At 36.8% G+C, this 258721-nt stretch overlaps 30 protein-coding genes, 1 long non-coding RNA gene and 1 pseudogene across 63 annotated transcripts; 20 read left to right on the forward strand and 12 right to left on the reverse strand.

Moving 5' to 3' along the window:
- Positions 1–299: 299 nt before the first annotated feature.
- LOC114750822 (WAT1-related protein At4g19185) lies at positions 300–6341 on the reverse strand. Of its 5 annotated transcripts, none has more exons than XR_003740692.1 (8): positions 5789–5976; positions 5092–5154; positions 4873–4989; positions 4442–4727; positions 3623–3778; positions 2591–2742; positions 1213–1479; positions 300–772 (listed from the first exon to the last, which is right to left on the reverse strand). XR_003740692.1 is itself a non-coding variant. In XM_028939440.1 (8 exons), exons 1-7 carry the CDS (start codon positions 5974–5976, stop codon positions 1284–1286), a joined length of 1158 nt encoding a protein of 385 aa, XP_028795273.1. In that variant the 3' UTR covers positions 300–772; positions 1256–1283. The 5 variants fall into 5 exon arrangements, 4 of the variants coding, with proteins under 4 accessions (XP_028795273.1, XP_028795274.1, XP_028795272.1 ...); XM_028939440.1 differs by having other exon boundaries at positions 1256–1479; XM_028939441.1 differs by having other exon boundaries at positions 1251–1479.
- Positions 6342–7593: 1252 nt separating this feature from the next.
- Positions 7594–14610, reverse strand: LOC114750801 (protein root UVB sensitive 1, chloroplastic). The gene is made up of 6 exons (XM_028939405.1): positions 13444–14610; positions 12813–12869; positions 12409–12607; positions 9506–9621; positions 8746–8922; positions 7594–8515 (listed from the first exon to the last, which is right to left on the reverse strand). The coding sequence occupies exons 1-6, from the start codon at positions 14461–14463 to the stop codon at positions 8243–8245; spliced, it is 1842 nt and encodes a 613-aa protein (XP_028795238.1). The 5' UTR covers positions 14464–14610; the 3' UTR covers positions 7594–8242.
- Positions 14611–15901: 1291 nt separating this feature from the next.
- Positions 15902–19933, forward strand: LOC114750804 (N-acylphosphatidylethanolamine synthase). 2 transcript variants are annotated; one of them, XM_028939409.1, is made up of 5 exons: positions 15902–16155; positions 16247–16374; positions 17215–17300; positions 18573–18710; positions 19328–19933. In XM_028939409.1, the coding sequence occupies exons 1-5, from the start codon at positions 15947–15949 to the stop codon at positions 19613–19615; spliced, it is 849 nt and encodes a 282-aa protein (XP_028795242.1). In that variant the 5' UTR covers positions 15902–15946; the 3' UTR covers positions 19616–19933. The 2 variants fall into 2 exon arrangements, with proteins under 2 accessions (XP_028795242.1, XP_028795243.1); XM_028939410.1 differs by having other exon boundaries at positions 19338–19523.
- A 1077-nt stretch (positions 19934–21010) lies between these two features.
- LOC114750807 (uncharacterized) lies at positions 21011–22426 on the forward strand. 2 transcript variants are annotated; one of them, XR_003740691.1, is made up of 4 exons: positions 21011–21113; positions 21219–21359; positions 21463–21566; positions 21677–22426. It is a non-coding gene; the product is annotated as an uncharacterized LOC114750807 (long non-coding RNA). The 2 variants fall into 2 exon arrangements; XR_003740690.1 differs by having other exon boundaries at positions 22082–22426.
- Positions 22427–27001: 4575 nt separating this feature from the next.
- On the forward strand, positions 27002–33903 carry LOC114750803 (diacylglycerol O-acyltransferase 2D). 2 transcript variants are annotated; one of them, XM_028939408.1, is made up of 9 exons: positions 27002–27396; positions 27599–27673; positions 27790–27875; positions 30153–30259; positions 30341–30496; positions 31576–31662; positions 31849–31946; positions 32953–33040; positions 33457–33903. In XM_028939408.1, exons 1-9 carry the CDS (start codon positions 27263–27265, stop codon positions 33556–33558), a joined length of 933 nt encoding a protein of 310 aa, XP_028795241.1. In that variant the 5' UTR covers positions 27002–27262; the 3' UTR covers positions 33559–33903. The 2 variants fall into 2 exon arrangements, with proteins under 2 accessions (XP_028795241.1, XP_028795240.1); XM_028939407.1 differs by having other exon boundaries at positions 27006–27517.
- A 3140-nt stretch (positions 33904–37043) lies between these two features.
- Positions 37044–37622, forward strand: LOC114750806 (uncharacterized). The gene has a single exon (XM_028939411.1). It carries the CDS (start codon positions 37074–37076, stop codon positions 37374–37376), a length of 303 nt encoding a protein of 100 aa, XP_028795244.1. The 5' UTR covers positions 37044–37073; the 3' UTR covers positions 37377–37622.
- LOC114750802 (AT-rich interactive domain-containing protein 3) lies at positions 37404–46352 on the forward strand. Its single transcript, XM_028939406.1, has 12 exons — positions 37404–37830; positions 37939–37978; positions 38570–38622; positions 41783–41828; positions 42105–42197; positions 43081–43188; positions 43289–43340; positions 43432–43507; positions 44293–44359; positions 44441–44491; positions 45232–45324; positions 45964–46352. Exons 1-12 carry the CDS (start codon positions 37538–37540, stop codon positions 46063–46065), a joined length of 1074 nt encoding a protein of 357 aa, XP_028795239.1. The 5' UTR covers positions 37404–37537; the 3' UTR covers positions 46066–46352.
- A 1571-nt stretch (positions 46353–47923) lies between these two features.
- Positions 47924–64769, reverse strand: LOC114750843 (serine/threonine-protein phosphatase 7). Of its 2 annotated transcripts, XM_028939476.1 has the most exons (6): positions 64760–64769; positions 53086–53777; positions 52125–52619; positions 50846–50992; positions 48432–48539; positions 47924–48258 (listed from the first exon to the last, which is right to left on the reverse strand). In XM_028939476.1, exons 2-6 carry the CDS (start codon positions 53689–53691, stop codon positions 48181–48183), a joined length of 1434 nt encoding a protein of 477 aa, XP_028795309.1. In that variant the 5' UTR covers positions 53692–53777; positions 64760–64769; the 3' UTR covers positions 47924–48180. The 2 variants fall into 2 exon arrangements, with proteins under 2 accessions (XP_028795309.1, XP_028795310.1); XM_028939477.1 differs by lacking the exons at positions 47924–48258; positions 48432–48539 and adding an exon at positions 49457–50072.
- LOC114750842 (trafficking protein particle complex subunit 11) lies at positions 60352–68034 on the forward strand. 2 transcript variants are annotated; one of them, XM_028939474.1, is made up of 9 exons: positions 60352–60865; positions 60996–61057; positions 61298–61412; positions 61510–61633; positions 62294–62374; positions 63131–63472; positions 64619–64785; positions 64892–65715; positions 65948–68034. In XM_028939474.1, exons 1-9 carry the CDS (start codon positions 60513–60515, stop codon positions 67441–67443), a joined length of 3564 nt encoding a protein of 1187 aa, XP_028795307.1. In that variant the 5' UTR covers positions 60352–60512; the 3' UTR covers positions 67444–68034. The 2 variants fall into 2 exon arrangements, with proteins under 2 accessions (XP_028795307.1, XP_028795308.1); XM_028939475.1 differs by having other exon boundaries at positions 61301–61412.
- Positions 68035–75608: 7574 nt separating this feature from the next.
- On the forward strand, positions 75609–83110 carry LOC114750829 (ATPase MORC2B). Its single transcript, XM_028939454.1, has 13 exons — positions 75609–75771; positions 76031–76202; positions 76641–76824; positions 77297–77398; positions 77625–77951; positions 78938–79021; positions 79136–79294; positions 79769–79852; positions 80147–80284; positions 80703–80815; positions 81924–82087; positions 82512–82594; positions 82669–83110. The coding sequence occupies exons 1-13, from the start codon at positions 75609–75611 to the stop codon at positions 82708–82710; spliced, it is 1815 nt and encodes a 604-aa protein (XP_028795287.1). The 3' UTR covers positions 82711–83110.
- Positions 83111–85978: 2868 nt separating this feature from the next.
- Positions 85979–101152, reverse strand: LOC114750809 (RNA polymerase I-specific transcription initiation factor RRN3). 4 transcript variants are annotated; one of them, XM_028939416.1, is made up of 17 exons: positions 101142–101152; positions 92797–92926; positions 92042–92223; positions 91745–91828; positions 91576–91647; positions 91382–91453; positions 91052–91288; positions 90272–90382; positions 90073–90180; positions 88541–88666; positions 88369–88437; positions 88147–88253; positions 87623–87706; positions 87446–87533; positions 87067–87186; positions 86674–86858; positions 85979–86535 (listed from the first exon to the last, which is right to left on the reverse strand). In XM_028939416.1, the coding sequence occupies exons 3-17, from the start codon at positions 92153–92155 to the stop codon at positions 86283–86285; spliced, it is 1830 nt and encodes a 609-aa protein (XP_028795249.1). In that variant the 5' UTR covers positions 92156–92223; positions 92797–92926; positions 101142–101152; the 3' UTR covers positions 85979–86282. The 4 variants fall into 4 exon arrangements, with proteins under 4 accessions (XP_028795249.1, XP_028795251.1, XP_028795248.1 ...); XM_028939418.1 differs by having other exon boundaries at positions 92042–92230; positions 101142–101146; XM_028939415.1 differs by lacking the exon at positions 101142–101152 and having other exon boundaries at positions 92797–92977.
- Positions 100961–104496, forward strand: LOC114750810 (plant intracellular Ras-group-related LRR protein 4). Its single transcript, XM_028939419.1, has 5 exons — positions 100961–101202; positions 101522–102391; positions 102623–103536; positions 103626–103819; positions 104081–104496. The coding sequence occupies exons 2-4, from the start codon at positions 101728–101730 to the stop codon at positions 103779–103781; spliced, it is 1734 nt and encodes a 577-aa protein (XP_028795252.1). The 5' UTR covers positions 100961–101202; positions 101522–101727; the 3' UTR covers positions 103782–103819; positions 104081–104496.
- Positions 104497–107402: 2906 nt separating this feature from the next.
- Positions 107403–112963, reverse strand: LOC114750808 (mitochondrial phosphate carrier protein 1, mitochondrial). Of its 2 annotated transcripts, XM_028939414.1 has the most exons (7): positions 112628–112963; positions 111962–112311; positions 111841–111884; positions 111054–111268; positions 110833–110957; positions 110623–110681; positions 108238–108306 (listed from the first exon to the last, which is right to left on the reverse strand). In XM_028939414.1, exons 1-6 carry the CDS (start codon positions 112748–112750, stop codon positions 110639–110641), a joined length of 900 nt encoding a protein of 299 aa, XP_028795247.1. In that variant the 5' UTR covers positions 112751–112963; the 3' UTR covers positions 108238–108306; positions 110623–110638. The 2 variants fall into 2 exon arrangements, with proteins under 2 accessions (XP_028795246.1, XP_028795247.1); XM_028939413.1 differs by lacking the exon at positions 110623–110681 and having other exon boundaries at positions 107403–108306; positions 112628–112961.
- A 5342-nt stretch (positions 112964–118305) lies between these two features.
- Positions 118306–124728, forward strand: LOC114750816 (monosaccharide-sensing protein 2-like; annotated as a pseudogene).
- Positions 124729–125732: 1004 nt separating this feature from the next.
- On the reverse strand, positions 125733–127147 carry LOC114750817 (RING-H2 finger protein ATL80-like). The gene has a single exon (XM_028939427.1). The coding sequence runs from the start codon at positions 126487–126489 to the stop codon at positions 125872–125874; it is 618 nt and encodes a 205-aa protein (XP_028795260.1). The 5' UTR covers positions 126490–127147; the 3' UTR covers positions 125733–125871.
- Positions 127148–127736: 589 nt separating this feature from the next.
- LOC114750837 (MLO-like protein 10) lies at positions 127737–134796 on the reverse strand. Its single transcript, XM_028939466.1, has 15 exons — positions 133900–134796; positions 133211–133268; positions 132894–133093; positions 131911–132027; positions 130865–130925; positions 130631–130719; positions 130288–130362; positions 130123–130211; positions 129945–129994; positions 129801–129841; positions 129558–129731; positions 129183–129218; positions 129002–129069; positions 128834–128894; positions 127737–128466 (listed from the first exon to the last, which is right to left on the reverse strand). The coding sequence occupies exons 1-15, from the start codon at positions 134101–134103 to the stop codon at positions 128047–128049; spliced, it is 1743 nt and encodes a 580-aa protein (XP_028795299.1). The 5' UTR covers positions 134104–134796; the 3' UTR covers positions 127737–128046.
- Positions 134797–135913: 1117 nt separating this feature from the next.
- LOC114750839 (protein PIN-LIKES 7) lies at positions 135914–140883 on the forward strand. Of its 4 annotated transcripts, none has more exons than XM_028939470.1 (11): positions 135914–135993; positions 138115–138449; positions 138543–138622; positions 138949–139073; positions 139168–139289; positions 139396–139608; positions 139728–139835; positions 139913–140013; positions 140132–140184; positions 140265–140450; positions 140534–140883. In XM_028939470.1, the coding sequence occupies exons 2-11, from the start codon at positions 138312–138314 to the stop codon at positions 140656–140658; spliced, it is 1251 nt and encodes a 416-aa protein (XP_028795303.1). In that variant the 5' UTR covers positions 135914–135993; positions 138115–138311; the 3' UTR covers positions 140659–140883. The 4 variants fall into 4 exon arrangements, with proteins under 4 accessions (XP_028795303.1, XP_028795301.1, XP_028795302.1 ...); XM_028939468.1 differs by lacking the exon at positions 135914–135993 and adding an exon at positions 137686–137981; XM_028939469.1 differs by lacking the exon at positions 135914–135993 and adding an exon at positions 137686–137912.
- Positions 140884–141574: 691 nt separating this feature from the next.
- On the forward strand, positions 141575–147923 carry LOC114750836 (serine/threonine-protein kinase/endoribonuclease IRE1a). 2 transcript variants are annotated; one of them, XM_028939464.1, is made up of 7 exons: positions 141575–142001; positions 142413–142650; positions 143285–144756; positions 146312–146484; positions 146675–146921; positions 147014–147317; positions 147543–147923. In XM_028939464.1, the coding sequence occupies exons 1-7, from the start codon at positions 141814–141816 to the stop codon at positions 147681–147683; spliced, it is 2763 nt and encodes a 920-aa protein (XP_028795297.1). In that variant the 5' UTR covers positions 141575–141813; the 3' UTR covers positions 147684–147923. The 2 variants fall into 2 exon arrangements, with proteins under 2 accessions (XP_028795297.1, XP_028795298.1); XM_028939465.1 differs by having other exon boundaries at positions 141576–142001; positions 142413–142644.
- A 2068-nt stretch (positions 147924–149991) lies between these two features.
- Positions 149992–154247, reverse strand: LOC114750835 (glutamate receptor 3.6). Of its 4 annotated transcripts, none has more exons than XM_028939461.1 (7): positions 154044–154247; positions 153270–153567; positions 151801–153161; positions 151453–151730; positions 151289–151320; positions 150797–151203; positions 149992–150709 (listed from the first exon to the last, which is right to left on the reverse strand). In XM_028939461.1, the coding sequence occupies exons 2-7, from the start codon at positions 153535–153537 to the stop codon at positions 150230–150232; spliced, it is 2826 nt and encodes a 941-aa protein (XP_028795294.1). In that variant the 5' UTR covers positions 153538–153567; positions 154044–154247; the 3' UTR covers positions 149992–150229. The 4 variants fall into 4 exon arrangements, with proteins under 4 accessions (XP_028795294.1, XP_028795295.1, XP_028795296.1 ...); XM_028939462.1 differs by lacking the exon at positions 154044–154247 and adding an exon at positions 153797–154003; XM_028939463.1 differs by lacking the exon at positions 154044–154247 and having other exon boundaries at positions 150807–151203; positions 153270–154008.
- A 2705-nt stretch (positions 154248–156952) lies between these two features.
- LOC114750840 (DUF724 domain-containing protein 3-like) lies at positions 156953–159987 on the forward strand. Of its 2 annotated transcripts, none has more exons than XM_028939472.1 (3): positions 156953–157496; positions 157955–158422; positions 159826–159987. In XM_028939472.1, exons 1-3 carry the CDS (start codon positions 157023–157025, stop codon positions 159838–159840), a joined length of 957 nt encoding a protein of 318 aa, XP_028795305.1. In that variant the 5' UTR covers positions 156953–157022; the 3' UTR covers positions 159841–159987. The 2 variants fall into 2 exon arrangements, with proteins under 2 accessions (XP_028795305.1, XP_028795306.1); XM_028939473.1 differs by having other exon boundaries at positions 157973–158422.
- Positions 159988–162503: 2516 nt separating this feature from the next.
- LOC114750838 (SRSF protein kinase 2-like) lies at positions 162504–165619 on the forward strand. Its single transcript, XM_028939467.1, has 4 exons — positions 162504–162803; positions 163356–164141; positions 164791–164838; positions 164912–165619. The coding sequence occupies exons 1-4, from the start codon at positions 162621–162623 to the stop codon at positions 165230–165232; spliced, it is 1338 nt and encodes a 445-aa protein (XP_028795300.1). The 5' UTR covers positions 162504–162620; the 3' UTR covers positions 165233–165619.
- A 2390-nt stretch (positions 165620–168009) lies between these two features.
- Positions 168010–177777, forward strand: LOC114750830 (DNA mismatch repair protein MLH3). The gene is made up of 25 exons (XM_028939455.1): positions 168010–168087; positions 168421–168549; positions 169441–169492; positions 169602–169693; positions 170212–170346; positions 170465–170519; positions 171402–171468; positions 171582–171674; positions 171779–171826; positions 171898–172023; positions 172386–172471; positions 172551–172631; positions 172829–174235; positions 174320–174407; positions 174492–174627; positions 175040–175120; positions 175222–175419; positions 175828–175872; positions 175945–175998; positions 176096–176202; positions 176414–176462; positions 176642–176704; positions 176830–176902; positions 177286–177371; positions 177462–177777. The coding sequence occupies exons 1-25, from the start codon at positions 168010–168012 to the stop codon at positions 177633–177635; spliced, it is 3603 nt and encodes a 1200-aa protein (XP_028795288.1). The 3' UTR covers positions 177636–177777.
- Positions 177778–180005: 2228 nt separating this feature from the next.
- On the reverse strand, positions 180006–185343 carry LOC114750825 (uncharacterized). 3 transcript variants are annotated; one of them, XM_028939448.1, is made up of 6 exons: positions 185093–185343; positions 184275–184469; positions 184020–184096; positions 181875–183548; positions 181596–181764; positions 180006–180996 (listed from the first exon to the last, which is right to left on the reverse strand). In XM_028939448.1, exons 2-6 carry the CDS (start codon positions 184354–184356, stop codon positions 180359–180361), a joined length of 2640 nt encoding a protein of 879 aa, XP_028795281.1. In that variant the 5' UTR covers positions 184357–184469; positions 185093–185343; the 3' UTR covers positions 180006–180358. The 3 variants fall into 3 exon arrangements, with proteins under 3 accessions (XP_028795281.1, XP_028795279.1, XP_028795278.1); XM_028939446.1 differs by having other exon boundaries at positions 184275–185008; XM_028939445.1 differs by having other exon boundaries at positions 185055–185343.
- Positions 185344–188407: 3064 nt separating this feature from the next.
- On the forward strand, positions 188408–198171 carry LOC114750824 (uncharacterized). The gene is given in 25 exon segments (XM_028939444.1): positions 188408–188617; positions 190092–190222; positions 190585–190669; positions 190842–190895; positions 190976–191067; positions 191158–191261; positions 191620–191692; positions 191816–192206; positions 192557–192880; positions 192972–193175; positions 193500–193595; positions 193711–193771; positions 193868–193995; positions 194212–194419; positions 194422–194457; positions 194550–194686; positions 194787–194911; positions 195200–195323; positions 195405–195463; positions 195639–195735; positions 195809–195998; positions 196429–196530; positions 196670–196794; positions 197364–197423; positions 197751–198171. Coding segments are annotated over 25 exon segments (3147 nt in total). The 5' UTR covers positions 188408–188575; the 3' UTR covers positions 197850–198171.
- A 668-nt stretch (positions 198172–198839) lies between these two features.
- Positions 198840–200883, reverse strand: LOC114750828 (cancer-related nucleoside-triphosphatase homolog). Of its 2 annotated transcripts, none has more exons than XM_028939453.1 (6): positions 200755–200883; positions 200563–200650; positions 200382–200472; positions 199994–200084; positions 199505–199661; positions 198840–199240 (listed from the first exon to the last, which is right to left on the reverse strand). In XM_028939453.1, the coding sequence occupies exons 1-6, from the start codon at positions 200794–200796 to the stop codon at positions 199125–199127; spliced, it is 585 nt and encodes a 194-aa protein (XP_028795286.1). In that variant the 5' UTR covers positions 200797–200883; the 3' UTR covers positions 198840–199124. The 2 variants fall into 2 exon arrangements, with proteins under 2 accessions (XP_028795286.1, XP_028795285.1); XM_028939452.1 differs by having other exon boundaries at positions 200382–200487.
- Positions 200884–203067: 2184 nt separating this feature from the next.
- Positions 203068–205598, forward strand: LOC114750827 (heterogeneous nuclear ribonucleoprotein H2). The gene is made up of 2 exons (XM_028939451.1): positions 203068–203272; positions 204663–205598. Exons 1-2 carry the CDS (start codon positions 203256–203258, stop codon positions 205438–205440), a joined length of 795 nt encoding a protein of 264 aa, XP_028795284.1. The 5' UTR covers positions 203068–203255; the 3' UTR covers positions 205441–205598.
- A 2276-nt stretch (positions 205599–207874) lies between these two features.
- Positions 207875–212545, forward strand: LOC114750826 (rab escort protein 1). Of its 2 annotated transcripts, XM_028939449.1 has the most exons (9): positions 207879–208784; positions 208979–209101; positions 209192–209291; positions 209460–209498; positions 209622–209868; positions 209966–210041; positions 211253–211442; positions 211720–211800; positions 212020–212545. In XM_028939449.1, exons 1-9 carry the CDS (start codon positions 208030–208032, stop codon positions 212113–212115), a joined length of 1707 nt encoding a protein of 568 aa, XP_028795282.1. In that variant the 5' UTR covers positions 207879–208029; the 3' UTR covers positions 212116–212545. The 2 variants fall into 2 exon arrangements, with proteins under 2 accessions (XP_028795283.1, XP_028795282.1); XM_028939450.1 differs by lacking the exons at positions 211720–211800; positions 212020–212545 and having other exon boundaries at positions 207875–208784; positions 209966–210037; positions 211253–211426.
- A 1613-nt stretch (positions 212546–214158) lies between these two features.
- LOC114750821 (protein RKD5) lies at positions 214159–218896 on the forward strand. 2 transcript variants are annotated; one of them, XM_028939436.1, is made up of 5 exons: positions 214159–214416; positions 214581–214830; positions 216445–216773; positions 216857–217071; positions 218216–218896. In XM_028939436.1, exons 1-5 carry the CDS (start codon positions 214353–214355, stop codon positions 218426–218428), a joined length of 1071 nt encoding a protein of 356 aa, XP_028795269.1. In that variant the 5' UTR covers positions 214159–214352; the 3' UTR covers positions 218429–218896. The 2 variants fall into 2 exon arrangements, with proteins under 2 accessions (XP_028795269.1, XP_028795270.1); XM_028939437.1 differs by lacking the exon at positions 218216–218896 and adding an exon at positions 217703–217747.
- A 1915-nt stretch (positions 218897–220811) lies between these two features.
- Positions 220812–226155, forward strand: LOC114750820 (probable serine/threonine-protein kinase PIX13). Its single transcript, XM_028939435.1, has 6 exons — positions 220812–221094; positions 221247–221593; positions 224202–224337; positions 224441–224583; positions 224939–225062; positions 225439–226155. Exons 1-6 carry the CDS (start codon positions 221022–221024, stop codon positions 225753–225755), a joined length of 1140 nt encoding a protein of 379 aa, XP_028795268.1. The 5' UTR covers positions 220812–221021; the 3' UTR covers positions 225756–226155.
- A 1628-nt stretch (positions 226156–227783) lies between these two features.
- LOC114750818 (rubber cis-polyprenyltransferase HRT2-like) lies at positions 227784–230611 on the forward strand. Of its 6 annotated transcripts, XM_028939433.1 has the most exons (3): positions 227790–227918; positions 229188–229283; positions 229440–230611. In XM_028939433.1, exon 3 carries the CDS (start codon positions 229457–229459, stop codon positions 230531–230533), a length of 1077 nt encoding a protein of 358 aa, XP_028795266.1. In that variant the 5' UTR covers positions 227790–227918; positions 229188–229283; positions 229440–229456; the 3' UTR covers positions 230534–230611. The 6 variants fall into 6 exon arrangements, with proteins under 6 accessions (XP_028795263.1, XP_028795266.1, XP_028795261.1 ...); XM_028939430.1 differs by having other exon boundaries at positions 227784–227918; positions 229225–230611; XM_028939428.1 differs by having other exon boundaries at positions 229188–230611.
- Positions 230612–232172: 1561 nt separating this feature from the next.
- LOC114750831 (phosphoinositide phosphatase SAC6) lies at positions 232173–241187 on the reverse strand. The gene is made up of 20 exons (XM_028939457.1): positions 241031–241187; positions 240827–240910; positions 240126–240253; positions 239926–240017; positions 239275–239332; positions 239003–239059; positions 238858–238891; positions 238641–238721; positions 238069–238175; positions 237198–237284; positions 237030–237107; positions 236790–236860; positions 236594–236692; positions 236135–236234; positions 235639–235747; positions 235426–235498; positions 234806–234899; positions 234124–234216; positions 233430–233496; positions 232173–232303 (listed from the first exon to the last, which is right to left on the reverse strand). Exons 1-20 carry the CDS (start codon positions 241185–241187, stop codon positions 232173–232175), a joined length of 1800 nt encoding a protein of 599 aa, XP_028795290.1.
- Positions 241188–248160: 6973 nt separating this feature from the next.
- On the reverse strand, positions 248161–254109 carry LOC114750798 (ubiquitin domain-containing protein DSK2a). Of its 2 annotated transcripts, none has more exons than XM_028939401.1 (8): positions 253581–254109; positions 251609–252382; positions 251223–251431; positions 251027–251140; positions 250560–250618; positions 249933–249940; positions 248717–248806; positions 248161–248643 (listed from the first exon to the last, which is right to left on the reverse strand). In XM_028939401.1, exons 1-8 carry the CDS (start codon positions 253816–253818, stop codon positions 248495–248497), a joined length of 1641 nt encoding a protein of 546 aa, XP_028795234.1. In that variant the 5' UTR covers positions 253819–254109; the 3' UTR covers positions 248161–248494. The 2 variants fall into 2 exon arrangements, with proteins under 2 accessions (XP_028795234.1, XP_028795233.1); XM_028939400.1 differs by having other exon boundaries at positions 249912–249940; positions 253581–254108.
- Between the last annotated feature and the right edge of the window lie 4612 nt (positions 254110–258721).

A 258721-nucleotide genomic window follows, 5' to 3' on the forward strand; every position in this document is an offset into this window, starting at 1 on the left:
ATGGTCAATTTAGTTGCGAAGCCAACTAAAACTCATTTGAGGTTTGCCCGCTTAGTATAATGCTTGAATAAAACGCAACCCCAGGTACGGTTGGAGATTCTTCTTGCTTCCTTGCCACAGCTGATTTTACTGGATAAATTAGAAGTGAACACATTGACTTTTTTCCCCGCTGAAGAAATTTGACACGAAATTATAAAATTTTGTTGAAGATAATTTTAATAACCAGTTAGTGGTTGTTTCCATTGGAAACATTTCAACACAAACTATTAAGGCCTAAATTATGTGAGGCCAAAAAACTATGCTAACTTGCCATTTTATACCCAACTGCAAAGAAGTGATATACAAACTCTCATCATGCTGGTCAAATAAATAAACTCACTCTCATCATCAAGCGTCATAAAGAAACCATTCGTGCCAACTTCATACAACTTGATATATGGTATTTTCATTGAAACAAGGTAACAAAATATAAAGGTTTAGGAGGATTTCAATATCTCTACTTGTACAGCTTTTATGCGACATTCACCAACCGCAAGTAAACAAGAAACTTTACATATGCTATTGCCATTTATGTGCCACCAAGAAGTCCCTGATCTGATCGATCAGGCTCCTCACCCAAGAGGCCTTCCCTTCTTTTGGTATGAGAGGAAAGCCTACAGGTAACATAGGCTCTGCAATTCGTAACATATGCTTTGTTTATCTCATCATCAGAATCCATCAACCATGGGAAGCAAGATCAGCTCTGTTTCCAAGGAGACAAATTTGGTTGGACCTATGATGCCGTGTCCAGCAAAAGTCAGATTACAACAAGAGTCATATTTTGAACCAAACCAGAAAGACAAAGTGCATCAGAAGTGGAATGCAAGGGTTCAAATAAAAACACAAGTGAATTAACTTCTCATCTTCACTAGTGCCAGCAAATCCCAACAGCAGAATGTTAGCAACTAACAATGACCACCGAAAACCAGAAACTAGACACAAGCTCAAATGCAGTGAAATTGCAGCATGACGTTCAGCGGACTAGGACACAGACCCCCAAGTTAAAGAGCAAGGGAACCATGAACCTTTTTTTTTTTTTTTTTGGCCAAAGGGTAACCGTGAACTGAAAATTGAAATTTTCAAATGCACGTACAATTTTGGATTTGAAAACATCTAATATTTGGCCCAAACAAAAATCTAATATTGAAAAATCTTAATTAGCATTTAACATACAAATTCACCAACACAGCAGACTGAGAAAGTGAGACAACTTTACAAGGAAGGCATTCCAGAATCCAACTCCTTTAATCTGAAGGCTTTGGTGATACATCTCTCGAGCATGAATTCCTGTTGAGCAAATCATCTCGATGAATGAGCGGTTCAGAAACCCATGAGACATGAGGATCGTAAGGAATGGCTAAGAGAGCTGCCTGTCTTTCTCTGGAAGATGCCCAAGTAACCATATACAGTCCAGCAACAATCAAACATCCCCCTACGACACTTTTGTAATTCGAGTGCAAATCAGAATAAACAGAATGCAAACAAGACAAGAAAATATTTATATTAAAATGCCATCTCTGGATGATACAAGAATAAAGGAGGAAACTCCAGTAAGTTCAACCAAACAAGATATAAAATTAAGTTGGAACCACTGAGAGGTTGCCCAAAGGAATTCAGGCAGCTACATTTTTGGGTTTTTGGGCTAGCAGTTTTGGACTGGGGCTATAGCAGCTAACTCAACATAAATCAAAGGAAAATTTTAGATAAAAATCTAAAATGATTTTTTTTTTTTTTTTTTTTTGGGATAGACCTGATCTGCAAAAGATGAGGCGTTCATAGTTTACCATGTCTACCATCTCATCTACAGACCATACTTACAAATGAGTTTACGTTGCATGCTGAAGGTAAAAGGGTTTATTTCATTCATAAAACGCATACTACATCTACTTAACCCTCATTTATACTAATAAGGGAGTCCCTGACCAATTCACAAACAATTTCCCCTTAACTATATATCAGTTTCCTAATCACGATGTGACATGCTCTCACCCTCAAGCTGAACCTAGTCCTCAAGGATCGTTACAACTGCAATCATTAAAATTTTTCAGAACAATATAGTGTTTTTGGACACCATTTTACTTTTGAAATTTCTAGACCAGTCCTCTTGCAGCAATTTTCAGAGCACTTTGAATTGATCCATCCAAAACCACATGCCGATGGATTTTTTAATAACTCTTCATCCACCACGAGCCCACTTCCATGCTCCTCAGCAATCCAACAGGCTTTTGGTCTATTTTAGCACCTTTAAAAGGCCCAATTGCGTGAGACATTGCCATCTCCAAGCGATTCTTACTTAAGTATTTTATTGTTGACAGGTATTAATTTGCAAGTTTAGTCCATAAATGTAGTAAACAGTGTCTGCTCAAGAAAATCAATCAAAGATAGGTAAACCTAGACAGTTATTAAGAAACATGCGAACATGTCAAGCAAACAGTTCAATTGGACTACATTTGACATGCTTACACCCTACAATTAATTTGTTAAATGGCTTTACCAAATAATCCCTTGAAACTAAATGCATCATATTGTAGTGGAGTAACAGGGACTCTACCTTCCTAAATAAATTGGACTTCCAAGGAAAATTCGTGACAAGAGGGCAGAAGCTACTGGTTGAACTGGATAATAAAGAGCAACCATTGTTGGCCCCAAGATCTTATTGGACCATGTCAATAGTCCATAACAAAGGGCAGAAGTAATTGTTCCCTAAATAAAAAAGGAAAATATTTGATTAAAATGTAAATGTAAAAAGTAATTTAAGAAATGCAAACAAAAGACTGATATAAAGACAACTGAATTATTGTACAATCAGAGATATAATAGAATTGCAAGGATTGCAACTTGCATGCTCAAATAAACACATTTCTATTTGCCAGTCCTTTCTTAACCTAAATAAACTTTAGTACATAACACTGGTCTGCGATTACAAGAGCAGCCAGATAAAACCAGTAAACCAATATAAGAAAAGCTCCATCTTATTCTCACCTATGTTCCTGACTTAATGGCAACAGGAAAAATTTCTATCTAGTTATTAATATGAACAAAAATATCATGCTAGCTTCGTGGCTGGTAATTAACTTGGAAGATGTTTTATAAGTGAAGGTTTTTGGAAGAGAGAAGAGAAGAGAAAGGCATAATGCAGTTGTAATTCTCATCCACTGAACGAAAATACATGGGATTAAATAGGACTTCGGGCTACAAACCATGCCCATAAGTCATTACAATAAAACCATAATTACTGGGGAGAAAATCAAAGGGAAAAGACATTTACTTTCAAAATTTTGGTTGCTAAGTGTCTTAGCGTAAGTCATTGCAACAAAAAGATAATTACTGGGGGGAAAATCAAAGGAAAAAACCATTTTCTTTTAAAATTTGGTTTGCTAAGTGTCTTAGTGTCAGTTTATGTTCTTTAGCTGTTCCTTAGGCCAGCTCAGCATGTTATTTACATTCCCTTGTTGATCTTTAGTTTGAATCTTCTTTTTTTTTTAACCTTTTTAAATTCAACATGGACACAGTTATTGGGACATATGGTGTACTCATGTATTAAACAGTTTAAACAGCAGCAGCAGAAGTTTAAGCGGCTCACCGCATATATAACAGCAAATATTTCCGACTCTGTCAATTTCCAATCAGTTGACTCATTAGCCATCAAGAATGCTGTTATCATCATCAGAATAGCTCCAAATAAATAAGAATAGGCTGTCACAGATAGGTTGGCAGGATACTTTACTAACACAGGAGCCTGAAAGTAATTCATGGAAGCCAGATCAATGACTGCCAAAATTCACATATGAGAATGAATTTGACATTTCGCTCATTATGCCCAATGTAATAGCAAACAGTGCCAACAAAGTCAACAAGCAGGGTTAAAATTTCAGACCACGTGCAACATCCCAATGCAATTACGTTAGAAGACATACCCTATTATGATCTTAGTCTTTACTTCCATTCAAAGGAAAAGTAGAGAAGACAAGTCCTCAGTAGGTTAGGAAAAATCCATTGTTAACCAAAATTCCAGAAAACCCTTCCATATATTCCGCACAAAGAGCTGTGCAGAGATAATTAATATCAAGCTATTGATTATATACTCTTACGTCAACCACATGTCAACAAAACCCTCAACCATTGGGGGAACTCGCCTTTCCAACGTCAACTGGAAAGAGAAACCAAACCTAGTTTTGAGAGTGAATTAAGAAATGAAATAAGTGGTTATAATAGAAAGAAGAACTATAGGTGCCTAAAGTCACTAGTTTCTATTCCTTAGAGTAGTCCCGGATGTAATACAGAGAAGTTCCAACTTTTGGGTTAGTAGCGACAAGTGATAATAACCAATGAATTTTTCCTTAATGTGATCATCAAAGACAATCGTATAATATATTAAAAAAAGGAAAGAAAAGATATGTACCTGGATGGCTATAAAAGCGGCCATGCACATGCAGTTTCCTATCAAGCACACAAGTCCAATGTCAAATTGGTCTAACCCAAGGCCCACCAAACTACCAAACAACCATCCAGATGGCTCAGGTTGACCTTTGGCACATGCTTCACTTTCTGCTATAATATCAGTTTCTTTGTAACCTATTAGTGCAGGACCACGACACAAAGCCATAAATATGGCACCAGAAACACACACAAAAGTTCCTCCAACCTTTGTTAGACCTTCATATCTAAGCAAGTTTACTCTTTCTGTACTGCATGAATAAGTTAATTAAATTACATGACTTTATGTTCTGGTGTATCTGGGTAAGCTCACTGTCCTCCACAAAATAATAGCCTAATAGAATTAAGTAATTCAAACCACACTAATCGAGAAGAAATTAGAAGTGTGGAACTGACCCGATCATCACACTCAAAACAAATGTAAAGACTGGAATGGCTGGTTGCGTGGCAGCAGCATAAGTTGGATTAGTATAGCTTAAACCAAGAAGAAACAATATCTGGTTGCCAAATATCCTGATCGTCACATAAAGAAGCAAAAATGACATACAAATTAATAGCATACTGCCTCAGAAATAAAATAAGCTAGCAAAGATTTGGCCATATCAAGCACCTTACCCGGTTAACCCAAGAAAGAAGAACGACAAAAGGAGGCGCAGATTCAACGGTGGTCGGGTCTGTCTACTCTCAACACAGGGTATATTATGGTTAGAACATTTATGACCGAGAAATGAAATAGCAATTATCTTTTACGAAGTGAGGATTTGTAATTGGATGATTGGGCCAATTTAGAGTTCATGATCCGTAATTTAAAAATAGTCAAATAAGGCTTCGTGCTAGAAGATATTTTCTCCAGTGGTAATATCTTGGGGAAGATCTTGTGAATATGAAACTGTTATTGCAGTGTTACTTCCATGGTTCCACCCCTAGCACCTTCTAGTGCTTCTGCTTGCTATGTTTGCTCTTATTAGCCCATTTCAAAACTCAAGCACCATTCTTTTTCCTCCAATCAAGGATATGTTCTTGCAGAATGAGTGATGATTATGATAGACCAACCATTTCCACAATGTGAAAAGGTGCCCATTTATCCGATTCAACAGTTCAACGGCCTTTCAGAAACCAAACCAAAAAACACAAGACTCATGAGAAGAAAGAAACCCTAAATTCAATTATGATGCCAATGAGGATTCGATATATTGTTTTCGCCACCATTCAATCAAATCATGCAAGAAAATTTCAAGGGTATTGGACATAGCGATTACAACTCAGCACAATCTAACATTATAAGAAGAAAAGAAAGAATGAAAGGACATACTTTTCACGAAAAATAGCGAGGGGAGCCAGAAAAACAAGAGCAATAAGGTCGCGGAAGACGCAGAAGACTAATTGGTTGATCCCGTCGTTGAGTGCCAATTTTGTGACAACGTGGTAACCTCCATAGAGTATCTGCGTCAACGCCATAGCTGAATGGGCCTTCCATGTGTCCCCACTCGCTGCTGCCATTAGCGCGCGCACTCTCTTTGTGGTTCTTTCGCACTCGAAGGCCGTTTACGGAAGTCAACGGCTGTTCGACGGTGGAGGAAGAGTGCCCGATCTGTGCCGAGAGGTTTGATAATGGGCGGAGTTGATTTCGATGATGTCGTTGGATGAGATTTTTTTTTTTTTGGTGAACAGATGAGATTAGAGGAAGGACGAAGTGGAAAAGATGGAAAGATGGTCAGATGATATTGGCAGCAGAGGTTCGATGATTTACTGGATAAGGAAGGATAGCTCGATAGTGTCACCGGCAGAGAGCCTATTCGGATGAGGAAGGATGGAGGAGAGTCACTTGCGGCGAAAATGGGACAGGGTAGGAAAAGACCAGGCTAAGACACCGGTCGCCGTCGGACGTGAGAGGCGGAAAATCCTCACTTGTATTTGTGGTGCCCCACATCAAATACTTTCTAATTTTCTTGCCCACTAAACAAACACATGCCATAAGAAAGAGATAAATATTCTTTTTAAACTTTTTAACGAGCAACTAATTTTTATTTTAATATTTTGTTGTGATTCACTGAAAAAAAATTCTGATATCTTACTTCCATTTCTTAATATTAGACCTAGTTGATTAATTTGAATAGACTAAAAAAAATTAATTAAGTTGATTATTTGTAATAAATAGGTATTTTTTTCTTAAAATATCTTTACTAATCAAACGTATTGACTAGAACTAATATTATTATAAAGATAAACATGAGAGACAAAATGGATTAAGGTCTTATATTTAGGACCAAAATAAAAGTCAAACAAACTCTTATACTACCTCCAATCCTAAATATAAGAGTTAATTGATTAATTTGAGTACATTAAAAAAACAAATTAAATTAGTTATTATAATAAATAGGTATTGTCTTTCTTAAAATACCCTTACTAATCAATTTTATAGGTTAAAACTATTATTATTAGAAGGATTATCTTGGAAAAAAAATGAATAAATATAATAGAAAAAATAAATTGGAGTCTTATATTTACAACTAAAATAAAAATGAAACGAGATCTTATATTCAGAACTGAAAGTAATGTTAAAGAACAAAGGTAGTATTATTTTCAGTTTTTAGTATAAAAACTAGTTAACTAATTTAAATAGATTAATAAAATTAATTTAGTTATTGGTAATAAATGTATTGTCATCTCTAAAATAGCTTTGCTAATTATATGCATGAACTATGACTACAATTTAATAAAACATGTTTACATAAAAGATAAAATAAATTAAAATCTCATATTTAGAACCAAACTGAATACCAAATTAACTCAGGTCGCACATGGTTAGAGTTACCCATCATATAGCAAACAGCGTGAGCAAGCCGAAGACCTAAATCATACTCTCGGGCAATGCAACCATGCTTACAGTGCGTTAACGTCAAACCAACATCTTAACTCAGCCTCAAGCTCAACAACAATCACAATCCCTCCTGGTCCCTTGTGTTTGGGCTACTTTGTTGAAAACTTTCGGATGCCAAGAATAGCAAGTTATTTGCTCAGGAAGTCACAAACCCCCATTGCTTGATCAATTAAAAACATATCTAGAATAACTTATAAGTCACTCTTCAATTATAATTTACAAATACAAGATGAATATGTAAAAAAAAATTTTGCCTCAACTAACATAAAACATACTTACAAGTGCTTTTAAATGTTATTACAAACAGACCCTTAAAGGAGCATAGTGCCCAAGCGAAAGATTTTCACAAGAAAATGCATCTAGTTTGATTTCAATGAGCCTTGTTTCTCCATTTTCATCCTTTGTATTTGACTGTTGTAAATACTCGCTATCACTAAATTTCTCTTTCATTCAGAAAGGAAAGAAAAAGAAAGAAACATGAAAACCTTATGCAATGGCGCAGTTTCATCCCATGCTTGGTATGAGAAAATTGGAGGGTAGGATTGACAAAATTTTAGTGATAAAAAATTAGGAAAGTGGGGCTATAAAATTTTAATTAAAAAAGTAAAACAAAAAAATAAAATCAAGCTTTTAACCCCACTTTTCTAATTTTTTTGATGAAACTCGTTAAAATTTTTCTTCTCCTCCTCTCTATTTCACTTGTACCAAATGAACCCTAAAGAAGCAGACGGGGGGAAAAATAAATGGAGGCATTCCAGATCCGCAAAGAGTTAAGTAGCCCCAAAACCTCCGAGACATGTTAAACCAATTTTTTCAGCCGCACGGAAAACTAAGCAGCCATGCATGAAAATGACGAGCCATTTTATCATATATCAACTTCCTCACTTAAGTTGCCATGTTTCCCGGACGTATTCTATTGGGCAAAGGCCTGGCAATAAGCCCATCGGTGACCCAACCTACAGACTCCCCATCGTTTCTGGCATGGTTGAATTCCCTTTCTACGTAATCCAGAGACAACTGTAGCCGGCCCCCAGGTTTAGAGTCATCAACAGTTCCTCTTCCTTCAATTCCTGCATTCTTCTCTAACCAATAGAGGTAACTGACCTGGAACAACGCCTTAAGCATATCCTGTGGTGAACAATTATCTTTGAGGACCACCTGTATCAGGCAAATATGCCATTTAAGATCCATACAACAGAGCAGAAAGAAATATCAGACCATGCGTAAGCTCCAATGTCCCTCGCATTTTGCAAGACAACAATAAAATGATAAAATTTCACAAAGCTCCTTCAAATTTTAGCACATTGATCTTTCTTCTATATTCAAAATATGCAGACTTTTCTTGAAAAAAAATAGACTTCCCCATGTGATGATGATTGTTAACTTACACAAAACTTTCCCATGTGCTCTGACAACATGTAGCCCTCACTTTTATAAAGGCCGAAGAGAGCCAGCGCATCCTCCCCGCTATTGATGATTTCGCTTAGTTTAGATCCCAGCTGCAATCGGCGTTCAATTTCTGCAGCTGCATCTTTCGCTTGGGAAGATAAAACATATGAGGGTGCCTGCAACAAAAAATGCAACAAATACCTATTACCCAAAAGAAAAAAAAGGAAAAAAAAAAAAAACAAATACCTATAACGTAATCGAAGAACAAGACACAACACAAAATTCAGAACATGCAACATGAAATACTACCAACCCATTTTGTAGATACCCTCCAGTTTTACAGGCAACCTATTCAATTCATGCTAATGTAGAGGAGCACGGAATATTATTGTAAAAAGGCCAATTGCCAGTCCACAAGTCTTTGATCTGTAACTTACGAATGCTAGTTAGTAAAAGAGTGGAGCAATGGCATGGTTTAAGCGCATTGAACACATCAAACCCTTCACAATTGCCAAAATAGCATTTCTCTTGAGCTATTGTATTAAGGGAACATAGATGCGTTTGCTCTCACAATACCCCAACCTTAATTAATCACTAAAACTGGAAGAGGTCAGAATGAGCACCAACAAACTTCAATTTTAGCATGTGGCAAGATACTGAACTAAAATATCAAACAGAAGAACTTCATTTAAAAGATTCAGATTTAAAATGAGAGCAAAACATTCAAAAAAAAAAAAAAACAAAACAAAAATAACTAACTTTGTTGGAAATTTTCACATTTAGTATGGATACAGCAGGAAAAAGCGGCTCCTCATCATTGACCTCTTTGACTGGAGGTGCTTGGCCACTAAGTAGGTATTCACTGAAAACTAAACCTGCAAAAACATTCAATGCAGATGACAAGCAAAGAGAATTTTCTAATTCCCAAATGTGTAGTAATCTCTTTGTTCCTACTTATAGCCATATTTAACTACTTTACACAAACCAAGAAAATTAGTTAAAATTAGTTTTTGTTTCTAAAATCACCTCATTTTTCCAAAAATACCCTTAATTAAATATAATAAATTCTAACCCATCTTTCTTATATCTCTCAATCCTTCTCTCTCCCATAATTACTCAACAATATCCATACCATGATCACTATCAGGGGGGAAAAATCACTGATTGCTTAATAGATTTTACAAAATGACTTGTAAATAGAAGCATAAAAAGCTTTTAGAAAGTGACACATAAATAGGAATAGAGGGAGTAATAATAAAGATGATAATTTTAAATAACACTCACAAAATAAATAGCAACATACATTCAACTTCTTCCAAGAAAACTTTAAATTGGTTAAGACTGAAGAGACTGGTAAGCCCAAATTAAATGTATGCAGTAAAGGAATTCAAGAACTGTATGTATTATTCACCCTGATCGAGTGTATATATACACTATGAATCAGGTAGCTTGAGTAACCACAACACTCTTACGGCCTAACTTAGTCAATTGTCAAACTGCCTTTACATCCCCCCTCAAACTGAGGATGAATAAGAACCAATACTCAGTTTGTCCCAAAAATACACAATGATCATAAGAGATGGGTTTTGAATGAATAACTGCTGTTTGATCTTTGGAAGATGAGAGGAGAAATGATTCAAATGCTTAATTTTTTTCAATCTGAGGAACGACTATATAAACAAGTCAGGGGATCCTCAATCATAATAGCTCATAAATACAAATCAATCCTCTAATCGCTACGATTTTGCTATCACTATAAAGAGATTACAATATTCATAATATAAATCAAATAATATCCTCTTTGATCTTCTATTCTAACACTCCCCCCCTCAAGTTGAAACTTTGATGTTAACCATGCTCAACTTGCTACAAATATAGTCATCCTTGGTCCATTAAGAGTTTTTGTGAAGTGATTCTTGCTACAAATGTAACCATGCCCAACTTGCTACAAATTTAATTAGTCAGTTTCAGTCTATGGTTAGTGATTCTTGTCACCACTACCAAGCACAGCAGTAGAAAACCAACACCAAACGAACCGAATATGTAACCCAACAATGGCACAACAACAACACAAATCACCCCACAGTGGCGTACTCAACAAATCAGAGGTAAAAGAACTGTCACACTGGGGACAAGAAGTGGATAACCCAATCCTGGAAACCAACCGTAGATGGCTGCAAAAGCGTCAACGTCAGAGGAAGAAGTCACCAGAGGAAATAACATCAAATGTGCCATCGTGTGAGAACCACACACTATATGAATAGGGACCGGACTATAGCAGAAATGCCAATCGAACAATTTTGAGACTTCGAGGTGACACCAGTAAGGCAACTTCAACATAAACCCTCACTCACTCACCATGATTCTGATTTGGAAGGGGGGAAAAAAGATGAAGCTGAGAGATGATACAGAACCTAGGGCTCTAATACCATGAGAAGAGAAGTTACTCAAATGCTTGATTTTATTGATTCTGAGATCGGCTGTGTATATGAGATGAAGGATTCTCAATCACAATGGCTCATAAATACACATGAATCCTCTAATCACCATGACGAGATTACAATATGTAGACAATAAATGAAATATCTTCTTCAATCTTCTACTTTAACAGAAGACATGTGAGATACGTGTTGTTTCCTTTATCCCTTTTCTGGAAAAAAGGGAATGTCTAACACTACATGCTTAATCATCACATGCAAAATAGGATTGGCAATCAATAGTACTGCGCTCTCATTGACACAGTAGACCCTGGTTGTGTGTGAGAGAGACCAAGTTCTGACATTGAGGACTATACCGATGTAATTTCTGCTTCAACATGGGCAAGACACCTGCATTCAGCTTTTGTAGCAAAGCCAGAGATCACTAACCGTTTTTTAGAGTACCAAGCTATAGGGTTAGCACACAAAAATACACATCGGCCCGAAGTAGACCATAATTCTCAAGTCACGTGATTTTGTGATGCAAAGATCATGATCTATGGTAATAGCTAGATATCCAAGTATTCTCTTCATGGCAGACCATAACACTCAAACGGCCTAAGTTACTCAAAATGTCTAACTACCCTTACATGTAGTTTCAGGTTCTTTGATGCTAAAAATTAGAGAAGTACACAAAGGATTTCCTTCTCTTAAATATACTCTCACATGGTCCAATAAGCAAATAATGGCACTGTGTCAAGCTATTTTTCTAATTTGGATTAGCTTTTTAAAAGTGATTTTACGATATACGAGGTATGTTAACGGAGTTTTTTCTCAATTTGCATGGAAGCATTTTTTTCAATTGATTCTAGGAGCTATCCAAACTCCCCCCAAGTGAAACTCAGTCTATAAAACACTGTTCGTTGTTTTGTCAACCCATGGTCCTAGAGGGTTTTCTGATTGCTACATTGAACTCCCCTTGTTTCCAAGATTAAGTTAATAAATATCACCTATATCACATATTACACTGTACTATTATACTTCTTATAAAAAAACTAACTGGACTCACATTTTCAGCATTCTACCTCCTACAGTTAGTTTAAAGAACAACCAAGTGCTGCATAATTGAAACTTGCAAGAAGTTCATATTATAAAGTGAAGTTAAACCTACCTTAGAGAGTGAACAACATTATATGACATCTATTACTATTTCAACAATTTAGAGAGAGAATGACAGAGAATTACTTGCACGATAAGGATTTAGGGTCCTTAATTGAATGGATTGATAAGACTTCAGATTGCAGTACATGTGAACCCAAGTCACCACACTAAAAGAAGCAAGAACTAGAGGTGTGGAGGAGCCTAGGCAGTTGCCCAATGTTATACCCAGCATGATACCAATAAACTTGCTAGCCATTCCTTGGACTTCACCTTTAGCAATTACCTACAGCATTACTTATATTCATAAGGGAGATATAGAAGCAATACCAAGCCTTGCAAATTTTAGACAAACCAAACCACTTTAAATTCTAAATAGTGGAAAGAAATATTTTATAGGGAAAAAAAAATCGAACTGCCAAATGGAGTGAATACTGAAATCAACCACATACTGCTTAAAATGTTGAAAGTGGATGAGAATTATTTTTCACCTCTGCAAAGTTCCTTTGAGCAGCAAAGCCAGCATAGAAACAGCTCCTTGTAGAAGCCTACAAAGAAAATCATTTTCAAAATTCAGTTGGGGGTGCTTTGCTTAAATTGCTCATATTCTGAAGTTTCAAGACCCATAAGTGAGACACAAATACAAAATTCATCTGGTGATGCCAAATATACTATTCTTACGCATATATTTACTGTTCAACGTAGTCAAAGATGAAGGCCTGTAGAGTAAACTAACAATTTTGTCAATTTAACTAGAAACACCATTAGTAGAAATCAATACTAATAAAAGAGGAAGGTTCAAATTATGGGTTCAACCCCACTTCTAACCTGATTTTTGAATAAATATATGGCATAAACGTCCATACAGAGCAAACTTATTAGTTTAGAAGCATCATTTTTCACAGTTCAGAATATATCAAAGAAATTCAAGAAAGAGACAGATGCACATGGAATGAAGTTCTTTTTATAATTGGAAAACATATTAAAACCGATTCAGTGAAAATCAGAAAATTGGCAACGAAATTCAAGAAGGTGTCCTCCCCCCCCCGGGGGGGGGGGGGGGCAATAAATTCAAGAGTTGAGTTGTCTTCACAAGATAGTCGTCCTAAACGCAGCACTCGCCTGGATTAGCGCCGCTGCAGAACGCGATGCACCGGCTACAGCGCCAATTGGTACAAAAAGGTGAGGGAATGAGGGAGTCAACATCTCCAAACCAAAGGCAGCATTTTCAAGAACATCAGAAAACAATCTCCATCCTTTTGGGTTGACGTCGAAATGGCGACCGAAATTGGACAACATGATCTTGCTCAGGTACCCAATTCCATCCTTTAAAACCCAATTAATGGCAGCTGCGGTTGGAATCGTTCCTTTTCCTAATCCAACAGCATAGAGCAAAGACTGCGTTGCCAGAACTCCACTGATTTGGCTAGCAACACCTTGAACTCCTCTCCATAGGGAGTACTCCAAGTAATCGCTTGTGACGCTGTTTGGAAATCCTTCAGGGAGCATCAAACGCTTGAAGAGTTCTCTGAACTTCAATAAAAAAAAATTTGGTATTTTTAAAGCTTCCAGTGATGATAACTCCATTAACAAGCTTGGTTGTGACGAAACAAAAGCGTCATTGCTATGATTCGGGATAAGCCTAGTCCACTTGCCTCCCTTCACTTCCCAAACGGAACCGGGAGTAGCTTCGATGTCAGAGTCCGTTCTTGTGGAATGCGGGGCTTTAGTTTTGGCCATTGCGAACTTCGCAAACAGGAGTTGGCAGAAGCAACAGCAAGTCGAGCAGACGAGTAAGGGAAAGAAAAGGGCATGGTAAGGCCCTGAAAATGAATCATCAGGGTCAAAAGGATAACCCCAATCACCAATATTCTTGCCATCGTTGTTATTGCCGCCACCGCCATCGTCACTGCCTCCACCGCCCACCAAGACAGAAAGTGAGAGAAAGCGAAAAGGATGCAATGGAAAAGTTTTAAAAGGAGTATCAATTTTTTTGGACGGAAGGGCTTGAAAATTGGCGACGGTGAGTGGCGATGCCGGCTTGCGAAGCTGAAACAGACGCCATGGAGGAGAATTAGTATCGGTAAAATTGAGAGAAGAGAAGCGTGGGGAAGGAGACAGGAGCATGGAAGTGTAGGTCATGTTCCTTGCCTCTAACCACCCCCTTCCGCCGGGCGAGGGGTTACGGTGGAGCCCTTGCCTGAGTCAGAAAAAGTCAAAAGTCGGTAAATTGAGGTGGAAGATTGGTTTCGGATTTAAGGTTTAGCTGTGGTAGAAGATTGGCACTAGTTCTTCAATTCCTATTTCTCACCCCTGGCCCATGCAAGCTGATCATGCCAACACAATGAGTTGCGTTAGGTATTAATGCATGTGCCTTATTCATGGAATTCAATGGAAAACGACTCTGGTGCGATTAGTCCATTCTCCTCAAACTGCAGAAGTAATTTTAAACATTCCAATATTTTTCTCGAAAGCATATGATAAATGAATTCGAGTTGGACATCATTTAAGGTCATACATAGTTAAAGAATGATTCAAATGTTACTTATATTCTTCAATAGAATCTCGTGGAAATCCTGAACCATTTTGAAAATTGTTTTGGTCTCTATTCTTACAAATGCTTGTTGTTTATATGGAAATTACTACACTGAGCATTACCTATTGTTGGTACACTTTGTGATCATCACCTCAGTATATGTCTTTTTGGATGTTCAGTTGATAGGGCTCCGGATAAAACGGAAAAAACACTCAAATACCTCAAAAATACTAAAAGACAAATGAGGAAATTTCAAAATCTAAAATCAGACCCTAGATACTATTTTAGAATTTTTAAATATTGTGAAATGATAACACTGTCGTGACTCTTGGTGACTACTCTTATATAGCTATTGACTACTCTAATTTAACGATTAACTACTTTTATTTTTAAAGTTCTGGTGACTACTTTTGCATAGATATTGACTACACAGATTAGTAATAAATAAATAAGTAAAAAATAGTCATTAGATCTCCAACAATGCTTAATGTATTTTTTGAATTTTTGAAATAAAAATAGTTAATAGTGAAACTAGAGCACTCAATAGCTAAATAAGAATAGTCACCAAAATTTTAAAAATGAAAGTAATCAACCGTAATACTAAAGTGGTTAGTAACTAAATAAGAGTAGTCATTAGAGTTTTAAAAACAAATGTAATCAATAACTAAAAAAGAGTGGTCAATACATAAAAAAGAGTACTCACCGAAACTCTGGTGACCGGTCATCAAAGTTTCAGTGACATGTTGCCAAAGCTTTGAAGGCTGGCCATCAGCAGGGTGGGTTGCCGGTGTCAGAGCTTCGATGTGCGGAGTGCTGAAGTGACAATATTTTTAAAAAAATAAAAAAAAAAATTAAAATAAAGGGTATTAGTGTACATAAGGTCTAAATTAATATTTTAAAATTCATCAACCCTTATTTATAATTTAATATTTTTGAATTTTAGTGCTTATTTTTCTAAAAACTTTGAATCTCCGTTTTTCACCATTTTCTGTTTTAGTCATTGTTATCCAGTTCCGTTCAAAGAAAAAAAAAAAGCAAGGGAATAAATCCAGTTGGCGGCGCCGTCACCGTTTCGTCTGTAGAGGTGAAATGAGACGGACAATGGAGTGGGCGGCGAGTGCGGAGCACTTGGGAGGGTTCCCTAGAAGAATGGTTTTCACTGCGGTGGGGGCCTTTGCCAAGGCGGTGGCTTCTCTATTCAACTCCTCCTACGTTCATAATGCCGACACCCTCATTCGTTTGGTCCGGTCAAGACCTCCCGGTGTACCCCTTATCACTGTCAGCAATCACATGTCTACGTTAGTTCTGATCTCCGTGGTTTTCTTGACATTGCAGAGGTCATTCTGTTGTTTAATTATTATTTTTCTTTTTGTTTTGCTCCTTCAACAGGTTGGATGATCCGCTCATGTGGGGATTTAAAGGGTTTCCTACATTTGATGCTAATTTAGGTCGATGGGTATTGGCTGCCGAAGATATATGTTTTAGGAATGCATTTTATTCTTACATATTCAGGCTCGGTAAGTTCAACTGCAGGCGGAATTCTTCTGCCTGTGATAAATCAGACTCGGATGTTTAAAATCTATCAGAATTGTTAGGTTGAACAAATGAGATGGGGGGCGCAAGGGCGATTCATCTTGAGATGAGCGGGGAGTAAAATACTACGTTTATCAGGTTTTAAAGCTGGATATGTAGTAATCTGCTCCACGAGTATGTTTTAAACTCAAAGGCGTCCGTGTATATTGCCTAAAAGATAGTAATAGCTGTTTGAGATCGTTGGATTAGATTGTCTCTAAACTCCTAAATTTGTAAAGGACTAGGATCCAGAAATGAGAATGCCGAACTCTCCAGTTAAGTTGTATCATGTGATCAAGGAGTGGGCGGGGGAATTCACATTCCGAGAGCCATTCTGCGAGAATGTTTTGACCAATGATGTTATATTGTTTTTTTAAACCTTCACATAGGGTTAACTTGATTTTGAATCCATCATGAAAGAACAAATTTGGGGAAAATCATTGACCGAAGATGATTGTATATGGCGCCAGCATTCTTTTGGTGAATGTATTTGGTAGAAGCGAGTCATGATAATCCCTTCATGGTGTGATGCTTCCGACGAAATCTCAATTATGTTGTCTACTACATATATTTTAAGGTCCACTTAATTTCATGGAGGCCCCAAGTTTGAAATAAGTGGGAACTGGGATGTTAGAATGTTTTCATTTTAGCCTTTCTGTTCTGTGGATTTAGGTGAAAGCTTATCAATCTGTGCACCAAATTTGTTCTTAAAAACTTTTCTATATTTTGGTGGTGTGTGATTAAATTATTGTCTCCAACAAGAGGTGGTGGAATTGATTGTGCAGGGAAATGTATACCTATTACAAGGGGTGGTGGAATTTATCAGGAACACATGAACGAGGCTCTTCAGCGGCTAGATGATGGAGCTTGGGTATTTATTTAATACCATGTATATCCATCCATCTGTATACACACACGCACTTCTTATGAGCCTAATTCTTTCATGATGATATTTTTGGCTGTTTCTCCTTTTACTATTTATTATTATGCATGGCAGAATTTCTGAGTCATGTCTTCCTGTGCATTATTCATTGGCATGATGGATTGTTGTTGTGATTTGAATAATCGATGAGAATAATCAATTTCGTCTGCTTCTCGTAGATGATGATGTAGGATGCCAAAAAATAAGCAAGGCAATGAGAGGAAGGGGAGGAAGTGAGGGAGAAGCAGAAGAAAAACATAAGGGGGAAGACAATAACTCAGTTCTTAAGATTAGCCAATAGCAAAGGTCATACAAATGAAGAGTTTTAGGGCATATTTATGGAACCCAAGCACTAACCCTAATTATTAATAAAAGATAACATGAAAAAAAATCAATTTAAATAAAAGATTGCATATATTCAAACGAATCCTACGTTCAAACAGGAAATAAAATCAAAATAACAAAATAGGAAAGAGAATCAATTATTCTTCTTTCTCTTTCTAACGAAAAGCCTTTATCATCTGTTAGGATTACTTTTAGAAAAATAGGAAAATACATGAAAAAAGGAAAAGATGCTTTCGTGGGTCAGAACTTTGACTTCCTATTTTGGAGAAAGAAGTAGAAAAGTAGGGTTGCTGTAGGCTAATTATGGTTAAGGCTATGAGAGGGTTGTTTTGGAGAATGGGAAAGTCACTTTTTGGGGTCTATAAATCACCCTCTTGGGGTCAGCAGGAGGAGGAGAATTTTTGTATTGAACATGGCCCTTGTGGGAAGAAGAGAGCCAACCTCTTGGAAGTTTGGCAAGTCTGTTAGTTGGATGTAGCGTGTCCTCACCGTGGTTTGTGGCTTGTGTCTTTGTTTATTGTTTCTGTATCTGTGGTGTAGTAATCTGAATTTGTAGCTGTTATCCTCCTTTCAATGTGTAACAGATCAATGTTTGTTCTATGAATGTAATGAGTTTTTAGCTTTTGATTGTATCTTCGTGGGTATTCTGTTTTAATATAGTAGAAGTTTAGAGTTTCTGGGGTCTTATCATCATCCCCTCAATTGTCCTTTGCCTCGTTCTACCATGCACTTCATGTATTGCTGCTTTAGGGTTTAATTGGATTTATTCATGAATTGTAGTTGAATGATTGCCTTGTTTATAAAGAATACTTGTTTAATGCTTGGTGAGTTGATCTTATTAATTTCAATATCTGATTTCGGAATTTGCATTGGTAGCTGCATACATTTCCAGAAGGAAAAGTGTCTCAAGATGATGCTCCTATAAGACGATTGAAATGGGGAACTGCTAGTCTAATTGTCCGTGCATCTTTAACTCCAATTGTATTGCCAATTGTTCATTACGGTTTTCAAAAGGTAACTCTTAAGTCTTAACATTTTTTTTTTCATTTTTCTTATAACAGGCTCGTCCGATGAGCAAATGATATAAGATTTACTCATTTTGTATGCTTTACTCGGAACAAAAGCATTGAATTAGAAGACAAAGCATTGGCTCATTAGAGTTATCTACTTCCTCTGTAAGTCTATTAGGGTAAAACCTCATTAGAAAGCCATCTTGTGAAAACTTGAAGAGAGGCATGAAAACTTCACTATCCCAATCAAGGGACAAAGAAAGAAATCTTTGGTTAGAAACTCGCTCATTTGATTCCCCCAATAAACATCAGAAGCCTGAGAAAAGAGTGCATTGGACGGATCGTTGTGTAATAATATTCACTGCCAAGAGATTGGCTTTCTGTCATAGTGCCACCATATATAGGTGCACAACCCTGATTGTCCGAAATTTGTGTCGTTGTTCAGTAATTTTTTTTATCAACTCTTGGTTAGTTTTTTTGTGATGATTGAATAACTGTTATGAATATGATTGCTCATTTCTTTATAGCAGTAGCATATTATAATGAAAATAATCTGAGTTGATTACCATATGCTGTATGTTTATTTTGGTTATTCATGATTGATGCTATCTATATTCTTAGGTAATGCCAGAGAAATTTATGTTTGATAGACGGCCTCCTTTACCGTTGTGCAATAAGAGAATTGACATAATTGTTGGCGAGCCTATTGAATTTGACCTTCAAAAAATGAGGCGGATGGCTATTTCACGGACTCAAAATGAGTCATTTCATCTCAATGGGTGGCCTTGCACTTCTCCTGATGGTTTGGATGAAACAGCACAGAGATACCTCTACGCTACAATTTCTGAGCAAATCCGAGCATCCATGGAGAGATTAAGGAATTTCAGGAAAAGTATCCTTGGGTCATAAATTTAGTTATACCCGAGGTTGGCCTTTTAATTTTTCTTCAGTCATTAGGGAGTTAATTTTGTCAAGGGTATTTGCCTTCAATTATTAGTCAGAGAATTCCCTAAAATGGAACGCTGTTGAAAACTGAACAGCGAGCGCCACATTGGGGTGCCTCAATCAAGTGCCATTAGATTATGGGGCCTTGATGCGTGACACATAATGAGATGGACTAAAAAATTAAAAAAAAAAAAAAATCCCTGAAATGCCATTGTTAAAAATGACTTGTGAAGGTTCATTTTTGGCTCATTTTGCATTTACATAGTCAGGGGATTTTTTAAATTGTGCACAGTGTACTATCTATATTATGCGTTCTGCAGCTCCCCATTCCCGTGCTACTAGTATCTTGGTCAGTGGCATCTATGAGGAAATTCATTAGAGTGCTTTGCTATCGCGTTCCTTAATAACAACATGGCAAGAAGGCTTTTAAGGAGTCAATAAGGTTATTTGATGCAGCAGAGGGCAGAAAGCAGACATTTGAATGAAAAATTGAGTTGGGTAAAAAATTGGCCAAGGCCTGTCCTTTGGGGGAAAAAAATTCGAAGGTTATGGGGTGCCTTCATATCTGATTCAGCAACGGAAATGTTTTATCAATCTATAATATTAAATCAAAATCAACTACAAGCCGGCTCACCTGCACCCCCATAATGGCTCCTCACTCAAAGTACTGTTCTATGAACAGTACCAGCTTAGGAATAGTAGCGGCTCAGTTTTGAGCTGCGTCTATTTTTAATTTTGTGCATAGTATTTTTTTTTCCCAAGTACTTTTTTTAAAGTGTCCAGATGAGAGTTTGAAAATTTGAAGTTCTCTCCATTTCAACTCTTTCTCACTCTTTGGTTTCGAAATCTGCAGGATTTCTTTATGATGCTTTTTTGACTTCCTCCCCACGTTATATCCAAAGTTTTAAAGTATAATAAGGAAATAAAAATTAATATTAGAAATATATATGATGATATAAATATAAGAAGTAAATATAAAATTACTGCATATATATTTACGGATGGCATTAATATTAACAGTTTTAAATTAAAAATTAATAGATGCAGAAAGTACTTGAATTTTAATACGGTTAAAAAATCAATATTTAAATATTTTAATGTTTATTATAATTTTATCTTTGAAAATATAACAATATTATAATATAAATATTTTTTGACGTAGTAATATAAATAGTTTTGCTTACCTTCATAATATAGTAAAATTTTCAGATTTTTTTAAATTTGTAAATTTTTGGCTTTTGGAAAAATGAAAAAAAAAAATTATAACATATCCCAAAATTGACTACCACACGCTTTCTCCCTGCAACACGCTTTCTGTAGTCTTGATAAGTCGTATACTTTTCTCCGTTGCCCTCATTTTTTGCTTCGAGTTTCATCTTTTCGTCATTTTAGCTTTAGTTATGCTCTTAGCAAGTTCTCACAGGTTGTCACCAGATGTGGACTCCTTCGCTTCTTCTGCCTGGTAAATCATCTTCTTTCTATTCTTTATTTTTTACTCTCTCCTTCGTGTTTCCCATTGTCTTTTCCCATTCCTCTTTTTTTCCCCCTCTTCTCCTCAATTTCCCAGGTGAATCGTTCTTGCAAAACCGTTGTGGGAGCTTGAGTTTGCGGTCTTCGATGTCGGCAACCGTTGGGTGAGGGTGGTGATAGATATTGGTAGGACGCTCTCATATAATAGCAAGGAGTGCTTCTGGAGCAGAACCTGCAGGTAGATCCTAGCTTTCTTCATCCTAGCTTTCTAAGTTTCACCTTTAAATACTGGGTTTTAATTCTTTTTCTCGTCTAAGTTACAGTAGCATATGCTAATGCAGGACTTATTCCTAAAAATAGTGGGCTAATTCTCATTTTGTAGTCTCATTAGTGGACCCTGGGAAGGCACACAAATGTTTTCACGAACAACGTCTTTGGTTCAAAGGTAATTATGGCTCAATAGTGCATTCACCCTAATATTCTGCCTTCCAGTATAAAAGAAAATTAACGGTCAAGCATTTTGCAAAACCTTATATATTCGCTGTCAATGAAAAGGAGTCCCATGTAAATAGAGTCTTTAGTTGAGGTAAGTTCTTTCCTAATTCGCTTCAACCTCTTTTTTCTTTATACTATTTGGCAGTAGTTTCTTGACTCATTTCGGTGTTAAGCAGGGCGTGAAAACACCGTTGAACGCACGAATATGGTTGTGTTTGATGATGATGTAACTGCACTTTGGTATTTTTTTCTTCCAGAATGAATACACTCTTTGCATTTTCATGCGTTCTGTTGTTTGTGACCAATTCCCTCATATCTTGCTTCATCTTGTCATAAAGATTAATAATTTTTTTATGGTTGGTGCTTTCAAAGGTTTAATGGTCTCTCTTTGTCATTCATTTCATAAAAATCGAGTGTTTAATGTAGTATGATTGATTTTATAACAATGTTTTTTTTTCCCCGCAGGGATAGCTTCTTGGCAAATTACACAAATGCTACTAGAGTGTACTAGAACCCTTATTTTTATGAGATCATGTATCTGAAGAGAGAATTGTTGAGGCCCGCTTAGAAAAGATGAATATGATTTGGAGCTGTATTAGGGTAGTTAGGGCCATAGCTTCTGTATCTACTGGTTTTGGGCTATAAGTTGATGACAAATGTTTTGTTAGGTCCTTACTGGTGGTAATCATTCATATGTAATGGGGTACTTCATACTTAAGTTTGTATGGGTTGTTGGATGTTTTAACTTATATGATGTATTAATTATTGATATATTAGTTATGACTTTCCGCGATGCTTACGCGCTGTATATGATATGCATGAGCTTGTATTAGTTATAATTATTAGGCGGATTATATGTTTGCTAATTATTCACAACAACATGAATGACTGATGAATGCTACATATATATATATATGCAGGGAACGTGTTCCTTGCATATATATATGGTTCAAGGAAGCATTAATATCAACTTTAGCAAGGAACAGTCGACTGCTTGAGTACTCAACGTAAACATGATTATATGGTTCAAGGAAGCATTAATATTTTTTTTTTGTATAGTAACAAAGGTGTTGGTGACGGTATTTAAATAGTTAACCCGTTAAATTTTTTTCCAGCTATTGAATAATTTTTCCAATCCAGCAAGTAATGCAAAAATTGATTTCTTGAGTTTCTAGTGTTATGTAGTTGGTTATTGTGGTCCTTTGTTATGAGTTAAATGGTATAATGTAATGGCCGAACTAAATATATCCTAATCATAATGTTATTCTATCAAGTTGATGCTGGTGATTGTACTTTGGTTCTGTTTTTGCCAAGGTACATTGACTTTTTTTTGTTTTTTATTAATAAATAATGCAAGTAGGCACATAAAAGCTGAAAAAGTAGCCTGATTCATAGTTCCAAAGGAGTTCCCAGTGCAACAACTGTGTGGAACTAATCTGGTGGACAATTAGTTTGTATGATGTAAAATGAAGTTGTGAGCCCTTTTTTTTTTTTTTACCAGAAAGATATTACCCAATTCATAGTGGTACTTTGGGACAGGACAGTGAATTTTGTCTCTGTCACTGTCATTGCTAATTAAAAGAATGTGGTAGCCAAATTTTTTTAATATAATTTCTTATAACAATGTCTTTGAAGGTATTCTTAGTTTATCGATTTGCTTGCTACTGGTCATATATTTTTTTTTTTCATATTTTTCTGACTTCTGGATGCTAAATCATTAATGTGAAGATATGATACCATATTCTGTTTCCATTACTTTGTTCAGTATTGAACCTGTCATAGAGTGATGGGTCAAATCATTTTTGTGAGGGTCATATAGCGATGGTTCAAATCAGTATTGGTAGTTTGTTAGAGTCATGATAGATTCAGGGATGGCACATATTAGTAAATTAGTGTAGCAATAGGCCATTTTGTGTTGTCTTGAGTGTGTTGCTTATTATTATCTTTTTTGAGCAATGTGAAGGCATGGCTACAATGGATGATTACAGTCTGACATGTTATGCGTGTCGTTGGATCAATGTGAATGCTCACTGCACTTCTGCATACAAAGGGAAAATAAGCAAAGCTTATTGTCTAAGCATGCATAAATGTCAGAACTTTTGGATATTGATTTCACAATGTGTGTTAGGTACTGAATTCATTAATTTTGTACAACTTTGCAAGTAAGTTAAGTGTACCATGTCATGGTTCCTAGGGTTTGCTGATTTTCATGAATGGCAGCGACGTGCAAGAGATTTGTGTGGCATGCATATATCTTTTTGCAGTCTGTTTATGTGGGTTGATTTTTTCGTAATACTCAATGAATCAATGAATTGAATTATTTTATGTAGCTGTCTTTTGTTGCCTTAGACAGATGATTCATTACTTTATTGATTGTGTTCGGGTTTAGTCATGTCAGCATGGTTGTGACATTTCTTATCAGAAGTTTTAGGTTCACGCATAGATCATTATAAATTGATGTCAAGTGTTCGAATGTTTTCTACCTGTGTGGAGCTTCAGATCTTGTAACTTGAAAATCCAAACAGTTAATGACTATGTCTTCTTCAAATATCTTGTAAGCTTAATGTGTTATCCCATTTGAATTTACATACTGATACTTTCATCATTTTGGGGTTATGGAAATTAAATTTTGTCAGTCAGCCGAAGGAGTTGACTATTAAGCTTCATGATGAGTGTGCTGCGATTACTCTTGCCAAGATAGAAGCCAGGGGGTGAAAGCTGAAGATTTTCTGATTATATAATATGCTATTGGCATGCTTCATAAGAACAATGGTACAACAATTTTCCCTTCATTTGTTAATAAGTCACAAGTTCATGCTCGTAATTTCTATTAATAGCAAGATTCAACGTTTATTAGACGGAGTGAGATATTTTATCCTACTTATAGTTGTTATATGCAAGTGGACCCGTGCTTAGCTCATTTTCAGGTGCCACAAGAGTGTTATTTGATGATGATCTTAAGTAGCTGCTGTACTTGTGCACCACGATTGCTGTCGGGAATATTTACCTCCATAATATTTTTCTTATTTTCTTTTTCTGTGTTGTATGTATCCCTCCTCTTTTTAAATCATCGGGTAATTTTTGTGAAGTTCATGGCCATGTAATTAGCGGCATATGCTTTGAAAGAGTTGCTCTAATCTCATCTTGACATGATCTCCCCACATTAAGTGATGGATGGCTGCAGTCATTGATCGATATTCTTGTGGCCCGTGCAACGCACGGGGGATTTTGCTAGTTGTTAGGAATAAAAATAAAAATGTTAGGGAATACAACACGCCAACGCCAAAAGAACAGAGCACCACCAAAACAAGGTTGAAGAGGGGCACTGTGCACAAGCATAAAAAAGGTGCACCACCTTAACGGGCCTTTAGGCTGCGTTTGGTGTAAGGTATTGAAAATAAAGAATTGAGATGGAGATAGAGATTGAGAAAATCTATTAAAAAAGTGTTTAGTATAGGAGATTACGTGTTATATGGAGTTAGTTAAATTCATGTATGTGGAATTAGAGAAGAGTAGGGAGGAAGTGGTATTTCCCAATCCCATCTCTATGAGTTTGTTTCATCCTATATAATAAGTAATTATTCACGTTAAATACTATTTTAATAATTTTTTAATTATAATCTTAATCTCGTCCCTTATTTTTAATATTTCGTATCAAATAGGACCCGAATGACCTGAAAATTCCAGAGGGATAAGAAGACACTGCTGAGACGGAAGCTTAGAAGTAAGAACATAGTCATCTTTGTTATTTTCTTTCTAAACAACACACGTCACGGCCTCACGGCCCCATCCTGGATCTGGGGATGTTTGGATGAAATCAAACCATGGTTTGGAAAATAGCTTCTAGAGAATAGATTCTGTGAAGAATCGATTTTGTGAAAAAGTGATTCTGAGAAATGAGAGTGTTTGGATAGTTATTATCAGAAATACTTTTTACATGTAGAAATTACCAAAAAAGGTATAAGTTAATATGATAATTATATAAAGGATAGATTTTATGATATATTTTGATTTGAAGAAATAAAATTGTTAATGAAATAATTTTTACTGACATAATTAATAATATATAAGATAATATAATTAATACATAATTAATATGTGTATATACTTATAAAACATAATATTAAATATGTTTATAGAAAAATAAAATTTTTTTTGCTAACAGAAAAATATTAATATAAAACATAATGTTAACTCCAAAACTAAGAGCGTGGATGACTGGGAAATGAAACATTAGACCAACTGGGGAAAGCGTAAAGGATGAAAGGAAGAGCAATTATTTGATCTACTTCTGATAATTGGAGCCGGGACTATTTGGTCATTTGTGATGGGCCCACTGTAAGCTTTCAATAATTGGAGCCAAGAAGTAACTCCGATCTTCTTCTGATAAAACCATGGTTTGGTGGTTCAAAACTATGGTTTGCCCCCAAACCATGGTTTCATATTTTCAGGGACAGTTTGGCTGACATTTTTCTCAAACCATAGTTTGGATGGTTTGGGGTGTTTACCAAACAGGCCCCTAGCTTCTCAATGTGTCTTCCTTCAGCGCGTCCTTTTGTAGCCCCATTATCTAACCTGTCCATTCCATCTGGCGCCCCATATTTTGTCCCGTCACCTTATGCGGCGAGGATAAAACTTCTCATCCATCCTCCCCTGTTACTGTTACAGCAAAATTCTTCTGTGCAAGTCTCTCATTCTCAAAAAAGAAAAAGAAAAAGAAAAAGAAAAGGCTACTGAATTGAAAGAGAACAAATGAGGATCTTGATATATTGTTAAGCCAGTCCAATTAACTTCATAGTTTTTGTAGATCTTCTTCTTGCATTGGGTTTCTTTTACTTCATATGTTTTGCCCCGGACAATTATCATATCTGATTAATGCAAAGAGAAGGGAGCTCCATTCTTAGTCCATTTGATTTCTTCCGAGAGATTCCTAATATGTTCAAAAAGATTGAGAGACCAATGTGATCATGAAAATACAAATAAACATGTTACAGCTGAGCTCTAAAGCCATGTCTAAAATACAAATCTCCATTATTTTATGGGGATTCGTTTTTCAGCCAAAAGACATTATTTTATTGGGAAAAAAATCAGTTTACTGCCCCCAGTGGTCCAACCTATGGGGCCAAAAACAATGAAACAACCTACGCGTATAACCTACTGGGATTTGAGTATATCTTGTGTAAACCAATTAACCAAGTTGACTTTTTTTTTTTTTTTTTCATTTCTTCATCTTTTCTTGGATTTTTCACTCTCCACAGGCCTTGACCCTTCCACCCTTTCAATTCGGTAGCTTTTTACTTTTGTTTTATCTTTTGTGTAAGCTGGGACTCGAGGAATTTTGCTGGAAGACAGGGCAGAGTCGGGAAGTGCGTGATTTCCGCAGCATGGTGATGATGTGGCAAAACATGGGACGCAGGATGGAGTGAACCGCTTGGATATGGGGGCTGTGCAGGGAACCCGCAGAAAGAAGCCGCGCTGAGAGGATGCAGATCCCCCGCCCCCGCCATGTGCTCGGGACAGATTGTTTTAGAAATTAACGCCAGCACCTCGAAACTTCCGGACGCTGACGCAACTCTTCCACGTTATCACGTCCCCCAAACTTCACCTGTCAGCATCATCCTCCCGTCTGCTTAAGCCATCACATATATGAATCCTCGTCTGAGTTGGGATTGGGAGTCCAAAGAGAGTGACAAACATGATGGCGGAGCTTGGGAAACAACGGCGGCACTTAGATGGCGGTGGAGGAGAAGAGAAACTGTTCAGCGGAAGAGAGGAATTCGGTAAATCATCCAACACTTTTAAGCAGATTGTAGCCTTGGCAATTTGGTTGGGAGCTATTCACTTCAACGCTGCGTTGGTCCTCTTCGCGCTATTATTCTTGCCTCTCTCCAAAGCACTCTTGTTCGTTTTTACTCTCTTGCTCCTTTCTGGGTTTGATTTTCTTCTTTCACTTGATTTGTGATTTCTTTCTTCGCATCTCAGGGTTCTTTGCTTGCTCTTCATATTTATGGTGCTTCCCTTAGATGAGAAAAGCAGCTTTGGCCGAAAGTTGTCAAGGTATCTTCTTCTTGTTTTTCTTTGGTCAAAGGGGGGGAAAAAAAATCTCATTGTAAGCAACTTCCTCTTCCGGTCCGTATTAAGACTACTTCGTTTTTATCTTGTCTATCTTTCAGGTACATATGTAAGCATGCTGCCAGTTATTTTCCGGTCACACTTCATGTGGAGGATATTAATGCCTTCGATCCTAATCGTTCTTATGGTTTGTGTCCTCAATTCAATTAAGAACTCTTTTCCACGTGTATATTTATTCAAAAAGATTTACACTTCCTTGGCCTGCCGCAGACAATCTCTCTAAATTGGCAGAGAAAATTGTTTATAGTTGGTTTGCTTTAGTAAGAAAGGGTCATGGGAAAAGTGAGAGAATAAATAAGGCCTTGTTCTGGTGTTTTCAAGTACAAGTGTCATGTGGAAAGGGATAGCAATCCTCTTCCCAGAAGTCGCAATGCATTAACAGGACAAAGCAAGCGTTTACTAAATTTGAAAGCGACGATAGATACTGCTATGTTATACTCTAAGTTCGTGTGTGTGTGAGGGGGGTCGGCGTGGGTGCTCTACTTAATTGAGCCCTACTTTTTATTCCTCGGAGATACTATTATTAGATTCATTAGAGAAAGTGGTTAGAATTTTCTCATTATCATTCTGTTATATGTTTAATTAGAGTTAGTTATTGCTAGTTAACTTAAGCTTTGAATCTCCTCTTGTATATTTGAAACTTAGTTTTGATCAACGAAATCAAGTCTCTCATTTACTAAATTAGAACTCTTGAGAATTTGTTCTTTGCTTTGCTTTCTACTTTCTCCTTCGTAGTCCAGCAGTTTTTCAATTCTTTAATGGCTGCTTCATGGGAAAGCTTTACTCATGTGACATCTCAGCCTAAAGAGCTGCGTAGGATACATCAAATCGCTATCATCTGCACCTGAACAAGAATTTGGCTCTGACTCTATTTTTTCCAGCTCTTGGTCCAAATTATCATCCTTGGTCTTGTCATGTGAAGATCATCAAATTATCCAAAAACAAATTTGATTTTGTTGTCAGAAGCATTCTCTTTTCTAGATTGTTGAGATCTATAATATCCTGTGTGGCAAAGATGCAGTACCATGGTTCTCTTACAGATCACTCTATCTTTTTTCCCTTACGGTTGCACAATGCATCTTGTGCATTGAGAAGGCGTGTGATGTACAATTTCAAATATTGATTTTTGTTAGAATGATATGTTTTGAGTTTTCAAGCTTCAAGAAGGGCTGTATGGTTTTAAGTCTAAGAGGCCTTACGATGACTGGGTATTTTGCAAAGCTTAAAATAATTTGGTATGAGTTGCTCCACTTTCTTCCATTATTTGTGAGTTGTCATGGAGCTACCTTCATGACCAAAAGCTACCTACAAAAGTCTACATCTCTTGAAAGGTGTTTGAAGGAAAGGTATGGTGCTCTGAAGTCACAAATTATGTTAATGGATCCACTGTGTGCTATGAACCACGTATTCTCCTAGGTGCAACAAGGGAGATGAACATTGGTTTTGGATCCAAGACCAATTTCAACAAAACGTTGTTAAAAAAATTTCCTACTCCATTTACTGTGAAGCAGCACCGTGGACTAGCAGAGGCTTTAACAAGTTTTGTACATCATGTGGAAAGCTAGATGCAATACTGAAACATGCTATGAGAAGCGCTGTTATTGTTTTGGCTTCAAATTTAGGAGCGTAGCTTCTTCTACTAGCCATGTGTTGGCACTCGTGCCTCACAAGTGTCTTTGGCTTATGCTCCTCCTTTAAAGTGTACCAATGTCAACATGAAAATCTTCTTGCTCTAGTTCAAACACAAGCATCACCTCAAACTAATAATCATTTTACAATTATGACAGTATCCAATAATCACTGCACGCCTTATCTTCTAGGTAATTTAATTGCTTTGTCCGTTCCATCTAATGATTAGTTTTGGGTCCTTGATGATGGTGCTAGTGATCAGTTCTCCTTATCTAGATTTTATTCTTTTAGATGAATAAATCCAATTCAAGTTCAACTTCTTGATGGTTTCGTCTGCACATTATTTGGGCACCATTCACCTTTCTTCTACACTATCTCCTTGATGCCTCAATTCACTTTTAATCTCATCTCTGTTATGAATGTACAATGCTGACCGGCTTGGTCAGTTGTTTTTATAAAATTTCAAAACAATAATTGTTTTCTGCAAGGCTTGAGTTATTGGAAGATGATTGGTATTGTTGAAGTTTAGCAAGGCCTATGCTTATTTCATAATGAAGTAAAATCACCATATATGTATTGTTCTCAATATACACAACCCATGAAAATTTTGATTTTCCGCTTTTTTGCTTTGGTCATCTATCAGATTCTGTTTACCACGCACTTAAAAAGCAATTTCCATTTCTCTCTTGTGGGACACCGGTATTGATTTTCAGCTATTTTATTTGTGACTTGCTGCTAGTATCTCCGTGATAGTAATGGCTACCATTTCATGCAGTTTTTGGCTATGAACCACATTCAGTTTTGCCAATTGGTGTTTCTGTGTTAGCTCACCACACCGGTTTCATGCCTCTTCCAAAAATAAGAGTTCTTGCCAGCAGCGCTGTAAGACTTTTACTTGATGGTCTGTAATGAAGCTTACGAAGGCTTATATTTTAAAACTCATCTCTTCAATCTGATGAACAGGTGTTCTATACCCCATTTTTGAGACACATATGGACTTGGTTGGGCCTTACACCAGCAACAAAGAAAAATTTTACTTCCTTGTTGGCAGCTGGTTATAGTTGTATTTTAATACCTGGTGGAGTGCAAGAAACTTTTCTCATGGAGCATGGTTCTGAGGTATTTCGTTATTCATTTTCTTTTCCATGACGTTTATGCAGAAAACTATAACAAAATACTCAATTTTGTGTCTCTACGATTATCCCCTTCTATGCAAGAAGAAGGTCATGTTCATCATGCAAATGGCATATGTCTCAACAATCTATTAGGTTTTGTTCTCCGTTCATATTGCATATTGACGCAGGATCTAGTTGTGTCAGTGGAAAATTGGTGCAGGGCGTTGTTCCGTGGTTGCCACCATTAACTATGTGGTTTAATAGGAATCAGAGAAAAATTGTTGATGATTATTTGTGTTGGTGGAATTGTGGGATCTCAGAAATCCTAGTAGGTAAATTGGATTGTGGCAAATAAATTCCAGAACTTGAGCAACAATCAATCTGAGAAGTCTGTAGATGTTCTAAAACTTCAAATATGTGCAGTAGCCCAAGATTTTTTGGGGAAAAAGTGAATGATTGCCATACATTAGAAACATCATTAAGTTATAGGACTAAGATGGCCTACTTCAAAAATTGAAACTAATTTTCCTTAGACGGCATGAGGGTTTAGGTTATTTTGAACTGGCTATGTTTAGGGGAATGTTCTGATGTGTCCATCCAAATTCAAGGGAGAGCAGCTGCAACAAAGAATTTGGCCACATGAAATTGTAGCAATAACTCTCAAACAAACTAAACATTTGTGGTGCCATTATTTGTTTCCGTAGATTGCATGAGGATTTAGGCTATTTGGAACTGGAGATGTTCAGGAGAGGGGAGAATGTTCTGATGTATCCATTCAAATTCAAGGGAGAGCAGCTGCAGCAAAGAATTTGGCCAAATGAAATTGTAGCAATAACTCAAACAAACCAAATATTTTTGGTGCCATAATTGTTCTTGTTTGTTTGAAGTCTGCTCTTGACTCATGGAGTTTAAGACTTTCTTTACATAAGAAAATAAAGTTTGCTGTTTAAGTTGAATACGTTCTAACTGTTTTTAAAGAGAGGAAGGGGGAGGTTCTCCATAAAATGAATCCTTAGGAAGGGACTTTGCTGATTAAATTCTGTATGCATCAGCACAGTGTAATGAGAACTATTTACTTTTTAGATTGCCTTCCTCAAGGCTAGAAGAGGATTTGTTCGAATAGCAGTGGAGATGGGCCAACCCTTGGTTCCAGTTTTTTGCTTTGGGCAGGTATTAATAATTTCTAAACATTTTACGACTTTTGCTAACTAAAGATTTTAGCTGGACAAATCTCTCGTCTTCTAAAATACTTTTGTGTATCTCATGGCCTATTGGTTAATCTTTCTGATTAATGTGCTTAATTTTCTTACTCATTGAAGTGAACTGTCTCTTCCTTTTGGTTTACATTTTCTATAGTCAGATGCCTATAAGTGGTGGAAACCAACTGGGAAGTTGATTCTGAAATTTGCCAGGGCTATCAAATTCACCCCGATATATTTTTGGGGAATACTCGGGTGCGTGTCTTTTATTAGAGCTTTATCGCCTCTGCACTTTCTTACCGTGTATTCTATTCCACGTGGGTATTTTGGAGGGAATTTCTTATTCCCAGAAACAAAAATGTTGCCAGAACCCTGGAGAGGAGTTACGCTATTTAATCTTGATACGCTTGAAGTTATGGTTAAAAGGACAGAACAGTGTAACATGCTTCTAGAATATATCTTGACCCTATGCCTTGCATGAAATCTGAGGAAGCTAGCTACTTTGTATATGGCTCTGCGAACAGTGGTTTATTTTATGTTTTATATAGTGATGTGAAACCATGATTTCCAGAGGTAAAATGCCACATTTAGTAAACAAACATATTAGGAATACTTTCATATAAGCTTTTAAAATCATTTTTGGCTCGAGAGAAGCGTTATGCACTCCGTCTAATGTTAATCCCCATCGTCTGGCCAAAATATATTGTGCATTAAATTTTACAGTAATTCTTAGAGTATGATAATAAAAGAAAGGGAAAATCACAAAAAAAAAAAAAAACCTTGGAAATTGAATAATTCCATACAAGGGCACGTTTACAAAAATTGTTGTCATTTATCTATCAATTATTATCAAAACCAATACTAATATTGTAACGGGTCTCTATTTGCTTTTTTTTTTTAATTTTCAAGGTCTGTTTTTGTGATTTTTCCTAAAAGAAACTGCAGTACCATCCTTACACTGTTATAGGATAAGAAATTAATGGTTCAGAATTTCTTTGGTGCTTGAAGATTTTTTGAGAAATAAGAGCGGAAAAGGTAATTTTGCGTGGAAGATGATGTCCTTCATTTTTTTCCCTGCCAGCTTTCTTTATATACTTATTTTTTTTCAAATTGGAGAATATCTATAGCTGATTTAAATTTTAATGTGAAGGGAGTAGCCATTTGTTATAGCGTAAGGTTTTTATCTAACAATCCTGGAAGTGAATTACTGCTCTCTTTTGCGTATTCTTTCCACTCATTGATAACCACCTCTACCTTTCAGATCTCCTTTACCCTACAGACATCCAATGCATGTGGTGGTGGGTAGACCAATTGAGATTGACAGAAATCCAGAACCAACCATGGAGGAGGTATAGTTTTTGAAGCTGTTAAATAAGTAAGCTTTTGTCTGGTTTGGAGGTTATCCCGTCTTAAAGTAACTCTACTAAACTAGCGCAGCATTATTTCACAAATGGTGGCAAACAATTGATGGGGCATCATTAGAATTCAAGTGGCCTCTCAGACATTTTTCGTTTGACGTAGAGTAGCCACAGTGAATTCACTGGAAAATTTTTCCGTAGCCTTACTCCTTGTGTTTTTCTTAGCAGAGGTTTGATTAAAATTTTGTAGTGAAGCTCGTTATGCACCAAAACGTGATGTTCTTTAGATTGATGATAAGAAATTATGGAATAGCTGTATCTTGATGTGCTTCTGAAGCCAGTGATACATATAAATAAGCTATACTTAGCTGAATAAATGATGCTTTCATATTATTTTCTGATTTTAGGTTGCCAAAGTACATGATCAGTTTGTTGAAGCACTTCAAGAGCTCTTTGAAAGACACAAAGCTCGGGCTGGATATCCGAACCTTGAGTTAAGAATTGTGTAATACTATAAAAGCTGTCCAGTGCCATGTTTTATTGGTGCCTGTATTTTATTTTGTTCTCTTTTTGGGGGGACTGCTTGTGTCATTTATTAGGTTAAGGAAAAAGGTGTAATAAGACCCTGGTATGGCAACCAAGTGTCCGCAATCAACCCCCGTGCTTGATGGCAAAATGATACTAGCTTGAACAGGGCTGGTTTATATCCTGGTCTTCCTTATCGGTCTGTTAGCATAATGCCATGACCAATATTGAATCAAGAAACATTCTACCAACCCAAAAAAAAAAGAAACATTCATAAATTCCTGTCCAAGACATGGATATCGTTATCAATTCATTTCTAAGGTCAATTATTTTGATTGGATCCCTGAAACATATTCAGGCTTCGTGATTAGGGCATTTAACGCAGTGAAACGTTGGGGATTGGTAAATTGAATTTTCAACCAAGAGGATTTGTTTCGCTTCGTGTATAGTTAGAATGGCTTCAGTTCACAAGATACATTAATTTAATAACTTTATTGTCTGATTTGTATTGGTTTTCAAGTCTGGTTGATTTGGACTAAATCAAACCACTCAGGTCTTTATGTTTTGAAAATGTTGACGATTATATCAACTTTTTTAATGATACAATATCGTTTTGAATATAGCTCGAGATGTGAACAATAGAAGTAATGGGTCAGGGGAGGCTCATTTGTAAAATCGGTTAAGGGTTTGTTTGGATTGGCAGTAAAAAAACGGTTTATTGTAAATTTGATTTTTATAAAAGTAAGATTAGATAAAAGTTAAATTGAATAAAATGAATTATGTTTGGATTGAAGTTTAAAAAAGTTAGTTTGTAAAAGTGAAATTGGTAAAAGATTGTTTGGATTATAATTAAGTAAAAGTAAATTTGTTTGAGTAAAATAAATGAGAACCACATTTTGTTTTTCTCTCTCCATTTTTTCAATTCTATAAGCTGCAATTTTTAGCTTTTGAATTAAGTATGTGATTTTGGCATAAGCTCTTAATTTTTTAAGCACTTCTAAACACAATCAAACATATTAAAAGTCAAAAGCTACTTAAACGTAGTTTCAAACAGGCACTAAGGAGGTGTTTGGAAACACTCAGAATCACTTTTCAGAAGTATTTTTTCATAAATCGAAATAAACCCCTCTATATATTTATTTTGTATATCGTAAAAACACTTTTGAAACCATAGTTTTGTTCTTATCCAAACACCTCCTAAGTCGATATGAGTAGATACTTGTAAGGGATGAGAAGGCCGGAGCCAGTTTCGCTGTGCACTCTAATGGCTCAAGCATTCAGAATGATAGGATTAGCTACTTATGATCACTTGGTTTGTTTCACGAAGCTTTCTCACTGGACCATTCATGGCGTCCTCGTGATGAAGAAAAGATGAACTCAGATATAGAGAAGGAAATGGGAACTGATGGAGTGAGAATCGAGATGAGAGAAAAATCTGTTAAGATGAGAATGGGATGTGGAGAAATGAAGTGCTGATGTGCGATTTGTGGTGGGAGTTCATTTTACGCTTCATATGAATCTCCCAAGTCCAGAAATGACGTGAAGCCATCTTCACTTGAACCCAACTGATTCTGTTTCGATTTTCTAAAGAGAAGAAGCTCCCTTTCCCATTTTAGTATCCCACTCGGCCAACATTTCAATTTTCTGCTCGGAAGAAATGATTTTCCTTAAGTGGTGGGATTCAAATTCCTTTGTTGGTTGAAAAGCTTTCCATTGGATTTTGTTCTCCTCCCTAGCTGGAAATATTTTTCAGCAGCATGAAATTTAACTTTTGCTCTTGAAATTAAACCAATGAACCAAAGAGCAATGTTTAATTTGCAAAATTAACTTGACAATCATGAAAAAAAACACTAACTCATATTTTCCACTCATGACATGTGCATATTTACTTTTATTTAATCCATAATATAAATATTGGCTAATTAACTCACTAAAATAGATACAAGAATGAACATTTAGCATATCAAAATAGTTGTTTATCAATGGGTTTCCTTCATTCTAGAACACCCTGCCTCCACGGATCTGTCATTGCTTCACATGCTTTGTCTAAATTAAATCTGTTTAGTCTTGCAATTTGAAAAATACTACCTCTAGTCTTTAATATAAAAGTTTGTTTGACTTTTATTTTGATCTCAAATATAGGACCCCACTCCATTTTGTCTCTAAGATAATCCTTGTAATAATAGCAGCTCTAGTTGATATACTTGATTAGTAATGATATTTTAGGAAAGACGACACTTATTTATTATAAAAAAACTAACTTAACTAGTTTTCTTAATTGACTTAAACTAATCAACTAACTCTTATATTAAAAACTAGATGAGGTGATAAGTTTATTCCTGGGTTAATCTAAGCAACTTTTGAGAAGGCAAATATTCTTGAGTGAATGGCATCATATGAATTCCCCCAGCTTAAAGGTGAAGAAATGACCATGAACTCATTTTGTTTTTCTCTTTGAAAACTCGCCATCTAACAATTGGATGAATCAGCTCATTTGATACAAACGTGGGGAGTTGTGACAATATTGCGTTTCTTTTTGCTGGCGACTGATTTGCGTGTACCACTGTGTTAACATTATTTAATGTTACGTCTTTCATCTTCATTTGACGCATCATCAAATGGCAAGCAAGTGAGGCATTGACCTTTTAATTGGCGGAAACTATGAGGACCAATGTTTTGAAAAATAAAAGATTAATATAATTTTTAGTTTTTAAATTTGTTTTTATTTTTGATTTTTTAAATTTTGAATCTTAAAAGAACAAAATAGTTTAGTTTTTAATGAATTATAAAAACTAATATTTTAAATAAAAAAACTTAAGAGAACGAAACTTATGATTTAAAATATAGGAATTAAAATTAAAATAAGAGAAAAACTGAAGACTAAAAATTTTATTAACCCAAAAATATACTACATGGAAAGATTGCCTGAAATTACGTTGACCAAAAGCTGATTTTTCCGTTATGAATAGTATGTATTGACCACCATAAAACACTTTACGGCGTCGTATTGCCTCCGTAAATCAAAGTACCCGTCCTTCGTCGGTTGTCAGCGTGAGTATGCCGTACATCCTATAAAGGCGGCCCCTTCAGCCGGAAGCATGGGTGATTGGATAAATTCCTTAAAACACGAGCGGGATTGCACAATTAAGAAGGGACGAGGGCTAAATGACTAGGGTTTATCAAGTTCAACTATAACTGTATTTGCGATTTTAGGGTTTTGTTGTTCTTGTAGCCTTGAATTTGTTGCAGGTAATTTCGCATATATTTACTTCTCTTTTTAATTTACAATTTGAAAGGTGACAAGGAAAATCCCGAAATGTTTCTGGATTTATGAATTGTCAAGGACCTCCGACCTGCCCGTATTTCTGGGTGAAAGACTAGGGTTTAGTTCGGAGGAGATTTCTTTTTCTTGTTTTAGGTGGAGGGGCATCACTGGCATGTTTCTCCGTGGATGCAGGTTTAGGGGTTTGTGTTTTCTCATGCGCGTTTAAAATTGGAGATGAGTAATACCAACGAGAACGAGGAATCTGGCCATGTGCCAGAGCGTGGGGACCAAAACAAGCAATTGTGTGATGCACAGGTTCAACAGGAGGTTTCTTCTATTTCTGTTCCAGAAGAGATAGCTGCCAATCCTGCCGAAAATGTGAAGGGAGTGGCACCTGCTGGTGAGAAAAATCAGGAAACGGAGGTTATGTCGGAGGATACTCAACAACAAGAAGTTCAAAATACTCTTCGCTCCATCCCGGTAGAATCCGATGCTCAAATTTTGGTAAAATTGAGTCAGGACACGTATCAGATGTGAAGAGTGAGGTCAAAGAATTTTCACAGACAGATACGGGCATAGAGAGTGATGCTGTTGTTGGTAAGAAAAATTCTGATACAGCCGAAACAGTTAAGAATGTCAAGCCTGAAGCTTGTGAAGCCACTGCCAGTGAAACTTGCAAAAATGGTGATTCCACACCCATGGTTCATAACGAACCTGCGACACCGCAAGCAGTTCCTGTTGATACAAAAGCTGGGGCTGAGAATGGCATAAAAGTTGAGACTAAGGTCCATGAAGAGCATACTGCAACACTTGTAGATAAAGGAAATTCAAACACAAAGCTCTCTTTTTTAGATGTTGATTATGATGGAAATGAGTCAGGCACCGAAGCAGAGCAGTCTGCTTTTATGAAGGAGCTTGAAAATTTCTTTAGGGAGAGGAGCATGGAATTTAAACCTCCTAAGTTCTATGGAGAGGGGCTTAATTGTCTTAAGTGAGTTTTTTCCCTTTCATTAAAATTTTTAGTTTTATTGTGGCATAAATGATATAAATTCTGAAAATATATCTGATCCACCTCAATGCTTAATTGGTGGAAATTAAGGTTGTGGAGAGCAGTGACCAGACTGGGTGGCTATGACAAGGTATACGTGCGTGTGCGCTCAATTTCTTTTTCCATTGATGCAATCTTATAATTTTATGTGGCTTTTTTCTCAACCTGACTGGAATTTCTATGAAATGTTTCATGTATTACATTATTTAAAAATATAAAACTGATTCGATCACATAGTAATTATATGGGCTTGAATTTAGTTGAATTGAATTTACTTAGGTATTTTGTTTGATTTGTTCATCCCTAATTCTTCAATCACATATTGTTTGTTATTGACTATTCACAATTTGAAAATAATTTGTCTAAATGTATGAGCTGGGTTGTGATTTGATGAACCATAACTAGCATACCTACTGCCTCTTAATGAATGTTGAAATATAGTTTTGTTTGGTTACAAGTATTGATGAATCAATTAGTTGATAACCTTCTTCACTTTCATCATTGCTGTCACAGAAAATTTGCCAACACTTCAATCCATTTGGTGTGATTTTACCGTAGGATATTATTTTAGGGGCTTGTTCCTTAGAAAAGGGACACTAATTGTACACTATGTTGGAAATTTGTTTAAATAGTTGCTTTCATTGTTGCCAGGGCATATTAACTGACTTATGTTTATTGATAGGTAACCTCATGTAAGTTATGGCGGCAAGTTGGAGAGTCCTTCAAGCCTCCGAAGTAAGTGACGACATGCACCTTCTCATACTGGACTTGTTTAATTGAAATTTAGTTACTGTGTAGGTTTATGGCCTGTGAACTAATGCCACAATTTTACTATGTAAAATCGCCTAAACATTTGGAAGCTTGAACTCAAACTGAATGGTTTTAGGTAGACAAATTGGATGCCTTGTTTCTCATGTCTCTTGAATGCTATTGGATGTCAATTTGCAATGACAGTCCATGGAAAGGTCGTTGAGAGCAGTTGAAGTGTCAGTATCAGACAGTGAATTAATACTGACAGAATGAATTGAGAAAAAAAGTTTTTTTTTTTTGGTTTTTTTTTTATCAATAGCTTTCACGAGTGTAACTGCGCCCCTTTCCTTCAACCTAACTGATTTTTAGGAGTTGCCATTTATTCGTGACAATATGTACCCCCAACAAAAAAGGGGGAAGAAAGGAAAAGAAGCAGCATCCTTGCCCAAAAGGATGGTATTAGAAGTGTGCGCCAGAAAGGTTTGAAACCTGTCCGATCTGGTCTGGTCCAACTCGATCTAGTTCAGAGCAAAAACATAAAATTGTCTTAAGCAGAAATGAACATGTGGTCTTCTGGGGTTGATTCCCCCTTCTCCACTCTTAAGAAAGCCATGATGTTGCCACCGATTTTAACTCTCCCTAATTCTGAAGAGAGATTTGGCATAGGAGTTAATGCTTTGAGTTTTGGGATGGGGGTTGTGTTAACTTAGCATGGCCACCTGTTAGCTTTTGCAAGTAAATCTCTTAGTGCCAAGAAGAAATTTTTGGCAACTTATGAGATGGAATTAATGGCCATCGTCTTTGCAATGATCCAATGGCGCTCCTACTTGGTTGGCCACACGTTTGCCGTATGCACGGATTATCTACCTCAAGCATTTACTTGAGCGGAAATCTATCTTCCTTGATTAGCTTAAATGGCTTAACAAGTTATGGGGGCTCACCTACTAGATCGAGTATAGGAAGGGCAAAGATAATCTTGCTGCTAATGCCCTTTCTTGACACACGAAGTGTCTGTTAGCCCCCATATTTAATTTACCTTTATGCATTAGTAACTATGAATTTTGACTTTGCAAGAGGATTCAACGCTTAATTATGTGATCAAAGATTGCAATTGATTATCATTATCCCACAAACGTCTAACCCTTTCATGTAAATCAATAGCTGGTACTAAAAGAGCCATGCATTGAAATTTTGGTACCCTGTACAAAGCATATTACAGTAGTTTCCAACCCTTTGCAAGAGACAATTTTATGACTTGAGCCCCACAATTTATGCAATCACTTAAATTAGTCAAGACTCACTTCCTTTTGCTCAAATGCTTCAAAGGGGGGCCATCATTTTTCATCACAAACATTCTTACCCCTTAATAAGGCCTTCATCGCATGACAGCAAAGATAATACCCATCTAATCCCTCTCATACCTGCTGAAAGGTGGTTTTATGATTGCTAAGAGCCGTAGGGCTAAGGGTTGACCATGTTGAGAAGGGATTGCCCCCAACCATGCTAATAGCCTTTTGACAAACCCACCTCTTGTTGGTGTTTCATATGGATGAGTAATATCTGCTTGGCAGCATGAAGAATTCAAGGAATCAACACTTCCTTCTTAGGTAATCCATCTGTGCAACCCGCGTCCCGAATAACAAATTCCTATTCCAATGAAATATCATCACTTTATGGTCCATATCCAAAGGTAATTCTCCTACCTTGGCCTTGAAAAAGTTCTATATGATCTATTCTAGGCCCTTGCATTTCTCCATAGCGCACAGATTTTTCACACTATCTCCTTCACTTCCTTTGTTTCTTGTGTTACAAGTTCCAACCTTTTCAATGGTGTTAATGCAAGATACCTTCCTTCAATAGTGTTTGCAATTCTTTTCAATTGTCCTTGCTCTTCTCCCTTTATGGCATCCACAGACTTCATAATCTTGCACTGACAAAGAAAAGTTATGATTCCTTGCACAAGCAAAAATCTTGTAGAGCCCTAGAAACGTTGGCCTTTCTTACTCCTCTTCCATCTCCTTTTGAGATGCCTAGCAAGCTTGTAGTCAATGCTCGAGCTGTCAATATAGATAGGTACCATCTACTGCTAGAGCTTACTCTTTTTCCCTACAGTTTGCACCTTTGAAAGAGCTCTTATCACACTCAAAACACCTCTACTGACTCTCTAGCTCACTACATGTAGGTTCTTTATTGCCACGATTGGATTCACTCTTCATACATCAATGACCTTTGCCTCAATCTCCTTGTAAAACTCACCAAATCACCTTATGACTTTTCTTCATAAAATTCAGGTGCCGCCTTAATATCCATTTCTCTACATGCAGATTGGAGCTTAGTGTCATGCTCTGCCAACGCCTATGCACCCATCCGTGAGATCACTGTTGTTGAATTTCAAAAATTTGAGTCTGCTGAGGTTCTCTAGAGCGTTGTAGTGAGTCTGGCTCAGTTGAGCTGAATTGAGGCATTGTTGCTTGTCCACTAGGGCATGACTTTTTGTTGATATAACCTCCATGGTTGTTCATAGGTACCATTGTCATCTTCAGAATCATGTTAACTGTAAATGCTTCAGTTTGAGCTACAAATCACTGCAATCCTCCAAGATTGGAAGTATTCTATTCCGATTAAGTTTGATTGTTCTCAACTATTGCAGCTTGAAGCTCCAATTGATGGTTGAGATCTCCATATCTCTCCCGTGATTGCATCTATGGTGCCATTGAGCTAGAGTGGCTCTGGTGCGATATTGATTTATGGAAATTGGTAAAGAAGAGTTTGTTCATCAACAGCATCTGGAAGTGTACCTAGAGGATTATTTGTAGGCCACTCTAACACTTTCCTCCAACATAACTGATTTTCCCTCCTAGTTATTAACCCATAAGTAGTGAGGAATTGCCATTCATTCATAGCAATATCAAACTAATTATGATTGATGCATCTATTCAATTATCCTAGCTTGATCAGTTTCTAAACTGATATAGGTTTCCTCCCTTCCCCCTCTAAGTACTTGTCTCTTGGCTTCCGCTTTTTATTTGCTTCCTTTTTTGTTTTTTGAGGTTGGGGGATAGGACTCTATGAGGTATTTAAATTGAACATTTTATTATTATTTTATGGTCTCGTGATATGTTTCTGTTTTCTTTAACTTTTGCAGGACATGTACAACTGTATCATGGACGTTCCGAGGATTTTATGAAAAGGTGATTTTAGATTAATGTACTATTAGTTTTCTCTCTTGTTTATTGCTTTTGTTAACTTGGTTTCGAAATATTTCTTTGGCCATGTTTGACATGGTGTTCATTAAGGCTTATAGACTAATTCAGTTAATCATTTACTCATTTTCAAAATATCTGATGATTGCATGGTTATTTTCCCTTTGGAATTGTACACAGGTACAGCCTCATGTCCTTTTTTTTAATTTTTTTTCACCATTCTCTTGTAGCCTTATTTGTGCTGCTTATAATATGTTACTCCAGGCTCTTCTTGATTATGAAAGGCATAAAACAAAAGGTGGTGAGCTTACTGTTCCTATTGCTTCTCATTCAGAGCCTATAAATATTGAAAATCAGGTATTGTGTGAGCCACTGTCTCTTCTCTTAGCATGATTGAAGTTGTGGATGGAAATTTTTTTCCCAAAAAATTGACTTGAAGAGCATGGCTGGATACAGCTGTTCTATCCAGCTTTTTCTTTTTGCCCTGATTTCAAAACTACTTTTTTGAGGCACACAAAAATGTTACATCTTCTCAAAGTCCGTTTGCATCTTAAAACAAACACAATAAACTTTTGGGCATACCATTCTATCAAAGTTGTATAAATAAGAGTTAGATAAGAGGTTTGCTTTGGTTCTAAATATAAGACTTCAATCCATTTTTGTCACCCAAATTTATAATTTTCTCCGCAAAATATCCCTATTGATTGCATGTGTTAGGGATTTCTATCAAGGACTAGTTGCAATGCACATGTTTAACAAGGGTATTTTAGGAAAGTCAATGCCCACATATCACAAATAACTAACTTAGCTAATTTCCTTAATATGCTCAAATTAGTTATCTAGCTTCTAAATTAAGGACCGGAGGTAGTAGTTATAAGACCTCACTTGGCATCCAACAAGTGATGCCAGATCCAAACTTTTTCTTTTGTTTTATTGAGAGAAATACAATTTACTCTTTTAACTATCAGTTTGAATCATTTCAGAGTTCAGATATGTGTTTTATCTTTACAAGGCTTAGACGTGGGTTTTAATTAGATCTGATATCATTAGCTCGAGGTCATCTATCATGTAGAAGTTGCTAGAAGTTTGGAATATTAATTGAAAATGGTGTGATTGTTTATGTTGTCATACAATCCCCTAAAGTCCCACCTTTAGTTGCATTAAGTTTGAAAAATGGATAACGTCGCTATGCCTATTTGTGTCTTAAAATCCTTTGTGCCTGATGAGTGCGTGTAATCAGGCTTCAGCATCAGGCAGAGCACGGAGAGATGCTGCAGCACGGGCTATGCAAGGTTGGCACTCACAACGTCTTCTTGGTAATGGTGAAGTTAGTGACCCAATCATTAAGGTCTGCTTTATATTTGAGATTCTGATACAAGTACTCCTAGGCATTTTGTTTACTAGATATTTCATTGCAGTCTAACCATATAATGCATTTGTTTTTTTAGGACAGGACGTCCATGCCCATGCAGAAGCGTGAAAAACAGCTTAAAAGCATCAGTATGATCCTTTCATCCTAGCTGTTGTTTGTAATAGTGTTATATGTGCTAAATGGTTCTAATTATTGGATTTCTTCCTCTGATTGGATCAGATTTACTAAAACGTAAGAAACCATCATACATGGATAATGCAGTCAAAGCAGCACGCAGTAAACCATCAAAGCCACAGTTAAGATGACATTCTCTGTTTCTCTTTTCTTTTGTGTGCTATGCTTGATCTTGGTCCTAAATGTAATACATATTTCCCATATTTATCAAATTTTTCCTAATTATCCTTATTAATACTCAATCAATAGTAATCAAATACAATAATAATTTAGTAATGCGTCTATTTATTCTATAAAGTGAGTAATGCTTGCTACTCATATATGTCACACGCATCAGTTCTAGTGTTCTTTATTTTTTAATAAAATAATTTTATGCTTTTTGAAGGGGGGAAAAAATAATTCATATAGGCACCCATTCAAAGTGATTGGATTTTTTTTCTTTGAAAAATAGCCCAATAAAATATTAATCTCATTGTCTTTTTTCCATGGCTATTAAAGCATAACCTTTCATTTGTATTTTACCCAATCAAATAGACGTTCACTTAATAGGAAAAAATTCATCTTCAAACAAAAAGCCAAGAAAATAAATAAAAATAATAATTTTACCCATTAAAAATTCATTTCAAATCTATAAACTAGTATCAAATGCATAAAAGATCGTTATGTAGACTTTATGAATCCGTAAATCCCAAGAACAAGGATATAAGGAAAAGCATATCATTTTAATTGTAATTGACTAACTTGACCAACATCCGAAATTTTGTCAAATTAGTTAAATAAGTCTTAAAATTAAAGACCAAAGGAGTAGTTAATGAAATGTGACACTTTTGGATGTTATACTCTGGCAATTGGCATTATGGTTCTTTAACTATTTTGTCTGCTCTGTTGATGTCTGTGGCTGGTTAGATTGGACACAGCAGTTGTTGATATTGGACCTCCTGCTGATTGGGTAAAGATAAATGTCCAAAAAACTGTAAGTTCATTTATCATGTATTGGAATTGAAGATAATCTGTGTATGTAATCAACTCATCAAAATGCTATTTTTGTGTACAGAAAGATTGTTTTGAGGTCTATGCATTAGTTCCTGGCCTTCTGCGAGAAGAGGTAACTGGGATATATTCTTCGTGTTTGTGTTATCTGTACTTCATATGTTTCCTTTTCTCTGACTTGGCTGGCACACAATGAAAAAGAGTGAAATGGAAGATTGAATAAAAAAGCAATCTTTATTCGCCAAAAAAAAAAAGAAAAGAAGAAGCTATCTTTGATGATAAAAAAAAATGACTCTCTGCACTTTAAAAAAAGTAAAAGATAAAAATTATTAACTGTTAAAGTAATCATTATACAAGCATAACATACATTGTTTTAAACAAATAAAAAGAAGAAAATGAATACTGCATGAGCCGCTAGCATTGGTGTTTGTCATCTGTTTGTTGAAATTTTCATATATTTAGGCTTGTTGGGTTTTTGCATGCCAAATATTTGATAGAATTACAAGTGTTTTTAACTCAGTCTGATATGAAGAGAAGGAATGAACGAAGAGAAGAAAGGGTAGAGAGAGAGAGATCTAGGAGAAAATAGAGGTAAGCCAGGGAGAGATCTGAATGTTGCTACTGTGTAGATTCAACAACAACGCAAAACTGACCCTTCCCCTCACGCAAAATATAGCCCCCATATTTAAATCGTCGATTATTATTATTTACATTACTCAGTCATGTGTATGCAGCAAGCATTTGGTCCCAAAAGATAAAACAATGCTGAAATTGATCTGAGAATACTTTCTATTGTCTAGAGCTTAAATATATAATTTGTCATTGGTTATAATTACGTTTGCTTTTTAAAACCAGGTTCGTGTTCAATCAGATCCAGCAGGACGATTGGTCATTAGTGGTGAACCTGAGCATCCCGATAATCCCTGGGGGGTGACTCCTTTCAAGAAGGTAGTCTTCTATTTCATCCGCAACGGAAAAGATGTATCGGGCCATCTCTCATTTGCCTACAACAGTTCCTGCTGCAACCTTTAACTTGATAGTATCACATGTTTTGATCATATGTTGCAACACCAAGTTCTCCCTCACCCCAACCCCCTCCCAAAAAAAGAGTTGAACATTCACAGGAGCACTGCTGAATTTCAAGTGAAACAATCCATCATTTTCACATTTTGAATCAAAATATTTGTGGCTTCACTGAGCCTACCACTTTGTTTCTGCGATCCCTTTTGTCAGCAATCGTCGCATCAGAAGTCAACTGATATTCCACTACATATATGCAGAAAATGTGTACTGCTGAAGTTGCCTTTATTTATTCTAAAGAGAAATATTCCTCCAGTCTTAAATATAAGACCCATTTTGTAGTGTAAGAACACTACAAAATGGGTCTTATATTTTGGATCAAAGGAGTACCATCTTCCTTTGCAGATCTAAGTTTAGTTCATGTGGGAAGTACATCAGGACTCATCCTCGACTCTTGAGGATACGTACTTGATTGTCATACCAAAATGATAAATTATCCCCGTCCTTCTACATTTATGTTGCAAAAAATTATGCATGATACTCATATGCAAGTATTTGATTATGTAGGTTGTAACCTTGCCTTCAAGAATTGATCCTCATCAGACATCAGCTGTGGTTACATTGCACGGACAGCTGTTTGTTCGTGTCCCATTTGAACAATCAGAGTAGTGGTGGCTGATGTATACCTGATTTATTTAGTACTTCATGCCATTAGAGAAATGAATCCCGCCCTCTACGAGCAAAATTTTCGAGCTGTGGAGTATATATGTTATGTTAATTTACTTATAAAATTTCAGTGCATGCTATCTCAAGTACTGCAATGTGATCCTATTTCAAATATTATACAGTTAGGATTTTACTGAAGAATTTCTCAATGTAGGAACTAGGGTTGTTGGTTTACAGGCAGCTGTTGATTTTCTTTTCGTTGTACTAATTATCCAGTTTTTCTTTTTCCCCTTTTGATCAATCTGTTTTATACATCCTATAACGTTAATGAAACTCCGAGAAGTTACTTCTCCCGTAAGTTAATATTGTTATGGATTGATTACAAGATTACGGGCATCGCGGACGTCTAACTTAACTATAGGTTCTGCATTTTCTGTGAGCGTAGTCTAATTGTTGGCGCCCAAAAAAAAAAAAAACAAACAAACAGGCAGGTTTACTGGTATTGGCCTGCTTACAAGGCAATTGATCCTATTAATGTTGGAAAATGTTTTGTGCTCGTTTGAAAGATGTATTAAAAAGATGTTTTTCTAATCTGAATGGTTCTGTTTGCTTGATATGGATTGGAGATATACGTTACGTAACTGGACTATGCGTTTTGCGTTTTCTATAAGCGTGGTTTTATTGTAGAGAGGGAATTGATCCTACAAGTTCTAAGAGAATACTCCCTCGTATTCTATATATAATTTTTTAGAATATGAATTTTTATTCATTAATTATCACATGTTGGTCAAGGATTTTTTTTTTCCCCCCTTTTGGGTAGAGGTGAAGGGAAGACGAGCACTGAGATTAAATGTGTCTCTTGGCGTCGCCGGAGGAGACCAAGGGTACGTCGTGAGAGGTCTTGGGCTCTGTTTCGTCGGCCTCGGGGGTTGGAAATGTGTGGAGGAGAATATGGAAGAAGAAACGAAAGCAGACTTCATAGAGAAAAGAGGGCAAAGCATGTGTGTCTCTCTAAAAAGGTGAGGAGGAAGAAGAGATTTCTGAAGAGAATGTAAGTGAAGTGGATGTGGCTCCGGAAAGGTGAGGAAGAAGAAGAGGGCAACGAGCTGAGCCTGGGTGATGCTTTCTCTTTTCTTTTCTTTTTTTTCTTTTAAAAAAATTTCTCAGATGCACATGCGGTTAGTTGGATGACTGAAAATAATAGTTTTTCGCTGGATAGGATAATTATTTGATGATTAAAAATAAATTATACATGATAAGGACATCAGTGAGTTAAAAATTTAGAGACTGAGTTATACTAAATTAAGAGATTATATAAAAACAAAACTATGGTTTTAAAAATATTTTTATAGTATACGAAATAAATATATAAAGGAGTTTATTTTGAGTTATAAAAAAGTATTTTTAAAAAGCACTCTTAGGGTTATCCAAACATCTCTTGAGTTACAAGTAAGTCAAAACTTAAAGAACCAAAGACTAATTTTTCCTAAACTTAACACCACTTCCAATCTTTAATATAAAAACTCATTTAACTTTTATTTTCGTATTAAATATAAGACCCTAATTTACTTTACCTCTCATTTATTTTTTTGTCTAAGATAGTCCTTAATAATTCTAACTAGTATACTTGATTAACAAGAATATTTTCAGAAAAAACAAAACATATTTATAACAATATAACTAATTTTTTAACATATTTAAATTAATTAACTTGTTTTTATATTAAGAACTGAATTTATCCTACACGCATAACATCATTCTGTTGTCCACAAACGGTGGTAATTTTCCAAACAAAAAAAGGGTGCTCTGGTCTTAACAAATTCAGAAGATTAGAACCGAGAAGAGGTTCACGCCCGTCGCAGATACCGAAAGACTTGTGTTTCTTTTACCAGATTTCGTCCAAACATTACACGCATCCAACCATCACATTTTTCCCCAGACCGCGGATAAACAATAAATAATAGTTTTTTTTTTTTTTGGCTGAAACACTACAGTGTATTTGATATTTTTGTGCAATATAAAGGTATCAGCCATATTTTAAATATAAATAATACCTTTTTTACATGAAATACATATAAAAAAAATATTCCTCTCAAAAGATTTATCCTTCCTCACTCCTCAGGCAGTCACCATGGATGCCAAGTCCAATTCTTCATCCGAGTCTATCACCTCTTCGTAATCATAATAAGCATTCACCTGCGTCACAGAATAGGAAACACATTAACTTCACTCAAAAAATCCACAACAACGCAAAAGAAACCCGCAATTATAACGCTGCTCAGGACATTCGATGGTCCTCACAATAACACGTATTAGGATTTTAGAATAATTATTCATATTCATTGGTTAATGGGTAATTATTTTTTTACCTTAGGCCTTGGTGTAACTGCTTCAAAGCAATGAAATACTGGATTGTCAAAATGCGGGGGTTCAAGGACAACATAAGCCCCTTTGTTATTATACCTGTCATCCGTTGCCTGCAGGAGAAACAGTGCTTAGATCAGAGGAACTCCAAAACAAAGTTTAACCTAAACATGATATTTTTAATTTAAGGAGGAAAAAAGAAGAAGAAGAAGAAGAAGAAGAAGAAAGATTTTAGGGACGAGTCACGTAGCGGATGAGCCATTAAGCATTCTCAACATAAAGCAACCCAAAAACGGGGAATTCACATTCATTTTAGCAAGGCAAAAAGGAAATTGTCCACTATTAATATCATTCACTAGACACCAATTACATTCTTTAGCTCCCTATTCATAGAGATAGAGTATATTCCCAAACTACCCTTACTATTCCTTATTCCCATGAATCAATTTACTCGCCGCTGACAAAAGATCCTTGTCCTCAAGGATAAGTACGAAAGCAGGAAGTAAAACATATATCTAGAATAAGACCCTTTTTTTAACCTAGACCATAAGTTGCTAAGAGAAGTTTAAGCAAGGTCATATTTCTCCCGCAAACAAATCTAATTTATAGCAGGACAGATGCTTATGAAAGCAAACAATCATCTTACATCAAAATACAATTGCAAGCCAAGACAGCAAGAAACAAGAGAGAATATAAAGAATTCAATCTCTCCACTGGATAAGGAAGAAATCACGAAAACATGGATATTCAATATGGAATACGACCCAGGCTATATTTGAAGTTTCTATTACTTCCTTAAACAGGTGCTTGGATAACGTGCACCAAGCATAACACATGATCTTGCACTGCTTAGCTAGAACACTATTACCACGTTACAAGGATTTTAAAGAACAATGGCTTGACTCACAATAGTAACCAGAATTAACATAAAAATAAGAACTGGTTTTACTTGAAATAGTGCAAGGCCATATGTCCTGACTGGTTCGCATAAAAATTCCTGCTTTTAAAATGATGCTTAACCAGCTCACAAAAGAGCTGTTCCGGAGCAGATAATTGACTATTTTTCTATCAGACAATCCAGAAGTTTCAAAGTACCTCCCAGCTTTAGGTTCTTCTCAAAAATAAAAGATTAAAAATGCATTTATGCCCTGTTAAATAGGAGAAAAAGAGAGATAGGGAGAAGGAATGGATGGAGAAAAAAGCTTCCCTGATGTTTGGTAGAGGCCAGACTTTCCTTAGAAATCATTAATTCCCTCATTTGATGAGAGGACATCTCGCTTCAGAGAGGAAATGTAGTGTGTTCCTGGGAATCAGCTTTTTGACAAATATGCCCCTCCTAGCCTAATTAACTAGCCACCTGAAAGCAGAGGACTTTTGCCACAAATATTTCCCCCATGAAAGATACTGACACCGTCACCAGAGAGCTGAGCATCAAGCTCCATCCCATGACAGTCATTCACTGCCATGATAGCCAGTCATCATGCCACATATCTTCCCCCTGTGCCACTTCTTGATTTTACACTTAGCTTCCTCATAATTGCCTCAAGCCATTGTCTTTGTAGTCGTTGCCATCACTTAAGATCTTCTGCTGGAATGTAGCCACCACCAGAGGATATGAAGAGTTGTGCAACTTTCCTTCTATTGATCTGTATTGAGTTTGTTTAGCCAATTTTCACTTGAATCTTCTAAGTGAAATCTGTGCATTATTAATGTTTACCAAAATACGTTCCCAAGAAACGTTCTAATTGCAATGTTCTCTCTCCATTTATGTTGTTGCAATGTTCCACACAGTAAAAGCAGATGAATTGCGCTGCACTGCTTTGACGGAGAATGGACAATGGGTTTCTAGGGAAGGAATGTGTCATTTAACAATTTTTTGTTCCATTTAGTCTTACTTTTATATGATTCCCAATAACTTTTTATCCATACCAAACATGCATGGATGTTAGGAAAATTCATTCCTTGAAATGCTTTCCCATTTCTTATTTTGTGCCAAACGAAGCTAAAGAAAAAGCATTTGTATATCATTACTACTTTATATGCCTTTGGAAGTTGTTTTGCATCCAACTAGACAAGCCATTGCAAGGAGTAGCCATTCAGCAATTCTTCTTTGAAACATCTCTAAAGACAGAGTCATACATGTAGTCTGGTTTTATCATACAGAATTACTTTTATCAAGTCTCATTAAAGCTATTGATCCTAAGCATCTACGTGCACAGCATAATAGCAATAAAGTTCTCATTTAAATGAGAAACTCGACATATTAATCATTTCTCCTTGAAAAGAAAAGTTAGCGTAAGTGAATATTATAAATGAGACCAAGTAATAGGCCCTGGCGCAGAAGCGTTAGACCTTAACAAAGGCGGATCAGCTAGACAGAATAAGTGAGTCAAATGAAGCTAAGAGGAGTGCCAAAAACCTGAAATTGTGGGTAATCTGGAGCACTGAAAAGGGTGATCATCTTTCCAGACTCCACAATATGATCGATAGTGTAACCTTCATCCATTCCATCAAAACCCTCCCTCTTTTCCCGTGCATCAGGACCTTCATGTGATCTAATGATAAACTGACCAAAAAATTGTGACAAGCCATGTATCAGCAATATTCTCAAGCAAAAATGATTTCATAAACAAGATAAATTAGAGAATATGAAATCCACAAGAAGAAAGCAAAGGAAAAAGAACGGAATTACATGAAGCTATTATAAAAATAGTGAACAAAATACGTCTTCTTGCTCTCCTTCATGGACAAATGAGGTAGATGCAGGATGAAGCACTAAAGCTATCTATCATTTTGTAGTTGATTAATTAATAAGGCTGCCAGCCTTCCACATATATCTACATGCTCATATAAATTGTAATAATCAGTTATATAGCTCAAAACAACTATGACGCATAGACAAATGACATAGGAACATTACACACATTAAGAAGGGATATCCAAATTTATATGCTGTGGAAGTACCGGGCTACATAGGTATGAAATTACCAGCAAATGTATGAACATCTATATCAGATATATTTGACTTGTGTTTTAAACATGTCTAGAGAGCATGCAAGTGCCAGTATGTGACAAAATTGGACACTACTTTTTTACAAGTGTCAGTGCTTCATGTACTTGGCATTTATAAACATTCAGCTGCTTTTCCAATTGGATAACTCGTGTACAAAGAAATGACCTATGCAAAAACCAAATTGCAATCAGACATGAAGATACAAGCCAATAATCCGCCCAAGAAGTCTTGTTATTGAATAGTTTTCTCATCTTGTACTCCCACGAATTCACAGCAAAGTCCACTTTCACAATGTAGATGTTAGTTTTACCCACTTGAAATAATCTTCTTCTTTTTTATGCATAGGGAAATATTATTTTAAAAATATATGCATAAGTTATTGTTAAAGTCTTATTAGCTCCACTTGGAGAAGTGCATTTACCTAAGCACGGAATCTGAAGCTTACAAGAGAACAAAGCGCAAGTCAAAACCCATAAACAATTTGCCCATTGAAAAATAGTAATCTTGTGCAAATAACTGATATAGGATAATATATGCTCTTGTAGAATCAATATATGAAAACGTTATCCTTTTGGCTATAGATATGTCATGACAAAATTTTATAATGGAAATTGGAGACAATGTTAAATCTTGACAATCACCACAAACAAGAACATCTCAAGTTCAATGGCAACCGGATTAGCACCTTTAGCTGATACTTCTTCAAGAATTCCTCAGTACAATCAGGACCCCACAATAAGCCAATGCCTCTTTCTTTGTTTGGAGCAAGACCAGGAGTTTTCGAAGGATCAGACCACAAAACATCACCAGGAATCAGGTTTGAGCCTTCCCAAGGAGGATCAAGAACTGATCGCCGAGCCTTAGATAATTCTTCCAATGAACCAAGACACAAGGTTTTAGTATCAGGTTTGGAATAATTCTTACGGTTTCGCTTTCCTTTTAATCTCTTTGATGGCGTCACGGTTACACTGCGGAAAAGTCCTCCATGAGCTGTGTACACACGTCCAGCTATAATAGATGCCAAAGGAAGACCTTCAAAGCATCCCAAACATTTCCGATATACATGCTTACCTTTATCACTGTACTTTGCCATAACTTCCTTCTCAAAGCCATAAACAGATGTACAGTATTTTGATTCATGATTCCCGCGCAGTAGATACACGTTATGCGGCATAAAAACCTGAAAAATAAAATCGAGTAAAGCTTGGTTTACTCAATGACAAGAAGACTATAACTAATCCATTTTCAATCAGTAAAGCTTGGTTTGATGATAATAAAGCAAATACTAGCTTATTATTACCAGTTCAATCATTCACATACTGGCAACGACAATTAGACTATAGCATTGAATATGCACTGTAACCGCGCAGGATAAAGTATAAAGTGTCTGAACAATAACGAACTTATGGTACATCGGTATCATCACAGACGAAATATGATATACATATACGAGCTTTCTTCGGCTGACACAGAAGAATAAGCGACCTAGCAAAGAAATCAGGACCACCGCCCACTGCCCCAGCAACTAAATCAAGCGAGAGTTGTTCCCCCGGGGGGGGGGGGGGGGTAGAAAATACAAAAGAAAAAATTTTGAAAATGTATTCCGTTAAAAGATAAATATACTGATAGGAAAGTTCAACATTTACCTTCCACGCCAGCAAGAGTAAGAAAGTTTCCAGACCCCAAGCTCCTCTGTCAACATAATCACCATTGAAGACGAATATGCGATTTGGCGAAGGATAGCCAGCATCTCTAAGGAGGAACAATAGATCATGCAATTGGCCATGAACGTCCCCCACAACGACAACCGCAGAAGCAGCTCGATCCCCGGACTCGGAATGAGGTTGAAAGGGGTCTACAGATACACAGTTAGGTTCTTTGTGAAGCATTTTGGAAGCGACAAGGATAAGAGAGTCGAAGACATGGACCGGCAAAACAGACGGAAATTCTGAGGGAGGGAGGTTCTTGGAAGACCAGTCGAAACAAGCCATAAGATTATAGATCCAACCGAGGCTGAGTTTCCCATCCTGGGGCCACGATACAGGTAGTTGGAGTTCGGGAGGCGGGGATGAAGATGCAGATGAGAGAGATGGGTTTTGGTCACATTTGAGGGGAGAAGTAGCAGAACCATTGACGACAGAGGGGGTAACAGAATCAGGCGGAGGAGGAGGCTCTGCTGTATCAGCAGAAATGATCATCGTCGCCGAAGAGATTGCACAAGAAGTATCTGAATTTGATGCGGACACATCCATAAGATATCCCCTTGTATTCTTTAATTTAGGGCATAATCCTGTGTTTTTTGTAATTATAAATCTACGTTCAATGGTCTTCCAGAATAATTCTCCCTAAATTATATACTAGCAGTACTCCCAAGTCCAAACAAGCTTGTATAGCTAGAACAGAGGGTGGAGTTGGCGTAGATGTCGGAACCCTAGCGCATCAGTCCCAGAGGAGCCAGGGAGGAACAGTCCGCTGCAGCCAGGGTCACGGTAATCATCGCATAAAATGGATACACGTGCCAGATAAAAGAGTAAATCCTGATTTACCAAATGTAAAATAAGTACTCCTCTAATAAAAGTACTATGTCCAATCCTAAATATAACAATTAGTTAATTAATTTGAGTAGATTAAAAAAAAGTTAAATTAGTTATTTATAATAAATATATACTATTTTTTCTAAAGTATCATTGCTAATCAAATTTATTCGCTAGAACGACTATCTTGAGAAAAAATGAATAAGTATGAGAGATAAAGTGGATTGAGATTTTATATTTAGAATCAAAATAAAAATCAAATGAGATTTTATATTAAAGACCGGAAGTAGTTTTTTTGTCCTATTTATAAGATACTAAAAAAAATTTACGTATAATTTTACCATTCATTTATTATTATGTTAACTTTATTTATATGAGATATAACATGCATTAAAAAGAGATAAAGTTAAAAAGTTATTGAATTTTAAATAAAAGTCAATGAAGTTTAAAATTTTTCTTAGTATTTGTGAAACACATTTAAAATGACTTATATATAGGACTAGAAGAGTATGTTGTAAAAGTTTTGCCTTGGCTTGTATGAAAATTGCTTATAAATGATTCCAATCGTGATTCTAAAAGAGAATTCTTTGAGTCAAGATGTGTCCAACAAGTTAAAAGTATTTTGTTAATAGCATTTAAGACTCTAAAATATTTTTTGGTATATTCAACACCTTCAAGTATATTTTAGTTAATATCCTAAAATATCTTGTACTTCATCTAATATTCTAAAATATTTTTTAGGTACGTTTAATATCCTAAAAATACTAAAAAAAATATTGTATAATGTTTGGTTTTTTTTTGTAGGCACAAGTATCGTGCTATAAAAAACAACCATGTTCATTCATTTAAAATTACTTATGAAGTACTATTTTTGTACAAATGAAATCTTATAATTAAGATTGGAGATAGTAATACTTTAAAAGTATTCTAAAAAAAATACTTTTATTAAGAATATCATTAACTCAAGGATGGGATACATGCAACGATTCAAGGTTCAAAAAATTGGACCGAAGTAGCCGATTCAGGGTGAAAACTAGTGAATCGGTGTTTGGTCTGATCTGGTTTAGCTTATGAATCAGCCTTGTAATAAACTGGAATGGACCAAAAAAAATCAGTACAAACCGAGAAAATCGTTAGGTCGGATGGGTCACTAGTTCCCTTTGTCTATCACTTCTTTTCCACTCTCACCGTTCGCCGGAGAAGCTGTGTTACGTCTCACGTTGGTCGAAGGAGCTATAGATATCGGACACTGCTGAGAAAAATGGTAGGAGCAGAGCAAATCATGGAGAGAGACTTAGAAATTTGTTTAGAAGTCTGCTGCCTGCTCCTTTGATTCTACTTGTGGGAGACTAAAAGGCGAGGAGGAAGCTAGAAGATAATGGAGTGGGATAAGATGTGTATAAATAAAGAAAAATGAGATTAAAAGAGCATGAGAGGCACAGGAAGCAATTGAGAAAGTGGAGTAATGAGGGGTGTTTTCAAAATGCAAAGTTTGCTGTGTACATTGTTCAAGAAAGAGAGAGAGAGAAAGAAAGAAAAAGCTAACTTGTTATGCGTGTTATGATAGGAAATGGTAGTAGCATCACGTGGGGGACAGAAGAAAGGGGTAAAATAATAAAAAGATGAGGATCTTAATAAGTAAGGAGAATAAGGAAAAAATAGAGAAAAGAGGAAGGAAAAATAGAATAAAAAGAAAAAATTTCATATATTTTTATTCATTTTAATTAAATTATACTATTTTAATAATTACCGGTTTGATCCCAGTTGGACTCTGATTTGACCCACTAACCCTTAAACCATTACATTAATCAGTTTAGTGTTCGGTCTAGTATTTGTTCCTTGCAACGATTTTTTTTTTTTTGCTGGTTAGAGGCCAAGGCATCCCCCAACCAAAACTAAAGGCTAACTCCTAATTCGACAACAAATAGAACCCAAAATGAGTAAAGTTTGTCCACTTGTGGCCTAGTTAGTGGTCGTAGGCTGAAATATATGGACACGTGTTGCGGGTGTTTGGAAATTAAAAGGGAAAATCACAAAAAAATGACAAATAGACTTCATAATGCAAAAAACATCTCCTGAATTTGAAAAATTCCAATTTAGTTATAAGTGACTAATTTGGCATTTATAAATATGTTGAAATGACCATATTACCCTTCATTTTATTTATTATTTTTAAAAAACCAAAGTCCCCACTGATCAGCCAGTCGCCTGAACTCCGACAGCGACGGCAGCATTCACAAGAGCTCCGACGACCGGCAAACAATTGGTTGTCGGAGCTTCGACGGTAAAAAACAATTTTTTTTGAAAATTTTTACGACTCCAGTATAACGGTTAACAATTTTTATAACGCTATTAACAACTTTAGTATAACAGTTAATAACAAGTTTTCTGAAAAATTTAACAATTAGTCACCAGAGCTTCGGCAATTGGAAACAATTTTTTTGAAAATTTTTACAACTTCAATATAATAGTTAACAACTTTTATAACGCTATGAACAATTTCAGTATAGCAATTAATAACAAGTTTTTTTAGGAAATTCAACAATTGGTCACTGGAGCTCCGACAGCCGGAAACAATTTTTAAAAAAAATTTTACAATTTCAATATAATGGTTAACAAATTTTATAACACTATTAACAATTTTAATATAGCAGTTAATAACAGGTTTTTCGAAAAATTCAACAATTGCTTCCGACTGAAGTTGTAAAAATTTTCAAAAAACTTATTTCCAGCTGTCGTAGCTGCGGTGACCAATTGTTAAATTTCCTGAAAAAACCTATTGCTAACTGTTATATTGAAGTTGTTAATAGTATTACAAAAGTTGTTAACTCTTATACTGAAGTTGTAAAAAATTTTCAAACAAATTGTTTCCGACCGCCGAAACTCTGGGGACCAATTGTAGACCGGTCATGTAGAGCTCCGGTGACTAGCCGGCCAATGTTCAATGTGATATTGCAGATAGAGATGAAATCCAAATGTCAAAATCTAATAATATTTATTCTTAACAAATTTGAGCAAAGGGGATATACATGTTATGCTCTTAGAAGTTCATGTGTGCGTGCATCTTGCTTTTGATCCAATTTTCAAGAAATTATACATAGAGACTAAATAACTCTCTCCACTTGCTTGTGAGAATTTGCCATTTCTAAAATGTCATCAAACTTTATTAACCTAAGAATCTACAGAGTTCCATAAAAAAATCAAATATATAAGTAAAAGAATAAAATGATATAAATAAATATATAGATTCATTTGTAATAAAATCCACAAAAGATCCTCAGAACATTTGTACCAGTTCCCACCCAGACAACTCAAAACAAAAAAAAAAAGAAGCTAACATTGCTTTCATTTATGCACATGTAAAAGAAAATGAGAGCAATAAGCAATATCAGTGGCGGCAAAGAATTGCTATCGAAATAACGTACCACCTTTTACCTTATACCCATAAGATTCCGAACTATCTCATAACCATATATTGCTATAGCCTACATATCAACAAATGAGAACCAAATATTTCAGATATCCTACTCTAATCTCCTAGAAATAGAAGATAAAAGAAAGAAAAAGAAAAACGTTTTCGAGTTCTTCTCCCTTACAGCTTTTGCAATTTTATTCTTCTATTCAAATGAGGAATCTAGATCCGTCTTCAAAATGTTTGCCCTGATAGATTCTACACAGTAATAACTTTCTCAATAAATAACTAGCATAAAAATTAATCATTTCATTCATACCTTGAAATTCATCTCAACAAAACAAATGCTAAAGTTGTATGAGAAAACAGAGAATAGAAAGAATATCGTGATAAGAAATTACCCTGCCATATTCCTCTTCCTCTTGTCTTGCTGGATATAAGAACAAAAGCCTGTGGGATCAGCTTATAAACTTGAAAAAATTAAATGAAAAGGACAATAAAAATTTAAAAAAGAAGAAGAAGAAGAGGAGGAGGAGTTAAGATCCAAACCTTCTCGTAATATGCCTTGCCAATGGCCTCCTCAAAAGCTGAGATACTAAAACGATATAGGACTTCTCCATTTCCTTTGGTAATGTAGACAATCCGAAGGTGAATGAGCTAGGAACTTAAGAACAGAGGGAATCCATGATAGAGAAGAAGAGGACAAGAAGGTGAGTGGGTGAGTTAGAAAAGTATACGAAGAAGAATAAGAGAAGAAAAGCAAAGAACCATACATCGGAAGCTTGAACTACTCACCCATTGAATCGTCAGTTTTAAAGTATTAATGTGTGGGCATGACTGACGCATATTTTCTCACCTGCTTGGACAAACAGGTTATCACCTGCAAAAAAAAAAAAAAAAGAATCCATGTTAAAAGACCAACCCTACCGGTGAAGGAGTCAAAATTCTCAGCAAAGGCAGCTGCATCTCAAGGAACACTCTTCCCCTCTTTTCAATATGAAGCTGCTTGACTTGATTCAAGCTTATTAGTGTGGTACAACACATTAAAAAAAATATTGAATCTCATTGATGTGATAAAACTTCAGCAACAAAAAAATTAATCTCGTTCAAAAGCATAAAGGAAAGGAGGAGGAGAATGAAGTGACACAAAGCTCGGTTCCTTCTGAGATAGCTGTCTCAGAAGCAAACTATACAATCAACATTATCAACAGAGAGAAAACAACGACATTTAGGAAATTAAGAAAGTGCGAGCCAAGAATATGACCTTACCTCATGTTCTTCTCGATGAATCAAGAAACTCCACAGCTTGGGATGAAGATGACGACCAATTTGGCTTCTCGAAGAATCAAAAAAACTCAGCAGCTTTGTATTCCTAAAAAATATAAAACTCTATCTGAATACAAAAAAATGGAGGAACCCATAAACCGAAATCAACTTGCTAATTTATGTTACCTTCAGATGCTTAGGGAAGGTAAATCATAGAATATGGACTTACAACACTCACTGATATCATAATCGTGAGCTCGTTCCACCGAATAAAAAATCTCAACCATTTTGAATCAGTGGTGAAAAACGAACCATGAAGTGGCTATAAAAGGGGTTGCTAAACAAATGGATAATACCTTTGGATGGGTTTTAGATTCCTTAGTACGGTGAATAGCTACTTGACCTTCCTTTCTGTGCAAGATAAGATTTGAAATTGAAAAGCAAGAAGGGGTGAGAATAGTAACGAAAGGGAGGAGGAAGATTACAAACATTCTGAATTTTGTATTGTGGTGGTGACGACGGAGATTGATGTGCCCCTGAAAAAGCGAAGAGGAAAGGAGTTCAGGGCAGGGAAAAAACGAAGAGGGACTTGAAGAGAACGAGGGAGCTGATATTTCAAATTTTGAAATTTGAGGCTGAGACGTGAGAAAGGGATGAAGCAATGAGCTAGGCACAATACATACTGCTATGGTGACATACCTGCTGTACAAATAAAGCCGAATACATAGAGTGTTTGGGTAAGATCAAAATCATGATTTCAGAAATATTTTTACGGTATACGAAGTAGATATGTAGAGGAATTTCTCTCAATTTGTAGAAAAATGTTTCTGAAAAGTGATTATTAGGATATCCAAACATTTCCTTAATGCACATTTACGGTTAACACACAGCTCTGGTAAAATAAAATTAGCTTGTGAATAGTGTTTTTGGAGGAGTGCTGAAGGTAAGTCGTATGACTAGCGTGGCTTGATGGAACAGTATGTTTAGTTTCTTTGATTATACATATTATAGGGTTAATATAATTTTTGGCATTTAAAATTTGGACCCATTTTAATTTCGATTCCTCAAATTTTAATTTTAAACATGTGGTTTTAATCCCTGAAATTTAATTATTCTTAAAACATTAATTCTTAGAAGCATAACAATGTTAAGATGTAGACTTAACAGATAGTATTTAGTTGTATTTTGTGTGGATAACAAATTATATAGAGAGGGATGGTTCTTAAAACATAGTGCAGTAAATGGTTTGTCAAATGAACAATGAGAAAAGAAAATGGGCTAAATAATTGCGTTTTGAGGATGTATTTTGTTTCTCTCTCTTTCTTATTCATACAAAATCTAATTAGGTGCCATTTGATGAGTTCAAATTACCAGTTTAAGATATTTTAACAGATTTTAACATTTTTACACATTCAAAGACTAACATTTTAAAATGGATTAAATTTTAAGAATTAAAAAAAAGTTTAAAATTTGAAAGAGTAAAATCAAAATAAATCCAAATTTTCACTGGACTAAAAATGGGTTATAAATACTATTTTTAGTTTTTAATATAAGACTTAATTAACTAATTTGTGAAAATTAAAAAAATTAATTAAATTAGTTATTTATAATAAATCAATATTATTATTTTTTAAATAATAAAAATAGGCAAATATCCCAAAGCGGCGTACTCACGGTGTAGCAACGTGACAAGGCGGGGTACTCACAATGCAATGTATTGCTGTAACTACAGAACCCCGAAAGCGGAGCTCTGACCTTGCTGGATCTGTGGCTCTCTGAATTACTTGCAGTTCTTCCTTCTCTGCAAAATCTTTGCTCGGGTGGGTGTTGGGTGAGATTGATTGGCTTTTTCGCTGTGGCAATGGAAGAATACCCTGAAGAGTTACGCACGCCGCCGGTGACATTGATATCCATGGTCGGCTGCCCGGAGGTTCACGCCTTAATCTCAACCCATCTCCTCTCTGCGAATCCACCAATCAACACCCTCGCCTTGCCGGATTTATCCAAAATCTCTCTCTTTTCTAAGAAGCTCGACTCCGACTCCAACACCACCACCTCTCCTCCGTCCTCCGTCCCTGTCATTCTCAAGCGACATTGGTTGCTCAAGCACCGGACTAGGCTTCCCTCCCTCCTCGCCGCTCTATTCCCTGCTCAACACGTGTTTGGTGACCCTGCTCAGTGGCTTCGGGTCTGCTCCGATCTCGATTCCATCAAGTAGGATTTGTCTCCACCACTTACCTAATATATTCTTTATCTACTTTTTCTTCAGCCCCGTCCTTCTTCTTTTACAAAATTTTCGCTCGCTTCATTTGGCTTCATGTGTGTGCCCTGTGCTTCTGGTCAGAACCGTCATTCGTGCCAGAAACATCAAATTGGCTATTGTAGTTCTTCACTCGGATGCTCGGGGTTAGTTCAACTTTTACTAGTTATCTTGCTCGTCCTCTCTGCCTAAAATAGATATCCCTCGAAGAGAGTTTAGAACAATTAGGTTCAGTCGCGATTGGATCTTAATTATACACATTAGGCGCTTCAAATTTACTTATTTTTGTTTGCTTAGCGAGTACGAACTCAATCCAGCATATTACTATATTCTTTGCTATTCATAGTTAAGCGTGTGTGCTAATATGTGCTGGCTATTTGACGCAGAAGAGATCAGTGAAGATCGAATGATTGCTCTACGAAAGCGTGCTGAAGTTGATTCCAGATATATTCTGATGTTTACTCCAAACGACTCTTCCGAACTCAAAAATTCTATCGGCAGGCATGCAAAGTTCATTTGTGTTTTCGGGGAAAGAACTTTTTGGATTGCTTCTATTTGAACAGCATTATCACTAAGCGCAACTTTGGTTCTTTTGTAGGCTGGCAAACACATTTGCTGAATTAGCCAGTACATACTACAGTGACGAAGGGAAAAGAATTAGGCTGCGAATAGAAAAGAAGAGCGTTAGCTCTGTTGAGTTAATCGTCCGTTACTGCTTCAAAGTAGGAATTCACTTTTACTTGGTTTCTTATATGTAACCACTCAACGAATATGTCATGGAACCGTTATTTTCTTGCTTGCTTTACGCTTCATGGAAATGAGAAGTTGAACCATATTTTATTAGTTTTGACCTGAAATATGTGATCTTACTCTCAAATGTCATGCATTATTGGTTCAGAATTCTAAAATGCATGCTGATAAAACGTATGAACTGATTCCTCTATGCATGTTTCTTTTTCTAAGCATATATGTGTTGTTTATATTTGTACCCCCCCCCCCCCCCCCAAAAAGTAAACGAGAAAAGAGTCTGATATGAAAAGGTAAGATTAAGAGGAAAGAGAAACAGAGGAGGGAATTGAGAGAGAGTAGGAACAGAGAAAAGAGAATTGAGAAACTGAGATGCGCTTGCATTTACGAGGCAGTCAACAACTGTGTGCAATAATGTCTAGGGATCTTATTTATAGTTTATTATCCTCACCTTCCCTACCGGCTAGTAACCTATTTTTATTTATTTTATTTATTTATGTCCCATAACAGAGTCTTTTTCCTTTACAATACTATGTGATGTTAGACGAATACTTGATGTTTCATCATTCTATGCAATTTATTTATGTGAACTTGTGCAAATGTGCGTTATTTATCTTCGTGTCTTGAATTGCTAGGTTGCTGTATATGCAGAGTTCCGAAATGACTGGGTCGAAGCATTGAGGTTTTATGAGGAGGCTTATCATACACTACGGGAGGTGTCTAAATTTAAATTTCTTGTGTTTGCATTTGCTAATGGATCTCAAATTGATTGTGAATCCTCAGATCCCAGTTTTGATCCATAGCTTTAAATCCTCTCCACTGCTCTCTTACTATTGGTTGAGGCAATTAATAAGAGGTGTCTTTTCCTTATTTGTTAATAGAAAAATTAGCTGATCATTCATGCAATGTCTTGGCTTATAAGGCATTTAAAAATAGGCTGGCTTCATAGTTTTTAAAGTAAAATGAGTAAAGCATTTTTAAATTCAAGACCATGCTGGTGTACATAATTGTTCACCTCATGCATATGAAGACGACTGCAAGAGGTTTAAATAATTAACTTGATTAATCTCCTACATTCTTACATGATAGGGATGACCCTAATTCATGCAATTTAACTATCCTTTGTGCTTGATTCTGTGTTTCCAAGCGTAAGGTGGCTTTTCTCAGCAGCAACTATGAATGAATCAGCTTACCTCATATTTTGCTCCCTGGGTCAGAAACTCTTAGGGAGATGTATTTTCATCCTCCCAAAAGCTTCGGTGGCTCCTGGTTTGGTCCATTTGCCTTGGAGCAGGCAATGCTTACTGAATATGCCTTCACTGTTTTGGATAGTTCATATGTCTGATTCCATCATTTGCTGAGCTAATTGGATGACATTTATCCATTTAAACTTGTGTATGTCTTAGTTGTTACATTGATTTATGTGAGGTTTTTATTATGTACATTTTCTGCCTACATTACCGTGTATACAGATTGTTGGGGTATCAACTAGATTGCCAGCAGTACAACGCTTAATCGAGATCAAAATGATTGCTGAACAATTGCATTTCAAGATATCAACCTTGTTACTGCATAGTGGTAAGGTGACAGAAGCAGTTACATGGTTTCGCCAGCACAAGAATGCATACAGAAAGCTAATTGGGGTTCCAGACGTAATATTTCTTCATTGGGAATGGATGAGTAGGCAGTATTTAGTATTTGGAGAGCTGTTAGAGACAAGTACAAAAAACCATCAAAGCATTTCGCCCGCTCTCCTAGGCTCTTCAGCGAAACCTTTGTCTGAGTGGGAGTGTTATCCGGCATATTACTACCAAGTGAGCAGTTCTTTACTTAACTTTTGTTTATACTGCGGATGTTGATTGGAGAAATTGACTGGATCACTTTTATTCAACATATAAACTAGAAATTATTGATTTCATAAAATAGTATGTTATTATATAGGTTTCAATTGTAGTATGGAATTTAATGTGTGATACTAAATAATCCACTTGTAAAATCTATGCCTGATGGCTGCATGAGAATGATGATACTAAATTACTTTAAGGTACTGTTTGGTATGAGGAAAGTGGAGGGGAGGGGAGGGGAAGGAAAATTTTAATGAGCTCTATTTAAAAAGTTAGAGAAGTGGGGTTTTGAAATTTTAATAAAGGAAAAAAGTAATATAAAAGAGTAATAAAAATTAATTAAAAGCTTTTAACCCCATTTTTTTAATTTTTTAAATCGAGCTTATTAAAATTTTACCTCTCTTCCGCTTCTCTCATTTTTCCTTATACTAAACAGACCCTAACAGTATTCAAAATGGACGGAAAATGGCTTTTTATTTGAAAGGAAATTTTAAGAGTGCTATGGAAACGCTGCTAACAATTTTCACACTTTGGTAATCATCTAACTTGATTAATGTGGATCCATTTAGGGTGCGCTTGGTGAGATTGAAAATGTGGAAAATCTGGATGCAAATGTGGCAAGATATCTAGACTATGAATAATTATGTGGTTACTGAAAAATTTTGAATTCTCCTCTCGAAATATCATTGATTTTTGATGACCTTGACACTAGAAATACAACAACAAAAGTTAGAGACATAAATAGTCTAATGAGTTCACTATGTTGTAGTCGAAAAACATAAATCAGTTTTTATTTTCCTAAAATCCATAAATATGTGTAACTAGAGATATGATAGCCTACTTCTGTTGGATTTAGAGATACCAGTCTTTTTCCTCAATGTTTTGCTGTTTGTTTTAGTCATGGCTTCTCATTTCTTCCTTAGCTGCTAGTGTCAGCTGAGAAAGAAGCTCCCTCTATACAGGAGAACGTGTGCGTGTTAGCTATGTGAATGGGTTTCTTTCCATAAATCTCTCTGTCTGTGTTTGGAAAAAAAGTGCTTTGAAAGTTCGTTCTCATGGTTTTTGGACCACTTTAGGTCACTGTGTAATCAATCACAACTCATCTTTCTGAAACAGTTAGCGGCCCAATACCTAAGGGAGAAGAGGTCAGCTTTGGAAATTGCAGCTTCAATGTCAGAAGCTTCTAGTGAGATTGACAGTACTTCTGAATCAGTGGTCCCTTCAGTTTATGTGGGTCAGTTTTCTAGGTTACTTGAGCAAGGGGATAATGCTGATATGCTGCCGTAAGTCTTGATTAAGTAGTTAACAAGTTCTTTCCTGATCTCTTTCTTTCGTGAATTTCTTTCTTCTTTTTTTTTTTTAAACAAAGTTTTTCATTTTTATTTGCAGTCTTTCTGATGAAGAGTACATGCGCTATGCTGTTTCAGAAGGAAAAAGGTTTCGGGATTCATTTGAGATTATTGCTCTTCTTAAAAAAGCTTGTGAATCTTACAGTAATCTTAAAGCTCAGAGGATGGGCTCCTATTGTGGGTTCCTCATGGCCAAAGAATATTTTGCTGAAGGTGATATTAGTAATGCAATGCAGATTTTTAATAGTATTGCAACCCTGTACAGAAAAGAAGGGTGGGTAACCTTATTATGGAATGTCTTGGGTTACTTACGAGAGTGCTCAATCAAAAATGGCAATGTTAAGGAATTTGTGGAGTATTCCCTTGAACTGGCTGCACTGCCAGTGTCATTTGGTACAGGCATCCAGAGGGACCCCGGTCCAGCTGGCCCTGCAAATCTCCTTCAAAGAGAAATTATACAGAAGGAGGTGTTTGAGCTTGTGAATGAAGGGTCACGGTTGCCATCAAATGAACGCTTCAATAGTCTGAAGATAACTGGTGATAAAGTGCTTCATCTTGATGTTGATCTTGTCAGTCCCCTTAGGTTGGTGCTGCTTGCTTCCATTGCTTTCCATGAGCAGACGATCAAGCCTGGGTCATCAACCTTGATCACAATATCACTTCTTTCCAAGTTGCCCCTTACTGTTGAGATAGATCAATTGGATATTCAGTTCAATCAATCTAATTGCAACTTTACCATTGCAAATGCTCAAAAACCTCAATCGATCAAATTTAGTGGTGTTCAACAGCGCCGAATGGAGATGTCGCCTTCCTTGTCATTAGCTTCGAACAAATGGCTAAGGCTGACACATGACATCAAACCTGGTAAATGAGATGCTACTCTTTAAACAGTTCACATTGTTCCAATTATCTGTCAAGTTTGTTTCTAATGCATATTTTTCATTTCATTTTCCCAAACAATTACTGTGTTGACGTATGCTCCATGTGTATTTCATATTCACATTAAAGCATGTGCTTCTAGGCTTCTAGCATTATTGTTTTAGCTCTGGCTGCTTTCTATTGAATTTGATCTGAGACAGTTCTGTGGTTGTTCCAGACCAAAGTGGAAAACTTGAATGCTTGTCTGTTATTGCGAAGATTGGGTCACACTTCACAATATGCTGTGTAGCTGAAAGCCCAGCTTCTCTGGATAGTTTGGCTCTCTGCACATCGGAGGAGAGTACAGAAACTCTTCCAATAAAAGATCCTATCCTCGCATTCTCTGGTCTAAAGTCATCCCAGGTTGAAGAACCAGACCCAGAGGTAGATCTATGTCTTGGTGCTTCTGGTCCTGCATTAGTGGGAGAGATTTTCGTAGTACCTGTGACTGTCATCTCCTTGGGACATGATGTCTACTCTGGTGAGTTGAAGATCAATCTTGTGGATGTGAGGGGAGGTGGCTTGTTTAGTCCAAGAGAATCTGAACCGTATTCTATGGAGACTCATCACGTTGAGCTGCTTGGCATAACTGGACAAGAAGGGGAGAATGAATTTCAGTTGGGCTCTGACCAGATAAAGAAAATACAACAATCATTTGGATTAATTTCTGTCCCCCACCTCAAAAGTGGAGACTCCTGGATGTGCAAATTAGAAATCAAGTGGCACAGGCCTAAACCTATCATGCTTTATGCATCTTTGAGCTATACGCCACATAGTGATGAATTACATTCGCAAAAGGTTCACGTCCAAAAGAATTTCCAAATTGAAGGAAACGCTGCTCTTGTTCTTAGCCATCGTTATTTGATGCCATTCAGAAGGGACCCCTTGTTACTCTCAAGGAACAAGCAAGGTTTAGAGTCTGATCCGTCAGAATCACTACCTGTGAACGAGAAAACTGTGCTCATTGTTGGTGCGAAGAATTGCACGGAGGTGCCAATACGGTTACAGTCCATTTCTATAGAAGCAGAAGATGATGCTCTTGAAAGCAAAGGCTCTGTTCCAGATGGAAATTCAGAACTTTCAGACTCCTCTCTTCTTGTTCCTGGGGAGGAGTTCAAGAAGGTATTCACAGTCACTTCCAACATGAATATCTCAAAGATTAGACCTGGAAATGTGTGTTTGAGATGGAGGAGAGACTTGGGTCTCAAGGAGCAATCTATGTCTATGCAGACCGTGACCTGGGCTGTGACTAAAGAAAAGCTGTCGGATATAATTGTGGAGTTACCGCCATTGGTTGTGAGTTTGGAGTGCCCTCCGTATGCCGTCCTGGGAGATCCCTTCACTTACCATGTTAAAATATTAAACCAGACGCAGTTACTGCAAGAAATCAAGTACTCACTGGGGGATGCACAAAATTTTGTGTTATCTGGGTCTCACAATGACACTATATATGTTCTACCCAAATCGGAGCACATTCTCAGTTATAAACTGGTGCCGCTTGCCTGCGGTAGTCTACAGCTACCTAAAATTTCATTGGCTTCAGTGAGATATTCAGGAGCATTTCAGCCTGAAAATTCTTCGAGTTCTGTTTTTGTATTTCCCTCTAAGCCTTACTTCAGTACTTGTGCCTCAACCAGCAAGGGGTTAGAACTAGAGTCAGCTAAAGATGGGTAAATTCCTGTAGATATAAGGACAATTTCTCTGCAAGGCAATGCCCTTCACCTTCAATGATTGTAGATTAATGCGCTAGAGCAATCTCATTTTAAACGAAATTAGTCAGGAAAAAAAACTGTCATTATTTCCAAGAGCGTTTGCTTCTTATGTGTGGGTTGGGCCTCGGAACAGTTTGAAGGCAGCCCATGAGGCGTGGTAGAAAGAAGATTCGAAGCATCTATCTGAGAAAGGTTTCCGAGATAGCCCTGGGCAGTCATCAATACGCTTATACCGACTCTAGCGCCAGTGGGGAATATTTGTAGGGCGTTGAAATGGGTTGTCTGGAGTAGATAAGAATGGGAATGGGAGGGATGATCTTGGACTTGCAGTCGTTGTAAAATTTCATACAAGTTACAATGTTGAGATGCGATATTCCAATTCTCTGCGGAATTCATCTGGCCGATGGAAACGAAGCGGTTTCCTTGGGCATGATCTCAAGCTATATTTGGGTCAAGGGTGTTGGCGGCTGGAAATTGCCGACTGGGAAACCGTTCCTTGTTGATCGTTCCATATTTGGTTGGATCAATATCACGAGGTTTCTGATTCTCTTTCCTTTGGATTTTGATTCCATTTTCTCGGTTTAAAGCATTTTCATCTAAATGCTTAAAAGGTCACACATTTTTATATAAATTTAAGGATATTAATCGTCACTTCTTAATAATCGTGAAACAATTACTTTGTTTTGGGAGAAAGTATTATTATTATAAAAATGTTATAATAATTTTCCTAATTTCATAATTCGTGTATCATATTTATTTTACCAAATTTGTAATTAAAATGACATTATTTTCCCTTTCCTCTTGTATCAAAACACAACTTAGAACTGGGTTTTATTCTCACACATACATGAGTACATGCATATGAAAACTCAAATATCAAATGCAAGGTAAAGAATCAACAAGCCGGCGTTGACGAGGGAAAGAAACACCCCCAAAAGAATCAACTTAAAATACAGCTGATGATTGGGAAAACAGAACTTCGTAGTCAACTCAATGCTCCCCATTCTTGGCTTCTCTAGTTTGAATTGGATCACTCTTTTGGTCTTCATTCTTTTTCACTTACTACTACTATATTTTTAGAAAAAATTCTAATTTAGTCAAGTTGAAATATCAAAATTTATATTTAAGCATATGTTTTTAATAAATTCCTAGTTAGGTTAAGAGACCTAATTAGAAATTTATGAATGTTGTAAGTTTACATCAATTGCCCTGAATTTTTTTTTTTTGCCAACAATTCCTTAGTCTTAAATCCCTCTCTCCCCCACATCATTCTTACTCTCTCACATCAACATCCTCAAGGCTTGGTATTTACAGGTAAGTTCATTGTTCAACTCCATTCTCCATAAGAACAGCACAAAGCTTCGGGTCAGTGTCAACTGTCAAGGACACGTATTTGTTATATTCCACCTTGGAGTCTCTAATTCCTTTTCTTTATACTCCACCCTCATGTCGTGAATTTTCTGCCTTAATTTCTGTTTTTTAAATACAACTTTTAAGAGTTTCCTTATATGTATCCTAAATTTTGTGGTTGATTGAATTTTGTTTGAATATTGGGATGAGTTCAGTTCTACCATGTGGTAAAGCTTACATTAGATAGTTACTTCGTCCCTCAAAAAAAAAATAATAAACCTTTGTGACTCCTTTCATCCTTCAATGTAAGGGATAATCCCTAATGACTCCTTTTCATTCTTATAAAGTAGGGATAGGCTTATTTTAGCTTGTATGCATGCTCAATTAAGGGAGTTTTCATGCTATGACTAAATTATTGTTTATATTTATGATGGTAGATGTTTGATGATTGGTTTTTGATAACAGTCCCACTACATCTTATGAGTACGTATTAGTATGTTTAATAAGTCAGAATCTTGATTACTGATGTTTTTATGTCACCTCTTGGTTTTTAATATTTTTAGGCGATAGTTCTGGTGTTAGTATAATAGGGAAGGCTCTATAGACTTAGAGTGCTATGATAGTTTGTATAACCTCACTCTTTTTATTTATGTGGTGATTGTTGTATATTGCTATACAATGCTCATTCACTCTGTTCTGTATTTGACTACTTCTGATGAACTGTTTATGTTTATCTAAACAGTGTGGTAATAGAAGGTTGGAGGCCTTGCGAGACTACTCCTAGCAAACCAGCGACTCTTAAATTAATGGAACTCCATGACCTTATTTGGAGGGGTTTATAAAGTTTGTGTTCTTAGAAATGTTTGTCTTATTTGGGCTTATAGTTGAATATTATATTTTTAGACTTTGCCGGTTTAATGCCTAATTGTGGTTTTATTTATTATGATATTTTATTCAATCAGAGTGTAAATCTCTTTTAATCATGATTGAGATTTTATGACTTGAATTTAATGTTTATTTTTTTTATCACGGCTAATCGGCTTTATTTAACACAAAAAAAAAAGGGTTTACGAAGGAACAATGGTTAAAGTAATACGAATTCTCTTCCTTTAACAGAATGATTTGGAGATTGATTTTCGGAAATTTTTTTTTTTAAACTTGTATACTTCTCGCTTCTTTCTCTTCTCTCTTTCCCATTCCCTTCCCAATCTCATAATCTACATCAACTGTTTCTTCTTATTTATAGTTAGTTTATAATTTAAAAGTGAGTTTACAAATATATATATATTTAAATTAATGTTCTTATTATTTATACACACAAATAGTGTCTTTCTTTTCATAATTTGTACTCACTTTTTCTTCTATGCCGCCTAAAACTTTCACTTTGTAAAATCTCATTCTGTTCTTGTTCTTAGAAATATTTCATGAACGAAATGTATTTGTTGATCATATAGAAGGTTAAACAAATGAACATATTTAGCCAAAAAGAGAAAAAATTTAAAAAGAATTATAGTAAGGTTTTAAAAAAATAATTATAAAATAAGTCTAAAAAATATCATTTTTTGTTCTGAAATTTATCATTAAAAGCTACTTAGATTATTATAATAATTTTTAATAATTATTTTTTTATTTGAGATCCCATTGTAATTCTTTCAAAAAAAATTGGAAAAATTCTAGAAAAAGCTCTTGGAATATAAAAAATTTCATATTAGATCTTAGAATTTTAAAAATGACAGAAAGGGTCAATGACCCAATCTGTCATTTTTAAAATCAAGAAGAATTAACAACTTTACCCTCATTTGTATTCACTACAATGATTTAAAGAATCACTATAAGAGTTTAGGCGCTACCTAGATTTGTGTAGAGAATAACTACTCACTTTTGTTATTAACTATAAGACACCTAACTATGAAAAAGTGAATAGTTATTCTCTACACAAATCTAGGTAACACCTAAACCCTTATAGTGATTCCTTAAATCATTGTAGTGAATAAAAATGAGGACAAAGTTGTTAATTCTTTTTTATTTTACAAATAACAGATTAGGTCATTGACCATTTCTGTCATTTTCAAAATTTCAGGATTTAATCTGAAATTTTCTATATTTTAAGGGTTTTTTCCAAAAAAATTACGCATGTTTGTTTCCGTTAAATGCATATTTATGTTGGTGGAGGCATCTTGGCACGTAGCAGAAGCGATTATTGTACAGGGTCCTCCTTGGGCGTAGAACTCCGGCCCCGAGCAACAATCACTCCCTTAACTCTATCTCCAGGCGTGCTTGCTGAACCGAGGGTCTGGCTTGCTTCTCACCCAAGTCTCCCACCCCACCTTCCTCTTCTTTTGCACCTCTCCCTTGCTTTCCCTCCCTTCCATATCCCTCCCTCCTTCTGCATATTGCTCTTCACGCAAACGCTGGCTTCTTGCTTTCTTTACCTTCTCTATCTCACTGCGTTGCTTGTGTTTGCTTCGTATTATTAGAGCATGTGTACCTAGGGTTTCTCTTTTTGATAAACCACTGACTTCAAGGTAGAAGCTTTATCTTTCTATTGCCGGGAATGTTGTTTCTGTTATTGATGCTTTGTGCTTCCAGTTGCTCCTGCACAATGATCGTTGCTTGTGTTTTAGTCTTTCTACGGAAAACCCCTGTTGAGCTGTCTCTAGTGTTGTTTCGTCTTTTCACTGCCATTGTTTTTCATCCATTTTGTATCAACCGAGCTCCTTTCATCCATTTTGTGTGTGTGTGAAGCTCTCATATCTGTAAAACAAACACACACGCACACGCACTGAATCTTTTATGTGAATATAGGGGGGCTGAGGAAACAAAATCTTTGCGGTCACCTGAACAGATTTAAAGATCACATTTGACGCTCCTTGTTTGGGTCAATCAAATGCTGTTCTAAGTTTGTTTTTCTAGTCCTGCTGCAATATGGATTACAGAAGCTAACCCTTTTTTGCCCTACAAAATGTATGTAGATGAGCAGCATTCTCCTTAAAAAAGATCGGAAAATTATATGCCACGCAAGACCGGACCCACCTGCAGAACTGTATGAGATTTATCTTTGTTGCTTATATCTTATTTTTTAGCCTGCAATATATACGAACTCCTATACCTTCCAATGCTATTATGGAGTTATTCACCTTCCTGATTAGTCTGAAATACGCACGAGAGCGAGTCTCGCTCACTAATGAAAGTAACAAATGAGATGAATAAGGTTCTTTCAAGGTAAATATTAAATTATGGCTTAATTAGAATTTGGGTTAATTAAATAAATTTCTAGATCATTAAAAGGTTGAAGTGAATTATAGTTTGTAAAAGCTACTTGTTTACCATCAACGTGTAATGAATGGGAATTTCATGTGATGAGTCGGATTTATTAATATCTCTAAGATGCCTTCTTAAATAAAATCCCTTTGGTTTTGGGATTTAATCGTGGACTATGAATTTGCTCACCATATCTTGTGCTATTGCTTTAACTTAGCCTCATTACAAGGATTGAGTTGGCATGGACGGTATGTTTTTCAATATGGTTCCCCACAGGACTGTTCCCTGAATTTTAGTCCTCACTTATGGGTATTTCATAACTAGGTCTCTCACAAACAACCATTTCCAACGTCCTTATGTTAATTTATTGCTACTGAAGATATAACTATTACTCTTAATATCATATAATGGTGAATAAGCAATAGCCTACAAAAAGTTGAAGTTTTTTAATTTCATATACAATGGATTGGCTTAAGGACATTATTTATAATGATATTGTTTGATGCACCAAGCTGAGAAATACACATATTTGACTGACCAAATCGGGAAGGCAATTCTATGTGGGACTAAATTAAAAATATTCCATTTATGAGGGATCAAATTAAGAAATATCGTTTATGAGGGATCTAAAGAGGGTTTTGATTGTCTATAAATATCTCTAATGTCAATAAAAATATTTTAAAAAAAAAAGAAAAGGTGCGTGTGCACATGATGTAAATCAATGGAGAATTTAATCATTGCCAAAGTAAACATATTTGTTGTATGTTATAGCGTGTGCACATGATGTAAATCAATGGAGAATTTAATCTTTGCCAAAGTAAATATATTTCTAGACTAATGTGGGGTAAAATTGAAACTAACTTCCATTCTCTCGTTGCATTTAATCCCCGTAGCACAGATCATTAATAATGAAATAACAAATTTCCTAGCGGGTATCAGATTTCTGAGCAATATATCTAGAAGAAGAAAAATCATTGAATATGCCCAAAGATTTAGAAATTTGTCAAATATAGCCCACCTACACTGCAATGTATTAACTGTTTTTATAGCTTATAGTGGAGCCTAATATTTCTTTTGCTGATTAAAAAAGGGAGAAGGACATCTCTGGTTAAAAAATCTTTTAGGCATGTCTGAAATAACCCGTTTTGTGAGATTTATAGAATTCTTCCTTAATTTTTACCCATGTTTAAAACTTCTGAAGATCAATCAAAAACATACTGTGATCTTCTCATTGATAAATATCAACAGGCCTTTAGAATGGAACATAAACCCTATACTTCCAAAGAAGAAACTAAATCTTTCTGGATTGCCCCAATTTTCATTACATCCTGCTCCAAAGAATGCTCGTGACCAGCATGAGTGGGGGAGATTTTTGAATTTTCTACGCATGAACGACATGGTAAATAAGTTTTCTTAAATCTGTTTCTCTTTGTTTTGTTTGCTTTTTTTTTTTTTTCCTGGTAGATGTCCAATTACATGCACTTGTTGAATTATATTGTATGGTGTGATTCTGAGCAATTGGATGAAATCTAATCTCTCTGTTTTTTTAATTCCACATTTAGATAGTCAAATGTACATCTGGGTAAGTTGTGGCTTTGTGTTTCAAAACAGATTTTTTTTGCTGATAATTATGTGATGATGTTTTGTTAACATTATTTTATTTGATGGAGGTGCATTTTCTTAATGGATATGTGACAAAATGGAAATACTGAAATAATTGAGAAGGCAACCCTAAGCACATGAGAAGTTTACAAATAGAAGCTCTATTGAGATGGGTGAAGACGATAGGCAGAGGAAAATCAGACCTTGAAGCAAGCTTAAAATGTAACCAGGTCTCGAATTAAACCTGAACTGTGGGCTTTTCAATGTAAGCACTGATCAGGTTACCAAGTGGGTGTGTTGGAAACCATTTTGAAGAAAATTCATATTCCAAAAAGTTTGTTGTTTATTGATCATGGTGGTTGTGAGATCCAGGTTGGCTGGTTCAATTGTAGGAGCAGAAACTGTTCCATAGTCTGGTTCAGGCTCATTAAACAATTTTTTATCACACCACCTGACATTTAACTGTAATCTGGCCAAAGCCAGCCAAGACGCTTCATATGATATTCTATACCTACAATTTATATTTAATACTGGATTACACTATATTTATCTATTCATGCTTCTCTAACAAATCAATTTCAGGGAAAAAAAAAAAAAGTTAAACTTTAGCTGATATTAATAACATAAATAATAATAAAGGAACAATTACAAATAATACTACATCTACAAAGATTCTGCATATTTGCATGCACTGATGGTAGAATTGTTTTTTCAATAGACTTTCATATTGCATATGAATACAAAATAAAGTTTTTATTCTAATTTCATTTCTAATATATTTAGAGTTGTTTCAATTGTCTTTTACTGTTTCATTTCTACATGCATGCATGTCTGCCTATATATGTGTGTTTGTGTGTGTGTGTGTGATAAGTGTTCTCATGACTGAACCATTAAACTGCCTCTTATTCCTGTTCATTGATAAATTCAGTTTTTAAAACATTGCTATTTTTGCTATCCATTGTTTGGTAGTGGAGTATTTGCTGACAGTGAAAACTAATGAAACTTGATAAATTTTCTACACGCTTCATATCTTTTTTTTTTTTTTTGGGGGGGGGGGGGGGGAGGTATTATTAGATTAAAGAGGAAGTATTGAATTTACAGATTTTTATAGTAGATAGGATAATCTGACTCCTTGGTTTGGATTCTATGTTTCTTTATTTGCCTTGTGCATTAAATAACCCTTTCATTACTTCTCTGATATCACTTGTCGTTTTGTCTATTTATTATAAGCAGCAGCTGATTTTGCAGTGGGTATAACTTATAGTTGAGTATCTGAAGTTTTTCTTCCATATTGCGCTATTTAATGTCTGTGTGTTTGGCAGATGTTGAGTTGACCAGAGATCTTTGATTAGCATTAAATTGAATGGGATTGCATCAATGTGTTAAAAATGAGGATAGCAAGTAATTCTGTTTTCTCATTTATTTATATTTTATTTCTTACTGGTGGTTTAGTTCCTCTCGAAGTGTCCTTTTTGTTATCTCTTTTCTGCATCAAGGATTTCACTTTTACAGGGAAAACTTTGTCAGCGCTAGTCGACATGTACGACTGACAAATGGGTTCAATGCATATTTTTCCTTGCGCTTTTGCATTTTCTTTTGAGCTTTAAACGTGATTCACTTTCAGAATCCCTAATAAAAAAGATATGGGGCGGTTATGGGGTAAGTGGTGTCCGCTCAGTTAGTCAGACACCTGCCTGGAAGGTGTGAAGTTGAATGTGGTATTCATGGAGGATAACAAGAGGACTTCTAGAAGAGGTTGATTGTGTTCGTGGAATATATGGGGGTGAGGGCAGAGGGAGAGAGAGGTAGAATTTGTGTAACCCTGTGGAAGGTTCTGGCTCCTTGAATTGCTGGGGTATTTTTGTTCTATTGGATGTTATTCTCTGTTTTTGGGTCTGATCTATGCTTAATTATATGGTTACTGGGTTCCCAACATTCACCAAGTCTCTACTTTCACAGGTTGCTACTTCAGTGGTTGAGCAATACAAGTTCTACATACTGCCTCCTGTCGAAGCCTCAACATCTAGCCCTGTCGGAGTTGCATATCAGAAAGGCAATTCGAGGGATTATGAATCAGGTCTTCTTCTGCACTGAATTGTTGGTGCGCTCATTCACCAGTGTCACACACAATGAATGAAGTCTAATAGCATTAGAAACTCTTGTATGGATGTGGAATAATAATAGTGCAAGCATAGCCTAATTGTTGCGAGTTTGTTTTGGGGGTGCATGTTTTGTTGGTTTCTGCAAGCATAGTGACAAAGGATGAAAATGATCTGTAGTGGATGCTTCTGCAGCAGGTTCTCATTTGGCTGAAGATTGTGCTTGTCATTCTACAGCTGAACAGTGCAGCAGATCTCAAAGTATCGTGAAGCAAGAAAGAGTCTTGGAGAAAAATTACGTATGTGTTGACCCAAGTTACCTGAAAACTCTTGGCCAAGTTCATTCTGGGTGGATTTTTGGTGGAATAGCTGAACTTGTTGATAATTCAAGAGACGCCAAGGCAACCAAGTATGTTTTGTTTTGATTTCTTGCACTCTGTCAATTAGTTGTGTATTTCTTGGTACTATTGTGGAAAATGAATGGGGATCACTAGTGTCTGTATTCAGCACTCTATTAATACTTTTGTTTTGATGATGGAGACTTCTCTTCTGATATCAGGGGATGGAATTAATTGCACCATTTCCTTGTCTTTACACTTTTTGGCAAGAAGTCAAAATATGCCTACGTGATGTTTGAATAGAATGTGCAGTATACTTCTCCTTATATCAGTATTAGGGCCCATCTGCTGAAGTAGAAGTGACATTTTTCCTGTTGAGATTTTGAATTTATATTCGGAATGGGAAAAATTATAGAACTGGTATAACATGATGCGTTATGTTCTGGAAAATTTTAATGTGAGATTGTTTTCTCATCAAGCTATGCTTTTTTTTTGGTGCAATGTATCAGGATGGACATTTTTATAGATATGATAAAGTTGAAGAAATCTGGCAAGGATGAACCTATGCTTTCAGTTATTGATGATGGCCAAGGTATGGAATACAAAGACATTTTGAAAATGGTTTCCTTTGGGCACAAGCAAAGTGATAGTGATGATCCAGATCACATTGGCAGATTTGGTGTTGGATTCAAGGTAGGTTTTTCTTACTATGAAGGGGGTGGGAGTGCGAAGATAGTTTCGTTGCATTTATTTGGCATTTTGGAATAGCTTTGTCAGTTTATAAAATATTATTATTTCAGTAGGATATTGCATTAACTCTTGTAATTAATTCTTCTCCCTTGTCAATAATTAATTTCGTGTATAAAAAGATTCGCAAAAGTTTTTTATTTTGATATGCCCATTTATTTGAGTGGTTATCAAATTTGTCTTACTGCTAATCTTTTTTGATGTAATAATTTATTAATTCTTGATGAGTTTTTCTTTACTTTGTTGAACTGGATTTAAGGACTATCCCAAAAATGAAACTCAAATTCATAGCCTTGTTCAATTTCATGTATTTTTGAATGAATGAATCAATATGTACACCCTCTATTACACCTATATCTATATTTTCTGAGGCTCTTGCTGTAGTGGATTCAAATTTGTTAAACTCTGTTTCTTCCAGACTGGAGCAATGAGGCTTGGCAATGATGCTCTTGTTTTAACTCAGACTGCTAATTCCAGATGTATAGCTTTCCTTTCACAGTCTTTGAATGAAGCGAAAGAGGTATTTCCATGATAAGTTATATGAGCTTACCGTTCTTTTTTCTTGGAAAATTTTCAAAGAGGTTAAATTGTGCTAACAAAATTAAAAAGAAAAAGAAAATCTTGTTTCTGACATGTTTCTAGATTAAAGAAAGCCGTAATCATAACTTTAATTTGTTGGATTGAATTAATTTTTGTGTTAAATAATTTTTACTTTGGTTCTTTTCTCTCTCTATCTCTACTTTTAGAATGTTGAGATCCCTGTAGTTTGCTATCGCCAAGAAGGACAGTGCATGGAAGTGGATACAAGTGTTCAGTCTGAAGCTGCGGCAAAGTGCAATTTGAAAGCCATTCAGGAATTTTCACCTTTTAATAAGTATCTTATTGGTGAAAAGGCGGCATTGTTTGCCGGTGGCACAGGAACACAAATTTACATATGGAACCTGGACAAATGGGGATCAAATTATTGTCTGCAATGGTATGATGGATTAAAAGGTAGCAGCTCTTTCCACCATGGTGACATTTTCATCCGATCTAGAAGGACCTGTTCTCGCCCTGGCCAAGTCAGTGTTAAGGTTGGGAATTGTTTTATTGTCTTTCTTTCTTTCTTTTTTGTCCTTTTAATGTATGGTTGGCTTCCAAGAGGTTGTTTATTAAAAATATCATGGATATAAAAGGGACTGGCCAGCTAAACTGGGAAACTGGCCTTAGGTTGAGCTTGTTGATCCTCCAAACTGTTTTGGCACAAAGCTGGTCAAAAGTTGGTCGAAAAAGTAAAATTTTACTTAAGCCGGCTTCTGATCTTTTTGTCTAAGTCAAAGTTTGTTATAAATGATACAAAACGCCCTAAACTTTGGCCCATATGTAAACAATCCTTTTGATCTTTGAAACTTGAGAAGGAACCCTCCTAAACTTTTACTTTTGTGCAAATAAGTCTCTTGCTGTCAATTATTTCATTATGTCACTAATAGAGCATAACATGTTGATTAAATGCCCCCTTAACCATTTTTCCTCCGGATAATTATCTCAAATTTTAAGTTATATGCAACTCCCCTAAACTTTGAATCGTTTGAAAATAAACCCACCGGCATTTTGTATTATTTTAGTGAACCTATGGAAACATTAACCAAAGGGGAACTATTCGCATAAATGTAGAAGTTTAGGGGTTTTATTGAATAGTTTTAAGAGTCAAAGAGGTTATCTGCGCAATACTCAAGGTTTAGAGAAGTTTTGTATAATTGAGCATTTGGTATTTGAGATTTATGTTGAAGCACACTACCAAAATTATTTTACATAGATTTGTTGTCATGTGCCAATTAGTTTAATTGGTTTGTGTGCCTTTAAATATTTATATATTGTCTAAATGTTATTTTACAATATTTGCATTGATTTAATTTTAAGATATTTTATGTATTTGTGTAAATAGAAAAAGTAATTCAGCCTTGGTTCAACTATAGTTGGATTATTAAATTTTGAACCGTTCCTAATTCTAGTTCAGTGATTGATTTGGTTTCCAAAGCATTGGAAAATATGTTGCTCATTTCATGTTACTGTGTTTTAGGTTCCATTGGATTATTCACTTCGATCTTATCTAGAAGTTATCTTCTTAGTCCCTCGGATGAAAATAAGTGTTCAACATTCACTGGTAATAACATTTTTGTTTTTCTTTTGATGAAATAAATTATTGCATGACCCAAGGAGAAAATGCTCTTTGAGCATGCTGAGTTTTATTCTAACAACTACCTTGAACTGTGCACAGGTTAGAAGTCGTCCTCTAGGAAATTTTCTTACTAAAACCGTCATTGAAACTGGTTGTGTCCTGGAAAAGCATGTTCACTTGATTCTGGGATTCAGTCAATTAGAATGGGAGCAGGCGAACTGTGGAATATTTTTGTATTGGCATGGCCGCTTAATTGAAGTAAGGAATTGGTCCATCCTGTAGGTTAAGCCATTTATGAGTTTTTGGTACCATGTTATCATTTGAACAAAAAGGATGTGACGAGTTTTTCTATTTACGACAATTAGAATAATTCAAAATTTTACTTAAAATGTCTGAGATTAGGGATATTGGTATAGCAGTACTACTTCCATGGTGAAGGCATCTGTAGCCATACCAGGTGCGGGTTCACACACTGATGTAAAAATGATAACATGCCAAATACCTACCAATCATCCCATTTGACGTTGATTTAATTTCTGTATATTCTCTTCATTGGTAATCACGTGTAAGTGTTGCGAGTTGTGGGTGTTGTCTGTCTAGGGTTTTTCATGTATTGACATCTTAAGTCTTTTGAATAGATTAGCTTTGTTGCTTCATTAAGAACTGAATCATGTATGCTTATTTTATGTTTTTTCCATGAACTAAACTCATTTAACTCTGCTTTTTATATAGGCTTACAAGAGAGTTGGTGGCATGATTCATAATGCAGATGTGGGCCGTGGTGTGATTGGCGTCATGGATGTGACTGATTTAATGGTATGAACTCTTGTAATTTTTAAGGATTTCAATTTCATTGCCCTCTAATGTTCATTGTTTGGAATGGTCCCTGACCTGTAAAAGCAAAGCAGTTTCAACATGTGCTTTGACGCTTTGTTCACAGAATGTGATTAGTTTTTGTGACTTCAATTATGTGTGCTTTCAATTTTCCAAATTATTGTCAATGTTGTTAGCCTAAATCGTAATGATTGAAGCTTCTTAGTTTTCAATAAATATGTTGTGGCTCATCACAACGACTGACCTATTGTTGTTATTGCATCTTTCATGGCAAAGAATGATGGGGATGGTCGTGTCTGGGTGCATAATAACAAGCAGGGATTCCAGGACTGTGAATCATATGCCCTCCTAGAGCAGTGGCTTGGTAGGAAAGTAGATGAATACTTGGACGATAATTTCGATTCACTTAAATTGGTAAATAACTTACTCCGTGAATCCTTTCATAAATATATCTTTGCTTGATGCTGGTTATTCTTTGTGCCCTAAATATTGTTTATAAGCTGATTTTTTTTTAATTTTATTTTGGTTGCAGTTTGTTTCATATTATTGAATTTGGTAGCACTATCTGTTAACTCAAAATCAAATTCTGGATGGCTAATGTCAAGGGCTGGCATTTGATTTGATTGTTCATCATAACTTTATTATTGGATTCCAGCGTTATTGTATGTTTAGATTGGGAACATGAGCCGCATCTAAATTAATTAATAAAATAATAGAATGCCTTGCAGATCTTATTCATTTCCGCACTAACTGCAAACCACGTAGGTTGAACATGTATACCTTTTTGGGGAAGTGAGCTAAATTTATTTGTCTTCTTTTACTTTTCCTCCAGGACAATGAAAATTGTGTCTACAAACCTGATTGCGAATGGGTGCAATGTGACAAGTGCAGAAAATGGAGAATATTGCCTCTTGACTTTGACATCACATTGTTACCTGCACAATGGTATCTTCGTAAAATATAGAATGCATCCATGTTGTTGGTCCTATTCCTGTTTACTTGCCTGTGATTTTTTTTTTTGGCCAAATGTTTACTTGCCTGTGATTAAAGACGAGTATTCTTTTTAGTTACTCAGGTTTATCCTGTCATTGCACATGTATGTTAGTGATAGGGTGATGATTCTCGTTTTTGCATGGTGGTTTGAATGCATATGCTTCTGTAACAGGATTTCTTAATGTTTCTCGTGTCACTTATGTTAATTTTTCCCACCTAAGCACCAAGAACACATCCATACAAGCCTAGTTTCTTTAGCATGTCGTGGAGGAGGGGATTTCTACTCTCTCAGTGGTGTTTATGTGGTGCACGTAGCATGATGTTTGGTTGACAGAAAAGGGATGGGATGGGAGATGCAAAGGAGGCCAAATATTGGAAGGAGTTAGCTTGTACACCTGAAAGGCATTCCTTTCCTTGTTCCTTGGGAATATATTTCTCATTTTCATTCCGTATACTCAGGAATGCATATTAAAAAGTCCTCCTTGACCCTACCTATTTACCTTGACCATGTCATAGGCAGGTTTTATTTAGGACTTTTTTATGTTTATTTATCTCTATTGCTCTCCTGTTTCAATCATATCTAACATGATTTGAGAAGTTATTCCCTTACAGTGATAAGATGTCTTACTTGGGTCCTGAGTGTAATTTTCCCTTACTCGTATATATCTTTTCATTTCATTCCCTCTTTCATAACCGCTTTCTGTTCCTTTAAAACTCTACCGACATGCCAAACATTCAGTAAATGTTTGGGTGTCAGATTATGTCAGTGTTATCCCTTTTAGTACTTAAGGATATTTAATTTAAAGCGTATTGACCTTTTGATTTAAACGAGATTCATTAAGGACAAAGCCCAGAACATATAGGATTGATAATAAAAATCCTACTACTCAAAATGTTGACTAAAAAGGGATCGAAAATTAAAGCACAATCATGGAGGATGAAATGTTGTTATTTGTTTTCTGCATTACCATTTACTGCTTTTGATACTGCATTTTGGAAAACCTTTTTTTTTTTTTTTTGGTTTAGCAATCTATATCATATTAAGTTCTTGTTCTACCAGGTTCTGTTATATGGAGCCCTTCAAAGGACTGTGTGCAGCTGCAGAACAAAAAATGGAGCATGGCGTTGTCAGTATTTCGACAAAGCGGTCTGGATATGGTAGCGTGCAGAAAGATTCTCATTGTAACGAGAAGGTGGATGCTATGAGTCTTTCTAAGGGTACAGGTTAGTTTATAAGCCAAGCCATTTCTACAAACTTGAGAGGCAATCTGCATTCTTCATGAAAGGCTATTTGATGTTAAAACCTAGGCTGTAATTGTGTGGGAATTAAGGAGAGCAAAAGTTACGTAATAAAATAAGGGGGTAAAGCCATCGTGTCATTCAGATTGTGGATAACATGGACTCTTGATCTCTATCTATATATGATTGTAACTCCATAGCCGTAGCCGTATGCAAACACATGCGCATATACCCTCTCATCTGAATATTCCTAGGTGACGTGATATGATCTATATTTGACAGGATAAACTCCTGCTCCTTACCTTTGTAAGTTGTGAATGCTTGTAGAGTTTGCTTGGTATACAATGAGTCATGTAAGTGGCGCTGGTTCGTTTTGATTTCTGATGACTGCATTCTGGTGGGCTTTCAGCAGATGAAAGGTGGGTTGACTGTGGAGATTTGAAACCGCGTGCTTTTTTCAAAAGATTGAGAAGGGGACCTCCTAATGCTGAGGTAAGTCTTCTTTAGCAAAGCCTTGTTTTGGTGGCTCTCAATGAAATTTATTAAGTCCTAATTCTTGTCTATAGGTTAAATCTCCGCATCCCAAACGTTTATCGAGAGCTGACTGACTTCCGTTGGAGCTCAGAGCTGACGGTTTTTGTGGTACTCTCCACAACGTGAATGCCCTGTTCGTATGTGAATCCTTTTTCATTTTTGAGCTAACTAGCATGACACGTCACACGTGAACACCCGTCATTTTTGTCCAATTAGAACTTCGCGCATTGTCATTAACTATCTGTGGTGCCAGATCGCAAACTTTATTATTGACCTTGTACATTTTTTTATTTTTTATTTTTTTTTTTGGTACAATAACCTTGTACATTTGTATAGCCTTAGCCTGGAATCGTCTACGGCATGGCGCTTTGAGCGAGGCCCATGGTCTGTAAAGTCAGGTCCTACTTTTTCTTCTTTTTGTCAAAAGAATTCGTAAATTACTTTTTGCAATTTGATTATTTGATTTGAAAATTGCCGTTGTTGCCTGAAAGGAGTAAAGAACGAGCAAATTCAAAATACCGTATTGCCCAGATCAGCACTCCGCTAGTACGAGATTTGTTTTGTTTATATGGAACTTCTATTACACGAAAGAAGGAGAGTGCCTGGAAAGCTTAAGCTGGTTGGGACCACTCTTAAAAGAGTACCCTGCACTGCATCTCTCAGCTGGTTGTGGCATTCGACCTCTTCTTCTCCCTTGTTCAGCCGCTGGTTCAGTCTCGTCTCCTCTCAAACGTGGTAGCATAGAGTGACTTGGGTTTCTTGGTAAATAACAAGAAGAAAAAAAAGGTTTGATTTGGGTTTGTAAAAGTAAAGAAATAGAAAAGATAAAGGAAATCATGATCATTTTAAAAAGATTATTCTGTGTTTCAGACTTCAGTTTAGTGGATTAAGTTTGAAGTTATTGCTTAGATTAAAATAGGGTTAATATAATTTTTGGTCCTTCAAGTTAGTTCTTATTTTGGTTTTGGTCTCTCAAATTTCAAACCATAGATTTTGGTCTCTAGTTTTTATTAGGTTATAAAGACTAATGTTTTAAATGAAAAGAAACTTGAGGGACTAAAACCAAATTGAAGGTAAACTTGAGAGATCAAAGTTTATATTAACCCATTAAAATATCAAGATAATATTAATATCATCATTAAGTTCTGTACTGTTAGATAAAGCAAATGAATGTTCCGTCTGACCTATTCCCCCAAATCCTGATATGGGCACGATGTGAATATTGGAGTAAGGGAGAAATAGAGGTGGCATTGGACTTGGGTTTCAGCTGGTGGAGGTGGATAAATTCATTAGCCCGCATGTTAAGCGAGAAAGAGGTACATCAAGGAAGGCCCTGTCTTTTGCACGCTCACACCTTCCACTAGGGCTGAGCAAACTACCCGTAACCCGACCGCCCCACCCGCAACCCGTAGAAATTGAGCCTGTTTGAGCCTGCCAAAAAAAAAAATAAACGGGCGGGCTTAAACGGGCGGGTTTAGGAATTAAATGGGTGGGCTACGGGCAAAGGCACGGGCTGCCCGTACCCGCCCGTTTAGACTTTTTTTTTCTCTTTAAAAAAAAAACTGGCTCTAACTTGTGAGGTTGAGAGGCGCCTCTTTCCTCTTTCTTGCGAACTCTCCCACTCTCCCCACTTTTATTCTGCTATGCCTCTGCCTCAGACTGAATCTCAGAAGCTTAGAGCCCTCAATAGTCAGCCCCTCACGCTGCCATTCACCTTTCGATCTCTCAGTCTCTCACGCACATGGTGTAGGTGATTAGATGCACAAGCAACGCGTTGCTCACTCAGTCTTGGCACTGACGTTCCACGGCGACTCTCGCCTTTTTGCCTTTGGGTCTTGCACGCTCAGTCTTGTTGGCATCTGAGCAATGAGCTCTCCTCTCTCATCACCTCCATGGTACTGTCCGTTGGGAGTCCTATCACTCTCCCTCGCCTCTTAGCCTCATCGACGGCGTCTCTCTCACCTCTTAGTCTCATCTCATCTGTCTATATTTCATTGCATTTCAGCTTCAAATCTTCCATTTATTTTACTCTTGTTAGCTCTTGCCTTTTGGGTCTGACATTTATGGGTAAGATTTGAGATCACTTTCGTTAGTTTAATGCTTGTATTTGCTTATATTTATATGTGATTGCTGCCTTGATGGTGAACACCAAACATTGGTTTCTATTTTAGTGAAAATTGGTTCTGTTTTAGAGAAAGTATTTTGATTTTTATGTCTTTTAAGCTGCAAAAGGTTCAGTAGGAATGGGAATATAAGATGAGATTTTCATGTCTTTACATTTGAGCAGGTTTCAGATTTTTATTTCTTAAACGGGTTCCCCATAACCCGCATAAACCCGCCCAGTTAAACCAACCCAATTAACAACGGGCTTAAAATAGGTATCGACGGGTACGGGCTAGCCCGTACCCGTTTAAATTTAAACGGGCGGGCTACGGGTTAGGGGCCGGGCAGCCCAACCCGCCCGTTGCTCTGCCCTACCTTCCACAGTTCGGAGACATTTTGGTCTCAGTAGTTTGGAATGATTATTAGACTTCAAAAGTAACTTATAACACTAGACAAGCACAAACTAATAGCCCATTAGCATGCTAATCGTGGTAGATGAGACTTGGTGTTTGTTTGGTTAAGCGATTGGAGTTTAAACAAGCCAATTTAAATCTAAACAAGTGATTATGAAGTATATTTATCCTATTTGGATAATTTATATAAAATCCCAATAAATCGTAATTTTATTTTTGTACCATACTTTTAGGATAAACACATTTAGCTCATGCGTATGAAAAATCCCCATCAATTTTTATCAACCGAATGTTTTTCAATTTATTCTCCCACACTCTTTCTAAAATCTTTCCCCAAATGATTATATTTAATAATATTTATTAAATTCATGTCTTTGTAGTAATTATACATCCACAAGTTATTTTAATAAATAAAAACCAAATAGAATCATAATTCTTAAAGTCACTTAAAAAAAATATCCTAACAAAAATCGTAATTAACTAGCATTACTTATAACTAGCGTCATTTATTAAATTTACAATTATCTAAAATCACAATTATTACATGTACTTAGTACGGTGGGAACTGGAAAGCGTGCGGATGTACTGACTATCAAATCCGGGAGAAGAAAAAATATTTGATGAACATGGTTTTTAGCATCATTTATTCAAAGAATGTAATTTTTAATGGAAAAATTATTTGATGCCCGTTTAAGTATGGCAACTAAACAAATTACTTAACGCAGCATAGCTTGTAGAATCTCCACTCGAATTTAGAGACGGACACCAACCCACCCCGCCGGTGGGGGGATTTGAATAATGAATAACCCCATTTGCTCATGAATACTTTCAAGACAAAAACGAACTTTAAAGCCATATATATACACACGATTCACAACGATTATTTTCACTCCAAACTCGAGGTAACTAAACTTTGATACACAAAATAGTTGAATACATCAACTTGCTCGTTTGAATAGTACCGGGGGAAACTATGATACATATTACATGAATGCATTAGGCCTGAAAAATTGCAACACGCAAAACGGTCAAAATCCATCTTACCAATGCGACCAAGATCTTGAGATAGTCGCAAATTGGCCGGCTAACCCTACGTAGAAAGGATAAAATAAGGCTATGTATCATCATCATCACAATGACTCCGGACTAGTGGATGGCCTGATTCTCGAGGGCATTCGCACATTCCCATATTTCAAAGAATTCTTAGGCGTGATGGACATTCTACTCAAGACCGATTCAATATCAAGACCTCTTTCTGCGTAGCTCCCCATCATCATTGCATCATCATTTTCACTCTCACTGCCACTGCCTTCGTCACTAATATCATCGCTATCATATGTCGTTCTCACCATTGACCAGTAGATGAAATATTTGTGTATGTATCTGCAGATAGTCGACAAAAAGAGAATTGGGGGAAGATGAAGAATGCAAAAACAAAGTCAGCAGACAATTTAAACAGGGAAGAACGCATAGTACAAGTTCAAACAAATTTCTCACTACTAGAAAACTAAGATCTCTTACCCATCACTTTTCTTCAGCAAACACGGATCAAATGGGAAGAACATGTCTAACCTATCCATGCCACCAAAAGCCCTAGAAAGATCAGATTCGAGCACATCATTGAAAACAAATGACTCTGATGTAGTGAAAAGACGAGCGGCCTTTGCTTGCCGAAGAAATTCCTCTACAACAGTAGGCAAACATACCTGCTCAAGAGAATTATATCAAGCTTATATCTTACAATAAACAAGCTGCACAGGGCTTTAAAAAGGCAAACCAAACAAAATCATCATCTCAGCTAAAGGCAGGTGAATATCAAGATAGAGTTTAAAAAAAAAAAGAAAAAAAAACAACTCAGTTATGTATGATATGCACTCCACAAAACATGACAAAAATATGTGATGAATTTCTCACTGTCAAGGGGCTCAATTTATGTTTCAGGATAGGCTCTATGGGCATATTGAGAAGTTGAAGTTTAAGCCGCGGGACATCCATCAACGATCTCATGCGAAAGCATAGCACATACATGATAGCCTGCATAAAGGAAAACAAAATGAACAATAAAAAACAGAGTCTCAAGTAATAGCTAAAAATTTAGTATGCTTCAACCTTAGCGAACATTTATATTCATTTTAATATTTGAATTAGTAGCGAATATTTCACATTAGATCAATACATTATCAAATGATTGAATGCAAAAATATAAATATAAATGAACTTGAGAAATTACACATCTGCAGCCCCATCTTCCCCCACTGCCACACAATAGAAGAAATTGAGACTCAAGAATCACCTGGCAACCCGAGTAATACACTTGATGCGCCATTGGGTTCATATCAACATCATGTAGCATGGTATACTCATAACACCAACTTACGAGCCTGAAAAATCAAAAAAATAATAATCACAATAACATAGAATAGATATATCAATTTGATCATGTATGATTAATTCAATAATATTCCCAAACCTCTGCAAGATGCTGGTAACCAATGCAGCTGAAAGGAACTTTGCACGAGATAGATAACTAGCAAGATATGCAACGGCACTCATTCTGAAACAAATATAGGAATAAGATATCAACATCATAAATTATGCTTGAATGCTGCACCTTGTTGCAGCTTACAGGGAAGTTCAGTTTCGTTAACAAAATCAAGAAGTCATCCACAGTGGCGTACAGGGCCTGTTTTCAAAGACGCTAAACTTAGGATACTACGGAAAGCATTTTATGACGCTAACCCTATTATGAGGTAAAGCAAGATAATGTAAGCAAGGAGGGAGAGCTCATAGCACGGTGACTAATAATCTTGAATTGACAATTCATTAAATGCAATAATAGTTTAAATATTCAATTTTTCCTATTTCAAAGAGAAAGGCCCAGCAGAGAGCCGTACATGAGAGCCATTGGGCATTTACTAATTCTTCACATTGTGTGAAGGAAATGTGGGTCTGAACATTAAACTCCAAAAGCACAAAACAAGAAATAAATGCTACCTAGTTATAGGGGGATTAACTTCACAAATAAACATATCTGCAAGCACCATAGCAAATTTCAGTCCGCATTCTCCAGGATCCAGAGCACAGGCATAGAACATCACAAACTGCAGAATTAATAACACATTTTTCAAAGTTGGTACAAGCAAAATTTTGAAATATAACAGCACAGCACAAGCAAATTAGAAAGAGGAAATTAAGAAATAAAAGTGCATGCAGTACCTGGGTAAATTTTGACTTGTATGCATTTAATACAGTTTTCTGAAACGACGTCAAAAGAACATCGAAGACCTACAGAACGAGTTTGGCCAACACATAACGATCAATCAATTATACAACATGTATGCATAAATTAGTTAAAAACAAAAAATTCAATAACACCTAGGAGAAATACCTGAGCCAAACGGCCGCTGCTTTGACAGGATTCAAGATGCTCAAAAGTCAGCACCATCAGACTGTCTAACTTTTCTGCCACTAAGTTCCCTTGTAGACATTTACGACGCAAGGACCCTTTTGACAGCTGTTAAAAAAAAAAAACAATAACCATGAAATGACAAGCATTCATTATTAGTACATCCTCAGAGACAGGACATATTATGTAAGACCAAAATATAGAACAGAAATTTATTTCCCTCCAACAAAATACAAATAACATTTAAAACAATTGACAAGGCTAAAGGCACATAACATCCCGCATTAATATATCAAAATAACACAAAAATATTGAGGTTTGAATCATCATCATTTGTAAGTCTTGGTGACTAAAAGTTCTCAAACACATACCAAAATGTATATTAGGACTTAAAAGAAATGGATAGAGTGAATTTGGATAGCCTAATAAAGTTTGATTAGGATAGAAAACTGGGTAGTTTAATAAAGTTTGAACAGTTGGATGGTTAGCGTCAAGGAAAGTTCAAAATCCCACAGGTCAAATTTTGAACCAAAGGGGTTTTTGTGGGTGAAATGGTCAATTGGATGGTTCTTTCACGCATAACAAATTGCCGGAACATATTTATGTGATGTAATATTTATATTTGGTTAACAGAGAATTGTGGTTTAGACATATATAAAAAAGACCATTGGAGGTGCCAATGAAGAGGGTAGAACAAGCTGTATGGAGTTATCTAAAAAAGGAGAGAGGAAATCCAAAAAAGAAAAAAACACTCAATAAAGTTATTAATTGGGACCTTTTGGTTAAAAATTAATCCTGATAGAGCATAATAACATCATGTGATCCATGTAGTTGACCTCGCCTAATGGGTTAAGTAAGCCTTATTATCGTTGTCTTCGGTATGTTTATAATTTCTTAAACATCCGAGTAACACTACATTTGATGTTAGACATAAAACAAAGAAAAGTAGTTCTCACTTCTAACGTGCTAAGATGCAATATTAAAGAAGTCCAACTCTCATTACACCATGAAAGGCAATGGAATTGGTTTGTGACACTTGCCTTGCAATGCCTTCGGCACCTTCAACTTCTATCAAGTTGAGCAACATTGGAGCCCTAGGGTATCTGGATGACGAACGGGGAAGGTTAGCATAGAGCCTTGATCCAAGATATTTAATACAGCCTTGCTTCATTCGGGTTACACGGTACACCCTATTAGCCTAATAGCCTCTCTCACCAATGGCATTTTAAATGACCTGTGCCTTATGCACTTTACTCACCTTTGCCAACCTCTGGATGAAGTTACTTTATTTTGCAACATATAATATTTAACACACAAATTCAACACAAGCTGAGATGAACACAGAAGCAAGAAATTTCCCTGGCCAAAACTAAACTTCAATTATCAAGTTGGATTGGTTCTTTGTTGAGCAGAGACAAACCCAGCTTGGCTATAATAATCAATGCATCTTCAAAATCTCAACACAGCATTGTCTCATAAATGAGATGCTTAACATCAAATTGCGTGCATCTTACCATTTCATCATGCTCATGGTCATCTACATGTTCAGCAACATCTTCCAACTCCATATCGAATATGTCTTTAGCTTCATCTTGTAAATTACCATCCCATCCAATCTCCACCTAAACAAAATTAGATAAATATGAAAAGTTAGTGACCAAATTACTCCACTTTTCTTTGACCAAACAATCAAGGGAGGCGCCATCGGCTTACATCCAACTCTATCATCCTATCCACCAGTGCAGGAAGCATTGTTACACCAACAATCTCACCAATTGCACCACTCTCCAGCCTTAACATATTCTCCACATATATGACAATTTCCTACAATCAACATAGAACTTATTTGCTATGAACAATCATAACTGTGACATTTACTTTCATGCAAAACACCTCTTAAGAATAAAAACCACACAAGCATGATTGTGATACTGAAAAATATTGAAGGAAATATCAATAAAAAAAAACGTTGAAACAAACTATATTTGCATGTCTACAACAACCTAAAAAATATTCAGCATGTCTTGGAGAGTATAATTTAACAATTGTTTTCCTCTACTGCAAGTAGCAGTTTGGTTAATATCAATTTACATCCAGAATCGAATTCAAATTCTTCAGATGAATATGAATAATGGAGACCACAACAAGTAGAGTGCAAACTAAAATCAAGCTTGCTGATAAACCAACGCATGAAACATAGTATATTAATTTAAGCAGATTAATATCTAGCTCAAACCAATTGTTTGAACATTTTGTGTTGAAAGTACTGAAAAATTGTGAATTTCACACCAAAGTCACCAAGTCAGTGATATGAATGAATGGATAAATTGAACATTACAAAAATATGCATATGTCATATGTCATATTAAATATTATTTTTTGCTGGAATCTCACAATTCAATACGTTTTACTAGTCAAGGTTCAACAAGAGAGCTTTCCAATCCGTCATGGTATCATGATTTGAGAAATCATCAAAGCCTAAATTAGACTCACATGTTCCTTACTGAAAACATTTGGCATTCTCTGGACAACTATTGGAGATAGGCGCATTGGGGCAAGAGGCACCAAATCAGCTATATCTTTCAATGCTGCATGCACACGAGACAAAACCTCATATTTTCTAGTAATACCACGTGGCTGTTTCAGCATTTCTATGAAGTAAAAAGGTGGCACAAAATTCCTCACTAGCATATCCAAACATAAATCAACATATTTTCCATTGGAGGCAGCCTGCAATGAAAGAAATATGGGAAGCTTCGGTAAAAGGTTTACAAAAATGCTACTACAGAAGAAATTATAAGACAGGTCTGCGGAATCATTCACCAATGATATGATCAGTTCAAGTAATGCATCCATAACATCAGTTCCATAGTTCCACATACTCAGCCTAGACACCTGGATAAACCGTTTCATTAGTATAAATCATGACCAAAGTGAACATTTATGCAGGAATAAGTTCAAATACGATCACAGACCATGAAGAGCCAAAAAAATAAATGAGATCGATAAAAGCTTACAGCGAAAATAAGAGCCTCATGGTGGACAATATCTATATAGGATACGGCTCCAGAGAGTGCTTTTAAAGTTGTCTAAAAACATACAAATAAGTTGGTCAGAAGAGCCCACGAAGAAACCCATTAAAAGATGAGAAAACCATCATAACATGAGCTGCAAGTCAGAACCTACCACGAGTAGAGCAACCTGATCAGCAGTAGGACGCTGCTTAGGGTGTAAATGTCCAATAAGCTCGTTATAATTATCCCTATTACCCTGCACAAACAGAAGGCAACTGTTTTTATTAACTAGCCATTATTATTTCAAACATAAAAGCAATCAATATCTATAATAGCTCTATTTATCGAGAGAAAATAAATAAACCAGACGCTTATACTCTTAGGTCCTCTATATTGATTATGTAGCCAAAAATTGACCAAGAACTGAGTATTTACAGTAGATAGGAATTTCAGCTTTGACGAACCATACCAGTTGGACTGAAATAAGGGCATCTCTGACATGGTAAATTAACTCCAAATCACTGAAATCATCATTCTCCATCTCATGAAGCTCCACCTTGTCACTTGCCAGTTCCCTTCCCATGGCCTTTATCCCAGGCGCCACTGAGTCTGCTTCACAGGTCTGGCGGCGAAGAACGATTTCAATTACACCTACAAGTTGAAAACCCCAGAGTTCAGCACAACAATATTCCCCTCCCCAACATATTTTTCCTATTGAGGTAAATGGCTACGTAACAAAATGCTTCAGGAAGGTAACCATGACCATCACTGGACGTTAGTCAAGAAACATAAAGAACGAATTGAATCATTGAGCCAATTTTTCAGGCCAAGATTCATCAAGCCATTATAAATTTTGTGAGTAAAATAATATTCATTTAAACGAACTAAAATCCTTAACTCAGTAAGCCATTACAAATTTTTGAGAGCAACATATTACTCGTTTAAACAAATCAAAATCCTAGCTAATAAATAAGAATTGACAACAGGGGCGGACACCGATATAATATCCGACCCCTCCCCATCCCTTTCAACTCTATAACCCGACAAAAAATGGAGTTTTAACTTCCCCCAATCAGCCCCGAACAAGGGAGGGGGAAAAACTGTGTATTGATGTATGTATATATGCGAATGCCTTAGCTTCTTAAAATCAAGCAGCATTACCACAGTGGCCATCGTCAGACGTCAAAAATTCATAAGATGCGAGATACAATCGGGCAAACTTACAGGAAAATGCAGTGGCCGATGATCCTGCGTACAGTAGTCGTCACGGAAAAAGTCCCAAACAATGATATACCAAGCGAGACTTGCAGACGAGAGACGAAACTGCGCAGCGACGATGACAATGGGCTGCCACCTCTGCTGCCAGCACCTCGTCGGAAGAGGAGTGACGGCTACGAAGAAGGGGCAACACTGAGGGTTTCCCCAAAACCAGTGGAAGTCGTTTTATACCTACGCGGAATTTCCCTTTTTTTTTTAACACTTATTCGGGGGTACCCATTCCTAGTCCAAACAAGGCCAGCATGGCCTGGCGTGAAAACTCTCTCATAGATGCATGATTTCTTTTAAAGTGTTTGGGTAATTCTATAATTATTTTAGAAACACTTTTCTGTAAATCGAAATTTTCTTTACATATTTATTTTATATATCTTAAAAGTATTTTTAAAATTATGGTTTTATTCTTACCCAAACACCCTTTTAAATATGAAGTTATTTTAAATTTTGATTTCTCAAATTTCAAATCAATAATTTTAGTCTTTAAAATATAATCTATCTAAAAATATTAGTTTTTATAGGTGTAACATTGTTAAAATCTATCAAAGTGTCATAAATAATATTAAAGTGACGATATGAACTTACCAAATGGCATCTAACCAGATCTCATGTTGGTAACAGGAAAGAAAAAAAACAACAGATCCTTGAAATGCAGTTGCTTAGGCCCCTATTTTTTTCTTTATCATTATTCATTTAGGAATTAATAACTATACTACATTCTGTTATGCACACAAGATTCAGTTATGTGTTATTTGAGTGAGTTCACATCACCACTCTTAAAACCATTAATAACACTTTAATAGATTTTAATACCATTGCACCTTCAGAGAAAAATGTTTCAAAATGGACTAAATTTCCAGGACTAAAACTACGGATTTGAAACTTAAATGACTAAAACCAAAATGAGTCCAAATTTCACGAATAAAAAATTATCTTAACCTAAAAAAAATTTATATTTGCTGGCAAAAGACAAAAAAAAAAAGGTTATATCTGAATGAATTTTGAATTATGCTTCATGTGTTTCAATATCAGTTAATTAATAATTAATTATATTTTAAGTAGGGTGTGAGTTCATGGCAAGTTTCTTTGAGTTTTTGTTCTTGAAAAAAATCACTTATTCTTTCAGAAAAAATTATAGGTAAAAAAATATACTAAGTGGCTTAATTTTATATGAGATTTCAGTTCATTTCACTAAATTTATAAAATGTATTTTTCAACTTTTTAATGCTAATACCGTTAATCTTATTTAACAAAAATTGCCAACTCAATACATTTAAATAGTACTACCTCTAAACCTTAATATAAGTCTTATTAATTGATTTGGGAAGATTAATAAAATTAAATAAATTATTTTAAAATATTTATATTTATTGTTTTATTTAAACCCACTTGCCTAGCTTATAAACTAATTTATAATCAATTAAATAGTTTGTTTAGCTTTTAAATTTTTTTAAATTAGTTAATTGTGTTTTGTATTGAAAACAAGCTGTAGTAACTTAGTGATTAAACATGAATTCTGATCATTTAATATAGATATAATCAAACAAAGACAAGTATTGTTGCCAATTTTTTTATGCTCATGGATAATATTCAGATATAAAATTAATTATCTCAAAGGATTATATAAATTTCTGAGCCTTTAATTTAGTCACTTAGGTTTTTAGTAGGTTTTGAGTTAAAGTATTGTTTAGATTCACATTTTTGTAATCTAACTTTTGAGGCTGGATAAGCTTTTGGAATGAAACTCTTTTTTTTCTTTTTTTTTTTTGCTTTTCACGGGACGATGCAGTGAAAGGAGCAGCTAGGAGCATTGGTTACGTTTTAGCCTATTTCTGCGTGTCTTTTGTATGTATTTATAGCTATAAAAAGATAAGGATAGAGGTGCTGTGCCCATTTACTAGTTTAATTTTTATATATTTTTATTAATTAAATATATCTAATTAAGTATTTTCTCTGGCTTAAAAAATAAGATAAATTTTATCCATTTACGTTCATCAAGAAATTAGTTAAAATTCGTGTAAAATAATAAATATGTAAGGCATGTATTTTTTTAAATATATCCTTAATAATGAAAAGAATAAGTAAAATATGTAACAAATGAATTAAAGAGAAAAGAGAATATATAGGGGCAAAGTTGGGAAAAAACTGATTAAATGTTTAGACAAAAATAAATATTATCTTAAAAAAACCAACCCCTCCAACAAATTTTGTTTTATATTTTGACTAGTAATTTCAATTTCTTCCTAATAAATTAATTTTTTTATTTATAATAATTTTACTTATAATGTTTCTTTTGCAATTGTCACATTATATACATGTAATATCAGATATGTGTTACTTAATAAAATTCATATCTTTTTCAGTCATTTTACATCTAAACTTACCTTTTTATTAATCATCTGAATAAGTTTCAGTTTCTTAAACTGACTTTTTATCTAAAAGCCAGTCCAAATATAAATCATATTAAACTATCTAACTTTTACCTAATATGACTTTTACAAAAGTCAAATTGAGGAGGAAAAAAAACTTCTCCAACCACTAATCCAAATACACTCTTAATAAGGAAGTTGTATTTTGCGGTGTTACTCCTCCGGTCTTTAATATAGCACCCAATTCATGAGTTGGTTTTGGTCCTAAATATAAGATCTATTTCTCATATTTATCAATTTTCTCTAAAGTACCCCTATGAATACTCTCTCAACCATAATCAAGTAGAAGAGGAAGAGGGGGTATTAAAAAAAATGATTATGGTGTTTTAGGAAAAATGTGTAACTTTTCTTATAATTAACTAACTTACCTAACTTTCTTAATATAATCAAATTAGTTAAATGGGTCTTATATTAAGGACCGGAGGAGTATTAAATAAGTAAACTGTGGATTATTAGGACTGCAATTATTTTCACACCCCCCCCCCAAAAGAACTACAGTTATTTAAGTACCCTACCTCGACCAAAATACACGACATCTTTAATCGGAGATTAGGAGATGTTAAATCATTTTCCATGCCACCTTGCGAAAAGTGACATACTTAGTGGACTTTATTTTCTTAGTTGAGTAGGGGATTTGACAATAGGAGAATTAAACCAAACGTCCTATAATGTACAAAGACAGACTTCCCCGTCGTCATGCCACTTGAAGAGGTGAGAAAAAGAAGGAACAAATAAAAACAAGCCCAGCACATGCATACCTCATTGAAATTTAATCCAAATCAGTATAAAATTCACCATAAACCGAATCAAACCTGTCTCATTCCAATCTCAATAATGAACAAATCGACTACTGTTAGAGTATTATGTTTAGTTCTAAATATAAGCCTTAATCAACTCCGCCTTCTAAATCTATAATATTTTATCTAAAATATTCATATTGATTGTAATGAGCTCTCATAATTATAATGCACATGATTAAAAATAGTACTCCTCCGGTCCTTAATATAAGACCCATTTAACTAATTTGATTAGATTAAGGAAGTTAGGTAAGTTAGTTAATTATAAGAAATATGACACGTTTTTCCTAAAATACCATAATCATATTTCTCAATACCCCATCTTTTTCTTCTACTTGATTATGGTTGAAAGAGTATCTATAGGGGTAATTTAAAGATAATTGATAAATATGAGAAATGGGTCTTATATTTAGGACCAAAATCAACTCACCAATTGGGTCCTATATTAAGGACCGGAGGAGTATTTTTTAAAAAATTCAATATATATTTGTTGTAATTAATAAATTTAACTAACTTTTTTCAGTCCTTTCAAATTAATTATCTAAGGGTTGGAACGGACAAAGGTGAATGGATACGCTAATGAGGCTTATTGACATGGCTGAATATATTTTTTTTTTGGGTACAACATGGCTGAATAAATATTGAGGCCCGAGGGTCCAAAAAGCGCAGGCCTCATAAGGCATGAATGAAAAGCAGCCCATGGAAAGCGAGCCATGAATCAGGGGCCCAAATTCTCAAGCCTGTTTTGTTCACCAACTGAAACATTTTGCGCATTGACTACTGCCTCCGTCCCAAATCCAAGGCATTGATGAAATCATGTATTGGAGAAAAAAATAAAAATAGGCTTTTATGTCGAGGAGCGAGCACAGCCTTGTCAGCTGGTCAAAAAAAGAGAACAGCCTTCTCAGAGGGAACAGGTGCATAGCATTCCACGTGGCACGTGAGTGCGAGGCCTCTCGACGTGCAGTGCGCGCTGATCCCTTGCTCTCACCCATCAAAAGCGGTTATCGCGTGATCCTCACCGTCCATGCACAGTCACGCACCCCCACTCCCCCGCCAGCTGTATCCCGTTGGCCCTCAACTACCACGTGTCCCCCATCCCTTTCCATTTTCTTCTTCTTAAAAAAAATCACACACCCCTTTTCTATCATTTTAATTTTTGGCGCCCACGGATTTTCTATGGCGACCTTTTGGGGTGAACTCGACTTACGGTCTTATGGACTCGGGGTTCATTGGGATCGCAGCTTTCTACGCCGCCCGACCGTTAGCCAATAAAAATATAAAATACCAGGCGCTCCTCCGCAACTAACAGCACACGATCTGATACACCGCCGGCGAAGGGGGACTCCGGAGGTACTTCTGGAGAGCATCAAGAGCATTTTTTTTTTTTTTTTACCAGCGGAGAGTATCAAGACCATACACCTAGGCACTGTTTGGTTCAGAGATCAACAAGGGGTTCAGACCAAAGGCCCAAAAAAAAAAAAGGATTGTTACATCTCGGTTGGCCCCACTCCTCCCCTCCCTCCAAAATTGAGAGTTTCTGGAGGAAAAATTTTGTCCAATATTAACTAATATTTTCACACTTGATTTTTTTAATTACCACTTTTTTAAAAGAATAATTAATTGAAATTTTTAAATTTAAAAAGTTTAAATTAATCATTAGTCCGGGTTCTCAAATCTTTGCTTATACTCAAAATTGGCAGCTCTCCCCCCTTTTCCCAGGATATGTTTTTCCTTATTTTTTTTCCCTCATCAATTGAGTTGTTGAGCAATATGGTAAGGAGATGATTGTTTACGTTAATATTATCACTAGTCATTACGGTTTAATTTAATTGAATTTTGGCTGTGGTTTTGGTCTTATAGTTCCGCAAGAATTTGATCTGAATTTGAATATAAGAACCAAAACAAAATTATAAGGACAATTTGTTAAATTCAAACCAACTCGTCGTAAATTTGCGTGATCAAAACTAGTCATTTAAAGCTACAGGACATAAAACCAAAATTATAAGTATTAACAGTAATATTAACTCTGGTTTTTTAACGTGACAAGACTTTAGACCCTCCAGAAAAAATTATCAGGAGGTATTTATAATATTTAATTATAAATAACTTCTTATCCCTAATATAAAAAACTAACTCGGTATTAAATTTGGTTTTAAATATAAGATTTTAATTGATTTTGTCTCACATATTTTTTTCCAATCTATCTATTCCTTATTGAGTGCATATGTTAAAATGGTTTATTTTTAGTTCAAATTATTTAAGAGGGTTTTTGAGAAAAATCAATTAGTAAATCAACAAATATTTTTTTAAAAACGATTAACTTAATTAGTTTTTTAATATCCCTAAATTGATTAAGTGAATCTGATATTAATGATGTGAGGCCGTAATTAACACATCCTTTCGTGCGTTATGTATTCAAAAATTAAATCAAAATTAATTTTTTTTGCCAGCCAATATAATTCACTCATAAATTTAGAATCCTATATTCTGACCAAAAAAAAAAAAAGATTCCTATCAGTCGTAGTCGATTTCACGTTATTCACTTGAATTTTAACTTTCATTTCGGGGGAGAAAACACGCCTCACGAGTCTCAAATTTCTTTTGGCTTTCCACCCTCACGAATCGTGAACTGTTATTATCACGAATATTTTATTTTAGTACTCCTCCGTTCCCTGTTTATAAGAATTTTTTAGAAAATAACCAAAATCAATAAATCTTAGTTAATTTTTTGAAGGGAAAACTAATCCCCAAGTCCTTATACTTTACATCAATTTTGAATTAGGTCCTCATAGATTGATTTGTTTGAATTGGGTCCTCGCACTTAGGCCCGTTAAGCACGTTGGTCCTTCGGCATTTAACATCGTTAATGTTAGGTGAAGTGGCTGAAAAATGAATGAGTTGGCTGCTGACTGTGCTGCCATTTGAATTAAAAAAATATGAGCTGTCACCCTTCCACTACTGAATAAACAAAATATCTACAAACATCGATATTGACTGGTACAAAAAATTAAAAAATGCCCGCCGCTTTGCTATAACCTCACCGCCGACATCCGGAACATCATTCCCAGGAGCAAGCATCCCTTGTATTCATCTTCTAGGATAAAACTCGGGAAATTAACAGTGTCAAAGCAATTAAAGTATAAAAGAGAAAGATAGAACCCTCATCCGCTACTGATCTCCCCCAGCACCTCCCTTCCTCCATCAGGACCATACAATCAACACGTCCTGGATCTGCCAACATAGAAGCTGTGAGTTTGGGTTTTGATGGGTCTTGGGCTTGAAAAGAAGAATAGATATATGCAACTCTTGAATAATTTTCACTTTAAATATGTAAGGGTCATGATTTCTGAACAATGGTTGTATTGGTCGATATTTTCAATGGTGGTTTTGATGAACAGGACAAAAGAGGACAAACATGAGTACCTGAGGTCTGAGTAATAGGAAGGTGTAAAATTTACAAAAAAAGGGGGGAAAAACATCTTGGGCTCAATACAAAAATTAAAGAACAAAAGAAATCATGGCCTTCCCCTCTGCTGTCATGAAGCTAAAAAAGACGGATTTAGTGGGTTTAAGGGAGTACTGTGCTCAATAAGAAATGTCAGTTCACTCTTGCTCATGATTTTGCTATATGGCTTGGTGTATGGCCAGCCTAATTCTCCAGATTTCGTCCTAGGATCTGAACACGAGGAGCGATGCTTGTTTGGCATTCATGATCTCGATGGCGATGTTACAGTAAAGAGTGACGGCGAAGATATGGACCTTATCTTGGGCGTTCATGATATTTTTTTTTTTTATGCACAAGGAGGGAAACAAGTCGCGGCTTATGTGGATAAATATATTCAGCCAACTCAGCTAATATTAACGGTGTTAAGGGTTCAGGGACCAACAGGTTTAATAGACTTAAGTGTGAGGGTCTAATTCAAAGAAACTAATCTATAAGGACCTAATTCAAAATTAATATAAAGTATAAGGACTTCAGGATTAATTTTCCCTTTTTTGAATGGAGCACTCCTTCTATTCCTAAATGAAGTAGATAATTGTTAAAATTAAGTATATTAAAAAATTTGTCCTTGTTTATTAAAATTTATTTCTTCCAAATTAAAGATGAGCAATTTTTAAAAAGATAATTTATTAAGGGTGGAGGACGAATCATTAAAAAGAGCTGTATTACGTAGTATTTGATAAAATGGTTTTTTTTTTTCCCAAATATCATGAAATCTTGAACTATATACAGTATTTTATTTGGGGATGGAGATTATAAAAAGCTTGCTACTATATTCCGAGAGAGGAGTAAAAAAAGAAAGCAAGAAAGAAGCAATTTGACACGAACTCCTAATTAACTCGAATCCAACTAATGAAGAATACTTTTGAAATGCCAAGGTAAAAAGAAACCCCATTTGACCCATATTGTAATCATGGAAATATAATTGTAATAAATTAATAGTGGTAATTATAATTCTTATGCCTTAGTTTTTTTTTCTTTGACCATGTTATTAGCATAAAAGTTAGTTTAACTTTTAATTTGATTTTAAATATAATATTTTAATTTACTTTATTTTTTATATTTATTTATTCTTTTTAAAATAATCCCTGTGATAGTTGCAAATTGTAAAAATTCTATTAGATAGTAGTTTTAGTTAATATACATTATTAGTAAGGGTATTCTAAAAAAGACAACATATATTTATTATAAATAACTAACTTAATAAATTTTTTAAATTAATTAATTAGATTTTATATTAATGATTAGAGGAGTATTATTATAATATAAATATTATAATATAATTGTAACTGTAATAATTGTAAGAGTATTAATTGTGAATACGAGCAGCCGGAAGACAAGCAGTATTTATTTATTTATTTATTTTTTGCCCCAAAAGGAAGTGGCGATTTGCTGGGCATAGTTTATTTTCTCACGAACGACCGCGAATTCCAGATTTTCTTCGGACAGAGAAATCCGTCGAATTAGCTGTTGATGTCTGGGAAGAGACTGTGCAGTTCAGGCAAGCCTTTCCACTTTAGTCTCCGAATTTTCTACTCCAGTACCGTGGCTGCATCCTCTTCTCACTTCTTTGTTGCGACTCATCTCGCTGAAAAGTTCAAGTGCGAAGTTTGTTACCATTGCTCAGGTAAAAAAATTTGTTACTATTGCTGTCTTGCTGTTTACATTTGAATTGAATTCAGTGCTCTGGGTTTATCTTATTTGTAAGATTCAATATGCGTATTTGATTTAACCCGGTTTCCGATTGCGGAAGTGGATTGGCAAGGTTGTTGGTTTTGTATGATTGGGTAATGGACCCAAATTGCGAAATAATTGGGTTGGCTCTGGGTTATTTTGTATATATTGACAAGGAAGGTATCTATGTATAGTTTATTTTCTTTTTCAAATATTTTGTGGATAGTGAGTCGTGAGTCCTCATTTAATTATTTTACTCTTGTTTCTTGCAGTTCTAGAGAGCTGAAGACGCAAATTCGGTTTCAATTTCTCATCCTTTGTCGTCTTTGAAGTTTGGGCGTTACGGATTTCGACTGCTTGCAGAGGAAGCAATTTGATTCTAAACGGGGAGCTCTTTATGATTTCAAAGTTTTGAATCTTCGTCGAGATCAAAATCTGGTTGTTTGTGTGGATAGTGAAATACTAGGATTTGAAGGGAATGGAGTCGACGTCGGCGCCATCAGTGGACGAAGTGGTGGAAGAGATCATGAGAATTCACAGATCTTTACCCGCCAGACCGGGAATTGATGAGGTTGAAGCGGCAAAAGTTTTGATAATAAATGTTGAGAAAGAAGACCAAGCTAGATTTGAAGCCATATCTAAACAAACTAAGAGCCCCGCCGTGCCAGACGAACTGTTCATGGTTCTGCAAGAGATGCAGAAGAACTTGATTCATTTTCAGAGCAAAGAGCAGAAGAGGGAGGCTCTGAAATTGCTTGATCTCGAAAACGTCCATTCGCTGTTCGATGATTTGATTCAGAGAGCATCCAAATGCGTTTCCTCTCCCGCCAACTCAAATTCTCGCAGGTCCAATCATTCCAGTGGTTCCGTTCCCACAACTTCATTCGGCATCTCAAAGAATTCGGCCTCTGCTTCAGTTTGGCGGCCCATGAATACACAGCCAGCTGCCGCTTCTGCCGCTCCTTCGAGCTTGTTCAACGCCGAGAAAGAACCCGCAAAGACACCGCAATTGTTTACAAGAGATGACAGTTATGTGAACAAGTCGAAGGCATCATTCCTCGGGGACGGGTATGGAATTGGACCAAATATCGCTTCGAAACCCCAGATATTGGATTCGTCACTAAAACCCGCGACCAATTCAGGTAAGAATAAATGTCACTCTACATCAGTCAAATTCCTTTTTGTTTGGGGGCTTCAGTCTCTGCCGCTAACACCCATTTTGCTCTTCAACTTGAGGTTGACGCCGAACCTTGACTTCTGAAATTTGTGTACAATCAGATGTCCATATTTAGTATATATCATTTGGTCTGCATATTTTGTTGTGAACTTCATCTGAAGGTAACTGTTTTGCTATGATGGAATGTGTTTTGCAGGCCAAGATGGTGATAAATTGAGTTTAATAAAGCTGGCCAGTTTAATCGAAGTTTCTGCCAAGAAAGGTACTCGTGATCTCAGCCTTCAGAACAAGTTGATGGACCAAGTTGATTGGCTCCCCGATTCGTTGGGGAAGCTATCGAATTTGATCTCCTTAGATTTATCTGAGAATCGGATTATGGCCCTACCTTCTACAATTGGAGGCCTTTCATCTTTAACTAGATTGGATTTGCATTCTAACAGGATCACTGAGCTCCCAGATTCTATTGGAGATCTCCTTAGTTTGCTCTATCTTGATGTGAGAGGAAACCAGTTATCATCTCTGCCTGCTTCTTTTGGCAGATTAATACGTCTCCGGGAACTTGATTTGAGCTCAAATCAACTTTCTGCTCTTCCTGACTCTATAGCGTCACTTATTAACTTAAAAAAATTGAATGCAGAGACAAATGATCTTGAAGAACTTCCACATTCTATCGGTCAGTGTTCTTCTCTTACAGAGCTTCGTGTTGATTATAATCGGCTAAAAGCCCTACCAGAAGCTGTAGGTAAAATTCAGAGCCTTGAGATTCTGTCTGTGCGGTACAATAACATTAAACAACTACCTACAACAATGTCATCTCTGACAAACCTGAAGGAACTTGACGTCAGTTTCAATGAGCTTGAGTCAGTGCCTGAGAGCTTATGTTTTGCAACCTCTCTGGTCAAGATAAACATAGGAAACAATTTTGCTGACTTGCGATCCATACCAAGATCTATTGGGAACCTTGAGATGCTTGAGGAATTGGATATCAGCAATAATCAAATACGTGTGCTCCCTGACTCATTTAAGATGCTCACTAAACTACGTGTCCTACGAGTTGAGGAGAATCCTCTTGAAGTGCCACCAAGACATATAGCTGAAATGGGAGCACGGGTAATATTCTGTCTCTCGTGTATTTATTTTGATGCCAATGAGGACCTTTCATTAGTCTAGATATAATTCCATGTCTTGCTGAATCTCAGGCTGTTGTCCAGTTCATGGCCGAGCTTGTGGAGAAAAGGGAAAAGAGGGACGTTAAGTCACAGTCACTAAAGCAAAAGAAGAGCTGGGCTCAGATTTGCTTCTTTTCTAAATCTAACAAAAGAAAGCGTAATGGCATTGGTTATTTGGAAAGCTGATCTGGTTACTGCATTGTTGAAAGCTGCCAAGTCTAGGAGTAAGCTGAGTTTTTTCTTGTTCGGTACTTGAACTTTAAAACTGGAGTTGGCTTGTAAGAGTAAAAGCTAAGTGTAGCCACTCCACCTGTAGGTCTGTGTCCTAATTGACATAGGTTCACCACTTGTGACATGGCTGGTTGGGTTGAGGGAATGGTAGCAAAGAGCGGATGCATGATTTGAGAGAAGAGTTACTGTTGTAGATTGGTGAGGCTACCTTGTCCTGTTGGCTGCTGATGTTGTGCGTTTTCCATGTTTGACAGGATCATGACTGCGTTGAAGCTCGACAATATGGTGCCGCATTTCTCAATTGAGATGGCTGTAAAATTTTACTTTGACTTTCACAGAGCAAACTGTAGATTTCCATCCGCCCCCCCTCTGGTCAATGTACAATTTGATTTTTTTACGTTTCTTTGTCCGTGTCCGTTGTCTAGAATCCGTTGTCTAGAAAGCGAGAAGAAGTGTACACTCCAGCAAGCGATGTAGAAACGGGTGGCAGGGAAGAATCGAGGATCAGCTATTTATGTTCAACTCAAATCGATGTTAAATAAAACCATCCTTTCTACCACTTTGTAGAGAATTTTCTTTTGGTGTGATATGGTGCTTTTGCTTATTTTTGATGTTGCTAAAGTTGGTGTACCATGGAACTTTGCCGAAACTTCTTTGTTGAGAGGTTAAATGTGTTTGGCTATTGGGAAGATTAGCTATGATTGCTGCATACTATGGCATCAAGGCCAGTGAATTGCGCTATTAGCATCGTTGATTGATATTGCAGGTCAGCCTTGAGGTTCTTTTTTCATGGCAGCTGCGTAATTCCTTCAAGGTCTGGTAAGGAAATGGAAATTTTTTGGTTTTTAGTTTGTGATGCATCAAAAGGATCCTTCTGCACAGCTAAGCGGATAACGAAGGTAATACCTAGGAAATAGGATCAACGTGTTCCTGGCTTTTATGTGAGTTGCAGGGGTGCTGGCGTGTTCATTTTAGGAGAGGAACATGATTATGAGTTTTTTTTTTTTTGGGGGGGGGGGGGATCTCGCGTCTCTTTTAATAATGTTTGAAATTGATTTTTAAGATATTCCTACTACTAATGTTTAATACAATTTAGTTAAGTGCATCGTTAAACGCATATATGTGTCCTCATCCAAAGGACAGTTGACATCTTCTATTAAAGACTGCATCCATAAATGGAAGGATTTGCTTGTATTTAAAACAAAAGTTTTGGTGGTCAATGCTTTTATACAAGAGCGAGTATTAAAGATCGGCGCAAGTTAATCGGTTAAGATGTTGATTTGCAATTTAATGGTTAAATTGCAGTGAATCTGGTTACAATTAAATTAATAAATTTTAATCACTACCCTAATTTTAATGTTGTTTACCGCCTAGAAGATTTTTTCATTTCGATCCTAGTTGGAAATTATTTAACTATGTTTACACATTAATTATTTTACTTCCTCAATGGGTATTGAGTCGGTTGTTTTATTTCATGAGCTAATCATGGGAAGGTCAGACCTGAAAATACTCCGATTTAATCCAATCAGATGATCGTGTGTAAAAAACCCAAAAAAGTTGACATGTATGCCTCATCCTTATAAATATGTTAAGTGCTTGGAATTCAATGGATTTAATAAAAGTAATGTTAAAGCTTAAAAGTTATTAGAATTTTTTTAACCTTTGACCCTTTTTACTTTTTAAAAGGTGGTAAAAAGTGAGCCATATTAAGAATTATATGGAGTATATAGAGAATTATAAGAATAGGAAAAATATAACAAAAATATATAAAAATCGACCTTAAATAAACAACAGCAATGAAATTAATTAAAAAAAAATACAGCAAGTAAAGATAAGAAGTAAAAATGTAGTTTTAAAAATTTATATATTTTATATTTTAAAAAATAATAATTCAAAATTTAAGTATATATATTATAATTTGAATCTTATGATATACACACACATATGTCTCGCCCCTTGTGCCATAAGTTTCCCATTTTTAGCACTTGAATAAGAAGGGGGAAAAAAAAAGAAGAGAACAAAATCGACTGATTCTATACCAGTTTTGTCCATGGTTTAGGGCGAGTAATTTATTCTCCTAATTCCCCCTTAATTTTACCCAGCCGAGGCATAAGTTTACCAGTTGTCTACGTTGATTAACTATACTATTTGACCAAAACCGTGTTATTTATTTTAAAAAGGGATTTTTAAGCAAATAATCTATCAAATCTATGAGAGATGGGAAGTTAATTATATGCACAAGCACATTAGTATATCAAGTTGAGTTCCTAATGAAAAATGTGTGCTACGGTCTTAAACTGTCAAAATCGATACAAGAAGGGGGCAACCAATTGAACCTATCATATAACTTTTTACCTTTTTAAATTTTTACTTTGTTTCTCATGTTTATTTATTTTTTAAGGTAGTCTTTGTAGTAATAGTAGTGGTAACTAATACACTTAATTAGTAAGAATATTTAACTAATTTAACTAATTTATTACAAATAACTAGTTAACTAATTTACTTAATCCATTCAAATTAGTTAACTAACTCTTATATTAAAAATCGAAGGTAATAATTAACAATAATGAATAGGAAGCCTTTTGCTCGTGCAATTGCAAAAGGGTAAAACACGGGGACGCAGCTGAGGTTTGAGTCGTTACCTACCTACCTGTATCCACCATATTGGGTAACTGTCATATTAGTATACAATTAGTAATTATCTAATCAAATATCGGCCCCACATAGATAATAACAATTCCTTAATCATTGCCCGATCCCCTATTTTCAGAAGAGCTTTTTATGCTGGCTAGCTATTGGCTTTCCAGCCTCGCCACGCAACTGGAGTTTCAGTATTATACACACTTGTGCATTCTCCTTTCTTCCTCTTCTGCGAAGCAAGAGCATCTCCCTCCCCCAGTATAGTTAATAATTCCATCTTCTGGTAACGTGAATTGAATACACCAACACACGGATATACATTATCTGATAGTAACTCCAGTCCTAATTATAAAACCTCCTTTATAAACTACAAATGAGATCTTATAGTTAGAATCAGATTAGTTACACACATTCTAAAATAATTTTAATTACTTTTTCATTGCTTTTAGTATCCCGAGTATGAGAGTTTATGCCAGTCGGATTAGATATTTATAAAATCATAATTCACACAAATACGCTTAGTTTGTATTGTTTTTTTTCATTTCACTTAATTTTTAATTTAGCCATTGTAGTTTAAAATCTTGTAATTAAATATTTATGATTTACTTAGTGCTCAAAAAAAAAATTTATGATTTACTTATTTACAAAATTTTCGGTTAAGCACATATTGTTAAAACTGTCAGTAATTCTTACACATCGCATATGATCTAGAAAATCAGACGCATTGTTCATAACTTACAAATAATGCAACTTGTGAAGTTTTTTTTTTTTTTTTTTTAAAAACATGATATCTAACTAGATTCACTGTAAACATGGAAGGACGATATTTACTGGATTCTCCAAAGGCAAGGGGCAAATTAATATTCTGAAGATATTTGAAGAACCCCAAAACAATTTTCTTAAAAAAACAAAAAACATTGGACATGACAGCTAAAATGGGGCAATAAAAGATGTATAATTAATGAAGATGTAGGATGAAGCAAAAGTGGGGAGGGACGCATGAGATCTTGTGACATGTGAAGATGAAGATGACATTTGATGAGCAGAGTTGGGGGATAAGGAACCAGTCACGTTGGAAGGGCTTCAATTTGTGGGCATCCCTCCTTCTGGGGCTGTGTCTGGCACCACGCCCTTCATTCATAAATGATGGGGCCAAGGCCAACCCTTTCACAGCCACCAGAATCAGCCTCTCGTGACGCCTCCCTTCCTTTCACCCTCAATAATTCATCTAAATGCCGCCACACATATCTATCAATAATTCATTATTTTTAGTTCCTTCTCTCAGTTGTAGTTTGAGAGTCGGTTCTGGAACTATGGAGAGCATTACCCGACCATGACACCATGCAGATAATGAAGACAATTGTGCTACTCATACCAACTAGCGTCCTAGGCACCAGGAAAACCAAAATATAATTAAAAACCATCTCCTTATCAGATCAAGAGCCTGCACAAACAGTTTCTTTAAACATGCCATAAATGCCAGGGGAACAGAAAAACTGGCACCTCGAGCACTGCTGCTGAAGCTTCCCATTACATTCTTCCGCTACAAATTTATAGGATATGCAGAAATGATAGCTCTTGAACTGCAAATGTGGGACGCATACTACTATGCCCTCCCCATTCTTGTCCAAGGTAATTTAAATACCTTCAAATATAGTCTGTTACAATGACGAATCCAAGAAGGCTTGGATGATGATGGACAAAATAATCTTGTATACTCTATAAATTGACTAGCAATCAGGCGCGGTCAACAGAAAGAGGCGACTAGGTCATTCCCTTTACGGGAACCTAGCCCACCTCGTTTCTTCCCGAGTCAGTCACAACTTCACCACTAGTTGGCCTGCAAGGTTTCATTACAAAATCATGTCACCAACAAGGATTAGGCCTCATTAATAATATGACTTGTCAAATAGAACAAAAGGCAAAACACAATGGGGTAGGGCCAACCAAAAAATACAGAAAATCTCAGAAATTCTGCATTGTTTTGAAACATAGTACAATGCACCTGGAACTCACCGAATGTCATTTTTTGCACCGGCTAGTAGCCAGTGCAGAAGTTTAGAAGCATGCCAATAATTTTAACCCCATCCCCAGTTTTAAATAACAATTTGTTAACTATATTTAAACATACTTAAATGGCTCAAGCACACACAACAGCTACCTGTGCAATTTACCCCTCAATCATAAATACCCGACTATCAGGCCCTAGTTTAAAAAATTGATGTGAATTTATTTTGGCCAATAAAAATTCATGTAATTCAACTCTTCTCTTTGCACCCTTGACCAAGAGTCTAATGGAACCGAGCTGAATATCTGCTTTCTTAACAAATCCAAACTAATCCAAGCTTTGAGGAAATAAGGTTCAGACAATTTTGTGTGCTCTCAGTACTTGTGCATTAAAAAGGGAGGAAAATGAGGGTTCAATCTTTTTTAATTTTTTTTAAAGAGGTATTTTCCTCTGTTGGCCATCCAGAGAGAACATGGCACGATATAATCCAAGTGGCATGGATTTGTGAATTTATAGGATTGGTAGTCTTACAATTGAGAGGGTAAATTGCACCAGCCCAAATTGACAGAGGTTTAAAACATTTTTGCCTGTTTAAAATATTAGGGTTATTCCTACTGCATGATGGAATTTTAACATGCTTTCACAGAATCAAAGCTTTACATTTTCCTGTATGCTCATTGGTTATGTAATACTCATCCACACATTTGATGGTTAAAAATTGTGACACATTATCTCAATGATCATAGCCCATGGTAGCAATTTAGTTGTGTATTCTTAAATCTTAGCCATTTGACAGATATCACAGCTTATGGTTAAGAAAATGTTTCCCCCGCTTGACCTACTCTGCCTATATTCACTTCAACCACTCAAGGAAAAACAAATATCTTAGAACGTTCTTTTTTATGCTTCTTGCCTTGAATTTTGACATTTCAAGCATACAATTTTATACTTGTCCACCTGCTCTTCCATAAATAAACACTTCAATTAATTTAACATAAAATTGATAAATAGCAATGAGAGTTTAGAGAAGTTAAGCTCCCCTCTTACCCCCTCCAAGAAAAAAAGGGAAAAGAAAAGAAAAGAAAACTCCTTTCTGTCTTGAGCAAAGCCGTATTCCAAGGAGTCAATTCCTTTACTCAAAGACACGGCCCAAAGGAAAAATAGAACTTCTGTATAAAATAGATGCAAATCATACAATGTCTGATACATGAATTGGCAAGAACTAGACTAATTTATTCAAAATCAGTGAACCAGTGTCACAATGTTAGGATCACTTTTGGAGACTTAGGAAAATACATGAAAAGGGAAAGATGCTTTTGTTGGTCAGAACTTTGACTCGGCGATTCCTACTATTTCGGGGAAAGAAATAGGGAAGTAGGGCAGCTATAGGGTTACTGTAGTCAAAGTCTGTGAGAGGGATAAGTAGAGGACTGTGAGAGTCACTTTTTGGGGTCAATAAATCTTCCCTTTTGTTCAATAGGAGGGGGGAGGAAGAACGTTAAGTCAGGATTAGGCATCGGAGTGGAGAGAGCCAATCCTCTCGAATGATTGGCAGACCTGTTATGTTCTTTATCTAGAATTTCTGTTATGTTGAGACTGTAGTGTCTGTGAGAGTTGCATCTTTTCTCCTTGTTATACCATGTTAGAATCTGAAAGGTAGCCTTTTCCTTCCTTCTCAGTTTCATTTGTAAGTAGGACTTGTGTAATGTTCTTGTAGCAATGTAGTGCATTGCATCTACGTAATCTGTATTAGCTTAAATTTCCATCAGTGTGTGCAAATCTGTTCTTTATATAGCTGAAGGTGTTTTAACCTAGAAGTATTCGCGGAGGGTCATAACACATAACTTCATTCCTAATCCCCTTCCATGAGGTACCGTTGTTTTCCTCTTTGAAAACACAAATTCACATATTATTCAACCTCATTCCTAATCCCCTCCCCTGAGGCAGCCACTATACTGGATCAAACAGAGGAAAATGATAGTTTGTGCCCCAAGATTTTTTTAATCATTCAGGCCTCTCATGCTTTGATTATATTTGAATAAAGAATCCTTATCTGAAACCCAGAATTTGTGAACTGAAATTGTTCTAGGTAGTACGGACCAATTTTCTCTTTTATCGAATTGTACATTTGTTTTCTTAAAAATGCACCTTCAACATCAAATTATCAACCAGCTGTGTCTTTTTCTGATTGCTCACATTCTTCTTTCCTACACACACACACACACACACACACAAAACAACTAGAGGGTAAAATAACATCCCAACAGATATAATGGGAAGGGGCACATTTGACTTTAAGATAAACAAAAGTCTCTAAATAACATGTCATGAAAAATAGTTTGAGGGTAATGCACTTACAGTCCACCTATAACTTTAATTGTGTCATAAAACAACCATTGCATAGTTATAGAAGGGCCAACCAGAAGGATTCTAATAGGAAGGCTCCTCGTAAATAGATTGGTTAGACCAATTTTCCTGATAGCCTGTTCATAAGAAGAATAAATCATTCCATCAAACTTCCAAAATCTTTCCAATATTCAAATAAGTATCATCAAAGCCAAACGTAAAGAAATAGATACCAGCATAAGACTATCAGCCTTTCTGTTATAAAGAGAAGCTACAATATTGTCTGCAGGGTTCGAAATCAAGCTACCAACAGACCCAGCAGCATATCCAGCTAAACACGTCACCCCAAGTTGTTGAGTTATTGAGCAATCTTCCTTTCTTTTCTTAACAACTTTGCGATACAATAAATCAACAGAATGCTCGAATGTTGAGAACATAACCACAGAAACTGCCCAAAAAATCAACACAATAATTAATAGCCAGTTCATTGATGAACAACCATGAATATTTTAATTCACTATCAGTGGACTATCCATTCCATCGTCATGCTAATCTAAAGAACAACAAAAAGTTGATTATTATAAGAACACAGTCCAGTGTACTTTGATTACTCAGCACCCTCAAACCCAAAAAAAGAAAAGTCCACTGCCAATCAGCAGGCGAATAAAACAAAAGACCTGATCAGTCAGAAACGGATACTCTAATCTGGCCATAAATGTGTATTAATATAGCAACTCACAAATACCAATAGGTAAGTTAGTATGTGCACATATTGATTATCACTTCAATGCATGGAGGAGGGTATATTATCCATGCATTTATAAATATAGACCACGACCAGTGTAGGCATCAAATCGCCATAACGATGACATGTGGTCGCTGGTTGGTAAATTCCAAGTTATTACTCTGGCAAGTGGATGCATAATAATGCTGACATACCGTAAAACGCTAGACCTAGAAAAAAAAAAAAGAAATTTTGTTTGATTGCATTAAATGTCATTTCAAGAGATGTGAAATTACACGGAAGGTTTCGGCCCCAAAGTGGAATAAGCCCACGGTAGAATCTGCAAGCAGAAGTTAAACAATCATCCCCTAGAAACAGATGCAGACCAAGTATAAAACAATTGCATTAAGTATTTACCCTTGTGTGCCTTCTGATGCATACAACTTTGGAAAGCCATCAAACAGCCCCTTAGCGAAACAGGGCTGTGCCTGCACTCTCACTTTGACAGCTTCAAATGGGCATAGAGCGATATTGGCAAATACTTCAGCAGACGCGCTACTAACAAAGTAAATCACACTCCTATTACAGTCTCCCATTATATTGGAATAAAGTCCCTTGAAATATTCATACAGACCAAATCTGCAACCCCCCTGAGCCCCATATCCAAAGAACTTGCCGCCCCAACCTCTCCAGAGGGCAGAAGGCCCTTGTTCTCTTAATATGGTAGTAAAGCACGAGGAAATGCTGTAATATTTAATTGGGTGCACCTGCATGTGAAAAAAATCTCCCATGAGAAATGATCTAAGCAACAATGAAACTCTGGTACAAGTTTCTAAAAATTAAAGTGCAATTCAAGAACCAACTCAGATGAAGTAAACTAGCATTACAGATTAAAGAGATGCAGGCCTGAAAAGTGAGAACACTAACACAGAAATGGTCAAGACAACAACCATGGTGAGTGGAAACTAGGAAAAACAACTTCTGATGCAAGTTTTCCAGCATTTCAAAAGCAATGCAGTAACCCAATAAAATAGCTTTATGAGCTAGATGAAAGGAAAACAGAGCTAAGAAGGCAAACAAAACCTGCATATTGACTTTTAGGACGTCAAAAGGAGTGATGGCGAGATGGGTAGTGCCGGCACTGAGCATTCCTCCAATGGCGCAGAGCCCGTAATACCTAGGCGTGCCCTCGATGGTGGAATCCATGGACAGACAGAAAGCTAACTTTGGACCTTTTCCTCGAGTGAAAAACCCGACGTCACCTCTGCTCTACTCTTCCGTCCGAGTCAAGTGCCCTTTGAAGAAAAGAAAGCAACTTTGTGCATTTGCGTGGTAAGGAACATGAAGCTGCTGGGCGGCAGGGGAGGGAGGAATCGGAACCTTGTTCTGCGATGTGGAATCAGCATGACCAAGCATGATTCGAGTTCACGGTTAGGCCGCGCGTTCTTCGGGCCCTTCGAAAAGACGAGTCGGGTCACCCAAACTGAAGTGAAATAAATGGGTATCTTATTTATAAATACAATAATAGTTGTTGTTATAAAATTATAATGACAATAAAACTAATTTAATTCATTTATAAATTGATATATAATCTAATAATACTTATAAGTATTATAAGAATATCATGTAATATATGTTATAATTAAGTCTTGAGTAATTTAATAATATTCTTAATATTTCTAAATTAATCGGGTAGATCTTATATCAAGAATAAGAGGTAATATTATATATTTATTACTATCTAGGGAGTGAAAAATTATGCCACTCCTCCTGAACCTACCAGTTATATCTTATATTAAAGGTACTCACCAACTATATCTTATATTATATTAGATCCTTCATGAAAGAACTGTTAATTAATTTGAGTGGATTACAAAATTTGTTAAACTAGTTATTTATAATAATCTGGTGTTGTCTTTCTTAAAATGTCCTTACTAATCATGTATATTAGTTAGAATTATCATTTAATAAAACTTTTAATACATGTAATTACTATAAAGACTACTTTGAAAAATTAGATAAATATAAGAGATAAAATGGATTGAAATTTTATATTTATGATTAAATTAAATATCAAACTAACATATGTATTAAAAGACAAGAGCTAGTATCAAAGAGTAGAGATAATAAGGCCTTATTTTTTCTTCCCCCATATATTCTTCCATAAGAGATAATCATGTGAGGCATAATTGGACATCAAATATAAATGCCCTGCCCAGTAAGAAGGCCCCCATTTTTTCCTTTGAACATGTAAATGTAGAAATTTAATTTTATATTATACTACTTACTGTTCTTAATATAAGATCTTATTTGACTTTTATTTTGATCATCAATATAAAATGTCAATCCACTTTGTCTCTCACATTTATATATTTTTTTAAGGTAATCCTTCTAATAATAGTAGTTCTAACTAATACACTTGATTAGTAGGGATGTTTTAGGAAAAACAATACCTATTTATTACAAATAACTAACTTAACTTATTTTCTTAATCTCCTCAAATTAGTCAACTAACTCTTATATTGAAGACATGAGGTAGTATTATTTTAAGCATTTATTATTTAAAGTACACTGATTTGCTTGCGGCCTGTTATCTTACATCTTTTATTTTTAAGTGATAAAAATAAAAATTAATTACTTGCAAAAATAAATACATTAAACTATAAAATTTTAAAACCTATGAACTAAACACTGAGATAAATGACACAGAGTATTAGGATTGAGCGGTGTTGAGAAGTAAATAGGGCACGCGGTTTTTTTTTTCTTTTTTTCTGGGGAAATTAATACTTTTAATCAGGATAAAGCAAAAAAGAAGCCGAAATTTTCAGAGTAAAGCTCAGTAAAAGAATAGATAGGGCGAAGAAGAGGAGTCAACATAGATGGAGTTAGAAGGATGGTCAAGACAGGAGCGAAAGGGTATATATCTATATTTACTAGTTTTCACGTAAACTATTTAAAAGGAATTTATTGTTTTGACTAGAAACTTGATCACTAACATTAAACAGCTTATAACTTAAAACAAAAAAAAAGCGGGAGCAAAAACCAAAAGCAACGACGCGGAAAGTTCTCCCAAACAGTGAAAGGATGAGTGAGCGAAAAGGTGTGCAGCCAAGTGATTCCTTCGATCATGGAGCCCCCTTGCTGTGTTGATACTAGAGTATAAAGGATGGGTGGATAAGGAGTAACATGTGATAGATTATGTGACACTGAAGGGGGAATGGAATATGCAAAAACTCAACTATTGGTTTTCTTACCATGTTACGAACCAAATCACTTATGCATACCTATATCATGAGAAGAGAGGAGAGGATAAATACTTTTAATGGCTGTTAACTGATAGTTGCTTTATTGTTAAATTTGTCTACAATTTTCTTCTTGCAGGTCACTAAAGACAGGACGACAACATCTAGAAGCTTTTTTGAAGATGGCCAGTACCAGAATGCCCTTTTGGATGTGATGAGGAGGAAGACTCTACGCACTTGATGAGGAATTGTGCCAACACTATCCAAAGGTGGAAGTCAGTGGTCGATCCGCAACTATGGTCTACTTTCACTACTCTACAGGGGTCAGAATGGGTTAAATAGAATCTAACTATGGAGGCAAGTTATATTTACACAAAAAATATCCAATGGTCGATTCTCTTTGGTTATATATGCTGGAATGTTTGGGTTTCTCGATGTAACAAGCTTTTTGATTCTAGAGTAGCTGGTAATGTGATTAGTGCACATGATAGCTTATTCTATACTTGTTGGGATAGAGATTTAATGACCAACTATAAGTTCTACTTTGCCGCTCACTATGTAAAAAGACTGTACCCATTGTTTCCAGGAGGACTTTATCAAATTGGAAGTGGATGAATCAGTCTTACAAGATGGTAGAGACGGTTGTAGTGGTGCTGCTTGGAACAATCATGGCCAGTGGATTGGGGGATTTAGCTGTAAGATTGTATATGAATCGCTAGCTGTTGCAGAGCTTCTTGGCATGATTCATGGGCTGCAACTTTGTTGGAGCAGAGGCTATATGAAGATAGTGATTTACACTAATTGTGTAGAAGCCATGTCTTTGTTTTGTAGAGGCTGTGATGAGAATTACCCGTTTAAAGACATAGCTGACAATGCTAGACTTTTATTCCTTAGACATTGGACTGTTATTTTGGTACATACCACCGGGAAACAAATTTCTACTACTAATCAGTTAGCTAAACTCTCTCATTCCATGAAGAGTAACTTTTGTATATTAGATCAACCATCTTCTATGAGGGAAGGGGTTTGAGAAAGGAAACTAGGACTTCTTGACGTTTGGTACAATGTATTGACTTTTAGTACTGATTAAAAAAAAAAAAAAGAAGCAATGACACGAGAAACAAAAACAAACAGAAAAGGGAAACAGGAGGGAACATTTAGCCTCCATCATCACTTTCCATCTAAAAGGAATTTAGACTGGACATTGGTGAGCCCTCTTGAAACTTAACTCAGTCCACGTCTTGAAGGATCCTTTATGTTATGAAAAGAATTGTATAGAACAAAACTCCCTTATAGCCATACTAAATAGAGGGAGAGGAGAGCTAAAATTTGCTTAGCTCACCTATCAAACTCATATAAAGTTTGCATTTACGATGGGCCAAAAAAGAAGTTTGTGTGTGTTTCTGAATTTTAGAAACAAATTCTATCCTTTACATCACAAACAAAACTACGAATCACATTACTGCCATCAAAAACTTTCTCACATTTCCAAATCATTTTAAAAAAGTACTATCATTGCAGATATTGGGTGTCTACCGTTGCAATTAAACATCACAAACAAGAATAGCCATGTGAAAATATATTCAAAATAATGTAACAAGAGGAAGAACTAAGGGTGTGTTTGGTTGGAGGGAATGATGGGGGAAGGGAGAGAAAATAAGCCCATCTCCTCATTTGGTTAGAAATTTTGAAAGGGAAGGAAACTAAAATTTCCTGTCTCTCCCCTGCCCCATTTTGGCTTCCCCTAAGTTTTTTAGAGGAGAGCCAAATTGTTAGATCATTTTGCCATTATGTTTTTTGTGATATTTTATTAATACCTATAAAATATATTATTATAAGATTTATTTTAAATAAAAATTTATTATCATCAAAAAATAAAAAATAAATATTATTATAATTAAAAATATATTATAATAAAAATTATTTTAAAATAAAAATATTATTGCAATGAAAAATTATATTATTAAAAAATAAATTAATTTTTGTAAATATATTATGTTATTAATTAAAATATATTTTAAATTTGGGAAAACAAAATAATAGAAAAAGAACAAAAATTTCATTTTTTTGGAGCATATAAAATTTATTAACTTGATTATTTAAATTATATTATTATATTTATTAAAATTAAAAAAATTACTTTGCTACTTTTTAAATACACATATTAATATGATAAGACTGAATATTTATTGAATTACATAATTTGAAATAAGATATAAATGAATTTATATAATACATAAATAAAAATATAAACTAATATGTAAAGGTAAAATAGTAAATTAATTATTACTATCCCTTCCTTCCCTCCCTTAAATCAAAGAAGGGAGCATTAAATATCCCTTCCTCTCTCTTTTTTTTTTTTTGATTAAACCAAATAAGGCAAGATTAAACCCTCCCCACCTTTTCTTACCGCACCCTTCTCTCCCCTCAAACCAAACAGGCCTCAAACCAAACAGGCCCAAAGGGAGAAACAGAGAGAGGGAAAGAATCAAATCACTCGCGTGCCCTTCTGCATAATGGAATGGGCCTGCTGTGCCCATCGAATGAAGACGTGTTCGGGCTTGCTTCTCATCAACTAGCCCTCTTCTTTTCAATGGGCTTTGGCCCGGAGGGGTGGGGGAAACCCAACGCAACCAGATTACTTTAGAAAATACAAAGAAGGTAAAGACAAAGGAGAAATGATGAGATCGTATATTATTTACGATAAAAAAAAAGGAGATTCAGAAACGACAAGCATGGCGTGTCATATGACTGGAGAGACAATAATATTTCCTCTAATTTGTATTGCGCGAGTTTTACAAAACCAACCTGGCTTGACAATTGTCCCGCAAGTTGTGCGTGTCGTACAGGGGATGTGAACCACGTGCCCGCGCAAGATTGCTGCTACCTGAGCGGTCAATGCCATTGAAATTTCAGCAAACTTATTTTGTGAATCGTCAGGAGTTATTGATTAACGGCACACTATGTTCACAATTTCTAAATACGGGCGCCCGCCCAAACTGTATCCAATGAATTTGGGGAGCGAATCACATCTAGATATTAATACCCTTCCGTAGCTGTTTGTTGGCGTTCATCCCTGTTGTTTTAGTCAGGGGACTGGGGCAAGGCAGGGGTGCCACTTGCCTTAAAATATGCCGTCGCCAATTTAGCGTGGGATCCTAAACTTATTAAAACATGCCCCCCTCCAATCATGAGAACAGTAACGAACACATGTATGGGCAAGAATTTGAGAGGAGTCCGCATGAAATTAATTAATTCCAATTTGAGAACTGATCTCTCAAGTTAAGGAGGCAGCGTGGCATCTCCGCGCTCTCACACATAATTTTCAGACTCCATTTTATCATAAAAATCCGTCCTTTATTTAAAGTCCGTGTCTGGTGTGAAGCCCTTTTCGGACTCCTCTATCACTAACTTCCTTATTTCAATAATTTAATTTAGCTTGTCCCTCTTATGCTTGTGTTTGTATTATTGAACCAAACCACAAAAAAAAAAAAAAGGGGGGAGAGAGAGAGAGCGAACATAACCTTATCGAGATCTCGGCATTTGTCGGTTGACTTGGAAAATAAAATAGTAATAAATATCTGACAAAATTTCTCTTCCAGCGAATGCTGAGTTTGCAGTACTAGAATAGAATGCGGACGGATACGATGCGATTAGGATTCAGGTGATGGATAAAGAATAGCATATGACGCACACTCATGAACACTGCACTAATACAATAAAAATCTCCTGAACGACCAGGGGCGGGGTTTTTAATTCTGTTAATGTGATTACACTTGGAGTCGCAAATCGGCGTATATCCCTCCCGCCTTCTGCTTCACTCTCTCTGTCAGTGGTCGTCTTTCTGGAACGGTCAACACCTCCTGAAGCTTTGTTCTCCAAATAGTCTTCCGGGTCGGGTTTCTCGCCCCTCCGCCTCTGCCCCTAAAGATGAGTCAAGTTGTACTTGTTGCGGTTGCTGCAACCCTCGGAAATCTCCTGGTTGGATGGGATAGTTCTGCCATTGCCGGTGGGTTATCTTTTCATTATTTCTTAAGCATTCATACGTCTTTTCTTCATCCCTTCATCCGGAGGTTTTCCTAATTTCTTATTTTCAGTTGATGCCTATCCATGTCCTGTATGCTATCTCAAAATCTTAAGATTTCATTTATTCCCGCAAATCTTCAAAAGTAGATTTAGTCATCACTCAGAAACACAGTAGAATTGTTGTGCATCTCATTCGAAAGTAAGTTTATGTTTCTTGATTTTGGTATTTATATCCCAAATGCTTAGAACGGAAGAAGGCTGCTAATGGTTTAGGGGACTAGATCTCCTCGCTGAAAAAGTGTTGTTGCTAACCTCCTGCAGGGGGCATGACATATATAAAGCGAGAATTCAACTTGGATGCTGATCCCACGCTTGAAGGGCTAATTGTGTCCATGACATTTCTTACTGGCACTTTTGTAACAATATTCTCCGGCAAAGTCTCTGATTTGCTTGGACGGCGTCCTATGTTGATAATATCTTCCGTGATGTATTTCTGTAGCGGTTTGGTGATGTTATGGGCTCCTAATGTTTATATCGTCCTGTTGTCGAGACTATTCGATGGGTTTGGCATTGCTCTCGCCGTCACTCTTACTCCTCTCTACATATCTGAGATAGCACCGGCCGATATCAGGGGTCAATTGAATACTGTCACTCAGCTCTCTTGTTCTGCCGGCATGTTTTTGGCTTACTGTATGGTTTTCTCAATGTCCTTAATGGCCTCCCCCAGTTGGAGAGTGATGCTTGGGGTTATTTCTATTCCTGCTGTCGTTTATTTCCTTCTGACTGTGTTTTTCTTGCCTGAATCCCCACGATGGCTTGTGAGCAGAGGTCGAATTGATGAGGCTAGGAAGGTCTTGCAGAGAATACGCGGCACCGAAGATGTTTCAGGTGACTCTAAAACTGGCCTTTTTTTTTTTTTACCCGTTATGATGTCACTAAAAGCTTGTCATCATTACTTGTGAAAAATTTCTCTTCATTTTTATCTTTGACAATATGGATACGACACTCATTCATCGTCCAATTAACTCAAAAGTCACTATCATTACCGGAAAATTCCTTTGGACTTCAACTGTGGACAGTGCATTAGCTTTTTGCCCGAAATTTTTTCAAGGAGAATGGGACGTGGCATAGATTGAATTAGCTAGTTGGTTGTAGAGGCTTTGATGTCAAGCCCGAGATTCATTGAGCACAAAAGTTTAAAATGTTCCTTTGAAGCCTAAGGTTACATTTCTCATAATTTTTGGCAGATTCTAATTGGAGCTTTTATTTATCTACAGGTGAGTTGGCTTTACTGGCTGAAGGTTTGAGCCCTGGGGGTGAAACCACCTCCTTCGAAGAGTACATAGTTGCTCCAGTCAATGAGCTCACTGCTAACCAGGATGTAGGGAAAGACTGCATAAAGTTATATGGACCCAATGAGGAAGTTTCACTGGTTGCCCAACCAGTTAATGGACAGGGCAGCATGATATCCCGCCAAGCAAGCATTGCATCACAGAGCACAAGTCTCAAGGACCCTATCGTTACTCTGTTTGGTAGTGTGCATGATGCCCTTCCTGAGCCTGGTAGTGCAAGGGGCTTCTCCAAAGTGTGCAGCTTCTCAAGTATGGCTGATGTAGAGTCTAATCCCTATGGCACAAGTGACAACCTGCATGCACCATTGCTTTCACCTCAAGCTAATGCTGCAGAGAGGGAAAGGACTCAACCATTTAAGGGCGGCATGTTTGGCTTCATAAGCAATAGCAGCCTGAGAAGTGAGGGCATGCTTGGCATGAGAAGCAATAGCAGCCTGAGAAGTAATGGCATGCTAGGCATGAGAAGTAATAGCAGCTTGAACCAGGATAATGTTGGCGAAATACCTAGCAACACAGACATTGGTGGAGGTTGGCGGTTGGTTTATAAAACATCTGAGAAGGTTAAGGGAAGGAAAAGGGAAGTAGGACTCCAAAGGGTTTATTTGCATGCAGAAGCTGTCCCTGCGCCTCAGTTCAATTCATTTGTTTCAACTTCTGGTTATGATATACCTGTAGAGGGTGAAGCTTTCCCAGCTGCTGGACTAGTCAGCCAATCAGTGCTTGGCTCTAAGGATGCACTGCATGATCCTGAAGTTGTTGCGAAAGGTGCAGTTTGGAAGGCTCTGCTTGAACCTGGAGTCAAGCGTGCATTAATTGTTGGAATAGGACTTCAAATTCTTCAGCAGGTAACTCTCATTGGTCTTCTATAATTTGTACTTAACTATTTTCTTTCCTGTAATGATTGATATCCATTGTTCTCTCAACATTCCTTATTTTTTTTAATCAATGGCTACATTTCAGAAAATTGATAATTATGAACTATTGAAGATGATTAGTTACATGCATGAGATAACGATGTAGAGTTGATCTGCCCTTAATGCTTACAGTCCCCGATAGAATCAGACTCTTCTTTTGATGAGATCTGTGCCTTTTTCGACTTCTGTTTGGGAGCTGTACGCAGTTTCTTTTTTTAGGGGAATCATTCAATATTTGTCACTATTAGTTAATTTGGACTCAAGCTGTGTCAGGTTGCTAACGGAGGAAGTTTTTCTAATGTAGTTTTTTCCCCTTCGCAAGATTCAAACTCAAGATCTTCTTTAAGAGGCATAGAGTCATTTCTACTTAATAAAACCTTAATTGATTATCGCACACCACTAATATTATTTGATGTACATAATTTCAAATTGACCCATCCTTGGGAGTTACTTTATGCAACAATCCCCCAAGAATCGAATTCTTGTTTCATTCTCTCCTTTCTTTTTCCTCATACTATCTTTCTAGGTGTTTTCGTGAATCACAAGAACAAATATGCAAAATGGTCATGTCTGAGGAAATGGGCCGTGACAAGCTACTCAAGCTAGCCATCAGCTTTTGATAAAATTCTTGCATATACTCAAAACTACATAATGTTCTCTCCAGGTGTTGCTTTCTACACAATTTAACATAAGCACAAGCTGGATATGAGAGGAAAACTTTTGCATTTTGTTTTTGTTGGTTGAGTTACTACCTGCTTGCTTTTCCTATGTAGCTCTGAATAGAAATTTTATATCTTGCAGGCTGCTGGCATCAATGGATTTCTTTACTATGCTCCCCAAATTCTTGAGGACGCAGAGTTGGGGATCTTTTGTCACGTTTTGGCTTCAGCTCAATATCTTCCTCTTTACTCATAAACGTTTTTACAACTTTCTGTATGCTTCCATGTATAGCTCTTTCTATGAGGCTCATGGATATTGCTGGCAGGAGGTATGCCTATACTTTAAACTTAAATTTCTATGCTGTTGTTAACTGCAATCTTTCTCTCCGTGATTGTTCCCATCTATTTCTTCATTGTCATATTTTCTATGAGTGATTGTTGATATCTTTATTATGATGGAGAAAACATGAGTAACATATTTGGGTGTTAATGATCTGTTCTTCAGTGGAATTTTGACGTCTCTTTCATTAGATACTAGGGGACCAAAATAACTAATGGTCGAGATGTTACAATACAATATGTTATCTCTCCATATGCTTTGATCTTGGAGGAACAACTAATGGCAGCCCCTGGCTTTTTCTTTCTTTCTTTCTTTTTTGAGGGCAGGTAAGGGGGCATCAGCGGTGTGTCTATGTTATTGACCATGTGGGTGATAATTTCCCCCCATGCTTGTGTGTGTTGGATGCGTATTAATTACCCCCAATTGTTAACAAAACTACCAACCAATTTTTCATTACTCAGACCCACATGCACATGGCATATCTATTTTACACATAGATACAAGTTAAGCTAGAAACATGTGCGGAACCAGTTAGCTGGGAATAACGAGTAGAGAGAGAGAGAGAGAGCATATTGATGTGATCTTGGGTTGGCCCCAGTACACGGTACTTTGGAAATACTCGAGATCTTCCCACTATGGCCAAGGTTTTACACTTGTTCACCTGCAAAACAAGATTTTCATAGCTGACCCCAAACTCAAGGCTCCGGGTTTTTATATAACTCCCCTCGAACTAAGTACATAGGTGACTCTCTTAAAAGAATTATTTTTATAACGCTCACGCAGCTCTAAATAACTAGACAGCTCACAATTAAATCCGCTTAAAATATTACAATGAGAAATGTAATAATGATGTCTGTTTCGGCCCTTCACTCTTTTCTTCATCTCCTCAAATTCAACTTCTTGAATGCTCGAGTCTTCACCGTTTTTATGTTATGCTAAAAAATCTGTACTTTGTGGAGGGCTTCTCTTGATTTTCCGACATCCATCTTCCTTTTGTAGCATTGTGCAATATTCTTGTTTCTTTCTTTGGGATCACAACGTCTTCCTTCTTAAAGATCAGTTTATTAGTCGTTGTCCTTTAAACCGTGATCTGCATCAACATCGTTTCTGATTTTGTAATGAGACAGTTTCATCATTTAAGCTTCATACTATAAATGATTCAACATTAATCTTGGATAAATAGTCCGAGCATAATATTTATTTCTAAAAAAATTTCTCTAAACATATTTCAAAAATCTAAATTGTTTAATAATCTTTCAATATTTCGTTATCATCAAAACTAATTATAAGTTGGTTTGGGGTTCAATCTTGACACACATTTATATTTTGACTTTTCAATGTTTTTCATTTTAATTGATTTGAGGTTTAAAAGTAAAAACTGCTTCACACTTCTACAGACATTACCTTTTTTCACCATACTTCTTCAGCTTCTTGCATTACTTTTCACACGAATTCTTCTTTTTGTTGTAATTCTTGAGACTTTTTAGAATTATTATTAAAAGGTTAAAGCTTAATATAACTCTTTTAATTTTGCATGAAGGTTTTTTTTTTGGTTAATTTTTTTAGGAGTCAGTGGTGTGACGGGGAGCTACAAAAGGTGTCCACATCCCCTCATTCTATTGACTAACCTAATGGAAAAGGACCCAAAAAATTTCACCAGCACTGCCCTTTTATAATCTGGCTAGGACTGTACTACAAGTGCGTGGTTTGTTTTATAAGCACTCGTTTCTGACAACAGGTTTCTTCTGTCTGTACCTCATTATGCATGTCTGGCTGCCTTGAGTAACTACAATTGGAGCATGCGTTTGTAATCGAATGCGACATCTCATGACAATATATAATTGCGAATTGTCCATTTCATGGCAGGTCAATAATGCTGTTCACATTGCCAGTTCTGATAGGGTCTCTTGTGATACTAGTAGTCCGAGATGCTTTGAACATCAGCTCTGTCCTCAATGCAGCAATTACTGCTGTCTGTGTTGTGGTGTATGAAAGTGTCTTCTGCATGGGATTTGGTGTGATTCCCAACATAATATGTGCAGAAATCTTTCCCACAAGTGTACGTGGAATATGCATTTCCATATGTTCCCTCACATACTGGATCTGTACCTTGTTTGTCACCTCCACCTTTCCTGTTTTACTTCGACTCCTCGGCCTTACTGGTGTGTTTGGATTATTTGTCGCGGGATGCATTCTTTCTTGGATATTTGTTTACTTGAAAGTTCCTGAAACAAAGGGCATGCCTTTGGAAGTTATTATTGAGTTTTTTGCCATTGGAGCGAAGCCTGGTACTGATCCTGCGGCTATAGGGATGAAAAACTGATATCGTTGGAAGCAGCATGGATCATTGATAGATACGGAAGCTTGGGGATTTTGAGGCGCAGAGCTTATGGGTGGTGGGAGAATGAAATGTTCGGAGTTTGAAAGGGTGATCAGCGAGGTTCCTCTTCGTTATAACTCCCCGTGCACTTTCAGGAGAAAGAAATGGAATCCACCCACACAAGTCCCAACTTAGTCTCAGAGTACTGATATTGTTTATTATTATGCTTTTTGCCAGTGTGTGATCAGGGATGTTTCATGTTTCTACAATAAAGGCCATGCTTTAATGATTGCTCAATTTAGCATTTTGCAAATAAAGAATCACCGAATCAGAATGCGTTGCAGTAATATATGAGATGATTGAGATAGAAAAGACGAGACCAGGGCAGGATGAAAGGAAACTTGGTGAGATAGAAAGTACGACAGAGATGACATGGTAGGCAGTAGGGTTAGAGAGAAAAAGAATAAGGTCGCGTGAGATATGCATGGGCATTGGGCAACGCGTTATATAAAGAGTGAAAGGGAGAGGGGCGAATGGCTTTTCAGTGGGAAAGAAAATATCGGCGGCTGCTACTTGTCGGGCTGGCTAGATTTTCCCACTCACCACAGGGATCTGCCTTTCCTAAAGTGCTCACAAAAATAGAGGTGTTCATTAAAGGTGCTCCACTTGCTCCTTTTATAAAGTCTCTTCCTTTTTATTTCCAGATCGTACAGATCTTAAGCTTGCCGATGTGGAAAGTGGATGGAAGCGTAATGGGTTTAATTAACCAAAGCGTTTGTTTATATTGGTAAGTAGAGCCTGGGAAGAGACTCCCTCCGTAAGGGCCTAACCCCTCAACCATCCATTTCCTACATTTCCATCTCCTCCTCGTATCCCTCTCGGACCTACTACTATAGTTGTTCGCTTAACCGGCAATCTTCCCCCAATTCTGTGACATGTCAAATAACGAATGCTTTTTATTATTAGTATTATTATTATTCCCCCGGGGGGGCTCCCTTCCCTCACTAAAAAAAGCCCTCCAATCTAGATATTTTAAAGACCAACCTTGTTTCCTCTGCCTTGCGCGGGGTTGTTATATCTCGGCCTTTTGTTATAGCATGATCCATTCCCTTGAACTGGCCCCTTTGTTTTTTGTTTTTCAAAAAATAAGTTGAACCTTGTCGCCGCTCTACAAAATCTCCCACCTCCTCAGATTAACCTTTGTTTTCCAGTGCATGCACGGCGACGACAATCATTTTATTCTTTATTTATTCCGCCGTTTACCATTTGCTTTTCTCGTCTCTCTTTCTTGGTCAGGTTTACCATCTAGAATATTGGAGAGAGGCTAGAGAGCTTCATAACTATGACTGAGTTCACCCAGAGTGAAGTTCATTCTATTCCCAACTCCCAGGACTTAAAAGAAGTACAAATTTGTAAAATTTAAAAAACAAATCTACATATACATACAAAAAGTTTGCGACTACTTGCCCAGTGCTCAGGGCAAGAAATTATTAAACCCGCTGCTTATGTTATTATTGGCAGTAGTAGAAGCGGCATTGTCGTCCTCTCTGGACTTCAGCTCAGGTTCACCGGCAGAGCTACTGGCGGCTCCGGCCGATCCCCCGCCTCCTACCGCCGGGTACTGGCCGCACCTCTGGCACCTGGCTACCGCCAGAATCTGCCGACAAGAGGGGCACGAAGAGTGGGACCCCAGCCACGTGTCTATGCAAGCCACGTGAAAGCCGTGCCCGCACTGAGGAAGCACCCGGATCTCGTCGCCATCGGCGAACTCGGCCAGGCAAATCGCGCACTCCGACGTGGCCACCCACTTAATTGGATTGCCGTTAACGTAGGTGAATCTCGGGAGCGACCGCAGAACTTTCTTCTTCAGACCTTTGTTGGCCAGAGCCCGCGCGGGGGAGGCGGAGGTGCCGGATCCACGGCGGAGCCAGGCGCAACGGGCGACGGCGATGAGGCCGACGACGCATATGAGGGCGCAGAGGAGGGCGGCGAGAATAACGACGAAGTCGGATTCGACGGCGACGGCCTCGGGCGGGGGAGCACCGGCGGCGGCGCGGTCGAGGGAATTGAGGATTCGAAGCGTTCGAGTCATGATTGGGGGGATGGGGAGGGAGTGGAGAGGGGAGATGCTTAAATAATCGAGGTAGGTACTTATAGTTAAAAAGGCAGAGGCGGGTTTCAACTTTCAATCATGTAGAAAGCAAGTGGGGGAGAGTACAAGGAAGGGGAGGTAGAGAAGGATAAGGTTGGGGTGGGAGGACTGGAGGAGACTGGAGACTTTGACTCAGCGAGTCAGCCTAAAGAGAAGCAACCCAATTACGATAGCGGCAGGGGATGGTTGAAGGTGAAGGTGAGGGAGCGGATTTTAGAAATCAATCAAAAAGCAGATTCTGCAAATCAAACAAATAACAAAATCATGGTGGGGGCAGGAAGTTCCCAAGTTAAAAGTGAGGGATAATGTAAAATAAATGAAGGAGCCAGTAATAGCAAGTGGCGGGCTTCCCCTTTTCCTGTTTGTTGGAATAAAAATGATCCCCCGCAAAGGGCCCATGGTTTTTGCACCCCTTTTTCCTCTCGCCTCTTGTTTTTGCAGTTTTGGGTTCAATTACGCATCCAGGTAGATACACGCGACGCGGAGAAGAATGATAGAGCAAAACATGTGGTGTTGTCCGGGAAGAAGAGGGTCCCAGATGCCCATGTTCCAAACCTCCACATTCAATCATTGATCATCATGTTCTCCTCTGCTTCTCTTGATTATGTGCATTGGAAAGGACAAAGCTTAAATTAAGATACTCCTCCGGTCCTAAATGTAAGACCCCTATACACTCTTGTATAGGGGTCTTACATTTAGGACCGGAGTATTATATTTAAATGTTGTATTCTATTACTTTTTCGGTTCTAAATATTAGACCCATCTAATAAAAATACAAGAGGAGTATTATTTAAGCGCATGAGCATGGGTATTTTATCCGAATAAAGGGGCGGGGGAGCGTGACTGGGCGCTATGACTCGTGTTTTGTCGCATTGTTGGTGGCTTGGAATCCGATAAAACATAAAAGTTCCCTGGTCAAAAAAAAAAAAAAATCTCCAGTCCTAATATAGGACTTAATTTTTGAGTTGATTTTATCTTAAATATAAGACCCATTTTTCATATTATCAATTTTCTCTAAATGACCCTATAGATACTCCCAACATAATCAACAGAAGAGGAGAGGTATTAAAGATGATTATGATGTTTTAGAAAAATGTGTCACTTTTCTTATAATTAACTAACTTACCTAACTTTCTTAATCTAATCAAATTAGTTAAATGAGTCTTATATTAAAGATCGGAGGAGTAAAACATAAAAGTAGGCAAACCTGCGACAAGTTGCGACGTCATTATTATATATTTGGGGATTCTAAGGCCAACCATGGGCTACTCAATCTATGCTGTGTCTGTACACACGTCCATTATCCAACAGCCAATGCCAACATCTCACGTTCCTGTCTTTTGAACAATGCTTGGGATTCACATAACTGACCCTGTCTCGTTCAGAGTTCCCAACACTCCCTTCCAAAGGAAGTGGGAAAAAAGAAACAGACGAGCAGATACAATACTGAATAAAATACAAATACATTCAAATGGCTGAATGGAGCAACTTGAGATCCTATTTCGGGGTTGTTTTAACAGTTTCCGACATGCCAAATGAAAAGCCTCCCTCTTCTGGGGTATCCTCCGCACCGTGGGCCGCATTTTCATGTGATTGATGATCCACCATCACCGTCAAGCTGGTTGTTGATACCACGGGGGCCAAGGGTTCGTGTTCAGCATCAACATCGGTTCCATCTTCATCCTCCACAAAAGTGGAGGAGCGAGTCGAGTGACCCGTCGTTTTGAAACGCTGTAATGCGGGTCCGGAGGATGGCTTTGAGGAACCCAAACCCACAGTGCTCTCTCCACCCACATTTCGGACGCTGGACTTCCCTAATCTTCCCTCCCTCTTCTTCTTCTTCACAGCATTGTGCCATTTCTTCAGTGCTTTGGATGTTTGCTCATCAAATATCGATTTCTTCATCCTCGAACCCATCTGCCATTGGAATGGTTCCCCATATTTTAGTACCCAATCAGTTCACTCTTAAATCCTGTCGCTGTTTGATTTCAAAAGGTGAAACTACTCCTCCCAAGGTTCCCCAAATAAATGAGGTTGCCTACCTACTAACCCATAACACTCGCACGGTTCGGCATATATTAATAATATAATGCTTCTCAGAATATCATGTATGGATTGATCAAATTAGAATCTCATAACACATGGATATATAGCATATAGCATGTCTGCTTAAGTTCATACTAGTGGGGAAAAGAAAAACCATCAGAAACTCAAATATTGCAGGAGGTCCTGTACCAAGTAGCAGACAATCAGGAAATCAATGAATGAGTGAATGTGGATTTACCTGAGTTACAAGAGCATGTAATGGAAGAGTAACGTAGCTGCATAAGCATAGCACTGCAATTCTGCAAAACTCATGAAACTTCATAAGAGCAATGTTCAAATCGAAAGCATGCAATCCAAATTGAGACGGGCCATTTTTCTGCCAAGAATGAATTCAGGGAAGCCTTACCCTAAAGCTACTTTGATTATTGCAAGCTTGTAGTCAGCATGGAAACAATTGTGCAGCCCAAAAGAATACTGCCCAAAAAGGAAATCATTTATTATTTGGGCGTTAGAAAATGATCTAAATGGACAAGACAGCAAAAGGACATTCGCATCTGAGATTAAGGTTAGTTAAGATCGTTCATTACCCATATCCACAAGAAATATGTTATTTGGAACGCATTCTGCAAGTATAAGAAAACCAGTTAGTAATTGACTATTTATTAACAAAATGGAACTCTTGAAATAGAGTACTAAACTCTATCTATTACAAATTTTGATACTGTGCCATTTCATATCATTTGATTTATGACTTTGTATGCTCAAGTGACCAGAAAAATATGTTTTTCAGATTCAAACTGAATTATTGAAAATATCAATGTCACAAAAAACATCAACTGCAGCAATATTTAAGTCACTTGAGCAGTGTTTATTTAAAAAGTGAGGCTCATTAGCCTCAAGGCAAGTGACGCACATAACTAGTGCTTGTTTTGGATTCTGTTCAAAGGATACCAATTATTTACCTGGAACAAAGCAAAATGAATAAGGCAAAGAACTAACTGGGGCCGACCAAACCAAAAATATTTGTCTGAGCCTTGAATGAGAGGCATCCCTTGGACAACAGCATGTCTGTCAGTGATTTCAAGAGCCATTTTTGCCAATGTCGCTTGAAGTTTTGTTCCCACGGCCAAGATTATCTACAATCAATTTAAAGGTTTATTAGTGTACATCTCAACTGATATATAAGCGAAGAGAAAAATACTTACAATGACAGGAAGCAAGGAAGCCCACAACAATGTACGCCATCCTGGAAATCGTATGAAATAAACCATCATTCTTCGATTGCATGTTCAGCGTTAAGAGAAAACTAATTTTACGAGACTTCAGAATTCCGAATGAAAGTTGCTCACCATTAACATTCAGGAGTAGGAAGACTACAAATGATGCCCACAGGACAGGACTGCCATCAACAGAGCAGCAGAGAAAGAACACATGAAGGCACAACATATTCCAAACTAATTATAAGAGGAAAAACCACACATAATATAATAACATACTTAAAAATACATTACATTAAAGTAACATTACCTTACTCCCATTACTATCTTGAAGTCATCTTCCAATGATCTTTTGATATACTTTTGGAAGTTAAATTTACTTCCGGGAGAAAGGTGGACCTATCCATGTTGCATTGTCAGAAAAGGAAGGTAAACCAACATTCAAAGAACATACTCAGCGAAATAAAATGCTCACAGCTATAAAGCCATGGCGCAGAGTCATGTAGTCAGCCTTGCCCACAGACCTATAAAACTGGCGAAAGAAGCAACCCTACAATTGGGATATAGACAAGTTTCATATCAAAACGAGCATGGAAATTGAACATCAAGAATGACAAGTAAAGGGGTTATATTAGTATGAAAAGTTTACAACATTAATCCGTTCTTCTATTATCTTCTAGTTAATTTTACGTGATTGTGATGACTTCAACAAAAATCCATGTATAATTGAACCTCAACAGTGATACTAAAATTACGTCCTCTGGATCAAGTAAGCTTTAAAAAGTGAAGAAACAGCATGTTCATGAGATGAGTCTTACAACATAGAAAAAGATAGGAATCCTCATCCAAAAACTGGAGTGAGCTCTCACAAAGGAAGTTTCATGAGTAAGCCTAAATCTTGAAGGATCTGTAAACATAAATTAGCGATAAAGGCATGAAATTGCATGTGGCAGCATCTCAAAAGTGGAATGGGGAAGTTTATAGGAGCAAATGAGGAACTAGTCTCATACTAGAACAAGAAAAACACTCATGTAAACTATTGACCATCCTACCATAGGAAAACTCGTAGCCATGAGATGAAGTTTCCCCCTCCCATGCTTTCCAGCCACGAATCTGTGAGAAAAGATGTGGGAAAACTTTAATTGCCACTGTTCTGTAAATTTAATCCACTCCGTCCTGAATCATGATGCTAAGTACCAACAACCAACTATTAAGAACTAGGTTTTTAACAGATTGACGTATTTTGGCTCTTCAAATGAATGCAAAATGACATAAAACTGGAAAAAAATTTGTTAAGATACCCTTGCAGTGACATGCCTAACCATAGCAGGATCATTTATGGCTACATTCCCTACCCTTTGCCATTATCGCATTTATGCAATTCTTAGCCATCCAAGCCCATTTGTTGGTTAAAAAAAGAAAAAGAAAATCCAAACCCCTTTTCCTACACACGTGGGCATCCCCATTGTAGAAAGGCCAATTTAAGTTTGCGTTCAGATTCTCCATAGTAGAGTCATTGTCTTTAAGAAAATAATGGCTTAAGGTCATTCATATATCTTTGGCAAAAAAAAAAGGGTCATTCATATAACTTCTCATACAGTGACTTCACAACCACATCCACATGAAAGTTCTCGTCACAATATCCTAACACCAGCACTAAGCAGAAATCAAAATAAAGATGGAAATCCAAGCAAAAATATCTTTTATTTGCACAAAAACCACAGTCAATTTTTCCTTCTCTCAATAAAAAAAGGGTAAGGGAATTGTAAATACAGAGAAGAATGAGTTGAAATACATTTGTTAAATGAGACTGAACCTATCCAATCCTTCAATCTCTTGGGATTGGATGATTACGCTGTACTGTGGGAAGATTTGATTGCATAAACCATGGGTTTGACATTACCTCAACTTTGGTGCTCATTACATAAATACAAAAATAATCTCAAGGCCATAAATGTGCAATATATAACCAGACTGGTTTTCAAAACAAATGACACTGCAAAATATGAAAAATGTGAGTACCAGCACAGTTTCCTTGATATGCACGGCCATGGAAAAATGAATGAGGCATATACAACAAAATAGATGAAAAGCACACCTGTAATCTCCCGAGTAACATTGTGACAGCACTGTATAACACATGAAAGACTGCTAAGAAGAATATAAGGATGTGTATCTGGTGCAATCCATCGGCAGATATAAGTGGCTCATATCCCTATCATCAATAGCAATTAGGAGAGCATCAAGGAAGATAAAATTGTGGATCATAAAGTCGGGCTTTGAAGGAGTGAGGTTTCATATTGTGCTGACATAACAGGGAAAATCAATAGGCCAGCATGCAAAAAGGGAATCACCTTTAAACTTTCAGTTAAAATCTATTATTTTCCTAGAAAAATTTTAAATTATTTTGAAGCGCTCTAAATAATTTACAGGCATACAAATGTCATAAACTGCTATTTTATCGAGTCAAAGTCAGAACTTAAGATAGGGAGAATTCGTTAACTTATACGCCAAGAAAAACTCATAAAAGACAAGGTTTTGTGTCCCATGAAGCCTCATTTTCAAGCTCAAGAAAGTTTTTTTTAAGGAGAAAAAAAACTTGATAGACTATGACCATTTACAAGCATTTTTTTTCCTGGCCAAAATAGAGTGGTAATCTAAGGATACGATTGCCAAGAAAATTCATCTCTAACAATGAATTTCCAAACATCTTCACTTTTTTTTAGGTGAAATCTAAAGATCTTCACTGATGAACACTTTCAGCACATTATACCAGTCTATTTTTCTTTGAAAGGCAAAAAAGGATCATTTAATTCATCGATGTCCTCAGATGGGGGTAACAAGGAAAAGGTTTTAAATTTACCAATAAATATGTAAAATTTCACTTAAGCATGTGTCAGATATTGAGGTCTATTTAATACTCCTATTTTTTCCTTCACGCATCTCATTTGTGCGGAGGAAAAAAATCTCCCTTTCTCTTTCTGAAGTTGAGTCAAGGCCTTTCCTGAAATTCATGTCTTCGCCTGTGTCAATTAAACAACTCATTTGCGTCTGAAAAACCAGGTGCGGGAATATAGTTACCTCCTTGCATTTGGAAGAGCTTGTACCAGATGATAAATGTCTACGTTCATGAGACAGAAGTTTTCTACGAGATGAATCATTGGTACCATCATATGCACATGGCAACATTTTGTCAGCAACCTTATGAGAAATACATATTTTGACAATGTAGCTCTGCCCAAAATTCAGGAGCAATGAAATGAAACCTAAAGTCATCAGCTCTGCAAAAAAAAATATATAAGTTCAGAAACACGAAGAGATAATTAAGGAGGGGTCAAAAAGCTAACTTAAGATAGTCCAGTGCAATAATAGATAGTAACTCTTTGCTACATTCTTACCGGCTTTGACCTTTTCCAAAGCTTCAAGCAGAGCTTTCTTTTGCCTTTCTCCCAACCACTGAAAGAAAACTCGAGGTAAGGAATTGAGTCCATGAAAAGTCTCTAAAGGACACACATGCACTCGGCCTAGATCCGTAGCAGTAACTTATGAGGACCAACTCTCCTGCTATGTGTATTACTTTTACTTCCAGTGCTGTCCAGGAATTTGAACAATTTGAAAAAGACACAGACACTCCAATGACTTCGATCCTCAATTTTACGTTACTATAAAATGTTTTCAAAAATTTCCACTATGGCTAACAGCCAAAAAGGTTCGATTTTATCAAGACACGAGAACCACGTTAATAGAAAATGCGCTGCAATTCGAAGAGGGTTGAATCTGTTAAACTGAACATTTCCAGGAAAGTAATGTACCAAACACAGAGTCAACAACTTGCCTTATATCATAGCTAATTCGCAGATTCATCAAGGGGAAAAGAAAAAAGAGTCAATTTTAGGCCAGAATTGATAGTGGTGATGATAAAAGGACCTCCGTTCCAGGACATGAACATACGAAGCCATAACGCTTCATCAGCGGGTCGAAGCAGGTAATAAAAATGGTTGGAGGTGAAACAGTTAAAAACATCAGAAAACGCAAAAGCAAAACCTTGGTACCAATTACAATGGTTTCATTGACAGTCTTAACGTACCGATCCTACTCTGTGAAGACTCTTTTCTAAGGTTATGGAAATTAAGATGAAAACAGTGCAGACAGCTGCAACAGCCCATGTTGGTGTCTGATCAAGTTCTCTTGTACCGCCGCTGCTACTATCGCTTGAAGCCACAGCCAATCCTCCAGAGGAAACCAAAGATAATGCAAAGAAAAGAAACGTTTCGAACTTCGACATGGACATGGGGGATAAAAAGCACAGCAACACAGAAGCACAGAAGAAGACTGGAAATTGTTCACACCAACAAATTGCAATCTCTTTAAACCATGCGGGCCCCCAAGAAAAAGCTTCAACTCATCTGTATTGGCTCCGTGGACGACAAAGAAATCTTCACAAGTTTTTGCATTTATAGGAAATTGGAACCAGAGACTGTTGGTGCGGAAGTAGCGAGAGACCCTATTGCAGTTAACCCAACAGAACGAAGATTTCAAAATACAATTTTGTCGATTCTATGCCGTGTGCTCCTGGATGAGGCAGTCGTGACGCGGAATCTGGGTGCAGAAAAGGTCGCTGAAGAGATTGGAATAGCCAGAGATCAGTAAAGTCACAGTGTGTGCCTGTGACTTTTTCAGTAGAAAATAAACCAAAGACGGGAGCAAAGGGAAAACACTTGACGCGCAAGTGCAGCCTAGACTTTCATTGCGCCACTAATCGAGGCAAGCTTTTGCGACTGTGAAATGAAACTCCCTCTACGGGCTGCTGTCTAACTGAAATTCAAAGTCGTTTCTTTCCCTTAAACCTTTTTTGGAGACCAAAAAACAAATTTGTCTTCCTAATTTTTTTGTACTCTTCGGCGAAAGCGAAACATAAATAGGCACATAGTAAGCGATAGCAACACTCCAATATCGTGATTTTCCTTTCTTCTCACGAATATAAGGCCGGATGCTAGCATCATCGTATTATATTCAAATATAAATAGAAGAGCAACATTTCTGCAATTGTGCCGATTGGTTTTGAAAAATACATTTTTCAGCGATAAGTATGGAGTGTATATGCGGAATTCATATTTAATTTGGATGATGATGGGAGTCGCATATGGGGCACAGTCCAGTTGGAGCCAACAATCAGTGGTAGATGACAAAAAGGACGGGTGGGTGAGGAAGGGAAATAATCATTGGTTTTTGGCGGGACATAAGCCGTGCGTCGTAAATAAAATATACCATGCATTGAATTCGATGTTCAAAATTCAAAAGCCAGTCCGAAAGTTGAGCCTAAAAATTAGTAGGTGATGATTAAATTGTCCGGTTAGCTGCTCACTGTTTTAACGCTACAATATGTAAAATTTCCAATGAAATAATACTATGCAGTTACAAATAATCTAAAAAAATATTAGGATTTTTGAGGGGACTAATTTTTTACTTTTCTTATATTTTTTTTAAAAATTAGGCAAGTTAAAAAACCGTCCAATCTTCTAAAAATTGTTTCAGTTCTCGGTCAAACTCTAGGTCTCGGTTCAACGATGGTTCACCTCCGATCTAGTCCGGTTCAACCATATAAATGATATTTTGGTTCAAATCAAGCCGTTAACAAATCCGGTTGACAATTCCATCGGTTAGGCTTTACGGTTCGGTTTAGTTTTTTAATCATTAAATTAATGAGGTAGAGAAATATATATATATATTTATTGATGTGCCTGAAGGGTTAAACGAAGTGCGAATGCTACACATCCATCCTACTAATATGAACTCGAAGGAAGAGAGAGGACATATGCATTTGGTTGTGTTTGAGTGCAAAAAAAAAAAGTGTGTGGGGAGGGCGGTGGGAACGAGAAGTGAAGTGGCGAGGCCCCCCCGAAAAGGAAAGGACTTGCATGGTCATGTCGCGGCAGGAGCGCTACGGAATTGCTCACGTGCTCCCTCGAATGTTTCACCTTGGATTCGGCGCAATTACCCACCCACCAAAGGCCCATTATTAACCCCCTCACCCCTCTCTCTCTCTCTGCACACACACGCACATATATATACAACCACGAACCCCAATCATTATTCCCAATTACAAGCTGCGTGCATCTCCATCAGCATCTCCATCTCTCTGTTTCGCTACGCACCTACCATCCTTCCCTTCCCTTCCCAGGTTTCTCTCTCTCTCTCTCTATCTTTCTTTCTCTGCATATATTCTTTCCATATCTCTGCTTTCTGTTTCGTTAATAACGAACACAATAGGTATGTTTGGAATCGGATGTGCATCTGCATCCCTCTCATTATTTCCTATTCCTTCTCTGTCGCCCTTCTTCTTCCCTGATTCTTTCATTTCTTGTTCTCGCCCTCGCCTCCATTCTCCCTCCTCTCTCCCCTCTCTTTATTCTTTTCCCGCCTGTGATTTCGCCTCCTTCCTCTAATCATATCGACTGGTTCCGTTACGCCCTTTCTAACTGCCTCGGTCTGTGGCGGGTGCAGACGAAATACGACTCAGCGTTAGAAAATAATATACGAGTAATTCATTTTCAATCTCATGTCTTCTATTGATTCATACTACTCCTTACGCCAGATTAAATCACATCCGCCATTCCCATGCTCTCCTCATTTTAATTAATTACATCTTATTTAAACATATTTCATTCATTACAACACTGGCCATATATTCTTCAAATTATCTTGATTAAAAGTGTTTGAAAGGCTTTATTTGGTCGTGAATGATACAATAAGTGAATTAATTAAAAAAGAACAAACTATTAATTCGCTTTGAATTTATTTATCCTGAGAGACCAGATTATGACCCTTAATTTTGCATGAAATCTGAAATGGGTGGTATTGTTGACATTCCAGGAAGAGGTACCATATTATATATGAATGGATTGCGTGTATAGATTTGCTGGATTATTGGAATGTTTATATTGCATATAGAGAGATAGATGACAGATGCAGATTGCAAGAAAGGTGGAGGAGAACGGAGAGGATGTCTTGACGATGAATGAATCAATTAATGAATGGGCATCTCGACCCTTTTTCTTCTTTTCTTTTCTTCGGCAAGGAACGGCCCTCAACCCTCAGTCTAATCCAATCATGAGGGGAAAATATTATAAAATGGCGGCCAAGAAGAAATGAAACTTGGCTGACTCAGCAACACAAAGCAAAACCGAACTTTACGTCTTCTCTGCCCTTGTCTTATCCCAACCTCGCATCAAATTTGCCAACTGCGATGTTGTTTTCAAAACAAAATTTGCATGTACATTACGTCTGTGTTTTTTTTTCTCTCTCCCTTTTGGTCAAAATTTCGTTGAATACGGCTTTGACGTTCTTTTAGCCAACCAACGAATGGCCATGACCAGTTTAAGCTAAAACCCAGCGTTCTTTTGCATCACACCCAGAGTAAAATATACTTCTCTTTCATGATTAAAGATGGCTTCATAGCCTTGACAGTATAATGTCACGTGATTTAGCACTTACAATTCTCAGTGGAAGTCATGTTTTTATTTAAGAATTTAATGCTAAATTGTAGATTAAGACATATCATAGACAATAATTAACTCTAATATTTTGATATAAGACTGCGCAGAATTAATTTTGAACAAATATTATGAGGATTATTTATATTTTGCCTCATGATTTAAAAAATATCAATTCAAACGAAAGTATTATTAACTTGTAGTATATGTATAGGGAAATCACTAAAACAAGGTAACAGCTGATGATATTCTGATTTTTATGGGGAGAACTTGCTCTTGATTATGGTCAGTGAATGGAGCGCAATAAAGGAAATATTCTACCGGTTCTGAATATAAAACCTATTTTATAATATAAATTATACTATAAAATAGATTTTATATTTAAGAGTGAAAGAATAATAAATAAGTCTTATATGTGTTATTTATTTATTTTATAAGAAAGACTCGGACTGGACGAATCAACCAGGATCCACGAGGAATCCACAGCCGCCGTATCTTACAATATTTTATCATTTACGCCAACAAGACGGCTCTTGGTAGGGAAGGGAGTGGGCGTCTCCGCGTCAGCGTTTATGTTATTACCGAAAAGTTGCATGGTCGGATGGAGGTAGTGGACAATGAAAATCCCTGTTTCCGACTTTGGCCCTATTCACTATCTTCCTCCTCCTCCAACACCGTACATTTTCATCTTTTTCACTCTCTGTTTGGCGTCTGTGATCACAGTATTGAATATTATGAAAAATCAGATATGCAGCTGTGCTGTGCAGATTTCCCGTGTAATTAATTTCTGTACGACACTCCACTTACAGCGACACCATGCTGCGATGATGAGTGAAATATGGGGTCGGAGGTAACTGCCGCATCTTCTTGGGGCTTCAATTTCGCACCTACACGTCTCCGCCACCCGGCACCCCTCCGCCGGTTTTCCTGAGGCAACCACACTGATATCATTCTGTTCTTAAAAGCACAAAGGATCCGATTCCCAAAAAAAAAAAGAGTCAAAAAGATGGGGTTTCTGGAACTACTGGAGGTGGCATCTGCTCCCATTCTGGAGGTCCTGCTTGTCAGTGCAATGGGCGCTTTCCTCGCAACTGAACATTGCAATAATCTCCTGTCACCCGACTTCCGCAAATCCTTGAACAAGGTGACTCATCATGTTGTCCTCACACGATCTCCTCCACAGCCCACTTTAATTTTCATTCTTCTCAACATGGTTTTTCTCTTTTTTTCGCTGCAGCTGGTTTTTACTGTCTTCACTCCTTCACTTGTATTTGCTAGCTTCGCCCGGACTGTTTCGCTCCAGGATATGATTTCCTGGTAAGTATATACTGATTCTTCATTCCCCTTTCTCAGGTCGCGGTGGAAAGCCTTGTACCGACCGAATTTTGCTACTTTATGGACTTTATTGAACTTTTCTATTTGTCATTTATAATTAGAATGGTCAAGATGTGAGGCTTTGTGGCTTTCTCCTGTTATCGGCGTGATTATTTGGGTTGAGTCTTTCCCCCCTCCTTTGGAATCGGGAGCATGTTTCCATCTTTATTGGTAGTAGCTTATTGTTCTTGAATAGTTTGGCGTGGGAATTCACAAGTTATTTTTTATCAATTCATCTCCTGTTTAATTTGCACGCATCATCAATGCAGGTGGTTTATGCCGGTCAATGTTGCACTCACATTCTTAATAGGAGGGATTATCGGATGGATGATTGTAAAATGCCTAAAGCCCAACCTGAAACTGGAAGGTCTTATCATTGCTTCTTGTTCATCGGGTATACCATATGGCATCGCCTCTTACTTCTCTTACAGCCAGAAACCCTTTGTGCAGACGACTCCAAGTTCATGAATTATATTCACTTGTATCAGGAAATTTAGGAAACCTTCCTATCGTGATTATCCCTGCAATCTGTTTTCAAAAAGGAGGCCCTTTTGGTGATCAGGATGCTTGTCATTCTGCAGCACTCTCTTACTCATCTTTCTCCATGGCGGTAATCAAAGTTCACTTCTTTCTCGGAGTCTATTTATCTTATCTCATATTGTGATTTATGCACATGTATACTCTGATGGAACTTTCTACTGTTTTGGAGAATGCAGCTTGGTGGGGTTTTTATATGGACTTATACATACCAGGTAATGAGGAGCAGATCCATGAAATTTAAGGCTCTTGAGGCTGCTGAGGTCTTGAAGGTCCCCAGCATGGATCGTGAGGCTCATCCACAAACTCGCCTCCTCGAGGATGCAGATAAGCAAAATGTCACTGTACAAGTTCCACCACCAAATTGTAATGAGGACTCCGAAAACCAAAATGTAAGACTATATTCAAACTTCCCCGTGATCGATCAAATTTAAAGGTTGTGCGGGGAATTTGAAGAATTGTGTTATTTTTTGTTTGAGTGCCTAACATGGTGCTCCACCGCTCGTTACAGGTGGTAGACCAAAGTTCGGCCAGCGTAAGTGAACCATTTTGCCATAGAGTTATAGGGACTGTAGGCCAGATTGTAGAGGAACTGAAGGCACCTCCGACAATCGCTACGGTGAGTTCCTTTCTCCCTTCATGTTTGACATTAATTTGCATCGTGGTACTGATAGATTTGACCTCTTTGATGATCAGTTTTTCGGTTTCCTCTTTGGCGGGGTTTCTTGGTTGAGGAACCTAATCATCGGCGAGAATGCTCCATTCGCAGTGATCCAAAACTCCATTCAGTTAGTGGGGTATGAGTTGAAAAATAAAAATATACCAAATCAGCCATCAGTGGGAATTTATGAACTTGTTAGATAGATTACATGCTTGCCTTGGGTGAAGTATTGAGTAAAAATTTGTTATTGGCAGGGAGGGAACAATTCCTTGCATCACCATCTTGCTGGGCGGCAATCTCACTCAAGGTATATATATAGATATATGTGTATGCAGGCGTGTTATTTCGTTGGAAATGATTGGAGTAATAATGGTGGGGGGTAAACAGGGCTGCGATCGTCAAGTGTGAGATTATCGAGCGTCATGAGCATAATAGTATCCAAATATATTGTGATACCGACCATCGGACTGTTTATTGTGAAAGCCGCGGCAAACCTGAAGTTGCTGCCACCGTATCCTCTGTTCCAGTACGTGCTGGTGATGCAGTACGCGATGCCACCTGCTATGAATATCAGTAAGCGATTCCCACGAGACCACTTGTAATGATGTGCAGAATATGTAGCAACGATTTGATGATGAAAAATGACAATCACACAGGTACGATGGCTCAGCTGTTTGACGTTGGACAGGAAGAGTGCTCGGTGATACTCTTCTGGACGTATGGCGCCGCAGCTATAGCACTAACCGTCTGGTCAACAGTGCTCATGTGGATGTTATCCTGAAAGAACTTATCCTTTGGTTTGGGTGCTTTTTTTCAATGGAAAATTCGATGTTAGAAGGTTCTTGTGCATTCATTCATTCATTCATTCATTCCAGTGACGGAATATAGGCATACATTTCTTCTGCAGTAGCTTCTTCCTAGTGGTGTCACTGTGAGATCAGATCTTATAAATGTATCACATTTTTGTGGACAATTTTAAACCAGCTGCACTCACTTCATTTTAACATCTCCTCCTTGTGGGATTAAGCCGTACTTCCTGTGCTGTTATGGTCTGATAATACCGTGATTAGGTGTAGTGTTTAGAGAATGGGAAAGAAAGAGTGACGGGAAGAAATGGAAACAGTAAATTGACAAAGCATATTATTTTTGCAGATGATGACAACGGATTCTCTCTCTGATACCCTCGTGAATGAATCAATCAATCAGCCTTCTGATTTTTCTTTCGGACGCTTTTAGTTGGTGAATATTCGAATAGACTCGCCCAATGACTCACTGGGAACGAACGAAAATAAATGAATCACTGACCCAAGATTTTTTTATTTTTATCTAATCTAATTATTGATATAAAACATCATGATAACTTAAAAAAAATTTCCCGTTAAAAATTTTATTACTAAGAACAGCTTAAATCAAAATATCAATATTTTATGTCTATAAACTTTTCAGAATACCGATACTTATAGGTATGAAAATTTATCATACCATACTCCTCAACAGAATTTTTAATTGGATTTTTTCCTTTAATTTTTCACAAAACAGGGACGCGATTTGCGAGGTTATTTACTTATTTAACCCGAGAGGGGCATTTTTGTCTACTTAATCTTTGCCGTGGAATTTCTGAAATTTGTCTATCTTAAAATGAAATTATCCATGGCGTTTATTTTTTTCCAAATATTTTTCGCAAACGGGGTGTCCTATTTTTAACTTCTGCTCTGAAAAAGAAAAAAAAAATGGAGTCCAACATTGCGAAGCAAAAGGTCATCCGGCTCTTGCAGGATTAGGATCAGTGAGTTGTAGATCCTAATGCTGCAGGGCGCCAAAAGATTCCAGTATCATTCCCTATTGCTCTTCTGCTTTAATTTTCATTCCTTTACTCGCCTTCTCCAAAAACCCTTCTAATCCGAATCGGGTAGCTAATCCCTTATTCGGATTCCAGATGAACTTTCGATTTCTTTGTACAGCACGTGTTCTGATCATATTGCTAATCGTTTTTTATTCGAGCTTAACCGGCGACGTCTCGGTATCAAAGTCAGAGAGCTCCCAAGTCTCAATTGTTGGCAATCGTGATGGAGACTTCAAGGGCTTAGCATTACCTGCCAGCCGCTCTCCTCTGTCTCCTCCAGCGTGAGCTCTCATTTTCCTGCTTTATTAGAAAATTTCCTTCTTTTTGGCTGATCATCGTATAAGCTTTATCCGTGATCGGTGCTCATAATTCATGATCAAGCCTGGTGCTTGAATGCGTTATGTCTGCCCAGTTGAATGATTGAGGAGATGCTAAATAGCAAATATGCTGATTTTGAATGGATTTTAAACTTTTGATGTTATCAGTTCTCTCTTTTTCCTCCCCACGACACAATAGTTTGCGACGCAGTTGTGGAACTAAAAATTATGCAGTACTGCTATGCTAACAACTAATATTTTGCTAGAGGTCTCGTTCATTTTATTTTTTATCTAGCCATATTGCCTTTCTTTACTGATATTCGGCAATGTAACCATGTCATTCAATTTTTGTCTTTCATATTTTTCATTGGACAGTAAGCCTAGTACGGCACTAGTTGTCGCCCCAGATCAAAATGGGACAATACATTTGGTGGAGAGTGGTTCCATGAGGATAATATGGTCATTTCCAACAGGATCACCAATTTACAATTCATATCAAGCTCCTGTCAACAAGGGTAATGATAAAGACAATGCATCTGGACCCAATGAATTCATAGATGTCGGAGATGACTGGAGTTTATATCAAAGAAAGCCTTTTGGTAAAATGGTATGGGTGAGGATGTCCCAAAAATGTACTATTTTATGCCGTTACGTTTCTAATGTTAAGGCATGTAGAATTGCAGATTGTGGTTTAATGTGAATGTACTCGATTTTTATCTACAAGTAAGCAAATGTCCTGTATATAGTATCTATACGTATATCAAATGGTTTACGAGCTTTTGGATGAACAAGTTGCTGGTAGTAGACAGTCAATGTTACGTGGTGACTTATTCTCTGCCCCTCTGACAGCTGTCACAGCAATCGCTGTTTCTTTTTGTTATTTTTCACATATTATATGTAATAATTTAATTTTATTTGAAAATCAATTGAAAAATATTGATATAGACTTTGGTGCATGTCAAGAAAGGAGTTGTAGAAAAGCATGCTAGGTTTGCTGCTATCTTAAAATTTATTTATTTAGTTTTCTGAGCATGGATGGAAAAATGAGTTGAAGGTGTTCCTGATCATTGGCTTGATGCCTTTCAGTATAGGTTCTAATAGGTTCTGTATAAATTTATTTTTTACAATGCAGACTATAAGAATAGCTTGTATTAAATTTAAGTAATCTAATTTATTGCTTTGTAGCCAATGATGTTTTTAAAATCTGTCTTATGAATTGCTTTTGCATCATAAATAATCGTCTGCAGAGACTCTTAACATCTATTGAAGATATTGTTAAAGCTACACCTAAATTATCAAATGATGGAGTTGTTACACTCGGATCTAAAAGAAGTACTGTTTTTGAAGTTGATGCCAAAACTGGAAGGATCTTTCGAAGTTATGCCGCATCGGATTTTGATAATTCCTTTGCACTGTGGAGTGATGACAGGAAAAGTGTTCAAAATATCCTCGCTACTAAAAATGAGGAGCTGGTCAAGTCTGATCCTCTTAAGCTTCATGTGCCAAAGCCGCTACTGATGTTATTTAGGACAGATTATTCTCTACAAGCTGTTAGTCCAGGATCAGAAAAAGTTGCATGGAGTATGACAGTAGCAGAATTTGAAGCTGTGTTATATTGCCAACATAATGAAAACCCAAATGATGGTGCGCTATTTGATTCAGAGGGTGAGTATGCTTGTGATGGTGGCCTGGATTTTGCTTTGCCATACCCATGTTGGGTGAAGAAAAAGGTCTACCGTCTACCAAAAAACTTTCTGCTACAACCTTCAGTTGTTGAGAGATTACCTGAGGCTACTTATGATAGCGAATTGCTCCCAATGCCCTCTTCAGATCTGATGCTTCCTATGCAGCCTAATAATGAAAGATTTTTAAAAGGCCATGATGATGTCAAGATGCTTCCCATGCCTGTGCCAAATTTGTTGCCTCCTCTGCTTCCAGAAATGGTCAATAGTGATGACACATTTGAACTTGCTCTGCCGTGGACACAGATCACAACACATGAGGAAGTTAATCTGAAGAAAGCGATTTCATGGTTATTAAGATGGATTCTGGTGCTGTTGATAGTCTCTTTCCTGGTCTGGATTTTTTGGTTAGTTAAAAAGCTATTGAAATTGAAAGGCCAAAATAGTGAGCTTGATTTTAAAAGTAATCTTAAGAAAAGGAAAACACGAAAGTCAGGAAAGAGCAATGAAATTGTTGACAAGAAGGTTAAGCCATTGGTATCAGAAGATGACAAACTAATACCACAATGTAGAGATGATAAGGAACCTTGGCTGTATATTAATAAAGTTGATGAACGTGCTGATGGGCGGAAGATTGGTAAACTATTTGTATCGAGTAAAGAAATTGCAAAGGGAAGCAATGGAACCATTGTTCTAGAGGGAACATATGAATGTCGAGCGGTTGCTGTTAAACGTCTTGTCCAAGCTCATCATGATGAGGCCTTTAAAGAAATTCAAAACCTTATTGCATCTGACAATCACCCAAACATTGTTCGATGGTATGGGGTGGAAAATGATCAAGATTTTGTCTACCTGGCACTAGAGCGTTGTTCATGTAACTTGGATGATTTAATTCAGATTTACTCAGATATAGCAGAAAACTCAGTGTTTAGCAAGAACGAAACTTTTAAGGCTCAATTGGAGATTGGAAAGCAAAATACGCAGAATCTTTGGAAAGCAAATGGCTTTCCATCACCTCTCCTTTTGAAGCTAATGAGGTTAGTCTGAAGCGTTCTTGATTCAGTGAAATATTATAGACGAACTGGGACATAGTCCCATGTTATGCATGAAATGCATCGTAAATTCCATGTACATGAGGAAATATATGTAAGGAAAACTACAAAAATTATTGCATGATCATGCTAAAAATATTTCTAATGCTTCTTTTCTTCAACCTTGCAATCATAATAAAAGTTTTATTTGTTATCCAAGATAGGGTGACCAAAAATAAAAATGTTACCCATCTGCTTAGAACTGATTCATTACAGTACAATATAATTTCACGAACTGTTTGCTCCGCTGATACTGTAAATTTTCTGCCATGTTTATTTCCTGCTTGCTATTTGATTCAATTACTCTTCAAATATGTTGACATCTGTCTACAATGGTATTTCAATATTTGAGTAATAATGGGAGTTAATTACTCAAACAGCAAGACTTGGCAATACCACGTTGACATCTTAACTTAACAAGACTTCTAACAAAATCAGGAAACTTATAATGTGCTGACAAATGCTTTGACAGAACCCCAAAAAAATTCATCTGCGTGTTTGGCTTGTTTCATTTTTGCCATTCACTTCACTATCTCTGTGATAAAAATACATTGGCAACTATTAATTTTATCCAAACATTAACTTCTTTCTCCCATCAAGGCTCTTTAATTATTCAGTCCTGATTGAGAACATGCCTTTGATACCTTGAATGAGTGATGAAGGGGCATTCATTTATTTCTTTCACTTTGTCAGTTATTCCTTGCATTACCTTGCTTCATGAACTACAAATTTAACCATGACAGCTCACAATGCATTGAAGAACACCTCCGGTGCAACAGAAAACGTAAAACACAAAGAAAACAACATTCTTACCTTATTTATAGAGGGATTTGGGAATTTAGTTTAAGTCTCTGTAAACAGGGTCAGGGGAGATGCAATTAGTGTCTGATGAAATGATTTTTTATTTTATTGGATATTTAACCTTGGTAGGGTTATAAATTTTTCTTTCCTATCTCAACCAAGATGAAAAAATAAAGTGGAAGTCATTAGATCATAAGAAATACTTGAAATACGCAGGTGGAATAGGCATATGTAGTTGATAGAATTTTAACTTATTTCAGAGCATGCCAGCACTATATTCCCATAAATAAGAAGGATACGAAGGCGGATATCTTCTACTCCATAACCTTTGGAAAAAAAACACGAATAAAAAAGTGCTCAATTGCATGACCACGTAACTCTAGGATGTCTATGTTTTCTTTACAAGCTTTGTTTTCATAGAAAAGGGCGGCAAAAGGAGCAAAAGAGAAGGGCACATTAAAGAAATTGAGTCATCTATAGTGGGATTAGAGGAAAATGTAAAAGTGGACAAAAATGTCTAAGAATAATTCTATTTGATTTTCCTTAGAAGTCTCTAGTAGACCCTAATCATTTGAGGCTAAGTTTGGATTTGTTATGTGATAGTTCATATAATGACTTCCTTTCAATTTTAGTTTATGCTTTGTACCATTTAATTTATATTTCATTGGCTTCCCTGACTCACCTCTGAATTGTACTACAGGGATATAATTTCAGGGCTTTGTCATTTGCATGAACTGGGAATAGTACATCGGGATTTGAAACCCCAAAATATTTTGATAATCAATGAAAGATCTTTATGTGCAAAGCTTTCTGATATGGGCATTAGTAAACGTCTTCTGGAAGATGCGTCATCTTTTGGTCATAATGCTACTGGTAAGTGTTCTTTTCCATAATGGAGTTACATTGATATCTGAAATTCTGACAATATCTAACTTGATCTATAATTCTTGTTTATTGACTCTTCAATTTTTCAACGAGGATCTAGTCTTATTCTACCTATTAATCTTGAGGTCTTGTTTATTTTTTATTATTCTTACTCTAAGATCTGATGAATTAATTGCAGGCTGTGGCAGTTCAGGTTGGCAAGCACCAGAACAACTTGCTCAAGGGCGTCAAACACGAGCTGTCGATTTATTTAGTCTGGGTTGTGTCTTATTTTTTTGTATAACTGGGGGAAGACATCCATTTGGAGAACGTCTTGAACGTGATGTTAATATTGTGAGAAATCGAAAGGATCTTTTCTTGGTGGATTTCATTCCTGAAGCCGAGGATCTTATTTCTTGTTTATTAAACCCTGAGCCTGATCTAAGGTAGGTTCATCTCATTTATATGCCTTTTGAAAGTAAATCTTTTGTACCGTCGTGGTGCTGAGCTATATTTTGATCATTTCTTATGATGTCAGGCCCAAGGCGTTTGAAGTTTTGCACCACCCTTTCTTCTGGGATTCTGAAATGAGACTCGCCTTTCTCAGAGATGCCAGTGATAGAGTGGAATTAGAAGATAGGGAGAGTTATTCGGATCTTTTGATGGCATTGGAAGGTAGTGCACCAGTGGCTTTAAATGGGAACTGGGATGAAAAGATGGAACCTGCCTTTGTTGCTAACATTGGCCGGTACCGGCGATATAAACATGACAGTGTTCGAGACTTATTACGAGTCATCAGAAACAAGCTGAATCACTATAGGGAATTGCCTCAAGAAATTCAGGTTCTTCCCTATTCTGGCATTCACAAGACTATTTTGTTTTAAATTAAATATATCTTTGGTGGTGGGGTTGGCTCAGGGGGAACAAACAGTTCTTTTTCCTTCAGAGCTTATATTAAATAGAATATTCCATATCCACCCCTGGCATGTCTCTAATTGTCGTTGTTAGGCTTTATCCCTGTGCTGCTACCATGGCTCTTATACATCTCTTCTGTTGGTGGGTTTCAGGAACTTGTAGGACCGATTCCAGAAGGATTCAATCACTACTTTTCAAGTCGGTTCCCTAGACTCCTAATTGAAGTGTATAAAGTCATATGCAAATATTGCAAGGCCGAGGAATGTTTTCAGCGGTACTTTAAAAACGCATGAAAGAGCCTTGGCCTCCTCCGGTGGCTTTAGAGAAGACTATGTTGATACCTTAGTACCTGACTACTGCAATAGGTTTGTACACTTTTTTTTCTCCAACCATCAACTGTAATATGTATTGTCCAATGTAATCTGATCCGAAGTTATGATATAATATCATTTAATGGATACCTTTGTAACATAGATTACTCTTTTTAATACGTTAAGAGGGTTTATCAAATAAATTAGAAAATCTTATTTGTATAGGTAGTATGTTAGAGGCTATAAATTTTATGTTGGGATACCCAAATATTAAAGGGGGTGTGCAAGAAAAACTTAACTTGTTTTACTCCTCCGGTTCTAAATATAAGACCCTTATACTAGTGTGTATAAGGGTCTTACATTTAGGATCGAAAAGTATATATTTATTTAGGTGGGTGACAATCAACGGATGGGGTCGAGTTAGAATCTTACCTCACACAAACTATACTTTACGCTGAAGTACTTTTCAACTCCCTCGTCAAGCACGCGATTTGACGACGATTTGAAATTCAGAGGAGGAAAAAAGGAAATTCTAGGCGGAGAGATTTTTTTTTTTTTTTAAGTATGCAAGGGGCTAAAGCTTAAAACCGAAGAAGACTAGGATGGGATTGAAATCCCATCATTGAAGTCATTACTCTTTTTTAACTCGCGAGGTACGTGATTTGAAGACGATTCGAAATTTGGAAACAAGTAAAAAAGGGAAATTTAAGTTTTGGTCTCCTAATTATGACGACTTATTCCCTCAGATTTGAACTTGGTTGAAATTCAATTTCTAATTTTTTTTCTTATTTAATAAATTAATCTATGTCATATACCATTTTTCTTCAAATAAACTCTATATTCATCACCTGCGGCCCTCCCCTGTTTCTTTCTCCACAAAATCATCCGTAAGGCGAAAGTATAATTTACAGCATACATGCAGTGAAGAATTACACACCCACCCATGCAAATCAATCAAAATCAAAGTGTGGCTGTGTAAGTTGAGAGATCAAATGATTAATTTTTCCAAAAGAAAAATAAAAACACCAGGTGGAGAGAAATATGGTGCTCTTTCAATCCTTAATGTGGGGTCTAATTTGAAAAATGATGTTGGTCCTAAATATAAAACTCATTTTATATGTTTATCAATTTTTTTCAAATTAACTTAATTGTTATTTTCTTAATAATAATCAAGTAGAACAGGAGGGAAGGGAATTAAAAAAGATGATTAGGGTGTTTTAAACAAAACATATCATATTAAATAACTTAACTAGCATCCTTAATCTATTTAAATTAGTTAATTAAGACTTACATTAAGAACCGAAAAAGTATTGCGGAAGATATAAAAGGAATGAAATATTAACATATTGCAGTCTATAAAAAAGTGTGTTTGTCGAGGTTCTTCAAATTTTCAAGCGATAGCGATGCCTTTTCTTTTGAAACATTATTCTTCTTGCTGAGTTTTTTACTTTTCGCTGTTTTGTTATCCTGCATATTCTTACAGAAAATGGTCGTTTAATTTTGTGGAGTGTCAAGTCCTAAATTTCTGAAAGCCTGCCAAATATCTCTTAAAGAACAACGTGTGTTTATTAATTTTTGTGACAGGAATTGCGAAATACGGGCAGTTGTGTGGGCCTTGAAGAGAGATGAGACAGATGAGTGGGAGTTTGTTAATCTGATTACCAGGGGCTGTGGGGAAGCACACTTACTGAAATTAGCAATTCGTTGGAGAAGGATTGGATGCAAGTGTGGAGTGCTGTGCAGGGGTTGAGTAGCAGATCGGCTTGCTAAGGAGGCGTTGCATGTTGCTCTCCTCCTGGGTTTCTATTGAATTTACATGGTGGGTCCCTTTATACTTTGCGGTCCATCCCATGTTCTATCCGCATGCTCGGAATAAGTAAGGCTTTTAACTTTTTGTTGGCCCTTTGCTTCCTCTGTATTTTCTCAAAATTATTGGCTTCCCCTTTTATACTGAGTTTTAAGATATGGCGTCACTTTCACCATCGACTCGATCATTACTGACCCCAAAAGTATCAGCATATGTATACCCCCACATGACATTCTAGTTTTTGAGAGGGAAAGAAAGCTACTAACAGGTGAAGCTTTTCGACCCAGGCATCAGCAAGATTTGTTCAGCAAGGTCAGCCTGTTTCAATCTGCTTCTCCTCCGACTCTTGCCCTGGGATTTGAGGAATTAATTACTGGCACTTCAATCATGGCAGAAATCACTGCGAAGAAAGATCCTCCAGAAATTCCCTTTCTTGGACCATGGCTTTCACATCCTATCCTTGTAGAAATCTATTCAGAGCTGTACTCAACCAAATTGTACATTTTAAACTCGAAGACCAACCTTGCAGCAGGAGTTTCACATGGAAGATGTAAAATGTTGCGAGACTCGGGGTGACATTTCACAGCGAAAAAAGAATAATACACGAGCAAGTGAATCGATACTGTCGAAGAAGACCCTTTTCATATCAACAGTGTCTTTATTAGTTTAATTGAGCTGGTGTGGTAAGCAAGAATACATGGAAGAAAGAGGGAGTGAGGTGTCAGGCTTCAGCGGCGGAATTTATGTTTGTTATGGAAGATGACAGAGGGTATCGATTGTTAGAATTGAGGGCTGATGATCCGCCAGCATCCGAGCCTCCGCCGGAGAGCCTCTCCATTTGCCTTTTCTTGGATCGGCTCTTGACTTCAGATTCCTTCTGGTCTGCAAATGTGAGGAAAGTCCGAATGCTGGAAGAGGACCCTGCACAAGACTCAACCGCCGCTGCGTGGTGCTTCTTGTACTGCCTCATCATCAGTATCACATACACGAACAGAGCCAGCAAGCACGCCACGCCGCAGATTAGATAGAGCCCCCAGAAGCTTTTGAGACGAAGCCCGTCCGCTTCAAACTTGGTATTCTGCGAGAGGCAGGCGATATTCAGAAGCCATTTGTCGTGAATCCTTTGCAGATCTCCGTTCTCTGCCAATTTCAATATGGCCGTCGACAAGTCAAGCGCCAGAGGCGAGTCTCGCGGAAATGCCTGCTCACAAGTAAAGGTCAAAACATATATGCAAGGACGATAATTAAAAGGAAACAGATTGAGGAGCAGTGGCAAAGAGATGCTTACAAATCCCCACCCGTTTCTGGTGAACTCTTGACCTACTATGCTGAACTCGCATCGGCTTGAAAGGAAGAGTTCAATGTAAGCACGCTCATCAACATACGCAGCAACGCCGCCCTTTTTGGGGCCATCTCTTAATGCTTTAGCGGACTCTTCCGGCGTCCTCAGGGGAACAAGTCTTGATTCATCAATCCCGATTTCTTCTATCAAGTAGTTTCTACTGAATGAACCCTGCAGGTAGCCAACAGGCTCTGTGCTGGCAACTAAAGTTTCAATGCCTTTAATGGGAGAAGAAAGCTGCTGCACTGTGAGGATTGAAGTCAGGCTTGCCGTGTAACTCGAGTTTATTATAAGAACCACAAATAACCATATGAGAAGCACCAATCGACCCAGAGTGCTCACTGTATTTTCCCCTGCATGCAGACATTATATTTCAACTCGATTAACTCAAAAGTGGGACACCACACATGTTAGAGAAGACCAAGGATTGACACCTACTGTGGGCGAAAAACATGGTCGAAAAACTGAACCTGCCAAATGCAACACAATAACAAGTCAGGAATAGAATGAAAAGCAGAAGAACGGTTCGAGGATTGTGTTTGGAATGAGGAAAATGGAGAAGTAATGAGAAAAGAAGAAGAAATCTAAATCAATTTCCTCACCACAAAACTGTAACTACTTGTTTTCTGGGAGGCCCCCGGAATTCATCATTCGATCTATGCTCCAATATCCAAACAACAGCACCAACAGCTAGGAAGAAGATAGCAGTGACGCCCCACATCTGCGGACTGAAGGATCTCAAAAAGGCCCAAGCACTGGAGTCTGACTTCCTAACCGGGGCTACAACCACTAGACCAGACCCAATAAATGGCTGAGTGAAATCTACCATCCTTGTTCGCTGCGTAGTAATTGTAATGTCGCCAACTGCCCCATCAAAGACCTGGAAGGGAACAAGAATATTATTAAACATCCAAAACCCCACAGACATTGGTAGTTAGTGTGATGCTTACACCCGCCGTGATCAAACGAACAAGCTCGTTGCTATTAGGATTGCTGTGACCATCCCCAAACGGAACAAGCCTATAAGGTACGCCATAAGGCAGCAAGTTCAGCGCAGAAAGGAATACATCAATGCAGAAGCCCTTGAACATGTCAGTGCCTTGTACCTGTGAGACAAATTGACGGTAACTGAATCCCACTGGCACCCCAATTTTTAAGAGCCTCCCATTATTTGGAAAAACCCAACCACGAGGCTTCTGCTCTGTGTTCCCCGGCCAAATCACTGGTCGCAGCTTCTGACTCGCCGCTGAGCGATTGGGGGGGTGTGCGTAGAGCACTTCTGGAGCAACAACCGATAATCCAGTGTAGTTACTCCAATAACCAATCCTCCTAGATCCTGTCCCGATCACATTGAGGATTTCATATGCTGGATTCACAAGGTTCCCATCAGATGCATACCTGAAAGTACCAGTTACCCCTGTCATATCAACCTCATAGATACTTTCTCTCAACACGTTTCCTTGATCGAAGATGCTCACAGAATCAAGATGCAAGTTGTCACCGCGCAGCTCAGACAATTTGGGATCATACGAGAATGTTATTCGATTCCCCTGCTTGAAGAAACTATCAAGCGCACGAGCAAGCGCATAAACAGTATCATATGCATAGAGACCGTAAGTACTCAATCCAAGGCGAACATTACTTTTGGCAGTGTCGTTGGCGCGAGTCAAGTTTTTCCACCTGGAAACAAATCTTCGTCTGAGCTCTGAATCAGGTGTGTGGATACGCAGCGTAAGAACCCCCTGAATCATGTCCATTGTATCGTGGGGGAGTGGACCATTTGTATCCAGAAGAGTAGAGAGAAAATGAGTGGCTATCCAAACATACCCAGCTCCCATCATCTCCAGATGCTTGGCCACTTTAAACACCTTGGGTCCCCAAGCAGCAATGGTGTGCACAACTATTATCCTAGATTCTGCCAAAGCCACCTGGACAAGCACATTAGTAATCTCCTCCCTGGTTGCTTCAGGGCTCATAGGAGCTTTAAAAGAGATCCTACACCGTCTCTCAGCAAGCTTATCTCCTAACACACTAATCCCATTTCTTCCATGATCATCGTCAACATAGATTGCGATAACCTCTCTCCATCCATAGTAGTCAACAAGCTCTGCAATTGCAGTCATCTGATAAAGATCACTATGAGTAGTTCTGACAAAGAATGGGAATTGAAGGGAGGAGAGTGTGGGATCCGTAGCAGAAACTGATAGCAGGGGAACTTGGAGCTCGTTTGCAATGTGTGATATCACATGAGCTGTGACGGAGCTTTGCGGGCCAATTATGGCCACCGTGCGTTTTGCAGTGAGATGTAAGGCTGTTTTTAACGACAAAGAATTATAATCTGCCAAGCTTATGTACTTGATCTATAGTAGGAAAAAAAGTTGAGCTTTAAACAAAAAGATGAAGCTTGTGAAGGACCTACCCTCAGCAATGCTCAGAAAGCCCCTGTATTTGGAATCCTCTTGCATCGAGACATTGAGCTTAGTTTCACCGAGAATAGATGGATCAGAATTTATGTCTTCAATTGCAGCTTCTATTGCAATCTTTGCAATTCGACCGACGGTGGTCTTGAAAGAGTAGAGAACCCCAATATTTACAGAATCGGGTCGTGTGGAATGATTCGAGCCCGCCACGGTCAAACAGAATCCATGGAAGAGAATCATCAAGACCACAAACCAAACTCCCGTCATGCTTGTGGTTGCCTAAACCCACTGAACTTCCTGAAGAGAATCAAACATCTTCATTTTCAGAAGAACTACGTAGAAAGTGAAAATTGAATGCTTGCATACCAGAAACGTTGGGCTTAAAGGGACTAACACCCATGCCCGGAAAGCGAACGATAACAGGAGGCACAGGGAGCATATCAGATACAAAAGAACTATGCTAGGAAACCCTGAAATTAAAGCAAAAGGTAACAAATTGATGGTAGTGTAAAGCACATGGTCTTACGCCAAAAGAACAGGCTTTCAGGAAAAAGGGAGCATTCGGGTGTATTCACAAAATAGAAAGGCCAACTTCAACCGTTGGCCATCGAGGACCGAGAGAAGAAGCAGAACAAGATTGTAAAACAACCTGGGGAGCTCGGATCCCGAAGAAAAATGAAAAAAAAAAAATCAGAGAAACAACAACAAATCTAAAAGGCAGTGTTAATAATGCTAAGAGTGCTATGGGGATACATGTAGATATGCAAAAGCACCTGAAGATTAGATTTTGCTGGTCCACTTTACATGGCCAAAAGTTAATCTGGACATAAAAGCCTAGGACTTTGGTAAGCAGGCTGGAGTGGCAATGTATTTATGGGTTCACAAGAAGATAATTGTCACTATACAAGAGCACTTGTGAGGCTGCTGCGTCTGGGCAATGCTCACGGGAAGAAAGAGGACAGAGAGAGACAGACCATTGGGCACTGGGTGGGAAGGGGGACGTGGAATTTTCAAGAGTAAGAAAATGGATTGAATTGGGTCCCTCAGAACGCGCATTGTGCGAAAATTTCATCCGGAGCAAAGCAAGCGAAATGAATAATTAATATGAGCCTATGCGGAGAGGGCTTCTGCCCTGGCCCATTTTTTTTCCCCATAAAATTATAATTTAATTCATTTTCATGGGTAATATCTCTTAAATATTTATAACATTTTATTAAGATAATTGATTGAACCGTGGATTGTCCCAATATTTGAATACGTATTACTCCTCCGTCCTAATTATAAGACCCAATTGACTTATTTGAGGAGATTAAGGAAGTAAGTTAAGTTGGTTATTTATAATAAATAAGTGTTGTCATTCCTAAAATATCCTTGCTAATTAAGTATATTGGCTAAAACTATCATTGTAGAAGGATTATCTGGAAAAAAATGCATAAATATAAGAGACAAAATGGATTGGGTCTTATAATTAGGACCAAATAAAAAGTCAAATTAGGTCTTATAATAAGGACCGGAGGAGTATTTTTAAAAACAAAATGATTAGAAATGTATACATGTAATAAATAATTATAAAACCTAAACATTTATTGGAATTATAGCAACTAAATCATGGTTTTTAAAATTAGAGAATTAAATAAGAGTACAAAGACTAAAAACGGTAAATTTGGGTTGGGTCCTCCGAAACCCGCATTCGTGATGATTACGCAAGTTGACAAATATCAACATGCAAATGAAATCCATTCGCCCCCCACTCACACTGTCCCCCTCCTCCTTGGACTTTTCCACTCGTGCCATTTTGCACCCGCCCCACCTCTATCATATTTTATTCTATTCCGCAAAGAAACTGTGAATAAATCACGTTAACTTCGTTTGAGTTGTGACCAAATTTTGTACAGAAAAGTCTAGGTGAAGTTGTCACTGTATTATTTTCAAATAAATAATTCAATAATGATATGAAATGGATTAGAAAAAATTATTAATAGGTCTCGGATAAAAAAAAATTAAGTAGGATAAAGAAGCATCAGCATCTTGATTTTGTTTCTTAGGTATATCTAACAACTTAATTTTATTTATGATGTATCTAACACTCATATTATTTTTGTATGCTTTCAGCATCTTAATCTTATTTATAATGCATTCACCGTCTTAAACTATATGAGATTAGGGCATTAGATGTAAGTTAAAAAAAAAAAAAATTAGAGTGCTAGATATGTCAAGAATATAAGATTAGTGGTATTAGATGCATTAAAAAATGAAATAAGGGTGTTAGATACCACCTTGCCAAATTAAATATAGGTCATATCATAAAGCAAATCTATTTTAAACGTTTTATGCCATAAGACTGTTTAAAAATTTTATCCAACATATCTATCGAGTGTGTATATAACACATTTGAAAAATCAAAGAATATTATAAATAAGTAGGGTAAGATATTTTTGTATATATCAAAAGTTTATGTTAATTGGATCCCAGAGATTTATTAGGCCCAGGGCACACTTTTAAACTCAAAAAACATTTACAAAAATATTTACAAATTGCCCATCAATAAGATCCTTACCTAGGCAGTAAAATTCAAATTTCATGATCAGATGAGTTATAAATTGGTTTATTATCAACTGTATCAACTCTCATTGGTGGTGGGGTAAGATGTTAATCAAATCAGATTTGAAATGCAAAATTGGGACGTCAGAAGATTATATTGTCAGTAGAAAAATAAATAATACCTCATGTTCTTAATATAATATTTACTTTATGGAGCAAAGTGAATCTTATATTAAAAAGAGGAGGTAGTGTTAAAATTATTATATGCGCATACACTCGATGAAACCTGGAAATCACAAAATGGGTGATTTGCAAGAATCATACGAAAAGTTTTGGAGGAGAAAAATAAGAAATGAGCTCATTGTTTTGGGTAAGCAGGCATATGATTAGCCGTGGGAGGGAAAAGGAGCTAAAAGCATGTAAAGTGGGAATCATGAAAGGAGGGGGCATCATGGCATGTGTTGTCAACGTAGTGGCTTTTTTAATCCCAACAGGATCAGAATGTTGCCCCAGTTTCATTTGCTTGGGTCGGATGCAACATAATATTGGCCCTTCCATATTATTCGCTGCTCTGTATGGCCCACATTTCTTATTGACTAATACAGATGTAACAGAATTATTTTATTTTATTTTATCCTAAACTATTATTTTTTTACTAGCCTAACTTAGCGGCGTAATCTTAGTTTAATACGAATTTGTATAATTGTTCTGAGCTGAAAATTTTTATTGATGCTATAATTCATAAGGAGAGGGAGATAGGCATGGTTTGCGAGAATGGAGAGGTGCGGGGGGTGGTGGCATTGCTGGTTTGGTGAAATGCATATGGAAGTGGAAGCAATGGACATTCATTGCATGCGCCCATTCTTACCTGACCACTAATTTTGTTGTCGCGTGTATAATGGAGAGGTGCCTTGCGTGGACCGCACACAGTGGGCAAAATTTCTAGCTCGAAAATAATGCGAGTAGTGATTAATTTTGAAGAAACTAAACTTTAGGGGATGGATGATGGATCAAATCATCAAACGAAAGTTGGGGTAATTATATAAATAAAAATTAATTTTTTTCCAAATCAGAAGTCAATAATGCGAACATAGTGATGAACCTGTATGAAAGCGACTGGGAGGGATCAGTATCTGCCCACTGGCGCCCCCGGAACGCCGTCCTCCTCTCCGCCCGGCAACAGCGTTAAACCCTGAAACAGCGGAGTATACATGCCGCCCAAACCTGAGTCCGCTTCAAAGTCAAACCCATACTTCAAACCCGGCTCCGTCGTCGAGGTAAGCTCCGACGATGAAGGATTTCGCGGATCTTGGTTTGTTGGCACCATTGTTGGCCGCTGCACTTCCAAGAAAAACCAGAGCAAATTCTTGGTGGAGTATAAAACCATCATGGCCGACGAGAAGGGTTCCAAACCCCTGAGAGAGATGCTGGACCTTCACCAGCTTCGGCCCCTCGCCCCAAGGGAGACTGACCGCCGATTCAAGTTCGGCGAGGAGGTCGATGCATACCACAATGATGGCTGGTGGGAAGGCTCCATAACCGAAGAATTGGGAAACGGGAGGTTCGCGGTGTATTTCAGGCCCTCCAAGGAGCAGATTGAGTTCGGGAAGGAAGACCTTAGGCTCCATCGTGAGTGGGTCAATGGGAATTGGGTCCCTCCATTGGAAGAACCGTCCGAGGAAAAAGTATGCCTGTCTACGCTCCAATTCCCTTTCTCGTGTTTTCTTGCTCTTGCATTAATGCCTTTTCATTTAATCTTCAATCGCTCGGCCTTTGGCGAAGCGCGGCCCACTGTGACTAGTGTCTATTTACAATAACATTTCCATGTATTCTTCTTCATCATTTCTCAACTAACTCTTTCTTTTGGGGTGGGTTTATTTGTGGTTTGAGGCGGACTAATTTGTAAGAAACTTCTGATCCGAAATTTTGGCTTCATTGCCTTCTGTTGCTCGCGCTGAGTGTGCGGGGATGTTATATCAGTCTGTCTGCGAACTGTGAGTAGGGGAATACATTTTTCGAAGACTAATTATTTGTGGCACAGGGATAGAACTAGGGCTTGAACATGCATTTATGTTGATGAAATTGGTATCTTTAACGTCGACCTCAAATTGTGCCTGGCTGTTAATCATAATAATATTATTAGCTCTTAATCGAATGGCAGAAAATTTTGGCAAACGATGTGAAGGCTAGTGAAGAAACAGTGACGGACATGTTTAGCAAGGGGACACTAGTTGAGGTTAGCAGTGACGAGGAAGGTTTCGAAGGAGCTTGGTTTGCTGCTACTGTTGTTGAACCAAAGGGAAAGGATAAGTTTCTGGTTGAGTACCTGAACCTACGGACTGATGACGATTCGGAGTTCTTGAGAGAGGAAATTGATATGTTACATATTCGGCCTCATCCACCGGAACATGTTTTTGATCAGTTTAATCTTCTTCAAGAAGTTGATGCTTTGTACAATGATGGATGGTGGGTTGGAGTGATTTCCAAAGTTCTTAGCAACTCAAGATACGTAGTCTACTTCAGGAACACCAATGAAGAATTAGAGTTTCCGCACTCCGAGTTAAGGCTACATCAGGACTGGATCAGCGGAAAATGGGTCATTGCTTCTAAGGTATGACTACATTACATACGGTAGCTTAGGTTTTTAATCTTGACATTAGCTTTCCACTGCGATCCTTCAAACGCTTGTTTGGAACCTGAAATTTGTCAATGGGCCATGCAGAGGATCCAATAGCCTAAAAACTGTATACCATTCATGAGCATCTTTAGTTTTGTATGTGGATGAAATATTCCCCTCAAAGTCTACTTTTCCTCCCTCTTGCTAAAACTTGAATAATCGATTTTGCCCATTTAAAACTTTTTTGGGGCGAGGGCGTTCTGTGATGCATACCTTAGTGTTCAAGCCCGCACATAGGAATGTTTTCAGCATTAGCATGAGAATAGGCAAGGGATAATTAGAAAATTGATATTTCTTACATTTTAGTCATTGATAATTAGATTTTGTAGCAGTCTTGGCTTTTCGTAGCCTTTTTAATCTGTCCGCCGAACCTTAAAGATTAAATATTTTGAAACTGAGGAAGCACTTAACCAACTCAAGTTCCTTCATACAACTAAAACAAAGTTTAGTAACCAAATTCTTAAAATTTCTACTTCAAAAGTACTTGGATCTAGTGTTGAAGAGTCAGTTTTTATGGCTGGAGTTGAAATGTGATCCCTGTTAGTTCTTTGAAAAATATTCAGACTAGTAAAAAAAAAAAGAAGGGCAAGTCATGTGGATCGGTCCATTTCACCTGTGTACTTAATGGAATGAGTCAAGATCATCTTGAAATTACAGTGGTTGGTAAAATCTAAATCCAATCTACCGAAATAATTGGGTTAAATGGACTAGTTGCGTGGATTCAATCTACTTTGATGGCCATGGTTGTCAATTTGGTTTTCGTGGTTTGTGGAACTTGTTCTCTGCTCTGCCGTAAGATGAGCCAGAAGGTTGATGTTTATGAAATCCACAGCATCTTAGATTTAGAAGGGGGAATTGTTGTTGTTGTTGTTGTTGTTTTTTTTTTTTTTGGTGTGTGTGTAAGCACCAGATATTCTAAGTTAGGCTATCTTTCAGGCACAACTAGATTAATTCGGATCGAGGTATGATATGAACCATTAAGATTGGCGTTCTTAGCTCCTAAGATGTTACATTCCCATGCGTTGAACTCGAGACCCGTGGGAAAAAATGTTTTTTGATGTATTGGGATCATTGAAAAGAGTTTGGGCAAATGAGTGAAACTTAGTTGTGTGATGGTTCATAAAAATGTGAAGTCTGTGGAGACTGGCACGGATGAGTTCAAACTCATCATAAAATTTGCTGTTTTGTTTTATTTTATTTTTCTTTGCGGTTCAGAGGATGATGATTATATACAACATTAGGAAAAATGGTCAAAATTAATATACAGATTTTGAACTTGTTTTTTTTTTTTCAGTTGAAGATATCAATCATGCAATGCTTTGGTTGAAACTTTTCAGGCATTGAAGTTGTAGACGCTGTAGAAAGGAGATCTGTGAAAGGAAACTAGTGTTAAGGACTTGCGGTCTGGTGATTCGTCAAGGTTGCAGCTAACTGCAGTGGCAGGGATGAAGTTTCACTTGCGGTCTTGCAAATATAGGTAGTGAAGAATATAGAGACAAAGGAAAGGGGGGGACTTGTTACTTTGGTTCTGGCCTTTCGCGTTCGTATAAATCAAAATTGGAAATGGTGGCAAATAATGCCTTCTATGTAATTATATTGGGTGCGGAGGGAAACCAGTTGGAAATGCCGTTTCAAGCTTCCAAGTTTCATCTTTGAGCGAGGGAATGAATAGTTTGACATGAGAAGTGGGCTTCCGTTACATATTTGCGTGCCATGGCACATATTCTGGGGTGAAGCTGCTTCCGCATTCTCTCCATTTCGTTTCCATTCTCGTTGCGCATCTTATTTTTCAGTTTAATGAAAATAATTTTACAAAATCATTAAATTAAAAATCAATTTATTAAAGAAAATTGATTTTTTTTAAATAAGGTTGAAATCTGGAAGGGTTATAAAACTTCAATCCATTTTAAAAGTAGTCCCCCTTTTCCTATAAGTTTCAAATTTGGAGAGAATACGTTCTATTTTGTAAGTTTTAGTTTAGGTTTATTTTAACATTTAATGTATTTTTTAATTTTATTTTTAATTATTTATTTTGTTTAGCTATACTCTTTTTCATCACATTTCTCTATACATTTTTTCAAAAATAAAAATATACTTCTAATTATTTATTCTTTTTTTTGTGATATTCTCTTTCATTACATTCTCTATTTATATATATATATATATATATATATATATATATATCCTCTTTCTTACTTATTATAAGGACAGATTTAAAAATAAAAATATACTTCTAATTTATTAATTATTTTTAATTAATTTTAACTGATTTTTTATTGTTCGCAAATTAATTACTTGAAATTTATAATAATAACTGTATGGATCAGTTGCTCTTTGGTCAAAATTCTTTGCTAACGAAATTATTAGACCACATTGACATTTTTTATCATAAAAAATTATAGAAAACCATAATATTCATGAGAAACTCGTTGTGCATACTGTTTTTAAAAGCCCAAATTTGTTAGGGTGGCAATTTTGAGATGGATTTGAGGATAAAGGTGGGAGCCCAATTTAGAGCGCGCGTGACACGTGCGCAACATCTTGGGGCCACCCCGCTCACCTCCTTTCCCAATCCTTGCCTGTCATCTCCACCATACCAGCTTGCCAGTTCTGATGGCTTCTCCACACCACGCTCCCCTCGCATTCTGAGGTGTGCCCTTCAATCGCACCGCCACGCCTTCGCCTTCTCTTTCTGAGGTCTAGCTTCTCTACTTCACGCATTCTGAACTGCTGTTTATAGTGAGAATGACAGAGCTGTTCATGGACCCGAAGCTTAACTCTTATTTGCGGCCAGACATGAAAATCCATAATTATAATACCGGACCACTAAACGTTTAGCCAAATAATAACTATTTAGTGATGAAGAGAATGTAATGAGTGGTCATTTGGTTATTGAAGCCAAAATTAGAGAAAAAGAAAAGAACGAAGGGAAAAGTAGCATAAAATCGTCCCCATTTGGCATTGAATGAAACGTCTAATTAGTGGTGGAATTTGTATGGCCCTCACATGAAAGGTAATCTTGGCAACAGAACAGAACAGTGAAGTCGCCCTTCAACTGCAAGCATTACTGAAGCCCGACTGATTCACATCTGCAGTGGCAGACTTGTTAATTTCCCTCTAACCCAAATAAGTACTTGAAAACACTGTTATTATCATTATTACTACTTAAAGCTTAAAATTTGTATTAAATATGTTTACACTAAGAAATACTAGATTTACTTGAAATCTTAAATGACAGTGTTTCCTGATCTTCTAAATAGTATTGGCCGCGTCACCCGGAGGCAGTGATGGGCAGGCAGGGCGAATTTTGTTTCTCTCTCGCCAGATTTGAAGCCGACTCTCAGCAGAAAAATGTTATTAAATCAAATATGTTAACCAGTTGTATCAGTAGTTTCTTTTAACAAATGAAAGAGATGATCTGATTGAAAATACACCAGGTGACCCGAACATGGCGAATGGAAACAGAGGAAAAACAAAAATGGAGTGTTCCCTGTTCTTTCGAGTTCTTAAGAGCACTGCAATTTGCATAGCGAGAATTTGGATGCAAATGCGTTGCGCTGGGTGCACAAAAAGAAGATTGTGGGAACAAGACAAAGTAAAGCGAGGCAGGAGGCAGGTGGCTGAGGCTGACGCAGGAAAGGGCAGCAATTCTCTACGCTCAAGAACAAGTCGCTTGATAACACCACATTACCTAAATAAATTCCCTAATTGTCAATTTCCCAAATTGCTCGCCCTTACCCTTCCCTTCTAAACGGGACTCCCAGGGATATAACAGTCAAATCACAAAAAGGTTGTTCTGCCAACGGACTTGTATCGTGCAAGGAAAGGGAGAAAGAACAGAGAGGGGAAAAAAATAAAGTGGAGGGTTGAAGAGCCTTGTGTGTTCGTAAAGCTTACATGCCACAAATTTTGACACCCTCTTCCTTTTTTATTCCTTCCCACCTCATAAGTCCTCAATTTTGATCACACCTTCCGAGTTCCAAATCCCACCTCCAACCCATTGCTCAAACACAATCTCATAATAATCAAGGACCAACTTTTGGCTGAGAGCGCACGAGTCAAGGAGATCATAGCAGTTTCCTTTTTCTGATTTGATTAGATCAGAGGGGTGAGAAGAGAAGAAGAGGAAACGATGTCCTGCTCCTCGTCGTCGGGGTCCGAGGAGGATGATGAGGGCTTCGAATCCTACAGGAAAGGAGGCTACCATGCCGTCCGGGTTGGCGATCAGTTCGCCGGCGGCAGATACATAGCACAGAGGAAGCTCGGTTGGGGTCAGTTCTCTACTGTCTGGCTTGCTTACGATACTCGCACCTCTGTACGTCTGATCCTTCCTCTTCTATTGCTGCGTCGTGAATTTGTTTATCCATCTTTTTTTTTTCCCCTCCAAGTCTTTTCCACATTTTTTGATGACTTTCGCGTGTGATATATATCTTGGATGTAAGATTTTTTTTCCTTGAAACTTCTCCCTCGATTGCAATCGGTTTTGAATCTATGGGAGCAATTCAGTTACAACGTCTTTGTTACGGTGTGTTCTCAATTCATCAATTTAGAATTTCTGTTTTTGACAACGTGAAGCTTTTACAATATCAGCGATTTTCCTTTGCTTCTCGCCCTCATTTCTGATATAGACTTGAGGATCTTTTTATATACTTGTACAATGACCACCATCTTGAATTCACCAACCCCATCTTATGTTTGCGTAAATCACTTAATCTGTCATAGATGTATGGTTGAAAAATCTTACATAGAAGAAAATAGTTATACCAATGTTGTTATTGACTCCTCCTTTTTTCCTTCTTTTGGGTGGACGGGCCTGGATTTTATTTTTTTGGGGATCTTTTTCTAATTCTGCACCTCTGGTTTTCAGACATACGTTGCTCTTAAGATCCAAAAGAGCGCAGCCCAGTTTGCTCAGGCTGCCCTTCACGAGATTAGTGTTCTTTCGTCTATTGCTGATGGTGACCCTTCAAATTCAAAGTGTGTTGTCCACTTGATCGATCACTTTAAGCATACAGGGCCAAATGGACAGCACCTTTGTATGGTCCTTGAGTTTCTTGGTGATAGTTTGCTCCGCCTGATCAGATATAACCGTTACAAAGGCCTTCCATTAAGTAAAGTTAGGGAGATTTGCAAATGTATTTTGATTGGTCTGGATTACTTGCACAGAGAACTTGGTATAATCCACACTGATCTAAAACCTGAAAACATTCTTCTCTTTTCTTCTATTGATGCTTCCAAAGATCCTGTCAGATCTGGACTTTCCCCAATCCTAGAGAGACCAGAGGGGAACCCAACTAGTGGGGTTACGAGTCTTGTTGAGAAAAGGTTCAAAAGGAGGGCAAGGAGGGCAGTTGCTAAAATATCTGAAAAGCGTGATTCAATGGGAGGAGCAGGAGAAGCTCGGAAGTCTGAAAGAAATGTTGAAGGGATTGATGTGAGATGCAAGATTGTAGATTTTGGAAATGCATGTTGGTCCGGTAAGCAAATTGCTGAAGAAATCCAGACAAGGCAGTACAGAGCTCCTGAAGTAATATTGCAGGCTGGTTATTCCTTCTCTGTTGACATGTGGTCTTTTGCTTGCACTGCTTTTGAACTTGCCACTGGTGATATGATGTTTACCCCAAAAGGTGGACAAGACTATAGTGAAGATGAGGTGTGGTGATTTTGCTTGAACGATATTATAGTTCCATTCAGTCCAGTAACTTTTGCATGGAAAAACTTGTGATAATTGCTTCAACATACACTGAATATCATAATATCCTTGACATTTCAGCAACATTAAAGCTACATGAATTTCTTAATAACTGGTTTAACTGGAATTCCTGATACTTGCTTAGAAGTTCTATGTTCATAATGCTCGTGCAAATATTAAACTCATGGATGGACTAAAAGTACTTATGAACTGTATTTAGGCTAGAGGAGTCTTATAGAAATACCGTCTGGAAATTGTTGCTTGTGATGTTAGATTAGAGCCGGGTAGGTTGGTTATTAAATTCTAGTTTCGTATTGCGACTCTGTTTGTCGATCATCATAATAGACAGAAAATCTAGATGCGGATTTCTGGGTCGAGTCTCATGCTATCATGTTCCTTGCGCGATGCGTTTGCATTTTTAGCTAGGCTGGCATTTAACTATTGTTTAGTTCTTTCAGCCAAAAGAGAGGGGAAAAAAGGAAACATTCTTTGATTTTTCATGGACCTGGTACTAGAAATATTTATAGTGATTGTGAGCATGCAAAAGCACGTTCTGAACCCTTGGGATTGTATATTAGAAGAATAACATAACTACACGTTGCGGTTTCAGGATCACCTGGCCATGATGATGGAACTTCTTGGGAAAATGCCCCGTAGGGTGAGTACATTCCTATGGCATTGGTATGGCTCTTGAAAATGCTATGCTAGCATGTCTAATGCGTGTATTGCAGGTTGCAATCTCTGGAGCACGATCCAAGGATTACTTTGATAGGCATGGGGATCTAAAACGGATTCGGAGGCTAAAATTCTGGCAGCTTGATAAATTGTTGATTGATCGATACAAATTTTCAGAGAATGATGCAAGGGAGTTCTCAGACTTTCTTCTGCCGCTTCTTGAGTTTGCACCGGAGAACCGGCCAACAGCCCGGCAGTGCTTGCAGCACCCTTGGTTTCGTGGTAAGGATTCAACTCCGTGTGAAAAGAGAAATGAGCCTAGTGTGGAAAAGGTTAATGTTGGGATGAACAACCTTAAAATCAAGGTGGGAAAGTGAAGGGTGCTTCGCAATGACTTCACTTTGAGGTCCATCTTTCCACTTGAATGAATGATTTTGTTTCCCCCCGGTCACGGCTTATATTTGGCTTGCTTTTTTTTTTTTTTTCACTGGATTTATTTTTTCTTTTTCTATTGAATTAACTACGAAGATGTAAAGTATTGAAGAATTTTGTGAGCAAAATGACACCGTCCAGAGGCTTGCTGACACAGGAACGTGTTGATTCTTGCGTGTGAGATAATTCATTTTGACATTATTCTGAATGAAGTCACAGCATACAAGGGCTCTTATTAGAAAAATGTTGAAGGCATACTTCGTGTGCCGTAGTTGTATGAATCCAAACATGGGAAGGGTTCAAACTTAAAAGAATTGTTTTAGGTTAAAGTATGTTCTTTTTTTTTTGGACTGAGGTTAAAGTATGTTGTATGAGATTTCAATTTGATTTTTTAATTTTAAAAAAGGCAATATATACCTTTGATCTGTTAATTTAGTCTTTTAATTTTTAAAAGTATATTTTTAATAATTTTATCCTAAAATTTTAAATGATAGTTTTTGTAAAAATAATACTTATTTTGAAAATTAAATTTAATAAATCTTTTATTGATATTTAAGATTTCAGTGTTATCTTTGTATTTTTTTAACGGTTTTAGGATTAGAAGACAATATAATTTTTAAAGATCAGAGAAAAACTGAAATCTTATATAAAATTAAGGAAAAATTTCAGAAAAAACCCTTGAAATATAGAAAATTTCAGATTAGGTCTCGGAATTTTGAAAATGACAGAAAGGGTTAATGACCCAATCTGTCATTTGCAAAATCAAGAAGAATTGACAACTTTGCCCTCATTTGTATTCATTACAATGATTTACGGAATCACCATAAGGGTTTAGGTGTTACTTAGATTTGTGTAGAGAATAACTACTCACTTAAATCATTGTAGTGAATAAAAATGAGAGCAAATGAAAAAGTGAGTAGTTATTCTCTACACAAATCTAAGTAATGCCTAAACCCTTATAGTGATTCCTTAAATCATTGTAGTGAATAAAAATGAGGGTAAAGTTGTTAATTTCTCTTGATTTTGCAAATGATAGATTGGCTCATTGACCCTTTTTGTCATTTTCAAAATTCTAGAACCCAATCTGGAATTTTCTATATTCCAAGGGTTTTTTTAATTTCTCCTAAAATTAAATGGCTAAATGTATATTTTTGCCTTTTAAAAGTAGATTTTTAATTATTTAACTCTAGACCATTAATGAAAAATGATAATACTGAAATCTTAAATATTGATACAGAATTCTTAAATGTTAACATATTAAATTTAATTTTCAAAGAAATCATGAATCATTATTTAAAACTAACAATTTTAGAATTAAATGACTAAAATTATAATTTTAAAGTTAAGAAATCAAATTAAAATCTTGTATAAAATTAAAAAAAATAAATGTATAATTTTATTATTATTTTATTATTTTACTGGGTAGGATATGGATTCTATCGAATTGGATATAAACAATTCGATCCCCAAGAAAAATGGGATGCAAATGATAATAATACCTTTTTTCTATCTCAAAACCATATCAAACATGTTTCGAGTCTTGAAATTTAGAATTTGGGTTGTTTAAGTTATTTATAGGCTGAAATTAGGGGTGATAACACATGCTGTGGAGGGTTAGGATTAAATATTACAGGTTAAAAAAAAAAACTTGTGTAATGGTTAGTTAATCCTAGCCTGTCGTGGTGGGCAACTATTATTTTCTTTTTAATTTTTTCATTTTAAAATATATTTTTATACAATATAAAAAATATAATAAAATTTTTATTTTTTTTAAAGTATTTGATCGAAAACACCAAATAAATGAAAGAAGTATTTTTTAAAACATTTTTTAGATAGGATATAAAATATAATAATATACTATAATAATTAATAAATAAAAAAATAAATGCGTGCTAGCTCATAGGACTGTAAGTTTGGCAGTGCAGGTTGAAAAGCTTCATTTATTGGTGGATTAGCTTTCAGTTAAACCTAACCTATTATTTTTTTTCCAATACAACCTATATTACCAAATGTAGATAAAATAGGTGATTTGGAACATCTCTTATGGATAGTTTATGTACTTGGTGCAAATCTTGCCTTTTGTAGGAAGAAAAAAATAGGTTACTACTTACTACAAAGCAAGCCCTGAAATCAATATTATAGTAGACAATAAAATATCATCGTGTCATTATTAATGGCTAAAGTGAAATACAACTAAAATAGAACTAATATGTAAAGATAAAAATCAAATACTAGTGTTTGAAAAACATGGGAACAATACCAAAAATCATGATTTTCTATCGTCATTATAGAGGGAGCAGTGTGCTTGCATTTGCATATAGAATGGCTAAAAGGATTTGAGTGATCTAAGCTATGGATTTGCCTGACATCTTATGAATACTATCTAAAACTGAGAACTTGCCATGCACATATATTAGTCCGGAAAAGAATCTCCTACGGCCCAGCGCACCGTCTCATTAGCAACGCGGCAGCCAGTCAGCCACGGGTGAATCGCGCGGTCCTTTCAGTTTCAGTTGTCACGTTGGAGCTAATCGCCTTCCTTTCTTGTCCTGCACAGTGGTGAAGCTAGCTATGTTTCTTCCCCATACCCCGGCAATTCTTATTGAAATCGCGCCATGACCGGCTGAGAAACCAACGCCGGCATTCCCTGTTTTTTTTTTTTTTTTGGCTGCGAAGCTTCGACGGTCGCGTTAGTTTAATTCTTTTGCTAGTGCTTAGTTCGATGACGACCATAACGCCTTTGCCCGAGGATGTCCGGAGTTGGTTGCGTTCTGGCATTTTCTTGTTCGACTTGACGAGGGTAGGGTTGTGGAAGAACTGGTTTTCAACAGCCTGGATGCTGGCGCAACTAAGGTATTTATCCATCTATCCTATGATTAGTGCAAGTATTACTAGATTACTAGAGAGGGAAGTTGTCTGGCTTAAAGAATTGCGGTTGCATTGATATAACCGGTCGGTCTATGATGTTGGTCTAGCTTAGACGCAGTGCTCAGTGCAGCCAATGAATGCGCTATCGTGAAATCGCGCCATGACCGGCTGAGAAACCAACGCCGGCATTCCCTGTTTTTCTTTTTTTTTTTGGCTGCGGAGCTTCGACCGGTCGCGTTAGTTTAATCTTTCTGCTAGTGCTTAGTTCGATGACGACCATAACGCCTTTGCCGAGGATGTCCGGAGTTGGTTGCGTTCTGGCATTTTCTTGTTCGACTTGACGAGGGTTGTGGAAGAACTGGTTTTCAACAGCCTGGATGCTGGCGCCACTAAGGTATTTATCCATCTATCCTATGATTAGTGCAAGTATTACTAGATTACTAGAGAGGGGAAGTTGTCTGGCTTCGAGAATTGCGGTTGCATTGATATAACCGGTCGGTCTATGATGTTGGTCTAGCTTAGACGCAGTGCTCAGTGCAGCCAATGAATGCGCTATCGTTCTGTTCTTTTTTCACGGACTGTGGATCCCGCTATGACATACATCAGGCCATTATTTAGTGAGGAATGAGGATGAAATCGCACGGAACCAGTATTTTGAATGCGGGGGTAATACTGTTGAGAGGCAGCGAGAGGACTGAGGAGTTTTTGTGATTGATTTGGTGACTAGAAGATGGTTTGGTTACAGTGATTCTGGGATATTCCTTTGGAAAGCTTTTTGGTCTGTATATCAGGACTAAAATAATAATGATATCACTAATAAGCTATTGGTTGAGGTAGTAGCGACCTAACCCGTGTAAGGAGGAAAATATAAATTCGACTCCCGGGAAGCGCAATTGTTAGGAAGACTATTCTTTAATTGCTCCAGACCGGAAAGGGATTAATCTCAAGTTCTACGTGACTTATGGATACCCTTGTTTTACCTAAAAAAATAATAATGACATCATTTATGGATTTCTGTTGAAGATTGTAGCTGACCAACTTCAGCCTATGAGGATGACTAAGGGAAGAAAATTCTACCTCCCATCAACTGTAAAAGTATAAAACAGATACCATTTGCATTGCTAGCGGTTTATTACCAATTAGTTATGGCTTTTGTTTTTGCAGGGTTCTGATCTCAAGTCACCTTTGAATTCTGAGCATCCGATGTTTATGTTTTAGTCAACTAATTGTCTATTTGGTCAAAGGGATGGCTGAATCCTTGAACTGTCTGATATATTTGTTACAGATCTCAATCTTTGTTAGTGTCAGGAGCTGTTACATAAAAGTAGTGGATGATGGTAATTATTTTCATTTTTTTTTTTAAACGTTATCTGAGTTGAAAGTTGAAACCATATGGTACATTTGACTGTGATCCATCTTCCTGTTTCGAAACAATTATATTTATAGGAGTTGGTATTACTCGAGATGGATTGGCGATCGTTGGAGAGATACGGTATGCACTTTGTCAATTTATCATCTTTTCTCACTCTCCTTTACCTGTAAGACTTGTTGCTAATGCTAGTTGATGTTCTCGCACTTCTTTCTCATTTATGATTTTTTGAATGAAATGATCCCAGACCTTGCTCATTTTAAAATTTGGCGGGTAAAAATTGATGATTAAAGACCGAAATGGGCTTATTTATTTATTTTTGTGATTCACTAGTAACTATGCTATTGTTATAAGATAAGGGCCTCATATTGTCATCTCTCGTGTATTTCATTTATTGTTCTTTTTTTGGTGGTCGTTATAAGTTGTCAAATTAGCTTAATTGCTTATAGATAGATAGATATATATATATATATATATATATTTGTAAGTTCACAGACGCAAAGGTCCTCTGAGTCAGCATTTGGTAAAGTTGTTTTAACAAAAAACCATTCATGCTCATGATCATTTGACAAATAGAGATGCCCAGGAACCTTGTTTAAATTATGTGAATCTAGTTTCCCAAGTTGCCTATGATAATGGGATGTATCATATGTATATTGTACAAGCAGCAACATCAAAGTTACTTAGTTGGCTGATCTGAATGGCATAAGTCGAAGCTTTGGTTTTCGGGGGGAAGCTTTAGCTTCAATTTCAGAAGTTTCGGTGTTGGAAATTTTGACAAGAACTTTTGGAAGGGCAAACGGGTACCGCAAAGTGTTGAAGGTGTGGATAAGTTCTTACCATTTATTCATCATGGCTATTTTGTCCTGGTGAGTTGAATGGTGCATCTGCTGTTGATTGCTACGTTTATTAACTCAAGCTTTTTCTGTGATTGCTGCAGGGCTGCAAGTGCTTATATCGTGGTATAGATGATGATAGAAAGGAAGTGGGAACAAACAGGTAATAATAATTGGTTAATCAAACATTTGCGTTTTTTTCCTTTATTATTCTGTTTATATGCAGGAATAAGATAAATGCATGGATAGGCATCGGTCGTTCTTTTCTAAGTCTTCCCCCTTGATCCTCATATGGACTGTGAACTTGTACTATTTGGGATGTTGGGATGTAATATGGTTTCCCTCTCTTTTTTCTTTTGATATTCCTTGGTGATGTAGCATAATAATAATTTTGTTTTAATATTGCAGTTATAACATGTTTTGACTCATTGCCATTTGGATCTAGGTGATTCACTTTTTGTAGTCTCTTTCGGGTTGGTTGAAGCCATTGCCAAGACACTCAAGGCAAAAGGCACTTTTAAGGCTTTAGACCTCTTGAACATCTTAGATAAGGGACACTAAAAGATGCATTTCCAAGTGAAACAAGGTGCCAAAATAGAGAATAGCCTGTGATATGCTACGCAAAAAATAAATAACCAAGCCTACATTTCTAACAATGTTTGACTGATGAATTAAGTACTCAAGCATGCTAGTGAGCTTTGGTTTTTCTTTGTTTGTATTCATGAACTCTAAAAAACAGTCTGAATAATCTAGAGCCAAAATGACTATTTTACCTTATTCTTAAACCTCTAAGCTTGGGTTTTGTAGTTTCCTATATTATCCCTGACTATTTTAAAAACATTTTAGTTGGGCTTCTAAGTTGCTCTTCCCTTAGAGTCAGCCATCTACTTTAAGTTGTCTTAGCTGCACATCTAAACTGATGCCGAAAGCACCAGCGGCATAGTCAGGCAGATTTCTGGCTTACATAATGATTTTTTTATCTTATCTGTTCCAATTTATTGACACATTGACATTCATTGCTAATTGAGGCTTTTTATCTTTCAGTTGTTGTCCGTGATTTGTTTCACAACCAACCAGTTCGGAGGAGGAGGAAACATGTGCAATCCAGGTTCCTTTTTTCCTCATCCCATCACTTTTTAACATGCATATGATAGTCTTAATTGTAAATGAAAATATATCTGTTTCCAAAAATTTGTACTGACTGATGAGTAAAATTGGAAGCCCAAAGAAGGTTCTGCAATCAGTCAAGAAATGCATGCTGCGGGTCGCACTTGTGCATCCGAATATTTTGTTCAAAGTTGTTGATATTGAAAGGCACGTTGCTTGCAAATTCATGAGTCATATCTTCCCTCTTTCCCGTTTCTTTTCTTTGTGGGTTTCCAAGGTTTTAACAACATTCTCTATTCTGTTCCCTATAGTGAGGATGAACTTCTTTGCACACAGTCTTCTTCTTCTCCGCTATCACTTTAACCAGTGGCTTTGGGGTGGATGTGTCAACTGGCTGTTAAGTTTGAGAATCTGGACTCACGGAATGCAGTGACAAGTTCCTGAACAAGAAGAGAAGTAGATCACAAGCATATCCAGCTTATATCTTGAATTTGCTTTGCCCACGGTCTCTGTATGATTTAACCTTTGAGCCATCAAAGACTTCTGTTCAATTAAGGTAGTCTCTTTGGCTTTTCTTGTCTTTACTATTTACTATTCTAGTGATTATGTACACTAACAAGAATCATCAGTTATACAGAGAGAGAGAGATAATTTCTTAGTAGTAACTTTATTCTCAAACCACCCTATTTTTGGATAAAAAGTGCTGCAGTACATCTTCTTCTTCTTCTTCTTTTTGCTGGGGTGTAGTACGTCTAGAACATCTTACTTTCAACAGGAGCAGTTATCCTACTAGTGCTAGAATATAAAATAACTTGACCTTCTTAATCTATAAACTTATAACTTGATTGTTGAAGATGTCTTTCCTGAATTATTTTATCCCAAGACTTCAGCAATGCTGCTTAGAATTTGACTCCTTCCAACCACACTTTTGAAGGATTGGGCTTCTATACTGAACTTCATTGAGAAGGCCATCAAAAATTTCTGGGGGAAGAGTATAACTCCTGGTATTGCTGCATCTTACTGGTATTTGATACAATGAATTGGTAGTGACTATACTTACGTAAATCATTTATATGCTTGTAGGAGAGTCATCTAATGCCACTCATGAGGTGCAAGCATCCCAAATGTGCAAGGAAATTGATGATGCTATTTTGGTTGAAGCAGGTGAAATTTTCTGCTTTGTTGTATTTGTTAATTAAGTATGGTCAATTTCTGGTTAAAAATAATACCCCCTGTAAGCAGCACTATTTTTTATTTTAGGGAAAAAATCTGCAAACAATCCCTCATAGGTTGCCAGGGTTGATGGTGGGTTAGTTTGTCTTTCAACAGTTGAAAATAATTGCCAAATCTCTTTGATGCAGATATAGCGAACTGTGGAAACCGAAAGAGTAAGGAATTCTCTGGCCTTTTCTTGTCCACTTCTGACAAGTTGGCTGAAGATGACCATTGCCTGTCTGATGGGCAAGTCACTAGACCCTCCCTTGGTTATTTGCCCTCAGGTGCTGCAAAGTTCAAAGAAAAACCGAATAAGAGAGACTTTTTCTGTCAGACTGGCTACTCTAGCTTTTCAATGGATGGGTCATATGCCAAGTATGATTCCACTGTGACCATAAATCATTGCAGTGTGTGGAATGATAACAACTGTATATCTGGAAGAGATGATTTATTGGATGGTGAGTTTGCTGCTGGAGAAATCTTCAATGATGATGTGTCTTTTGATGCACCAAGCTCGTCAAAGGGAAATAAATTTCTTGAAGTTGATGATGATAGGCTCAGTGAATCATCCCAACGTGCCTTGCATTATGGCTGTCGTGAGATTGACGGGGATTTTCAAAAGCCTTTTTTGAAGAGTTGCTCTGTACGAGGCAGTGATCCGCATGAGAAGGCCTTGTTTGCAAATGATGAACATGAGTTTCAAATTGATGGCTATAGCACCAAACAAGATATGGGAGTTTATAGTGGCAGAGTTGAGAACATAGGTGCCCATCCCTGTCCAGAAGTTGTAGAAATGTTTAACACATCTAGAGATTCTGTTTTTCTCTCAAGAGCGTCTGGTGAAGAAAAATGTTTTCCTTCAGATTCATGCTCTCTGGCAACACAAATGGGATGCCCTGGGTCTGCTAAAGAAAAATGTTTTCCTTCAGATTCAAGCTATCCAGAGTTACTGACATCAGAACATTACCCTATCTTCAAGACACTGTTACCTGAAGCCACTGCTTGGGATGTTGATCATATGACTGGCACTGGTCTTGATGTTCTTGGAGGAATACCTATATGCTATAAATGGGGTGATTATGAAAGAATTTTTGATGATGAAGAAAATAGATGCAATTTTAGCTGTGATACCTCATACAGCTTCAACTCAGATCGGCGCATGAGAAGTTTTGGAAACAGTAGATTGTATTTTGATGGTCCCAATGACTCTAATAATTCAAATTTTACCAAATGGCTAGATCCTAAGTTGGTCAAATGGCCTGATTGTTATGATATAGGTTCCAACAAATGGTCAGATATTTTAGCAGATGAGTCAGATTGGTTGTGTCCCGTGTCATGTGGTGGAAACTACCGAAGACTTAGTGAGAAAAGAATAAAAAAGGATCATGTTAGACATCCAGCTTCAGAAAAGAATCATGAAAGATCTAGAAGAAGCTTTTCAGCCCCTCCATTTCACAAAAGCAGAAGAAGGTTTAATTCTTTAAAGCAGCCTTTAACGATGATAGCCAAAAGACCTGCGGGCCTAGCCTCCAACTGTGCTTTAAAGAATAGAGGTTTTTTCCTTCTTCCCCCTCTTTCCTCTCGTTTTCCATGTAGCAATATTTTTCCACTGAAAAAAATTGGAATGATGCTTTTAGAATTGGCAGAAGCTGATGAAGAGTGTCCCCAGCAGTCTTCTGGTCCACTTCACCCACCTCCTGAGGAACATTTGTTTCTTGAAAACAAGTAGGACCAACCATAATGTCCTTGCTTACGCTGCTGTAATGTTGCAAATTAATTCTCGCTGACACAGTTTTGCAACGATTTTAGTTCCATTGTGAAGAAGAAAACAGCTACTCTGGAAGATATACAGCAAGTTAATAGCAATAAAGAGTCTGAATGGTTTCAAAGTTTAAATAGTGAAAGCAATGCTCCATTTAAAGGTGAGTCCAGTGTCTGCAAAATAATTTGGTCTGACAAAGAGTTCATTTCAAACACAAGTGTTTTCTGTTCAACATGGCTCAGCCTTGGATTCAGAGTACATAGAAATAAGACCAGCACTGAGTGGGCTGCTAATTTTTCATTCTGGTTTGAGTCACTGATTGAAGTGATAAGAATGTTCATATATGACTGCTTAGAGTCATAATAAAAGTTTAGCAACATCGTAAGCTTCTAGAGGCGTATTTGTTGTACAGCTTTTACAAACAAAACCAAATCGAGTCAGTTTGGAATTTGCATTACCTTCTGTACTTAGGAAGTTTTGGTTGCCATCTTCATTCAGTTGTGGTTGTAGTTGATTGTTTCATTTCTTGTTTATTTTATTAAATAATTGAGTGATTTAAATCATATTTGTCTAGGGTTAACATGCTGTATATTATTTTGCAGAAGTGACCTCAAGAAAAGTGGAAGATTCTATGGATTACCGGACAAAGTGGCGGGACGGCTTACCTCGAATTCCAGTTATGTTTCCAATTTTCAGAGGCCTATTTCTTTTCAGATGAGAATCATTAGAATGCTAGTTGATGGTGTGATCTGACTGGTGATTGTGACCATTCTGCAGACGAAGGATAGATCACTTGATTTTAACAGTCAAGATGATATACTTGACATATCTTCTGGATTCTTGCATCTTGCTGGTGACTCATTAGTACCTGAAGCGATCAGTAAGAACTACCTTGAGAATGCCAGAGTTCTTCATCAGGTGGATAAGAAATTCATTCCAGTTGTGGCCGGCAGAACCCTTGTTGTTATTGATCAGGTCTGTCTTCAGTGGATTTTTGAATTATTGGCTTGTGTATTTTACGTGGCTCACATATAGGTCCCTGATTGGACAACACAGAAACTGATTATGATGATTCTGGCTGAATAGAAATATAATTGGCTAGAAATTCTCTTAGCAGTCACGCACTTGTTTCTATCTGAGTTTTGTTTTCCTCACGTGCATGTTCTTGTTACGTATACTTCTATTTAAAAGGCTGTAGTTCAATGCCTAGATAGATGCATGTGCTTCTTTACCCGATAATGGATTCCCGGTTACGTTGGAATTTTAAGACAAACCTCACTAGTAAGCATGCTGTCAGAGACTTGGAAGACCTGTCTTCAGCAAGGTTTTGTTTGACATTGATAGTAGTATTTCCTTATTATTATTATTATGTTTAAAAACCAGCATGCTGCAGATGAGAGAATCAGATTGGAAGAATTACGTCAAAAGGTAAATTTTTTCATGATGAATGTATTCAAAATATTTCTCCATCATGACTCACAAAACTTGTTGAATACATAGGTATTATCCGGAGAAGCAAGGACAATAAGCTATCTAGCTGCTGAACAGGAACTGGTATGGGTCCTGCGTTATGAGAGGATCTTCGGAAAACTTTCACTTGCCCTGTTTTCTGAAGTTTGAGATTACTGTGTTACATTGATTGCTGATACAGGTGCTGCCTGAGATTGGCTATCAACTATTGTACAGTTATTCCGAACATATTAAAGATTGGGGATGGATCTGTAACATTCATGCTCAAGATTCAAAATCCTTCAAGCAGTATGTCTAACACAAATTCACGGTGATCTTGATAATTGATGTTAAAAGTTAATTAATACTCATTATAGTGTTTATAACAAAGTAACGCCATTCATATATTAATGGAATTGTATAAATTTTCTAATAACCAAATGACTAGTGATTTGGTCTTAAATCAAATGGTAGACTGATTTTTGTGTCGTATTATTCATAATGTCGACTGCCTTGGCAGGAGTTTGGATCTTCTCAACAGGCAGCCGGCTGTTGTTGCACTTACTGCGGTGAAAAACTGTCATCTCCTTCATTTATTTATTTGGTTTTAAATATGTGGAAAATATCAATACATATATATTAGCATCTTTGTATTTTTGTCAACCTCAATAGTAAATTGGATGCGCAATTATTGCTACAAGCTATGTTACTTTTCATATTACTGATGTTAGCTAAATATGAATAATAGCAGGTACCCTGCGTTTTAGGTGTCAACTTAAATGATACTGATCTTATGGAATTTCTTCAGCAGGTTATCTAAATAAAAACTGTGCCTGAGTTTTCCTCTTTTTATGATATCGTGTAATTTTGCATTTACTCTCTTTACTCTCTCTCTGTTTTTTTTTTTTTTAATAAGCTTACTCTCTTTACTTTTAGCTTGCTGACACAGATGGATCATCGCCAGTGCCACCTGCTGTTGTACGGGTTCTTAATTTGAAAGCATGCAGAGGTATGTGCTTTGTCTCGGTAGCAATTTCATGCTCATGAGCTTGGAAATCCTGAGGCGTGCTTACAAGGTTCTGCATATCGATTGGTCTTTCTTTTCCTTCGAAGAGTGGAGGACTCTGGACATGGTCCTGGCCCTTGCGCTTTCCTATTTTGACTATAATAAGCTAGCGAACATAGAGCTGCATTTTCAATATGAAATGTTTCCCTCCTTTTGACGCCTCCAAGGAATTGTTCTTTCCTGAAATAACGTGAATGTTAGCATCTATTGGCAGCCTCTTTATCCTAAATTTTAGTTGCCTATCTTGTAATTTTGTGGAGAGGGAAAGTTATGGAGATTGCAGTCATCAACAGCACTGTTAACTGTGTCAATACGTTATTGTGAAGGTGCAATTATGTTCGGAGACTCGTTGCTGCCCTCTGAATGTTCGCTCATTGTTGAGGAGCTAAAGCAAACGTCACTGTGTTTCCAAGTAAGATCTTGTAAATGTTTCCGTGTTTCTCAGTGAATTTTGAGAAAGGGGAGCCCTTTGATGACAATATTTGAGGACTTTGGCGTGCAGTGTGCTCACGGGCGACCAACTACTGTTCCTCTTGTCAACTTGGAGGCTCTGCATAATCAGATAGCCAAGCTTGCACCAATGATCGATTGCTTGAATGATGAGTGGCACGGACTACGAAGACATAAAATTAGTGCTGAACGTGCTGCACGACGTTTATGTTCCTCTGGAGAATAGTTTTTTTTTTTTAAGAATAGTTTGACCGGGAAGCTATACTTTGTAACTGAGTGTACAGCAGTTCTAGAAGTTTAAAACAAAGGACCCTGTGGAGGTCCGAAAAAGAAATATATATATATATATATATATATATTGCCAAAAAGGTCATTTTTATTAATCTCGAAAAATCATACACAAACCTACGTATATAACCTAACACAGCTAAATCCCGGGGGGGGGGGGAGATTATGCTATGACGGTCTAGAAAAAAATTGTCAACTATTTATCTATACAATGACAAACTAAAACGAACTATACAGATTATACATATACCTATATCAACTAAACAAACTAAGCCATATTAATTACCATCTAAAATCAGCAACCAAAAACCTTCAGCCGAGTCCACTTCGGTCTCACCCTTCCACATTTGAGCTTCTTCCCTTTTCACCAAATAATAAAATATAATTGAAGTTGAGGTTTTTAATTCCAAATCTATAAAGGGTTCTCTTTTTCACTTGCTTCTTTACCATATTGGTCAATATTGATTAACAATAGCTGCTGAATTTGTAGCTATATGACGCTAACTCAAGTGATAAGAGTGTGCGTGAGACAGGTAGCAATTAAGGGTTTGAATTCGCCTAATATGACAAAAAATGTATAAATAGTTACAAGGAATGAATTCATCGACGTCCAAGGTGAGTAATTTGTAATTGCGTAAGCTTAGTTATTGAACTTTCAATTTTAAAGGTTTACAAATAAAGACGCTCATTTGCAGTCAAAGTAAAAGTTCTAACTTGCAAGAATAAAACAACTGGAAGTCGTCCCATTTGCGCTTGCTTCACATCACACTCTTCCTCTTCCTCATTTCATTTGTTTTTTTTTTTTTTTTTGTGTGTTTTTCCCCTTTCTCATTCAATTAGAAATAGATTGCTTAATTTCATCAAATTTATTAAAGCATCATTTGCTATACAAATAAAATAAAAAAAATTCATAAATAAGAAATATCCGTGTATTTCAAAAATAACGATAAAGACATCATACATATATTTTAGAATTTATTACACACGTATCGTCAATACTAAGCAGACATTTGCATGTGCACTTTCATTTTAGTCTCCCCGCAGGTCAAAAATGGATGGCTGATAGCAGGTCTGAGGTCACATATATTCATTACTAATTAGCTGATTTTCAGGTCAAATTATTCACCGGAACTCCAAAATATATTTGAAGGTTTAACTTTTACCTTTAAATTTAGATAATTTGAGACAACTGAGTTATAACTCACAGGAGGGAAACGTCATTGCATAGAAAATCGCGTATGCTCATAAAAAAATTTAAAATGCATGCAAAAGCCGGAGCATATAGTCATTATATTAATATTATCAAAATTTAAATTTTGAATAAAAAGTTTTACGTTTTTTTTTTTTAGCAAAAAAAAAGTTTTAAGTTTTCAATGATTTAAGAAAAAGACGACAATGACGCAAATCTTCGGAGCAGGCTTACAAGTGAAAAGTTAGTTTACCTACCAGCCCAACGCCGTAAGAGATCGTTATCTTTGTTACTTAATATAAAAGTTAGTTTGAATTTTAATTTAATTTTAAATATAAAATTCTAATCTATTTTGTTTTATAGTTATCCATTTTTTTAAGATAGTCTTTGTAGTATTTACATATGTTAAATGTATCATCATATGATAATTCTAACTAATACACATGATTAACAAGGATACTTTAAGAAAGACAACACTTAATTATTACAAATAACTAATTTAATTAATTTTTTTAATTTAATAAAATTAGTTAACTAACTCTTATATTAAAGACCGAAAATAATAGGTAACAAGAAAATAAAATTTAAAATCTGGCCTAGTCAGGTCTCATACTGCTATAAGGGTTGTAAAATTACGAGAGCATGCACTAATTCTATTTTAGCGCCACGCTTACGCTTAAGACCTTAATTGCATGCTTTGCATCCGAGTCATATGCTTATAGAATAGAAAACACAACTACATGAAATCATCATGAAAATGGTTAAAAAGAGAACATAAAAAAGTGGGGGAGGGGGAGCGAAAAAGGGGGGGGGGGTGTTCAGCGCCTCAATAATGCAGGTTTCAACCTACCGATTTGACATATGAAAAGGCACCTATAGATGCACGTTAAAAAGATCATAAGCCATTATTGCCAAGTTTAGTTTGATCATGTGAAAAAGCTATTATCCTGCCGACATGGGACTTTGGGGACCCTCATCAATAACTTATTATAATCCTCATTTTGCAATCGAGCAAGCATCCAACTGGGAGAAAGATGATGACCTTCGGCCTTTTTAATAATAATTATGTACCTGTACTTCGTTCAATGAAAGTGAGACTTTTAGCATATCAGAGAGAAATGATAAAAGAATCACCATAATTGCATTATGGAAGAAAGTGCAGCGCAAGGCCACGGCATAAAAGTAACACCAATTTATACACTCATGAACATGGAAGAAATCATAGAATCCAATCGATTTTTTTGCACTAAAAAAAAATCCTAATAACAAATGCCACTCATGTACACTATCAGTATGTATTACCACAACTCAGCTTGCTGCCCTCAGTGTCCAGTGCTCACGCCAAAATTTACACACACACGCACACACTCCTGCAACATCAGATGAATTAGACAAGATCATGTTTCATTTTGTTTATAAAAGAAACGTTTATGAGCCTTGTTCCGATGAACGAGGTTTTACTTCACACTACCTCAGCATATCATATCCCTAGTGAGTTCTTCAACCAGATCTTCAGTAACTAGACGTTCTATCTCTCCTTCCAGTATATTAAGCTCATCATCCATCAATCCAATCCAGGGGTTGGGGCCCAGATCTCTGGCCACCAACGTATCAAGAGAATCAGAAGTTACGTCAGACGGTGGATATAAAGTAACTCTAATGATTTCCCATACCAACTTCAGAAGTTCCTTCCCACGTGGTGGCGGCAGCATGGAGGAGGAACAGCATAGTTTCCTTCTGAATCTAGACAACGTTAAAGGTGGTCCAAGAACAATGAAAAGTCCTTCATTTAGCAAATCATGCAATAGCTTGTGCTCTAACGTATTGTCACTTTGATCCTTGGTTGAAGTTTCGTTCTCCTTGAGCATTTTTTTATGAGATTCCTCAACTTCTTCAAAAACCGAGTTCCCAATAGGCTTCGCAAACGTGTCCCCTTTTAATAAGGATTTATCCCATGAACCGAAGTATAGACCAGAAGCAACAAGCAGATCTCTTATGTAGGATTCTGCTGGATCCTCCAATTGTGCCAACTTAGATTCCTCAGGCTCCTGTTTGACCATTAATTCCTCAGGGCCATCAGACTCAAGTTGATTTATCTGCCTCCTTAACTCTGTTAAATCAACATAAAAAGGAAACTATAAGCAAATATTTATTATCTCTAGACTAGCAAGAAGGTTAGATGTGCTGAATTGAGAAAACACAATACAGGTTGGATTTTGTTCCTCTCTCAACTATCTCAGCTAATTCACAAAATCACAGATAAAAAAATCATAATGTGAACAAAATTTTACTTTGTTGTCAGCAAGATGAAGCAGGTAGCCTCTACTTTATAATAATAATAATAATAATAATATTGTCCTGTAGCAGGAAAATACCAACTGAACGTATCCTGTTAGTTTTTATAACTTATACAGAAGATGTATAAAAAAGATTCCAGATATAAGCACATACATCAAAGACTGTGAATTCAACAAGAAAGTTTAACTAATACAAACCCAGAACCCCATAATAGAAATTGTGTAGCACTTCAAACAAGTTACCTAAATATGAAAACATTAAGCAAAAATATGAAATCAACATCTGATCTACTAGGAGAACCCTTTAAAATTGATTGTTGATAAAACTTCCCGTGTGCAGTACATGAAATAAGTCTATCCATCTATGATATCATGACGCAATGCATGAAAGCTGGAACTTTTATTATCTTACCGTTCAAACCAGAGCTAATTTCTCTAAGAACCTCTGGCATAGCATTATCATCTCTTGAAGATACATCCGGAGTTGAAATTGGGCTTAAGTATTCAGCTCGCTTCCACAGCTCTTCCTGAGCATTGCTGCATACAGATGCAGGACTGGGAGGGACCTCAGTGGAGTTCTCCTAAGAGCATATGACAGAATATCTAAAGATTAAATGACAATCAATCATGAAATATAATTGACAGCAAATGTGCGTGTAAAAAGAATTTATAAAGCGTACGATGAACTTACATGCCTTTCACCACAATTCAAAAGAACTGTCGGTCCACTCGTGACATCTACCATCATGGAACCATCTTCATTGCTATGTGATTCCCCCACTGACTGAAATTTTTTTCCAAACAGCTTCCCTCTTAGGACAAGATTATATTTGAAGTTGGAAACCTTTTCTTTGATGTTAAATCTATCCTTCTTTTTCTTTTTAACATCAACAGACGCAGTTTCAATAGCTTCAAGCTTCCTCCGAATTTGCGCACCAGTTAAAATATGTCGGTCCTCTAGAAGAAGTTTTCCAAATGATGTTCCTGATACTGGAGCAGACAAGGATCTAACAAGGTTTCTAGGGGACGATTCTTTGGGGAGTGATATATCGCCAACTTGTTCACACCTGAAAGAGCCTGTTTGCATTTCTTTTTCCTCTTTTGAAATTTCCCAGTGGCTCGAATAATTTGAATTCGTACTATCATTATCTTGTTTTAACCTGTCATTGTGATCATCTAGGAGATATGACCTTGAATTCCCACAAGTCGCTCCAGGAATATCAAGATAAGCTTTGCTTTTTAGAACATTTCTTAGCCTCTCTGACAAGAATCTCCTGGAATCTCTATTGATAAATTCTGGGGAACTTGATCCATTGAACTGAATTTCACTTCTGCATGATTTTGTTGATTCTGAGCGGAGCAAATTTGTTGCAACATCTCTAGTCACGCTTTCTCTGACCTGTTTTGCTATATTGCGAGCAATTTGTTTAGGATCTGATGGCTTTTCATTGTAAGGTGTCTCAATTCCACTTCCACGAACCACATAACCCTTTTTAGAAGTTTTCCCCTGCAGTTCACATTTTAGCCGCTCTCTGACCTCTTTGAGAAAATCTTCTATGCTATTTCTCTCTTGTGAAATGCCGAATGGATTGATCCAATTATCCTCATGACTGTAAATCCTATCAGGACCGGGCTTCAAAATAACTATTCGAGTTGGTGAATAACCATCCTGTGGGCCATTAGATTTCATCATTAAGGACTCCTCAAAGTCTCTACTTAAGGTTCTGCTCCTTGAAGGAAAGGTTTCTTTGTGCCTAGTAGGAAATAACTCCATGATATTACCATGATATTCTGGACCACCATAATTTGTTAACTCTGTAGCCAGTCTATGTGAAGTTGCATGATCTGCCATCTTTTTCTTGTCCATGCTCTCTCGTGCAGGCAGTTGTCTGGGGTTATTGTCAACTTCAACAGCCTTTGAACACTCCATTAACCTCGCTGCTTGAAATGCTTCAAATTCTTTCTTGAACTTCTGCAGTTCCTCTTCCTGAGGATGGTCCCGGGGCTTTGGTTTTCCCAAATATTGGTTCCATCCATCATCATCATCTGTGTCTTGGCAATGAGAGTCAAATTCCATCTGGCTACAAGAATTAGAGTTGCCAGAACCCCGACCACCTGAACCCCTTCCATTCACTTCCTTCTCAGAAAACTTTTTCCCCATATTTTCACGTTTTATTTCATCTGATGGAATTGCAGATTTAGCATCTGATGGCATCATATCTATACCCATTAATCTGGCCACAAGGCTCGGTGCGTTTGGTTTGGTGGTTGGTCGCTGGCATAGCTCATCATTGATCAGTTTCTTCACTGAAACCGTGTCTGAACAACTAGCATTCACTGACAACTCTTCTACTTGATAATGATACTGAAAAATTTAAATGAAAGTTAATTGCTGTAGAAACAACTCAAGAATGAGAAGAAAGAAAGAAATATATATCACGAAACATACAAAGAGCACTTAATTGCTGTAGATGGAAACAAGAAACGGAATCTCATGAAGTTAATGTCACACTTGTGAATAAAAGGTCAACTGCAAATATGACTGGTGTGTCATCAGAACCAGAACAATGCATAAGGTTTTGCAGTAAAACAATTTCAGCATTACTTTAAACGATGGATTGACAAAAATCCATAATCTCAATGGCACATGAGGTAGGACTAGTAGAACACCCACTACTTTATAATTCAAGCATTTCTAGCTTGATATCGAGAATAATTTTACCATGGCCAGGTCCAATACACGTGATGTCATTCCCCCAAAATGCTAAGGGATAGTAGATCCGCAGTTAATAACAGTTCGAGGTGTTGGGATGATATCAACATGACAGACACTTACCGGTAATTCCCCTTGCGGGCATTGAATTTGAGATGCGTCAACTTGAAGCTCCAGGCTATTGCGAGGAGGTTCCAGGCCTGCGGAGCACATAACAACAGAATGAGCAGCATCCTACCAAAACCAATCTAGCAGAGGAGGCACGAAACCGATTTATAATGAATTTTTTGACTGCTGAGCAAGATAATCCTATTCTCAGTCAGACAAATTTACTAAAGGTCCTTCCATAGTATGAGATAAGGGTCAATCAACACTCACCACCATGACGTCTCTTGCGGGCATGAACTTTCTTGGCCATGCTCCCGTGATTGAACTCAAAAATGCGCAACAAGCCTCCCATACAGGCAGATGGTCAACCGAAAGACTCTCGGGTCCAAAATTGTCCTTCCATATCTCATCCCATTAAAATTTTATTTCTTCGCATGAAATAAACCATCACATCCCGTTTTAATCCTGCCACGCCATAGGATACCCGTATATTAGTTAAAAAGCGATTAGAAATATAACGTAAAATCCAGGCATGTTGAAACTTGAGAAAATTTGATCGTGAAGTGAATGAGGTCCAAATCAAACCGGTTTATGCATTCAGACATCTGCGACGGATGGACTGCCAATCCCGCTATGTAGAACAAAGCAGGCATAAATTATTCCATAAAAATAACAGTCTTAGTGAAAGCATGCAGACCGAATTCCCAATGTTAGACAGGAGGATAAAGATTTGAGCAAAATTAGGAACTATGAACAGGACTTTTCATCAAAATCTGATAACTTTGACTTCTTTGTGAACAATGAAGAGCAAAGGGCATTCAAGTGGTCTGAGCATGATCAAGGAAAACGTTGGAAGCCAAAAGGAGGAACCACAACTCTCTGAACCCCGTAATTTACGACCAGTGGTCACAGCTGAGTTTGCAGCCGAACTTGTTTTTAAGATTGCTCTACTAGTAAGAAGATGCTTTAAAACAAATTATTCAGATTCATATGCGTGTTGTCTTCTGTGCAATGGATGGTCGGTTAGAAGACAGGGAATGTATTACGCACCATAGAGAAAAACCAGAACAACTTATCAACAAATAAACCTCCAAGCTTTTGATTGATCAGCCAGCAGGCGATTATCGTTGAAGAATGTCCGAGCTCGATAGAGGTGGGGAAAAATTGATAGGGGCTGGAAACTAACAAATCCCAGAACGGAGAGAGCTTTGGAAAATGGGAATTGACAACTATGAATCGGAACAAAGGTGAGGCCCAGAAATGAGAATAATTAACAAATAATGGGGACAAAGGAAAGAGCTACGATGTCAATGTAGAGGGAAAGTACTCAGCCCATTGCTGGAAACAAGTGAGAGAAAACGAAGCGCCTGTCAACACTATTTTCTTTATTCGCTAATCATTCTTTTCTTTTTTTATTTTATTGGATAAATTTCCAGCGAGCTGGCTGGCTGACTCGATGAATGGCCTAAAGAATATAGCCTGCACACTACAAGGCGGAGGTGCGTCCAAAATAATTAAAAAGGACGATTAAAAAGTCAGGGAAAATTATCAGAGGATAAAGCGTATTGAAAACGTTAATCCGTAGAAAAGCACCCAACGTTCTTGTGAAGTTGGGGTTCAAATTCAATCTTGTTTCCTATTTCTCGTTCCAGCTGCACATGAATTACTCCTATTACGCTCAGTTTTCATCCGTTAATCCCGTAGAATAATTTCATAATGAAACTAGAATGCACATAAGTCCCCTCATGAGTACTTTAACGTGATTATCTCATAAAAGCAAGCGTTCCCTTTATTTCCATTTTGCCTTTTGCATCACGTTGTTATGACTTTCGTGTTGAGTGCCGCGTTGGGGTCAGACAATTTACATACCGACGTTAATTAGCAGGAGGAACTCGGGAGGCGTTGCATCCCGCAAGTAATTTGTATTTTTGAAGACAAATTTGCTCTTATTTATCTGTATTTAAAATTGGAAGACTGCTTTTAGTTTTGAGAAAATTAATTCATAAATTCTTATAGTTTTGTAATTGGAGCCTTGTAACTTGTTCAGTCATAGGCATTAATCCTTATAAGTGATGAGTGTGGTATGAGTGTGTGTGATTAAAAAAATTGTAAGGAAGCAATTATAGGCATCAATGTTATTTATTAAAAGGGAAGGAAAAAAAAAGTGAGCAGGCTTAGAGATGACTTGTATATTTAAGCTTATATTTCTTGCTTGCTTAGGAAGTTATTATACGGGTGCAGCTAAAAAGTTAGCCCCGCCACAGGCCGCGCCATTTGGCGCCCCCGCCTCGCTCGTGTTCGGTTTGCATGGTCCTTTGTTTTGAACATGCTGGTGGCTGGAGGGATTGATGAAGCTTGAAGAAGGATGCAAAACACGACTGTGCGTTGCAGAAGAACGAACCGCTGTGTGTGCATTTGGGGGGCCTAAGCAGTTCATAATGAAAGGAGGCAGCGCCAGTGGGGATATTTGGTTGTAAAAGCTGTGCAATCACGTGTCGGCCTCAGCCCTCCATCATCACCCCCTCACTCTCCTTCCTTTCCCTCGTCATTCGCCTCCTCCTTTCTGGGCCTTCATTCCTTCTTCCTTCGCCTCAGCCTTGGGCCGTGGCCCAAACTGCTCTTTCCCATCTCCCTCTTTCCTTCCCAATCACTTGTTCCCGCTCTAGCCCATTCCATTTTTCTTGTTCCTTTTTTTCCCCCTCACAAAAGACTGCTACAATCTTTTCTTTCTCTTTTCTTTTGCCGACAACAAAAAACTATAATCATTCTCAGTTGTATTCATTTATTAGGACCCGTTTGGTTTAACCCAGTTGCAGGCCTGTGAAGGTAATGGAAATTGCATTATCAAGAGAATGATATTTGGTTGCTTTTTAGCATGGTAATAAGGTTTACAATGGTTATGATGATTACCAAAAATTTAGTAATCTTTATTCACACCTCTCCCTCATGAATACTCATCAACATCCCATTGAATGTTTTGAAAAGTCTTATTTTCCTATCATATCCAATGTAAACGGACACAAAATGCCCTCAATCCCTCCTCCTCATCTCTTGTTTCTTGGACTTCTTCTTCTACAGCCTCTGTCTCACTCATCTCTATTGTTGTCGACATCATCTTTGATGCCCCACCACCTCCTTTCTTTGCCTCCACCACCGTGTTCTTCAATGCCGACGAAGCCTGTTCCTTCAACGTTGACAAAGTTTCATCTCCCAATCACGATTCCTTCTCATGGTCGCACTCCATGGCTTTCACTTCATAAGATCAATATTAAAACAAAGTAATTGAAGAGGATGTATGAAGAGAAGGATCAATAGTTTTGATTTTCCCAAAAACCCAAAAAATTGATTCCAAACCTGCATTGTTAGTTTTGATTTATCATTCTCTGCGTTTTACTTAGTTAATTCTAAAAAATTGGTTCCAAATTTGTATAGTTTGTGGTTCGACTTGTGATTCATGAATTTTGATTGTATATTGAAGTCAATGTCATGGCCTGTTTCTCTTTTTATTTTATTTGTTACTGTTGAAGAAATACGAAAGTACAAGGCAAACGTTTTTTTTTTTTGGGTTGGATGAGGATTATTTTGGTCTTTTTATTTGTTTGCATATATAATTTATTATAAAAATTAAATTTTCTTTTACACATGTCCAATGTCATACCGAACATTCTAATGATAATCAAAATCACATTACATCTCATTGCATTGCATGGTAGAGAGTATATACACAATTGCACCAAATAGGCCCTTAATTTGTGATGCCATGTAAACACACATTTCCATTTGAAATACATGTAACGTGATTCATCATATCCTCAATGTCAATGCAAGTGCCTTTCTCGGTCTTATGTTTCCCAAGATAAGTTATTAACATTAGTTTACATGTGTATACATATATATGATCACCAAATCAGTTACTGAACAAACAAGAGTGTCTGGATACAAATTTTAAAAATAAATTTATAAAAAAATTGTTTTAAAGGTATTTTTTGCGCAAACCAAACCCCTTCGAAAGTGGAACAAAGAACACCATGATGAGGCCGGGCTCAGCCAAATAGAAACAAATCCCCTGGGAGGGGGAATGCAATCGTGCGGTGCCACGTAGGAGTCGAGGAGGGGTCCGCTAAACCATCGGGCAATCTGAAATTCACACGTGTCATCTTGTTGAGCGTGATGATTACTCTATAGCTTGATCGAAAGAGTGCAGACAAAGAGACGTTGTCAGACATCTCTATGTGTATCCACGTGTGCCCATCCACATTGGATCCCAAACCACCCCCCCAGGGGTTCAACTCCGGCATATAGGATCGTATACAATTAATTAAAATTAATTCATTAAATTAATGACCCCTCACTCTTAAAATGTTAAATGTTTGTCCCTTCCTTGCATCCATCCATCGGCCATAGCAAAAACCGTACTCAACTGCTCTCTACCAAAGCGCCACCACCTCACTCTCTCCTTTCGGTTATCACAAAGAACTTTCCTTCCTCTCTCGCCCCCCCCCCCTCTCTCTGACTGATTCGGGACTTGACTCTCTCCGATCCGGAGTCGCTCCGCTCATCATCATCCCCCAATGTTCGTCAAGAAGCTCGTCGAGAAAGCCTCCATCAAGAAGGTCAGTTCAATTATTTCATTCCATCTCTTCTCTTTCCAACTCCGCTTGCTTAGTCCAATCACCCCCCGTACGTGTTTTCTCTGTGTCACGACCGATCCCCGATTTCCTTTCGGTTTCGTTTTCACAAAACTATGTTCTCAGAGTTTAATTCATTTCTCTGACAACTGATCCCAGTTCCGGAGCTCCGCCTTAGACTGTGTTTCAGGGGTAACGATAGGTACGGTGAAGTCGTGAAGATATTGTTTACTATCTTCTGTAACGCCTGTGCTAATTTTCTTATTCTGGTTTCCCAGTAAAGATACAACATAAACTGCAGTATCCCGGCAAAGCCCTCTTCCCATAAGATAAAATGCTAGTAGTAATATGGAATATTATACCGACGGACAATCTTTGGCCATCCGGTTTTTTGATTGGTCATCTAAACTTCCGTTAGCAAATGATATTTTGATCGAGATTCAACGTATAAAAATGATCCCACAACGGACAGCTGTATGGCCTTCACTGCCAGCTCCTTGATTGCCTCCCGAAGAGAGAAAGGAAAAGGAGACCTTGCCTGTTTTGTTCGATCCATACATCGTCCTTTACTTACTCTTGCCTTTTAGTTTTTACCCTCGCAAATATGAAGTTTTTGGGTTGCCTGGAAAAGATTTGGTTTTATCCAATTTGGATTCATTACTCGGCCTGGGCCCCACAACGATGCAAATAGTAATAAAGAAAAAAGATGTTATTGATTCTCTTTTATGTAAAAATTGATATATTTTTTTTATATTTATAACTGCTCTTAATGGACTATTAAATTAAAATATCTTGGCAAAAAAATTAAATTAAAATATTGCTCACTTTTTTCGGGCCAACAGATCCCTTACCCAGATAAAGAGGGGCAGGGTCGGTGGTAGTCAAAGTGATTGTGGGCCCTATGCTAAAGATGAATTTAGAGGGTGGTCGGCGGACCCATGTTAGATACCGTTAAGTTCGGTTTAAGCCCACAAGAATCCAAGGCCCGAGGGTACAGGCAACCTCGGACCAAGTCAGACAGACTTAGGACGCCGTCCGTCCTGACTCCTGAGTCCAGACTTCCACCTTTTATTATTGTTTTTTTAATTTCACGAGAAATAACTGGCCTTTTTCGATCCGAGAAATTCAAGTTTGATGTATCCAACCGCATATTCCCCGGCACAGCCAAAAAAGCCACTCAGTAAACCGAAGCATCTAACCTTTGGACCCAAAAAAAAAAAAAAAAAACTGAAACATCTAACCAAAAGAAGCCGGGACATGGCCGTTCACAGTATGTGAGGGTCAGAAACTGTTGCTAATCTTATAACTAACATTTTAACCTGAATAAATTATTTAATATTTATTAATTTGTTAATTATTAATTATTATTTTCGGAGCATATAAAGCAGCGGCAGATATGTTTTCTTTGTTTTTTTTTTTTGGCCGAACTTTCTGCTAAAGCTGTGAGTTGTGCCTGCAGCCTGGTGGGAATTCAGATGGGCTAAAGGCCAGCGATTTAGACGTGCATTTGGTTTTTCACTATGGGGTCCCATCCAACGGCGCCAAATTAGCTTATGAAAATAATCAGAAGATTCTTGCTCTGTCCACAAAGTACGTTGATCCTTGCCATTTCCTCACTTACTGTGGCGCCTTATATCATAGTGTGTAACATTGCATCTTGTTCAAAAATATACAATTTATAAGATGCAGCGGCAGATATTTTATTATATAATGTTTATGCCTTGTTCTGTTGTCACATTCAAATCGTTTTCAATTCCATGGTGTTCTGTATAAACATTTAGAGGCGAAGAAGAGGACAAAAAGCATAAACATCTAGAAGCACCAACGGATTGTTCTTGTTCGTTCGGTTCCACGGGAATTACAATCTCATTATCTGACAAGTTGGTTCTGTGACTTCTGTTAAGATTTTAAAAAGGCTAAAACTGATCTTGTACCCTATTTTTCACGAGCAGGGATGGCAGAATTAAACTATTTGGGAAAAATAACACTCAAGCCATCCTCCAATCCCCTGAGCCAGTGCCTAGCAAGTTTCTACAGGTTATATGATCCTCTACATTTTTTTCCCTGTAGGTTACACTCTACACTGCTTTTTTTTTCTTTACCAGGCAGCTCGGCAAATTAATGTTCCTACTCAAGTTGTGAAAAATGTTCTTTTCTTGGGCTATATAGAAAATCTGCACATTAACAATATTATGACATTTATATGCAGTTCATCCACAACGAAGGCATCCTCATAAATGTCACTTCCAATAACCATATTGAGGTAAGTATTTACCTTGGAGATTGTGTTTTCCTATGAAGTTCATTCAAAAACAGATATTCATGAAGAAACTTTGTAATTAGGTTTGGGACATTGACAAGAAGCTGTTGGCTCATGAATACGTTGTTAAAGAAGAAATTACTTCTTTTGCTGTCATTCAGCATAGCTTCTACATGTAAGTAATATGTCTACTTCAAAAGAAACTATCAAGAAATTATTGTTTGGGAGCATCTCAAGTCATGAGCATATACATCTGAGTTGGCAGGTACATTGGAGATTCTGTTGGCAATATTTCTGTTTTCAACCTGGATCAAGAACCCTGGCATATGGTACGGATGAAATACATCATCCCTCTATCAGCTTCTTATGGTGAGATGCTTAGCCGCTTTTATTTTGTTTTCACTTGGCTCGCATGACCTCTGGGTAAATGGCTAATTGCAAAGGATTTCATTCGTTTAGTCCTCTTTTACTGGTGAAGACCAAAGATAGAAGAGGAAGACAAAATCTATTTATAACATACTAACTGGTATTTAGTTTTTAGTAATTGTATCACATCCAAACTAGAAACAATATGGTATGTGTAAGAACATTATCATTTATTTAGCGACTTATGGTATTTACTCAATCATCTGCCACTCCTCTATGAATTGTTGCTTCCCCTCTCTTTTCGGTCTGTCATAGAAGTGCTTAGTTTTCGCTTCTTAAGTTCCTTAATCATCTTGTTTAGGGAGTCCAACCGAAGTGTCAGATGATACTGTTGTGACACATATGTTGCCTCAGCCAGCGGCTGAAAGTAAGAGGTAAACTCCACGAACCCAGTTATCTCATTCCCTTGGGACATCACCGCATAGCTAATTTGAGCCCAGATTTGTCCGGGTCACGTTTGATTATAAAATTTTCTTCTCTTATGTGTTCCAATGCAGGGTTCTCATAATTTTTAGAAACGGCCAAATGGTATTATGGGATATTCAAGAAAGCAAATCTATTTTCAGAACCGGTGGAAACATGTCACAAGCATCCTATAATGAAACTAAGAAAGCGACTTCTGCATGCTGGGCATGCCCTTTTGGAAGTAAGGTGGTTGTAGGGTACAGCAATGGAGAGCTCTTAATTTGGAACATCCCTTCTCAAAATGTTGGGAATGATTCAGCATCTGATTATACTACTCAAAACACTCCTATGTTCAAGCTTAACCTAGGATTTAAATCAGATAAAATTCCCATTGGCTCAGTAAAATGGATACATGCTGAAGGAAAGGCAAGTCGACTTTATGTCCTCGGAGCTTCTGACATTTCATCTCCAAACTTAGTCCAGGTATTTGTTTTGCTTGGATCATTCTCATTATAAATCTTATTCTTGCACCAATTATTCAGCATGTTTCTGTACACATATTTTCTTTTATAACGAGCAATTTGTAAACGGTAGTGCCTTTTAATTAATGATTTCCAATGTAGTTTTAGTTGTTCGTTGTCAGATTGTTTAGCACAATCATGACATGCGAAATAACTTTTTGGGAAGTCTTCAATTGTAAAAGATGTCTACTTACAGTTTTTGTTGAAGATTCTGATAGCTAACGAATACAGAACTACACAAAAGTTTCTTCCCTCTTCTAACGGACGTATTGCATCCAAAGGAAAGTATAGTTATATGATTATGTGGCGCAGGTAGTGTTGCTGAATGAGAAGACTGAATCTCGGACAATTAAGCTGGGCCTTCATTTGGCCGAATGCTGTATTGACATTGACGTCTTATCAACTTCGAGTGAGCAAAGCAAGCATAAACAGGATTCTTTCATTTTGCTTGGGAAATCGGGCCATGTTTATGTGTACGATGATAATTTGATCGAAAGGTATCTTCTACAATGCCAGTCTAAGTCCACGCCCTCACTGCCAAAGGAAGTGATGATTAAGTTGCCACTGGCAGATTCAAGCATCACGGCATCAAAGTTCATCTCAGACAATCCTAATCTCCGAAATCCCGATGATGAGGTAACATGCAGAGTTAATCTCGAACAGTCACTTAGATTTCCTTGACAAAGCTTATTCATCTTGGTTCTTTTGGCCCCCTGTTGTCTAATAGGAATATGTTCAGCTGTTGAAAAACTACCCACCTCTTATTCCCATTGAAACAAAACACAGAGACGTGGCTACTCTGAATTCTTCCAACTTCACTGGATTTTCAAAAGTCAAAAACATCTACATAACTGGCCACAGTGATGGAGCCATAACTTTCTGGGATGCGTCATGTCCCTTTTTCATCCCAATTTTGCAGTTGAAGCAGCAGGTACTTTTTTGTCAGACACTTTTTATGTTCACAAGTTGTCTACTCTAGTGGAAATAAACTAAAAGTTTGTTCCCAATTGTTAACGATTTATATTCAAAATTTTCATCTTATGTTTATTTCCTATAAAATGGGCTGTGAAGAACTCGTACGAGATAGCGTCTGTAAGAGTGTAAACTCCCGGGTAATGTTTGGGTTCAAGCAGGCCGTTGGAGGATTAGATACAGTTATTTTCTTTCTTCCAAGTACTTAAGAATTGTTGGTAATTTACTTTTCCTGTTTAATAATATATTATGCTTTTCGTTCTTTCCCTTTAACTTCATGCAGAGTGAACATGAGTTTTCTACAAGTGGCATACCCATAACAGCATTATATTTTGATAACAACTCGCCTCTGCTTGTTTCTGGAGACCAGAGTGGAATGGTGAGGTTTCTTCGGTTATGAATTTAGTATATCGCGATTAGTTTTCATCTTTCTTTCTTTTTCTCTTCACTCCCTATTATTTTTACAGTATGCTTGCCATTAACATGATCTGCAGGTTCGGATCTTTAGATTCAAACCTGAACCTTATTCAAGCAACAGTTTCATATCTCTTACGGGTATTTTATCTTCATATTCTGCATTTGTTATTTGTTAAACGACCGGCTCAGCGTCTTCAGTCTAGGAGTGACGCGCATTTCGATTCTTCTTTGTAGGAAGCACCAAAAAAGCGACTGATCATATAATTCACAGTGTGAAACTTATAAAGACTAATGGTGCTGTACTATCCATGAACACAGATCGTGGCTCAAAACATCTTGCTGTTGGTTCTGATCAAGGATATGTGAGCTATTTTCCAGAATTTTATTACCAGATACACGTTGATTTGATCTGGAACCGAAATGCACATCATAGATTATCAGAATATTTGAACTTTCATTGAACACTTTAACTAATGCCAAGGATCATCTAGTAGACACAAAAATATATTGTGCCATCTACCTACCACGTTTGATTCTTTCCGCTTTGACGTTCAAAGTTTTTTATTATTTTGTTGCAGGTTTCAGTTATTGACATGAATGGCTCAACTTTGTTATATCAGAAACAAATCACAAGTGAGATTAGTACTGGTATCATCTCTCTACAGTTCCGAGCATGCAGTTTGCAGGGTTTTAAGAAAAACATTTTAGCTGTTGGGACGAAGGATTCATCTGTTTTGGCACTTGATAGTGAAACTGGAAACCAATTGAGCACCGACACTGTTCATCCTAAAAGCCGTCTAGAGCTCTGCTAATGCAAGTGTTAGGTAAGAGCTTAGTAAAAGTTGACATAATGATCACTTATCGTAAACTTCGTGAAGAACAAGACTGAAAAGCGTATCTTTGTTGTGCTACTAAGATGGACAAGGAGAATTAACCAAGGGATTGGGTACAAGCGAGGCGAATGATATTGATGATGCAACAACAAAGCAATTGTGCGTTTTGTTGTGTTCTGAGAAAGCTTTGTATATCTATTCTTTTGTGCCTGTTGTTCAGGTAATATGCATTTCACTTCTATTCATACCAACAATTCTATGTTATGAATAACAGTTGAACATTTGCTGGTGCCCGCTATTACACTGGTTGGATGTTTCAGGGTGTTAAAAAGGTGCTTCACAAGAAGAAGTTTCATTCCTCATCCTGTTGCTGGGCATCTACATTCTACAGTAGTTCGGATATTGGACTTATGCTCCTTTTCACCAATGGAAAAGTAGAACTAAGGTAGTGGCTCTTTTCTTGACATGTGTGGGTGTAAGATTTCTTTTGGAGTCGAGATCCTGAACAGAGCGAAATTTTCTTTTTCTATAAGAAAAATGATCAGACCAAAAATATACTTCTGTTGACCCGATGTACTCCAGAAGCAAAAACGATGAAGTGTTTGCTTGGAGCTCAAAGTCAGGACTTTGAACCATTTTTAGTTTGTCAACTTCGTAACATGCTTTTTAAATTAATTTTTCATTCTTTAGTGTTTAGTACTGACGTACATTTTTTTCTCTGTCCAAATATTAGGTCTTTGCCAGAGTTGTCCCTGATCGTGGAGTCCTCGATCAGAGATTTCGGTTATTCACCTCCGAAATTAAAGTCATTTTCTGACAGACAAATTTGCTGTTCATCCGAAGGAGATCTTGTTATGGTACCAGTATATTTTAATATTTCTATAGCGTGAATTAGATTATTATGATCTACTACAAATTAACACAACTTCCATTTGAAGGTGAATGGTGACCAGGAAATTTTAGTTGCCTCAATGTTGGCCAACAGGGATGCTTTCAGGTATGTGAGGCTAGAGATTGACATTGATAATTATGTTATTAATTCACTACTGTATTTGCTCTAGAAGAATATTTGCCACAGGGAACAAGATCACTGGGAAAAAGACAGTGAGAGTAGAATTTCACTTAAATTAAGAGGAGCTCTCATCGCGGTCTAATGTTTGACTTCTTTTCAGGCTTTTGGACAGCGTCAGCTGTATCTATAGGAAAGAAAGGATGCTATGGCAAGAAGACGTTGTCCCTGCCCCGGTAGTCCATAAGGAAAAGAAAAAGGTAGAACACTAGTTTTTATTTACTTTCCAAACTCTAAATGGTATGTGATTCCATTCTTTTTTCGGCGGGGCAGGGTATATTTAGCTCTGTTATCAAAGATTTTACCGGAAGTAAAGAAAAGCAGGCGACAGTCATGGAAATAGAAGATACAAAAGAAAGCATACAGCAACTCTCAGTGATCTTTTCTAGTTCAAATTTCCCAGGTGAAGCTGACCATAGTGATAAGCGTACCATGGATGAGGATGAGCTTGAATTGAACATAGGTATGACAGTGCGTATCAGTCCTGCGGAATTCTACACGTAATCTGTCTGGATAATCCCTTTGTCAATGAAAGATGCTCTTGTAGTCCCAAAAAACTACTTCTTTTCTTGTGCTTTACATCAGAAGCCCATGGGATTTTCTTTAATCTGTTTGGTATGATGAGGGAAATAGAGCGGAGCTGGGGAGAGGAAAAATTTTAAAACGAGATCCGTTTAAAAAATTAAAGAAGTGGGAGTGAAAGCTTTTAAATGATTTTGTTTTCTCTTTTATTTTACATCTTTTCTTTATCAAAATTGTATAATCCCACTTCTCCAATTTTTTAAATTGAACTTTTTCCCTCCTCTCTTCCCCTCCAATCCCCTCGTACGAAGTATAGGGTGAAGGCCAATTCAAACGCAATTCAAGATGTTTTTTTTTTTCCTTCTGTACAGATGACATTGACCTCGAGGATCCTGGGGAAATGCGCAAAGATCAAAGGATACTAGGGACTCTCAATAAAAAGAATCTGGCTGGCAAGTTTCAGGCTCTAAAGGGTTAGTGACGGCTTGATTACTTCTACGTCTTTATTCCTCCTGATTGCCATCAAGGATTCTAGATGGAATAAGGATGTTTAAAGGATATGGCCTTAACTTTAGCTGATTTAGCTGATTTTGTTGAGCATCCAATGTACAGGAAGGTTGAAAGACATGAAGGGCAACATTCAGAAAACATCAGATAAGGAAGAGCAACAACAGGATGAGAAAGGTGGTGCAGTTGATCAAATCAAGAAAAAATATGGGTTTTCTTCTTCCTCCGATGTAAGTACTTGTACATAATGCATTCGGCGTCTATTTACTTACATGGTATTCTTCAGGATCATGGAATACTGTGATGTGCCTATTTACAGGTGAAATATTTTACCTAGGTGAAAAGCTATCTTCTTGTAATATGGCCATGTGATTTATACTGCTCAATGCAGATGTAATTTCACAAGCAAGAGGGTCAAGATCGATAATTTGTCAAAATGATTAAATTTATGATCAATTAGGTTTGCGCTTTTCTATCATCATGAAAAAACATTCAAGTTATGATCCATTGACAGAACAGTTGTAGCTCTGCATTCCTTTAAGAAACTGCAGACTTCAGAGAAGATCTACATGGATCACTCATGGTTCATGAAGAATTAGATATGTTCAAAAGTGTATTTTTCTTTCTTTCTTTCTTTCTTTGTTTTTTTTTTTTGGAAAAAATATATCACCGATAGCCATGCATTTTTTTTAAACAAATATTAGCTAATATATTTACCATTTTGTATACTACATTAGAATCAGTTATGATGTGTTTTGAAATGCTACTAGAAACATGAATCAATCATGAATTGCCGCAGGAAACAAGCACTGCTAAATTGGCGCAGAACAAGTTGCAGGAAAACATGCGGAAACTGCAGGTATCTTATGCTTCCTCTAATCCTTGTTACAAGGCTCGTCACCTACTTTCCAAAACCTAAAGAAAATAGTTAAAATTAGTTAAATGTCAAGAACATTTGTAATTTCCCAAACTTACCCTTTGATTGACATAACTCATTATTAGGAAATGATGGAAAAGCTATTATAGAAGGTCTTGTGTTAAGTACCATTGAGTATGTCCTTGTGAATAGAATGGGAAGGAGTATATGTAGTACAACATGCTACGAACTATAAAGTAAAAGCACAGATAGTAGTTTTACTGGATGCAGGAAATAATTCATGTACTACTCATCTGGTGTGTTGGGCAGGGTATCAATCTTCGAGCTACAGAGATGCAGGATACAGCAAGATCATTTTCATCATTGGCAAAACAGGTCCTGCGAACTGCTGAACAGGATAAACGTTGAGAAGCCTGCGGACTAGACTTATTCAGACTCTTATTAGTTTATACATTGTTTCTTTTTAATTTCTTTTTTTTTTTTTATATATTTGTAAAGATGCTTTCTGCGTGTAAGTTTCTTTCTTTTTTTTGGGCCAAACTTTCTGCATGTAAGTTTGTTGGCCATTATTTTTGTATTTATATTGATCAAAAGACACATCATAGATGGTGAACTCGGTGTTCTTCCCCTTAAAAATTTGATAGGGTGTCTTCCATTTGAAACTTGATCGCCGCACGACAGTATTCTCCAAGATCACATTTGATAATTCAATATCGTATGCTTTCAAGTACTTCAAACTCTATTTTGAATACCTTGCACAGTTTGTATATGATGATTATCTTTAATTTCTTCATCTGGAGCTAAATCTCAAAAACTAGTCACCTTTAACGCAAGTTAATAGTACTGTCCTTATTATAAGACCCAATTTGACTTTTTATTTGGTCCTAATTATAAGACCCAATCCATTTTGTCTCTTATATTTATGTATTTTTTTCCAAGATAATCCTTCTAATAATGATAGTTTTAGCCAATATACTTAATTAGTAAGGATATTTTAGGAATGACAATACTTATTTATTATAAATAACTAACTTAACTTACTTCCTTAATCCCCTCAAATAAGTCAATTGGATCTTATAATTAGGACCGGAGGAGTACTTTGTACCTTTTTTCAATTTTATATAAAATAAAAATTTATGTTGATTGTTCAACTTCAGAAGATCCGAATTCCACAACGGCTAACCCTGCCTATACTCCCCCACGAGCACATTAAACCCTGCGAAGGGAACAATTACCACAACTTCACAGCATTTTAAACACGAAAATCTTTCCTCCTTCACATGACCCGTAAATAAATCTTTGCTTATGTACAAATATAAACACAAAACCTAGCAAATGCCAATATTAACCATATGAAAATTCATGATTTTAATTAATAAACAAATAAGCCCGATCGGATATAAGTAAAAGGCCAGCAGCAACGGAACTATATTAATTAACCGGAAACATCAAGTACAGTCTGCAATTAATAATATTTCTACAGACTTTATGGGTAAATATAACTGCATTAAGTTTGAATGCAATTCAACAACGACATTCATTTCGCACGATAAAGCACACAACTCAGAAAAGCAGGTTCAAATATCTCGTGGAGACTCGTTCTCTCGACTTGCTTCAGCTCATAACTCATTCCCAACTTCAAGAAAGATCACATGGCATGAGCTCAAACACATGACTATTGATCTAATGTTTTCTCAGCAGGTCTACCAGTAGGGAGCGTATCTCTTCTCTAACAGCATCTCTGTTGCTAAGGCTCAAGGTATAAATATCTGCTGTTGGATGATTCCGCAATCTAGCGACTGCATAAATTGACAGTCTTAGTTATTTACCATTTCAGAAGGTCTCAAAACTTTGACCATTATACTTATCAAGTGTTCATCCTACTTTTAGGCCTGCGGACAGAATTTGTCCCATGTCACTTATTAGAAAAAAATCAGTTGGCAAGAGTTATTCTACTTTGGAACGTCTAAATGAGTATTTCACCACCGTCAGCAGCTTATCATTATCAAGAAATAAACAAGTAGTTCGAGAGAGGGAAAGATGTAAACGTCTAATAAAATTACCTTCAGGTATATCTCTACCATATTTGGGAATTGGAATCGAAGCCAAAATTGGGATGTTTGATTCCAGCACTTTTAAAACAGCAGGGAAGAAGGATGAGCTGTACAACTCCAGCTTACCAACTTCATCAATGATGAAGAGATCAGTATCTTCTCTGACCTATTCATTGAACATGTGTCTTTAGACCTTCAAAGATTCATGGCTCAAATCTAATACACATCGGGCAAAATGCTTCTATCATATGTCGTCATTGCCAAATCAACACTCAGAAACAATATTCATGCTGAATACAATCGTCACCATCGATTACAATTTAAAGAAACATAAAATTTTGGAAATGAGCAAACATGGATTTAACAAGATTCACTTCGAGAAATATGCAGCAATCTCGTTTCCTACTCAGTGTGCTAACAACTTTGTCAACAAATGCATAAACCAAATAAGACTCAGCCAATAAACAACAGTCTTGAGAAAATCAGCTCACCCCTCACCTGCAACTCAGGCAGTGCAAGTGACTCGAAAGATGCTATATCAACTCTATACTTGCCAACATTGGGCCATCTGCGAGACTCTGGCCTGCCACTAAATAACATCACAAATAAATATGGAAAATTAAGTTAGAAGACTCTTGTCAATTAAACGATTAATCAACTGCAGCACGTGTCATCGGTAAACTGCTTTTGCGCCTAAACTCATAAAGTGTCATCTGATAGGCAGGAAGGATAAAGCATCAAACAAAAACACTAGAGTCGGACCCAAGTTGAAAAAAGTCCTAACGCACGCCACAAAACGGACGCGGCTGCGCTACTGATATCTGAGGACTGAGAATGAACAGATTAGAAGGCTGCATAAAAATGAAAGGAGAGAAAACAAAGAAACCTGGAAATGTTGGCGGAGGCAAGTGAACCGATGCGACCATCGAGAGTGACAACCTCAAAACCAATTCTCTCGCTTCCTTGTCTAACTTCACCTGAAAATTCCTCCACTATCAATGACGCAAGATATTGATGCATAACGATTATGAAATGTAACCAAGAAGAGAGGAAGAGGGGAATCCTACGAGTGTAGAAACCCTGAACTTTGAGGTTGGGATTTGAAGTTTTAAGGCCCTCGAACACTCTCATAATCAGAGTGCTTTTGCCCACACCCTGCGCACAAAACCTCCCACATGATCCAGTGAAAAAACAGAAGAAAGTTTAAAGCATCGACGGAAGAAAATAATGGGATGAGAGCGAGTTTACGCGGGGCTAACCGGAGGACCGGTGACGAGGATGCATTTGCCGGGACCCGCCATTTACGCATCAGCAGGTCATCCACATTCCACACACAACGCGCGCGCCTTCCACAGCGAGACGCCGCCACGACAAGGCCAATTCCTCCGTGATCAATAATAGGCCGACACATACCGGCCCAACCCAGTTGTCTTTCGTTAATAAAACCAATGAACAAAAAATCAGACCAGATACTAAACCGGTCTAACTAGTGGGTTAAGGGTCAATGGGTCAGTTCGAAGTCAGACCAGGGTCAAACCGGTCATATTAAAATAATATAATTTAATTGGCAATGACAAAATAAAAATAACATTCATCAATAATAACCATTCAACAAAATACAAAAAACAACCAAAGTGATTTAAACATTTAATTGTACCAAACTTCAGGCGAGGCAACGAGACTGAGAGCTCAAATGAAATTGGGAGTCTAGACTCTGGAGTCTGGATGAGCAGCTTCAGGCGAGGTGACGGCAGGACGAGCAGCTTCAGGCAGGGCACCGAGCAGCTTCAGGCGGGGCAAGGGACGACGCGGTGACGGTGCAAGCTTCAATGAGCTGAGCTGGGAGATTCAATGAGGTGACGGCGGTGAGATTCAGCGAGCTGGTACCGAGACGGGACAGTGAGCACACGGCGACGGCGGCTGGGACTGAGGATTAGGAAGGAGCTGCCGAGATGGGCGTCGAGCTGGTTTTGCCGTTTTGGAGACCGAATGAGGAAGGACCGAAGGAGACGGGTCGGGGGGTTGAGCTGGTCTGGGTTTGAAATTTTTTTTTTAAATACAACGCCGTCGTTTTGGGGCTCTGGAGGGGGAAATGTTTTGAACCGGCTAAATCACCTAAACCGGCGGTTTTACCCGGTTTTACACCGGTTCATACCGGCTCAACTGGTTTACCACCGGTTTAACCCCTGGCCGGTTCTTGCCTTATTCCGGACCGGACAATAGGCCGGTTCACCAGTTGAACCGGCCGGTCCGGTTTTTTTTTTTCCATGAATAAAACGCTTTTGAGTATATTAAAAAAATAAATTTAGTTATTTATAATAAATAGATACTCCTTCAGTTCGGAGGAGTATTATCTTTCTTAAAATATACTTGCTAATCAAGTATATTAGTTAAAAATATTATTTTTTAGAATGACTACCTTGAAAAAAATACAAAAATATGAGAAACAAAGTAGATTAGAATCTTATATTTAGGATTAAAATAAAAGTTAAATAAAATTTTATATTAAAGACTGGAGATACTATACGGGCTAAGCAATCTTCTCCCTCCTATCTTTTTATCAAGTAAAATTATTACCAAGGACTAGGAAACCAAGCTTCTAATTATATTTCAGCACTAAACTAAAAAGAGTATTTGGATGAAAATCAAATTATAATTTTAAAAGTGATTTTACATAATTCGAAATAAGCATATAAAAAGAATTATGTCTGTGAAAATTTTTTTAAAAAATACTTTCAACACTTCCTAAACACCTCTTTAAGCCTCATATTTAATTAATGTCTAAAAAATATTAATTAATTTATATTTAATTATTCTCGTGTTTTTATACAATATACTATAGGTTGGTATCTGTTTGTATGTGTTAGCTTTTCTTTTTGATTTAGGAGTATTTAAGTAAAAACTAACTTATAATTTTAAAAATAATTTTATGATCTATCAAATAAGCATGTGATAAGTTTAAAAAGTACTTTTCAAGTTAACCAAACACTGTTTTTTGTTAGCAGGTTTTTCCCTATAACTATGAAGCCCATCACTGTTAGATCCGCCCAATAAGTTTTAATAACCCCAAAAAAAAAACAACTTTGTTAGATGGGGCGACAAAGCCACCCTTGGACTAATGATGCGACCTGCTGCTCCTACAGGCTACAGTCCGTTGTGCCTGGTTATGAGAGGTGAATTGGGCATCTCTCCCCTCCCCTTCGGGCCAACGTGATTTCGCCATTTTGATGATCAAGGACATGTTTGGTAGAATTTAAAGTAATTTTATAATAGTACTACAAAATAAATATGAAAGAAGAATTTTATTTCGGAAGTATTTGAATATTCTTAAAAATATTTTTTGTAGATTAAGACAATTTTTTTTACATTTTTACTTCATATATTATAAAATTATTTTTAAATTTAAAGTTTGAATTCTGTCCAAATATCTCTTCAACTTATGTAAAGGTGTTTTTAAAAATTATTTTTCGAAACCAAACGCCTCTTAAAAAATAACAACAGTCGGCGTTTACAGCACAACATAATACAAGTACTTAAATACCGGAACAAGACCAATTCGAGAACGAAAAGTAATCACCAAACGAGCGCGCTAGTTAGGGTTGACGTAGAAACTCTCGTGGAGCCAATCAAACCCTAGTTGGGGTTTCTTCTCCCTATTCATCTCTGTGTGAGGTCTTTCTTCGCGGGAACCCTGGAGCCGTTTCGTTTTCCTCCGGCGACCGAGCCGCCTTACGGTCGACCTTACAGCGGCCTTGGAGCCATGTACGGATCGAGAGGGTAAATTGACAAGACCTGATCTTTTGCTTTTTAATGTTTTTGCACTGCTGATTTTCTGTTTTTTCCTGATATATTCTTGCCTGTGTTCTTCGCCTTGTATTATGTGTTGTCGTTTCTAATTTATGCTTTCGATCTTCTATGGGGTGTTTAAACTTGCGATTGAGTATGCTAGAGTGGCATTGAAATGAGCATTTTAGACTTTACGATGGTATTTTTTTTGTGTCTGTGACGTGATGGCTACGTTTAGGAGTCTCTTTAGGGTTATTGTGTTGGGGTTTTTTCGAGTTGTTTTCGGTTTTTCCTTGATTTGACTCGAAATGTATAGAAAGTGGTAATTAGTCCATTCATGAATATTGATATATAGAGATAGTGCTAGTTTTAATAGTCTCCCTTTGCTGATAGCCATACTGGCAGGAAGGCTGACTGCTGGCCTTTATGGCAATTTGTAGAATCATATTCAACTTCTTTATAATTGGTTATTTGATCAAGTGATTAACTGAAATGGGAATTTCTCTTGAATGTGAAAATTCTATTTACAAATATTCACCCATTTTTATGTATTGTAGTGAGTGGCCTTCTCAATTTAGGTTCTACGTCTTGACTTTGTTATTTCTTCAATGAATTTAGTGGAGACTGGAGGGTAAGGAAAACAGTCTCGTGAATATGTTACTGACAACCCTGTGACGTAGGAACAATACTGAATAGATGATAATATAGTTTTTCAAGTTTCCGAATTATTTTATTGACTGATGTTATTTATGTTATTCAACCTTTTCCGGTGCATGCATGTTATTTTTTACATATGACATCATCCTATATGCTTCTGCTGCTATAAAATTTGTTTTGGTTCGGTTAGATGTGGTTGTGTGACCTTGTTAGACTAAAAGGGTGTTTGGATAACCCCAAAAGTACTTTTCTGCAAATCGAAGCAAATTCCTCCACATATTTATTTCGTATACCTTAAAAGCACTTTTAAAATCATAGTTTTATTTCTATCCAAGCACCTCCTAAAATAACGCGGGATTCATATGACCATGTTCTCTCTAATGTGGTTTAGTTTCTTTCCTGTTCACCATTATATGTGTAATTAATGGATTGTCTATTCAGTGTTAAATTGATTAAACTTCTTAGAAACTATGCATTTGTGGTCCATTCTAGGTACACTATTAGTCTATTGGTCTGGATGGATGTTTGTTACTTTCATGCATAGAAGCTGGTTTTTTTTCTTTTTCTATGTTGTGTATTCTTATAGGAAAAATGATCGCTATGATTGATGCTGTGAGATTAGGAATTAAAATTAGATGTCAGGGAAGTGTGGGTTGGGTTTGGCTTTATTAACATGTTGAGTGGGGGATGTTTTTCTGTTTTGTTTTGGGTATGGAATTTGAAGGGCAATGTTGGGAAGCGGGGGGGTTTCGGACGGGTACGAGGTTGGCTCAAAGAGACAAAGAATGATGGAATCCAATCCCTACTTCGCAGTGAGCAGCGGAACAGGTGGCTTTCAACCTTATGGATATGCTGGTGCCTTTCAGCCCCCACCCTTTCCTGTCGTTCGTCTCAGGGGGCTTCCCTTCAACTGCACTGATATTGACATTTTCAAGTTCTTTGCTGGACTGGACATTGTGGATGTATTGCTGGTCAACAAGAGTGGAAGGTTTTCAGGGGAGGCTTTTGTTGTCTTTGCTGGAGCAGTGCAAGTTGAGTTTGCTTTACAGAGAGATCGGCAGAACATGGGTCGAAGATATGTGGAAGTTTTCAGGTGTAAGAGGCAAGATTACTATAATGCAGTTGCTGCTGAGGTAAACTATGAAGGAATATATGACACCGACTATCATGGAAGCCCTCCTCCATCTCGTTCCAAGAGGTTCAGTGATAAGGACCAAATGGAATACACAGAGATATTAAAAATGCGCGGACTTCCATTCACTGTCTCAAAATCTGAAATTATTGATTTTTTTGGAGATTATAAGCTGGTTGAAGATAAGATACATATTGCATGTCGCCCTGATGGGAAAGCTACAGGAGAGGCATATGTGGAGTTTGTTTCCGCAGAAGAGGCTAAGAGAGCAATGTGCAAGGATAAAATGACAATTGGATCAAGGTACGTGGAGCTGTTTCCATCTACAGCAGATGAAGCTAGACGGGCAGAGTCAAGGTCGAGGCAGTAATCGAGATGGGACCCATTTGGCTGGCTTGATGCTTAGGTTTTTAATCTTTGGTATACATTTCGGTGCTACTGTATGTGCCTCTATTTGGATTGTGTCTAGGATATTGGTCCTACTTAATGGATTTGTTTGAATGTTGCATTGTATTTGTTCTTTAGAAATTTGGTTGCGAGAGCCTTCATCATGCACGGAGAGGGAGAGAGAGGGTCCATTCGGTATGAAGAAATGGGAAGAAAGAAAATTTTAATGAAGTTAATTTGAAAAATTAAAAAAGTGGGTTAAAAGTTCTTAATTAATTTTCTTGACACAGCTCGATTTAAAAATTAAAAATTTTTAAAAAATGTGTTAACAGTTTGTAATTTATTTTTAATCAAAATTTTATAATCGGACTTTTATAATTTTTAAATTGTGTTTATTAAAATTTTTCTTTCTTTTCAATGTTTTGTACTTCTACATCAAATGTAGGGTAAAGGTATAAAGATTGGACCAAAGAAGACCATGCATGAGGGATCTAATTTGAAATTTCCTGTGATTAAACTTCTGATTTCATGTAGGAATTACGCCTATTTCTGAAATTGTTCGGGATAAAATCCGGCCTACTTATAATGGGTTTGTTTAGAATAATTTATAAGTAATTTTTTAATTATGTTTTACGGCATACGAGATTAATACAAGTATATAAGAAGAGATTTGTTTTGATTTATATAAAATGTGATTATAAATAATTTTTAATGCTCTGCCAAACAAGACCAATATCTAGTTGGATTATCATATTATCAAATATACAGCTGACTAGGCTGTTGGATGGTTGTTAGCGAGAAGGCATTTTTGAAGATTCATGAAATTTCCGATAATTATTAGGTCAAAAAAAACAAGGTGGGTCTCGAGGCTCGTGAGAGCACGAGTCACTTGGAACCATATGATTTGCCGCATATTTTTGGTTTAATGGTCCTTTTGTATTATCAACAGGAGTTGGGTCTAACAGAAAGGGATAGTCCCTCACAATATGAAAAACTAATGTTCGAATGTCTATTAAGAGAAGTGCCCACATTTAGTGCCGGACAGTGCTTTGAATAGGATTGCTTCTAATGAGCAGATATCTATGCTTTAGCCAAAAAAAAAATCCTTTTGTATTGTCTTAGTTTATAATATAAGAAGTTAGTTAACTTTTCTCATGTATCAAAAAATAAAAATTTAGTCATTAAATATGTCCTAAAATGATAAAGTTTTCCCATTTTATCTCTAAAAAAAAAAGAAAATTACTTTTAATATTACTCATTTATTGTATCTCATCTCTCTCCTATATTTAATAGGGGTGAAAATAAAAGAAAAATTATATTAATTATCTTGACAACATCTTATATTTTATACCATAATTTTCTTTTAACAAACATCTCACATCATGGTGGGGAGGGAGCATTTGAGAAGAAAGAACCCACGAAACTTATTTGCAAATAGCTAAAAATGTTTTTAAATGCACGTGATTTGCTTAATATTTAGTGAATTTATTTATGTAAATAAAAATATATGCACGTTGGAGTGATTCATATTTTTAAATTTTGAAAATAATTGTGTCAAGATATTCTTTGGAATGGTTTCATTTCATATTTCATGATATACGATGTATTGGAGAACACAATAATTCACTAATAATCTTGTTTCAAAAATATCCTTCTCTAATTATGTGTTGCTTAATGTTGAATGAATAATATTTCTAAAATTATATACTTTTTTAAAAGAAAAATTAAGATGAGATTTCTTAAAATATCTTACAATTTGAAATGGAGGAATTACTTCATATGTTCCGCTTTCAATGTCACATAACACTATCAATCTGCATAAAATAAAGAAAAATGTACCTTGGCCATAACAGTTTAAAATTTAAACTATATGCATGAGTTTTGAGTGAGTTAAAATTAAAAAATACTGTTAGGAGTGGAGCTCCTTTTTATACAACTTGAGCAATAGCTTGCCTCTTACATGTTACTCCTCCGGTCCTTATTATAAGACCCTATTTGACTTTTTATTTGGTCCTAATTATAAGATCCCAATCCATTTTGTCTCTTATATTTATGTATTTTTTTCCAAGATAATCTTTTTAATAATGATAGTTTTAGCCAATATACTTAATTAGCAAGGATGTTTTAGGAATGACAACACTTATTTATTATAAATAACCAACTTAACTTACTTCCTTAATCTCCTCAAATAAGTCAATTGAGTCTTATAATTAGGACCGGAGGAGTAATAAAATAAAGTTATGAAGTAATATTGTAGGGTCTGCGAGTTGGGAAAAGATTACATGCTAAGTGAAATCTAAATAGAAGTATGAGATTGTGCCTTGAGCCTATGCTTAAGAAGACGATACTTAACACTAGATAGTGAGGTCACCAAGCCTACAAAGATAGATTTTGAGCTTGGATACTTTCAAATCACCCAATATTTTGCGCGGAAGGGGATAAAAGCTAAAAGAAAAGGAGAATATTGCTGGATTTAGGGCCTCCGGCGCTTGCTTTGATCCGACCAAGTTCTCGTCGCACTTCTCTGTACCAAGTGTAGCTTAGCCAATAACTACGACGTTTCGTCGACGCAATGAGTGCAGCCGAACCCTCTTCATACCCTCCCATCGACCCCGTGAACTTTGATCTTATTATCGTGGGCACCGGCCTGCCAGAATCTGTTATTGCCGCCGCAGCTGCCGCTGTCGGGAAGACGGTTCTCCATCTCGATCCCAATTCCTTCTACGGCAGCTACTTCGCTTCCCTTTCCCTTGATGACTTCACTTCTTTCCTCAATTCCCATTCTGTACCCGCATCAGCCGCTACCGCCACAACTACGCTGGGCAATCAGCATGACGATAGCAATCACGTCGTCATAGAACTCATTCAGCAATCCCTGTACTCTGATGTGGAAGTTGTTTCTTGCCCTTCTGAGAAGGAAAACTTACTGCGTGAAAATTCCAGAAAATTTAATCTGGATTTGGGAGGACCTAGGACTCTATTTTGCGCTGACAAATCCGTTGATTTACTGCTCAAGTCTGGTGCTTGCCAGTATATAGAATTTAAAGGCATTGATGCGAGCTTTGTGTACGAAGCAAATAGGAAATTTGTGAATGTGCCGGATTCTCGGGCAGCGATTTTTAATGACAAGAGTCTTACGCCGATAGAGAAGCGCCGGTTAATGGAGTTCTTTAAGCTCATTCAGCAGCACTCGGCAGCTTCTTCCGATAATTACAACAATAGGGATGCAGATGACGGGGTTGATGGTTGCAACATTTCAGAGGAAGATCTGGAGAGCCGATTTGTTTTCTTCATGGAGAAAATGCGGTTGCCACCAAAGATAAAATCGTACAGACCCTATCGCCCTATTGTATCTGTTAGTGAGAATTGCTTTCTATTTTCACGTTGACTTGACTTTTCACTACAACATGCTCTTTCATCTCTGTAGGCGTTTTTGCCGAAACACTGTCAAGCCAAGCCTGACTTTGTAGTGCATGTTATGTTCTTGCTCTAGTTACTAAATGCTTCTTAATCCCCTACAGGATTCTTACGTATGCTATAGCCATGGCAGATTATGATCAAGAGAATAATGAGTTTTGTGAAGATTTACTCAAGACAAAAGATGGAATTGAACGCTTAGCTCTGTACAGTTCATCTGTTAACAGGTAACTGCTTGGTTTTTTCTCTATATACTGCATCTGCTTTAATCTTTTTGAGTCAAATCACTTTTCTGTAAGGTACTGATGTGGTCTCAGAATTCCAAATGCCCCTGGTGCTCTGCTTTATCCTATTTATGGTGAAGGAGAGTTACCACAAGCCTTTTGCCGTCGTGCTGCTGTCAAAGGTTGCATATATGTAAGTTCCAATGTATTCATGTTTCTAGTAATACCTGGACTTTTCTCTACGTGGCGATTGAATTTTGAAACTGAAGGTTATCAACTATTTTTCCATAGATGTCGAAAAATTGTTATGAATAGTTTTATTGAACGCGTGTGCCTATTTAAACTTAGACGCGTGTTACAGGTTCTCAGAATGCCAGTCATTGCTCTTCTTATGGATAAGGTACTTTTTTTGAATCTCTGTTTTATTTGGGAAAAAAAAGCCTTATTTTCAAGAAGATATGAGGTTACTATTCTTGAAGCACGAAGCAGTTTCGTCGTTATCATTGCTCAAACTGGTGTTTAGGTTACTGGGCATTATAAAGGCATTAAAGTAGCTTCCGGTCAGGATTTATATAGTGATCAGCTAATCCTGGATCCATCGTTCACCATTCCATCACCAGTGCCTTCATCTCCAAGAGATTATTCCATGGAAAGGATTCATATTTTAAGTCAGAAAGAAGTTAAAAGGATGGTAGCCAGGGGCATATGTGTTACAGGGAGTTCCATAAAGAAAGATGTGCCTACTTGCTTGGTGGTGTATCCTCCTAGATGTAAGATATGTATTGTCTGCATTTTATTAAAAGAAAAAAGTTGAAGATATATTATGAAAGGAAAAGAAATTAACCTTTTCTCTTCTTCTCTGTCTAGCTCTGTATCCTGAACAACATACATCTGTCCGAGCTCTTCAGATAGGATCAAACCTTGCTGTTTGTCCTCCAGGCACGTAAGTTCACATTAAGAATTGATATGCTGTTTTATTTTTGGATTGTCTTTTCTTTCCCTAACTATTTTGATTTTCTCCTTTAGATGGTTGTGTCTGTCAAACAGTCTGAGCTGGAATGTATCATAAAGTATTCTATAGTATCTATTGCTGTTCAAACAACTAACTATGCATTTATAGTACATCATCTGACACACATATTTTTGCCAGCGTGATCTGAAAGTCTAGTCCAAATCTTTAGTCTTGGACCACTTGATAATAAAGGTGCCTTCTTTTTGTTTCAGGAATGAGTTTTTATCATAAATGGCAATACTAATCACATTCTACTCTGGTTCAAAGACATATCTTTGCCTTTACATATGTTAGGGGATAAAATTATGCATATGGCTTCTCTTTGGTGCTCAGCATGTGGTTTTTTTCTTAAGGGATTAACAATTTCCGAAATGCATATAGATTAGACAACTCTTACACATCTGAGTCTTCAGGGCTTTGTTTCTGTGTCAAGTTTTGAGATTGGCTTCTCATTTCTAATTTAAGGATACCTTCTTTTCTCTTTTAAAAAATTTTCTTCTTGTAAGTCCCAAAAAACCACATTTTCTTTCGGATGCACCTTCATTGTTAGCTGATTTGCTAGGCATGCGGAAAACCCAGGGTTTTGTTTTGTTGAGTGTATCTAGAATGAAACAACTAACTGGCACGCACAAGTAGGAATTTCTGGCCATTTGTTTACTCTACTCCTTTGTCAACGCAGTCCCTACTCTTGTTTTTCTTTCATTCCCTTCACCCCCGATTTTAATGGCTGCCAAAATTGCTCACCTCTATCATCAGATAATGATGGAAGAAAAGATGATCTTTCTGCTTCTAGATTCATAGAATGGAAGAAAAAGATGAAATATAAAAGCAGGCTGCAGACCGTTATTCAATTCATTTATCGATTACTTAAAAAAGGTGTACTTGCTTTGTTATGGTTCAGAAATGTTTCTGTTGTCTTCAAATTTGCAGATTTTTAGTTCTATTGTCTTTTTTTATATACTGGAATCATGTATTTTATTGTAGCCTTTAATATAGTTAGAATGGCTTCAACGACCTTTTGCGTCCTGGTTATGCTAAGTTACTTACCATATTCATTTTTCACGCTTATTAATCATAAATTTACGTTACTCTTTAAGTGATCTCTGAACGTAATTTGGCCTTGTCTGCTTGCTCTTGTTTAGTTTTGTATTATACTTTTGTGCGGTTTGTAAAAATGCTGATGAAGGAAAGAAGTTACTACAAGCTGCCATGAATGCTCTTCTTGTGTTGCCTGAAGCTGGAAACCCCAGTATTTCAAGTGATCAAAGTGAGAGTGCAGATATAAAGCCCATTGTGCTTTGGAGAGCATTTTATGTGCAGAAAATAACAGCGGTTTGCGTCTCACTCTGTTTTGCTTATAGTTGCCCCCCCTCATATGATGCTTACTTTTACCTGCATATTTTGACGGAACTTCTTCCCTGGATTATCTTTTTACCATCAAATTACTGAAACAAAATGCCTACAAGGATCACATTCTTTTTCTTGTAGAACACACCAATGACATTACTTTTAGAATTTTTCAATAACAGAGCAAATCTAACGTGGTTCCAACATACGCAGAATTGATTGGCATAATTTTTTTACTCACTAATGTGTTATTTCATTTCAGGTTAAGTTTGATCGCATTAGTTCCGCTCCTCCACCAGATGGGAATATAAACTATAACGACCTTTTAGATGCAACTGAGAAGGTACTGATTCTTCAGCTTGAATTATTTTACTCACTGTTACATCTGCAATTGTTCCCATCAAGAAGAGAAATGAGCATGAAAATATTCATGTTCTGGCATTAACTTCGATGGGTGCATGAGTAAAGATTATATGCTGCACACCCCCCCCCCCCCAAAAAAAAAAAAGAGCATAATTTTCATATGTTGTGGATGGCGCTTACCAGTTTGATGCACTTTCAGCTGTTTCGTCAATTGTATCCCCACGAGGAATACTTTCCAGAGACCAAATCACCTGAAGAGTCTATGGAGGATAACGGGATTAGTCTGGAGGGCTAGCAAGCGCTGGCCGGCTGAGCCTTGTCACGAGAACGGACAGTTTGACATGGTTTATGCGTCTTTGACTGAGACTACAACTTGTCTGAATCTGCTGCAACAGCACTGGAGTATAAAGGCCTGAAAGTCAGTCTACTTCTAGGATGTACATTGTATGACCACTTTCGCTGTTCCTGTGCTGTTGACCTATTCGTTTTTTTCTTTTTTTGAGGCAAAGCTGGAAACTGATCTTTTTCTTACCTATCTGAAGTGGAATCTTAATTGAAGGCACGTGTTTACCATTGTACAAGGGTCATTCTAGTGGCTTGGTCTTTTAACTTAAAGACATGAATTTTTTTTTTTCCCCCGTGTGATAGGTGACATGTTTAATCCTATCTGTAACTTTATGCAGTTTATGCCTGCCTTCTAAATCAATACCCGTCTTTAACAAAAATCGCCATCACATCTGTTACAGGACATTTTATCTTGTTTGTGATATGTATAGCCTTAACTTATGATGATGTTCTTTACCACGAACTGAAACAAGTGGAATGAAGAAAACGTTTGCATTGGAGTACAAGTTGTATGTGTCAAAATATATCCTTTCACTGTTCCCAAAAAAAAGGTCCTTTCAATGTGTTTTAATCTATAGAAAATTTTTTATATACAAGCTCCTTCATTCACTTCCTTGATATCACCATGAATGATTGCTCTATGTGTAGCATTAGGCTAAATACATTCATTATTAAGATAATACCGTATAAAAGCATCAAGATATTATTTGCAAGAACACGTGATGATGATCACTCCAATTTTGACCCAAAAGAAAATGATAATCGCTCCAAATCTCGTCAGCCAAGAAATTAGTGCGAATCTTTTTTCATATTCATTTTTTTTTTGGGGGTCTATTTCTTCTGCGTTTCCTAGTCAAGCATGAGAGTATCATTTATTAATAGCAAAGAATAATTTTTCCTGAGACATGGGTAACGAAGGGTAAATATTGTTTCATATCAAATGTTGGAAATCCAACTTTTAAGAAAAGCCTCCACTAGGCTGGTCAAAAAAAAAAAAGAAAAGCCTCCACTAGTGATACCATCTCAACCTGATTTGTTTCTTTTTACATGTGATATAAAGATATTTTCTAGTGGTGAATTTCGAAAGAAAGAAGCAATTAGCATGAAGATATATAATGAATCACGTGCTTTCACAACAAACTTTATATTACATGAGACCTTACTTTTTATTAAAATATGCAACCTTTTATGGAATGTTTCTAGTGTTATAATCCCTGCAAAATCAACATTATTGTTAATTTGAATATAAAATATTAAATGCATAGTAAAATGTATTATTAATGAGAATTCATAAGCCGTGAAATTGTTTAAATTGCATCATATTTCATACAACAAATAGTTGTTTCAACTTAAATTGCATTGCTAATCTGACCATACAAATATTGTTTTAATCAAAATCATATAAATATTTCTTTGTTGGTATAAGGCCTGTTTGTTTCTCCAAAATATTTTTTTAAAAATAAGTTTAGAAATAAAAAACAAAAAATATGTTTAAGTAATTGTTTTAAAAAAATCATATTTAAAAATAAATATACTAAAATCGAAGAGTAAAGTTTTAACAAGAACTCAAATGTTTAAATGGGAAAAAAGCCATTAAGTGAAAAAAGGGGTTTCTTAGTTTTTCCAAACCAAAAAAAAAATGTAAAAATAAAAATAAGAAAACAACTGCAAATTGTTTTATTTTTTAGTTTTAAAAAACAGATTTGTGTTTTTTTAAATACTAAGTTAAAAATAAGTTACCAAACAAAATTTTTTTTATTTTTGAAAAAACTGATTTCAAAATAAGAAAACATGTAAAACCTAAATTATTCGAATTATTTTTCTCCTTATAAATTAGAATAAAATGCAGTCAAAATCGAAACAGATGATTAAATAAATAAATGGAAAAAATGGCAGGGGTTAGGGAGCCAAAAGGAGGGAAAAATGTGTGTGTCGCCATATATAAATATAAATATGTATGTATGTATGTATGCATGCATGTATATTTAAAAAATTTAAAAAAAACCTGCCACACTGACCTTGGCGTTGGCGGACCCTGGATTTTGAGCCGAAAACAAACGAGAAAAAAGGGGAAGATCATGCAAACTCACTCAAAAAGCTGGTTTTTGCCTCATTCGTTTCCCTTTCTCCCTTCACCGTCGTTCCCTCTACTTCGTACTCAATAGTCATGATATCCTCAGAACCTTCATGGATTCCGCAGGGAACTGTTCTCTGACCACTCTTCTAGTCTTCCAGAACACCATTAAAGAAGGTAACTATGAACTCATCCCTCGTTTTCGTTTCATTTCCTGGAGTCTGAGTTTCAGATTTCATTGCTCATTTCGATCGAAACTTTTGTTTTTTTTTTTTAATGGAAAGAATGTTTTGGGGCTGGCTGGGGGATTGACAATTTTCGAAATTTTGTTGATGTTGCAGAGTTGATCAGGAGCGTGCATGTCTACCGACTGAGGGATGGGAGGGAAAGCGAGGTTGAAAGAGAGTTTGTATTTTCTCGGAGCGGCTCATACGGAGAAATGCGAGCTACCCCAATTCTTACATTACAGAAATTTCGTGTTTCCGAAGTTTCTGAAGGGTATCAGAATGGAGTCTGGCTTTGTGTCTTTGCGTTTCACGCCGATCACAAGCCTCAATGTTCCCGCGTTCCTCGGTTATTATCAGTCACGAGGTAACCACCGTCTGTTAAGCCCTATCTGCCTTTTTTAAACGCCGTTGTTTTGTTCTCCAAACCTCGTTCGGTTGGAGGTACTAATCTACTAAATTGGCCTGCTTAATTAAATTATCTTGGGCCGAGCCCTTAGGTCCCACATTTTTTGTTTGTTTGTTTTTGGGTTCCCGACTTAATCGCATTTTAAAATATGTAACACACGGCAGAAAAATTTTGGATTTTATGTAAGTTGACGTCCTGTGAACCATACAACACATGCTGAGCAAACTCTAATTTAGGATGAGAATTTATAACATGCTAGTTGACGGATGGAACAATGGAGAAGCTAACTATAATTGTATCGAGACTTCCTTTATACATGCGGCATACTGGCAATCGTTTGACTTAATCATTCAAGATTCTAGGAGCCTACACTTCGTCAGAATCCCACCCTCTCTCCTTTTGCCTTGGGAAAGTGATAAAAGGAGGAAGTATTGGCAATGGAATATAGGTTTTAAAAAAATCCCTTAATCCTTACCTGAATAATAGCAAACTGTACAGGGATTAGTTTTGAGACCTGAAAATGTCTCTGGCTTTACTTTTTCCTTGGAAGTAAACGTTTGCTGTGAGTGGCATCTCTAGTATAAGCAAGTAAGTAACTATTTATCGATTTACGACACTACTAAATCTTGGCGAAGATGCCTTAAACAGGAGTGTATCGGATGTTTACTAAATCATAAACTTGAAACCCAAGATTGCCCCTACTCTGTTCACTTCTCTTTCGCTGGAATCTTATGATGGCCATCCTAAGTGGTCCTTCATGTGCCATCTCTGATCTCCATTTATTAACATTCTGCTTGTCGTCCTATTGAAAGTCAATTTAATGTGACCACCTACCCAGCCGTTTAGTGGTTTGATGTTCAGATTTCTGTAAGTTCAAGCACTTATCTTGTTACTATGTCGCTGGTTTACTGAAGGCATCAAATACTGTCTGATTTGTACCGGGAGTGGGCATGTCAAGAGAACTACTTTGAATGTTTCGATTTTCTTCTGTTCCTTCTTAAGAAAGGGAACAGAGATATAGGAGATTGATTACCCTTCCATTCTTTTCTCATATGGTAAACTTTTTCACCTCCAAATTGTAAGATAACTCCCCACCTTTTATTTGATCTCTTGAACAAGCAAGAGAATGTACTTTTTTTTATCATTTAAACATGCAATTAGGAGGAAGATATACCCTCCCTAAGCTTTGATATCTTTGAAGCATCTTTTGCATAGTTTTCCTTGCTAATTAGTTTTGGCCTTAGCAGGAGTTCGAACTTGAGGTTGACTTAAACGAGAATTGTGAACTTCTTTGAGTTGCTAATGTCCATTTTTTGTTTTCTGGGAGGCATTTAATAATCTAAAAAATGCAGTCATGTTTATTGAAAGCTGCTCAAAAGTGAAACAGATCATTTGCATGTGTATGGCATGCTTATATCTAATTTCTTGTGTATTATATGTCACATTTGGTAACTTTGCACACCATCAATGTATAGACCACTGCATCTCCACATTACTGTGCTACTACTTGTACCATCTAAAATTCATAACTCTCCCTTCTCCCTCTTTTAATTGCTTCTAAAAATTATTCAGGAATCCCAAACTTCAGCTGATTCCAACATTGCTTAATGATCTTCATATGATACATGAGTTGAACTGTAAATCAAAAGAGAATGATATGCTGCAAACCTCTTCTGATGAAAGATGCCAAGGAAACCGCAATGATAGCCGTCAGCCAAGAAAAATTTTGCTCCAGGATCTCAATTGTCTTCCTTATCCGGATGACATGCCTGAGCCACAAGACAAGGAAGCAGATGAGGAAAGCTTAGGCATGTCTGATTTACCAGGGAATGAATCAGATGATGAAAGTTTAGACCCAGCTGAGTGGCCAGACAATGACATCATTGACGAAAGTTTACCAGGTTTTGCATCAGTGCTCTTAATTTTAATATTATTTTGTCACGGACATGTATTAAAATCTTACAGGTCAGATAACCAAATACAGGTAACATAGAGAAGAAAAAGAGGGCAGCTAGTAAAGATGTAGCAAGCATTGGTTTAGCAGATCTGGTGAAGTACTTTGATGTGCCAATTGTAGAAGCATCAAGAAATCTAAAAGTTGGACTCACCGTACTAAAGAGGAAGTGCAGAGAATTTGGTATTCCCCGCTGGCCTCATAGGAAGATTAAATCGCTTGACAATCTCATTCATGATCTTCAGGTCTTTTCTTACTATGCCTCTCTTATGTTGATGACTTCGCTGCACTCAGCATAGAGCTATACATACATAGCACGTTTCAAGTGAACTCTTGATATGTGACAAAGAACATCAGTTTCATTTCCAGTGTATGTTAGGGCAACTGTCCTAGTATCATTAATACGGTGCATTATCAGAGAATGAGTGGTCATAAATTTCTTCTCGGTGTGGGTTGATTGATATAAACATTGACTTGGAAGCAGTGTCCTTTTTTTTTCTTGCCGAGTGGCACTCATGATTGTTAAAAGTGTAAACATAGGGGGTAGTTTTATTTCAAGACATGAAAAATGCTATGGATTTCATCATAATATATACCGTTACACATGGTTGAACTGCTCTTTAGAGCATTGAAAATGAGCCGGAGTTGTGATCCATTGTATTGTGCTTTTATTTTGTGTTCTCTCGGTCATGCTGAATATCTCTTTCCTCATGTGTTCTGGTTGGGCAAAAAAAAAAAAAAAAAATCAGAATCTACCCTAATCATTTGAAAGATGAATGTACTGTTTTTTAATGACATTTTTATGTAACACATTATTTTCCCGTGTATATTCATATATTCCTTGGATAATGTTACTTTTGCAATCTTGTGCGGTAGAAATACTTGAATAGGGAAATAATAAGTGTGAGAAGATGAGAAAAACAAAGGAGAAAATGACAGTACTGATGAAAGCTCTTTTTCTGGTATATTTCACCCTCCATTATGCATGACTTTTCAATTTCGTTTGTTTTTTCAGTGATACTGGATACACTTGATACATGGAGTCCTGCCTGATAGATATTTTAAATATTTGGTTGAACTTTATACTTGATTTATAAACATATCATTTCAGTTTTTCTTAGATGGATAGTCTTTCTTTAATGCTTAACTTTAAAACGGGATGTTAATTCATAATTCTTTATGTGTCAATTATGAATTTTTATATTTTGAAGGTTGCCGGCCTTTTGCTTTGGTTTTGGACTAAATATTTGCTGGCCTTTTGATTTTTCTTTTTAACTACAATCTCACTTTTAACAGCCTTGGTACTTTTATGCTATATTTAAATATGAACCGTCATACATAAGCATGCATTTTTTTTTATCACTTTTGATTTACCACAAGTACATGCAGGAAGTGGCAGAAAATGAAGAAATAGAGAATGATACTGCTGTTATGGCTGTGACAAAGAGGCAAAAGATGCTCGAGTGTGAAAAAGAAATTATTGAGAGGAAACCCTCCGTGGACATAGAGCGAGAAACCAAGAGATTCAGACAGGATGTCTTCAAGAGAAGGCACAGAGCTCGAGCTATGACGAAACAGAGCTCCAGTGCTTCCAGCTCTTAGAGCCTAAAGGTCAACGAGTGAAAAAACGATCGTTTGAAAGATCACTGAAATCTATGCAGTTCTGCTTCTAATAATTATAAAAGCATACATGTTCCCTTTCACCTGGAGAAATTGGAAGCTCAGCCAACGCAAGGCAATTTCCAGTGAGAAATTGTAGCTGTTTTGGCAAGTTAGTAAGTGGCGACCACACTGTTCTAAAACAGTGTGGGCTTGGACTTAGGGGGTAGTATTGTCGGAAAGGTTGCTGCTTCACTGGAGTAAAAATGGCATAAGTTTCCGTTTCATTTAATTCTCTCTACATATGTATGGATTGTGAAACAGTGGAACTTTTGTCTCTTGGCCTGATGACATCCCTTGTTCTCAGATGATTCCTTAATTGTATGCTCATCTCCGTTTATACCCTTCCATTAAAGTTAATAGAGATCGTCACTTTAATTGATTTTCGAAGTTGAGCAAAGTGTTGCATTTGACATAGCTTTGACGAATTTAATGCAGTGGCTAGTAAAGTCAATTCTTGGTCGGTTATTGCACTGTTCTGCTTAGCTTTGAACGCGTTGCTTGGACATGATGAGACTGTAGAGACAGAGACCTTCCTTTGTGTTTTTGTTTCAGTTGATACAGCTGCCCGTTAAAGTTCGTTTGATTGTGATTCGGGTTAGAACATTGTGGCTTGGTGAGGTTTAATATTGGGATGTACTAAAAATAAAGGACTGGATAAAGTTAATAGAGAATGTCCTTGTAAATTGTAATGCTGCGTGGCGAATTTAATTACGCATTGCTGAATAAATTCTGGGGCTGTTGTGAGGTTGAGATTTGGGACTTGGATGTTGCGAGTCTTGGATGGTTTTGGGAGAGTCAATTGCCTTGAAAAAGGGTCATCTCGCATCTGAAGGAGTCGCTTGCCTTGAGAAAGGCTCGGATCCATCCGTGGCTACAGTTTTGAGATTGACAGTATAGACAATTCCAAACGTACTAATTACTAATTCAACATCTCACATATTAAAGATTATGATTTTCATTTTTTAGTTAATCAATTGGAGTATATTAAAAAATTAGATAAATTAATTAAGTATAACAACTATGATTTAAAATATCTGTGTAACATTAGTTTATATGTTATTTTATAAGTTGATAAATTAGTTTAGAAAATACGATAAATATGAGAAATAACGTGAATTAGAATTTTATATTTACAATTAAATCTAATCCTGCAAAACGGCTCCTAAATTAGTGACTGAACGAAGCATTAATTTTTTGGGTTAATACAAATTTTGGTTTTAATTTTGGTCTTTCAATTTTTTGTCATTTAAAATATTAGTCCTTATAATTTAATAAAAACTAGAATCATTTTGCCTCTTAAGAGACCAAAATTAAAATGAAGAACATATTTGAGGGACCAAAAATTATATTAATCCTAATTTTTTCTACCAATATTCTTAATTAATTATAAAACTTTCTAATTAACCAAACTCTTCTCATTAATAATTTTTGTTGAGGACAATTTTAAGATTTTATAAGAAATAATTAATTTTAACTTTCTTTTTTATTTATAAGTTGTGTAAAATAATTACTAGACCAAAGGTAGTATTACATCACCAGATTGAGGGGGTGTTTTATATGTGCAAAAAAAAAAAATTCAAAAAGAGTTCTTATCGCATACTTACTTCTTATATCATCAAATCACTTTTAAAACTAAGTTAAGATGTATCCAGCATCTCAAAATATTTTTTCGGTAGATCTAGTATCCTAAAGTATTTTTGTGATACATTCAGTGCATTGAAATATTTAAGAGCATTCAGTACTTTAAAATATTTTTTAATGTATCCAACATTCTAAATTATTTTTTGAGTGTATCTAGAATTTAAAAATATTTTTTTGTACATCCAGTATTTAGACAAAAAAAAACTTTAAAGTGTTGAATTTTTTTAAAAATTAGTTCAAGATCAGGTGCACCAAAAACAAATATTTGATTTGTTAAATTTCTAGAGTTACGGAAAGGACACGATTAGCGAATCACTGAATCACGATTAGCAAAGCCTGAGCTTCTTGCCCCAAAACAAAAAGTGCAAAGCCTGACCCATTGAAGGCGCATTGAATTTGACCCGTGTCCTCCAGCAAATTAAAGTTGAAGCGATTATTTGAAACCCTGTCGTTCAGTTTAGTCATCATATTCGGAAGGATTTGTGGTTTCGTGTGCTGTTTTCTGGGCCCCAGACGATGGATAAACACAGATGGAGGTTTTGACCCAACTCTCACGCGGTCGTTGACCTTAATCTGAGAAGAGCTTGGTAGCGGCGGAAAAACGATGTGAAAGGGTAGTAACAAACAAATAAATAAAAGAAAAATCAAAAAACGAAACTTCGATGGTAGCGGAGTTTTTGCTTCAACTGGGTCTAGCCGGCGAAGCAGCTATGTGAATTTCGCACAGTAACCCCTAGAAAAAGAAATGAACATAATTTAACCGAAAAAAATTGTGGTAACCAAGACGAAAACGATACTTCTCGCCTCTGGCTCCCTCAAACCTTCTTCATTGCTGCTCTTTCAGGCTTTGCGGGAGCCATTTTATGCTAGCTTTCTCGCCTGGGGGCTTGATATGGGTCTATGCTTTGGGTCTCTCGCCCACGATGATGGAGCGACGTCTAGTATCAACAAAAATCCATGTTCAGGTGAGAATGGGTTTTATTTTCCATAATCTGGGATTTCTCGGCATGGGTCGCATAAATTGGGTGAAACTTGGTCACTGGTTCTATCTGATTGTTGCAACTTCCCAGAGAAGCAAGGCTAGATTTCCATTCTCTTTGACCATTTGCCTCTGTAGGTTCAGCGAGTACTGACAGTAAGAACGTTGGGTTCTCTGCTACGAACAGCAGTGCTGCGAGGAGTCAATTTTCAGAACTGGCAAGTGGGAGCCTCGGCGATTCCCTTCCTTCCCCTAACGGGCAAATTCTAGAAACTCCAAACCTGAAGGTATTCAGTTTTGGAGACTTGAAAGCAGCTACAAAGAACTTCAAATCCGATACATTGCTTGGAGAGGGTGGTTTTGGTAAAGTTTACAAAGGCTGGCTGGATGAGAAGACACTGACACCATCTAAGGCAGGGTGTGGAATTGTGGTTGCTATTAAAAAATTGAACGCAGAAAGCGTGCAAGGATTCCAAGAGTGGCAGGTGCGTTGACTGCAGTTCTTCTGCTTACTTTTTTTAGAGCGGTGGACATTGTTTTGTGTTGTTCTACCTTGTGTTTTCTGGAATAAGAAAATTAGCAATTTTAGCAATTAAAGATGGTTTTCGTCATGATTAACAGTTTGTTGCTCACGACTTACAACTCTTGCTGATCAGTCTCGTTAATTAGTGTGGAAACTGGATACAAATAAATCAGTGACAAATAAACCAAGTACAAATCGATGAATAGACAAACATGAACATGAGTTTAACATGATCAGTGATTTCAGTAGAAAAATGCAGTCGGGTCCCACATTAACGACTTGTTTTTCTGCCTTTCATTGCTCACCCACAGATGAAGGGGGGCCATTAAAATATGTTGTTCTAATATCCACTGTATTGAATGCTTGGCTCGATGAATTCAATAGGCGTCCTCTTTCCTTAATTATTTGGAAATGTTTTCATTTTCCTACCATCCGATCACAAATTCATCATTTCTTTTGTTGAAAGAAAGGAACAAATTAAGTTTTATTCATATCTGAATTTAATATTCCAAAGTTCGAGGGCAGGCATATGGCAGCACCATATGCGAAGTGGTAGACTTGTATGAATCTTTGTATTTATAATGTAGAAGGTTTGATCCAATAGCTATCATAAGTAGTACAAGCATAGTACCCGTGAATTGCCGTGTCCTAGTCCTAATGGGAGACAACTAACTAATGCTTTGTTGGAAATAAAACCCAATCCTAATAATGTAAAGATTTCGTGAAAAAATGCTAATAAAAAATAGGAAAGATGATAACCTGTATTAATGGAAGCTTCTCATTGCATCTGCATAACAAATGAACTGATTAATAGGGTTTTGAATACATGATCTTTCGTCCTTTCTCAGGTCAATTTATACCTCTTGGTTATTTTCCATTTCAGCTTCTTGACATGGGAAAGAATGCAATAGGTAGTGCACCTTTTTTCTTCTCTTTATACTGCTGTTCTTCTATTGACTCTTCCTCTGTTTGCTGTTGTTCAGTCACTGGACATTCTTCCTTTATTGAGTAGTTTTGGTAGTTAGTATTCTGTCTGGCCTTTTCCATCACATCAAGTTGAGCATTGAGTTGAATCTCAGATATATCCAAATCAAGTTCTGGACTATAGGAGGTTAGAGTCCGCTGTATAGGACTGAAATCACTCACGAACTCCCATTCTTAAGTGTTCTCATTCTCCCCCTCAATGGGCGTTTAACCATAGAAAGATGTATTCTTAAAAAATGCACCATTCATGTTAATATAGAATTTCTTAGATGTGGTGAGTAGCATTACCCTTTTTGAGTGGGAGAACAGCCAAGGGATATTCATATAGTAGATCCAGGACAGCGACAACAAAACCAAAGGCCTACCATGGTCAATGTCATCATGAACTAGGGGCGTACAGTAAAATATTTTATGAGGAAATGTGCTTATGGCTGAATTGTGAGTGCAAGTTTCATGTAGTTTTTGCTGAGGAGGGTAAACTCTATAATGTTTTCAGGCAATATATTGATATATAATAGTTGTCAGAGTTGACTAGCCGTGACATGATGGTGTTGTTTTCTGAAACTCATACTTTGAGTTGTCATTTCTGGCTTTCTTACTTCTCCAGTAAGATAATCTTTCTTCCACCACCTTAAAATATACATAGGGGTGATTTTGGCAGAGGCCTGAGCTGCTGGAGCACTACCGCAGCTTCTTGGCATGATGGTTGAAGAGGGCGCTAAGCTGGCCTCTACATTCGGAGCTCTAAATGAGATGAAGGTGATCATCAGTTCTTTCAAGCTTTGATATCGTGAAAAAGGGAAAAGAAGGGGGGGGGGGGGGAGGGATGGATGGAAGGAAGGCAATCTCTGTATTATTGCTTAATATTAGTACAAACATGACACCTACATTTATCAAGTGAATAGTCGTGTCCTAGTCCAAATAGGAGACAACAAACTAATTGATGCTTAATTAAAATAAAACCCAATCATGATAGAATGGAAATTGCTCAAAAATTTAACCCCCCCAAAAAAAAAATTCCCAATTTTTAAAACATAGCACATAACGAATGGAAGCTTCTCATTGAACCTGCCGTCCCTGACCTGTGTGCCTAATGAAGCAGCATGGTCATTTGCAGCAGTGCAGCATTTTTGGTAGAATTTCGTGTCCAGGACTCCAGGTTTATTTGTTATAAGAAAAATGTAAGGATAGTGAGCTAATGATAAACATTTTCATAACCTTCTCCAACCTTGATGGAATAGTTAAAGTTGATATAACCTTTGTTGTAGTGAGTGTATTTGTTGGTTTGGTTCGGTTCCCTAGGTCACAGTGAAGCATGATTCATGCTTAAAGAACACAAAATAAGTAAGAGGGCATTTGATATGGTACCAGTTGATTGGAAAACTAATCCCTGATGAATGACTTAGTTCTTGGTGAAGCTTTAATATTTGTCAATAACTGGTGTGCATCTTGATTTTAGTTGTCATGTTGCATTTCCTGTACCCACCGTGAGATAAATCCCACTAATTTGGTACAATTTTCAGAAAAGGTATCATACTTCGTGAAATAATATGTTGATGTGTTGTTCTTTTGCTCTGATACCACAGTCAGAAGTCAATTTCTTGGGAAGGCTTTCTCATCCCAACTTGGTCAAGCTATTGGGTTACTGTTGGGATGCTGAGGAGCTGCTGCTTGTGTATGAGTTCATGCCAAAGGGCAGTTTGGAGAATCATCTCTTCAGAAGTATGAACTGAAGACCGAAATACATAAAATAAGTGGGGAAAGAAAAAGCTTGGCCCTACATTTGAGTTTAATTTGTTTTCTTTTTCTTTTTGTCTCTGAGCAGGAATTTCTAACATTGAACCACTTTCGTGGAACATGCGACTCAAAATAGCTATTGGTGCAGCTCGAGGCCTTGCCTTTTTGCACGCATCAGAAAAGCAAGTGATATACAGAGATTTCAAGGCCTCAAATATACTACTTGATGGGGTTAGTTATTCTTTTGCTAGGTGGCCTCTTAATGTTTGTCTTAATCAGCACCTTCCCTCATTATTAAGATGGAAGATGGAAAATATAGTGTTACCTTGGGATGAGTGGCATGTACCTTACTCCAAATTCCTTTATATTTTCTCGGAGCCAGACTTATGATGTACTTATATGGAAACTTCCTAGTGTATGATTAAAATATTCCCCCACGAGGTTGTTTAAAGGATCGTTAATGTTAGGCCTGTTGACCTGTTGAAGTATAGAAATTGACGTTGTGGACACTGTTTTGAGTAAGAAAATTAACGGTCTCTCCTTATCACAGGTCAGATTACTAATCAGATTCTTTTGTCTCCTACAGAATTATAATGCAAAAATTTCTGACTTTGGCTTGGCGAAATTGGGGCCGTTAGGTGGAGAATCACATGTTACAACTAGGGTTATGGGCACTTATGGTTATGCTGCTCCAGAATATGTTGCTACAGGTAAATACATTAACGCCTGATTGAGAGAGTAACTTTGCGCATCTCGTTTGTCTTGAGTCTTGATTGTTTTCAGCTTTTAACGGGGTTTTATAACTAAAAAATTAGACATTCAGTGCTCCCAAAAGATTCTTCAAGTTGAGAAGCTTGTTTGGGTACATTTAATCTATGAATTAGCTGTGCAAAAAGCTAGAAGGATAGCTTAATTGGGTGCTTCAGATGATGAGATACAATGACACACCGATAAATCTCAGCTGGTGGTTTTACTGAAGAATTTCTCCTTGTGTTTATAATTGCACATAATAAACAGGCTAAGATAATCCATTCTAAATCAACGTGTGCTAACATAGCCCCTGATTGCACCTTTGTTGATAAACAGGCCACTTGTATGTAAAGAGCGATGTGTATGGATTTGGTGTAGTGCTGCTTGAAATGCTGACAGGTCTGAGGGCACTTGATCCAAAGCGACCCAGTGGGCGGCAGAATCTGGTTGAATGGGTGAAGCCATATCTGTCTAGCAAAAGAAAGTTGAAAGCCATTATGGACGCTCGGATTCAGGGTCAATATTCACTCAAGGCAGCATCACAGGCAGCTAAGCTTGCTCTGAATTGCCTACAACCTGACCCCAAACACCGTCCTTCCATGAAAGAAGTAGTTGAGGAATTGGAAGGCATGGAACAATCAAAGACAAAGTAAGTGTTCAAACGCCCCAAAAAAAAGGGACAAAGTAAAGCTATCCAAAGTAGGAAGCTCAAGCTATTCTGAGGTTGAAACTGTGGTTAAACGGTAGTATGATCGAAACAATTGGCTGAATCGGCCTCTTGATACATGTTCTTTGTTGGTTCTATTCTTGGGCGGAGGGGGAGATTTTAACCAGCCTTTTTACTGCCGCGATTGGACTAGGTTCTTTTTCTGTATAGTGGGTCGATATTCTGTATCACGATCACTGTATCTGCGGTTAGATTTTTCAAATGTGATTTTGTACTATTATAGTTGCAACACTTGTTGGAGTGGTTCAGGGTGGAGACTGCGTAAAAATGAGTGATGTATCAAATGAAAGGTTAACAATAAGAACAAGACGAGACTTTCCTTAAGATCTCGCTGTCCATGAAATTGAAGCTTTGATGGAATCCCATTGGCATAGAATGGACTTAAAGTGAGCTCAATTATTATGAATTTAAATTTCTGGAAGCTACAAAGTAACCGTACATAATATAATTGGAAAGAGATGAACAGAATAAAAGTGGAAAAATACAAAGCGAAACCCCCCCCCCCCCAAAAAAAAAGAGAGGCGAAACTCGTGCGATTTTACGGTTGCTCTATTTTGAATTACTTCAACTTTAGTTGCACCAACATCTCTCGTAGTTGTTTCGATTGTTTTTATCAAAATCAATAAATCAATAAATAAAACAAAGCCAAGCAAAAAATTTTCTTTAATCAAACCTTAAGAGAATAAAATCAAATTGACAAATGTTAGCTAATCACAAAAAATATGATATGTTTTTCTTAAAATACAATAATAATCTTTCTTAATATCCTTCTTCCTTTACTTACTTGATTATGGTTGAGGAAGTATCTATAAGGGTAATTTAGAAAAAAAACTTGATAAATATGAAAAATAAATCTTATATTTGGAATCAAAATTAACTTAACAATTAGGTCCTATATTAAAGACTGGACGAGTAATTATTTACCATCATAAATATTAACAACGGTATGATGATTTTATATTTTTAAGATATGAAGTATTAAATTATTAAATTAATAATACAGTAAACATGCTTGGGTTTACACAGGCAAGGCAGTCTATTTAGAATTGGGCATTGTACGGCCCAATATATGTAGGCCTCAGCCCATTACAAGCACTGTTAGGCCCATGTTATTCTCAGGATCAATTTCGTGCCTTCGAGTGTCATAGTAGTCTAGTCGTCTTCGACCAAAAAAGAGTTTGGCAACCCTGAAAAGTCTTCCTAAGAAATATTTTTCTGTAAAACAAGACGAACTTTTCTATATATTTATTTTGTAAACCGTAAAAACACTTTTAAAACTATAGTTTAATTTCCATCTAAATATTTCCAAACAAAACACCACTCTTAATTCTAAAAGCCTTTGCATGCTTCTATGGCTTAGTACCTGTTTAGATTAGTGGTGAATAACTGTAATTTTAAATAATCATAAATTTTATAAGTGACACTAGCTATAAGTGACACTGTTTAGATTTTTTTTTTTATAAGTGATTTTAAGAATTGTGATTATATTTGGTTTTCATTTATTTAAATCGCTTATAGATGTATAATTACTTAAAAAAGGTATGAAGTTAATATTTGAGGAGAGATTTTTGAAAGAGTGTGTGAGGGTAAATTGGAAAAAATTTAATTGCTGAAGATTGATCGGGATTTTTCAAACGCATAAGTTACTCTTTGTTGCTTATCCTAAAAGTGCGGTAGAAGAGTAAAATCACGATCGATCGAGATTTTATAAAAATTACCCAAATAATACAAACATGCTTCATAATCACTTATTTAGATTTAAATAGGTTTATTTAAGATCTTACCACTTAACTAGACACGCTCTTAGACTGCTCTTATTTGGCTCTTATTTTTGTTCTTATTTTGGGTGCCGAATGTCAACCCCATGCCCCCCCCTCGTTAGACATAACTACTTTTTAGTTGATGTGGTCATCGCAATTTTTTCTTTCTTTTTATTTCTTCTCGCCACCATTGCGCTTAAAGTATTCTTTATCAGTTTATCTTGATCTCTGATTAAATCGGTGAATATCTATTGAGGGTTTGCATTTACGTCTCCGTTGGGAGTGATCTTGTTCGATGGTTATGTGGGTCAACGCTCCTTGGTTCGACGGTAACTTGCTGAAATCCTGCATGCTTCAGTCTTTCAGTTAAGCATTGATCTGAATCTTATTTTCGCGAGGTATCTCTTTTCTTTTGATTGGTTGCTCTGAAAATTTACTTGAAAGCATGCATGGTTCCAACTCTCTTATTACACACACACACACACACACACACGTATTTTAAGCGGCAACGGAGTAACACTATTTATCAAGTGTTCTGATCACGCTTGGTTGCATTGAATAGCGACTGATTTGAATGAGTTTAAAGAAATAAAAGCTTCGAAATACAGCATTAGAATTTTGTCTGAGTATTTCGGATTACGTTTTTCCTTCGCTTGTCTGGCATATGATTGAGTTGTCCGATTTGGTGTTTGTTGTTTATTGTTTAATTAATTGCTTCATATCAGCTCATTTTAATCACTTTTTCCCGAGTGGTTTAGAGTGCTACACTGCCATTTTTTTCCAGCCTAGAGGGCCCATGATTATTGTGAATTTTCATACTCCAATATTGTCAGGAGGACATATCAATATGCTGTTTTCGAACGTTAATGTGTTCTTGATTAATATTTAATACTCTTATGTCTCTGCTACGATATCTAATAAGCGGTAACTTGTTTGTGGTGCTTTTTATTTCACTGTTTATTGATGTAGGAAGAAACTTTAGGCATGAACCTTGTACTTAATATGGTAATGATTGTTGTCCAAACCATTGCAGAACTATAAATTTTCATGATGCAAGGTATCTGACATTTGGGTAATACTTTGAGAAGTTAGTCCGTTTTAATTCTTGAGAGCATAAACTGGGTATTGCGGTTTTGCTTTTGATGAAGTTATTCTTACTATGTGAGGTTATTCATCTTTGTGAATTGAACTGTAGTTTGTGACTTTGTTTTAACAATTTACACTTCTGCCTTGGGAAAGAGGAAAAGGCCTAAAGATTGTACTCTAACTTTACGAATGAAAACTGGTGGAGGAACTGGTAGTTGGAGGACCATTTTCCATGGTTCATTTTCTTGATCCTTGAAGCCTTAAGTTCCAGAATGATGGTTGAAACTTTGGCTTAAGCCATCATTTATTGATGGGACTATGGGCAATATTTCATTGATTTGTTGAATATGTAACATTTGAGACCCCTATTTATTTGGTGAATGAACTATGGCATGTACTTAAGTCTTGACTTTGCACCTTCTTGCTCATAGACATAACAATTAATGATACAAACATCTATAGTGACTGTTTCCATCACTTATTATTTCCTACTTTTTATTTTCTTCTCTCAGAATGCAGATTAACACTTGAGCAGTTTCTAATCTATAGATTGCTGGATCATTAACTCAAGGTGCCTTCGCTGTTGCTAACGCTGGCTGATATTGAAGGTATCTTGAATTGCCTATGTTGGTTTCTTAAAAGTTTAATGTCAACCATTTAAATGGAGAGAAGGACAGGAAGTATTGCAAGCCAGTTGTTCGGCAGTTTATGTAGTTTTTGGAGAAGATGCATTTTTTGTGGTTTATCTGTTGGTCGTGTGCCAGATCATGTTGCTTTCATCATGGATGGAAATCGAAGGTATGCCAAGAAGAGAAAGATGGCTGAAGGTGATGGCCGTAAGGCTGGATTTTCGGCTCTCCTGTCTATGCTGAGGTATTGCTATGAATTGGGAGTGAAGTATGCAACTGTATATGCATTCAGCATTAATAACTTCAAAAGGCAGCCAAAAGAGGTTCAATCTCTAATGAACTTGATGCAAGAAAAGATTGAGGAATTGCTTCAAGAAGACAGTATTATCAACGAATACGGTATTAGATTACATTTCATTGGCAACTTGCAACTACTGACCGAACCAGTCCGGGCTGCAGTAGAGAAGGCAATGAGAGCAACTGCTCACAACAACCAGAGGGTGCTTTTACTTTGCGTGGCCTATACTTCACGTGATGAGATTGTACGTGCTATTCAAGAATCCTGCAAGGATAAATGGAGTGAAGATCAAGCATCAAAAGAGGCCAAGAGTTCAAATGGTGTGATGACAAGAATTGATGAGGGTCTGAAGGGAAATAGCATTTACATACTTGATCAACATTCTTGCAAAGACTATTTAAATGAGGCCAAAGCTTGTGGTACTAGCCAAGGTGGTAAAGATGATGGAGGTAGAGCTTATCAGTTTGTACATGCTATTAAACAACGCCATAATTATTGCAATGGGGTGACTGATAGTAGTGAGTGGATTAGGTATAAGGAGGGTGAGCTTCCTACTATAAAAGTAGTTGACATCGAGAAGCATATGTACATCTCAGTAGCACCTGACGCGGACATCTTGATCCGAACTTCTGGGGAGACAAGACTCGGCAATTTTCTTCTTTTGCAGACTAGTACCTGTCCGTTGTATGCGCCAGCCGCACTTTGGCCGGAAATAGGCCTGCGGCACCTGGTCTGGGTAGTACTGAGCTTTCAGAGACATCTTTCTTATGTGGAAAAGATAAAGAAGCAATCTTCATTTAACGCTCGTAGCCAAAAAAAAAAGTGTAGATTATCTTTTGGCAAAATTGTTACCCTTTCATCTATTTTTTGTCTTTACTGGTATCTTATCTTTCTCTGGTCAGTCTTGGAACATATTTGCACACAATTTTAACTATTTGTGTGGCTGTGGTGTTACCATTGCCAGTGTTTAATAAAGTTTATTAATACAATCATTTGGAAATTAGATGTCATTCTATGATATTGATGCCAGAGACCTGGAATATTCACTATTATCTTGAACAGTATGACAAAAATGAGATCTGACCAGGACATAACCTGCTCGGCCAGACTCCGACTCCGTACCCAAAATTAACCTAGCTAACTGGGCAATCACAAGGTAACAAGGCAGACATACAAGGTAGATAAAAGAAATAGTCAAACAAGTTACAATGGAACCAACACAACTAAATCCTCAAGAACGACATAACCATATTTGCCCCTCAAGTAAGCTCTGAGTCCTCAGGGAGTCGATGCGGGAGCATGGACATCAAATCCTGGATATTAATTTTTGAATAGGGGACGTTTTGAAGGTTATTTTGACTCCTAATGCTATTATAAGAGGGCATATATCTGTCAGTCAAGCTGATGTGGAATATGCTTCGTATGAAGGCCATCTAAAATATTCACCATATTCTAAAAATGTGTGTCAAAAATGGTGTAAAAAGGTTATGCTCTTCACCCAGCTCAGTTTTCCATACTGAATTGTACTCCTTTGTTGAGAAGAAAAAATGATTGAATTTAACGTGGGACCCAAACGGGAAATTTAAGGAGGAAAAGAAAAAGAGGGGGGGGGGGTTGGAAGACATTATTATGCTCCAACTTTCAGATCACTTACCAACCGAAATACGAGTCTCCTAGCTGCTCCTTCATGAAAATCATGCTCCCAGGTCTTGATGAAGAGTAAGGGTAGAAAAAAGGGGGAATAAAAAAGAAGATTTTAAAGCTCAGGCAAACAATTACAAAACCTTATTATTTGTGGTCGTTTTAAGCTATCTATTTTGTTTCACAAATTTTGTATTATAAAAATCCAAAATCTTATCCCTTTGTTTTCAGCTATACCCTCATTTAATAATATGTATCTCTCTTATCACTTCTGTTTTGGCCCTACATATCATCTTTTCCTTCAATTAAGCTTATGCCTCCTTCTCTTTCTTAAATTAAGTAATTAAATGAGAGTGCTGTAGTCCATGCGTAATAATAGTTTACACTAATTAAAGATCTTTTTCCTTAATTTATGTGTGAGACCTTAACCAACAATAGATATGGAATGAAGGTTGCAATTCATAACCACATTACAAACTGACAAGACGTGATCACATAAATGGAAACCTTTAATCCAGTCAAATATGGAACCTATTGTCGCAGCACTCGAGTCAAAGTCAATAGCCATAATCTCTATTGCAGCAACGACAAAACACTTGAATTAGAAAGTTTATAAATTTGCAAATAAAAGAATGAACATATACAAAACATCCAAGAATCAATGCTTCCAAGTAAAGAACCAAACCATATATAAAACTGGAAATATACAAGAGGGTGAGATGGCATAGCAGGAGGCACCAGCAAAGCAGCAGCCAACCGAAATTTAAATCAATCATTAAACTATCATCAATTAATTCTCAGTGACTTAATGTAAGAATGCGTTGGTTAAAGCAATCTGAATGGAACCCTTGTAGCAGGTGAGGCCTGTTGCAGAAGCTGGATATGTCAAAGAACACCTCTAATAGCTCTAAATGAATGGTACATATAAGCTAGCACCGGGGCTTGAGCAGGCGAGGTCTGTTGCAGAAAAGCCGACCATTGGCCCTCACAAATGCTGCTATGCCCACGCTGATGCTGGCCCAAATCAGCGAAAAGAAGAAGTGCCGAAAATCATACCGAACTGTTGAAACAGTGAACATAAGATAGTCATTTACCACCCGTGGGTTTTAGACAACTTCACCACTTTATAAGTTGCTCTTTCGTACCATAGACATAGCTGGCTTCATTGGCTCAATCCAATTTCTTTAACATTAAGGTGCACATGCACATGCCAAAGAAAGAATGATAGTTACGGACCCTTGCTAAATGCCTCAGCTATCCCCGCCAAGCGCCATGCCACTGAAATATTCCTCACACGCACCCTCAACTACTCCCCAACAGTCATACCTCTCCCCCTCTTAAGAGATGATCAATGTAGTTCTCGTTGGAAGCATCACTTGTTACATCCTTAATATAAATCTCAGAAATTTGATAGCCTTCCATTAATGTCACATGATCATGTCAAGGCACTATTGTTATCTCCTAAAATTCTTTCAAGTGGGACATCAAATTAGCGCGGTAGCCTAGTAAGTTAAAGTATCATGAACTTAGTTGTCAGATTATGGATTAATGTTCATTACTGAATGGTTGTCCTAATTTCTGTTTCTCATTATCCATCTCCTGCACTCGCTTCTTCGTTCTCCCCCTTATCCCATCCTAACAATTTTGCCTCACCTCCATATTATGTTCATGTCTAGGCTATATTATATATAACCCTCTAAATTTTAGGTTCTTAAACTTTAAAGCTTAGTATGAATCCCCTTAAAATTCCAAAACTATGTAGATATGTCCCCTCTTACTGCTAGTCTGTCGCTTATTGCACTAGCGCAATATCACATGGCAAAGGACTTGTGCACACAGGTTTCGGTAGCCTTTTTGCTCGAACTCAAAGTTTAAGGTTTCGGCATAAAAAATAAATACATTGTCAATAAAATATGATGCTCCCTCCACTAGTGAAATAACAAATTAATTAACAGCTGGGGATTATCTACATACGGTCGAAGGTTTAAGGGGTTCCTTGTCAAGTTTTAGATGTTAGAGAGGTTATTTAGACCAAAGTCAAAGTTCATCTGAGTTTTGTATAATGTAGGCTTTTGTTTATATCTTAAATGTCCATATACAAGTGCATGTAAGCACTAACTAGTATATATGGTTTAGACTTCATGTGTACTTACATCCCTAGGTTAACAGAACAAAAATTCACGCACCTTGCCTCAAAGACATTGTTGCAAAAAAGAACCCAATCAAAACCAGCGACAAAGCCCCAGGAAAGGACTGAAAAAATCAACAGAACAATCTTCAAATTGGAGTAAGAGCAAAAATTAATGAATAAATATAGCATAGGATGCAGATGATGAGTTACTTCAAGCTTTCTAATGTGAACGAGCGGCAAACCAAAAAAATATAAAAATGTTAGGAAAAAACAAAACAGAATTTCAACACTAGAGGCAATGTTGTTTGGCCTTTCAAGTCTATGTGATCTCTTTACTTTTCCTGGACTGGATAATCAGGTTTCTTATTATAAAATTAAAAGTAATTTTGTTTCATGCCTATCGCGCAATACCTATTGCAATCTGCCACTTCGCTGTATGCACAGGAACAGTATTTTATAAACTCCGGAACAAGTAGTCATACAAACTGTTGCATAAGGAACGGAAAAGGAAAAAGAAATAGTTTCAATTCATAAGCTGTGAGGTAACCGCAGTAAGACTCAGAACTCAAGTCATCTATAGTTTTCTTTGATAGAAATAAAAATGTAACCATCAACTATATGTACTTAGTCCTACGTCACAAAAGTTGGACAATATTTATTAATCGTAACCTTTCTGATAGCTATTCAAAAGCAAAAGCAGATGCCTCAATCGTTTATTGAGAAAAGTTTTCCATTGAACTTATACTCACAGCTATAGTTTCCAGGCCTCCTTTCTGAGAAGAGGGAGCCATATCTCGGTTGACTGAAACTATGTAATGTCCTTGCACGAGATCAATTGCATCCTTCACATCCATAGGAAATCAGCAATACGATAAAGCAGCAGCAACTTACAAACTAAGAAGTTCTTCATATAAACATATTACTACCTCTGGTTCTTAATATAAGACCTCGTTTAACTTTTATTTTGGTTTTAAATATAAGATCTCAATCTATTTTGTCTCTCATATTTATGCAATTTTTTTAAACATAATCCTTCTAATAATTATAGTTTTAGCCAGCACACTTAATCAGTAAGGATTTTTTAGGAAAAACAAGACCTATTTATTACAAATAATTAACTTAACTTATTTTTTTTTAATCTCTCCAAATTAGTCAACTAGCTCTTATAATTAGGACCAGAGGTAGTAACTTACTTGATCTGGAAATACTATAACACAATAATTGCCCCACCATGGTCAAGGAAATAGCAAATAAATTTTCTTAGGAATTATAGTTCCCATTAAAAAAAAAAAGCAAGAATACAGTATAGGCTACAGAGTAATAACTTCATGATCAGCACAAACTAAAGAAAACTATAATGTGTGTTTTCATGAGAAAGGGGGAGAGGAGAGAAAGCACAACTAAGATTAGTATAAAATGAAGCCTGAGTACCTGCTTTGTTCCATCACAAAAATTATTTAGATAATAGCGTAGAAGAGCATTCCAAAAATCTTTGAATATTCCTTGAATTGTGCGGTGCCCAAATCTGAATTCAATCAAATCAAATAATGTGGTAGGGAAAAGCATGGAAGCTACATTCTATATAAAGATAGCAACATCAATGAATCTTTGTACGTTATTAGAAAGTCCGACTGAAAGTTATTCAACAAAAGTACAAAATAATTACATAATTTCATCACTATAAATTAGCAAGTTTTGCCATTATAATTGAACATAATGGATTACATGATTAAAGCCATTATTAGCAAAAGCAAGCACTTGCTTAACTTAATATATATAAAAAATTCAATGCATAAAATTTCATCAAGGAAATGGGAGTAATAAATGAAGGAACAAATTCAATTCCTACAAATTGTAGAACCTGCTATTTCTGTCAAGAGCAACATATTATCATTTCAGGCAATACGATTAAACAATTATGTCGTGCTCCTGCAAATTGAACAGGAATATAACTTCTTTTATGGATGCAAAATTTCTCTACCTTCTTCAGGCATGAAGAACATAGAAATCTTGTATCCTAGAAATCTATTGACAGATTTTGGGGAAAATACCTGGTAAAGTCTCCTTTTAGAGCAGGAGTGCCTGAATATTGAACACTTATATCATCGCCATGGTCAGCCCATACTGATCAATGAGAATCGATTAGAAGTGGAATTTGGGCTTTTATGATCCATGGAACCATGCAAACTTTAATGTAGCAGATGAAGATAGTAAATTGAATATATAACTCTGACAAACAACTCGGAAATTAATAATTTACTCACAGATCTTATAGCTTTCATCTAGATTTGGATGCGAACTAATGGTTTCTTCAGGACCAAAGACACCAAGCCTTCTAAGCTGATTTTCTAACGTATTTCGGCCAATCATGCTCTGGAATCACATCGAAACATTGTTAAGCAGGAAAATGATGTGAGAAACAATACGTAATCAACTAGAAAATAATCATGATGTCGGTAGCTGTTGTTATATGTCAACATAACATGTTCGCACATATACTATAATTTTAGGTTTAAAGCTACTTGACCAATTTTAAGAGTGAACCCAGCTCTAGTCTCAGAACCTTTTTTTGGGGGTTAAGGGGGGAGTCCGAGTCACAGGATATATGACAAATATATTCAGTTCTTCTTTTTTTTCAAAAAAAAATTGGGAACAAGTAAATGTAGAACATATAACATCAAAGAACTAGAGTGTGCTCAATAACATGGGAGAAAAGTTCTTATGTTTTCTGTTCAATTGCTCTTGCATGTATATACCAACCTGAGTCACATTTGTTCGGTCTAGACAATCGATGCAATTGGTCCTGACAACTCCAAGTTGCTCCTTCATTTTCTCGCCCTTTTCATTCAACAGAAGATAACTAAAATTCCAAAACAGGATTGCAACAAACAGGTCAGGTTTCGATCTACAACTCTGATTAAGCTGGCGGTACATGTTGGCAAATATACCACAACAAAGTGAAACAGGTGCTTGTATCTGCCAGATAGCATTTGATACAACTGTTTGACATCATGACTAATAATTATCCAAAATGTCATAGCGGGTCGTTCAACATTAGGCGGCATAACAAAAGTAGTATTACAAGTTGTTGGCCTTCGTTGAAAAACTAAAAGTTCATGAATAACTCTGCTTCGGAGCAATGCAAGTGTGAATCATCAGACAAACTAAGTTTTCAAGTAAATCAATATCAGGAAATTTAAACATAAAGGAAATCCATACCCATTTCTCTCAAGGAAATCTGAAATTTGGTCATACAGGATAGCAAGGCGGTCAAAATGAATGTGCCCGCAGACGTGATGAAAATCAAAATGCAGGTATCTACCAAAAAACATAAAGGGAAAGAAGTAACATGCAAGAGAATCAAATAAAACGAAACCAAAAAAAAAAAAAAAAGCATCTATTTAAAAGCTAATACCCTATATCATCGCTAATGACAGACTGCACTGTATTTGCAAACTTGTCATTCAGCAGCCCTTCTCCTCCATGCTGATAAGATTCAAAGGGGAAAGGAAAATGCACTCATATAAGTGCTGGTGCATAAGATGTATTCATGCAAGATATATTCATAAAAACACGCACAGCATGTAAATAATAATATAAACTAATATCACCCGATACTATAGCAAAAACCACTACGCAGTGAGAGAATATTCACCTTGTTGATAAGATCAACAGCTAAAACGGCCCCATATTTTTTTCTTAAATCGATGAAATGACGCTCCATTACTCGAGGCTGCATCATAGGCAATACAAAAGCAGTCAGATATGAACAAAGTATTAGACTGTAGAAACATAAAAAGACAAAAAATTGATAACCGCTTACAGATTCTTCAACTTTTACCAACTCATACTTAGGCTTATATGTCAGGTCAACTATTTGCTCCCAAAGCAATGGGATTGAACCACGAATCTGCCAAAGAACAACATTAAGAGATCTTATCACATGCTATTGGTAGCATTCGCGAATTAAATACAGGCAACATTCATCTCACAAAGTTGATAGCAAGCATCCCAGCTTCCCCACTTGGGCTTTGTCTAAACTGCCATGTACTTACTTCTGAATAAACTAAATAATTATAATCACTGATCTAACTTCAATGAAAGATGCATCCACTCAGAAACTTCGACCGCAGCTTCTTGTTAAGAGGATGCCTCATGGGAAAAATTCTCTCCAGACAGCCCCATACTCGACAAGGTCATATAGACCTAAATACTATTATGTGTAATGCTCTTAAAGCCATATTGCATTTGGAGCGTGGTAATACTTCTGTTTACCACAAATGGCCTATTTGTGTTCTTGATGACAGGAGTAAATCGGTAATTATCTTAATATTGTCTCCTCAAATTTGTATACCTCTGCCACGGAAGCATAAGCACTTTTCATTGGCTTTCTACATTATTCCTTTCCCTTGTCACTCCTCCTAGTTACACCATTAACTAGCAGGGCCAAAAGTTCTGTAATTATTTATCCACAGGCCAAAAAGCTGGCCATAAGGGCTTTTCTATGGTTGGCCAGAGCTTCATAAAGTTCAGTGCAAGTAACTTGAAGGAATTACAATGTGGTAATTAAGATCAGGAAAGAAACATTTTTTAAATATACTGGATTAAAATGACAAATTATTCAGCCAGCTCATAAAAAAATTGACAGAGCTAGCCCATCGTATGTTTGTCACATGACAATCTTAAAGTGTTACCTGAACAAAAGCAGCTGTATACCCATTAATCTGCATAATTTGTTCAGTTTCCACAAAATTAGCAACATAACCATCACAGTCAGCTCCTCTTCTCCACATCCGAGTTCCTTTCATGAAATGCAACTTTTATTTAAATCCATTATTTGACCAACCAATGCACAAAAGTGAAGCTATTCCAATTTTCAACTAACATTTTAAGAGTATTATACAACAAGGATCCGCATGAGAATACTTCTTAATATGTTAATGCTTTTATTAAGCAGCCACAAATGGTAAAGTTTTGACAGAGAGTTGTGGATAAAATTTCAAATCTCAAAAAATAAGTCAATGTATTAGCATGAAACAAAAGAAAGAGCTACCAGTCTAAATGCTGGGGAAAAACAGTAAAATTTCATAATTGCTGCTATCATTATTGGTTATCAACGCCAAATTAATAAATGCATTAATTTAAATATTTATTTGCCTAAAGGATTAGTGATGCTGTAAGTAATAAAAGCTCAAAAACCTACGGAACACACAAAACCAGAGACAAGCTGGAAACAACGGGATTTTCATTTAAAAACATCAAATACCATTTCTTCTCGAGCATCTCCTTGCAATTAAAGTGATGTCAATTATGTCCTTCCCAATTGCTGATTGAAAGTAATGAAAGCCTAATGATTGGTTAAGGAGAAGCCTCGAAAATAAGTTGTTAAGTGACCAGGTCAAACTAAAATGCAAACAACAAAACACGTGTCAGTGAGATACAAAGACCATAAAATGGTCAGCTTAGCATTGAGATAAGGATACTTCCTTGGACAACAGGTAGTATGTATGGGTCAAGCTGAAACATCAGGACAACACATTCTTATTAGTAATTGGCATTATAAAATGTATAGGTACTGAAGAGGGGGAGAAGCATTAGCAACAAGCACTAATTTCTCCACAAGCCCACCTTGTTGTCTATGAGAGCTTCCAGCATATAATTGTTCCAGAGAAATCGAGGCTCTGCCTGTGACAAAACATTTGGTGGTAGCATAAGAATAATAATAAAGGGAAAGAAAAGGTGCAGAAAGAATCTATCCATAATAGCATTGTCTAAATGGGCATCAAGAAGTATGATCAATGGATAATAATGGGAACAAACTATGAAGGAGGCACGTTTCACTCCAGCGATAGAAGTATCTCAAACAAAAGGCTAACTGTAAACAAAAGACGGCGTATTACCTGTCTCCAAAGAGGAACTGATCTAGACTGAGCCCCCAGCTCATGCAATCGCTGGACGCTGTAGCGCATAATATCAGCAGTCAACATTATACCAATGGCACAATTTGAAATTCATTTTCTCTCAATAAAAATAAGGAACTTTTTCCTTATGAGAGAGTCCCCGTCCTCATAATATGCTCTTCTTTTAAAATGTAAACATCCATAATCTCCCTAGATTATAATGTGTGTTTCATGCTCACTTATATGCTGGTACTTTTCAAATTGTAGTATGAATGCCGCTTAAGTGAGACAACACTGAAACATGTGTGGACTAGCACGATTTAGACACTTAACATCAAGGACTCATGCAGTTTCATCCTTAATGCATTTGAAGATGACGCTCAAACATGTATGGTTTAGTAGGCTCTAGACGTTTAACATCAAAGTCTAAAGCAGTATCATCCTAAGTGCATTTGAAAGGTGTTCTAGACTTGTCTCTTACATTAGCTTTAAATGTTGCACTCTCTTACTAATCAAGCTCAGAATTACCGCTGCTTCCTTCTTTTATTCGCAGCTGTGTATATTTACATACGCACAAGGCAGTAAATTGAGAATCTAAATCTCGCAGTATTCCAGTCATAGTTACAGTCAAAAATATCCAAAGAGGTTCACCTCAGGGTTAAATTGGTGGTATATGAGAAGAACAGACCAGAAGTCCTCTCTGCAACATTTAGCAGCCCAGAGAACTCAATCTCTGTCTTCTTCTGCCAAAGATAGTTCAACAGTTCTTTAGTCCCAAGACAGCTGGAGGACAAGAAATCGAATTTTTTTCTGTTGGAGTGTGTGTGTGTTTTTTGTTTTGATTAGCTTACCTGCTCAGCAGGAGTATTCTCAAGAGAATGATTACAAGGAAAGGTCTTCAAGGATGAAATTTTGAAAATTGGATTCCCCAGGTAAGATCCAGCATTTTCACGCTGTTTTATAACCATCAAATATGATCCTGAAAGCACAGAGTAAAGTATATCAACATTGAAGTGATAGACCTTACGTGAGTTAGCATCCATAAATTATCCGAACCCAAAGTTAAGGCATGTCAATTACATTACAGAATCATATTGTTATCTTGGGGTGTGCAAAACCGATTTGGAGCCGAAAATTGGACACCCGCACCTTTCGCCATAGTGATCAAAGACATAAACACAAACAACAACAAAAACTGGGGACCTAATGCACTGACTACGATGATGACTGAACTAGATTCGAGCGATTTTGCATCCAACATAACGTTTAATTCCACCGCTTTCTGAATTATATGACGGCAAATAATTCATAGCTTTCCTTAAGCATCCTTGGAATCTTATTTTATATTTGTTTCTTTGTGATCCCCGAGATAATCTCACCAAAATCCATAATCTCCTTCATATATGAATGAGCTTGAATACAGATATGAGTCATGATGTTACGATTAGCACAAGAAAAATTTACATAAATTATCACTATGGTATATGAATTTTGACATTAATCCGCAAATCATGGCTTAGGTGTCTATGCTCTAAGATTGCTTAGCCCTTACCAGTCAAAAGCCTCAACATCCCAACGACGCCAAAAATTGGCCAAATCTTAGGAACTCGAAGGGAGTTGTATCGTGGAATCTCATCTGGCAAAGCAAGAAGCAATAGATAAGTAAAAGGACTACGTTGAAAACAAGGAGAACGGAGAGAGAAAATGTTATGATGTACAACATCAAGCCTAAGATAGCAAACACTAAATAGCTAACCAATAAGCTTCATCGAGCCATCCTTTCGACTGACAGACAATGAAGAGCCTGAAGAGCCATCCGAGGGCTCAATGACATACTGATCCGGAAATTCCCAAAGGCGCATACTCGTGTACAACTTCTGCTTCGAATCTGTCTCAAAATCTGCCTTCTCCATTATTACTGGAATCCCAGCTCACTGAAAACAACAAAACATGCGCTCATACTTATTACTTAGTGAAGAAAAATGTGCATTGCAAAAGGAACAGAAGCAAAAATTCAGGCTGAAAGTTTATGACTGACAAATCCAATATCTATGGATCATTACTTGGATTTGTATGAGTTCCAGATCAACTGAGGCAGGACTAACCTCAAAGTACTTAAACTACTTAAATTTGAGTCAGTCTAAGCTGGGAAAGCAATTTCGCTCCAAAAAACATGAAATGAAGTCCATTCACTTATCAAACTTTCCTAATTTCGGCGAAAATGCAGAAGACAAGAAGAAGAAAATCACCTGACACTCAAAAAGTTTTCTGTGAGAGAAATCAAACAACATCCAGAGGCAAAAAGATGTACGTAAAAACTGGCTACGTCCTCCTCCTGAGAAGGTAATAGTAATACAAGGGCAAAATGTTTGGAGCCCTCATCACAAGCCGGGGATGGCTATGGCCAAACTCCGAAACAAACGGAGCAGGTAACATCCAAACGCAACTTCAGCGAGGCGGAAAGTTCGACTGGTTCAGCTGAACAAGTGCCGGACGATGATGGTGTATTCACATGTGGAAGCACCTCACGGATCAGTGACCTGCTATTGTGGAGAACCCACGATCCAAGAATTATATGTTGTAAATTTTCAAGAAAGGAAAACCATGCACCATTTTCTTGATTTCTTCAACATCTATGTTCGCTTTCACATTTTAGTCTATGGACGGACAAAATCTTATTTGTTCCTACACATAAAATATGCTTCGAAGGATTCGGTGATAGTGTTCATGATGAAATTGAGGTTAAAGTGTCCTTACAAATATTGCATGGATTCTATGTAGAACATAAAAGTTATAAGAAGTTATATTATTTAGAGGATATGAACGATACCATTCATATCAATCTCTATTCATGCATGTTAATTTCTACGCTTAATTAACATGATATGCATATTGAACATAATTTCTATACAACAATACCCATCAATATCAATACACACACACACATATATATATAACAAGTCACATCATGGTATGAAACAAATGCCCACGTCTATAGTTGCTTTAAGTTGACACATAATATGACCCCAGAAAACAAAAGAAAGAAAAAAGTCAACGCTTGTTGGTGCGGTTTTGTGGTCGAGTGTTAAGGCGTAAATATATTTCTGATTGCTTTTCTTTATTCTGATTTGTTTTGCACAGTTTATTTGTATAGATGAATAGTTTTGTCCATCTTTATGTGTGTTAGATAACTAACTATATACTACCTCTTGTCCTAATTATAAGAGCCAGTTGACTAATTTGAGGAGATTAATAAAGTAAGTTAAGTTAGTTATTTGTCTTAAATAGGTGTTGTCTTTCCTAAAATATCCTTACTAATCAAGTGCATTAACTAGAACTATAATTATTAGAAGGCTTATCTTGAAAAAAATTGAGTAAATATAAGAGACAAAGTGGATTAGGGTCTTATATTTAGGACCAAAATAAAAGTCAAATAGGATCTTATATTAAGGACCGGAAATAGTATATAATAAGGAAATATTCCTGTTCTAAGGTCACGTAACTTTGGTAATCTATATAATGCGATGCTGCGAATGATTGGAGGGACTAAATGAGTGAGATGGACGTATACCATTGTCTTGGTTTCTATCTTTTTAGAAAGAAGCCATGATTGATGTAGTTGATAATAATATAGCTCATGTAGTTTTATAACCTGTATTTTCTTCTTGCAAAATATTCCCCAATCTGATGCTCCTTCGCCGGCGATGGTTGAGTTGATAGATTTGAGCTTTGAGAGAGGCATGCCCTCACATGCTTGGTTTTATATTCATACGTACATTTAGGACCAGGGGAGTAAATTACACCACACCTTCCCTTGTTAAAATGTAATCGATTAAAAATAGAAATCCTCTACACACGGATATCCCCATATAATCATATATTTAAAAACACACACACACACAAGTCGATGATATATAGTTATTGTATTTAAAATGTAGAACCTAAATAATATTGCAAAAAGTGCCATAAGAAGAACCATTTTTTTATTAGTATGTGTACAGTATAACATAAGTCTAGGTTTTTTCTATCATGTGACACGTATTTATAATATACCGGTGCATGTTTGGGGTGTGTGTGTGTGTGTAGTATACTGCCTTGGAAATATGGATGAGGCCACTCTGCGGGCTCCTGATTTAATTTGGTTGCATTTAAGGTATAAGATTTACATAATTAAACAGCTATCAAACAAAAAAGGGAAGATTCTGAATGTGAACGTGCATGCATGTATACGAGTTCTACGGCTTTTGTTTAATTTCCCTCTCAAAAAAGCAAGTGCATTTCTTCTATTCTCTCCCAAAAGGGGAAATCACCCAGTGTTACCTCGAACTCTTTAATGTTGAACGGAACACTATTATCGTAGACAAATCCACTATTTAATTAGTCTATTAGGATTACCCTGCGATAAATATAGGGATTCTCATGCATATGTATTCCTGGAGGAGTCTAATTAAGAAGAGAGGGATTGAGGATGATGCCCTCACATTTTCACTTCCTATAATTACGTACGTGAATGGCAGAGTTATATTTATATACCTAATTATATTCTCATAAAAATTTGCCTCGATTTGCTTTGACTGAATAGGAGCGTCAATTGAATGTTTTATTTACTCCTTTTTAGGAGTGAATTTGATTGATATCATTACTGTATGAATAGATCCTACGTAAAATATTAAACAAGTGTATTTATCTATGTACTAGCTTGTTCGATCCTCTACTCATCTTTTTTAATTGCCGAACCAATAATCTTTAATTGAAATAGGAATATCCCATGCGCATATGAAAGATATTATTTTTCTCACCAATATAGATAAGATCCTACTTAAAATGTTATATATTCTAAAAGCCTCAAGTGTCTCGTGTTAAAACTATGGATTTTCAACTACGTACACACGTTCACATATATGCAAAGTTGCAATTCCGCATGCATATGCACTTTACCAATAATTGTGGTTCCATTATTGATTAAGCGCTAATAATGGTGACCTAATTATCCTGTGCCATAACTTGAAATACGGCATTGATCAAAACACGCGTTATTCAACTTCGCATGGACATGGACATAAAACAATGGAGAGAGATCATAGGAGTTCGAGTTTTCTGAATTTTTTTATAATAACATTTCTTTTAATAATTTTGAGAGCTAAAATTAGAAAGAGAAAATTCACCTATACATGTATACATATTTAAAGCTCTTATACCCGTCATGCTTATTCCCAAGACATGAATAAAGGGACATTCATTCTTCCGGGTGAAATCTATAAGAAATCGTATCTAATATAATTTGTTCAAAAACTTCAATTGAATGAGACTGCGCTCTTTGTACGTAATTATTACACACAATTGTATGTTGCATAAAATATTGTATTTATGGCATATATTTGCCTTTGAAAATATATGGTCTCAATAAGCTCAAATGAAAGAAAAAGGTCCAATGAATGCTCTTCGTGTGCTTTATCATCGTATATGAGAAAGCCGAGAACTAAAAATTGGAAACTCAAGTCTTGCAAGCCACAACTACAATATTGCGATCACAGTTTCTTGCCTAGGAAACCAAAGTTCATAGTTTAAGGTATTTTGTCAACCTAGACTTTGTCTCATCTCATACCTGCATAACTGATTGATCTCTCTTCTCCTCTCTGCGTAATTTAAGAAAATTGAGCTTATATCACTTTGCCACCTCGACTTAAAACCAAGATCAATATAATGGAAATTAAACCAGCCATGACATACATATGATAACAACACGCTAGCTCGCTCGGAACAAACCCAGGATTATAATTATATGCGACAACTCCCATGGAACCCAAATAGTCGGATATTATTTGAACAGTCTTTCATGAACCATACAAATCGATGGTAGAGGTAAAACGTGGGGCTAGTTCTTATCTTCATCCACTAGAGGAAGCTCATTGAGGTCAAATCGAAACTTCTTACGAGGGCCACCAATTGTCTCATCACCGGAAGTACCCTTCTCTTCGTTCTTCTCAGCAGAAACCTGCACTTCCTCTGTTGGCTTGTTCAGATCCTGTCCATCATTCCCTTCGCTTGCAGCGGATGAACCCTCCTTCTCCTCACTCTTTTTCTCAGCACCGCTGTCTCCTCCACCATTATCTTCACCTAACAACACACATTAAATCTCTTCAAAATTTGCTTCAAAAAACTTAATTTCATTGCAGGCAGGCGAAACAATTGTATATACATAGTGCAATTCAGATCAATATCAAATAATACATGCATGTGATGAGGCTATCGATCAAGAAACTGTTGACCTTCCCCCCCCCCCCCCAGGATATGCACCTGTATATATGCGCATAGTATAAGAAGCAAACAAAAACACGTGCAAGTAGGATCATCCTAGCTAGCTAGCAGCTAGTACTGCACCGTGTTTGATTATACCTTGTTCATGATCTGGTGTTTGGTCGTCATCTTGTTCTTGTGTTGAAGGGTGCTCCATTTCAAGATGGACAAGCAAGTTCGCCCGAGTGGAGAAACGCCGGAGACAGAATAGACAAATGGGACTCCCGGGTGAATTAGAGGCCTCCCCGGGCTTGAGCCTCAGATGGAGCTTAATCTTCTTCGACCGGCCTGCCCTCACCGGCTCATCCACATCCTTCGCCTCCGACCCACCTTGGCCGGAACCCAAAGCGATCAACTCCCGAATCGGCACGTCCAAATCCTGATCGGGTGAGGCAGCCGCGCCGGCACGGGAAGGGGACCCATTTGCCGGTTTCACAACCTGCCTACGGATCCTCAAGGTTGTCTTGGACAAGCTTTTTCCTTTATTTCCGGCGGGGGGAGCAGCAGGAGGAGCGGAGTTCTGGGCAGCATTATCAGTATTGGGATGGGGGTTAGACGCGGGAGAGGCAGGGCGTTTGGAGGAGGGGGAAGGGGAAGGAGAGCTGTTGGTGGAATGTTTGCTAGGGCCCTGCATGGTTGATGATGTTTGAAGAAGCTATGATTGAGAGCCTTGGAGTTGGAGAATTTATAGATAAAGGTGAGGGAGTGAGGTGTGGCTTATGGTTTGGAATAGGAAGAGTGAGAATATAATATACAGTGTCTCCAAATATTTGGTTTAATTCATTCGTAATGTGGGGGATCCGTTCTTGTTTTTGGATTTTATTTTGTTTCCTAATTACTTTGGTCTCTTTTAAGGGGAGAGCTTGAATGTTAATTGGTTCATCACCCCCCGTGGGTGAATTGAACCGCCACTTCCGAATCCAACCGCCTCAATTCAAACCCTTTTCTTTACATTTATTAAATTCCCTATTTTTCTTTTCGCCAAAATATTTTTTCCCCTCTTCCCTTCCCACCCACTATTTACTTCTCCACACTTGCCATTTTCCAACCCCAGCCACGGTACATGGTTCTTACTCTCATTTCTCTTTTATGTTTATTTTCCTTAGGTTATAAGTAATTTTAAATTTTCAGCAATCCGAAGAGCGTGATAGGCTTCAATCTTTCATTATATGGTCGACATGAATAACCAGGATATATATATATATATATATATATCTCAACAAATTTGTGCAGAGACCAATTTCAGTGAACATGATAGAGCGAAAGCTTTTTTTGCCCCTCAAACGAACATTCAGCCATTTAAACTTTGAATATTATTATTTCTGGAGGAAAAAAAAAACCCTGCACACGTCCACTGTTAGTGAATAATCATTGCTTACAAAGAGCTTGCCATGGTGCCAGCGTAGTGGTTGAAACCCTTAATGAACAAATTAGCTTGGCCTTACCGAAGTGTTTTTGTCCCTGGAAAGAATATGCAAGACAATAGCATCGTCCCAAGGGAAATGGCTCATTCGGTAGCTAAAATGAGGGGTCTAGCTTGGGGTTACATGGTCATTAAAATTTATTTGGAAAAAGCACATAAGGCGAATGTGTTGTACGTAGCTTTTTGGTAAGTACTGATGGAATTAATCTGCCCGGTTATGTAATTGAGATTGAGGTGATTAAATCGCGTATTGACTATGTGCATATGTATTTGTCACCTAAAATTGTAAGACTCAATCAAAAATCAGGTAAAACTATAAAAATTTGGCTAAAAGGGAAAAAAAAATTGCAGAGAGCTAATTAAAAGTTAGTGTAACTAATAAGAATTAATGGTATAATAAAAAATATGAAAACCTAATTAAAAATCACGTCAAACTATAAAAATTTGCACACTAATTTTTTTTAAAAAAAGAAATTGAACTAAAAGGAGTCAGGAAAACAACTTTCCTTTCCCTTCCATGGTGTCATACTGTCATGCTAAGCACGGCGTAAGGTACTGTTTGGTAAGGTATTGTTTGGTATAAGAGAAATAAAAGAAAAGGAAAATTTTAAATAGTTCTATTTAAATAATTAGAGAAGTGAGGTTTGAAAATTTTAATTAAAAAAAGTAATATAAATAATAATAAAAATTGATTGTGTCACTTTTTAATTTTTTTTAAATTGAGCTTATTAAAATTCTCCTCCCCCTCCTCTCCTCTCATTTTCCCTTAGTGTGATGAATTGCTTGTGTTTAATTATTGCTGCCTTAAAATCTCGTATAAAATCATCATCCCAATTAACTTTCATTGTAGAAAGCACCCTTCAAATATCCGTACACAGCTTCTCGCTGAAAGAAATATATCAGCACACAGCACAGAGCACAGCAAGGCCCTCCATTTATTTATCTTATTTCCCTATTAATGTATCAAGGTTTAACATTTGTCAAATGATTAAAAAAATTGCATAAAACAAGAATTTAAGTTAACACATCCTTGGGCATTTTGATTATAATAAACGATTGCGCTAGTAAAAGCATCCTCCTAAAAATAATAATTTTTAAAATTAAGTTTTAACCCTTGTCAAAGGAAGGGCGAAACACGAGGTTCGAAAATTATCATGACCATTTGCTTGCATAGGAATAATGAAAGGGTAAACGTTTCCATACACTGCGGTTGTATACGTTAAATATAAATTTGACAAATTTGACAAACAAATGATATAACACAATGTAATACTTTTTTAAGTATGGAGATGAAGAAAAATAGGGCTATCGAAATTCCAAATGAAGGAAAGGGAGAAATCACAGTCCAATAGTACAACCTCCTACACCAACATCTCAGCTATGGCAATCATAATCTTTTAAAAAAGGGATTTCAGATTTTATTTATACCCAACTGAGTTCAAAAGAGACCAAATCTCAGCCATCCCCGTGATGGACCTTTGCAAGAGGGGTTGTCATCTACTACTGGCCAGAGTTGCCCAGAAGCCGTTCAACTGCTGCATGAACATTCCCTTGAGTGGCGATGAGCGCTCGAATGTTCTCTTGCGTATCAAAGAAGCCCATCTCTTGAAGCTGTGACAACTGGGTGGCATACATTTGCTCCGGTGGCTCTGAGAAGATAACAATGTAAGTGGGAGAGCAGTACTAAAAAACATTCAGAAAGTACAGGACAACAATGCTAACCATTTGATCTGTTTGGAACAGCAAGGCTACCAGCGCCCAGTCCACCAAACATGTTCATCAACATCTCCAACCCCGAGTTATTCATCGTTCCTGCCATTAAAAACATTCTATACTAATTAGGCCGATCTCCACCAGTCTGCGCTTTATACTAGCAATTGAATGAAGATTGCATCATACAGCAAGGCCACCCACCCTTACTCTTTGATGGGTGGAGAAACATTTAATGCATGCCGTTTAGGTGACGTGTGATACACTATCGACTTGATATCTCGGATGTTACATAGAATCAAAAATTCCTATATATTTAAGATGTCTCGTATCAGCCCAATATACTAAAAGGCGCAGGATACTGTCTTTTTGGATGATATCTCGTACTGTTCAAAAACAGCAGGGACTTTACATCACACCACTTTTAGCTTCATTAACTTTCGTAATATACCAAGTGTCTCAGCTCTATGTTACAGTCTTCATGCCAAACAAAGTGAGACAATAGTGTCCCACGTTACACCTTGACGACATTTACAGAAAGTTGTTTTACAAATTATCCCCATCAAATTCCAAGTGCTTGTCTATGACAGCACTAAAGAAATGCCTGATTCTCATTATTAGAAACAGGAGACTACATCCTGCTCTTAAATCCTCAACTGACTTGATAAAGTAGATTACTGTTTTAGTCCATGAAAGATAACTCTCCTCTCAATTTAGACGCCTAAACATTAATCCCCAATCAAAATAGTGACTTCATTAGGCCAAATAGGATCTCAAGTGACTATTAAGTATTAACTAATGATATGACCTTATTCAGGTGCCTTCAACACAAAAACAAGACTAAAATTTCAGTGTTAAGAGAGCCGCAATATCTTTCTGGAGAGACCATTTTGATTTTTGATTAGGGGGTATGTTCAAAAAATTAGATTGAGAATCTTTAACTATGCAAGTAAAATTGAGAGGCATGTAATCCTTTAGGTATTAAGCAAAGAAGCTTTATGTTAGAAGAAATAAATTAAAATGCAAGTAATCTAGCAGAGACTGACGAATTTACTCAAAAAGGTATAAACCAAATTGATGTTAAATGGGTAATGGTAGGGCAATTTGGACCGCCAAAGCAAAGCTATAGCTCCAAGATATTCCAAATCCAAACAGACAAACCATTGCATTCTATGCAGAACCAAACAGGATACAAATTATTGCATACCAGTGCCTCCGCCAGTCTGACCTGATTCCCTGCAAGAGCATACCAGATCAATATTAATTCAGACCCACAGCAAAAGCTAAAATGGTAAGTACAAAATTTCAGCCAGGACATAATACTGAAGAATAACAGATCATGCCGACCATTATGAAAACCATCACTAGACTCATCACATCGAGCTGAACCATCCGAACATTTGGGGTTTCACACTCACACATACGAATCAGCATTCAGTTATTATTTACATTATTTTAAAAGACAGCTGACAAATAAAAATAACCACTACTATGGATTGTTTGTGGATAAAAATCCAAAAACCTCCATTTCAGGAATGATAACCAATAATCACGATAGCAGACGAAGCAAGCTATAATAATAAACTGCTGAAGTAATCAAAACGAATGCTCAATCTACTGCTTATGGAAAATCAGAAGACGCGCTTAGGCCAAGGAAGCTACAATATATGCATTGGATGCTAGGCCTGAACAAATAACTACAGCAACCGATAATAGGATTTAGAAATTGAAATGTTCCAGTGATAATACGTTTAAGAAGAAATTTGGCGGAAGATCTTGTTTCCTCTCACAATCCTTATAAGCTATAACCAGATGCCATGTGAGAATGGCAAGGGAAGTTTGTTCCGTTACTTACTGTGTTGACGGTGACCGACCAAGCTGTGAAAGAAGAGCTTGCTGAAAAGACAAGAGTTGCTGCAAGTGAAAGTAGATAAACGGAGAGTCAGAAAGTTAATTAAAAAAGAATAAGGAAACGAAGAACCAACTTACTAAGGCAAGCAATGCCACCTCTTTATCATACCCCATTACATGTAAAACAATCAAATCTTTTACTAAGTAAAAAAAAACATGGTAGAGAGCACAAAATGACAACGTCATTTGGCTAGAAGGTCTACCAACAATTTGGCCTATGCTGCCTCCAACCAACAAGTTCGGATGCGAGGAGTATTAATTTGATATTAAAAAAAATCTCCTATAATTTACCACACAGTATACACATGCATAGATTACAGCTTAATCAAACTGAGCAAGTTTGGGCATTGAAGCCTTGGAAAGAATATTCAGAGAACCTTATCAATGGATGCAGAACTAAAATCTGTCTACCTGCATTGTCTCAGGTGAAGACAACAAGCGAAGGAACTCAGGATTTTGCATCACTTCTCTAAGATGAGAATTTAGATCTGGTAAGCCACGTTGGTCAGGATTGACACCAAGAATCTAATGGTAAATTAAATGATAAAGTCAGTTTCGTACATGTATAAATTATCCTGTATTAGGTAGGTAAGGTTCACGCAAATACCTGGTTCATAGCCTGTGGGTTGGAAAGGATACTTTGCATCATTTGTGAAATAGCTGGATTTTGCATTAACTGGGTCAATGAGGCGGGATCAGGCATAGCACCTAGCAGACCTTGATAATCCTGCAACCCCAATCCTCCTAAACCAGCGGGAGCCTGCTGCCTAGTTTCCCCACCAGTTGTCCCTCCAGTGTTATTTTGAGCACCTCCAGCTGGAATAGTTAACATAAATCAGCATTAGAGTTGCCACAAGCAACCAAAACACCCAAAAAAAAAAAAAAAAGGAATCTACCAGCTGTATAATGGAGAAATTATAAATAAAATAAAAAAAAAGAAGGGAAAAGTGCCTCTCTGAGCTAGATGGAAAGGAAAAGATAGCAATAGCTTACATCCAGTAGAGGTCCAAGGATTAGGAAGTGGGTTAGTATTAGGGGAGGGAGAGCCAGCTGCAGCTTCAGCACCGGTAGTTGAAGGATTAGTGGATCGGTCCCTGGCTTGTCCACCTTGAGTGCCCAAAAGCGCAGCAAATGGGTTAGAGTTGTCATTTCCAGTATTACCAGCCATTGTTGTGGCATCTAAGAATGGCTCTTGAACATTTTCATACATGCGTCTCAGCATGTTGAATCCCTCAGGAGAAGATTCAATATTGCTCATTGCTCTGTCTGTATTTCTCATCATTTCACGCATGATCTCAGGGTTTCTTGTAGCTTCAAGTGTTTGACGGAGAGTGGCTGGATCATTGAGTATGTGTGCCAGTTCAGGATTTCGGTCCATAAGCTCTCGTAATTGTGGATTGCTCATAATAAAACTCCGCATTATTTCAGGATTATTCAGTAGATTCTGTATAGCAGGTGTGTTCATCATTTCTCTCATCATATTGGGATTAGAAATAAATGATTGCTGCATTTGTTCAGGATCCAGAAGGCCAGCTCCAAACAAGCCATTGACGCCACTTCCCCCAAGCCCATTGATGCCTAGTCCAGGAAACAGTGAATCCCCAAAACCAGAGCCTCCAAGACCCCCACCCGCACCTTCATTAGCAGCACCTCTTGCATTATTTGTTGTGGTATTTGTAGCACTGGTGTTGGTCCCACCAGCTGAATTGGCTGCAGCAGCAGGGGCAAAGCCACGAACCAAATGAACAGTGTGATCTGCCTCTAAACCTGACAAATATGAATTGAAAATCAAGTTATATTAGCTCATCCATGAATGCCTTCTCAAGAACTGAAGAATTTTAATGTGAATGAGGTCAAGATCGAATTTATAATGTGAACAAATTTGGACCACAAATAAAAATGTAACATGAATGAATTTCAATATTGTACAAGAAATTAGTTATATGTATTAGAAAAAAAAATCAATCTAACTATAATAATAGAAAAGAACAATGTGCTAAATCCCATTTAAGGCCAGGTGATTACCGTTTCATAAAAAATAGAATATGGTCATATCATTCTATGATTACACTAAGAAAGAACCGAATCTAGCATCTCGACTGGGGTAAGCCAGCATGACTACGTGAAATCTCAATCATGCACTTAACTAGAGGGATAAGCATGAAGTTTCGATCAGCCAGCACAAAAAAGCCTATTAAAGCTTATCCTGCGCCTACATATATCCAATCTTTATTTAGGAATTAAAAACAAAAAAAAAAAAACTTAGCCATATGTAATTATGCACGACTTATTAGGCACCATCCGCTTCCAGCAAATTATGGTAGCCATGTACTGCAATCTTTCCCAAGTAAAAGAACAAGCCCTTAGAAGAACAAAAAGCATTATTTCTCTTGCAAGCTTTGCCATCTAATATCTATGCATCAATATCACAAACTCTATTTTGAAATTGGTCAATTTCTTTGACAATCCAATCGCATAACGATCTTATAATCTATCACCAGCAGCATGAATATCGCCATGAAATCATACAATTTATATAAGCCATTGCTTGAAGAATGCCAGCAGTAAACTACTGGAACAATTATATGTCAACAAAGTACCAAACGATATCAAGTTAAACAAAGGCTCTATGCTTACCCAAATATCATTCAACCATTTAATTCATAAATATATTTCATATCCATGTTTAACCATAGGAATCAATTATCTTCTTGTATTTCTTCAAATACAAATTGAAACCAAGTATTTTTCTCTTGGGCATTAGCCTCGTTGTTCTGCCGTTAAAAAGGGGAACTAACTAATACCACGAAGACAATCAGATTTCTTAATCAAACGACTATAATTTCACAACAACAATGAACGCAAAGCGATCCTCATAGACGACAACTCAACCGAACAAAAAGCGAATCGATTTTAATTCTATGGGGGAAGCCAGAAATGCAAGTACTAGCAAGATCGCATATACCGTAGCTTTGCAGAATTTGATCGTCCTTTAAGATCCGACCCTTGTAAATCAGCCGCTGTTGATCGGCGGGGATATCGCAATTCCGAGCGACAAGTTCCTTGAACAATCCGACGGTGGATTCGAGGCTAATCTGAACCGAGAATTTTGAACCATTGGAGCATCGAACGTTGATATTCACTCCATCACCGCCCTTGCACTGGGTGGCGGTGGCATCGTCAACGGCACTGTCACCTCCCATGGTGCTCCTTCCCAAAGACGGGAGGCTTCTCGGGTCACACACCAATTAAATAAATTAAATAAGCTAAGTAGAAAACAGAAAACGGGGATTGCCGAAGATCGAAGAAAAGGAATTGAAACCCTAACCCTAGAATGATCGAAAGCGAAATCGTGAAGAGGGGCGAAAAGCTGGTGAATTTGAGGGAAAAGAGGATGAGGGAAGAAGACGGGGAAGATCAGCAAACGAAATTATTTTCAGAAAACAAAGGGAGAGGTCACAAAAGAGATAGCGCGATGAAGGTCACTTAGCCCACCCCAACCGGGAAAGAATAGATGTTGGCCTTTTCCAGGAAACTAAAGATCCACGCGTTAGTACCGCGCGTGTCACGCTCTCCGGCTCTTGTCGAGTGCAACCTCTAACATTCGCGGAAGCAGACGCCGACGTTGTTGTGTTCTGTTGAATCCGCTCGATGCATTTTGTTTGCACGCTCTTCAACCGCGCGCAATATTTGATCTTGTTCAATTAATTAATCAATCCGTCCATTTACTCTAGAACAATTCTATTTAAATAACTTTTACCACAGTTTTCCAAAATAAAAATATTTTTGATAAAAAACTTGAGGAGAATTTATCTTGTATTTTAAATAAAAGATACAATATTCCATTTACTTATATTCAGTACAACTAATCCTCGATTAAATTTTAATTAGTTATATTTTATTCAAGGCAAATACGAGTATATTGAAACACATTGTGTTTAAGTATAAATGATAAAATGAAAAACCCCAACCAATAAAAATCACGAAGTAAACAAACGCTCAAATATTGATATCTGTGGTGGCCAAAAAAATGTTGATGTTTGATTGGAAAATTAGTTATAATGCATGGTAAGTGGGCCAAGTCTTCTTAAATAAGCCTCTAATGAGAATATGAAAAAGTATACATGTTTTTTTTTTTAATTTATGATATCTGTTAAAAATAAAAGTTAGAAAAAAATTGACTTAAGGATTATTTTTATTACGAAGGTATTCGCGAGTAAAAATATCAAACAGTTTTTTTCCCTCAATATCATCTCAAAAGTGCTAAAATAAAGAGTAATGAAAATCTTAATGGTCAATGTTAATTTTTTTTTAAGAATAAATGTGACACTTGCTTCTTATTATTATTTTTTTAATGCTTTCAGTGTGATATTAAGTCAAAAGGAAATTTCAGATACTCATGCATCTCTTTCACAAATATTTACAAGATAAAAATAACTCTTAAATACAGTTATCTGTGAATACCTTCGGACACACCCCTTTCTTTTCATGATGAATTATTGGCACCCATATCCCATGTTCTACACTTCTAGCTATTAACCCCGGCCAATTAAAAGGCGCTTAGCAAGTGACAAGAAATTTTGCATATCCTGATTATTTTGTCTGGACTTAAAAAACTATATCTTGTCACTTCATCGTTGAAATCTTCTAACTCAATGACACCAATTAATCATTTTTCTTAATTTTTTTGTTTTTTGTAAGTATGGAGTTGTAAATTTGACCTCTCTCTGTAAATATGATACACACGTGAGTTTCTTCCTTTCACTGGATAAATAGTAGGGGGGGAAAATCTGGCCATTTCATCACTCTCAAATTCAATTTACTTGCTAGAGACAGAAATGCCTTACCAGTCAGAGTTTCTGATAAGGTCGAAGACACGTGTCCCTTGACTTCGTTGACAACCGTAACTAAGGATGCTCTCAGGGTATGGCAATGGAGCCGCGTTGATGAGCTCCTGTCATCAGAATTGGAGGTAACTCTGTCATTAATTATTGGACACGGTAGCCTTTGAAGGTTGCTCGTTGCAAGTAATCAGTAACTACATCGATATTGCCTCTGATCCTTAATTAATATAACAGCCACTTGCTTTGATTAATTTGCATAGATAAAAAAAATAGTTAAATTAGTTATTTATAAACGTTTTTTTATTCATGATTATGTATGGAAGAAAATTTCTTTAATATATCTAATTAATAGAAATACCTTTAGTAAATAAATTATAAATTTGAGAGACAAAATAAATTATAATATTATTTTACTTCCGGTCCTTAATATAAAAGCTAGCTGACCAATTTAAGTAGATTAAGAAAGTTTGTTGAGTTAGTTATTTGTAATAATTAAATATTATCTTCCCTAAAGTATCTTTACTAATCATATTTATTAACTAGAACTACCGTTTGATTAAACACTTAATATGTACAACTACTACAAGGATTATTTTGAAAGAAATGAATAAATATGAGGGACAAAATAGATTGGAATATTATATTTAGGATCAAAATAAAAATCAAATAAGGTCTTATATTAAGGATCGAAGGTAATATTGTATTGAGGACTAAATTCAAGCTTTTAGTTAGTTCTTGCACTGAAGACAAAGTAGTATATTACGCAAAAGCCTTCACCACTCAATCAAAACACACACAAAAAAAAGGGGGGGGGGGTTCCACTGCACCTAGCACGGAAGCATAAGGACGAGAATCCGGCCGGACATTGTAGCGAAGGAGGCGACCGCGAAGACAAAGGAACTTTTGGATAGAAAACGACAAAATGGCTCAAGGGGGGTTTTAGAAGTGAATTTTTTTTAATTAATTAGGGGGGGAGAGGAGGAGGAACGGCATAGGCCGTTAAATTTTATGGCAACTTTAACAAGGAGAGACTTAACGGCAAACAATAAAACACTAGGATATTAATTTTAAACATTTAGGAGAAGCAGTACATATGAATTTTACTATTCATTATTTGGGTAACAAAAAGTAACTTAGTTTGCTTCTGATGAAAAAAGGTGACTATATGGCACTGATACGAAATACGAATCAAAGAAAAGGACACTATTTTTTGGGGCAACCATCCTGCTTTCCTATTTCATCAAAACGTAATTAGTTTTTCGTTACTGTCCCTTTACTTGTATGGGACGCAGAGGCCTTTCTGGGAAGCAGAACACAACATAGAGGTGGAATGTTATTGCAGTGTAAGAATATGTGAATCTTAATTAGGGAATTAGTCTCTGCCTTGTTGTGATGAGCATAGACCAAAAAGAAGAACAAAGTTAAAAAAAATTACCCTATTAAAAGAAGAACCTCTTGATGTGAGAGTCATAACAGTTAACTAACTCTCACCCCTCATCTGCCAATTGCCATTCACAACTTCACTCAGTGATCCAATGACTAGACATAAAAAATAGCTTGTGTTTCAAATAAGTGTTCGCTTGAATTGAGACCAGTCGATGTTGTTGAATTTCTGAAGCCTACATACCCAGGGGAAAAGAAACCGCAATGGAAGATGGTATATGCTATTAGCATTACTGGTGTGAAATACTAATTTAACGACTAATTTTTATGCTGGTATGTTGATTGCGGAACAAAAGTAATAATAAATTTAATATATTTTCGCTTCTATAAATTGTTTGTGGGCATGATAGTTTCCAGATTATATTGATTGATAGATCACAGGCACCATGTATATGTTCAATTGTGTTTTGTGTATTGATAGTGTCAGTGGGTCTAATGAATTCTGTGAAGGGAAAGCTTTGTCTATGCTCTACTTGGACCTAACTATAGAAACCAAATAATTAAAATATAGTTAAAAATAATAAACTTTTTTGCCAAAACATTCATATTAATTATTTTGTAAAGGAATTGTGCATTAATAATGCTAAATCAGTGAGGGCAAAACCCAAAACAAGTCATTTATTGCAGGAAATAATAGGTAGTTGTCTCTTATATTGAAATCTAAAGATGTAAAGATATTCGAAAGAGGTATCCACCAGTCCCTTCAATACTTGTTTCATCATTCACTACTCACCCTCATCAATCCATTAATTCATCCACCAACCATCATAGGTTCTCTAGCTACTCTTCTTTCTTTGTCTTTTTTCCTTGTTTTCCCCCCAGGACCATACCCTCCCGATTTATTCCTGTACCAAACTAACTAAAGCATCCTCCCACTTGTCCGGGGCTCGTTTGTACATTTGAAGTTTTCTCCCCTTCCTTTCCACGTGGATCGTGGTTATTCATTGATTTCATCTTAACTATTTTATGCATCTTAATGTTTATTTAAACTTGGGAGAATTTCTAAAAAATACTTTTAAATTTTAAAATTTCAAATATGCCTTGTTTACTATATTTTAATAACAATTAACAACATTTGGAACGTAAGCGACAACACATTTTTGTAGTCATTTTTTATATGAGATTTTGAAATTTTAGAGGTATTTTTGTTTGGGGATTTTCCTTTAAACTTTCTCATATGGAAAAGGTGCTGATTTATTTTTGTTAAACCAAAAGGTTAATGTGTTTTCTTAATGGTGGACATTAATTACTCATATGTAACTCTTGCACATTTCACTCTAGCTAGCTCCTCACAAGACCATCGTTTTTCAAGGTTAAGTTTGGTGGCATTCATGGATTTTTGGAGCGCGGAGATTAGATTTGCTGAGCAAACCATGGCCATTTTTTGTCATGCTGTCATGAGTCATATTTTGAGAAGCCTCATAAGTATGGTGTATGTAATTTATAAGTTCAATATAATAAGCTCTCGTTGATAACAAGTCAGTCTTTTGAAACCGTACTCTCTCAAATTAAGCCTGCGTTGGTAACACGTACCCATACTATCATTTGAGTTTGCAAGCCACGTATGTCCTCCTTCAGTTTCAGGTTTTCAACCCTTTGATGAGTTTGAAGCCCAAATTTGTGAAGCTAAAATTGTGGCCGTTGCCATTTATGGTCATTTTGGTTGCGGGTTGCTATTGTCACATGACTTGGTTATGCACGGTTGATCCAGGTTATGGGGTAGTTGTTTCCTGATGATCTGAGTTTCAGGTTATTCATTAATAAGCAAGGTGGAAAACAAAATTTTGGATGAAATTATTTTGGTCCTTTTAATTTTTGC

This window comes from Neltuma alba, unplaced genomic scaffold, assembly GCF_004799145.2.
Source record: "Neltuma alba isolate B1F8T4 unplaced genomic scaffold, ASM479914v2 tig00006653_pilon, whole genome shotgun sequence".
NCBI classification, from domain to species: domain Eukaryota; kingdom Viridiplantae; phylum Streptophyta; class Magnoliopsida; order Fabales; family Fabaceae; genus Neltuma; species Neltuma alba.

Excerpts from the sequence above, each read along its gene's own strand:
- LOC114750822 (XM_028939440.1), bottom strand. The coding sequence starts at position 5,976 with ATGGCAGCAGCGAGTGGGGACACATGGAAGGCCCATTCAGCTATGGCG. Across the intron at positions 4,990-5,091 it reads TTCTTTCTTGGGTTAACCGG|GATATTTGGCAACCAGATAT; the intron begins GTAAGGTGCTTG and ends TGTGACGATCAG. Across the intron at positions 1,480-2,590 it reads AGTCCAATTTATTTAGGAAG|TGTCGTAGGGGGATGTTTGA; the intron begins GTAGAGTCCCTG and ends GAATTACAAAAG.
- LOC114750801 (XM_028939405.1), bottom strand. The coding sequence starts at position 14,463 with ATGACCTACACTTCCATGCTCCTGTCTCCTTCCCCACGCTTCTCTTCT. Across the intron at positions 12,870-13,443 it reads CTGCAGCGGCGCTAATCCAG|GCTTCTACAAGGAGCTGTTT; the intron begins GCGAGTGCTGCG and ends TTTTCTTTGTAG. Across the intron at positions 8,923-9,505 it reads ATGTGAAAATTTCCAACAAA|GCACCCTCATATGTTTTATC; the intron begins GTTAGTTATTTT and ends TTTTTGTTGCAG.
- LOC114750804 (XM_028939409.1), top strand. The coding sequence starts at position 15,947 with ATGAGACGGACAATGGAGTGGGCGGCGAGTGCGGAGCACTTGGGAGGG. Across the intron at positions 16,156-16,246 it reads GTCAGCAATCACATGTCTAC|GTTGGATGATCCGCTCATGT; the intron begins GTTAGTTCTGAT and ends CTCCTTCAACAG. Across the intron at positions 18,711-19,327 it reads TTCATTACGGTTTTCAAAAG|GTAATGCCAGAGAAATTTAT; the intron begins GTAACTCTTAAG and ends CTATATTCTTAG.
- LOC114750803 (XM_028939407.1), top strand. The coding sequence starts at position 27,312 with ATGATGGCGGAGCTTGGGAAACAACGGCGGCACTTAGATGGCGGTGGA. Across the intron at positions 27,876-30,152 it reads CGATCCTAATCGTTCTTATG|TTTTTGGCTATGAACCACAT; the intron begins GTTTGTGTCCTC and ends CATTTCATGCAG. Across the intron at positions 30,497-31,575 it reads TCATGGAGCATGGTTCTGAG|ATTGCCTTCCTCAAGGCTAG; the intron begins GTATTTCGTTAT and ends TTTACTTTTTAG.
- LOC114750806 (XM_028939411.1), top strand. The coding sequence starts at position 37,074 with ATGAGTAATACCAACGAGAACGAGGAATCTGGCCATGTGCCAGAGCGT.
- LOC114750802 (XM_028939406.1), top strand. The coding sequence starts at position 37,538 with ATGGTTCATAACGAACCTGCGACACCGCAAGCAGTTCCTGTTGATACA. Across the intron at positions 37,831-37,938 it reads GAGGGGCTTAATTGTCTTAA|GTTGTGGAGAGCAGTGACCA; the intron begins GTGAGTTTTTTC and ends GTGGAAATTAAG. Across the intron at positions 37,979-38,569 it reads GACTGGGTGGCTATGACAAG|GTAACCTCATGTAAGTTATG; the intron begins GTATACGTGCGT and ends GTTTATTGATAG.
- LOC114750843 (XM_028939476.1), bottom strand. The coding sequence starts at position 53,691 with ATGGATGTGTCCGCATCAAATTCAGATACTTCTTGTGCAATCTCTTCG. Across the intron at positions 52,620-53,085 it reads TACTCTTGCTGGCGTGGAAG|GTTTTTATGCCGCATAACGT; the intron begins GTAAATGTTGAA and ends TTTATTTTTCAG. Across the intron at positions 50,993-52,124 it reads TGAAGAAGTATCAGCTAAAG|TTTATCATTAGATCACATGA; the intron begins GTGCTAATCCGG and ends TTTTTTGGTCAG.
- LOC114750842 (XM_028939474.1), top strand. The coding sequence starts at position 60,513 with ATGGAAGAATACCCTGAAGAGTTACGCACGCCGCCGGTGACATTGATA. Across the intron at positions 61,413-61,509 it reads CTCAAAAATTCTATCGGCAG|GCTGGCAAACACATTTGCTG; the intron begins GCATGCAAAGTT and ends GTTCTTTTGTAG. Across the intron at positions 61,634-62,293 it reads TCGTCCGTTACTGCTTCAAA|GTTGCTGTATATGCAGAGTT; the intron begins GTAGGAATTCAC and ends TTGAATTGCTAG.
- LOC114750829 (XM_028939454.1), top strand. The coding sequence starts at position 75,609 with ATGGTTACTGGGTTCCCAACATTCACCAAGTCTCTACTTTCACAGGTT. Across the intron at positions 80,816-81,923 it reads ACATTGTTACCTGCACAATG|GTTCTGTTATATGGAGCCCT; the intron begins GTATCTTCGTAA and ends TTGTTCTACCAG. Across the intron at positions 82,595-82,668 it reads GGGGACCTCCTAATGCTGAG|GTTAAATCTCCGCATCCCAA; the intron begins GTAAGTCTTCTT and ends TCTTGTCTATAG.
- LOC114750809 (XM_028939416.1), bottom strand. The coding sequence starts at position 92,155 with ATGGGAAGGGAACTGGCAAGTGACAAGGTGGAGCTTCATGAGATGGAG. Across the intron at positions 91,829-92,041 it reads CCCTTATTTCAGTCCAACTG|GGTAATAGGGATAATTATAA; the intron begins GTATGGTTCGTC and ends CTGTTTGTGCAG. Across the intron at positions 91,289-91,381 it reads TTGAACTGATCATATCATTG|GCTGCCTCCAATGGAAAATA; the intron begins GTGAATGATTCC and ends CTTTCATTGCAG.
- LOC114750810 (XM_028939419.1), top strand. The coding sequence starts at position 101,728 with ATGGAGTCGACGTCGGCGCCATCAGTGGACGAAGTGGTGGAAGAGATC. Across the intron at positions 102,392-102,622 it reads AAAACCCGCGACCAATTCAG|GCCAAGATGGTGATAAATTG; the intron begins GTAAGAATAAAT and ends TGTGTTTTGCAG. Across the intron at positions 103,537-103,625 it reads TAGCTGAAATGGGAGCACGG|GCTGTTGTCCAGTTCATGGC; the intron begins GTAATATTCTGT and ends GCTGAATCTCAG.
- LOC114750808 (XM_028939413.1), bottom strand. The coding sequence starts at position 112,750 with ATGGATTCCACCATCGAGGGCACGCCTAGGTATTACGGGCTCTGCGCC. Across the intron at positions 112,312-112,627 it reads TCCTAAAAGTCAATATGCAG|GTGCACCCAATTAAATATTA; the intron begins GTTTTGTTTGCC and ends TTTCACATGCAG. Across the intron at positions 111,885-111,961 it reads GCATCAGAAGGCACACAAGG|ATTCTACCGTGGGCTTATTC; the intron begins GTAAATACTTAA and ends TTCTGCTTGCAG.
- LOC114750817 (XM_028939427.1), bottom strand. The coding sequence starts at position 126,489 with ATGACTCGAACGCTTCGAATCCTCAATTCCCTCGACCGCGCCGCCGCC.
- LOC114750837 (XM_028939466.1), bottom strand. The coding sequence starts at position 134,103 with ATGTCCATGTCGAAGTTCGAAACGTTTCTTTTCTTTGCATTATCTTTG. Across the intron at positions 130,212-130,287 it reads TGCGCCATGGCTTTATAGCT|GTCCACCTTTCTCCCGGAAG; the intron begins GTGAGCATTTTA and ends CAACATGGATAG. Across the intron at positions 128,467-128,833 it reads TACATGCTCTTGTAACTCAG|ATGGGTTCGAGGATGAAGAA; the intron begins GTAAATCCACAT and ends TTCCAATGGCAG.
- LOC114750839 (XM_028939470.1), top strand. The coding sequence starts at position 138,312 with ATGGGGTTTCTGGAACTACTGGAGGTGGCATCTGCTCCCATTCTGGAG. Across the intron at positions 138,450-138,542 it reads TCCGCAAATCCTTGAACAAG|CTGGTTTTTACTGTCTTCAC; the intron begins GTGACTCATCAT and ends TTTTCGCTGCAG. Across the intron at positions 139,609-139,727 it reads AGGACTCCGAAAACCAAAAT|GTGGTAGACCAAAGTTCGGC; the intron begins GTAAGACTATAT and ends CGCTCGTTACAG.
- LOC114750836 (XM_028939464.1), top strand. The coding sequence starts at position 141,814 with ATGAACTTTCGATTTCTTTGTACAGCACGTGTTCTGATCATATTGCTA. Across the intron at positions 144,757-146,311 it reads CTCCTTTTGAAGCTAATGAG|GGATATAATTTCAGGGCTTT; the intron begins GTTAGTCTGAAG and ends ATTGTACTACAG. Across the intron at positions 146,485-146,674 it reads TTTTGGTCATAATGCTACTG|GCTGTGGCAGTTCAGGTTGG; the intron begins GTAAGTGTTCTT and ends AATTAATTGCAG.
- LOC114750835 (XM_028939461.1), bottom strand. The coding sequence starts at position 153,537 with ATGACGGGAGTTTGGTTTGTGGTCTTGATGATTCTCTTCCATGGATTC. Across the intron at positions 153,162-153,269 it reads CTTTCTGAGCATTGCTGAGG|CCTTACATCTCACTGCAAAA; the intron begins GTAGGTCCTTCA and ends CGTTAAAAACAG. Across the intron at positions 150,710-150,796 it reads CCAGAAACGGGTGGGGATTT|GCATTTCCGCGAGACTCGCC; the intron begins GTAAGCATCTCT and ends ACTTGTGAGCAG.
- LOC114750840 (XM_028939472.1), top strand. The coding sequence starts at position 157,023 with ATGCCGCCCAAACCTGAGTCCGCTTCAAAGTCAAACCCATACTTCAAA. Across the intron at positions 157,497-157,954 it reads AAGAACCGTCCGAGGAAAAA|CTCTTAATCGAATGGCAGAA; the intron begins GTATGCCTGTCT and ends TAATATTATTAG.
- LOC114750838 (XM_028939467.1), top strand. The coding sequence starts at position 162,621 with ATGTCCTGCTCCTCGTCGTCGGGGTCCGAGGAGGATGATGAGGGCTTC. Across the intron at positions 164,142-164,790 it reads AAGACTATAGTGAAGATGAG|GATCACCTGGCCATGATGAT; the intron begins GTGTGGTGATTT and ends TTGCGGTTTCAG. Across the intron at positions 164,839-164,911 it reads TTGGGAAAATGCCCCGTAGG|GTTGCAATCTCTGGAGCACG; the intron begins GTGAGTACATTC and ends CGTGTATTGCAG.
- LOC114750830 (XM_028939455.1), top strand. The coding sequence starts at position 168,010 with ATGACGACCATAACGCCTTTGCCCGAGGATGTCCGGAGTTGGTTGCGT. Across the intron at positions 175,999-176,095 it reads TAGCTGCTGAACAGGAACTG|GTGCTGCCTGAGATTGGCTA; the intron begins GTATGGGTCCTG and ends TTGCTGATACAG. Across the intron at positions 176,463-176,641 it reads CTGTTGTTGCACTTACTGCG|CAGGTACCCTGCGTTTTAGG; the intron begins GTGAAAAACTGT and ends TATGAATAATAG.
- LOC114750825 (XM_028939448.1), bottom strand. The coding sequence starts at position 184,356 with ATGGGAGGCTTGTTGCGCATTTTTGAGTTCAATCACGGGAGCATGGCC. Across the intron at positions 184,097-184,274 it reads CCGCAAGAGACGTCATGGTG|GCCTGGAACCTCCTCGCAAT; the intron begins GTGAGTGTTGAT and ends TGTGCTCCGCAG. Across the intron at positions 180,997-181,595 it reads AATTAGCTCTGGTTTGAACG|AGTTAAGGAGGCAGATAAAT; the intron begins GTAAGATAATAA and ends TTGATTTAACAG.
- LOC114750828 (XM_028939452.1), bottom strand. The coding sequence starts at position 200,796 with ATGGCGGGTCCCGGCAAATGCATCCTCGTCACCGGTCCTCCG. Across the intron at positions 200,651-200,754 it reads TCCTCGTCACCGGTCCTCCG|GGTGTGGGCAAAAGCACTCT; the intron begins GTTAGCCCCGCG and ends TTTTGTGCGCAG. Across the intron at positions 199,241-199,504 it reads TGGTAGAGATATACCTGAAG|TCGCTAGATTGCGGAATCAT; the intron begins GTAATTTTATTA and ends CAATTTATGCAG.
- LOC114750826 (XM_028939449.1), top strand. The coding sequence starts at position 208,030 with ATGAGTGCAGCCGAACCCTCTTCATACCCTCCCATCGACCCCGTGAAC. Across the intron at positions 209,869-209,965 it reads GGTGGTGTATCCTCCTAGAT|CTCTGTATCCTGAACAACAT; the intron begins GTAAGATATGTA and ends TTCTCTGTCTAG. Across the intron at positions 211,801-212,019 it reads TTTTAGATGCAACTGAGAAG|CTGTTTCGTCAATTGTATCC; the intron begins GTACTGATTCTT and ends ATGCACTTTCAG.
- LOC114750821 (XM_028939436.1), top strand. The coding sequence starts at position 214,353 with ATGGATTCCGCAGGGAACTGTTCTCTGACCACTCTTCTAGTCTTCCAG. Across the intron at positions 214,417-214,580 it reads CCAGAACACCATTAAAGAAG|AGTTGATCAGGAGCGTGCAT; the intron begins GTAACTATGAAC and ends TTGATGTTGCAG. Across the intron at positions 217,072-218,215 it reads ATCTCATTCATGATCTTCAG|GAAGTGGCAGAAAATGAAGA; the intron begins GTCTTTTCTTAC and ends AAGTACATGCAG.
- LOC114750820 (XM_028939435.1), top strand. The coding sequence starts at position 221,022 with ATGGGTCTATGCTTTGGGTCTCTCGCCCACGATGATGGAGCGACGTCT. Across the intron at positions 221,594-224,201 it reads AAGGATTCCAAGAGTGGCAG|TCAGAAGTCAATTTCTTGGG; the intron begins GTGCGTTGACTG and ends CTGATACCACAG. Across the intron at positions 224,584-224,938 it reads CAAATATACTACTTGATGGG|AATTATAATGCAAAAATTTC; the intron begins GTTAGTTATTCT and ends TGTCTCCTACAG.
- LOC114750818 (XM_028939430.1), top strand. The coding sequence starts at position 229,337 with ATGGAGAGAAGGACAGGAAGTATTGCAAGCCAGTTGTTCGGCAGTTTA.
- LOC114750831 (XM_028939457.1), bottom strand. The coding sequence starts at position 241,187 with ATGGAGAAGGCAGATTTTGAGACAGATTCGAAGCAGAAGTTGTACACG. Across the intron at positions 239,333-239,925 it reads ACCACCAATTTAACCCTGAG|CGTCCAGCGATTGCATGAGC; the intron begins GTGAACCTCTTT and ends TATGCGCTACAG. Across the intron at positions 234,217-234,805 it reads TTTGTGATGGAACAAAGCAG|GATGCAATTGATCTCGTGCA; the intron begins GTACTCAGGCTT and ends ATGGATGTGAAG.
- LOC114750798 (XM_028939400.1), bottom strand. The coding sequence starts at position 253,818 with ATGGGAGGTGACAGTGCCGTTGACGATGCCACCGCCACCCAGTGCAAG. Across the intron at positions 252,383-253,580 it reads TCAAATTCTGCAAAGCTACG|GTTTAGAGGCAGATCACACT; the intron begins GTATATGCGATC and ends CATATTTGTCAG. Across the intron at positions 250,619-251,026 it reads CTTCACCTGAGACAATGCAG|CAACTCTTGTCTTTTCAGCA; the intron begins GTAGACAGATTT and ends TTTCACTTGCAG.